At 40.0% G+C, this 288,358-nt stretch overlaps 7 protein-coding genes and 1 non-coding gene across 12 annotated transcripts; 5 read left to right on the top strand and 3 right to left on the bottom strand.

The window, feature by feature from the left end:
• Nucleotides 1–210: 210 nt before the first annotated feature.
• LOC143186464 (uncharacterized) lies at nucleotides 211–3,956 on the bottom strand. The gene is made up of 5 exons (XM_076390139.1): nucleotides 2,172–3,956; nucleotides 1,467–2,108; nucleotides 849–1,419; nucleotides 459–655; nucleotides 211–411 (listed from the first exon to the last, which is right to left on the bottom strand). The coding sequence occupies exons 1-5, from the start codon at nucleotides 3,954–3,956 to the stop codon at nucleotides 211–213; spliced, it is 3,396 nt and encodes a 1,131-aa protein (XP_076246254.1).
• A 21,563-nt stretch (nucleotides 3,957–25,519) lies between these two features.
• On the top strand, nucleotides 25,520–25,674 carry LOC143186565 (5.8S ribosomal RNA). The gene has a single exon (XR_013003075.1). It is a non-coding gene; the product is annotated as a 5.8S ribosomal RNA (ribosomal RNA).
• A 30,053-nt stretch (nucleotides 25,675–55,727) lies between these two features.
• Grip91 (gamma-tubulin complex component 3) lies at nucleotides 55,728–202,200 on the top strand. 4 transcript variants are annotated; one of them, XM_076390186.1, is made up of 12 exons: nucleotides 55,801–55,940; nucleotides 61,850–61,944; nucleotides 62,312–62,478; nucleotides 116,777–116,909; nucleotides 136,781–137,177; nucleotides 137,262–137,764; nucleotides 137,867–138,059; nucleotides 152,651–152,855; nucleotides 170,999–171,220; nucleotides 174,802–174,933; nucleotides 186,192–186,452; nucleotides 201,771–202,200. In XM_076390186.1, exons 3-12 carry the CDS (start codon nucleotides 62,329–62,331, stop codon nucleotides 201,945–201,947), a joined length of 2,373 nt encoding a protein of 790 aa, XP_076246301.1. In that variant the 5' UTR covers nucleotides 55,801–55,940; nucleotides 61,850–61,944; nucleotides 62,312–62,328; the 3' UTR covers nucleotides 201,948–202,200. The 4 variants fall into 4 exon arrangements, with proteins under 4 accessions (XP_076246300.1, XP_076246303.1, XP_076246302.1 ...); XM_076390185.1 differs by lacking the exon at nucleotides 61,850–61,944 and having other exon boundaries at nucleotides 55,728–55,940; XM_076390188.1 differs by lacking the exons at nucleotides 61,850–61,944; nucleotides 170,999–171,220 and having other exon boundaries at nucleotides 55,728–55,940.
• LOC143186509 (uncharacterized) lies at nucleotides 69,355–72,244 on the top strand. 2 transcript variants are annotated; one of them, XM_076390190.1, is made up of 3 exons: nucleotides 69,395–69,454; nucleotides 69,615–70,000; nucleotides 71,790–72,244. In XM_076390190.1, the coding sequence occupies exons 2-3, from the start codon at nucleotides 69,668–69,670 to the stop codon at nucleotides 72,114–72,116; spliced, it is 660 nt and encodes a 219-aa protein (XP_076246305.1). In that variant the 5' UTR covers nucleotides 69,395–69,454; nucleotides 69,615–69,667; the 3' UTR covers nucleotides 72,117–72,244. The 2 variants fall into 2 exon arrangements, with proteins under 2 accessions (XP_076246304.1, XP_076246305.1); XM_076390189.1 differs by having other exon boundaries at nucleotides 69,355–70,000.
• Nucleotides 128,075–128,796, top strand: LOC143186540 (uncharacterized). The gene is made up of 4 exons (XM_076390230.1): nucleotides 128,075–128,123; nucleotides 128,189–128,484; nucleotides 128,569–128,656; nucleotides 128,792–128,796. Exons 1-4 carry the CDS (start codon nucleotides 128,075–128,077, stop codon nucleotides 128,794–128,796), a joined length of 438 nt encoding a protein of 145 aa, XP_076246345.1.
• A 3,105-nt stretch (nucleotides 202,201–205,305) lies between the features above and the next one.
• On the bottom strand, nucleotides 205,306–212,017 carry LOC143186462 (uncharacterized). The gene is made up of 12 exons (XM_076390138.1): nucleotides 212,012–212,017; nucleotides 211,820–211,960; nucleotides 211,669–211,752; nucleotides 210,518–211,634; nucleotides 210,207–210,486; nucleotides 209,734–210,125; nucleotides 206,296–209,680; nucleotides 206,119–206,214; nucleotides 205,906–206,055; nucleotides 205,648–205,857; nucleotides 205,469–205,579; nucleotides 205,306–205,423 (listed from the first exon to the last, which is right to left on the bottom strand). The coding sequence occupies exons 1-12, from the start codon at nucleotides 212,015–212,017 to the stop codon at nucleotides 205,306–205,308; spliced, it is 6,090 nt and encodes a 2,029-aa protein (XP_076246253.1).
• Nucleotides 212,018–251,521: 39,504 nt separating this feature from the next.
• LOC143186461 (uncharacterized) lies at nucleotides 251,522–252,129 on the bottom strand. Its single transcript, XM_076390136.1, has 2 exons — nucleotides 251,686–252,129; nucleotides 251,522–251,536 (listed from the first exon to the last, which is right to left on the bottom strand). The coding sequence occupies exons 1-2, from the start codon at nucleotides 252,127–252,129 to the stop codon at nucleotides 251,522–251,524; spliced, it is 459 nt and encodes a 152-aa protein (XP_076246251.1).
• Nucleotides 252,130–262,558: 10,429 nt separating this feature from the next.
• On the top strand, nucleotides 262,559–263,485 carry LOC143186460 (uncharacterized). Its single transcript, XM_076390135.1, has one exon. It carries the CDS (start codon nucleotides 262,559–262,561, stop codon nucleotides 263,483–263,485), a length of 927 nt encoding a protein of 308 aa, XP_076246250.1.
• The last annotated feature ends 24,873 nt before the right edge of the window (nucleotides 263,486–288,358 follow it).

Here is a 288,358-nt window from a genome sequence, read left to right as displayed (position 1 = left end):
GACCCCCGGCGCCTGCGACTCCTGGGCCCCGATTAGGAGGATCCACTCCTGCTGTTTCTGACCCGCCGGTTCCTCCGCGTTGTCTGGGGGAATGTCGGCCTGCAGCGCCTGTTCCCCAAGTTTCATGCAGCGGTTGAACGTACCCGAAATTTCGGCGTTCAGGCCGGCGTGATTTTCCGGGTTCGCTACGGTGGTTTCGTCCGCCATGGTTTAATCAGTACTGATTCGGCCGTCGCGACGCTCCCAACCGATTTCGGCGGCGCCCGCGATTTCGCGGGGGCGCTTTTTCCCTTGGAGAGATAGAGACGGGAATACTTCGTCTCCCCTCCCACGCGGCTTAACGGTCCAGGAAGAGGGGGTCCCGATCGTTCGATTTTCTTCTAGAACAATCGGTCTCACCTTGGTGTCTCCCTGGTTTTTTCCGAAAATTCTTTAAGTGTTTATTTTGCCCGCTCGACCTCGGCGCCGGTCGTCGTAGCGGGCTCATCCACGGGTAACCTACACATCCTTGTGATTGGGCGTGTGTAAGTTGACTTTGCTGTACGTACTTTTGCCACGCGTACATTTCCGTCTTTCCCCGGGAACACCTCCTCAATTCTTCCCATCTCCCACTGATTGGGGGGAAGACGAGGATTCTGCACTAGCACCAGATCTCCTGGTTGCAGTTGCAGTTGGGTGGCGCGCCACTTGTAGCGATTTTGGAGGTGCGTGAGATAATCGCGCGTCCAATGCCTCCACAGTTGCTCGTGAAATTTCTGAATCGCTCTCCAACGCGACAATCGCGAGTTTTTCATTTTCCACGGACTGCAGCGGAATCGCATTTAGTGGTCCACCTGTCAGGAAATGACCGGGCGTAAGAGACGTATAGTCGTCTGGGTCGTCACTCAGGGGAGCAATCGGTCGCGAGTTAAGACTCGCGTCAATCTTGCAGAGCAACGTCTGCATTTCCTCTCCCGTTGGTGTGAATTCGCCCAACGTGCGTTTCAAATGGTGTTTCACCGATTTCACGCCGGCCTCCTGCATGCCACCGAAGTGTGGGGCACTGGGTGGATTGTACCGCCACTGAATGCCCATAGCACCGCATTTATTATGCGTGTCCGTTGCAGAAAATACTGCACGACAGTGCTGTTGTAATTCTCGATCGGCACCGACGAAATTGGTTCCATTGTCACTGAAAATGCAGGACGGGATTCCTCGTCGTGCAACAAACCGATCGAGTGCGGCTAAGAACGCGCTCGTCGTGTAGTCATGGACGAGTTCGATATGGACAGCCCTCGTAGCGTAACAAACAAACACCGCGATGTACACTTTGTGAGCTGTTTTGCCTCGGACGTGTTGCCTCGCCACCTTACGCATCGCATGCATTTGTTGACCACGGTTTTCGCTGCATTTCGACAACCGAGGATCCAATAATTTTGCCTGACAGTGTGCAAGGTCAACTGCAAGCCCCCATGCAACGTATCTACGTGGCACTGCCTAATTATTAGTATAAAAACATAATGCTTAGGCAGTATTATCGGGTGCTTGGTTTCCCATGCAAGCGTCGCATTCTCCAGTCTTCCACCGACTCGTATGACGTCCTTATCGTCGAGGAACGGGTTGAGACTTTTCAAGGGAGACTTCACAGGGATACTGCGATGATTTTTTAAGCATCGGTATTCCTCTGCGAAATGCGAGGCCTGTATATGGCGTGCGAGGCGCTCAGTTGCGTTACGCAGTTCTGCCGCCTCGATTACCTGACCGGCGTTTGACCTTTGATTGACGCGCGACGGTCTTCGCCAACGAAGACAGTACGCCATTACGCGTAACAGTTTTCTCCATGATTGAAATCGGAACAGAAACTCCCATTCCGGCTTCGGAGTTGCTACGTGTGCATGCGCTAAGCGCTTGCTTTCATCGGTCTCCACGGAAGCGGGTATGGCGGGCCATTGCGCTTCCGCTTCGCTCAGCCAAGTCGGTCCAAACGTCCATAGGTTCGACTGCAGAAATTCTGCCGCGTCGATCCCGCGCGAATTTAAATCCGCGGGGTTCGAACGGGTCGGCACGTAACGCCATTCCGCGTTCGGGAGGGCCGTTTGGATCTTTGACACTCCGTTGGCCACTGTAACCTTCCAGGTCGATGGGTGTTTTTTCAGTCAAGCTAGAGCGATCGTTGAGTCGGTCCAACAGACTACTCGATCTATTTTCATTGCAAGCGAGTCTCTCACGTGCAAGATTAGCTCGGCTAGCAGTACGGCCCCGTTCAATTCAAGAACTGGGATCGACTGTGTTTTTGTTGGAGCCACTCGCGTTTTTGCCATTAACAGCGATGTAAACACACCGTTGTCTATCGTCGTCACTCTTAAATAAGTGACGGCCGAATAGGCTGCGAGCGATGCGTCACAAAATCCGTGCAGTTCCACAGAAGTCGTGTCGGCTCCATATCGGATCCATCGGGGAAGTTTCCACTGGTTCAATCTGCTCCAATCCGCACAAAATGTGTTCCACATTTTGAGCGTTTCTGCGGAAACTTGCTCATCCCACTGGATTTTCTCCAGCCATTGGGACTGCATTAAAATTTTCGCGCGAATCACGACTGGCGAAAGCCAGCCGAGGGGGTCGTATAATTTTGCAATTTCCGAAAACAAAGTACGCTTTGTGATCGGTATTGCAGACGGTTGGAAGCGTTGCAGATTAAAGTAGAAAAAATCTCCTGATGGAATCCATCGCAGACCGAGTACCTTTAATTCGGAATTAACAAACAAAGCAAGGTCGACTGCGTGGGAGTGCGAGCTATGTGGAATATTGCCTAATAAATCTGGCGAATTTCCAGCCCACTTACGAAGGTTAAATCCACCTTGCTGTAAGAGCTCGCACGTTTGTTTACGGATTTGCTCCAACAATAGTTTGTCCGGAGCTCCCATAAACACGTCGTCAACATAGACGTCCTTCTCGAGGATAGGAGCGGCGAGCGGGAAGCGGTCGCCGTCCCGTTTTTTCAGCTCGAGAAGGGTTCGCATCGATAAATATGGGGCACACGCCGTACCGTAGGTCACGGTTTTTAACTCGAACGCTATATTTCGTTCGGTTTCTGGCGTGCGCCACACGATGCATTGGAATCGACGATCCTCTGCAGCGACGAGAATTTGTCGAAACATTTTCTCGATGTCTGCTACTAGCACGTATTCATACAGACGCCACCGCGTTAATACAGCGGTGATATCGTTCTGTAGTTTCGGTCCTACGTGGAGGATGTCGTTCAGCGAGCGTCCGCCCGCTGTTTTACTGGAAGCGTTAAACACGACGCGCAGCTTCGTCGTAGTGCTTTCCGTTCGAACAACCGCTCTATGTGGAATGTAGAGACGTGTTTTGTCGAGGAACTCTAGGCGAGTCATATGACTCAACGACTCATATTCAGTGAGAAACTCACTGTATTCCTTCATGAGGGTTGGATCCAGGTCCAGTTTTTTCCTTAACCTGGTCAACGCAGAGAGAGCTATTGGAAGAGATTCTCCCAACAGCTCGTCCGGGTTTTCGTGGTTGAAGGGCAACCGAACGATGAATCGTCCCGTCGCGTGTCGCGTGACGGTTTTGGCGAAGTATTCTTCGCATTCGTCCTCTGCCTTGGTATTCACCAATTTCGAGGGAATCTCCTCTATCTCCCAAAACCTTCGTATCGCTTTATCGAGCGATTCGAGGACGGTGCAATGCAGCGTCCGCACGGAGTTTGGGGAAGAGGTGGCTGCGTCGACTGGGCCTGACAGTATCCAGCCTAAAGCTGTTTCCTGCGCGATCGGCCCTCGCTTACCGAATCGCCGAAGCCCTGGTCGAATGATGCTCGCATATGTCCCAGCTCCGATCAGCACCTCTATTGGGCGGTTTGAAGCGGGGTTAGGATCCGCGAGTGTCAGTTCACGTAACGCGGTGTATTCCGGCACATGAACCAACGGCGGGGCATACGAGGTGATTCGGGGCATCACGTATGCACTGGTCCGGAACGCCTCCTCAGTGCAACGTGTCGAACCGAACTCGATGTCCACGCTGTATTTTATATCCTGGGCTTTTCCGCCCCCCCAAGCCCGTAACCGTGGCTGGGGTTTTCCTTCTCGCGAGTCGCAAATCATTTGCGAGGTTCGCGGAAATGAAGGAGGCTTCCGAGCCCTGGTCTATGAGTGCACGCGCGATGCGCGTCGTGCCTCCCTTTCCTGTGACTCGCACATTTGCTGTCGCCAGAAACACAGCTGGTGTTCCGCTCTCCGTCGCACTACAGTGCGACGTCACGTCGGCGCTTGATGTAGAAGCACGAGACTTCGTGTTTACGTTCGCAGGCTCGCGTGCGGGGACGTTACTCCGTCCCGCTTCCCGCTGGCCCTGCTGTGGCTTTTTCGTCGATCGACGATTGCCTGTGCCGACTTGTGGTGCGTCAAAGTGCAGAATAGTGTGATGCTTCTTACTGCACTTTGTACACACTGCGTTCTTAGGGCAACGCGCGACTGTGTGAGTCGAAGCGAGACAGTTTATACATGACTGATTCGCTTTAATGTAATGGAAGCGCAGTTCAGGCGTAAGCAGCTTGAACTTCTTGCGCGTTGTAATTCCGTGCGGCAGTCCGCAGAATGTACACTCCGAGGTTGGACTGGGAGAGTTTTCCACTACGGCGTTATGTTGCCGTATGCGAGGTTTTGACGTGGGGTCAACCGCTTGTTTCTGTAGCGGGTTGATCAGCACGTGCAGCCTGTGCTCTTGCTCCCGGAGAAAATCCAACATCTTATTAAATGAGGGGATTTCTGACTTGAGCCTTTGTGTTCTCTCCCACTCCCATTCTAGGGATTCGTCCAACTTTGACTTGATCAGGATGACCAACACGTCGCTGTAGTGCTCTACCTTGCGTCCCAGTTTCTGGAGTGCGGCGAGCGTCTATTTCCAGCCGACGGTGACTTGTTGCAGGCTTTCTAAATCGCCCTTCCTGATCGGCTTCAGCTTCGTGAAGGTTACGAGAAGCTGAAGGACCATACGACGTGGGTTTCCGAATTGTTCGGTCAGGGTATCCCACGCCGGCTTGAAATTACGATCCGGAATTTCAAGCGTGGCAATCGATGCGAGTACCTCTCCTTCCAAGCAGCCGTTCAGATATTGCAACCGTTGTGCGTCTGACAACCGTTGATCTTTGATTATGGTTGCGGTAAACAGATCGGCAAAGTGACACCACTTTCGCGGATCTCCGCTAAATCTCGGCAAGTTCTGCTTGGGAAGCTCAAGCGTACTAGGCTGGTTGGTTGCTCCGGCACCCGCGGTATTTCCGGGGTTACCGAATCCAGCCGATCCCTTTTCCTGTATGAGGCTGTCCAATTCCGTCATCAGGAAATTCTGAGCTTCATGGAACGCATCTTCTGCATCATCCATCGTACTCTCGCTGAAGAAGGGTAAGGCCTTCCGTTTGCTGTCGGGAACATCCTTTTTGAGCTCTTTAACTCGCTCTTGGATGTCCCTCCAAACGTCAGTCACATACTCCAACTTCTGCTTGAGGAGAGAGATGGTGTAATTATTTCGCCCCTTTTTCTTGAGATTAGTCACGAGTCGGGTCATTCCCCGAATTCGTGACTGAATATCCTCCATCTCAACCTCCAGGGCAGGAAGAGTCAACTGCTCCTTTGTGGGGTTCGACATGGTGATATACTTCGAGAGGTAAACACTGCTCGAAGGTCAACCTGAAGTGAACGTTTCTTTCACCCTTTCTCAACCTTTCAATCCGGCTCGAAGGACCTTATGTTGGAATCGTTTAAAATAAGAGATCCAACGGAGGTCCGGATAAGGTGAGATTGAGGGTATACGAAAGAAGCGAATACACAAGTTTAATCTTTGTCGGCCCTGAAAAGAGCTTTTAAACGACGTTTATTGAAACTTTCTCGTTTTGGGGGCTGGGTGCTGCTCCGGACTTCGGCGGCTCCTGGGGTCGGCGGTGGATCGGAGGGCCCTTGGTGGTGACGCCGGTGCTCCCTTTAGCGACGTTGGCGTCTGAAAAAGAGAGATAGCGGCGAAACCGCGGCGGTAAGCGAGAGTGGAAGTCTAGCTATACCGAAGATTCCCGACTCCAGGCTTCGCTCACGAGCCTATGTGGAGGGGATAGCAATACCTTGCCTATAACGCAAAGGTAATGCAGTGGACTGTATTATCGACTCTTCTTCTGGTGCGAAGAAGAAGTCGATGAGCGAGTGGCTTGAGAGAAGGGGGGAACCTCTTCTCTTCGCCTTGCACCTTTTAGCAAGGTTCGCTTCGTCCGAATCCAAATAACTTAGGGATTCGTGAGCAGAGGGACACGCTATAACCAGCGAATTGCTGGTCCTGGAGGCTGAGGACGGCCAGAGGCTCCGCGACTCCGTTCACCTCACCGTGTGCTTCTATTCGTCACACGGGGGTTGCTTCTAAACGGGGTGGCAGAGCACGAGTAACGCAGAGGTGATAGGCACGTACGTCAGCTCTCTCTGTTGTAACCCGTCTCTCAGGGATCCAAGAGGCAGCGGCCTTTGTTGCTCCGAGACGAAGACGAAACTCAGAGAATCAGGGCAGGCCCCGATTCCAAGAGTACAAATCTCGTTCAATTGTCCCCTAAGACAAACCAGGTGCTCTTTCGTACGTATTCTACGTATGAATCGAGCAGAGTAGCTTTCTTGTCGCAGGAGACAACGTTTCAGCTGTGAAAGCGAGTGAGACTTAAAGTGTCTGGTAGCCAAACTACTTGAAATCTTGAGACTGGCTAAGCGGAGAGATGCTTGACGATCGGTCGCACTGACTGTCGCAAGCTAGGCTGTCGTAAGACGACTGGGGCGAGAGCCGCGTGTGTCTCCGCAAAGCGGGAAACGTGCTAAATTTTACCACTACGCGGCGCTCACAAATTATCTTTTATTTCGTGCTAATGTAGTACGATGTACTACTCGATGTCGAGTGGGGACATCGGAGCCTGGAGTTCAAAACCGTTGCTCGACAACGCTTACTTTGTTTGAACTTCAATTTTGACGATAAAAACAAGTCATACGACAGCTGATCGTGTTTTGCTGCTAGGACAACGGATGCTCCAACCGAAGGCAACCTTCGGTCGGTCACGTATACCAACAAATTACGAATCTCGCGAACGAGCCAAATGCCCGATATATAACCGCTTTTTAAGCACTGGTCGCTTTGGGTCTGCCGGGTTCGTTTAGTGATTAAGCAGATCACGGTGCAGGCTCGCTGGGTATTTCAGACCTTCCTGCTCGTAGACTTGACACTTTCAAGTGGACGGCGAACGCCCTCGCGGCCCGAACTTACAGCAATGGGAAGCGACCTTTAGAGCATCACCGGGGATATAGTCCGCGCAGCCAAGGCCGACAAGGTCTCCCCTGACTCCAGAGCCCGCTTCTTCGCCCAGATAGAACCCACTCGTGCAAGCACGTGTGGTCATTCCATGCCGATTCACTATGCATAGAGCTACTTGTCTCGCCTAGCCGCCCGTTTAGTCGAATCGGAGGCCAATGGTACGTGTTGCGGACGTCTCACCTGCAGTAGAGGGCCCCTTCAAATCCCAGGATCCTCTTTTCCGATGACACGGGTCGCTGCGCACGGCAAACACGCGGGAGATGGTGATTCATAACAGGCACTCCACTGTTCATAGTCCGTTCCTTTTCTGGGCCCACACAGTGCATGGAACTAGGCACTTGAGTCAAAGGCCCTTTGAGCCGCCTCGCTACTATCCGATTTGCTTGGCTCTTCGAAGAGAGGTAAGCCGACTGCTGGAACCGCGTGGAGGTTCGAGATCGTAATGATTTGCGTCACGAGAGGCTAAATCACCTCAGATAGTGTATTGCTCTTCGTGATCGCCAGTAAGACATCGGACTCCGGTTTGTCGTGGCTCCCAAGTCCTGAGTGGACAAAGGCATAACGCCCGCGTTGAAGCCTGTTGAGTGCCTTCGGTTTACACCTCTGAACACAATGCACACACCAATAGCCGGGTTTCCAGCGGCGTATCGCTTGCACCTTTTCTACGGGATTTTCCCGTCTTCCAGATGGTGTGGAAGCCCGTAGCCTAGTGGGAAACCCTCAACATCAACCATGGGGTCCAGCAACGAGAGGTTGGACAAGGTCTCTCGACATGGTGCTGTTACGTGTTTTACGTGACTGCTTTTGAATGTGCGGCATCATTTCGTCAAAGACTTATTAACGTGTCCATTCATACCTCTCGGTTCCACGGACACGGCACCCATAGGTGCGAGATTGAGTTATGCTCAATCAGCGCGTCACGACGGAGCCCTTCACCGCGTAACTACCAATACGATTTTGGACTGCAAGCTCCGTCGGTCACCCGACGTTGAGGCGGGGACTTTCTAAACCCCTACCAGCTAAGCAGGCTGATACCCGAGCTGGAATTCTCGCAGCTCACCCGGCGAGGTACACAGTACCTCTACCCTGCGATGTAGGGTATACCACTGCCACCACGAATCTGAACCCATGGTTGGAACGGGAGGGACTCAGTCCTCCCGCGGACACGCCAACCCCCGTGGTACCAGTTTCTGTCACTGGTCGGACATTCGCGGTCGCCCGCTCCCCATTGAGGGTTTTGCTTACCTCGGTATGGGTGGACCAACTCTGATGCGTGAGGTCGTTACACCCAAAGGACCCCGAACCCGTTGATTCGGAATGCCTCCTGCGCTGCGGCAGCTCCGCTACCGCCCGTCTAACCCCCTCATCGCTGCGGCGGCTCCGGCCCCGCCCGACTACCCCCGTCTGCACTGAACCACACGCCTCGCAAATTCACACAAGCATTCATACTTCTCCTTACTCGTCAACACCGCACTCACATCAATTTCACCATTCGCACGCAACACTACACCTATGCGTTCTAAATTCCTAATGTCATCATACAATCTACACTCCGCTAAAATATGCATCCATTCCTCCGACTGGGCCCCACACGCACAGTGTTAGACACACCGCAGTGTCTGCCAGCCCACGCTTACACAAAAATTCATTCATTCTACCATGTCCCGTTAAAAGAAAGCTAGCATACAGTCCAGGCTAAAACCCTTTTTCTTTTCCTGCAAACGTCACATACCTAATAAATTCATACGTCACACGTCCTTTCTTACTGTCATTCCATCTACTCTGCCATTTCGCATACATCCTCTCATTAATCAATTTCGCACATTCATCCTCACCCAGCGTTCGCACTTCACACTCCGTTATCAGATCACACCCATCCATCCGTACACCTCTCTTCACACCGTACAGTGCACACTTTTCCTCACATAGCAGATCGCACGGAGGCTCAACCAGGAGGACCTGCATGGCCTCCGTGGAGACCATCCGACATACATTCCGACACGCATACAACACCATTCGCTGACATGCATTCAATCGTTTTCTACCATACTCATAGTTACAGACATTATCCCACGCACTTGCACCATATAACGCACACGCAACCCACAAACCCTTATATATCACACATACAGCTCTTTTACGCAAACCCTATTCCTTTCGCGTAACTCTTCTCATACACCCCACAGTATTTATCAATTTTCTCTGTACTTAAACCAGGTGCGGCTTCATACCAAACCTCTCACTCATGCTAATTCTCAGATATTTCACACACTTCGCATACTTAACCCTCATACCATTCACGCATACGGTCACTTTCCTTCTATCAGACAAGACACCCTTCAGAAGCATACACACAGTCCCACACTTCTACCCCATTGCATCACACACTCCATAGATTCAGTAGCACGCTTTTCAATTACAGTCCTACTTTTACTCACAACAACAACTAACAAATCATCCGATACGCAATCACACGGCACCCACTTAATTCCAATTCACTCAACAATTCATCCATCATCAAATTCTAGACAGCAGGTCCGCACACAGAACCCTGCGCGCAACCCCACACACTATATCGCTACACATTCATTCTTACCTACCATGCATACTTTCCTATTACTAAAATAGCTCTTCCATACACAGTCGTGATGCTATACGTCCCCACAATAAGTTGTCAAATGGTCCCTTAAAGTCAACAAACACACCTAACGCATACTCTTCCTCGCATTCATTCACATATTTTTTCATTTTGTACCACGCATCCTCCGTTGACTTCCCCTTCCTAAACCCAAACTGACTTTTACTCATCTTTCCATTCGTCTTGCACTCTAACCTATTCACAACAATTCTCTCTAAGACTTTTCCAAACGTAGGCAGCAGACATGGGGTTTGTAAGATGACGGGTCAGACCTTACTTTGTCAGTGGATTTCAGCAGCAGAACCACGTCGGCCTTCTTTCATTCATTCGGAAAATAACCCACACGCAGATATTCATCATACAAAGTTTTCATCCACGCCGGTATCGAACACCACACACGCTTCACCATTTCCGCAGTAATCCCATCCATTCCGGGTGCCTTGCTCGACTTGTTCGCATGCAATGTTATCGAAATCTCATCGAAGTCAAACTCATTCATACCAATCAGATCACGCATCTCAATTGTTTCCTCATTTTCGTTCCATCCACGGAGGGAAAGAACACATTCAGTAGCCCATTCACACACTCTCTCCACGTTTTAGTCACACGACCATCAATTTGCAAACCACTCAGTTCCACAAACCTACGTTTCCGCACACACACTCTATACACATCATATACTATACATATACACATCATATACAACACTCTATACACAGCCCACGGTTCATCATTCCCTTTCCCCCTCACAAATTCATGCCAGTCACGCTCTTTCGCATGTCTCATCGCACGCTTGTACTCATTCATACTATTCCTAAATTTCATTCGCTGCTCATCCTCACGTTCATCCTGATCTCTTCTCGCATGCTGATACTTTCTCCTTTCCTTCCGGACATTCGGTTTCATACTCTTCAGTTCATTCGTCCACCATATCGCGCCATTCACACGCTTCTTGCCATCTCTTTTCATTGTCACATCATTCGCATTCCACACCCATTCCATTAACAGTTTCACTTTCTCATCTACACTCACATCAGTAAATTTCTACCACCCATAGTTCTCTGCTTCAAACCTTAAAATTTTACAGTACTCATCCCAATGTACGCACCTGGTTGGTCATCTCTTTCGTACATTCACTCGTCCATAGTTCCATAACACATACGTATTAAGACCACATTATGATCACTCGCACCCCATTCATTCTTCACTTCACATTCATAGTCGTAATCATCACGCAATCCATAACCCAATGTCAGATCAATGTCAGTCACACCATTAACATTACTGAACGTATACCACTCACTCGGTTCATTCATCACAGTCATTCCAGATCTTACTATATATTCTTCCAGCACATCACCCCTTCTCTCGCGCTCCATTCCTCTAGAAACTATCTTACTATGCCACAGAGCACTCTCAGCATTTGCATCCAGTCCAAACATCACAGGCACACCATTACAAAATTCAAGAATTCTGTCCATGTACTGCAAGTAGCTCAAACGCCGAGCCGTACCGGCAGTACACGGGCACCACATACATTTCACCGAACACACCCTTGATCCACACATACACCATACTCATTCGTACATTCACTCACCAACATCGACTCAACATTATCATCATTCACTACAATTGCAGCCTTGATCAAACTGTCACACGCATACACACTCATGTGGGCTGTCAGGCCTCACAGCACCAGGAGCACTTCCTGCAGGAGCACGACACTAATCCTTTATTCCATTAAAAGTTCCTCAAGGTCATTCATCATTGCACTCGCTCTGTGACCGTGCAGCTGCAAAATCTTCAGACACTCAGTCACGGTTAACACGCATTCTCATTCGGTCTAACACACACACATACTCGGGACACTCACTGCTCAGAACAGAATGATTACACGACTTACCATTGTGCTTACAGTTCACATACTCATCTTTCTTACTTTTACACGCTTTTTTTTCATGTCCGCACGTACCGCATTTTGTACATACTCTCTCTTTACTCTTACATTCACGCATCATATATCCATACCCATAACACTTAAAACACCATATTCTTAAACTTACGAACTTTGAAAGCCTGCCATTTTACATACACTCTGCCTTCATTCAACAATCACACCTTAGCATTTCCATTCACTTCTAATATTACATTACTCTCTTTCGCATCTTTCTTCCCATTTCTACTCACTATCCTCACGCGCTCTTTAAACTCACTCACACTCATGCATTCTTTCAAATTCTTCTCATACAATTCATTCATTATCGTCTCACTAGGCATCTCATTCGGCACATCATACATAATCACTTTCGGTCCTATCTTTCGCGGCAGCTCTACACACAATCCCATTTCCTTAAATTTTTCACACTCTCTAATCATACTTCTCTCTTTCTCGCTCACAGTCTCTATCGCAACACCGGTATTCCTCGTATTTCTCACCGCTTTTACACGCACATTCAATACCTTGCTCACTTCGTTAATCACCTTTTCTTTCACTTGCTCACTGGACACATTCGCACTCTCAGATATCGGTTTCACAATCACAGCATAACTCGTTTCATTCACACGGCTCTTCTCATTCATTCGGATCACGTTCTCACTTTTCACATCCGTATTTTTCCTAGCAACACTCGCATAATTCAAAACCATACGCTCATTCATACTCTGCATCATACTCTCCTGCTCTTGCAGTTTGCCCGTCAACTTTTCAGTTTTCGCGTGCAATTTCACAATTAATTCCTCATACTTAGACATATGGCTCAATATATAATCACATGCATTCTTCGTTATTTGGAAACGTTCCGTCTTTAAGGCGGGCGATGGGCTTACGTGAGAATGGAAAGCCTAAATATCAAGAGGTGACAGATTTTCGATGTGCCCAGCGCGAACATTCCGCGCCAGCTCACTATGCCCAGCATGACGCCTAACGCGCTATCTCGATATGTTTCGACATGCCACTATTACGCGCTTCTGTCGACTTTGCGCAGCGTGCTTGATACGCGCTTCGTCGTCAGTGACCAGCGCGAGTGATTTACGTGCCTGTACGATGGATGCTCAGCGCGAGCGTATACCGCTCCGTTGAGTTTTCTGCGGGGGTCCGGTGTACGTGCTTATCGACACCGAAGTTCATTCGGTGTTCATTCGGTGTTCATTCGAAGTTCAATTGTCGAACAAATAAATGAACGAACGAGACTCTTTGTCGAAGTTACAATCTTTACGTGACACTCAAAAGCAAAAAATAATACTGTGGATCAAATTGAGTTTGCTGTTCGTGTCACGAGTTTCTGAACATGTGTTGTGGGATATTTATGCACACGAAAAATTGAATTGTGTGTGAGGTGTGCAATCCCAACTGATTGAAAGTAGAGGATGAGAAAGGAGTGACGTGCGAGCAAGTCATCACTGTAATGCTTGGCTTTGAAAATGCAAATTCTGTGAAAGCGCGTCTCGATCCGAGAGGAAGTTCACACGAATACTTTTGTGGAAGGATCTGTTCTGTGATTCTTGACTCTCATATGAAAAAGAATTGTGTGTGAAAGACTGGACCGTTGCCGAAGGAGCTCAAGTATCACGACGGACAGAATAGTTTTATGGAAATTTCTCTGCGTGATAATTCTTGTCTCGAAAATTAGAAACTAGAGAGAGAGAGTGTCGTCAATCGGTGATCTGCAAAAGTGAAACCGACGACGATGGTGAAGTAGGAGAAGTCTTTACGAAGCTCGCTCCCTGGTTGATCCTGCCAGTAGTCATATGCTTGTCTCAAAGATTAAGCCATGCATGTCTCAGTACGTGCCTTATTAAGGTAAAACCGCGAATGGCTCATTAAATGAGTTATGGTTCCTTAGATTGTACCCACATTTACTTGGATAACTGTGGTAATTCTAGAGCTAATACATGCAAAATGGAGTTCCAACCAGAGATGGAAGGAACGCTTCTATTGGATCATAACCAATCGGTGACATAGGGTTGTACATACGTCCATCGTTTGCTTTGGTGACTCTGAATAACTTTGTGCTGATCGCATGGTCTTCTAGCACTGGCGACGCATCTTTCAAATATCTGCCTTATCAACTGTCGATGGTAGGTACTGCGCCTACCATGGTTGTAACGGGTAACGGGGAATCAGGGATCGATTCCGAAGAGGAAGCCTGAGAAACGGCTACCACATCCAAGGAAGGCAGCAGGCGCGCAAATTACCCACTCCCGGCACGGGGAGGTAGTGAGGAAAAATAACGATACGGGACTCATCTGAGGCCCCGTAATCGGAATGAGTACACTCTAAATCTTTTAACGAGGATCCATTGGAGGGCAAGTCTGGTGCCAGCAGCCGCGATAATTCCAGCTCCAATAGCGTATATTAAAGTTATTGCGGTTAAAAAGCTCGTAGTTGAATCTGTGTGTCACAGTGCCGGTACACCGCTCGCGGTGTTTAACTGGCATTATGTGGTACGTCCTACCGGTGGGCTTTGCTTTTCGGGGCGATCCAACTAATATCCCATCGCGGTGCTCTTCACTGAGTGTCGAGGTGGGCCGGTACGTTTACTTTGAACAAATTAGAGTGCTCAAGGCAGGTTACTTTCGCCTGAATACTCTGTACATGGAATAATGGAATAGGACCTCGGTTCTATTTTGTTGGTTTTCGGAACCCCGAGGTAATGATTAATAGGGACAGATGGGGGCATTCGTATTGCGACGTTAGAGGTGAAATTCTTGGATCGTCGCAAGACGGACAGAAGTGAAAGCATTTGCCAAAAATGTTTTCATTAATCAAGAACGAAAGTTAGAGGTTCGAAGGCGATCAGATACCGCCCTAGTTCTAACCATAAACGATGCCAGCCAGCGATCCGCTGAAGTTCCTCAGATAACTCGGCGGGCAGCTTCCGGGAAACCAAAGCTTTTGGGTTTCGGGGGAAGTGTGATTGCAAAGCTGAAACTTAAAGGAATTGACGGAAGGGCGCCACCAGGAGTGGAGCCTGCGGCTTAATTTGACTCAACACGGGAAACCTCACCAGGCCCGGACACCGGAAGGATTGAAAGATTGATAGCTCTTTCTTGATTCGGTGGGTGGTGTTGCATGGCCGTTCTTGTTGTTCGTGGATCAAGTTTAACACTATTATGCACATAAGAAAATATATTTATCGTAAACAGAAATATTACAATATAAGTTATAAAATCAATTTGGACCATGCCGTCACGCTATAAGGCACGCATCCCGTAACGCTCATCGTAACGCTCTTCGGAACGCTCATCGTAACGCTTAGTCACCTGTTTCCGTCGCATTCCGAACGCGCCCGATCACACCCGATCCGGTCTGCGACCATAGTCTAACAATTCCCCCCGTTGGTCGCAAAATACTTTCTTAGCTTTTCATCTTATAGTATTCCTAAGACACTTACATTTCTAATTATCTTAGCTTCGCATAAGGGTTTGGTTAATATATCTGCCTCCATTACTTCTGACTTTACATGTACTAGCTTGACATTACCGTTTAGTACATCATCTTTCACGAAATAATACTTTCTATTTATATGCTTGGTTCTATTTGTAATTTTATGATTGTTTACCCAATCTATTGCTGCTTTGCTGTCAGATTTTATGTTTATCGGCAATTTATTTCCTATATCTACTTCTAAGCTATTTAACAATCCTTGCATCCATTTTAACTCTTGTACTTCTTCGCAAATTGCCATTAATTCTGCTTCACACGTGGATAGGGCTACTAACGTTTGTTTTTTGCTTCTCCATGAAACTAAATTCCCTCCTATTTTAACTGTATACCCTTCATACGACTTCGCGTTTTTGGTTGAATTCCAGCTAGCATCTGTACTAACAGTTAACTCACTATCTGTGTTCTTGTATACTAATTTATACCCCTTCGTTCCTTTTAAGTATCTGAATATTCTTTTTAATGCTACCAGATGTATGTTTCTCGGTTGATTATTATATTGCGAGAATCTGCTTATTGCATGTGTAATGTCTGGCCTAGTGCCAACGCTAAGGTATATTAATGATCCTATCATTTCTTGATACTTTGTTTGATCTACTTTTGGTGAATCCTCATATTGATCTAAATCCTGCTGAACCTCTAATGGTGTTTTTACGCTGTTACACTCTAATAGGTTAAATTTGTCTAATATGTTATCTATATACTTTTCCTGAGATAACTCTATACCTCTCTCAGTTTCATTTATTTCTATATTTAAGAAATTCCCTTTTTGAGTTTCTGTTAAGGTAAAATAGCGTTCTATCTCTTTTACTAACAATTCAATGCACTCATTATCAGTTCCCAAAATTAGTAAATCATCAACGTATACTCCTAGGATAATTCTTTTCCCCTTATAGTATTTAGTATACACACATGGGTCCTCTTTTATACGTTCTAATCCTAATTCTTATAATACTGTGTTTAGTCTTTCATTCCATGATCTTCCTGATAGTTGTAGACCGTAAATTCCTTTTTCTAATTTGCACACTTCATTTCTTCCATTGTTGAAGCCTGGAGGTTGTTCCATGTAGACTTCTTCCTTTATATCTCCATATAAGTGTGCTGCTTTCACGTCATATTGACGTATCTTCAAATCATAAATACTGGATAATGCTAATAATGTTCTCACTGTTTGTAGTTTAATGACTGGAGCATAGGCTTCTTCTTTCTTTCAATTTTGTTCCCAACCTGCGGCAACCAATCTTGCTTTATATTTACATTTTGCATCTTGGTTTATTTTTATATTATATACCCATTTGCTCTTAATTGTTTTGATTTGGTTTTCTCGTGGTATTAATCTCCATACTTTTCTTTCTCTCATCCACTAAATCTCTTCTTTCATAGCATTCATCCACTTCTCTGCGTCTTCTGATTCAATTGCTTCCCTATAATTTCTTGGTAGTCCTTTTTCTTGAGTAGCTGTATTTATTTGTTCTTTCTTCTTTCTTATTCTTTCGGATCTCCTTGGTCCACCTTCTGGCTCCTCTATTTCTAACTCAACAGATATCTCTTTCCTTTCATTATTTAGTTCTTGTCGTTACGGTCTTCCTCTTCCTCGTTTTATATTTTGTTCGCTCGGTGTTTCGTCTTGTTCTTGTGTGTCCATTTCTTGCTGATTTTCTTCTATTCTTTCTTCATCATCTTCTTCTTCTCTTCTATCTTTTTCTACATCTTCTATTATATCATACTTGTTAAACCGTTTTGTATTTTTGCTTCCTTCAAATAATAGCTTTACCCCCTTCTCGTTTTCGTTAAACTTCGCATTTCTTGTGGCAAATATTTTCTTTAATATTGGATCGTAAACTATGTATGATCTGTTTTCTATTGAATATCCTACAAATATACCTTTTCTTGCAGTAGGTTTTAATTTACTTTTATTTATCTTGGGTGTAAAATAGTATACAGTACATTCAAACACTTTGAGATATGAGACGGCGGGTTTTCTATTGTTCCATAGTTCTGCTGGTGTAACTGAACCTCTTTCTTTCGTGGGTGTCATGTTTTTTAAATACGTAGCAGTCATTATGGCTTCACCCCAAAATTCTTCTGGCAGCTCGGATTCCAAAAGCATTGCTCGAGCTTTTTCTATCACTGTCTTGTTGGTTCTCTCCGCAACTCCATTACTTGGTGGGTTCTATGGTACTGTCTTCTCATGCTTGATGCCTTTTGTTCTGAAAAACTGTTCAAAATTCCGATTCACAAATTCACCTCCATTGTCACTTCTTACACTTTTTATACGCCTATTTAACATGTTTTCGCTTATATTCGCAAAATCCACAAAGCATTCATACGTTTCCTCTTTTCTTTTCATCATATATACGCATACATATTTTGAAAATTCATCTATTATGACATAAATATATCTACTACCCCCTAATGACATTACATTCATGGGCCCGCATACATCCATATGCACAAGTTCCAGTGCCTCTCTCACTCCTTTCCCTTCTATCGTGTGATACGGTTTTTGAGACAGTTTGCTCATTACACATGTTTCACGTTGTCCTAACCTCTCTTTTTTATAATCTAAGTTTCTCACTAAATCTTTATCCTTCATAAAATCTAAATGTGTCTCACAAACGTGCCCTAATCTCCTATGCCATAACATTTTTTATATGTTGCCCTTAACTTCTAACTTATTCCTAGGTTTCTCTATTTCTATTACTGAATTCTGATCGCTTACTCTCTTATTGTCCATACTAATAGTTTCTTGAATATTTATTGCGCTCTTATCTGTTATTCTAGCCTCCATTATGGAAACTCCATCCTGTTCATACGCTTCTGCTAGTGTTATACCATCTCTGTTTATTATTCTAGCATTCTGATTGTGAAATATGACCTTGTGGCCTTTATCGATCAATCGACTGACAGATAGTAAGTTAGATCTTAACGATGGAATATATAGTACATCTCTAAGACACAGTTTACGTACACCTTCACTGGTTTTCACTGTCATTCAGCTCTATTGCTCTCGGACATTACAGCTCTATTGCTCTCAGCCAGATTCACATTCACTTTGTATTGCACTATGTTCACCATATTTTCCATACTCGATGACATGTGTGACGTTGAACCTGAGTCGAGTGTCCACTGTTGCTTATCTTCGACGTTGTCCCAGTTGTGGATTCCTCTTCTGGATCTTGTTATTAGTAAACTGTATTCCTCTTGACATTCTATGAGCATGCAACTGGATTCATCTTTGGTCCTCCGATGATTTCCCTTGTTTGTGAATCTGCGTATTTGCCCATAGTTTTTATTTTGTTTCGCCCCTTTATTGTGAAAGCAATCCTTTGCTTTATGATTTGTCTTTCCGTATATGAAACAGCCACTGTACTTTGATTGTTTTTTAATTTGACGAGTTGCTCTATATGCATTTTCAGAAAAGGCTACGTTAGGTTCGTGTCTAGAACTTGATCAGCCTAACCGATTCTCTTCTTCTTCTAATGCTTGCCGAATTTCCTCAATTTTGCTGTTTCTCTGTGTTCGTAACACAGCTGCAACCTTGTCGAATTTGGGGTGTATACCCCTGATTATATGGTGGCTTATGACAAATCCCAGTGCGGCACTCCTGGATGCAATGCTTCTTGCTCGAGTGATATAATCCAGCACCGATTCCTGATCGTTCATCTTTATGCATTTTAATTCGAGGCTAGTGTCTATTCGTTTATTTTGGACATCTCCCTCGTGCATATTTTTTAACTCATTCCAAATCCTTTTTGCGTTATCTTCTACGAGAAATTGTCCAGCTTGTTCGTCTGACAACGAAGTTATAATTATTCCAAAAGCTTCGTCATTCTTTACTTCCCATCGTAAACGTGCTTTACCTGCTTCGGAATCTCGTTCGTTTGTCCTCGGAGGTTCTTCATCTTCTACAACCTCCTTAAAAAGCTTTTTCGCTTTTAGGATGGAACGAATCTTCAAAGCCCAGACGTAATAATTTTTGTCAGATAACAAGTACACGGGTCTACTGGAAATCGTTCCTTCTTCCATTGTGGCGCACTTCGTTTTTCAACCACGTGTCTTTCCTAACATCACACTCGTCACAGTATCTATTCCCATCCACTATTTGAACCACGTTCTGCTACCATACTGTTATTCGTGGATCAAGATTAACACTATTATGCACTATCAGGTTGTTTTATTCCCTACGGAATACTTTCCGCGGGATCCTCTTGCGTCGAGCTGCAACGAGCTCGAGGCAGGACGCCCTGATAACTTCGCCGTATCCGCCCTGCAAGTCGCTGTACTAATGGACCGATTAACCGGATGGGCGCCAGGTACTTTCGTACCGATTTTGTGAAATCTCGTAACACTACGCGACACTTGCAGAACGGGCACGGCGGCTTTCCTCGGCTAGCTCGTCGGAAGAGGACGGGTCGTGGTCCGGAAACGCAGGAAAAGCGGGCTACGGCGATAACAAAACTAACTCAAATTGTCTCCCACAGATGTTTATTATAATTACGGCACCGTGCAGACGGCACGGTGAAGGAAGACCACTGGTGGTCGGTGTTACAGACACCTGTCCGACGCTTCGGCACACGCGGACTCGCCCGTTACAAATTTAGTCGAACTCGCTCGATAATCAGACGCGATAGCGTTATCGCGGCACTGGAGGAAGACGCCCTGGAGGAAAACCCGAGTCGCGCCTCGCACTACCGGCACTCCGTGCCCAAGAATATTATACGACCAAAGTAATCAAGTGGCTTACCCTAATTTCGCCGTTCTCTGCGCCGTTTCGACAACGAGTGACGATACCCGGCACGCGCGCATGTGACCCCCCTCGATTCGCGGCACGTCCCTCCCCTGCGCAAGCGCTGCAGCCCCGCCGCGTACTCGCTCTGGCCCAGGCGCGTACGTGAGGAGCGAGGCCCCGCTCCTCTCCGGTGGCGTTCTGCATTTGTCCGCCAATGTGGAGACTCCCCCAGGACTTTCTGTGGCTTTGGCCGCCTGGGCGACGATCTCCGGGCTCGCCTCCACCCTCGCCGTCCGTTTGAGCCTCCGTAGAAGGGCAGCGCCGCGGAACCATCTGTCTGGTGGTGATTTCCTTCTTCGGCCCCTTTGGTCCACCGCGGAAGCGACAAGTCCCTCAACTCCGAGGGTGGAGGGCCCTTGTAACATCCGGTGTCCTTACTGCGCCTGAATCTGGAACTGCGCGGCCAGGGGACGGGGACGGCCTCAGGGTCCCTCAGGTATCTTCTACGGCCCTGAAATGTCGTGCGCGCTCGGCACGGAGGCACCCGAAATTATCAACTATCCTTAAGACGCGACTTTCCCCCAGGAGACGTCTCTCGGCAAGTGCTCGCAGGGGGCCGTACGGTCCTTCTTATAAATAACGTTATCGACTGCGAAACCCGGGGATGGCGCTACGCGCAACATCACAATATGTATTCATTTTATCAACGCATATGTTTGTTTTTTTTTTCTTTCCCTCCCACATTTCCTTCAAGGTAATAGTAATTGTTTAAAAAGCTGTTATATAGCGAGCACGTCGCTCGTTCGCGAGATTCGTGACCTGTTAGTATACGTGACCGACCGAAAGTCGCCTTCGGTTGGATATTCCGTTGTCCTAGCAGAAAAACACGGTCTATTGTCGTATGACTCGTTTTTATCGTGTACATTGAAGTTCAAAACAAGGTGAGCATTGTCGAGCGACGTTTTGAACTCCAGGCGCGATGTCGAGTGGGGACATCGAAGCCTGAAGGAGAGAGAGAGTTAATCGTAACACATTAGTACGAAACAAAAGATAATTAGTGAGCGCCGCATAGTGGTAAAATGTAGCACGTTCTCCGCTTTGCGGAGACACGCGCAGCTCTCGCCCTAGTCGTCTTACGACAATCAAGCTTGCAACAGTCAGTGCAACCGTTCGTCAAGCGTTTCTCAGCTAGCCAGTTTCAAGATTTCAAGTAGTGTGGTTGCCAGACACTTGAAATCTCACTAGCTTTCAAAAGCTGAAACACTGTCACCTACAAACTAGGCTTCTGCTCTGCTCGATTCATACGTATACTACGTACGACAGAGCACCTAGTTTGTCTCAGGGGACAATTTAACGAGATTTGCGCTCTTGGTTCGGGGCCTGCCCTGATTCTCTGAGTTTCGTCTTCGTCTCGGGGCAACAAAGGCCGCTGCCTGTTGGATCCCTGAGAGACGGGTTACAACAGAGAGGGATAACGTACGTGCCTATCACCTCTGCGTTACTCGTGCTCTGCCACCCCGTTTAGAAGCAACCCCCGTGTGACGAATGGAAGCACACGGTGAGGTGAACGGAGTCGCGGAGCCTCTGGCCGTCCTCAGCTTCCAGGACTAGCAATTTGCTGGTTATAGCGTGTCCCTCCGCTCACGAATCCCTAAGTTATCAGGATTCGTACGAAACGAACCTTTCTAAAAGGTGCATGGCGAAGAGAAGAGGTCCCTCCTCCTCTCAAGCCACTCGCTCATCGACTTCTTCTTCGCACCAGAAGAAGAGTCGATAATACAGTCCACTGCATTACCTTCGCGTTACAGGCAAGGTATTGCTATCCCCTCCACATAGGCTCGTGAGCGAAGCCTGGAGTCGGGAATCTTCGGTATAGCTGGATTTACATTCTCGCTTACCGCCGCGGTTCCGCCGCTATTTCTATTTTTCAGACGCCAACGTCGCTAAAGGAGGCAGGCCGGCGTCACCTCCAAGGCCCTCCGTTCCAGCACAGCCCATGAGCCGAAGAGGACCAGGAGCCCCCGCCCCGACACAAAACCAAAGTTTAAATAAAAGTCGTTTAAAAGCCCTTTTAAGGGCCGACAAAGATTAAACTTGTGTATCCGCTTCTTTCATATACCCTCAATCTCATCTTATCCGGACCTCCGTTGCATCACTTATTTTAAGCCATTCCAACAGTAATAATGATTTAATTACTTTAATGTAATAATTTAATTGTTCTTCATTAGAATTCGATTGTTATTTAATAACAATTTGAAGTATAACATTAATCATAAAATTAAATTAATCATTGTATGATATGGTTTAATTGCTATTTAATATGTAGTTGAATCATGGTTCGATGTAGTTCGATGTGGTACAATCATAGTTCAGTTGAGGTTCGATGTGGTACAATCATGGTTCAGTTGAGGTTCGATGTGGTACAATCATGGTTTAGTTGAGGTTCGATGTGGTACAATCATGGTTCAGTTGAGGTTCGATGTGGTACAATCATGGTTCAGTTGAGGTTCGATGTGGTACAATCATGGTTCAATTAAGGTTCCATGTGGTACAATCATGGTTCAATTGTGGTTCGATGTGATGCAATGATGGTTTGATATAAATTGATTATGGTTCAATGTGGCTCAATTGTTGTTTGTTACGCTTCAATCATAGGTCGATATAAATTGATTATTATTCAACATGATTCGACTGATGATTGATTTGTAAACCAATAATGATACAATTACTTAATATAGTATTAATAAGATGCTGTTATGATTAGGAACATGACCTTAGCTCCTGAATATACATATAACACATCACTACATTGTCTCTGTAGCTAACGTTGAAACTGCAGAATCTTGTCACGTAGGTGAATGATAAGAATGATGATCTAATGGGGAGGTAAATCTAGTAGGGGTAGCTACATATAACGTGTGATCTGCTGAAACGTTGTCACAGTTCAGAATAAAAAAAAGCAATTCGTATTGTGTGAGTGTGTTTGCTGAACTATATAAGTTAAAAAAATGGTGAAACATCCGAAAAAATTGGAGTTTGCGGCGTTAGATGTCGTAAGCACTATTTTCATTTTCATTTTAATTATACTTTAATTAAACTGTAACGAGCTATTCTCGGGAGCACTTTCAGATAGCGTAATCGAAAAGATACTGTTTGAGAGTATTCCCAAGAGTAGCTCGCGATAGTTTTTACTTTCTTAAGTGTCCACACACCCTAAAGTTTTATAAATAATTTTTCTGTATTTTTCAGCTTATAAACCATTGGTTTATAAGGCAGCACTCTGGCCAACGTCGACGGCAATATTATGTCCATGATGATGAAGAGGTGGCGTATCACACCGTAACTATCATTTTGAATTTAATTAAATACTTATTTCATTCAATTTTTTATTAATTTTCTGTATTTTTTCGCTTACAGCTTATAAACTTAATGTTTATAAGGCGTCGTGACGACCGCCGCCGCCGCCGACTATGGAATGATGAAATATGGGAGTGAAACGATATATCGCTCGATTATTTATTTGGTTAGTATGAATATTATAGTATGATTTTTAATTATGAAATATATTAATAAATTAAAAGATTTATATACTATTTTTTTTTTTATGTTTCAGATAACTAAGAAGAAACTATTTATATGTTACGAGACGGGAGGCGAGCAGCGCGAGAGACCGTCGAGGATAGGTATAATTCCAAAGAATATAGTGGTTGATGTGTTGGTTGGTAGACGGACGAAACTGATGCGAGATCAGTGAGCCGTTAGGATTATTGTAGACGAGGACGGATCTGATGTAAAATCAGGTAGCCTCTGAGGATAGGTGTGCTTGCGGACGAAACTGATCGGTGATCAGTGAGCCGCAGGAGAGTGAGTTTGTGTACGTACCTGATGCGAAATCAGGGAATCACTAGGATCAGTTTTACAGACGAACACAAATTAAATTGAGGTGCTGTTAAGGAGGTTGGCAAATTCGAACAGACGAGCCTGATGCGAAATCAGGGTGCTGTAAGGAAGTTGGATAATGTACAGACGAACCTGGTATCAGGTAGCTGTAGGAAGTAGACGAAACTGATGTAAAAATCAGTTAGCTACAGGATAGGTTAGCTTTCGTGGACGAACTCGAATAAATCGAGGAGCCACTAGGTTGAATGCAGTTTCTTTGGAAGTAAGGGTAAGCGGACGAAACTGATGTAAGATCAGAGAGCCGCAGGAGATGTTAGTGAGCCTCGTAACTTTTTAAATTATTAATTGATACAACTTGAGCGGTTAAGTTGTATCGTGGTGGATCTGTCAACTTCGAATGGGATCGCTTAAGGTAGTTATAGGTTTGTAAGCAATCTACGCAAAATTACAATGAATACTTAAATATATTCTAAATCAGTCTTTACGTACAAGTGTACAGTGTAGTGTTGTCGCGTAAAGTGTATGATTTTAATGCACGGTGTTAACGCACTGGCGATGCGGGGACTTACAGAGTGGTCGTAGGAATTGCCAGATAGAATTTATGCCGACTCGCGGATTCTATGAGGTTAACTGTAGACTCTAAAGGGAACTTTAGCCCGATCTAACTGGATAGCAACCAACTCTGACGAACTTGACTATCAACGTGACGGTACTGTTCTGAACCAGTACATCAACTATGAAGCAATGTATAACACAGACTTAATCCAGTCCTAGACCAGATCTTACAACATAAAAAAAAATGTCTACACCTTCAAATCAAAATGACAGCGATGCTCTTGTCGAACAATCATTTGCATTTTATCGACTAATTCTTTTCGTTGATAAAACAGATTCACATGTTTATCGATCAATTTTCCATCGATAAAACAGATTCACATGTTTATCGATAGATTTTCGGTTGGTAAAACAGTTTTACATTTTTATCGATCAACTCTCCGTCGGTAAAACAGTTTTGCATGGTTTTCAACCTATATCAATGCATGACGTCATCAGTCGTGACGTCATCAGATGTGACGTCATCAGCCGTGACGTCATCAGATGTGACGTCATCGAGTGTGGCGTCACCCCCGCCCGTCCCCCCTCTGTGACGTCAGGCCCCTCGACAGCCTGTTCAGAACCCCCATATATATACTACTCTCCATCGAGCTCCAGGTTGATCCTAGGTTTTTAAATGTACTCTACGCATGGCCGTTAGGGGAACCATTCACAATTGCCGGTCCCGTGCGGAACCGCATCCCAGAGACCCCTGTGTCGTCACTTTCGTTCGTTCGTATCTTACGTTCGGACAAAGTGTCGCGACGCCCGAACCTCCATCGACCGTGTGCTAGTTGGAAGCGCGGGTCTCCGATTCTTCCCAACCTGAGAACTATATACGATTATGATATATATACATGAACACAGAATATTAAAATACAACCCTGAACAGTGGATCACTTGGTTCGTGGGTTGATGAAGAACGCAGCTAATTGCGCGTCAACGTGAGAACTGCAGGGCACATGAACATCAACATTTCGAACGCACATTGCGGTCCACGGATACAGTTCCTGGACCACGCCTGGCTGAGGGTCGTTCACGTAACCTGAAGACTGCTTGCGTTGGCATCTCGGTGTCACGTACGAGCGATTGTTGGACCGTTCGTCGGCGTTTGCCGCGGTCCCACGAAAACAAGCGAAAACGCTAGATATCATGGGGAGAAGGTTGTGTGTAGACGGCAGATGACTGGAGACATCGTCGTCATCGTCGTTGCTTGTCGTTCCAGAATTGCGCGAGTGCTCCTTATCACACGGCGTCTTGGGTCGCTTAATTTATCGACGGTTTTTCGTGCGAGTTTTCATCCGCGCTCCCGACGTGGTCTGAAATGATGCGTGTAAAAAAGAGGCGTGCGTAACCGTAACGACACACAAGAGTTTGTTGTGAGACTACAGAGAAGGACAATGGAAGGGTGTGCGAGTGATCATGAACGAGATCGCGTATACCCCACCCGTGTAGTGTAGTGAAGAAATGTATGACAAAACAGCTCCAGGATTCTAAGAGGGATCGTCTTGTTGCAGGAACAATGAAAAGGAAGGCACTCATTCGTCGAAACGCTGAAGTTCCGGTATGCATCTTCCCCGGCCACGTTTCGGTCGAGTCGTTTGTGGCTCCGTCAACGTGTACTGCAACTTGTTTCTGTATCCTGAATCCTCTTTGCCGAGGCTTACACAGCCGTATATATGACGCATCACATAGAGATGACTTCTATCCTAGAAGGAGGAGGTGGAAGGGTAGCAGCTTCCGGTCGCCCCATGTCTTCGCGTTAGTCGACCGCCGAGAGACCGCTCGTCATGTCCGGTCGAAAGCTATCCACGAATGCTATTCATCTGAAGGTTCATCCACGAAAGTTATTCAAAGCAAGCGGACGGGCGTTAAACCATACCGGCAGTCGCCTGGCGAGAGTCTCTCTCCTTTCGATCGAATTAAAAGAGACGCAAAGATACTTTGGTGTGGCGCATTAAGGATGATGTGACTTACTCTCCGCTGATCGCTTCTGTCGAAAGAGGAGCTTCCTTACCTTTGGAAACACTGCTGTTGCTTTACGACAACATATTTCGAAGGCACACGGCGAAGTTGGGACGACGCATCGAACATGATCTGAAGTCTCTCTCTCATTTCCCATTACTTGTAACATTCGTTCACACTCTGCCTGTGGTCCGCTTCTTAGCGTGTGCCCCCGTTGTACGAGGATTACGCCACAGCTTCTTTCGTCATTTACACATATCACTACGTGTGTGTGATATTTAACACGTATACGACGACCTCAGAATAGGCGAGATTACCAGCTGAATTTAAGCATATTACTAAGCGGAGGAAAAGAAACTAACAAGGATTTCCTTAGTAGCGGCGAGCGAACAGGAAAGAGACCAGCACTGAATCCCGCGGTAGTGCCGCAGGGAAATGCAATGTTCGGGAGGATCCGTTTATCCCCTGACGTTGCATCGCGTCCACGTCCATCTTGAATGGAGCCAATTACCCATAGAGGGTGCCAGGCCCGTAGCGACCAGTGCGCGTCTCGGGAGGGTCTCTCCCTAGAGTCGGGTTACTTGACAGTGCAGCCCTAAGTGGATGGTAAACTCCATCTAAGGCTAAATACAACCACGAGACCGATAGCGAACAAGTACCGTGAGAGAAAGTTGAAAAGAACTTTGAAGAGAGAGTTCAAGAGTACGTGAAACCGTTCAGGGGTAAACCTAAACGGGCGGTTAGACCGCTACGTCGCCTTGTGCGTGCGCGACGGACACTCGGTGACCCGACCGGCTGCGCGACAGTATTCCAGATTGTATCGGGCCGCAACCAGTCTAGTCATTCGAACGGTGCGTCAGGCCCGCCACAAGCCCGGTCAGCTTTGTTTACCCTGTGGTACGGATGCTTTTCCCGTTTACGGGCCTGGCCAGCTGTTAACAGGCGGAGCCCACGGACTGGCCAAGCTTTCAATTACCTATCGGCGGCGCTATTGCTTTGGGTACTCTCAGGACCCGTCTTGAAACACGGACCAAAGAGCCTAACATGTGCGCAAGTCATTGGGATGAATAAACCTGAAGGCGAAATGAAAGTGAAGGTCGTACTCTGAGTCGGCCGAGGGAGGATGGCCGCTGCAAAGTGCTCCGCACTCCCGGGTCGTCTCGTTCTCATTGCGACAAGAGGCGCACTTAGAGCGTACACGTTCGTACCCGAAAGATGGTGAACTATGCCTGGTCAGAACGAAATCAAGGGAAACCCTGATGGAGGTCCGTAGCGATTCTGATGTGCAAATCGATCACTGGAACTAGGTATAGGGGCGAAAGACTAATCAAACCATCTAGTAGCTGGTTCCCTCCGAAGTTTCCCTCAGGATAGCTGGCACTCACTCCTCCGTTCCTTCGGGAACGCGAAGTTGTCATTTCCGGATAGGCGGCTTCCACCTCAGTAGGCTTAAAAGGTCTCCACAGATCTTCCATAGTTGGCCGCTTATTGCCAACACCGGGTAATGTGTTATCACCTGCAGACATCACTGTCTGCCAATAAGGTACCATAATACCTTGTTCTGGTGTTACGGCTGCTACTTTGTCTTTGAGAATCTTCCGTAGGCAGTTCCAAGGGTCCTTGCGCCAAGCGCGTTGTGTTAGGGCGTATTCCGCACGCCTTAATTGTCGCCTAGTTGGTTCCCTTGTTTGTCTAGGTTTGGGGTCGTGTGCATGCTTTTTCGACGGTAATGGGATTACCTGCAGAAGGTATATCGCCAGTTCTTCAGAGATTCTTTATATTGACAATCGCTTAATGCTTTTACATATTCGGTCTAGTTGATCTGACCGAATATCTGACTGATACTCTGCACTTTTCAGAGGTTTTAATTTGGTATGTGTTGCCTCGATTATATAAGAGAGTCATAGTTACTCCCACCATTTACCTGCCCTTTTTTGAATTTCTTCACGTTGACATTCAGAGCACTGGGCAGAAATCACATTGCGTCAACACCCGCAGGGGCCATCGCAATGCTTTGTTTTAATTAGACAGTCGGATTCCCCTGGTCCGTGCCAGTTCTGAGCCGAGCGTTGAATGGCGGCCGAAGAAACGACACGCAGCGGCTGAACCGACGCGGAAACCTCGCAGTAAGGAAGATCCGCGGGAGACCAAGGCACGGGACCGAGTTCGGATCCCAGGACGTCGACCGAAGTCTAAGACCCTTCACCTCGCCCAGGCCCGGCACGTCAGCCAGACCCGCTTCCCGACCAAGCCCGACACGCCCCGCTCCTCAGAGTCAATCCTTATTCCCAAGTTACGGATCCAATTTGCCGACATCCCTTACCTACATTAATCTATAGACTAGAGGCTCTTGACCTTGGAGACCTGCTGCGGATGTGGGTATGAACCGGCGCGACACCTCCACGTGGCCCTCTCCTGGATTTTCAAGGTCCGAGAGCAATATCCAGACACCGCAGCAACTGCGGTGCTCTTCGCGTTCCGAACCCTATCTCCTTGCTAGAAGTTTCCACGGAACTCGAACGCTTATACAGAAAAGAAAACTCTTCCCAGATCTCCCGACGGCTTTTCCAGGTCATTTTGGGTTACCTCGACGAACACTCAATGAAGGCCCGGATGATAAACGGTTCCGCTGCCGGGTGTCGGAATAGCAACCGGATTTCCTTTCGCCAACGTGTGTGTGGCTCTCTTTTTCTTTTGCTTTACGCATTGTCTCCTCCTTTCGTTAACATTTCTGTGTATTATACGTATACACGTAATATACAGGGTGTCCCACATAAGGTGGCGGAGCCGAAAAGGGGAGATTCCTGGGGCGATTTTAAACAACTTTTTCCTTTACAAGAATGTTCTCTGAAGTTTTGTTAACGAGTTATTAACGAAAAACATCGACCAATCAGAAAGCGCGGATAGCCAGCGCTCGGCCGTTCAGTGACAGGGCACAAGCTACGCGTAGTGTTTCCTACTCGCTGTGCTCGAATCTTGTACAAGAAACTCAAGATCTCTATGTTATTGTCCAATTTCTCTTAAACTATTAGATGGAAAATTATGAAAAAAATCAGGGAAAAGTCAGCTATTCCGACACATATTATGGAATTTTTTCAAATTTTTAAATTAATTATCCAAGTTGTAAAAAATAAAAAACGAGGAAGAAGAATATAAAAATGCCGATTTAGTAAAGTAATGCTATAGTAGGATAATAAAAAACAATGTTCCCGTAGTTCCTACAGATTGTACATTATTTTACTGTGTATCAAAACATTGAAAATTGTACAAAAATACTTATTTTATAAGGAATGAACGAAAGTTGGACGTATTAGTTGCTGTAATCGCTAAAAAGTACGGACACATCAGTTTTCATTTTTTTAATTGTGGCGCAACGAATAATAATTAATAATAATAATAATTATTATCGGTAAAACTTACCCATTCGGAAAAGAATTCACTTGCTACTTGTACACTTGTTCCACCGGGTCACCGCACCGATCCCGGTCGTTGAAGAATGATGCCCGGTAACGTACAGCACAAAGTCTGCTTAACGCAGGTATACTACACCGCACGGAGCCACCTTGCATTTATGACACTTCGCGGTCACTAACACTGATCGCTTCACCAAACAAGCAGTTGACCTCTTAACGACCGACAACCGCGGGACACACCGAATTAAATACCAGAATTTTAATCTGGAACGAGATCGTTCCTACGTTTAAAAAATATGTGGCCCTGAAAAGGGCCGATTGATTATCAGAGCAAGTGCTCGAATTGGCCTCCTTCGGCCCTTGCAGTGCGCCGAGGCGACTTCTCGGGGGTGTAGCTTTGTCGGAATACTCGAATTCGATTTGTTAGTTGACACCAACGAGGTTAGATATTCCTGGGTTACTTTTTTTTAGTGGAGGTGGTAGTCTCCACTTCGGGTCGAAAAAGTCGCAAGCTAATTCATGGGGAAAGCAAAGGCATATCGGATTAGAGTAGGAGACGGCAACGAGTGTCTCGCAGATGTGGCCGTTTATGATCACAGGTATTGGCCTTCAGGTTCAGCGGCAACCCGAAGCCGAAGGTCGCGAGAGTTGTGTCGCGCTTACCGTTCAAGTCCTTTTGATGCATTCGGACGGATGAAATATGGAACTGCTGGTTGTAAAAGTAGTAATTGGGGAAAGTTTCTGGACGTTAAACATTTGGTCAACGGATGTCTGCCAGAGACTAACCCGTCGCAGCGCCGAGGGATAAGTACATCAATTGTATTCTAATCCCTTTAACTGTTTCAATGTCTGCGTCCTGCGAACGGGCGTTGCTTTTTAGAACGCTGCACATGTAGTGGCCGTACATTTATTCTCGTATTGTTACTAAATAAACCCTCCAATTTATTATTTCTCTTTGCTGTGTTACCTTTCAAAATATTTTTATGAAACAAAATCGAAAAAATAGGCACATATTCCCTGAATTATTCCAAAGGAAAAAAAATATGGATCAAATTTTCTTGTAGGAAGGATAGGAAAACGATACGGAAAAATAACTTATCTTACATTTAAATTAAACGTCAAAACCAGATAACCGGTTTGCCTTTGTATTGACATTTCATGTATGATGTACCTAAATGCATTTGCATGCACGTAAAAGATCCGCCAAATATTTAGTACCCAGGAACGCCTGCCCTATAGCTCGAGGAAGTTTACGAAAATTGGGAAAAAGAGAAACAGACATTGGATGATTACTATGTGTTGCGACGTGACCGTCCCACCGAGGCGTATTCGGCTTAGAACGGGCGTGTAGATCCCGCCACGACGCGTCCCACGTCTTGATTCTTCCGTGGGCGCCAGATATCTTTCGATACCGGCGTGGAACACGTCTCCCGTTTTCCCAAAACCGCGGCCCGGGCTAGCTCTTCGCGTGGAGAGATTTCGGGATTTCGGGTTCTTACGGCGAGAACGCCAGCTAAAACACGGTTTTCTCTGGTATTAAAAGATGTATTTGAGCGAGAAACGTACAGAGGTTATGCGACTTCCTACACTCGCGGTACCGCGACACGTAGCCGCGGGCAGTTACCCGTTCCCCGCTACAATGATCGCGTAACAAAGGTTCTCGAGCGACGACGAGGCTGAAACGCACGTTCGGCACGCGTAAGTGAACCGTCCGCGTGGCTGCTGTTACACCGAGGTTACACCAGCAAGCCGAAGATGTACCCGCACGCGACAACCGTTTGCTATCACGCCGCTAAGCCGCAGACTCGCCGCTTGGCCGAGCCCGCAGGCTTCGAGAAACCCGCACGCAAAGGCTTTCTTCCTGTAACACGGCCTATACGACCACCAGGAGTCGGCACTGTCGAGATTTCGCTTACGAACCGATCTGATCCGAGTCAACCGGGGAGAACAATGGAGGAAGACTTACCACCTGTGACCTGGTCAACGTCCCGCACAAGAAGAAGGCCGAGATCGCTGCGTGCGGCAGGATCTCGGCACGCGACGCTTCCCCCACTGTGCCCCCATTGTACTCGCTCATCTCGCGCGCTCTCGCGACCAATAATTCGTCACGCCGTTCGAAGATTGACGGCTGATTGGCAGGTCCTCCCTGAGGCCCCCTGGAACTCGTCCTGCAGCGTGGATCCGGCGCGCAGTAGTAGACGTCGCTCTTCCAGGGTCCGCTGCCATCGTCTGCCCGCGAGATGGCTCCCGTGACGCCGTCCCTGCACCTCTCCGTCGAGGATCTCTCCCCGGAACGCGGGGTGAGGTGGCCAACCTCGCCCGCATCGGCTGGTCCCCATGCACTGGTGCGTCCTCACACACAGTGATGCCAAAATCGTGGGCGCTGGGCGCTCGACGGTTCCCTCACTATGACCTACCGGCGTCCCCCACTATGCTTCCATCGATGCGCACACAAGCTACGCGTCCCCTGTACGTGTGCGGTCCGCGTTACTCGTTGCTTTCAGGCAATGTTCCATGTTTCACGTTGCCAGAGGCGAAAGCTCGAGCAGAGGCACAGAGGAAGGCAAAATGAATCGCCGATCGCCGTCGCCGTCGTCGGTCGCTAACGTGAACGGCGACTCGCGACTAGGCGACACTCTTCAAATCCCAATACTGCAGATTTTAATGAATTCATAATTTTATGTTATGACTTCACGATAAAAATAAACTGAAATCAGAATTATAAGTTGAACAAATTTACCTAAAATACTACATTTCCATTAACTTACCTTTTTTTTTTCTTAATTTTATATCATTTAATGTTCAAGTTTCGAGAGAAAATCCTGGCTTACTAAAAACTTCAACTGATTCACACATGTTGCCAAAACCACTTCTGTTGCTCTACATACATATAAAGAAAAAATATACACAATTAAAATCTTGTTTGCAATAAAAATATAGAACAAAGTATTAATGTTACTATAAACTTATCTTTTTTTTTTAATGTTCCGGAATCCTAATTTGAGAATGAATATTGGTGTCTCCGAAAACTATACCTTGTTTAATCGCCTATAAGAAGAGAGAAATAAATAATTGAAATCATAATCAAAATTTTAATAACATAATAACAAATATTAACGTTACAATAAACTTTTTTCAAATATTCTGTAATTTACCTAAAACTCCTTTAACTGATTCGTGCACGTTGTTCAGTCCTTTCTCCGTTGTAGCACTAGAAATAAACCGCTCATTTGTCAAATCGAAAAATACAGTTTATCGATGTGACAAATGGGCGGTTCATGCATAAAAAAAACAAACACAATTAAAATTGTAATTCTGATACATTAAAACAAATTATAAATATAATTGTAATAAGTTACCTTTTTGAAATTTTTCTGATGAAAGGATAGGTGACAGATCTGTGGTACGGAGGACCATGTTTCTGGGAATTGCAACTGTTTAAAAACTTCGAATTCCGTCCATCAATGGTACACAGAGAAAGATGAATTATCTATTTTCGACAGCGTTTAGAGTCAACTGTTTAAAGGTCTCTAAACGCGTCAAATTTTTGTACAAATGCTGCCCTGACATGAGCTCTAGATGTCGGTCATCGACAGACATGGTGCGACTAGTCTCATGCCTAGCTTTTAAGGATGTGCGCACCACACAGATTGAATCTAGGAGATCGGCTCCTATTTTATTTCTTTCTTTTGATTTAATATCGGGCAGCATAGAAAATATTCGTTCCGCAGTTGCATTAGAGTGGGGCAGACATCTGACTGTGTTTACTAAAGATTTGAGGTACGGAAAGAGAGATATGTTTTCGGGAGTTTCTAATTTGCAAATGTCTGCCCACATGTCGTCGAAGATCATTTTTGCCCAGTCATCTTTTTGGGCTTGCGTTGTACCGTTATACAAAAAGTTCCATTCTTTTTGTAGTTCATCGGTACTAGAAACTCCGAATTGTCGAGCAACAGCAGCAACATCAGCAAAAGTGGAAACTCTGTCGCTGCTGAACAAAGCATTGACTGGTTTAAAAACAGTCAACTGTTTAAGAAAAATATCGTCATGAGGAAGACGATTCCGAATTTCATTACTTACGGTAACGTAAAACCGTAAGCAATTTTCGCGGAAGGAGCGTACCTCAACTTCCGACATTCCATTCTGAGTTGCCTCTTCCAAAAAATCTGTGCACTCGGGACCAAGATTCACCTCATTGAGTGAGACTTGGTTGCACGGTAAAGAAAAATTGACCTGTCTAATTAAATCAGTGTGCCTTAGAAGAGCCGGCTTTAAAAATTTATTTAAAAAAAATAGGAGTAGCCTGACTGAAGAGGGCTGTAACTCCTGAACCATTGTTTCGCTTTTTTGGAACAAGGCATTAAAAGAATTTAGAATATTGAGGGTAAATTCCATAAAATAGAAATACCCTTTAATGTCATATCTGCTAAGAGAAGACAGAAATTCTGTAGCAGCTTTCGACTTTTCAGAAAATTTTTGCTCCGAGAAAAATCGGACTAAATCGTCCCAGATAAATAAAAATCTCTGAACACATTGGTGCCTTGCGAGCCAACGTGTATCAGAGAATTTGAGAACTTTTACAGGAGACTTCTCGAAGCTCTCCTGGAATTGACGGAAAATAGCAGCTCGTTTAGGGCTGCTGTTTATATAAGAAGCGACGCCTCGGAGCAATTTGTCACATTCGTCGGGAATTGTAGCATAAGCAGTACTTGCTGCCAATGCTACAGAATGGCATACACATGGCAATGTTACGGCATTTGGATGTTTTTCAAGTAACTTGGACTTGAATGAAGAATATCTACCCGTCATTACCGAAGCATTGTCACAACTAAGGGCTGCGATATTTTGCAAAGGAATTTGCATTTTCAGCAACTGATTTTCGAAAGATTTGAAAATCTTTTCTGCTGAACAATCGCTGGCATCCAGATGAATTAATTGTAACAATTCGGTTCTAATTGACAAACGACATGGTTCAACATACTTAACTGCTAGGGTGAGCCATTTATCGTTTGTCGAATCCGAGGTTTCATCCTCGTAAACTGAAAATTTAGTATGCCGTACATTGTCAATAATGCGTTCCCTTTCGCGAACGCCTAAAACATTAGCAATAACTTTGCTACATTTACTGCGACTGATTTTCATGCCTTGTAACACTTTAGGCTCCTTGCCTATGTCTTGCATGAGATGAAGAAAATCAGACGCGACCGAAAGGGGAACATTATGTTCAGCGAAAAAAGCGGCATATTTTATCTCCGCTATTTTTATTTTTTCATCGAGTGTCGATGAAGAAGAGGACGCGACGAACTCCTCGGTTTGGTTTTCTGTTGGTAACGGTTCTTCTCCGGTTGTGGTAGAACCGATACCTCCAGTATTATTATTACACATTTGCTGCATATTTTTAATATGCAGCTGTGTAAACGAGTGCCTGCGTATTTCTGAAAGCCCGCAATCGAAGACTTTGTTGCAGGCTTTGCAGAAGCATTTTGACTCGTCCGTGGAAATAGTTTGCAACCAAACCTTTAACGAGTCGTCAGCATCAAACCAATGTTGCTGGAATCTTTTTTTGTACCTTTTAGCTGGTCCAGAATCCATCGTTGAAGCAGTTGCAATTCCTCTTTAGTTGAATGTTAGTCCTCCGGAACCACTTACGCGCACTCGCACTATTCTAATATATATAAAAACTACACACGCTGTTTACGTCGGGATGCACGTGTCGCGGACGCGGGCTTTAAATGACCAATGTCAATACTGACGCGCGTAGCATCTATTCCCGCTCAAATCAACGTTCTTTTGTTTTAGGCGGTTGCGTGGAAACGTAACGCTGTTGACACCGCGCGCTTTAAATGCGTTTTTACAATTTATCATTATCGATATTTTTCTTCCTATTTCAAAGTTGAAATTTCAAACAAAAAATTGATTCTTTCCTACAAAATAGCATAATTTTCATAATTTCTGCAAGATTCCAAATCTTGGCTCAATGGACTATTGTTAAAATACCATTTTATAACATCGTCGTCCATATTCTATTACTGTGTGCCTTTTTAGTAGGCAAATATTGTATTGATTAGGAGTCGTCGTTTTTGGTACAGAGATTACTGCAGCCACAGAAAATAGAGGTAAAATAGGGAAAATGTCTGCGAAAAAACTTTTTTTATTTAAATAAAGGTTCCAAAAATAAGACACAATAATAACATTTTCGATTTATTTCACTCCCTCCTTAAAAAATTCCCAAAAATCATCAATTTTTTGACGCCAAGAGCGTAGTAACCCCTTAGCAATGAAAGTGTCAGACTATGTATAATGTGTAGTACTTTACTTTATCGTGAAGTCATAACGTAAAATTATGGGTTAATTAAAATCTGCAGTATTGGGATTTGAAGAGTGTCGCCTAGTCGCGAGTCGCCGTTCACGTTAGCGACCGACGTCGGCGACGGCGATCGGCGATTCATTTTGCCTTCCTCTGTGCCTCTGCTCGAGCTTTCGCCTCTGGCAACGTGAAACATGGAACATTGCCTGAAAGCAACGAGTAACGCGGACCGCACACGTACAGGGGACGCGTAGCTTGTGTGCGCATCGATGGAAGCATAGTGGGGGACGCCGGTAGGTCATAGTGAGGGAACCGTCGAGCGCCCAGCGCCCACGATTCTGGCATCACTGCTCACACATCCGTGGGGCAGCCCTCCCATCGTGTGTCCTCCCTGAGTAGCAGGATGGGTTCCGACAGCCTCCCAATGTAGGCGTCGTGTCACTCGCCGGGTGAAGTGACTCTGGAGCGGCGGGTTCCCTGGCCGCTCCCCGATTTCGAAAATCCGTCGCAAGAGACCGTGTCGGTGGTTTCGAGATGGTCTCGCACCTGCTGCCTGCCGATGCTACCATCTAGGCCGCTGAGAGATCTCTCTGACCTAGGGCGCAAAACAGGTGTTAGAAATGCGTTGGACTCTCTCTGGTGCGCAGTAAAGGCCCCTCTTGCTCCGGGAGGGGTTCGGCTTTGTGACTGGTACTTGTGGCACGTCACAGTGTGCACCGTAGTAAGCTGCATGCCGGTCGCAGGACGCAGACATTGAAACAGTTAAAGGGATTAGAATACAATTGATGTACTTATCCCTCGGCGCTGCGACGGGTTAGTCTCTGGCAGACATCCGTTGACCAAATGTTTAACGTCCAGAAACTTTCCCCAGTTACTACTTTTACAACCAGCAGTTCCATATTTCATCCGTCCGAATGCATCAAAAGGACTTGAACGGTAAGCGCGACACAACTCTCGCGACCTTCGGCTTCGGGTTGCCGCTGAACCTGAAGGCCAATACCTGTGATCATAAACGGCCACATCTGCGAGACACTCGTTGCCGTCTCCTACTCTAATCCGATATGCCTTTGCTTTCCCCATGAATTAGCTTGCGACTTTTTCGACCCGAAGTGGAGACTACCACCTCCACTAAAAAAAAGTAACCCAGGAATATCTAACCTCGTTGGTGTCAACTAACAAATCGAATTCGAGTATTCCGACAAAGCTACACCCCCGAGAAGTCGCCTCGGCGCACTGCAAGGGCCGAAGGAGGCCAATTCGAGCACTTGCTCTGATAATCAATCGGCCCTTTTCAGGGCCACATATTTTTTAAACGTAGGAACGATCTCGTTCCAGATTAAAATTCTGGTATTTAATTCGGTGTGTCTCGCGGTTGTCGGTCGTTAAGAGGTCAACTGCTTGTTTGGTGAAGCGATCAGTGTTAGTGACCGCGAAGTGTCATAAATGCAAGGTGGCTCCGTGCGGTGTAGTATACCTGCGTTAAGCAGACTTTGTGCTGTACGTTACCGGGCATCATTCTTCAACGACCGGGATCGGTGCGGTGACCCGGTGGAACAAGTGTACAAGTAGCAAGTGAATTCTTTTCCGAATGGGTAAGTTTTACCGATAATAATTATTATTATTATTAATTATTATTCGTTGCGCCACAATTAAAAAAATGAAAACTGATGTGTCCGTACTTTTTAGCGATTACAGCAACTAATACGTCCAACTTTCGTTCATTCCTTATAAAATAAGTATTTTTGTACAATTTTCAATGTTTTGATACACAGTAAAATAATGTACAATCTGTAGGAACTACGGGAACATTGTTTTTTATTATCCTACTATAGCATTACTTTACTAAATCGGCATTTTTATATTCTTCTTCCTCGTTTTTTATTTTTTACAACTTGGATAATTAATTTAAAAATTTGAAAAAATTCCATAATATGTGTCGGAATAGCTGACTTTTCCCTGATTTTTTTCATAATTTTCCATCTAATAGTTTAAGAGAAATTGGACAATAACATAGAGATCTTGAGTTTCTTGTACAAGATTCGAGCACAGCGAGTAGGAAACACTACGCGTAGCTTGTGCCCTGTCACTGAACGGCCGAGCGCTGGCTATCCGCGCTTTCTGATTGGTCGATGTTTTTCGTTAATAACTCGTTAACAAAACTTCAGAGAACATTCTTGTAAAGGAAAAAGTTGTTTAGAATCGCCCCAGGAATCTCCCCTTTTCGGCTCCGCCACCTTATGTGGGACACCCTGTATATTACGTGTATACGTATAATACACAGAAATGTTAACGAAAGGAGGAGACAATGCGTAAAGCAAAAGAAAAAGAGAGCCACACACACGTTGGCGAAAGGAAATCCGGTTGCTATTCCGACACCCGGCAGCGGAACCGTTTATCATCCGGGCCTTCATTGAGTGTTCGTCGAGGTAACCCAAAATGACCTGGAGAAGCCGTCGGGAGATCTGGGAAGAGTTTTCTTTTCTGTATAAGCGTTCGAGTTCCGTGGAAACTTCTAGCAAGGAGATAGGGTTCGGAACGCGAAGAGCACCGCAGTTGCTGCGGTGTCTGGATATTGCTCTCGGACCTTGAAAATCCAGGAGAGGGCCACGTGGAGGTGTCGCGCCGGTTCATACCCACATCCGCAGCAGGTCTCCAAGGTCAAGAGCCTCTAGTCTATAGATTAATGTAGGTAAGGGATGTCGGCAAATTGGATCCGTAACTTGGGAATAAGGATTGACTCTGAGGAGCGGGGCGTGTCGGGCTTGGTCGGGAAGCGGGTCTGGCTGACGTGCCGGGCCTGGGCGAGGTGAAGGGTCTTAGACTTCGGTCGACGTCCTGGGATCCGAACTCGGTCCCGTGCCTTGGCCTCCCACGGATCTTCCTTACTGCGAGGTTTCCGCGTCGGTTCAGCCGCTGCGTGTCGTTTCTTCGGCCGCCATTCAACGCTCGGCTCAGAACTGGCACGGACCAGGGGAATCCGACTGTCTAATTAAAACAAAGCATTGCGATGGCCCCTGCGGGTGTTGACGCAATGTGATTTCTGCCCAGTGCTCTGAATGTCAACGTGAAGAAATTCAAAAAAGGGCAGGTAAATGGTGGGAGTAACTATGACTCTCTTATATAATCGAGGCAACACATACCAAATTAAAACCTCTGAAAAGTGCAGAGTATCAGTCAGATATTCGGTCAGATCAACTAGACCGAATATGTAAAAGCATTAAGCGATTGTCAATATAAAGAATCTCTGAAGAACTGGCGATATACCTTCTGCAGGTAATCCCATTACCGTCGAAAAAGCATGCACACGACCCCAAACCTAGACAAACAAGGGAACCAACTAGGCGACAATTAAGGCGTGCGGAATACGCCCTAACACAACGCGCTTGGCGCAAGGACCCTTGGAACTGCCTACGGAAGATTCTCAAAGACAAAGTAGCAGCCGTAACACCAGAACAAGGTATTATGGTACCTTATTGGCAGACAGTGATGTCTGCAGGTGATAACACATTACCCGGTGTTGGCAATAAGCGGCCAACTATGGAAGATCTGTGGAGACCTTTTAAGCCTACTGAGGTGGAAGCCGCCTATCCGGAAATGACAACTTCTCCGGGCCCAGATGGCCTAACTGCGAGACAATTAAAAGCAGTACCTCTGGGAATACTGACGAGAATATTTAACTTATTCTTACTATGCGGCAAACTTCCTAAACACCTCTTGGAATCTAGAACGGCACTGATTCCTAAAAAGAATGAAGCCACTGAACCTAGTGATTTTAGGCCAATTACAGACTCCTCAGTTATAACGAGAACTTTCCACAAGGAACTTGTAAGGCGTCTTTCACAAATGGTCGACCTGGACAAAAGTCAAATGGCCTTTATACCTGCGGACGGATGTGCAGAAAATATATTTAGACTTGATATGATCCTTCGATATCACCGACAGTACTTCAAACCACTATACATGGCATCAGTGAACATAGCGAAGGCATTTGACTCCGTCACACACCAAACTGTACGTGATACATTGGTAACCATGGGTCTTCCTGGTCCAATGATTGAGTACATAATAAGCACCTATGAAAATAGTACAACCAGATTGGTGTGTGGCAAATTGGAGTCGCGCAACCAATACACCCCACTTGCGGAGTCAAACAGGGCGACCCTCTATCGCCCATTATCTTTAATATGGTGATGGACAAATTACTCCGGCAAATACCTAGCGAAGTAGGAGTGGACATTGGCCGAGACCATTATAACAGCCTAATGTTTGCGGATGATATGGTTTTAATCGCTTCTACACCGCAAGGTCTCCAAATGCTGCTGGATCTCACTGTTGACTTTCTTGCTCAGAGTGGACTCACAATAAACACCAACAAGTCCTTCACTGTAGCAATGACAAATGTGTCCTATGTAAAGAAGTCGGTGATCGACGGCAGCACGAAATTTAGCTGTCGTGGACATACTCTGCCAGACATGAGGAGGGAGGATAAGTGGAACTACCTCGGCCTCCCATTTACACCGGAAGGACGCCCTACAGCCAAACCCAAATCTTAGCTCCAGCAGACTATTGACAAATTATCTAAAGCAGCGTTAAAGTCACAGCAAAGGTTATTTGCGCTAAGGCTAATGGTGCTACCTGGACTCAACCACCTGCTCTTGTTGGGTAACACCAACCTGAGCAGGCTTAAGAGGATCGATACTATGGTATGAGGCGCAACGCGGAACTGGCTGGCGCTTCCTACATGATGTGGTTAATGCATATTTTTACGCCAATTATAAAGACAGTGGTCTTTCGATTCCACCAATGAGATGACACATGACATTCAGGCGAAAAGAGAGGCTTAAACGCTTGGTCAAGGAAGATGAGGAAGCCTGTTCAGTCACGCTGAAAGAAGGCTACTAGTCGGGCGTATAATTATTGAAAATAATCACGTGTTGAAGCAGAGATGGGCCAAGCTTCTACACTCGTCAACCGACGGCAAGGCGCTAAAAGAGTCGTGCAAGGTACTACAACAACACCAGTGGATCACATTACATAACCGTTTCTTATCTGGGAAAGACTTCTTCAATTTAATTAAGATGCGGATTAACGCGTTGTCCACCAAGTCTAGGACAACAACAGCATATCACCTACAATCAAACGGAGCATTAGAACGATCACACAAGACATTAGCAGAATACTTACGACGCTATATAGATAATGACCAGACAGATTGGGACGAATGGATACCTTTTGCAATGTTTACATACAATGCAACACCACACACAGCCACAAGATACACGCTACACGAACTAGTATACAGACGTAGAGCAGAACTACCGACAGCATTGAAAAACACACATAAAGCAATATACAATTACGACGATTACGTACAGGAAATTCGCGAAAGATTAAGGGTAACGAACCAAGTAGCGAAACATAAACTAAAAATTGCAAAAAAGAAAAGCAAAAAGCAATACGATAAGGAAACAAAAGAAGTAGAATTCAAAGTGGGAGACAAAGTATTAGTCTACGATGAAACAGTTCGAAGAGGAAGATCAAAGAAATTAGATAGCCAATGGATAGGGCCGTACACGGTAACTAAAAGAGTATCAAGAATAAGCTACACAACAGAAAAAGGGAAAAAACAGTTAACATACATGCTCACAGAATGAAGCATTATTTTGAATAAAGAAAAAAGAAAAGAGACAATAAAATAATATAACAAAAACAAAACAAACTAACATAATAAGAATATTCTAATAAATCTGATTACATAAATATAAATACTATGAGTAATTAACAGAAAAAAAAAGATTGTAACTAATAATAGGGTAAAAGACATAATAAAGTAAAATAAGCGAAACTAAATACGATACAAACATAACCCAAACTAACAAATGAAAAGTTAAAGCACAAAATATAAAAATAAGGAAAATGGTAATTACAAATACGAACTATAAAGAGAATAAGTAAAATACTAACGAAAAACAACATAGAACTACAAGTTAGAATTTCAAAACAGAAATATTAAACATGTGAGCACGCTGTTGCGTGGGGCGCCGGGTTTGTTGTAGCGAATGAAGGGAGTCAGTTAAATCTCGGTTGCGAATAGTCCTTTATTGAGGTTCGTGGAACGCGCGGCGTGAGACCGGATGCCTCTCGTGCGGAACGCGGTGTAGGAGCCGCTGCTCCTTCTACGCGGTCGGGTGGGGAGTCGCGCTCCCCGCTTAGTCGCTCGGGTCGGGAGTCGTAGCTCCCCGGCTAGACGGTCGCTGTAGGTTGGGAGCCGCTGTTCCCTTCGGTACGCGGTAGGGGAATCGTATGTCCCCAACGACGGTGTTGGCGGGTGTTGGGAGCCGCTGCTCCACTTGGTATCTACAATACGTAGGGGAGTAGGATCATCGGGATCGGAGGCGGGGATTGGCGCTACAGGCCACGGCGGCTACGCCACTCGTTGACCTTGTCCGAAGGGTCCGTCGCCTGTGTCCACCGGGCTACGCCACGGGTGAGGCACAGAGACCCAAGGTTGGTGACGCGGAGAGGTAACTCTCCCGTCGAGGATTACGGTTATTACCACAAGGAGCGGTTAGAACACCACCTCCAAGGGTCCGTTGGAGGACTGAGGACAGTCGGTACAAAAAGAGAGAACCAGCTTGTGCGCTATCACGGGATCGCTCGCGGTTTACACGCTCGGTGGCTGGAACGCTCTCTTTCCCAGCTTTTTTTTTTTTACATTAAATACCGTGTTTATGTTTTTAGTGGTACCTAGACTTTATGTCCATAACCCATTTCAGTTGAATGTCCTTTTGCTTTTTGTCTGAAAAATTCAAGAGCTTGATTAAAATTTTGGGAAAAAACTTTCAAAAACCCAAATACAATGATATCCTTGTTATTATTTCTCGACTTAGTCTTCTAACTGCTATTACTAAGTATCATCCTTGGTGTTTTTTTCTAATCTTTAATGGCATGTCTTCTGATGTGTAATTTCCTAGAGTTTTGATTAAGGGATTACTGTGTGCGTTATTGTAAAATGTTCCTAATAATTGTAAAATATATTCATGCGTATATTCTATGTTTAGTTCATGATGGAGCATATGGGTGGGATAATCTCTTGGTTTGTTGTATATAATTTTCAGGTATTTATTTTGTATTCTTTGTATTGCTTTTAAGTGACTTGCTGCAGCTGTTATCCATATTTGACCCGCGTAGGTTGGGATAGACCTAACACAAACTTTGTAGATTAATAATTTAGTTTTTAATTGCAGTTTGCTGCGAAAATCAATTAATGGCCTGATAATGTTTAGCACTTGGTATGATTTTTTGATCCTTTCCTTAATTGCAATGTTCCATGTTAATTTACTATCTATTATAATACCTAAGTATTTCACTTGTTTTGCCCATTTAATTTCCTCATTGTTAATCTTCATTGTCTTGGTTCTCCTATTTTTTTGGTTGTAAAATAAATGTTCTGAGTTTTTTCGCCATTTAATGTTAGTTTCCATTCATTGGAGAATTTTATTATTTCATGAAGGTGTTTTTTTAAGTAGGAAATTGCTTGGTTAATTTTCCAGGAGGATATGTAAATTGCTGTGTTATCAGCGAACAATGCCAGCTTACTATTTGTGTTTGTATTTGCCGGTATGTCATTTATATAAAGTATAAAGAGCGTAGGTCCTAATACTGATCCTTCCGGAACTCCTGTGAGTGTATAATGATCAATTGATTTGGATTTGTTGACTTTAACCTTGAATGTTCTCCCTGTAAGGTAGTTGTACATTAATTTAATAGTGTGCTGTGGGAATTTTAATCTATTTAGTTTTTCGATAAGCCCTTCATGCCATACTGTATCAGAGGCTTTCATTATATCCAAAAATGACGCCCCTACAATTCTATTTTTATTAATTTCTGTTGCTGTAAATTCTATGAATCTATTAAGCTGATGTAATGTTGAGTGTTGCTGTCTGAATCCAAATTGTTTATTAATTAGTATTTTGTTTTTGCTTATATGTTTTTGTATATCATCTAAAATTATTTTTTCAAGGATTTTGCTTAGTATGCTGAGTAAGCTAATAGGTCTGTAGCTACTGGGTTTTTTGGGATCCTTTTTCGGTTTCAAGAATGGTAAAACTATTGCACTTCTCCAACATGATGGAAAATATGCCAACTTGATTGAAACTTTGTAAATATACATTAATTGCACTATTATTTTCTTGTGAGAATTTTTAAGTTGTTCAGTTTTAATTGCATCTTCACCAGGAGCTTCACCATTTTCTAGTTTTGATATTATATTTTTAATATAAGTTGGTGTTCTATTCGGTGTACTTATGCTTTCTCTACTCAAAACTAAATTTTGCATTGTTAAGTTTACTTGTGTATCCATTGGAGATGTCTAAGAAGCCGCATTAATGTGAACTTTCGCTAGTTCTTCTGCTATTGCATTTGTTTTTTCCTCATCTGTGTACAAGGTATTTGTGTCTGTTGTTAATGGGGGGATTAGTTGTTTTTTGTTTTTTAAAGCTTTATAAATTTTCCATATTCCAGTGTTAGAAGAGTCATTATTTAGTTTATGGAGCTTTTGTTCCCACTCCTTTTGTTTAATTTGATAAATTTTATTCTGAATTTGTTTTGTTAGCATATTTTTTAAGTTTTTATATACTAAGAAGCCCGTTTTTTGGTGTTTTCTTCTAAATCTATTTCTAAGCTTGATGAGGTTAATTAATTCTAGGTCAAGTACAAAGGTTCTAGTGTAGGTTTTTGTAATATTGGTAGTTTTTATATGCAAGTTCCATGGTTTTTGTTACTGTTGATATTTCCCTTGTTATGTCTTGTTCCGTTTGAATTTGATTTATTTTATGTTTTTCACATAAGCTCCTGTATTTATCCCAGTCTGTCTATGTTATTGTGGTGTTTGTGAAAGGGACGTTTTGCCTTCCTATCTCACATATTATTGGAAGGTGACTTGAAGAAAGTTCATGTACTGTTTTGCAATTTGTTTGAGCTGAAATTGTAGTGATGAAAAAGTTTATATTTGTTGGAATAGCTCTTGGGGCTTCACCTATGATAAATTCCGTGTTATGCGTTGTTAGATTATTAAGATGTTCTTGTGTGGGTTTTGCTTTTGGAATATTGTATGCTGTTCCTACAATGATTTTAGGTTTTGAGTTGATTTTGATGAATACTGACTCTATTGGACCCGTATTCGGGGGTGGAATATGTTCATAGTTAAAGTTTTTGTGTAAAAGTATAGCTACGCCCCCACCTATTTTATCTGTTCTGTCTTCCTTTATTATATTATAAGTTCTTAATTTAAAGGTATCTGTTGGTCGTAGCCATATTTCTGTTAGGAAAAGAATGTCAATTTGATGATTTTCTAAAAATAGTAAGAGTTCTTGAGATTTGGATTTAACTCTGGTAACATTCCATGTGCAGATTTTGTATGGCATATTAGCCATCGTACTTTGCTACAATTTTAGCCATGATTATGGTTTGTTCCATGATGGACTTGGTGTTACTTAATTTCTGGTTTAATTCTCTGACTATTTGGTAAATTTTCTTTAAATCACATATTGAGTTCAATTGATGTATTTCCGCCATCATTGCTGAGAGGATATTATTATTCGACACAAGTTGTGTTGATTCTATAATGGGTTTGTTAATTTTGTTTGCAGCTTGTTCTGCGTAAGAAGGTTTACTCTGAATGTTTTTGTTTAAGTCTGTTGTGTGTTGTTCTGTAAGAGTGTTTAAATTCGTAAGTGTGGGGAACTGTTGAATATGTGGTATTTGGGTGTGTTGTGAATGTTTGTCATACATATTAATCTTTTCCTTTTTTTCTAAATACTTAATTAGTGAGGGGCAACCACTATAATTTGCTGGATGGCTCCATTTGCAATTGTAACAGGTGGCAGGTGTGTCTGGGGTTTTTGTACAGCTACGGATTTCGTGACTAGCACCACATTTGACGCAGTTGGACGCTTTATTACAGTTTTTGGCTAAATGTCCAAATGCTTGACATCTATAACATTGTATATAGGGTTTTGTAGAATTAAACTTTTCCCAGTAGATTCGCGTGTGGAAAATATGATTGATTTTTCTTATTTCCTGAAAGGAGGTTCCTGGTGGAAAACTTATCTTGAACGCTGGTCTTCTAGAATTATTATGTAAATTGTAACAGCTAATGGGTTTTCATCCTATATTTTTAAGTTCTAATGCTACATCTTCAGATGATGCATCCTCTAAACCTGTAAGCACCACAGTTACAGTTTTTTGATCTGGCAAGGAGAAAGTGTGATATTCTATTTTGTCTTGTTTTGCTGCTTCAATGAAGTTATTATAATTTTCCATTTCAAAAAGTTGTATTTTCGTTTGTTTTCCTATACATTTGACTTCAAATTTGTTCCCTACAGTGTCTTTTAGGGCATTTGTGAATTCCTTTAATGAAGATGATCTGGGCGTGTGAAGATAGATGGGGGTGGTTTGCTTCTATTTCTAAGTTCGTTAGTGGTGGCTGTTACAGTATTCTCTGTTATTTCTTTACTGTGCGTCTCTGCTATTTTTGATGTGCTTTGTCTTTGAGTAAGTGATGGTGGAGGTGGAGTGTATTTTTCACCAAAATTCTTCATTAATATATGAAATTTACTCCTTACCGGTATATTTGGCGTAATATCAAGGTCCATGTTTTTTTGTATGTCTTCCTTTTTGTCCTTTGATAGGGTCATTTTAAATTCATTTGCATTTAAGTCACTTAGCGAAGCAGATTTGCTTCGCTTCCTTGATTTTATGATATACGGTTGGTCTTTCTTCGCCTGGTGGCGGAGGACTTTGATTTTGCTGGTCTTTAGTTGATCCACTGTATTTTCATTTGTTTCACTTAATTTAACGTTAATGTTATATTTTTCCTGAACAGTTAAATGTACCGCTGAACTACACTACTGATACTCTACACTTTAACCTTATTTTAGCCTCATGCGCACTAACGATGTTCTTGACGGTTCAACGTTCAACAGTCGTCTTCGATGTGCTCGTCTCTCTCTCCCGGCCCGGTTCGCCTGCTTTATATTTCCGCGGTGTCGCGATTTCACTAGCGGGATCGCGGGATTCCGTGGTGGCCGCCTCGCGGTGGCCGCCTCGCGGCCGCGGTCTGAACTATGTCCGCCTGAGGCGGTCTGGAGTGGGGAGTTCGCGGTCTCCCTCTTACTCGTTACACAGTTATTTCATTTGTACAGTATCCGATTAAATAAATTCTTTGACGTAAATTAATAGTAGACATTACGAAATAAACTACAGTATTGCTCCTCTAGATGCCTGCAGATTGGGACTTGCGATGGACACGTCGCATGTGGATCGCTGCGTTGCGTTTTTGTTTCTTCATTCTTGCATGATTTGATTTTGTTTCACTTGAGAACGCGAGAAAGTGGTGAGAATACCAATTCAAATCCAGCATATAGCAGACTAATACTGTACACTGTACATTGTACATCTTCTGGTCTTTATAAATAAGAGATGTTCAAGGCATACTTATGGTCTCAAAATAAAAAAGAAAAAATAAAGTTATATTTTGCAGTTTTTTTATTTTTTTCGAAAATCCTTTCTCGCACAAAAAAAGTTATAGAACACAAAACGTACTTCTTATCTAGATCTACAGCTTTCGTTTAACATATTTTTTGATATAATTAAAAATTAATCGATATGTTTAAAAGATCGAGTTTGTGTGCTTGAAAATGATTATTTGAACTTTCAAGGGTCCAGAGACATGTTTTTCCCGTATCCGATGAAGCTCACACTTCACATAAATTTTTTTTATCAATTGGAACTATTCTACGGGGTGCCGTGGAAAAAAAAATTGGAAAAAATTTTCATCAGGATTAAACAAAAGCCACCCTAATGTCAACTCTCCGCTGTCATTGCTAAGAAGGGCGTAGATAAGGGTGCTTAGCTCCACCTTTGAGAGACTATGACCTTTAGGGTGTATCTACTTTCCGGTGTCATTGCCGAAAAGGGATTTAAGGGATGGTGTGTATTTGGCGGGACGTTATATCGTTAACCAGCCTTCTCTCCCAATCCGAACCGACGTTAGATTCCCTTGAATGATCCTAACAACTAGAAAGAACGTAATTAATGATATATTTACTAATAAATACTTACTTAAGAATTTTTTAAATTTCTGAAGCTTAAAATTACTTTTACAAATAGACTTATTCAACAATTGTTATGAAACAACTGTTTTGCATTTATGTTCTATATGTCATTTTCAGGATAATTATAATCTTTAACTGTTTTATGTTATTCTTTGAATTATTAGCAATTCAAATAATTGCTATACTAACTAATATACGTATACTATATGATATATGTAATGCATATTCTTCTGAAATGATAATTAAACAATTAATTAACTCCCGTGTTTTAAACGAACTAGGTTATATTTCATTTGTAAACTATCATATCCTTACATGTAAACAATTAACTTAATGTGAAGGTTAGGGTAGATTGACATACACAGTTATAATCACAAGCGTTTATTGATGCGGACTTTTCTCGTGCGGTACAAGTTATCGCTCGGGCGATTCAGGACTTTCTGGTCGTCCTGCCACGCTCACCCCGACGATAGGGCTTCGTTTTAAGTCCCTAATTTTCTCGCGCGATGAAGCGGTCGGTAAAGCCAAACGACCCTTACGCACTTAATTACGACAATGGATCTCCTCTGCACTTACTTATCTGAAGCTCACTCGATCACCCGATAGACCCACTCTGAGCGTCCTTTAGAAATTTAGAAATTACAGTAAACATCAATTAATGTACAGTTCTGACTGTTGAGACTTTCGGGTGTAAGTCATGTCCTTTTCATTCTTATTCCCAACGTTTCGCCACGATTGCAACTAGCTTCATCACACTCGTATCACTGTGTCCCTTGACCCCCTGATGAAGCTAGTTGCAATGCTGGCTAAACGTTGTGAATATAATTCCAGAAGGACACGGCTTCCACCCGAAAGTCTCAACAGTCAGAACTGTATGATGCCGGACCGTGAAAGCCTCAAATCTCTGATCAATTAATGTGTTCATATATTATAGGTTAAATATTTGTAGCACTATTATTCGATACACTGTACGAACGCATAACCCGTGTTTTTGCTTAGGCTAACCATTTAGACTCCGCATTGATTATCTCTGCATCGCAACATCTATGTCCCCTTTCTTCGCATGCAGCGTGTACTGATCCTGGGATAATACGGTTAAATTTATTTTACAATTTTAAGTAATAAAATGAGATAAATACTAAAGCTACTTAATCAGTACTAGTTTGTGGATGTTGAAGAAACTTTTGAATGGTTTCCTTGATTTTTTTCCGTGCCACTATAGCTCACCGACATACGCATTTATAGTACTTCGTTTAAAATTAACGAAGTTGTCATTAAAACGTTTCTTTCGCTTGATCTTTTCAGTAAACGAATCTATAAGTCGATAAAGAAATAAAAAACTAGGAAGAAGAATTAAAAAATACCGATTTAGTAAAGTAATGCTATAATAAAAAACAAAAAAACGAATCTTTTCGTAGTTCCTACAAATTCTACATTGTTTTACTGGGCATCAAAACATTGAAAATTGTACAAAAACACTTATTTCATAAGCAATGAACGACAAATAGACGTATTAGTTGCAATAATCTGTAAAAAGTGCGGAAACATCGGTTTTATTTTTTGAATTATAACGGACCAAATCAAAAAACATTTAAATAAATTGAAATTAGTAATATGCCTCTCAAATTCGGTTGTACCCTTATTCGATGGTGAGTAGGTAAACAAGTAATTCCTATCGGTAAAACACCCATTTGGAGAGGAATTCGCCTGCTGCTTGTGCACTTGCATCACTGGGTCACTGAGCCGATTCCGGTCGTTGGGGGATGATGCCCAGGTAGCGCTGATCGCAGGTACAACACCATAAAAAGCCACCTTGCATTTACAACACTTCGCGGTCACTAACACTGATCACTTCACCAAATGAGCACTTGACCTTCAAACGGGCGACAACCGATTATTTTGAAACATTCTGCGGCAGTCCATAAATAAAAACAAAATGTTACACAGTTCGGCGGCGAAATTACGATCGAAATTGACGATTTTTTCCGAAGTCTGTTCCCTCGTGACCTCGCATCCCTCCAGTGAGACTTCTCGGGGTCTAACTTCGTCGAAATACTCGAATTTGATTAGTTATTTGACATCAATGAGGTTGGATCTTCCTCGGTTACTTTTTTTAGCGGACGTGGTAGTCTCATCTTCGGGTCAAGAAAGTCGCAAACAAATTCATGAGAGAAAGCAAAAGCATGTCGGATTAGTGTAGCGAGTGTCTCGCAGATGTGGCCGTTTATGATCACAGGTATTGCCCTGCAAGGTCGAAGGAGCCAACGGTACCTGAGACTGAAGGCCGCAAGGGCTGGGTCACGCTTACCGTTGAAGTCCTTTCGATGAATTCGGCTGATAAAATATGGAATTGCCCGTTATTAAAAAGCGAGTTGGGAAAACTCTTTTGTCCTTAAACATTTGGTCAACGAATGTCTAGCCGAGACTAACTTGTCGCCGCATCGAGGATTAAATACATCAATTGTATTCGAATCTTTTTAACTATTTCGATGTCTGCGTCCTGCAACCGAGCCTTGCTTTTTATCACACTGCACATGCAGTGATCATACATCTATTCTTGTATCATTACTAGATAAATCCTCCAATTTATTATTTCTGTTTACCCTACTACTTTTCAAAATATTTTTATGAACCAAAATTCAAATAATAAACATATATTTGTTAAAATATTCCGAACGAAAAAAAAAATGGATCAAATTTTCTTATAGGAAGAATAGGAAAATGATACGGAAAAATAACTTATCGTATATTTTGTATTTAAACGGCAACACCAAATAAACTGTTTGACATTGTATTGAATTTAATTCCCAAGTGGTTAAAAAGAAAATCCTGCTTTTATATGTATCTAAGTGCATTTGCATACATGTAAAAGATCCGTCAAATCTTTAATACACTGATAAGCCTCCCCTATAGGTCGAAAAGGTTTACGAAAATTAGGGAAGAGAGAAACAAACATCGGATGATCACTGCATGTGTACCGAAATAAAATGCATACCGGTTGCAGGACTCGGATATTGAAGTAACTAAAGAGTGAGAATACAATTGCCGTATTTTCCCCTCGTCAACGAGTGTGTGTGTTTGTGCGAGACATCCGTTAACCAAATGTTTAACGTTCAGAAGCTTTCCCCAAGTGGTGTTTTAACAGCGGGCAATTCCATATTTCATCCGTCCGAATGCATCGAAAGGACTTCCCTGGTAAGCGCGACGCGCCCCTTGCAACCTACGGTCTCGGGAACGGATGGCTCCTTCGACCAGGCAGGGCAATACCTGTGATCATAAACAGCCACATCTGCGAGACACTCGTTACGGTCGCCTACGCTAATCCGAGAAACCTCTGCTTTTCCCCATGAATTTACTTGCGACTTTTTCAACCCGAAGAAAAGACTACCACCTCAACGGGGGGAGCATGTTGCGTCCGAGACGCGGCGCGTTTGACTGAGAGGCAAGTTTCTTTCATTAATGTTCTGTTTTTTGTTGTTCGTTTCGTAATATGGGTGGCGGTTTTCTATTAATTTTAATTTGTTACCAGTTTTCGTTACATTTGTATGTAGAGAATCGAAAAAGAAATTGTATCTAGAATCCCTGTTTGGCAGCACAATAAACACGGAACGGACGAGAAGGGATTTCCTCCTTCCGCGAAATGACATTACTAGTAAACATTTCCGAAACGTTCAGGTTTTGGGTTCTGAGGGGGGATTAGGAGTGGATCCTCGCGGTGTTTGGCATTCAGTTTCGAGCTTTCAGATCGATCAAGTCAGACAGTACAAGTTCATTCGTTGCTTAAAACGGTTCAACCAATCTAAGTTTACGCGATCGTGTCATCGAGGTTCGTGCATTCAAATCATTCGATAATAGATATTCACAGAGTTCTCACATTCGATCGATCTACCAATCATACATTCAAACAGTTCTTACATTCGAATCGAACTATCAATCATACATTCTAACAGTTCTTCCATTTAAATTGAACAAATCAATCATACATAAGTTCGTACATTCAAAACTAACTACTCACGTACACATTCCAACAATTTGTAAATTCGAAGTCAATTTCTTTCATTCTTCAACAATTCCATTAATTCATTCTGTAAATCAATCACCCAAAATTAATTTGGCGGGTGACATCTCGGGCTTGCATTCGTTTCCAGATTCAAACAAAGGTATCGGGTCCGAGAAACAAATCGTCAGTATCGATTGTAATTTCGCCGCCAAATTGTGTAACATTTTGTTTTTATTTATGCAAAATAAATAATCAGTTTATCGGTTTAAATAATCGTTTCAAAATAATCGGTTGTCGGTCATTAAAAGGTCAAGTGCTCGTTTAGTGAAGTGATCACTGTTAGTGATCGCGAAGTGTTGTAAATACAAGGTGTCTTCCCGTGGTCTTGGATACCTGCGATCAGCGCTACCTGGGCATCATTCTCCAATGATCGGGATCGGTACAACGACCTAATGGAGCAAGTGTTCAAGCAGCAGGTGAATTCTCGCCGAATGGGTGAGTTTTACCGATAGTAATTACTCGTATTACTAGAGTCATATTATTAATCTCAATTTATTTAAACATGTTTTGCCTTGGTCCGTTATAATTAAAAATATAAAAATCAATGTTTCCGTACTTTTGACCAATTATAGCAACTAATACGTCCAATTTTTGTTCATTCATTATGAAATAAGTATTATTGTACAGTTTTCAATGTTTTGATACACAGTAAAATAACGTACAATCCATAGGAACTACGAAAACGTTGCTGTTTATTTTTTTTACTATGGCATTACTTTACTAAATCGGCATTTTTTAATTTTTCCTCATTTTGTATTTTTCACAACTTGGATAATTAATTTAAAAATCTGAAAAAATTCTATAATATGTGTCGCGATAGCTAACGTATTCCTGATTTTTTTCATAATTTTCAATCTATTAATTTAAGAAAAATCGAGCAATAACGTAGAGATCTTGAGTTTCTTGTACAAGACTCGAGCACAGCAAGTAGTGAACGCTTCGCATAGCTTGTGCCCTGTCACCGGACAGCCGTCCGTCCGCTATAGGCGCTCTCTGATTGGTCGATGTTTTTCATTAATAACTCGTTAACGAAGGCTCGGAGGAAATTTTTGCTAAGGAAAAAGTTGCCTAGAATTACCCCAGGAATCACCCCTTCTCGGGACTTAAACTTATTCTGGGACACCCTGTATACTATAATTATTATGTTTATTTATTATTACTATTTACATAAAATTATGTTTACAGAAAATACTTAAGAGGTTACATTACTTTGAAACTTTATAACTATTGCAAGTTAAAGTAAGTTATTATACAACTACTACAATGTATAACAAATGTCATTTCTTAGTTCCATGATATTTTTTAGTTATATACATTAATATATATACATTAAGAAGTTTTTATAGTTTAATAGTTCAAATCGTTAGAAAATTGTATTGTTTAATAGCTTAATACAGTCTTCGGAATTAACTGCTCTTTTCGGCCGATTTTCGAAGGCGACGCCTCCTTTCTCCCTCGCACGTCACTTCTCTCCGCGGCGGCCCTAATGCTCGAAAGGGCTCAAGCGCGTGTCACAAAAATCGTGCGTGGCGCATTTGGGCGACGACACTTATATCAATAGATTTCCACATCACCCATGAGGTACTATTGTTGATGCGTTTTTGTTATGTCAGTGGTATCCCCTGACGCGCGATTCTTGTGGCACGCGCCTGAGGCCTTCCGAGCACTAGGGCCGCCGCGGAGAGAAGTGACGTGCGAGGGAGAAAGGAGGCGTCGCCTTTGAAAATCGGCCGAAAAGAGCAGTTAATTCCGAAGCCTGGCTTAATACATTAAAAAATTTCAAAATTTAATATCTCAATAGCTGATACGTAGAGTATAGTTATTCTTTATGTGAGTAGTATATTTAATTAGACTAATACATAAAATTCAAAATTTTATAATCTCAACAAAGTCTTTACTGCCCTAGCTGTATGTACTTTGCATTTTGCATTGTTTTATTGTATTCCTTTCTTCTGTGTTATTGTGTCAAATATATTTATAATACAATTTTGAAGTTGATATCAGACTGTGAATTTTTATTTGAATTAAAATTTTCAAGAAACTTAATAAAGGAATGAAACTTAAATAACCGCATGTCTTATTTTCTGAATATTCAAAAATTGCGGGCTTAATATAACCTCTCTACTGCATTTTAATTATAATTCCAAAAACTCGTAGCGTTGCAATCTGCTTTGAGACTTTGCCGGTAATATTGGCGGTGACACTAAAATGATAATGGGGTGTTAGCACCCCAAAAATCAGGGACAGAAAAATACATAAGATGTTAGGTCTATTATTATCTAGTCGGTGGTTGGGCTACCGTATCGGGTAAATTGCCAATAGGATTCGATACCCTTGTCAACCGTCATTGAAATAGGGGCTAGGTGGTTTCGTTGAGAAGGAAAGACGACAGACTCCAGACAAAGATAGGGAATAAGTAAGGATCTGTGAGGACCCACGACTAAATATTCGTACATAATTGTTTAAGGCACAATGAGTTAATGTGGGCGCGCGTCGCGTGAGAGAAGTACCATTCATGAGGTCGAGAAGCGAGAACATCGCAAGTTAGAAGGCCCGGCCACCAGGGATCAACCCTAGAAAATCGGACAGATCATTATACAATCCACACAATATTCTAAAGTTTATTCATGTTAATTATTTTTACTTAAATGGCAAAACGATATAATAAAATAAACAATGAAAAACGTATAAATACGAAATAATGAAGGAAATAGCGAAATTAAGTTAAAATTATATGTGATATAAATTTGATTATGAATTTAATAAACGCATAAGAGCTACATTTTATATGATCTTTTCTACACCTCGTCGGAGTGATCCTTTAATTATTAATAATTACTATAGGTTTCACATTTTTCATTTTATAAGAAAGTAATAATGAAATTGCGCTAGTAGAAGTCAGATCACAAATGGTTACTGTTTTGTATTATTTGAATATGTAGATACATAGTGTTAAAAAGATGTAAGAAATGTTTTCGTGAGAAATACATGGCTTTTATCTTTATGCAACCTACATCTGATATGCTATATCTTCATCTCTCCAATGTAGTTCCTGTTATGATCATCAATATCATTTATCGGAGATCTCGTCATTACTTGCACCACCGCGAAATCAGATTTCTACCCAAGTTTACTCTGCTTTTCTACCCCGTCCCTCTATAGTTTTGCTAATTCCGTCAGGAGGCGCATTTTATGTGCAAAGATGGCGCGTTTCAAACGGCCATCTCGATTTAAGCTACATACTGCACATCGTATATAGTATATCCATCCAGTATGTACTAGTGTATACAAATCAGTGGTATGGTGTAGACGCTGAGTTTTGTTTGAGTTTATTGAAATAGCAGTTGAAGAAATATCAAATATGAATGCAGCAGAAGTGGACACCGTAGGTGATCTTGTTCAAAAACTGATTATTTCTCTTTGCGGTGAACAAAATCCAGGTAATTTATGATTTGTTGTTGAGTAGTAATGTTTGATCAAATTTTACTAACAAATAATTGTCACAGATCATTAGAAAATATTCTATATTTTAACGCTTTATGAGTTGATCAAATCATGTTTATTAAGGAATTGTATGTGATATGTAATTACTAATAACCGTAATATTACACTATTTATAATATACTGATTATTCTTATACTTATTTTGAAAAATAAATCAAGTATTTAGGTTTTTCAAATTTGAATTATTTATTTTGTAATCTTATTTTAAGATAAGTATTGGTAATTAAAAAATGTTATTTGAATGTAAATAAGCTATCATATAAAAGTACAATTTGTTTGGTTAGAAGTAATTAATTACAAATCTTAAATTTTCAAACATAAGAAAAGATACTAAAATCATTAAAAAAAATTATATTTCAATAATCTGTGGAGAAATTTAGAGGTTGAGCTAGAAAGACTTACAATAATATGTAAGAGTTTGGTAACGAATAGTGATTAAGTAACTTTTTGTGAAAGTATACAAAAATAATGTTGAAGATATAACCGTAATATCTAAAACTACTTTAGGCATGAATTTAATGTTTCATATTTACGTTTTTATAAACATATTATGAACCTTGGAATAGCACATTGTTTTTTTGAATTATCACACAACACACTAGGTCTTCGAAGCTTAGCATGATTTTTACACATTTTGAATACATAAAAAATTCTATAAATATTTGTTGAAATACTTTTGAGCATATAGTTTAAAATTCTCAAATTTAAATGTTAAAAAAGTATTCAAAATGAAAACTTGATATTCTCAGAAAGAAGAGAGGGCATAAAAAAAACTTTTCGTTTAAAAATAAAAGTTCAAGTAGACAGAAATCTGTAACTCAATACTTTGGAAACTTTAAATGCCAATACTATAGAAAAAGAAGCATGTGATTGTTCATTTTACCTGTATGCGTATGGATTATATTCTGAATTTATTAGTAATACATATTAAATTAGTGTATAGTATTTCAAAAATTAAATTTGGACTACTACTATTAATTTTTTACAGCATAGATCCTTAATAAACAATTTAAGTTTATATAATAATCTAATGTTACTCTTATTCTTTATGTAAAAAATCATTTTTATGTTTTTTCATTATATTAAACTATGTACTTTTTGACGTATAGATCGGATCGATCACCAATTTAGTTGAGACTTTGACAATGATAGTTATTAGAGGTGGGTTGAAACCAAATTGTTCAATCTCCAAAACTCAAACGATTTTTTTGATCATTTCTTTCTTCGTATCTAAATTTCAACAATTTGAAATCATAAAAAAAGTACAAAGTTCTGAATGCTCAAAACTCAAAGCATTCTTAACTTTTAAAGTCTTAAGGTTTCAAGAAACTCATCCCTAATTACTATATTTATAGAAATAGGTTTTACTATAGAAATGGATACTTAATACTTTTTCAGATATTGAAAGTTAAAGCATTAATAATCCTTTAAAATACAGTTGAGTTGAATTAAAGAATAAGTATCAACATGTTGAACTATCACACCAGAAGCAGAAGTGATTCTTTGCACATGTGTCTTCCTCTTCTTTGGTTTATCTGTACAACATAATTAGATTTTTGATAAAAAATAATGTTAAATATATTTAATAAACATTTGACTTAACGCTTTGGGGTTTGTTTTTTCTTTTTTTGTGTGCTATAGCGATAGAACAAAAGGTGGTAATATGTAAACTGCTGATAATGCAGAACCCCACAATAAAATAAATATTATATTACCACTTGTGTTATAACAGTGGAATGCGTTTGTATTAGAAAGAAAAATATGATATAAGAGTTTGTACAAAAATTAAAGTATTTTCATGAAATCGAAAAGTTGTTTCCTAATTCTTTCTACACAAGTTTTTTTTATTTTTTGAACTATTGGCAATTGTTACAACATGTTTAAAGTAATTGAAGGTATATTTATTTATTGTAATAAAAGGTTTGACAACATTTGGCAACTATTTACGAATATGTAGATATAATATAGATATATTTAGATATGTCTCAAAAAGCATCCTAGCATCACAATGAACTGTAAAGATCATGGGATACAAATTATGTGCTTAGGGCTCATGTAACAATAAAAGCAAAGAAAATTGGTTCAAATAAAGCAGTTAAACTGTTTTCTGTACTCAAAACCATATTGCAAAGATATATGAATAATAATGTATCAGTATGTTTATGTTTTCTACTTTTAGTAGAAACTTTACTAAATAAAGTTAAAATTTTCTAAGCAGAAGTTTTCTTTTCTGTTTAAAATTCTTAAATATGTGAGAGGAATGTACGAGGATTAAATTAAAGCCAAATTTAAATTGTTTAATATATTAATTTGTGAAAAATTGTCAAAAAACAAATTGGGGTTACATATTACCCCCTTTTCAACAATGTTCATGTTCAACAACAAAAGGCTAAATACATTTTCATGAAAATATAATTATATATTATTAAGGTTCTCAATTTGTTTACAACATATAGTAGGGAATTTTTAGATGGTTGGTTGGACACAAAGTAATAAAAAGAATTCATATGCACATGTGCCTGGAAATGTGTAGTTTTTTAATCATATATTTTGTATTGCATAAAACCTTGGTTTAGTACTGTTGTGAGTTTAAAAAATGTCAGTGGAATTTTATTAACTATGACTACAATGCAGTAGTACTGATATCTTTTAAGTTTACAACAGTACTTATCTCTATAAAAATATTTCAGTTTTCTAAATGAACAAGACACAATCATAAGTTTTAAGGAAAGCATCACACCATACTAAATTGAAACTAGTATATAAATAAGAAATTAAACATTTCTGGACATATGTTCATCTGAACGTTTTACATTGTGTTTATTTTGATACATTGTGTATATAATTTGACAATAATATTTTTGGACTATGACAATAAAAGGAAACAGGTAACAATTTCTTACATTTCATTTTCCAGTACAATCATTTATAATATTGATGTTAGAACTACTAGAGAGATCAAGATGATTCATATGCTTATTCTTACGCGCATTTTATTCGTTGAAAATTTAGTTTATCCTCTGTTAATACTGAATAAAAGTTCAGAAATATATAAATAAATATTATTTCTGTGATCCATGAACTTTTCTTGAAAGCTGTAATTTTGGTACTTCGATAAAAACAGACATACATTGGATTCAGTAGTTTTAGTATTAATACACTCGACACATCTTGGATATAATGCTTTTTATATTTTCAAAATATTTTGTAGTCTTATGAATATTATAATGTCAGAACTGGCTAACTTCAGTGAATAAGCTGCATGGTTCATTTTTACTACCTGCTGCACTACCAAGTATTGCATCCTATTGTGTAGAGAGTTTTAGTACTTTTAACAATTGATTCACATTTTTTATTCTTATTAACATCGTTTTTGTATTCACAAAACTAAGAGCGATTGTTTGTTTTTTGAAGCACCTCTTCCAACTATCAAACAAAATGTGATGTTGACTTTTTATTTCATTTTGAAACTCTGACAAAAGTATAAAATTTGTTGTTATTTTTATTATACAAACAATTGAATGTAATTCACTATTTAAAATAACTTATGAGATACACTGTAAACTGGGGAACCATTGACAGCATGAGGTAACATTGGTAGTTATGAGTGCATATATTTGTAATGAGATTATGTATACTTTTTGAAGATTTAAATATTGAAAAATTTAAGAATTTATGTATTTAAATATTTTAAGATTTGAATTTTCGTATTTTTGATGGTCTAAAGTTTAAAAAATTTGCCAATTTGAATTTTAATATCTGAATATGCAAGGACTTGTAAATTTGAATATTTAGATATCTAAAGCCTTAAAAATTTGGAACTTTAATAATTCAAAAATTTAAATTTTAGTTGATGTGTCCTTATTGGCATTGCAGAACTTATAATTGTAGAACTAAAGAAATTACGTAGATATAGATATCAAGTTTGTCAAAAGAAGAATTAAATTTTTCTAATTAGGATGTAAATAAACGAATAAAAATTTTTGATTATATTAGTAAGCTACTAAATTAAGTGTAAACTAAATTAATCATAAAAGTAAATGAAAAAAGATTAAAGAATTAAGCATTTAGAAAAAAAAAAACAAATTTAACTGTAGATGTAAATTTAAATCAGTATAATTTTAGTTGTTGATTTTACTTATACATATGCTAATGTTACTCTTGTTACGAGGTAACAGTGGCTGTTAATAAGAATATAATTAACACACAGTAATAAAATATTAAATGATGCTGTAATAAGATATGTAAAATAAGCAGACGCACTTCAATTTCTGTATTATATAGGAAAATATTACAAAAACTTGCCAATGTTTCTGCAGTTTATGGTACAAGATATTGCTAACACATGTATTTGTGGTGAAAAACACTATTTAGTTTGATTATAATTATGTACAAAAATAATTTTACCATAAGAAAGATGGACAGAGCATAATGTAGAAAAATATATTTCTTAGCTGTTGACATTAATAATTACTTTCATTTAATGAGTCTTTTTCAAGCATTCGTATTATACCTTGATTTTCTTTTTGTATATAACTACATATAAAAATGTCTTCTTTGTTTATATATGTACATATAATCAATCTAAAATCTTTATAGCAAACAATAAAATATATTTAACATTTATCATACATTTTTGCACAAGATATAACTATCTGGTGAAAATAAACAAAGAGAAGTTAATGTAAATTGGTGATCCCAATGTCTTGGACTATTCTTTTTTGTGTATTTTATTGGTATGTTATATTAAACCTAATGCACTACATCCAATGGTACAGTGCCTGGTTACATCAGTTGAATAGTTAATAAAAATTAATATAAGAATAGTTATTAGAAAAATTATTATCTACAATTATTATCTACAAGTGAAAATAATAGAAAAATGTATTAAGTTTGTAAACGCTTTGTTACAAAGTAATCGACAAATGACTCAATATGTGTATAGTAGCAGATTCGGCGCCCGATTGTCAAATTCTTAATACGAAAGGTTGATCGTGTTTATTTTGTCCTATGTATTATACTGTTTTTTAATACTACATATTCTCTACCCTCCAATAAATGAATTTGCAACGATTTGCAATTCTTTCACTGTAGTATTTAGGAAAGTTACGCGAATGAAACTTTGTCACATTTTCATTACAATCTTTTGAAGAAAGTAAGAAGCTGTAAGTCTTAGTTTAGCTTATTATTTTACTTTCAGTTTTACTTTTGCTTTTATCTCGTAGATCCAAGACGTTATATTTAAGAGTATTTGTACAACGTGCTCGTCGTTCTTTTGTATATCTAGGTAGCGAAAAGTGGATTCGAGTCTTTGATAGAAGAAAATGGGATGTCGTAACTGACTTTTTAATTTTTATTCAATAGTATATTTAAAAAAGCTTATGTTTATGTATCTCTTTGCTTATGTAGTAAATAAATAGTATCTTATCAGAAGAATAAACAGAAATACCTAGAATTTGGTTTCCCTATTTAAAAACCATGCGACAAAAAATTAACCGGTCTTACCTCATAAGTGAAAGAATACCCGTCAAACGTCACGTTTTGTTTTTTTAAAATACTGCTTCTAACTAGTTTTATTCGTTTCGTGTATTTCACCATGCTGATGATATATCAAACACTTTATTTACGTAGGTAACCAGTATTCCTCCAGGTTCCCTTAATGTCGAATTTGTTGCTACGTACATATACAGGCTCTGTTTGATATGTGCCTATAATGTATGATATAAGGAAGATTTTTGCGTTAAAGAGGCGTTAAAGAATGACTAACGTTTTAGAATTTTTTCATATGTAATTACCACATGAAAAGTCTAATCTTCCTAACAGAATTCAAATAATGTAAATTTCAGTTTTCCTCTTCTACGTAAAACATTGGCCGCTGGTCATCACGCTACACAAGAATTGGAAGATCTGAAATAAAAAAGCTTTTATTGATCTTGAATAAGTAAGTTTTTACTTATTTCAGTGTGTAGATTCACCCTTTGAAATATGGACATGCATTTATGAATCACCCTGTATACAAAATACATTTCATTGAATTTATTTTATTGTCAGTGTAGTTAATAAATCTTGTTAATAAAATAAAAATGAAACAGTATGTACATAGTTTTTAAAATTCGTTCCTTGACCACATGTCATACAAGTACTACCAGCAGTTTACGAATAAGTTATATTTTTTATGTCTTTTCTGGGAAAAACGATAAGTTTTAAATTACTAGATGAGAATGTTTTTTTAGGTATTACTAATAAAGTGTTGCGTTATTCATTTGGGAAAACATGTGTGTAACTTAATTTTCACTCAATTGTTTCAGAAATAATTAGAAAGTGGATGCGTTTTTCACTCGGATTGTTATCGTCGTCTCAAGGAGTGGGTACGATACGAGAAGATGAAGTTACCGTGGCAGGACATATCAAAGATAAGATGTCGTATTCCGACGGAATAGAGTTTGACAAATTATACAATGACCTAAAGGCTAGGGTACGAGTCAAATATTAAATTACAATTTTATTTATTATATTTTAATTGTTATTATTGCATAATATTTATTTGTCTTAATACATAATGTTTCGTAATACATAGTATAAGTCGAAAGAAGGTGATGGTATGTGCAAAAATTAAATTGAAAATATAAAAATAAAGTTTTTATTTCATCATTCGTTTCTGCGAAAATTGACTTTGAATTTTGGTCGGAAACCGAGTGTATCAAAGTGTCCAATTTTGGGCGTGGATGGATATGAGGAGATAAAAGGAAACACGTGTGCTTGTGTATAATAGGCATATGCTATTTGATATTAAAAATGAGTAAATTGCTTTATAAATGTTTGGAAAAAGCATTTCTTTAGATTTAGCTCTTAATTTTATTAGAAATAAAAAATGGAATCTTATACTGAGACAAAAATATTGAAAGCAAACAGGTGTTTTTGTTTCTATGTAAACGCTATTTTTGGTAATTTATAGCATAATGATATATGTTTTAAAAAGCACACTTCTAATATTTGTGAAATTCTTACTAGTTTATAGTAAATACATGCATACATATTAGTTACTTTTTAGAAATTGATGGGCATGCTACTGAGTATGTTTATTGCTGGACAGGCTTACTTGTTGTGTGATAAATCTTCCTTCTATCTCAGCATATGTCTTTAATTTCCATTAACTTGTACATGTATTCGCCTAAAATTTCAAATTAATTTTTTTTAGAAACGAAACGTGAAAGATAAAAGTTGTATTCTATATTTGCGATTTATTTTTTTATGTAGAACGAACATTTTTCCATCAGGTCTGCAATATCCTGTATAATATGTACACGTGTAAACAAATTCTAATATGCTTAAGAGCATCAACTACTACAATTAGACGGAGTATTAGAACATAGAAATAATAATTAATAGTATTTCATGTCGAGATGATTTATCCTATCTTCAGCGTTCTTCAGTGTATGTGCTCACACGTGTGTGTGTAGGTTCTTTATCTTACTACTCTTCTTGTGTGTTTTGTTAGGGTTCCTATATTAATTTTTGACACTATTGTCTTGAATACAAGAACCAATCAGCTGCTAGAAAAATTTGTATTTCAATAGCTTTTCTAAATCTCTACTCAGCAGTAGCTAAAAAATAGCAATATTCTTTAGTTAGTCTTATTATAAATCTATGCATCGAGGGATCCTTATGTCTCATTCATCTTAAGAAAATTTAAATGAACTCGCTTTGATCAATAATAATGAATGTAATACTAAAATTAAACTAAAATATTAAATTTGTTTAAGTATCTTTTGTACTAATGGTTACAAAAATGTTTAATTTTTTGCATATGTTGCCATAAAGGTAATCTATTATATTTGCGAAATTATGCTCAAGCAAGCTAGTCATTAATTACATCAGGTTTCAAAACCTGAGCTAAAATAAGGGTGGTTAAATCATTAGAATTTAAAAATAGTAGATTAGCGGACAAGAATTTAAAACAGCTCCTGTTTTGATTGTATAATTATTTGACTATTCAAATGACAATAATGAGTTACCAATTATGGGGAAAAAAATTATGTTTGAATGATTTGACCGCAATCTCTCATAAATTCAGAAAAGTTTGAATTTATACTATTGTTATGAAAATAATATGCTATGTTCATTTTATGCTTGTCTAATTAGACCAGTTGTAATTTTTCTAAATCACTCTTACTCCCTATAAAGTTATTGACAGAGTCAAACTAGATATTTTTGATAAATTTCTTCGTCCAAAGAAACAGTTAAATTTGGTTAAAAATTTTCTATTTTTAAATAACTAACGGATTTTATACATTTGTACAAATTAAGATAAATGAAAGTTATAACATATGCGGTTTTATGTCGTGTTTATTTATAGAAGAAAAGGCCATAACAAATAATATTCAAATGTTTCAAAAGGTAGCTTGATTATCTGGGACATGGGTCTACTATTAGCCTTATTGACGTGTTCACTAGCAAACATAAAAAGGAATGCAATTTTTTCCTCTTTGTTTCTCTCTTTCTCCGCCTTAAGGATTTCTTAATCCGTTAATTGCTGTGGTGTTATGATGCATCCAAACGCATAGAACGATTTTCAGTACGTACGTGATCTACTACATTTGTTTCTTCATTCTCTCTACAATGAATGCGTTGGACATAACGATCTGGCCGTAGTATTAGACGCGTTTTGAAGTATAGCAGTTTTATTTAGTAACTTCATATAATTGGTACGTAATGGTGTATCCAGATCATTCACGAGGCGAATAAACAGCTTGAGCACGACTTTCATTGTATTGATAGTATAAGAGAATCGCGTTTATTTGTTTAGCGACATGATAAATGATATTACTTCCTCACAACTCTTTCTATGTAATGCTTTAAGAAGTAGGAATCAAAGTTTCAATCAATTAAATTTTTCCCATAAATAGTTTGGTATGAAACTCTTCATGTTGAGAAGTTTTAAAATATTCACGTATAAAAATACGGAACCAGCGAAAATCTGTCGTGTAAAATCGATTTGTTTTCTATGATCAATTAAAGATTGTTGCCATCTTTGAAGAAAAGTCATATTCGGAAGGTACTATGGTAATTCTTGACAATTACTTACTCCTCACGGATTTCTTTGAATCTTTTTTGTATAGTGTATTTTGATACGTAGATTAATTAATCTAAATGAAATAATTGTCGCTCTCTTTTCGTTTTCGAGATAAAAATTTTTATATGTATGAAAAAGGTGGTTGTAGTTACCTTCATACTAGTTGTACGGTATTGCTAGAATTGACTTCGTGCGCATGCGCGTCTTTGATTTAGAAACGCATATGCGTGTTATGCATTAATTTTGTTGCCACTCTCCCGTCTGCTCGCGAGAGCAAGCGTACTCTACCTTCAATCGTCGCCAGGTGAGAAGGAGATAGGATGTTTTGAGTCCTTGGCCAGGTTAAAGAGTTGGAACTCAGCAGATGTGGTTCGCTAGACAGGCTATGCCAAAGTGTGCCACGCTCGTAGATCCTTCCGACGATCCGCGCTCTTTTCGGAAGCAAAACAGGGGGACTGGAGCCGTCACGTTTTGCCGACTCTTTGGGAATTTGCTAACTCGGCGCGGAGATATTCAGCTCCGCGGTTTCTGCGATTAAGCGCACGTGTACTTACACGAGCTACAACAATATTTTCCCCCATACACACCAGGCGCCCGGGGGCAGAGCCCCGGTGAAGAGTTGAGAGTATTGGCAGGATGGCAGCTATGCACATGGCGCACCCTACGTGCGATCATGGGATGTGGAAAGATGTTATATTTTTGTATATTTCTTGGGTCATTATCCGGCTGTGCCCCCGGCCTCCGGTGTGCGCATTATCGGCGGCCGCAATTTCAGATCTAGTTCCGGCTTATTCCAATCACTTTTTTGATAACGTTTTAGATAATGAAATTAAAAGTGATTAGTTTATGTTACTGAATATTTTTACGTTGTAATATGGCGGTCGTGAATAGGATCGTTTTGTATTCAGTAATATATTAATTGATTTCCTCTGCATTTTCTGCCCTATCATCTTCAGTTTCATTTTTTTGTATAGGATATATTTTGGCGATGTATTTAAAGAGTGTAGGAATTGTTTCTTCATGAGGAAATATTCTTTTGAATATAGATTCAATAAATAGTCCTCCATATGGGCTTCACGAGCTCCATATCGTGGAACGTTGCTACGAACATTTCGCCACAAACGTTCTATATTTTCTGTTTGTACGCCTAAACACATTTTTTAATTGTATTATAATTATTATATTATTATTATTCATAGAAACATTAATTAATCCAAATTATTGGTCCACACAGAAAATTTACCTGTCTCGGCATTCACGAAATTTAAACTGTGGTTCGCTGTTAAATGTTGGACTCCGGTGCTTTCTAAACATTTGTAGGATGTCCAACAGTCCAAAATAATTGTAGTTACAGGCAAAATCCAATCTTTAATCAGGTTTAACAATGTTCATTAGTTCCTGTTAGCAACAATTTTTTGGAGCCTCGTTCAATCGCTCCAAAAATCCATTTTCTAAATGGTTAGGTCCTACAAGGACATCAATTTTTCTTGATTTAAGTGTATTTTGTTTCCACACTTTTTACATTTTATAATTCTAGGCAGTACTCCGTGGTTGACTAGGAAATAAATTAATATATTATTAACTTCGTTAGGAGAATAAATGGACACACACAGAAACTGAACCACTGTTTATTCAAAAAGATCAGGCCAGCCGACTGATTCCTTCCGGGGTTCTATATAGACTGTCAACCTTCTCGTCCGTCTTTCAAGCGATGACACCCCGTTACCCCCACTTTCGCACTATGCCTTTATTAAGGTGTTGCTCGAAAGTTAACAATATTACTATTTACTATGATATTTTCGAACTCGCACAACGACAACTTAGCCATTGTTGCTGGGTATATTGTTAATATAGCATAGGAACAATGTAGTAAACTTGAAATTTCTATTGCACGCATGCGCATCTTACGTGTTTAGCGAAGGGTCTGTGTTCCAGAAAAATCACGTTTCGTTTTAAAAGACTGTTTTTTATTCGTTTTCCTTTTTTTCAATTATCACTTAGGCGTCTCGAAGTCAACTCCTTCAATCACGTTTTCTCCGCTCCCACGAAAACGCGCAGAACCTCTCAAATTATTTCCATTGGTCAACGCCTTATGCTAATTGGCCAATGGAAAAATGCTTGAGTTCGGTCGTGCCCTCTTTTTCAATCGTCGTGATGGCGATCTTGTGTCACGACCCGTGGAAAAAGGGCTACTGGCCCAAACTTGGCAACGCCGCGAAATTTCCTCGAGGCCCGAGTTGCTTAACCACATTGCCCGTAGGTTTGTCACTCCCGAAACGCTTAGACCCCTCGGAAATGCAGGACTTTGACACCCGCTGTAGCTATTGAGCCCCAAAAATAAAAGTCTTGAAAAAAAGGAAATATCCATTGTTTGAAACAGCTAACGGAACTATCTCCTCAAAAATAGCTTTCTTTACGCATGTATCTAAAAATCCTGCAAATCATCTGCACGCTAAATGTTCTTATTTGTACGTGCTGCTGGCCGCTACACGTGCAATTACGGAATACGTATCCGTATAGCTGCCATCTTACCAATACCGTATAGCTGATACAGCGGTACCCGTCACCATAATTTTCATTCATATAAATAATTTTATCTCGAAAACGAAAAGAGTGCGACAATTATTTCATTTACATTAATTAATGTACGTATCGAAATACACCATACAAAAAAGTTTCAAAAGAAATCTTTGAGGAGTAAGTAATTGTCAAGAATTACCGGTATTATATATACTGTTGGGGGATTAAAAGTTGGTAGACAGGAGAACAGAAGAGCAAAAGGAGTACTCAGCTTGCCAGAAACCTCAAATAGTAGATGTGACCATTTTCTCGATAAAAGAAAAGAGTGTCTATGGACTGTATGTATTGCTCAGCGGTGGGAATCGCGACTGAATAGCGACTGTCACCTTCTGAGTTCTCAATAGTTCTTATATGGATACTATTTTGGAAACACGATATCTCCAGAAATTTTTCTTAGGTTCTGACAGTTGCAAAATTACAAGTAGAAAAACAACATTGCTTTTTAACAGTCATTGAATTCTTACATTATTATCTTACAATGTTATATTTAGTATCATACTATATTTTAGAGTAGCAGTGTTCTCGCACTCGCCTGCTTTCCCTTTTAACCATTCTGTTATATTACCATCACATACGACGTTCGTAGTGTTTGAGCTTTCGTATAAACAGGGACATTAAAATATCATATCGGCCTTCATAGCATCACGTGATTGCTCTAACGATGGAAATGGGAGCGAGAGAGTTTACAGGCTCACATGCCCTCACTTAGACATCATTGTTCTAGAAGTTATTATAGATCAGGACTGCATAACTGGCGAACCCCGTAGCCACGCTTATTTAGTCCATTTTCTGAATTCGTAGCTCGTGTAGGCTTCCCACTTTCGCTTAAAGTGATGGCTGCAACCATCGGAGTCTCGCGTAGGCTCGTGGTCAGTAGTGGGAATGTCAAAGATATTGCAAGTATACTACTTGGCTACTGGACTCACCTGAGTTACGCAACCTTGACAATAGATAGGATTCAGAAATGGTAAAATTTTTGCTTGTTCAACATTGAAACAAGAAGTTTGAAAAAATGTACATGCTGAGTGTAAGATGAGTGTAGTATGTAAGCAGGTGGCTAATAAGATTACAGGTGATTTAAGAAACAGTGTATGATATTTCTACAAAATGTGGTATATTGCGACATAATCGTAAGACAAACCATAAAAATGCCCCCCCCCCCCCCCCCCCCCCCCCCCGCAACTTCTGACACCGAGGTCAAGAACTAGTCAGTTTGCCATGGAATGAGTCCACAGTGTTTTCTTTAATTTAAACAGTCGAATCTTGGGACCACTCGAGTCCTGAGTTATTTTCTACTGTAATAAGGTATACAAGTATTAACTAACAACAACTACTGTCATAAAATTTGGTAAATATAACTACGGTATCCTGGATATATCGTGAAAAAGATGGAATAAAATATTGTTCTTCTTCTTACTTGGGTACCTATGTAGGTCTACTGTCCGCGAGAATTAAACCAAAAACGTTTGCATTTAAATTTTGTACATATCTTGTACACCCTGTGTGCATATATTTTTGATAAATCTCAAAATAAGTATTATTAGCAATTGTAACTAATTGATGTGTATCTTGTTCAGGTTTCTGCTAAGACAGAAAATATAGTATAAACACATATATATAAGTACACATTTAAGTACAAAGTACTGTACAATACGAATGCGATTTTACAATACCCATGCATTTTAGCAGAGTTTCTAACACATCTGGACACCAACCTGATGTCTTAATTTGCTGTGCTGACCAGAGAAGCATTTTATCGTTATACGATTTTATTGCGCCAGTATGGTATGAATATGGAGTAAGTGTTCATCATACACGTAGAATGATAAACGCACTATCTAAATGCGAAGTTTAGCCGCACGGACAGGATACTTTCGAGAGAAACCAATCAGCATGTCATGTTAAGTGTTCCTGAAAGTCGAAGATAATTGTATTTTGTAAAATACTCTACTGATTAGACATTCCCTGGAAGAGTGAACGAACGTTCTCCTTTTGGACTTTATGGAAAATAATGGAGTGGACAGAAGAGCAAGTATTGGAAATGGTCTCTTTATACGAAGATCATAGAGAATTGTGGGATCCTCAGCATCCACACTATAAATTAGTGACTAAAAAAAGTGATGCATGGTCAGAGATTAGCCAAAACATGGATATACCTGTAGACGATATTAAAAAGAAAATGCAGTCCCTGCTTGCCTCATACCGCAGGGAGCGTCAAAAGTGTGACAGAAGAGTTTCAGAGATGGGAATTGATGATATTTATAAAGGAACTTGGTTCCTATTTAAACACTTTTCTTTCCTGAATAACAAGTACAAATTACGTGAGAGGAATTCAGCGGATGAGGTGAGTTCATCAATTTTTGAAACAGGTCAAATCTACACGTTATTTTTGCTGCTACTGCAACGTGTAGTACAGGATAGATGTTCAGCAGAAATAACAAGGATCTAGTTGATCGTAATGTAATTTCATGTTTATAGTCCATCTTTTTTCAAATTGAATAGCCGGTTCATTTCAAAACATTGTGTTACCTTTAAAGCATTATTATTGGAAAATAAAAGTAAGTCGGACATAGTGTCATAGGACAACTTGTCATTCAATTGAGTTACCCTACCGCCTCTTAAAGTGTTGAAACGTATACTTGTGATACTCTATACATACGAAATGCGGGATTTGTTACTAATTCGTAGACAGAATGATACAGGCAGGGTAAGTCTCTTATCTCTTAAGTACATTCAGCGTTCGAATATCGAATAAAAAGAATGCATTGAGGTATCCGATTTGAAAAAATGTGGGTCATAAGGAGGATATTTTATTAGAACCATTTGGACCTGCATTGCTTCTGCTGGACGTCTTTCCAATTCTACATATAGAACTTATCTCTAGGATACAGGGATACAGAGTATCAGGAAATTATATGTCATGGCTATCGCATATGCTAAAGTAAATTTGATAACATGAACTGTGATGTAATTAAAACTGTTATTAAAGATGAATTTCTCGTAAGCAAATATTTTGCTCTTTTATATTGTTTCCTATATAGATTCGGTTTGTGTAAAACTCGCATATAAATTTTCGAATAATGTGAAGTATTTTTTTTTACAACTGGGTTTTTTACGAAATTGGGATATTTACCTTGCCGCAATACATAATACAATACTTACCACTGACTTAACGCTTATAGAACGATGCTAAATGTATTTTTATGCATAAGATGCTTAGATCCACTTTTCATTGATACTTAAAACATTATGCATCTTCGACCCATTGCGTTAACATGATGAGGAACGTAGTAGAACTTTTTAAAACCTTTTGCCAATTTTAATCATTCTGTTGACATCGTTGGCGTCTATAGCATACATGTACAGAACTTATGCATGAGTACATAAGATACATATATCAGAAAATGTTATACATTTTTGAAGAGTAGATTTTACATACGTAGAAAAAAGTTTATATATATATATATACATGTGCCTGAAAATGGTTAGTTTTTTTAGTTATTTGTTAATTTATATTGTTAGACTAGTACTTGCCTACGGCGTGCTACTCTCTTTGAGGCTCTGTTAGATCTAGAGGTATCTCGATTTTTTAACTGACAATGAGCGAGTAAGACATCGTGATAAGTCTTAAAGAGGGTATCGCACCATATGTAATACAAAGTTACATATGAGTTAAAAATTAAGCGTTTTTAGACATACTAATGTATGAACTTTTTCTATTGTTGTTGTGACTAGAATCTACCCAAAAAATGTTCTACATCTTCATATATATACTTTATATAGTTTAGTGTAAGAACGGTTTCTATGATTTTTGAAGTACTTAGAATAATTTGATAGAAAAAAATATATTCATAAAATTAATTCTTAATTGTAAGAATAACATACTTTGATAACCTTGATAACATACTTTAAGGATATCAAAATCAATAATTAATATTAAACTTTCTCTGTACTTTTATCAGTAAGATAATAAAATCATGTTTTTTGTTTAAATAAATGACCATTTTCAATTTAAATATTCTAAGAATTCGTGTTTCAAAAATCGTGGATACTATAAAACTGAATATTACGTATATAAATATTACTATAAGTTTCCTTTTTGGATATTTATGTATAGTTTCAATGTTTACCAGGATATCACGATAGGTGAGAATACCAATCTCAATGAAGAGGAATCGAACGAAACGGATATTTTGGTGACGCAAGATAGAATTAAAGAATGTAAGAAACGGAAACCAGAAGATGAATTACTGCAACGGTCAGAGATATCACTAAAAAGGACAAAAGAAGAAACAAAAGGAAGTGAAAAAGCCGAAGGCGATGTCTTCGAAAAGTTCGGAAGTTACGTGGCAGAAGAATTAAAGCAACTTGATGCACGAACTTCGACTATTGCAATTAAATATATCAATGACATTATTTTTAATGCTAAAGTAGGAAAGTATGACAAGAATTGTACATAGTGAAATTTCCTGATCGTTATTGTGTATATAGTGTATACAAGGGTTTATTGATAAGTAAGATCTCCAAACGTATAAAATAATTTTTCGACAATATAAAACAATGAAAGTGATATTAAAATGAAGGAAATTTATCTCTTATTCACTGTAACCTTAGTTTTTAACATAGCCAACACTTACTATTACACATTTTTTCAAACGCACTATCCATTTTTTCAAGACGGTCTTGGAGAAAGTTTGCAATTGGTTTTCGATCCATTTTGTGCACGGAAGCTTCAGCGTTGGCATTCAATGAAAAAAATTGACCTTTGACGTGTTCTTCAATCTTAAGAAAAATAAAAAGTTTGATGGTGCTAAATTTGGGCTGTAAGGAGAGTATGGAACAATTATGAATTTCAGGCTTGTCACTATTTTCTTCGTTTGTTGACAGCAATGTGGCTAGATTTTCCGTGTAAATGATGTCTGATGCATTTTGAAACTGGCGAGCATGACTTTTTTTTTATTGAAGTAACACTTTTGAGCTTGTTTACACTTGGAAAATCTGGGTTATTATCAGCTCTTTATCAGATCTTAGAGATCTGGGATATTCCATGGGTTGCCTTTGTTTTCTGGGTCATAATGACGAATCTAGGCTTTGTCACAGTAACAATATTCATGAGAAAATCGTCTCTTAAAAGACTACATCGACTAGAAACTTTTTGAAAAATTGTTTTTCTGAGTTTCTTTGTGAAATTTGTTAATTATCGCGAAACTCATCTGGCACAAATTTTCCTGCAAGTTAACAGTGATGTTTACTGTGACATGACCGCTTAGATCGGGTGCTTTAATCGATCCAAACTTTTCTTACTCGCTCCCTGACGCCTTTGTTTATTTGATTTGTTGCATCAAGTATCGTTGATACTAGCGCGTGTTCATTGTAGGAGAGGCCTCGATTCAATAAAAAATCCATTTAGGGAATATAAAGGTTTATTTCTTGGCGATGAGCAGTGAGCGGCTGACCGACTGCCTGACGATTCACGAACAACCCTTTCCGAAAAAGTGCGAGTCTACCCGCTCACGATGGCTGGACGATCAACCTCTACCCGCTCCTCGCTTCTGATACTTAGCCGCGCTATACCATGTACGCGTATTAAAGGAATACATATTTCCTACAGCTCGGCCATTTTGACGGTGTGACCGTCCCGGTCATACAATGTTGTTAATACAATCGTTATCGGAAAAGTAGAAATACAAAAATGAACATACAGTATGTCTCACGAAATCCTGGACAGTCGATTACATATTTGCTAACCTATTAAAGATACGAAAAAAGTTTTTATATGAAATTGAATGGCAAGAGGGGGCTGATTTATTGGCTGTAACAATTTTTTTTTATCATTATTGTTTACAGAGATATGGAAGTTAAGTTTGGTTTTTTAAATGGGATTATACATTTCTTGTTTGATCAATAGATAGTACGTTTCAAGACGAATTCAGCAAAAACTATTTCAAACCCCAGTTGAAACCGTTGAACAGTTAAAACAATGCATTGTTAACGCGTGTTCCAACATTACAGGAGACACTCTTGTAAGAGTAGAAAAGGAATTTTTAAAACGCATCAAACATTGTATTTTAAATGATGGAGGGCACGTGGAAAGGATTCTGAAATAAAATGTTAGTGTAATCACAAATTAATATATATTTTCGTATTTTTTTTCTCCTAAAAATCCTTTAGCTTTATCCGTTAGCTTTATTTCTTTACTAAAACACGGGCGATATTTTTCTGCATGCCGTAAAGGTAACGGTTGTGGAAAAAACTATTGTGTAGAATTTAGGCCTGCCGTTCCTACCACAGTCTCTTCGTATCAGTTTCAAAAGGCACGGTTTAACCCGTAGCATCTTAAGTGTGGTCGAGAGTCGAGACTTCCTACTGTGCTTCCTGGTCTCGCAGATTTTCTTGTACCGAAAATCAGTAAACTTTTACGCGTAATATCTTAAAAGCTATTTAAAAAAAGGTGTATACATTAATGTTTGCTGAATTCGTCTTGAAACGTACTATCTATTGATCAAACAAGAAATGTATAATCCCATTTAAAAAACCAAACTTAACTTCCATATCTCTGTAAACAATAATGATAAAAAAAAATTGTTACAGCCAATAAATCAGCCCCCTCTTGCCATTCAATTTCATATAAAAACTTTTTCCATATCTTTAATACGTTAGCAAATAGTCGACCGTCCAGGATTTCGTGGAACAGACTGTATATACATACTTAATGCTAACACATAATTGAATATAATATAAACTAAACATTATGACAAAGCTACAACTAAAATATTTTGCGTAAAAGAATATTATGTCAATCGAACGAATTGCCGATCCAAGGGTTCATGTGGTCCGCGCTTACGGTACTGGTATGTGGTAAACGCGTTACTTGGAAACCCTCTATGTCAGAAACGATATATCTATCAAAACGGAGGACCTTTTTGACTATATATGGGCCTTTATATTTTGGGAGTAATTTCTTGTTTACTCCCGCGGTAGTATCGTGATTACGTATCATCACGTAGCCGCCTTCCGTGTACGCGGAGGCTGGCTTTCGCTTCTCATCGTAATTATTTTTATTTCCGATTTGTTGTTTCTCGATCCATTTTGCCGCGTTATTTCGAATAGAACCAAGATCTCGATCCTCATTTTTTTGTGATTCTAACATGAGGCGGATACTATCGTTTAGTTTACCGGATTGATTTATGCCAAACAGTAGTTTACTCGGCGTATTTCCGATACTACGGCAAATTGTATTATTCAAAGAAAAGTCTATTCGGTCGAGTACTTGATCCCATTTATTCGGACATTCGGCGATTTTTGCTAACATCGGCGTTATAATTCTATTAAAACGTTCAATCTGACCATTGGCCCGTGGAGTACTGACGACAACTAGTACATGTTCAATAGATTTTTCTTTTACAAATTCAGCGAACTGAGATGACGTAAAACAGGTACCATGATCGCTTATTAGTCTCTTTGGTACATCGTACGCTCGAAAATAATCTGACAAATGTTTTAACACCTCTTCGGTAGTGGTCGACCTGCATCGATACAATCGTATGAACTTTGTGAAACCATCAATAATAGAAAATATATGCCTGCATCCCCAACTTGTTCGTTCGAGCGGACCATAATGACCGATATGAATAGTCTGGAACGGTATATTGCCCTTTGGGACGCAATGCAAAAATCCTTTTCGCCTACCACTAGCTGGGGAGGATTCGACGCACTTTAGACAATTTGAAATATGTGTTAGAAATTTACTAAAATTATATTGTAACTCTTGGGCGCTTATGACAATAATTATAAGCTAACAACGATTTCGTTAAATCAGGCACAAGAATTCCACCGATGTTACTAGCAGCGATGCTTGAGCCAGAAGGAAGGGCCCTACGCGTGGGGTCCCTTTCCGCACGCAGTTTCGGCTACGTTGATAAGGTGCGTTGTCTCCCTGGGTTTTCCCCTGGGGTTGCCGCTTGCCCTCGCGGGGTGCATTTCCGCCTCGGTGGTTGCTTCCGGGGAGTGCCACTCAGGTCGTTTAGGCGGCAATTTTGAAAATATCTTACATTCGGCCATCCTGACGATACGTCGGTCCTCAGACGCTCTCTCTGTAAGATAATCGAAATTTGCATCAGTTTCTTGATGAGCAAAATTGTGGTGTTGACTACATATACCGAGAGGAAGATACTTATCGGTTATGGGTGGGTGAATAAGTAGGTTTCGATTGCGATCAATCGAAACCAGAGTCGTTGACTCCCATATTGCACGCAACAGTTATGTGGCGCATGATAAGGCGTGCTCACTGAAGAGGACACGTTCTGCATGCGACGTCCATCGTCGCCCTGATGAGCTGAGCGCTACAACGCTCGCGGCAGTGATGATGTCCATCGTTGCCCTGATGAGATGAGCGCTACAACGCTCACTGCAATGGTGAAATCCACCGTTGCCCTGATGAGATGAGCGCTACAACGCTCGTTGCAATGGTGAAATCCACCGTTGCCCTGATGAGATGAGCGCTACAACGCTCGTTGCAATGGTGAAATCCACCGTAGTCCTGATGAGGTGAGCGCTACAACGCTCGTTGTACTGGTGAAATCCATCGTAGCCCTGATGAGATGAGCGTTACAACGCTCGCGGCAGTGATGATGTCCATCGTTGCCCTGATGAGGTGAGCGCTACAACGCTCGCTGCAATGGTAAAATCCAGCGTAGTCCTGATGAGGTGAGCGCTACAACGCTCGTTGTACTGGTGAAATCCATCGTAGCCCTGATGAGGTGAGCGCTACAACGCTCGTTGCAGAAAGAAGGCACTCCCATGCCTTGTTGATGCTCCTTTTATTCGGTTATTTTGACCTGACGCCCAGCGTCATTCAAAATGAACCTCCGACTGCCTCAACACAACACCCAGTGCTTGTTTCGGTCAATCGTTGTTCGCTGATTCTGCGATACCCAGTATCACATCGGAATCAACTTGACCTGGGATACCCAGTCTCTACGCTCGGTCCACGACCTAGGGCACCCAGTACCCATCTTCGGCCAACTCGTTTATGATCTAGGGCACCCAGTACTCATCCTCGATCGCTGCGTTCCTCTCCTGCTGCGGCATGGTACCATGGCGTGCTGCCCGGTGTCGCTCTCCCGTACGTCGTTCACTGCGGTGAGGTACCCCAGGTACCTCGTCGCCTGGTCCTTGACGTATGGTATCGCTCGCCGCAGCTTCCGATCGCCTCGTTAGGGGTAGTCCCAGACTATCCCTAAACGATTCTGTTTCTGCGCAAACATAAATAATACATATAAATAAGATGAATAAACAATTGTTTTGCATCCTGCAGACACTGGCCTGCCAGTGTCATGGAAGCGTGCCAGATGTTCATGGCTCAGTCGCCATCGCCCTGAATCGAGATCCACGGCTTTATTCTGTCGGCCGCGACGACCGTTCTCATCCGACGCCCTCCTTCGCGCAGATCCTCTACTTCGTATCGGTCGTTGTAGAGCACCGTACGTATCCTGAATGGGCCCTTGTACTTCGGCAATAGCTTCCGACTTCCCCCTGTAGCCTGCTCACTAGTTATCTGTATTAGTACCAATTCTCCGACATCGTATCGCTTCGCGTCCCGTCTGGTTCGGTGGTGGTGGTTGCCTCCACCGCGAAGGTCCCGGTGCCGACTTCCGTTGTGAGTCTCCTATCGGCATTTCTCCAAGATTCCGCATTAGGGAATATAGTTCGTCCACGTCGGTGACTTTAGCTGACCGTATCGAACGAGCTATAGAAGCATCCGGTATGCCACCGATCACGGCATCACTTAGGTGCTCATCCGGGATCGCCAACTCGAGTTTCCGCAGCTTCTCGAGCTTCCGGAAACAATAATCCCCGAGTCGCTGCCCCGGTTTCGCCTTGTACACCGTAATGTCCTCCAAACGTTGGCCGAAAGACATTACGTTCCGAAATTGCTTCTTCAGCAAACCCCGAATGTCCCGCCAGGCTGTGGTCACATCCTGGCGTGCGTCGAACCACCTCCTAGCATGTCCTTTTAGCCGCGTCGTAATCAACCGCATCACGGCGTCATCGCTCCACCCGAATTTTTCGGCCAGAGCGTCCACTTGTTTGACCCAACGTTCAATGGTTGAGTCCTCCACTTCCGGGTCATAAACCGGTATCAATAGTTCATCCCCCGGTCGAGCGCGACAGGGTACTTGCGAAGACGATTGCGACCGTTGTCTGCCCAACTTCTCCACCAATTGTTCCAATCGGTCCAACCGCTGCATGATGGGGTTAGACGCCGTGGGTGGTGTGCGAGCACGCGAATCCGACCGCGAACGTGAGCGTACGCGCGGCGGAGAACGGGAACGTGGACGCCGATGCGGACGCGTAGAAAAACGCGCACGTGAGCGTCGATGCGAGGGTGAGGGAGAAGGCGTACGTGAATGCGTACGTGAACGCGCTGTACGGCCTAGCGAGACCTCTATTAATCGCTCTAAGCGTTCTAAACGAGCGTTCTGCTCCCGCACACCCTCTTCGGTTGTATCCGAAGAGCCGTCGTGTCGCTTTTTCGTCGTTTCGTTATCACGACGAGAGTTACGACCCATCTTGTCACTTATTAATCACTACTTATACACTATTATATACAGAATATATGCACAATAGAGTCACTGTCTCTTCCACTATATACACTATATATACGCAGCCCACAGCGAAATGGCGTCTCTATCGCGTCACCGTGAGCGGAATATTTTGTCGGCCGTTCCACACGAAATCCGTGAACGCGGCACAGCACGTGGCTATGTCTCACTTCTGATATGTTAGAAATTTACTAAAATTATATTGTAACTCTTGGGCGCTTATGACAATAATTATAAGCTAACAACGATTTCGTTAAATCAGGCGCAAGAATTCCACCGATGTTACTAACAGCGATGCTCGAGCCAGAAGGAAGGGCCCTACGCGTGGGGTCCCTTTCCGCACGCAGTTTCGGCTACGTTGCCGAGGTGCGTTGTCTCCCTGGGTTTTCCCCCGGGGTTGCCGCTTGCCCTCGCGGGGTGCATTTCCGCCTCGGTGGTTGCTTCCGGGGAGTGCCACTCAGGTCGTTTAGGCGGCAATTTTGAAAATATCTTACATATGTCTCTTTACTTTGTCTCTCATCCGCGTAAACCAGTACACTCTGCTAATGTTTTCAATAACTTTTTCCGTGTCTACGTGGCCGATGTCGTCATGGCATATACGGATTATATTATTTTCCATACACGACGGAACGTAAAACAATAGTTGGCGGTTTTTAAATTTGCGAGATACAAGACCATCATGAAGTTCGTAAAACTTGTCTTCCACGGTTTCTAATCTTTCTCGTATTTCCTGAATCTCTAGATCTTGATTTTGTTTGTTCGCTAATGTTTGTTCGAAAGTGTTCGCTTCCAAAACCAAAATGCTATGACAACGGCTGAGTGCGTCTACGTGACACAATTTTGTACCGGAACGATGCTCGATTTCATAATCGTATTGTTGTAAATACATAGCCCATCCAGATATCCGAGAATTAATGCTTTGTTTACTCAACGTTAATCGAAGGCTATCACAGTCCGTCACAATTTTGAAATGCGTTCCAAATAAATATATGTGGAACTTTATGGTGTAAATTATAGCTAAACACTCGAGCTCGAAGCTGTGATATTTTTCTTCGCTGACGGTGGTTCTTTTACTAAAATATGATATCGGGCGGCACGTTCCATCTAACTGTTTTTACAAAAGTATCGCGCCGAAGCCGCTCGCACTAGCGTCGTAATGTAACTCTGTTTTCAGCTTTGGTGAATGTATACCTAACACTGGTCGGTACGATAAAACATTTTTCAATATCTCGAATGTTTCTAATTCTTCGGAACCAAATTTAAATCGAACGATCTTTTTCAATAGGTCGTACAATGGTTTGACAATAGGGTAGGGTGGGGCTTAAAGGTCCAATTTGACTATTTCGAATTATACTGTGAAAACCGAGCCTACTATATCAAAATATACAATACTAATCAAACAAACAGTTATCTGACTATGTTCAACTCAATTTTTGGTTGAATTATCATAATAGAAATATGTCATTTTACAATTTTTCTAGACCTTGTCGTCTGTCTCTTTTTGCTCCATAGTAGGGGTAAAAAGAGACAGCCAGGAGGCAAAAAGGTCCAGTATTTAATTTTAATTTTAAAAAGGTTTTAGGAAATAATAACAATATTTGATTGAATGAAATTCAGAACTTTATTTTTATTCCAAAAACAAAAAGTCAAAAGTACTGTAATTATTAACAAAAAAAATCTTTTTCATAATTCAAAAAGCAAAAGATATTTTTTTAAACGTAACACAAAAATAAAATTCTTCTTTAATTATAACTACAACATAGTAACTTAAGTAACATTTTTTGGTATCTTTATTTTATCTTAATCAGACTCATCGTTTCCTGAATCACAATTATTACAAACAAAGTAAATGCAACCTCTGTTTGAAATACATTTTTCATGAGCCCATTGTTTGCAAAGATTGCATTGAATCCAACCTTCACTTGGAACGCTGTCACTGTACTTCTCGCAGCAAATCAAACAGAAGTATTCATCATCAGAGCTGGAATCACTGTTAACCTTTTGTAAAATAGCTTTTTTTACTTGCTCAACTTTTTTATTTGCTTTGCTTTTCTTGTTTACACTTTTAGCCTTTTTTTATTCGCGATTTCTTGGTCTTTACGTAGATTTTCTTTTTCGGGTGTGTCCGTTAAAATAGCAGTTTTACGGCGTTTTCTATTAATAGTTGACTTTCGTGGTCCGGCTTTAGGTAGCGGTCGTACGATTTCGGGCGAAAAAACTCCCTGTCGATCAACTAATGTTGATATCTGTGCATCATACGATGTGAATGGCTGCGGGTCCAACGACGTTGAAGGCTGTGGATTAGACAACACTGTTGGCAAAGGAGTAGACGATGTCGATGGCTGGGGCTCATTACTGTCAGTTTCCGTGGTGCGATCCGTTACGTAACTAGGTGCAAAATCAGCGTCGTTAAATTTATCTTAGTTGAAGGGAAATGTGCCTGTTTTTTCAAATCTACTCATTATGTTACTGGGTGTAAAAGCTAAAGGTAAAGAAGTGCGGACGATTCCAAGGATATCATATATAGTCATTGTTTTTCCAGCATTATTCCGCATCCATGCATCTTGAGCTGAAGACAGATATTTTTTAAAAGGTCCATATACCGACACGTCAAGTGGCTGTAATTTGTGGGAACAATGTGGTGGAAAAGAGAGCATCACCACTCCATTTTCTTTAGCCAGATCTAGTGTTGGTACAGATAAGTGTGAAGAATGATTGTCTAAAACCAACAGAGCAGGCGATTCTTTACTAGGCCTAAAGTGCTTGATAAATTGCTGCACAAATATGAGAAATTCGTCATTAGTAATCCAAACGCTAGAATTTCCAGCACCAATGCAATTAGTAGAACCATCCCGAATGAAATGGTCTTGAAACTTTTTGCGAGGGAAGATGAATATAGGTGGAATTAACGAACCTGTAGCTGAAACCGCTACTAATAGGGTTACATTAGTTCCACGTTCACCTGATGTTGCTGAACCAACATTTCGCTTTCCTTTAGCAGCAACTATTTTTGGTGGTTTGATGACAGTCGATACGCCAGTTTCATCGGCATTCCATATGGAAGAAGCTGTAAATTTAAATCGGTCCATAACTTCTGCTAATTTCGTATAAAGCTCTTGGACATTATATTTGTTGAACGCCGTAGCTCTGCTGAAACCTGATGCTTCAGGTTTTCTAATGGAGAGACTTGTATTTTGTTTAAGAAAAGCAGACATCCAATCTCTATCGGCCATTTTGTTGGTATGCCATGTTTCCGGTACACTTATTTCATATTTAATGGCACAATCATAAGCCATGCGACGAACTTCTTTAGGACTTATGCCGTGGAAAATTTGTGCAAGTTTAAACAAGTATTCTGTGAGACTGGTTTCTTGTTCTTTATTAAATATCTGCTTTGGAGTACTATAGCCAAATCTCAAGTTGACAGGATCATTCTTTATTCTTTTAATAAATCTTGACAATAAAGTTTTACTTAATTCAAAGTCACGACATACCTGCCTCAATGATTTATTTTCATTGATAACTAAATCTGCTGCACGTTGCATCAACTCTACAGATTTAGTTCTACGATCAGATTTTCTTTTATAGTTGCGCATACTGAAACAAAAAAAGTTTTTAATAACCAATATATTAATGATGGGGTGAAAAGGTTCAATGCGGGCTAGAAGGTCCACATGATAAATAAATACATCACGTATACTAATAAACTATGTTTAGGCATGGTAACCGAAATAACACTGCTCGAAACTAAAAAGAATAATAATGAAGAAATTTACTTGCGTTAAAATTTTGAGACGCGGTCGTGTATCTTCTGCTAGCGGCGTCGCTTGACTACCAGCGATGCCTCGTTCCGCCTCCCGCACCCCTTCTCGCCTCTCGTATACACTCCCAGACAAAAAGATAGCACACTTGAAAAATAAAGATATATATTTCATATAACACCACTACATGTTTCAGATAACACAAGTATACATATTTCTTATAACAATATATACACAAAACTATATTTTTCTAATAATGCGTAGAACCTCCTTTGTTTTCTATGACTTCCACCATCCTTTTAGGTAAAGAATCATATAGTTCTTTAATTTTTGTTTGTACTAAATTTTCCCATTCGGTCATAGTGCAAGTTTTTAAGTCATTTATATTTGAAAATTGTCGGCCTTCAGCATACACTGCTTGCGAACGCATTGCCCAGCAATTTTCGATGATATTAAAGTCGGGTGAGCACGCCGGCCATTGAAGAGTGGAAATATTCTCCTTTAAAAAATATTCCTTAACAATTTTAGCAGTATGTACTGCAGTATTATCTTGCTGGAATACGTATGGTGTAACAGCAATGCGTTTTGCATATGTATAAATTTGATTTTTTATTAAATCAAGATAACGGACACTATTCATTGTGCCCTAAATAAACTTAATTTCTGTTTTTCCTTTATATCCGATACCAGCCCAGACCATTACTCCACCTCCACGCATTAGACGTCGAATTTTTGTTAGTGGTTGTTTACGAACATTATGATAATAGTACGTACATCCGTCTGGGCCATCAAGATTGAACCTCTTCTCATCTGTAAAGATTACTTTTCTCCAAGTTTTTTTCCAATGTACATGTGCTTTTGCAAATAACAAATGTGCTTCCTTATGTTTTGCGTTTAGTGATGGTTTTCCCATTAATCTAGTTCGATTTACAATCTTGCTAATTTGGAGTACACGACGAATATTTTGTATATTTGCTTCCACTCCAGCTTTTTTAGCGATCTCCCTCGCAGATAATGCTGCCGGCCTTCCTGTACTCTTCTTCTTTCCGTATGCACTTGTATCTTTTAGAAAATTATATATAACTTTTCGACTGTAACTAACTTCTTTTGCAATTTCAGTAATAGACAACTTTTGTTTCTTCAGAGCTAAAATTGTACTAATTTCGCTTTCAGTAAGCTTTTTGCCATGGCCTATTATAAGGATAGCGATATAACAAAGGTCTAGGTACAAATTGAACGTAATACTCCATGCAAGTTCACGAAACACTGAAGAATATGTAAACATAGTTCGAGTGTGCTATCATTTTATCTGCGTTGGATTCGGTGTTTCTTTTCTAGCTAAGAGAACTCATTGAAGTAAAGTCAATCTATGTTATGTTTACATATTCGTAGAAGGTACGTTTTAAGCATAACTCAAAGTTTTCACGCTAGTATAATCCTATCACGAGAAATTAAAGATAGCACGCATGTTTAGATTACTTATGGTGGATCTTTATACCCGTGGATCTTTAAGCCCCGCCCTACCCTACCTGAAAAATTTCGCAATAAATCGCCTGAAGTAACTAGCCAACCCCACGAAGCTATGTACCTCTTTTACGTTTCGCGGCAACGGATATCTTAATATTGCTTCTACGTGATCGTTACTAGGCTGAACACCATTCTTACTTATTCGGCAACCCAAGTAGGTAATTACATCGTACAAAAATGAATATTTATCGAGTCGAAACTCTAACCGATATTGCCATGTCAACTTGAATATTTCGCAAAGTATCTCCAAGTGCTCCTCAATAGTTTCGGTAGCAATCAATATATCGTCAAGATATACAAGAATTTTGTTCATTTTCAATAACCACAAGAAAATAATGTAAACATACCGCTGGAATACACGTGGCTCATTCGTAAGACCGAATGGCATTCTAAGATATTCGTATTATCCGAGTGGCGTCAAAAACGACGTATACTTTATAGACGATTCCGCGACCTTAACATGATGGAAGCCGTTACATAGATCAAGTTTTGTGAAATACCTTCTATTTCGTAATCGGTCAATATTGTAGTCTATTACCGGCGTTGGGTAATTATCTTTTATTGTAATTTTATTAAGTTCGCGATAGTCAATACATAAGCGCAAATTTCCATCTTTCTTACGCAATAGCACGATGGGACTGGCGTAAGGGAAGTTACTCGGACGAATTATTTTTTCTTTCAACAATTGATCGATAATGACTTTCAACTTTTTCTTGTCACTGAAGGCGAATCTACGCGGACGAAAAGAGATAGGCTGCTCATGTTTCAACGCAATCGTCATTTCGACATTGCAATCATCAACAGGTTTTTCATTATCGGCAGACGTATATATTTTTTCATACAATTCAACAACTTTTTGAGCCGCAAGCACAGTAGGGAGTCTCAACTCTCGACCACACTTAAGATGCTACGGGTTAAACCGTGCCTCTTGAAACTGATACGAAGAGACTGTGGTAGGAACGGCAGGCCTAAATCTTCCACCAAAAATCAGTAAACTTTTACGCGTAATATCTTAAAAACTATTTGAAAAAAGATGTATACATTAATGTTTACTGAATTCGTCTTGAAACGTACTATCTATTGATATAAAAAAATATATATATAATCCCGTTTAAAAAACCAAACTTAACTTTCATATCTCTGTAAACAATAATGATAAGAAAAAGTTGTTACGGCCAATAAATCAGCCCCATCTTGCCATTCAATTTCATATAAAAACTTTTTTCGTATCTTTAATAGATTAGCAAATAATCGACTGTCCAGGATTTCGTGCGACATACTGTATAACACTGTTCGACAAATTTTGACTTCTTTTCGATTTTGTAAACGTGAATAAACATTTCTTATAGATTTCGACGTGCTGATTACGAATCTGCAAACCGTTTTTTTCCAGAACGTACAGTTTTTGAAAAAATCAATTTTGAAAAAAATGACAAATTTTCAACTTTGAGATTTTTTTCTGCTTTTACCGTAGTAGTTATTTAGTTGTTCTTTGTACGAAATGATTCTGTGGACTCTCCCGAATAAAATAATGTAAATAGTTATTAGATTATAAACATCGAAATAGGTTTAAATAACAATTAAAGTGAAAAGGACACCCAAAACGCACCCATTTTTGCTGATATTTTTCACTTTATTTCAAAAAGTAAGGGTCTAGGAGAAAATTTGACCATACCACGCGATAGAGCAAACCTTTCTACTACGGAAAGCATGAAGCGAATATCCAAAATTATTTTCGATTTCAATATACAAATAAAATAGTTTGGCGAAACGCGCGGCGAAGACAACCAACTCGAAACATCTCTTTTTCTGGTCCTAGCTCTAACCAACTCGAAACATCTCTTTCACTGGCGCTAGCTCTAACCCAACTCAAACCCCCTTTTTGCTACCTACCCTCGGCCTGCCACCATAATTTTCAAGCATATAAAAATTTTTATCTCGAAAATGAGAAGAGAGCAACAATAATTTCATTTAGAAAAATTAATCCACGTATCAAGATACATGATATAAAAAAGTTTCAAAGAAATCGGTGAGGAGGCCCTTATTCTAAATAATTACCAATATAAATATTTTCTATTGAAGGTTGTGAAAACGTGCATATTACTGGTCAAGAGTGGACTCTTATTCTAATACATTTGACAAATTTTCAGTATCAGAGTATTTATTTTGTGATAATCTTGAATTCTGAAGTGCAATTAATTCTGAATCAGAAAGGGTTAATTTGATAAGAGCAGTGTTTTCCAGACTAAATTGCGTTACGTTAACTTTACAAATGAAAACCTTTATCTTCCCACCTAATAGTAAAAAATACACTGTTCAACAAATTTTGACTTTTTTTCGATTTTGTAAACGTGAATAAACATTTCTTATAGCTTTCGACGTGCTGATTACGAACCTGCAAACCGTTTTTTTCCAGAACGTACAGATTTTGAAAAAATCAATTTTGAAAAAAATGACAAATTTTCAACTTTGGGATTTTTTTCTGCTTTTACCGTAGTAGTTATTTAGTTGCTCTTTGCACGAAATGATTCTGTGGACTCTCCCGAATAAAATAATATAAATAGTTATTAGATTATAAACATCGAAATAGGTTTAAAGAACAATTAAAGTGAAAAGGACACCCAAAACGCACCCATTTTTGCTGATATTTTTCACTGTATTTCAAAAAGTAAGGGTCTAGGAGAAAATTTGACTATGCCACGCGATAGAGCAAACCTTTCTACTAAGGAAAGCATCAAGCGAATGTCCAAAATTAGTTTTGTTTTCAATATAGGAATAAAATAGTTTGACGAAACGCACGGCGGCGACAGTGGTATTCAATGACGTCAATGCGCATAGGGACCGCTGAACGGCAGGCGATAGACGAGGCGTCCACCGGCGCGCGCCGCCGTCATTGAATGCCACTGTCGCCGCCGTGCGTTTCGTCAAACTATTTTATTTCTATATTGAAAACAAAAATAATTTTGAACATTCGCTTGATGCTTTCCTTAGTAGAAAGGTTTGCTCTATCGCGTGGTAGAGTCAAATTTTCTCCTAGACCCTTACTTTTTGAAATAAAGTGAAAAATATCAGCAAAAATGGGTGCGTTTTGGGTGTCCTTTTCACTTTAATTGTTATTTAAACCTATTTCGATGTTTATAATCTAATAACTATTTATATTATTTTATTCGGGAGAGTCCACAGAATCATTTCGTACAAAGAACAACTAAATAACTACTACGGTAAAAGCAGAAAAAAATCTCAAAGTTGAAAATTTGTCATTTTTTTTAAAATTGATTTTTTCAAAAACTGTACGTTCTGGAAAAAAACGGTTTGCGGATTCGTAATCAGCACGTCGAAATCTATAAGAAATGTTTATTCACGCTTACAAAATCAGACCCGTGTTGGACAGTGATATATGTGTAATATAAATATAAATATAAGAGGTAAGTATCATAATCCATGCATCGATTTTGCTCTAAATCTAATAAGATCTTGAGATGTGAATATAGAATTTAGATATAAAGTTTCATTGAAATTCATTCAGTCGTTTGAATGCAATTGGGTTAATAAACATATGCGGTTTCTTAAGAAAGCTCTTTGTTTATTAGTTTAAATGTAATCAGGGGGTCTTAAAATGAGTTTTTCTGCAGAAAATAATTTTTGAAATTTTTTTCATTAGAATACTTTTCTAAGTTGGAAACTGAAAATATCCGGGCAATCGGAAAGCTCGCGCAAGGTGCGTGCCGCTTGCTGCTTGCTAGCGATTGGGATTTAAACATTTCATAGAATGAGACAGTGCGCATCACAATCCACCTTCTCTCTCGACCTCTCGAAGGTGCCCAAAGTTGTCCGGTTGTCCGAAACTGTTCGAAGCTGCCCGAAGTGCCGAGCTCACGGATACACGGATCGTGCGTTAGTATGCGTAGTGGAGCTGGTAATTCTCAAAATTTGCGTCCTCAGTCCGGCAGCACAGCTCTCTCCTTCGGTGCGGTTTGCACGCCTTATATTTCCGTAGTTTTATAACTTTACTCGTGAGATCGCGGGTTCCGCGGTGGCCGCCGTGCGGCCGCGGCGGGAACTAGGTACGCCTGTGGCGGTCTCGAGTGGGAAGTTGGCGGCCTTCCTCTTACTCGTTGCATATGCATGCTCGGCTAAGTATCTTCGAGACTTATTTTGGCTTGTCGGAGCCTTCAGTCGCTATAACCGCAAAGACCTTGTCTCGAACGGAGCGGTCTGTGGTCTTTTGTAGTTGTAGAATACTTTCGTTGGATTTATTACTCCGAGTTTATCTATATTTGAAAGCCCTCGCTATCAATCCCAAAAAGAGCATCGAAAATCTTTAATCCTCTGGGCATTGAGTCGCTATAGCTGCTGGGACCATGTCACGAACGCATCCGTCTCTAATAACACTGTTCGACAAATTTTGACTTTTTTTCGATTTTGTAAACGTGAATAAACATTTCTTATAGATTTCGACGTGCTGATTACGAATCTGGAAACCGTTTTTTTCCAGAACATACAGTTTTTGAAAAAATCAATTTTGAAAAAAATGACAAATTTTCAACTTTGGGATTTTTTTCTGCTTTTACCGTAGTAGTTATTTAGTTGTTCTTTGCACGAAATGATTCTGTGGACTCTCCCGAATAAAATAATATAAATAGTTATTAGATTATAAACATCGAAATAGGTTTAAATAACAATTAAAGTGAAAAGGACACCCAAAACGCACCCATTTTTGCTGATACTTTTCACTTTATTTCAAAAAATAAGGGTCTAGGAGAAAATTTGACTATACCACGCGATAGAGCAAACCTTTCTACTAAGGAAAGCATCAGGCGAATGTTCAAAATTATTTTTGTTTTCAATATAGAAATAAAATAGTTTGCCGAAATGCGCGGCGGAGACAGTGATACTCAATGACAGCGGCGCGCGCGGAGGATGCTTCGCCTACCGCCTGCCGTTCAGCGGTCCCTATACGCATTGACGTCATTGAGTACCACTGTCTCCGCCGCGCATTTCGCCAAACTATTTTATTTCTATATTAAAATCAAGAATAATTTTGGACATTCGCTTGATGCTTTCCTTAGTAGAAAGGTTTGCTCTATCGCGTGATATAGTCAAATTTTCTCCTAGACCCTTACTTTTTGAAATAGAGTGAAAACTATCAGCAAAAATGGGTGCGTTTTGGATGTCCTTTTCACTTTAATTGTTATTTAAACCTATTTCGATGTTTATAATCTAGTAACTATTTATATTATTTTATTCGGGAGAGTCCACAGAATCATTTCGTGCAAAGAGCAACTAAATAACTACTACGGTAAAAGCAGAAAAAAATCCCAAAGTTGAAAATTTGTCATTTCTTTCAAAATTGATTTTTTCAAAAACTGTACGTTCTGGAAAAAAACGGTTTGCAGATTCGTAATCAGCACGTCGAAATCTATAAGAAATGTTTATTCACGTTTACAAAATCAGACCCGTGTTGAACAGTGTAACCGCTGGGAGTATATCAGCTGCCTCCGAGATAGTCAAAGCGTTGTTCTTGTCGGTCGTATCTGTTCTTTCTAAGAGATATCTTTTTTGTGGTGTTTGAGTCCTCGGTAATAGCGGCTAGGAACCGATTACACCTGTTGCGCGCTACCTTCATTGTCCGCCAGAAGGACTGCTTTAAATACCATCTGCCACAAATGCTCATGCTTGCTCAGGAAAAATTTACAAAGAAACCTGAAACAGAAGTGCTAAAGCATAAGTGTAGTGTTAGAAGTTGAAGGAGGGGTAGAGGGATTTGAGGAGGCACTCTGTGCTCAGAAAAAGAAAAATGGGAGGCCAAGCCAAGCAAGCAGATAGCTAAATGAGTACAATCAGGAGTAGCATGTACGTACATGCTCACGTATATATATGCTCACGGCAAGGTATTCTCATATCATTAATACCCATACCTTCTCTCTTGTAGGCTTTCAGATAATTTGTCAATTTAAAACTCTGACAATATGAGTACATTTTCATTATATTGCGTTCTAAAATAATTCGAAGGTCATTCATCGACATCAGTACGTTGCCTTTCACAAACGTACAGCTAATTCATCAGTACAAATAAAGCTTTTACACATTACGTACACTTTCATTAGTTTGCGGTTTTTAAATAATTCTCATTCATCGACACCTTGACCTTGCCTGGCCACACCAAGTTGAACTCAGCATTTGAGCTGTATAGAGTTGTGGCATCTTAAGCGTAATTGGAAAGCACCGAATCTTACATTGTGTCTCAAATGTCATATTAGATTTTACTTTTAAGTTCTTACACTTTTACTTAATTCAGGTTCAGCAGGCGTGAATGTAGACCACATGGTTTTTGAAATAAAATATAAAACATATTTTATTGATACATTAAGTAATATTTTCATTAGACAATAGTACGAAACCAAGACACAAATTTTTACGTTAGTGACTCGTCTCGAGCCATCATACAATTGCGTATAACTCTGCTCGGCACTCACACACACACACACACAGCATACTTCGCAACAATCATGGCGTAAATAGCGCGAATATTTGAAATTATCAATTCTAACAGACATTAGCAATATCTCGGTTAATTGCGATATCCTAATGGTATCGTTTGGATGTCTTCTTTCAGATGTCTTGTACGTATATTTTTAAAGATACCTTTAAGGTGTCTGCAGACATTTTGAAAAACAGTTTATCGATGTGACAAATGGGCGGTTTGTGCATAAAAAAACAAACACAATTACAATTGTAATTCTGATACATTAAAACAAATTATAAGTGTAATCGTAATAAGTTACCTTTTTGAAATTTTTCTGATGAAAGGACACATGACAGATATATGATATTAACGACCATGTTTATTGGAATTGCAACTATCTAGAAACTTCGAATTCCGTCCATCAGTGGTACACATAAAAAGATGAATTATCTATTTTCGACAGCGTTTAGTGTCAACTGTTTAAAGGTCTCTAAACGCGCCAAATTTTTATACAAATGCTGCCCTGACATGAGCTCTAGATGTAGGTCATCGACAGACATGGTGCGACTAGTCTCATGTCTAGCTTTTAAGGATGTGCGCACCACATAGATTGAATCTAGCAGATCGGCTTCTATTTTATTTCTTTTTTTAGATTTAACATCGGGCAGCATAGAAAATACTCGTTCGGTCGTTGCATTAGAGTGGGGCAGACATCTGACTGTGTTTACTAGAGATTTGAGGTACGGAAAGAGAGATATTTTTTCGGAAGTTTCTAATTTGCAAATGTCTGTCCACATGTCGTCGAAGATCATTTTTGCCCAGTCATCTTTTTGGGCGTGCTTTGTACCGCTCTACAAAAAGTTCCATTCTTTTTGTAGTTCATCGGTACTAGAAATTCCGAATTCTCGAGCAACAACAGCAACAGTAGCAAAAGTGGAAACTCTGTCGCTACTGAACAAAGCATTGACTCGTTTAAAAACAGTCAACTGTTTGAGAAAAATATCATTATGAGGAAGACGATTTTGAATTTCATTACTTACGGTAACGTAAAACCGTAAGCAATTTTCGCGGAAGAAGCGTACCACAACTTCCGACTTTCCATATCGCATTGCCTCTTTCAAAAAATCTATACCCTCGGGAACAAGATTTACCTTACTGAGTGAAACTTGGTTGCACGGTAAAGAAAAATCGACTTGTCTAATTAAATCAATGTGCCTTAGAAGAGCCGGCTTTAAAAATTTATTTAAAAAAAATAGGAGTAGCCTGGCTGAAGAGGGCTGTAATTCCTGAATCATCGTTTTGCTACTTTGGAAAGAGGCATTAAAAAAATTTAGAATATTGAGGATAAATTCCATAAAATAAAAATATCCTTTAATGTCATATCTGCTAAGAGAAGACACAAATTCTGTAGCAGCTTTCGACTTTTCAGAAAATTTTTGCCCCGAGAAAAATCGGTCTAAATCGTCCCAGATAAATAAAAGTCTCTGATCACATTGGTGACTTACGAGCCAACGTGTATCAAAGAATTTGAGAACTTCTACAGGTGAATTCTCGAAGCTCTCCTGGAATTGACAGAAAATAACAGCTCATTTAGGGCTGCTGTTTATGTAAGAAGCGACGCCTCGGAGCAATTTGTCACATTCGTTGGGAATTGTAGCATAAGCAGTACTTGCTGTCAATGCTACAGAATGGCATACGCATGGCAATGTTACTGGATTGGGATGTTTTTCAAGTAACTTGAATAAAGAATATCTACCCGTCATTACTGAGGCATTGTCACAACTAAGCGCTGCGATATTGTGCAAAGGAATTTGCATTTTCAGCAACTAATTTTCGAAAGATTTGCAAAACTTTTGTGTTGAACAGTCGCTGGCATACAGATCAATTAATTGTAACAATTCGGTTCTAATTAAGTATGATCAACATACTTAACCGCTAGGGTGAGCCATTTATCGTTTGTCGAATCCGGGGTTTCATCCTCGTAAACTGATAATTTTGTATGCTGTACATTGTCAATAATGCGTTCTCTTTCGCGAACACCTACAACATTCGTAATAATTTTAGTACATTTACTGCGACTGATTTTCGTGCCTTGTAACACCTTAGGCTCCTTGTGTATGCCTTGCCTGAGATGAAGGAATCAGATGCGACCGGAAGAGGAACATTATGTTCGGCGAAAAAAGCGGCATATTTTATCTCCGCTATTTTTATTTTTTCATCGAGTATCGATGAAGAAGAAGACAAGACGAATTCCTCGGTTTGGTTTTCTGTTGGTAACGGTTCTTACGAACGTCAGTCTAGTTACTGACGACGATGACGGTGATGGCGATCGGCGATTCTTCATTCTGCCTCATTCTGTGCCTTTGCTCGAGTTTTCGTCTCTGGCAATGTGAAACATGGAATATTGCCCGAAACCAACGAGTAACGCGGACCGCTGACGTACAGGGGTCACGTAGCGTGTGTGCGCATCGATGGTAGCAAAGTGGGAGATGCCGAGCGCTCAGCGCTCACGATTCTGTCATCACTACCGCGCGTGTCGGTCCTTGCGCACTAATTGTGAAACTAAATATTTTGCTTAGGCGACAACGGTTTTTGTTCAGTCAAGGCTTAAGAAAAAGAATACAATATTTTAAGAAAAGTTAATGTAATATATACTGGTGGACAAAATGATAAAGCACCTAAAAATTTTTGGGAATGAACATCTGTTTGTACATATACGTGGAAAATGAATACACAACAAAATAAGGTACTAGTTCTGATGTAATATATGAAAATATTAAATAAATCGTTCGATCCATTTATTATTTATACAAAGAAAATGGAATTGAGTGTGGACAAAATGATAAGGCATTTTGAATATAAAATAACAAAAGTATTAAAATGAAATAAGATTACATAGTTTTTTTAAGTTTTAGTAATGTGTCGACTGCCCTTGACCTTGTACTAATTTTGATCCAAGTTTTCCCAAGCTTCTAAAATTGCAGATTTTAATTCGGACACTGTATTATACTGCTTTCCACCTTCTTATAATGTTCGCCTGAGTTTTCCCCAAACATTCTCGATAATACTTAGGTCAACTTAATCGGGTGGTCCTATGTTTACCTGTTAACGGCGGCTTTATAGCAGATTTCTTCCGTTTTAAGTAGCTTGGTTTTTGAATTACTCTTTTTACTGTTTTAATAGATACGTTAACTCCACAATCCACTGCAATTTGTCGAGGCGTATGTCCAGAATTCGATGCTTTTCTCAAAATTAATCTTTTTTCCCTTGAAGAAAGGGCTGGAGGTCTTCCCTTCGACTTCTGTTTCCCATATTTTTCGGGATCTTGTAAAAAATTCTGTATAACACACCGACTTCTTTTTAGTTTTTTTGCAATCTGTACTTGATTTTCTCCATTGGACTTTAACTGGAGTATCTTCTCATCTTCGCTTAATGCTTTTTTTCCTCGTCCCGTAATTTAATTTTGGGTTAAAAAGTATTTAAACACTTATAAACTTACTATTAGTAAGTGCTGAGGAAAGACGATTATTATAATAGAAAAACTTATTCTAATACACAATACTGTCTGTATGTTCTATAATGCTAATAATATATGAAATAACTCGCACGCGATGCACGTGGCTACGCATATCGTATCTGCCATAACCGAACAGAGCGGAAACGCACAAAAAACAAAAGACGCGAAAATTAACCAGGCGCTACCAGCGCCGTTCGTTAGAGTGGGCAGAACAATCCTTCAGTAAGTAATTTCTATAAGATAAACTTGCACAGAACTGCACACTTCAACGTTTTCCAACAGACTACTTCAAGTGCCTTAACATTTTGTCCACCAGTGTATTAAAAGAATTCAACAAAAAGAATACAATAATACAACAATACAAGAAAAAGAATAGATTATTTTCAAAGAACTTAATGTAATATATTAAAACAGGGTAAATCTGTTTTTACATTCATTACAAAACGTGCTAACTTTTGGTGTTGAATTCTTCGCTGTCTGTGGACCTAACGTTTGGGAATTCCCATTATAGCAATTGGTAGAATATCTCCGAGTTTTATGAACATGGCCTTACTTTTTTATTAAATGATGCTGAAGTCTGTTATAGATATTTTGTGGCCTGTTGTATTTTGATACATGAAAAAGGAATTTACAAGAACGGTATTCAGTAGAAGTTCGAAGGCTAATTTCCTGTACCACTTTATTGTTTTTCGTAGCGGGTTGCTATAGGTGGCTATTTGATCCGAAAGGTCGATAGATTTCTTGCCCACATTATACTTAATTACGATTTTTGGTTTATTGTCAGTTTGTTTTTTTGTGCGAACAGGTTCCATTTCTACTGAATGCTTAGTGGACAGTAATTGCATCTCACGTTTCTCCTTCCATTTTAGAATCGTGATTCCTTCTCGACTCTTTTTCGCAAAACATTCTCCCCGCTTTAGTTTTTTGGCCACTATTTCTTTTAGATTGCTTTTCTGATTGTTTCGAAGAGTACACATCAAATGCGTGTTTCGTTCCATAAGTTGTTTTGCTAAATTTATGCTTGTGTACCAATTATCTGTGCATACTGTATATCCTTTGTGGAATATGCCTTGGCACAAATTTATAACGACATTCGATGGGGTTGTATTTACTTCATCTGCCATTTTGTCACTGTGGACACAAAAGTTATACGTGTATGCAAACCCGTAGCAAAGTTTGAAAATTTGTATACCCTATTCATGCCTACGTGATCTATATGTAATGTATGAAATGGTATTGGTACGTTTTCGATAACATTCAATTTACATTGCTTCTTCCCCGAAGTATGTTTATAGCAGGGGTGGCCAAGCTCCTTGATAGTCCGAGTCATTTTTCAAAATTTGAAATGTTTCGCGAGCCGCAATTAAATACGTATTTAAAAGGTACGAAACAAATTTAGTTAACTTACCAAAAATTCCAGATTACAAATTATATCCGTAGCAAAAGAGATACAAATTGTTTCCTCCAGAGTACAAGGTCAACTGTCCGTTGCAATGAAACTGTCGTTCGCGCAGTTTTCGATGAGTCATATCATTCTTAACTTGGACGGAAATGAAATTTGTTACAACGTTGCACTTAGTCTTTCATATTTGTCGTCAGTAATTTCAAAGACATTTTGAAACACATACGGAACGATAATAATTTTTTAAAATATAATAGCACAAAAATTAAAAGGGAACTCGGGTACATTTATCGAGAGCCACAAATAACCTTCAAAGAGCCGCATGTGGCTCGTGAGCCGCAGGTTGGTCCCCCTGGTTTATAGTATGCGCAACGTAAACACGCTTTCACATACTTATTAACAAATCGTCGCATATCGGCAAACCAATAATTTCGTTGAATCCTTTCGAACGTTTTTTCTATACCTAGGTGTCCGGCATCATCGTGGCATAATCTTGCATTCTTCGGAACAACCCAAGCTATTTTATTATCTGGCATGCGCCGGTATACTTTACCTTTCTTCAATACATATTCCTTAAAATAGTGTTTGACTTCAGGGGACTTGTCGTTGTTAGCAAGGACGGTTCTAATCCTTGACAATTATTCGTCCTGCATTTGAGCGGTCACGATCCATTCGGCCTCCGTCACATCCACGTAAAGGACCTCGAGGGGTATCGGTTGAGGGTTTTGGCTAAGTGTATCCACATGGGCCATCCTTGTTCCTGGTTGGTACAGAATTTCGAATGTATATTCTTGTACTTCCAACCACCATCGACCTATGCACGGCAATAAATCCTTTTTCGAAAACGTCGTTCTCAAGGCAGTCGGTCACAACTTTGAATTGTAGTCCTATTAAGTACACTTGAAAATGTTTTAACGCAAACACAACAGCCATCGTTTCCAGTTCGTACGAATGGTAACATCTTTGATCGGTCGTTGTTTGCTTGCTGAAATATGCGACTACTGTCATATTTCCATCTTCTTGTTGTTGCAATAATATTGCTTCAACACCTGTCGAACTTGCATCCGTATGCAATTCGGTCGGTCAGTTCGGATTAAAAATGCATAATACTGGTCGTTTTATTAATTTCTCTTTTACTTGTTGGAAGACATTCTCTTGAGCTTTTTTCCATTGCCATTGTATATTTTTTCGGGTCAACCGTGTTAACGGCTCGACCAGTGTCGCGAAGTTCTTAATGAACTTCCTAAAATAGCTTGCCAATCCCAAAAACTGGCGTACCTGCTTCACGTTCTCTGGTCGTGGCATTTTCCCAACGGCATCTGTTTTTCGTTGACCTGGCCTCACTCCTTGTCCACTTATTTCCCGCCCAAGGTATTCGATAGTTTCTTGAAAGAACGAACACTTTTCGAGCTTGAGGGTCAGTTCATGTGTCCGCAGGGCCTCCAAAACTTGGGGAAGTCGGTCGATGCCTTCTTCTATGGTGCTCGACGGTATAATCACATCGTCGATGTACGGGAAAGCTATTTTATTTTTCAAAGGTCCCAAGACTGCGTCCATTAATTTTGAGAAGACCACCGGCACATTCTTCAAACCGAAAGGTATTCTCAAAAACTCGTAGTGTCCATCCGGAGTTACAAACGCCGTTTTTTCGATGGAATTTTCGGCGACCGGAACTTGGTAATATCCCGACGCTAAATCAAGATCCATGTTATATCGATAGCCTCCCAGCTGGGGTCTATCTGGTCCTCGACGAGTGGCAGCGGCGACTTAATCTTTACTGTAATAGCATTTAATTTGTGATAATTAACGCACATCCTAACGTCTCCAGTTTTCTTCGTTACAAGCATAATTGGGCTTGCGTATGGGGATTCCGATTCTTGAATTATCCCGTTGGCTAATAAATCGGCAATAATTTCGCGGACGATCCTTTTCTCCGATTCCGCTAGTCGATGATAGGGGCGGTACACGATCGGTTCGTCTGTAAGGCACTTAATTTCCATTGAGATCGTGTTCGTTTTCCCGAGATCACGCATTGACGTCGATATGCAATTGCGAAATTCTTCAAGCAACGCGACGCATACTCTACACGCCTTCTCCCCGATGTTTCCCACGTTTGGAGTCGGATTTTCTTCAATAACGTAGATGTCCATTGCTGACGTGATCTGTGGTCCCTTCGCATCCCTTACATCATTAAATGTAAGTCTATTCCCTCGTTTCAACATGACGACGTGATCTTGTTGAAGGAAGTCTTTCCCGAGTATTACGTCGTATGCAGTGTATTTGTCCGGGATAATAAACGAATCTACGTTCGTGGTGACGTTCTGGACTTTTACCGTAATCGTCGCGATTTGATTGATCCCTAATGATTGACCAGCAAATCCTCTAAACATTGTATCGTCTATTTCCTTGGTATCGATACGCAGCTTCTTAAATTACGGATGAGTGTACAATGGTGCACGCGCTACCCGTATCCACTAAACTTTCTACTTTGTGTCCGTTGACACGAATATAAATTTGGTACATATTTATAACGGAGTTCTCTATAATATTTACCTCTTTCTGCTGACAGTTCTCCCGACGGTGCCGCAGTTTCTTGCACAGGCTACACTCGATTTTCGGTCGTCGGCATTCCCGTGCCAAATGCCCAATCTTTCCACAATTGTAGAACGGCAATCCTTTCATTTTGGGTTTTTCCACGGCCTTCAGTGCCATGGTCCGCGGTTCCGGTTTTCTCTTCTCCTCCTCACCCGGCATATTACCCATGGTACACATGTATGCATATAAATCATTCGGATCGGTACGCTTCGCTGATCTTATCGTCCTGGCTAGTGGCTCGTCCGGGATTCCAAATATCACCATATCAATGACTTTCTCATCAGAGAGGCCAATGTTCAGTCTCCTGATTAAATTTAATTTTTGGAAACAGTAATCTTCCAATGGTTGTCCCGATTTCGCTTCGTACAGGTCAGCTTCTCGCAGTAGTCGCGAAAACGGCATCGTCCGACAAAACTGCGCGACTAGGAAGACCTTCGTTTCCGCTCACGTGGTTGCAATTTGCATCCTGGTATCGTACCACTGACGATCATGCCCCCGCAGTCTTGATGCGACCAACCGCATCACGCATAGATCGTCCCATGCGAATCAGGCTGCCAAATCGTCGACATGCCGCACCCAATTTTCAATGGCGATATCCTCTTTCAAGGGATCGTACACTGGAATTAAGTGTTCATCCCCCGGTCGTAAGTAAACGGGCGATTTCGCACGCGATATCGAGCTGCGAGCATTCACGCTCTCCGTCGCCCGTTGCGCGCGTTCGGCCGTTTCATCCCGTTCATTACCCACCCGCGGCTGCGTTCTCGAGTCTCGTGGGCTTCGCGAGCGCATACGCGAATTGCGTCTTCTTGGATTCCGCGAACGCGAACTCGAATCGCATCGTCGTTGCGGTGTACGCGACCGCACACGCGATCGTCGTAAAAACTCCTCCATCATATTTTCTAGCCTGTCGAGACGTGACTCCATGGTGTTGGACGCCCTTTCGTCATCATCACGGCTGCACGATGCGCGTTCCATTGTCAAATTGTCTTTACTAACTATTACTTAACACTTAATTCGCGCTAAACTTATTAACACTAGATCTTATCACTACCTTTCAACTATGTACACTATTTATTGTTTCTTGATGCCACTTGCTTGTTCATACTTAGCACCACGCACTTAATGTCTTGGTACACTGTACATAAATGTATCCTGTACAACTAAAAAAACAATATATCCTGCTAATGATAACGCCCGGTAAATTCCGCTTCTGATTTGTAAGGGAAAATCAGGATTGGCGTGATGAGCGGTCACAAGAAAACACTTTGTAGGCGTTTTCGCTAATAGCAAAACTATATGCGGTTTATTCTTGGGTTTTACCAGTCACGACGACTGCTCGTACGAGCATGGTCCTTCGACCGTCTTTTTAACCGTGAGGACGCCTTCGTCAGTATCGCCCTTTCCTGTGTTTATGGTAACCCTAAAGGTACCCACTTGACCGTCGATAGAGAAAGCACGTTGACGAAAAGTACATGCCCTATTCGAGTATTCGTTGACTTCGAATTTTTTAACACTTCCAATGTAAGTCGTCATCGTACTAGTTTGAAAGACGGATTTTTACAATTTGTTAAGTTTTAGTGGACCTTATGTTTAAACAACTAAAGGATATACACTATATGAAGTAGTTAAGTATAAATTATATGTAACAAACGATCGGACACATGGCGCGTTAATCTGCTCGCACAAAAGCACACACTTCGCAATAATCGGTAAAAGCAACTGCCACTCGGGGCACTTCCGCTACACATTCCATGGATCTCAGTGGCGCGGAGATACGAATTAGATATCCAATCTAACACAATTAAAAAGTCACTTAAGTGGTCGATGATCCGTATAAATTGTAAATATTCGACCAAATAAGTGCGATCGAAAATGTTCAACGGAATTAATTATAGCCAGTAACTCCTTCTCTGTAGTAGAATAATTTTGTTCTGAACTATTTACTGTACGCGATAATACGCAATCGGAAGATCCTGATTATTTGTAATTGAGGACATTTTTGAAAAAAGGGCCCATAAGCCAAAATGACGAAATAAGTAAATCGTTAACTGTGTGGTTCCTAATGAACTTTGTTGTCGTCATTAAATGTATAACATGAATTTATTATGTGCACTAGTACCATTTTAAAAATAAGTACATAATTTTTAACAGTCTTATAGGCCCTTTTTCCATAAACCGAGGAAAAAGGTATAAATGTATAGTAAATACACTAAAACTACGCAACAAACATACAAAAGAAATACGTTTATAGTGCATACAAAATGAAATGAATATTTTATGATAATTAAACTATTTAATGATCATAAAAATAGTAGAAAATATTATTTTTACCGAATTTTAACATTTACTTAATATTTAATATTTCATTACACCTTAGTGCTTTCTGCAAATATTCGATGTATCTATTAACAACTTTTATTATCTAACTATTGATATAAATCATAGACAACCTTTTCCGTTACTTCTTTTACTGGTGTATATTCCACAGTAAAAAGTTTAATATTTTTTAATTTTTGCACACCGTACCGATTCCCCCATAAATTAAACGTTGTAAATATTTTGGAATATGTTGTAAAGCAAAAAATGGTGCCACTTACTGTGTATTTAATTTGACGGTATGATTGTATTTTAAATATACTGCTGTTCGCGTGCGGTTTTTTAAAAATATATTTTTCTAGTACTCTTTTCCAATCTTTTGTTAAATACCTATTCATACAAACTTTAAACGACGATGAGTGATTTCGACATTCAACCACTGCTGTCAGATAAGGTAAAGAAGCTGGAATATTCTCTACCTTCTTTAATTTTAATTTAATTAAACCAAAGTTCCGATCACATCAGTTAAAAGAATGCCCCAGACAGGGAAAAATATAGATTGTACATGTAAATTTCTAGTTGAAAAACTTTAACTAGCCACGAACAAAATGAAGTAATGGTAACATTCTTATTTTGTCCTCCACAAGCGTCAGAAAACAAAGTCAACTGCTTTATATTAAAAAATTCAAGTAGCTTTTTTTGTGAGGCGTCATTGATGAGTGATGCATCGGAATTAGAATCCTTCCTAGCTTGCATTTCCATGAAGCAATACAGAAATTACGAGTTACCATTACGTATGTGAATGTTAAATGTGTACAACCATAGAAGTCGTTTGTAAAATTGAGATGTAAGGTTTAGTTTGGAAACTGGAAATTTTTGTGCATAATCGAACTCTGCTACAACGTAAGATGAATCTGTGTTTGCCTTCTTAATGAAGTCCATTTTTAAAATTTTGTTTCACACATTGAACAAAAATCACACACGTCAATTTTTGGTTGTTTGAAAGCATAGTGACAGTGTTACTTAAAAACTTAAAATAGGTTACGTACTTCATTAAGAGGTTAGTACCGGTTTTTTCAAAATAATATTCCGAAAACAAACTGAGCAGAATCTTGACACTCAAGTACGGATCTTTAAAATAAATCAGATTCGTTTTATAACCAGAATAATGGCATTTTTTTACTAGGAATCGTTTCTAAGTGTTCTTTTATCAAATTCCAAACATGAATCAATTTTATGTGGGCGATTGTTATGACTTCCGCGCTTTTCTTCGAAGGTATCATTAACTAATATCTTTCCTTGTATAACTCTTAAATCTTTTTACTGACATTTGAAAAATTGTACAATGTATTACCCGACAGATTTCAACTTTAACTTTTTCAATATACAGTATATACTTTCATGTATTACTCCGATAAATTGTAGGATTTGCTGTTATTTTGTTGGGATTCTGTTTTGCTTTCAGTTCCATACATTGTACTAGATAACCCTAGTAGCACAAAATATTGTTTAAACATTTTTTTCAGATATAAAAACAATATTTTTTGAGCCACACTTTTTAATATGAAAAAAATATTAGATTGAAATATTATATACAGATACAGGAAATATGAAATAAATGTTAAAGAAATGTAAACTAAATATTCATGAAATATGAAAACATATTTAAAATATGTAAAGTAAATATTCAGAAAATATACAATCAATATTTAAAAAATGTAAAATAAGTATTTCTGTTATATTCTATGAATAGTTAGTCCATATTTTTTAAACATGTATTTTACATTTCCTGTATGTATATACAATATTTGAATTGAATGTTTACTTTATATTAAAATGTGTAGCTTAAACAATATTGGTTTAATATTGATGGAATTTATGCGGTGCATTTACTATATTGCTATATCGTTTACAATATCGTATACTATATATATTGAAATACTTATTTACTTATATAATAGTTATAAATGTAAGCTAATATAAATCACACACTCATGACGGTTTCATTCAAACGAGCATCCTCAGTTAACCCAAGGAACCACCCGACGCCACTCGTTACCAACAACATCAAACAGGCACAAGTTTGCCAATCTAAGCCGAAGATGATGATTTTTTCACAGATATTTGAAAATATGTTTAACTCACCTCTTTATTTTTGGATTGACATTTAATTATTATAGGGCTCTTTTTGATTGGGCTTTAGTATTTTTTAAATATAAATATTATGTTAGGAATTCATATATTTCTCTATTATCTTTGTTTTAAAACTTTGAGCGATCCCCCATCCTTTCCTACGTGGGCCGATGATGCTAAACCTCAGTGATCTGAATTAAGTGTCTTGTAATTCCTTAATTTGTCCACTGTAGAAAAGATTGAATAGACTCGTTTGTTGATCATGAAATAACTTGGAATAACATTTTTTTGACAAAATGAGTCAACTGATGCAAATTGTTTTTCCTTTTTTACTGCATCTAGTATATTTCATACTATTCGTTCTTTTTTCTTAATTTCTCCCTTTTTAAAACTATTATCAGAGTATGTTTTTCTTTTCTTTCTTACATTCAGCTCCATTTTACTACCTTCAGTTTATAAAACATTGAAATTAACTCATTTGCATCATCGCTCTACTTAAGTTGCCGCGTTGAAACATCAGCGACGGTCAACTGAGGACTGACTCGTATCACCGCGCGCGGTCGATCGTATGTGCAGTAACGAACATCTAAATTATTCATGAAGTTTATTAACAATGTACTGTTTAAAACGATTGATACACAGTGTTATATCGGAAATATTGCATTTTACATTTTTGTTGCGTAAAGGAAAAACAAATATTTTTTTATACATAAAATAAAATTATTTAAATTAAAATGAAAATTTAAATAAATTAATTTTCGTGGAATTCTTTAAAGTAGTCAATACATAATGCTTTATCACAAACATGGCATTTAAAGACTGTCTCTCTTCGAATTGACTTACTTAAGCATACAACGCACCGTTTTGATGTTCTATTTCCTTTTGCTAGAGTTGCACGTATCCGTACAGGAAAATGCCTGCCAGTAAATCGCGTAATGGAATCATTGACAGGTGCATTATTTACATTTATGTTGGCTAAATGTTTATTAGCCGAAGAATCAATAATTTCTTCGGCTAATAGCTGTTTATACACGTGAAACGCTCGATCTTTCTTATGATTTTTAAAAACTTTGTAACTGTTCAACAACATCATGTCAATAAAATAAAAAAATATTTTTTTATAGGCTTTTTTACATCTTCGCATTGTGTGAAATTTACTTAACGTTTGGTCGCCAACATCAATTCCACCCATATATTGATTCTAATCTATTACTGCGGTTTGTTTCAAACTCTTTTGTCCAGTATATCGGTTTCGTTTCCCTGTTTCACCAAAATTTAAATCGTGCATAGTAGTTAGTATAACAACATCTTTCTTATCTTTTCACTTTATCGCCGCTATCTCTTTTGTACAAAATATAACAGCTTCTCCCTTTTCTAATTTGTATGACTTTAATTCCGGAGGCATTCCTTTCCTCTTTATTCACGCTGTTCCACATATATTTGTTTTCATATTATATAATTCTCGGTATAATGTTGGTGAACTGTACCAATTACACTGTTCGACAAATTTTTACTTTCTTTCGATTTTGTAAACGTGAATAAACATTTCTTATAGATTTCGACGTGCTGATTACGAATCTGCAAACCGTTTCTTTTCCAGAACGTACAGTTTTTGAAAAAATCAATTTTGAAAAAAATGACAAATTTTCAACTTTGGGATTTTTTTCTGCTTTTACCGTAGTAGTTATTTAGTTGCTCTTTGCACGAAATGATTCTGTGGACTCTCCCGAATAAAATAATATAAATAGTTATTAGATTATAAACATCGAAATAGGTTTAAATAACAATTAAAGTGAAAAGGACACCCAAAACGCACCCATTTTTGCTGATATTTTTCACTGTATTTCAAAAAGTAAGGGTCTAGGAGAAAATTTGACTATACCACGCAATAGAGCACACCTTTCTACTAAGGAAAGCATCAAGCGAATGTCCAAAATTAGTTTTGTTTTCAATATAGGAATAAAATAGTTTGACGAAACGCACGGCGGCGACAGTGGTATTCGACTAGCACGTCGAAATCTACAAGAAATGTTTAATCACGCTTACAAAATCAGACCCGTGTTGAACAGTGTTATCAATGAATAAGCAATACCCCTTATGCAATAATTGACTCTCTTTCAGCAAATTGATTATAACATTTCTGCTAGCAGATCCTGTATCAGTTTTATCTTTTTTTGTATATATATTGAAATTGTGTATGTATCGCGATTCTGAATCGTAGAATTTATAAAACTTGACACCAAATCTCGCACATTTTGCTCGAATAAATTGTATATAATGTAAAGGACTTCTACATGACATTAGTAATTCATCAATGGAAATGTTTTTATTTGGAACATACATGCGAATGGAAGTATTCTTTACTATTTGAATAACTTCTCGAATTTTTATCAGTGCGTAATTAGGATTATTTGTACTGGAAAAGTGTAAATTTTTGGAGATAGAAATAAATCGGATACGGCTCATGATATTCTTAAAATATGGAGTTTCTATACTTTTATCAGTAGTCCAATAGCTTTGAATCGTGGACTTAGAAACAAGGCTCATTAAAATATTTAAAGCAATAAATACTTTTAATTCGTCGTCTTCAAGAGGTATAAACTCTGCGTCGCTTGCACTATATTCATTTGTTTGCGTAATTATTTTTGTAATTAACTCCTTATTAAAAAATAGTTCAAAAACCTCCCTTCTCGACAGACCTCGTGTATTTACGGTTGCACCGCCCGCAGTTGCAAACCCATGTATAATGGGAGTATGATTTTCGGCTTTCCACGCGTACTCTTGATTTATACAACTGCCGCACTGTTCATTTTCGCTATCATCACTTGACGAAATCCTCCGGCTATGTCTTAAAAGGACGTCGTACCTCAATACTTGAATCCGAATCAAGATACTCAAAATCCATTGGGACAAATAAATTTTAGATTAAATTATAAAATAAGATTGTTTCCTAAACTTGGATTTCTTGAATTTAAATATAGATTGACAGCACTTACTCATAGTGGCAGTTTGAAAGATTTTCACAAAAAAACGAAGAAACGCTCTCACAAGTGGTTAAACGTGGTCTGTCGTAACCAAAGAACAGTTCGCAACTGGTAAAAAAAACAGTCGTAGACTCGCGGATTATTCCACGCTCGGTGATAGATGACAGTCGCAGCTCGCGGATTATTCCACGCTCGGTGATAGATGACAGTCGCGGCTCGCGGATTATTCCGCGCTTTTGCGCGACAGTTTAGAAAACGATCGGACAATCGACGATCGGTTGGACAATACGTATTTTTCGCCAAAGATCAGTCGGTACGTCGCGTCAACTAAAGGTTACGACAAATGAAACGAACTAAAGTTTTAAATATTAACCGAGGTGGTTAATTTTATTTTAACAATTAGCAGTTGAATATTAATAACAAAACAAGCGAAAGAGCGCGATTTCCAGGAGTTTTCTGTTAATTTTGATAAACCGGGATATTCGACGATCCCGAAACCTTCTATCGGGACACAGGGACTGGAGGCTACAAATTGGGACAATCCCGGAAAACCGGGACGTCTGGCAACCCTACGATTTGCTGAAAAGGGGCCCATAGACCTATGAGTCCTTTTTTCAAAAATATCCTCAATTTGTGATAAAACTCCTATTTCGACATTACGTGCATCTGTAGTTAAAATAAATTCTTTGGAAATATCAGGAAATTGTAAAGTAAACTTACTAATTAATTTTGCTTTCAAAGTAAGGAATGAACTTTTTTGTTCTTCTGTCGGACAGAAAGACACATCCTTTTTTAACATGTGAGTTAGAAGTATTGCAATCGTTGAAAAATTTGGAATAAATTTTCTGTAATACCCGGCAAGACCTAAAAACATTTTAATTTTTTTTTTATCCCGCGGTCTAAAGACTCTATTAATGCAATCTATGTTTTTAGGGTTAGGTTCTATTTCTTTATCTGATATTATGTGATTCAAATATTCGCATGATCTCTTCATAAATTCACACTTATCGGTCTGCAATTTTAAATTAAACTCCCGCAATCTGGAAAATACATCTTTTAATTTGCGATTGTGGTCTTCTAATATGGAACCAAAAATAATAATGTTATCTAGGTAAACTAAACATTGAATATTATTTAAACCAAATAAAACTTTATTTATCTGTTGTGTATTAGTACTTAGAAACATTAATAATGATAGGACATTTTCTTCAACGCTGTAGTACAATCGTCAACTATAACTACTGTTGCATATTTTTCACACACTTACGTTCCACGTGCTCTGACGGCGAGCAGGCAGAGCGTCGCGGCAGCAAGCTCGTGAATGGTCGCCCTCGGTCGGGTCACGTGACTCGGCGTTACGCGGTACATTCAAACGCATGTATATCATATTATCATTCGTTGGAAACGAGCAGGAGCATTTTTAAGGCCAAATGGCATATGGGTGAATTCAAAATAAATATTTGGAGCGGAAAATGCTGTTTCAGGACTATATTCGGGATCCATCGGGATTTGATGAAATCCACTTGCTAAATCTAAAGTAGGAAAAATATATTAAAATATATTAAAGGTAAAAATATATTAAAAGTAGTAAAAGTAATAAAAATAGTACAAAAATATCTTCTGGATTAGTAAGTGGATACGCATCACCTATTGTTCGCTCATTTAATTTTCTATAATCTATAACAATGCGCCACTTCCGTTTGCCCGACGCATCTAATTTTTTTGGAACAACCCAGAGGGGATTAGACCAAGGACTGGTTGAAGGTTTAATTATACCTTGTTTTAACATCTTCTCTATTTGTTTGTGTACTTCATTTCTATGAATCTGTGAATAACGATAATTTTTTATTTGAATTGGAGTTTCATTGGTAAGAGGAATGGCATGAGTATCTGCAGTAGTTCGAGTTAAGAAGTCTGTTGGAAGATGAAATATGTTATTAAATTCTTCGCAAATTTTTTTTACAAACCGATACTCTTACGAATTTAAGTGATCAAAACGAAGATTCTTATTTATCACACGTTGCCTTTGTTTTTTACCATTTCTCTTTTGATTCTCGGCAAGGCTATAAATATGATAGTGTCTCGGAATTGGTTCAATTAAAACTTCAGAAACTGGAATTGATATTGATTTAAGTGATGTGTTAGTAACTGTAGTAAAACTTACATTTACGTTGTTAACTTTAATAATTGCATTAGGCATTAAAAGTGTATTTTCCTCATTTAATCGTTGCAATAATATTACACCTTCTTTTACATAATGAGGATTTATTAGCCTAATAGGAACCACCGTTTCTGTTCGTGAATTAATTTGCACTGTTGATGTAGACCTCTGAGGAGTATTACGACACGAAGGAATTGAAAATAGTATAGACTCAAATTTCCAATAATATTTTTAGCATGAATTTCTAACTCAACTTTTGTTTCCCCTAATGTTTAAATGAGTGTATTGAGCATAATACCATTTAGTATAGTAGAATTATTGGTATTAATATTATAATTTTGTATACTCGATGTTTTAATTAAGGAAACGGCTGCGCCGGTATTGATTAAAAATGTTAAAGCTCCATCATTGGCTTTAGAACTTTTGGACTCAAATAAAACACCAAGATTGGTCGTTGCAAGGAAATAAAGAATTAGAGGAATTTACGAAAGTATCATGGTGTTGAATTCCGCTGTTCTATCCTCTATTGAGATCGGGGGATTTGGTAATTGTTGAACATTGAGAAAATTTGAAGGCTGGGAAGTCATATGTCTCGTAATGTTCTGTTGCCTCTCTCCCGTTTGTTGGTGAGAGCAAGCGTGCTCTACTTCCGGTCGCCGTCAGGTGAGAAGGAGATAGGATGATTGGGTATTGGCCAGGTTATTAAAGAGTTGGAACTCACCGTGTACTTGACTACTTTTTATTCAAACACTAATGAGCTCTGGTACTGTCGCGTGTGGTTCGCTGGACAGGCTATACCAAAGTGCACCGCGTTCCTCGATCGTTTCCACGATCCGCGTTCCTTTTGGAGCCAAAACGGGGGTGGCCGAAGCCGTCACGTTTTGCCGATTCTTGTGAATTCGCTTAGCTCGGCGCGGAGGTATTGAGACTCCGCGGTTTCTGCTGCTAAGCGCACGTGTATTCACACGAGCTACAACAGTTCGAAAAAGACGTGCTAGGAGTATTCGAATTTGGGAAGGATTCATTATGCAAACGATTAATAGGAGGATTTGGATGTCGATGATAAATGCTTGTAGAACTTGAATTTTATGGACAAGTATGTGTTAAATTGTGATTTCGCTGACAATAATTTATAGAATTTGAATGTTTTTATTATTATAAAATTATTAATTTGATATTCAATTATTATTATACTGTAACTTTCTACATTCTTCTATAACATGTACAAGATTTTTGCAATACCAACACTGTTTTCTTTCTGGAATAGTGTTTCGACTAAACTGATTAAAATTTACGTGTTTGTTAGTAGGTGGTATTGCTCTATTTTGATTTCTATGACATTCATTAGTACTATGATTTGTTTTGAAACAAATTTTACATTTAGGAATAGAAAAATTATCATATTTTAAGCGTAAAACTTTTTCTTCTGCTACAGCTGCCGTAAAGGCGCTGTTAACCCTTTGCGGACGGGACGGTTCGAAGTGAACCGTCATAACTATCACCAACCCTTACTATAAGCGAGTCTTCATTATGAGTTTCTTCCTCGTCGAATAAAATATTTTCCTTTCTGCTGCTTTCCTCACTTACTTCACACTTTTTTTTCATTTTGGGGATTACAAAATCTTTTAAATAATGGTTTTAACAACTAGCGAGCAAAATGCTGACTGACTTTGCGCTGACGCTGACGCGAATGATACAAGAATTCTTCTAACAATGAAAAGTTAGCTTCATCGATCATATTAGTGAGAAACACATATACGCGTTTCTCGGCTCTATCAGTTGTTTTCGCGGAACGCATATTTGAGTTCCTCGGCCATCGACATGCATTTAGGTGGGACACATATATGCGTTTCTCGGCTCTATCAACTGTTTTTGCCAAACGCATATATGAGTTCTTCGGCCAATTTGATGAATTGCGTAAAACGCATATATGCGGCACTCGTCCGCAAAGGGTTAATATTACTAAGATCACAGTACCTTAGTGTTTTCCCGAGACGACCTTTCGTTTCCCGGGAGTGGATGCTTTTGCACGTGGTGTGCCGATTAGGAATTATGTGAATGTTTATTAAGTAGGCAATGGTGATCTTGTGACAAACTTTAGTTTATTAGACATGATACGCCATCGACCCTCATGATCGATCTCACGAAGCTCGCCGAGCGCGTCGCGCTCCCGGTCCGCAGCCGCCGAAAATCGCCGAAGCGCCTCGAAACCGACCGATCAGACCGAACGACGCAGGCCGGTAACGGCTGCGTCCCGGTCGCGCGACGCGACACAAACAAAGATCAAAGAATAAAAAAGGTAATCAAACAAAAACGAGCTCGCAATTCCGAACACTTAGTGTTAGAATCGCTTATAGTAAGGGATCTAACGAGATTCCGGAAAAGTGTGAGAAAAATGGTTTGTAATGAAGCAGTACAATTGGTCAAATTTAAGTCGGTCCTGAAAAGGGTTTAGGTACGACGTTTATTTGGCTTTTTAAAGTGGCCGGAGGCTTCCGGTCCTCTGCGGGTGTTCGGTCCTTCCGGAGGAGTGTGGGACCTTTGCTTCCTCGACGCCGATCAGTCGAGGCGCTGACGTCTGCAAAAAGAAGATGGCGGTTCCACCGCACTGATAAGCGGGAGTGTGACTATCGCGCTATACCTAGTCCTCCCGACTCCAGGCTTTGACAACGAGCCTATGTGGAGGGGAGAACAATGCCTTGCCGTAACACAAGGTAATGCAGTGGATTGTATAACCGACTTTCCTTCGCTAAGAAGGAATCGTCGGTAGGCGAGTGGATAGAGAGGAGGGGGCCTCTTCTCTTCGCTTTTTGCACCTTATAGAAAGGCTTGACAATGCTCACCTTGTTTGAACTTCTATTATAATGGTTTAAAACGAGTCATGCGACAATTTACAGTGTTTGTTATTAGAGCAACAGAATCTCCTACCGAAGGCGACCTTCGGTCGGTCACGTATGCCAACAGACCACGAATTTCGCGGACGAGCTAAATGTCCGTTATATAACCGCTTTCTAAACACTTCGAGATATCTGCGGATGCGTATGATAAACGAAATGATTCAGAATTAACTCATTAATTAAGTCTATTCGACCTCATAATGAATTCTCCTTTGTTCCCGATGCATAAATATTTGCAAGAATTCGTGATGACAGATCTTCTAGACGTTGGTAAAATTGTGAAACATTTACACCTCTTTCTTGCCTGATCGAACTTTTTTTTTTTTTTTTTTTATTTATTTATTTATTTATTTATTTATTTATTAAGCTATAGAACCCTTTACAGGGTTATTAGCAATATACACAATTTAGTTTACATTTGGCTACGCATGTATTTGTATTTACCAGCTAGAGATCTATATGTGTATATGTAAAAATAGAAATAGAAATAAAAATAAAAAAAAGAAATTAATTTAGGTACTACATGATAAGTTTACATTTAGGGGTATATACCATGACTCTTAAGAAATTTGAAAATGATTAACAATAGCTGGATAAATGGTTTACACAAGAAGGCATCTATCGTATAAGGAGAGCGGAAATCGAGTTGACAGAGGTTTTGAACCATATCATTCCTTCTATTATCAAGTAGTGGACACTGCCATATAACATGATTTAGATCTTGCTCCGGACAACCACACTGACACTTTGGAGCATCAATAATTTTAATTCTGAAAAGTGAGGCAGCCAGATGGTAACGGGAAACGAAGTCCAGGAAACGAAGTTTCTGGGGAGGTTCTTGTATGCAAATCATTGTTTGGGACTGGGATTGTAAAAATGATTGAAGAACTTGATGCCCTTAAGTTTGGATTCGTCGCGGAGCCATACTTCAGTTTCGACTTTCGCTTGCTTTTTGAAACTCTTAGTAAAATCAGAGGAAGAGACTAGGATATCAGTTGAGATTGCGAGTTCAGTGGCATTTTTGGCTAAAGCATCCACTTTTTCGTTGTAGGAAATTCCAACGTGAGCAGGAATCCAGAACAGATAGATATTTCTTTTGTTGCGAAAATTTGTATCAATTATTCTTCTGGTATCGTATACAGAAGGGTTAACTTTTACACTATGAGAATATTTGGTTAATGCCTGAAGGGCACTTAGGCAGTCTGAGTAAATGTACACATTTTCGTGAGAATAGGTAGAAGCGAGTTCAATTGCCTTTTTAATTGCTACACATTCTGCAGAGAAAGTGGATATTTGGTGATTTAGTCCAAAAAGGGCCGAGATTTTCAGTTCTGGGCAGAAGAAAGCTGAACCAACACCATCGTTACTGTCTTTTCTACTTCCGTCGGTGAAAAAGGAAATAGAGTTAGCAGGTCGATTATGAAAGTGATCTAGAATGTGAGAATTAGGATCGGGAGAATTTTTAAGTGAAAGACCGAGATCGGTATTCACTTCTATTGGGGAACATAATACATTAAAATGAGATAGGTACGGAAAAAAGTTTTTCTCTGTTCTTAAACTGGTTCCTGATTGAACTTAATTCTTCCATTAATTGGTCAAATGATTTTTTATTCTGATGAAGACTTAGTAAGTGATTAGAAATTTCAGCCCATGTGGTGAGGTTACAGTGAATATCAATTTGATCTCTAGCTTTGCCAACAATTCCTTTCAAACTTCTACATGTAATAATAAACCGAAGATAAAGAATACAAATTGTTTATAAGGTACTTAGTTCCTGAGAAAATTGAATATAAAGATTTGTCTGTATGCGTACGGAAAAATAAGCAGTGCCAATGTTATGATAAGTACTGATAATACATTTATTAATAATTGTACATAATTGTACATTATACATTTACCATTTATATTACAGAATGATTTGTTGAATGTGCCATCATTGTTGATACATGCAAATCCTTTTTCTTCGAATCAGAGAATCACGTACAGATATTATCGTGCTCTGATGTTTTAATTTCTTTAAAACCTGTATTATTTCTTCTAACTGCAAAAGATTTAGAGTGTTTCCTGCGTACACTAATTCTTTCGTATGACTCGATAAATAGTTTACTATTCGAGAAATTAAAGCATCATAATACGGTAATATCATTCTATGACACTGTGATTCAAAGAACAAGAATTTGTATATATTAATAAGGATGGCACGTTTAACAATTCATCCTGTAGTGTAAATGTAAAATAATACAATTATTAATAAAAACATAGTCAAGTTCACGCATACTAAATGAATTTTTAAATTCAATTTTTCCAAAAATTTTTATTCTTATAGATAATGTGTGATGAATAATATAAGCTTAAACATGTTCTAAGGTATTTACGCTCCAATTTTCTAAGATTTTCCATGCTGTATGCGCTGGTACTCTAACAAATAGGTGCTGCATATGTGAGATAGGTCTAATGAGTAATAGTTATACAGGGTGTTTCTAAATTCATGGGAAGACTCGGAGATGTAGGTAGAAGACAGGAAAATAAACCGAAAACTTTGTATGCAATATTCTCGGAAACGTTTAGTTTATTAGTTATACAGGGTTTTATACTTCGTAAAATACCGATGTAACAGTGACCCATCCCCTTCAAGATCAGTGAACTTTTAAAGAACTAGGCATCTCTGGGCCTATGTTGGCCTCTGACAATTCGCAACGCGTGTCGAGAGATACTTCATCGAATGGGAAAGCACACTTTCTAATTGAAAATACTATTTATATTTATCTACGATTAAGGGGTTGCACTGTGCTTTGGCATTCTTCAAAAGTCGAAAATTTTGCTTTCTCATAAAGGGATAGCTTGAACCTTTTTAAATAACGTGGAAAGGATTTCATACTAAAATATTAAAAATGAAATTCGGTTTGAATTTCCTGTCATTTCTCAAAATGTTTCAACAAGTATTTTTACATGTAAACTTTTAACGCGACTCGGACTAAAGTATTAAAGAAGAACGCTATGTGTGAATAATAAGGACTTACCATATGTTTATAATCGATGTTCGAATTGGTTTCCACCCTCACGCAAACATATCTCTAGTCTTTTCCGAAAGGATTCCTGGATTTTCAGAAATATTTTCGGATTCTGTCTTGATGTTGAGCGGCAGTGCGCAATTGCGTACCACTGACGACGACGTATGTTTTACCAAACTATTTCCTTTCTGTATTGAAAACAAAATGGGACTTCTGTTCCATGTACAACTTCTGTCGATGCTTTCCGAAGGAAAAATGTCTGCTGCATCGCGTGGTGGGTTCAGATTTTCTCCTACACCCTTAGTTTTTTAAACAAATAGAAAAATATCTGCCAAAATTGGTGCATTTCGGGTGTCCTTCTGCCTATGATCTTTGTTTAAACATATTTAAATGTTTATAACCTAGTAATAATGTATATCATTTTATTCGGTAATGTTCATAGAATAATCTGACACAAAAATTAACTAAATAACTATTATCGTCTAAATACAATAATTATTCAAAGTTTAAAAATTGCGTTTATTTTCAAAATCGATTTTTTCGAAAACTGAGGGCGATGGCGACTAATGGATTGCAGATTCGTATTCAGCGCATAAAAATCTATAAGAAACGAGTATTGAATGTTACAAGTCCGAAAAAAAGTTAAAATTTGTTCTACAGTGTAATGTGCTAAAATTATTCTCTGTATTGTATGCTTTTATATAATTAAATAGATTGTAATCCTTTAAGTTTGTAATTGCATTATCATAATACACAAACATTGTACCTATAAATTGCAAAATACAATTGTTTTCATCAAATAGCCACAAACATACGGTTCAAAGTGTTTCTCTAATATATTGCTTACATCATAATTTAATTTAATTTAATTTAATTATTTCATTATTATGTATACAATAGTACTTTGTAACTTTTTACCAAATTTGGAATCAGATTTAGTCAACTTGCAAGGAAAAAATAGAAAAGTGGGTAGAATATAATGGCGTAACAAGCTGTTTTCTTCGATCGTATTGCATTCTTCAACATGGATCCTGCTTTAAATTGCTAGCTGTTTAGAGTGCAATCAATTTCTCAGGGATGGCATCTGAAGTGATAAACGGGACACCACTTAATTCTTTAGATTAGTTTTTTAAACAGTATACTCGCATATTTGTAATAAACTTGAAAACTTCAAGCGAGCCCAAGTACTATCACGGTTGCTCTGAAATAAAAATTTAACATTTGCATGACATCATAGATGCGTATAAAAACATAGTTAGATTAATAGCTCGTGGTATTTTATAAAGTTATAAGTAGAAGATAAAAGAAACTTTCATGCCAACTTTATTTTAAAAGATTTAAATTTTTTGATGAGGTGAACAGCTTACAGTATTTTCTTGAATATGGAAATACACAGAATACCCGGGAAAGCATTCATACGTAATCACATGTTTTATTTAAATGTTAGTAACTTTGTTTACGCAATGCACGTTACGAGATTGCTCGCATAAAAATTGAGGAAACTACCTCGTCAGTTTTGAAGTAAGAACCATTCCACGCCAACTCGGTCACTTTTGTATCTCGATGTTAGGGGATTTGATGATATTAAAATATATTGTAGCACATGTGCAATTAAGGAGAGGTTAAATCATTATTTTAATAATTTCGAAATCATTTTCGAAATACAAACCCTCAAAGATTACAATTTTTGTCGATTTTTGCGATAACTGCTTGTATATTTAGATAAATTTTTTTCGTATTTCGAAAAATATTTTTTCAATATTTGACGTGGAATGACCTGTAATATAAATTTTATTAATACATGAATAAAGATTATAGAAAACAAAATAATTTTTTTTAACATATAAAGAAATTGAGAGGAAACTTTTTAATAAATTCATGACATTTAAGTTTTGAGCGTATTGTTATGAGGTAGTATACTGGTTCAGTAACGACGTTCTATTTTAAACTGAATAACTTATTTTTGATACTTACAAGAGACCACCAAAACTTAAGTAGGAACTACAGTTTGACAAATCTAGTTTTGTTGGTCACCTTTGTCTATTGCAATCAATTATTGATACCTTGTCATATTTATTTGACTTCTACGGCCTCGCAGATGTTCTAATTTGTAACGATTACTTCATCCGTGAGAGTGTAAAAATAAAACAAATGATAAGGTAGTAATAATTGACAGCAAGTGTGACTGGCAAAACTGGATTTGTCAAATTATAAGATTTTAGGGGTGGTGAATGATGGCTCTAAACTGGGTTTTACTCCAGGACAGTATTCATCAATAGTGAACTACTTTTCCTTCCAACTGTTTTGTTGATTCACTGATACATACGTTACATGTAATGTTTGATATTATGAACTTCGATAATAATTTAGACAATCAGAGACCAACAGAGATAATTATGCCTGCCTTTTTAATATTGCGTGTTTCCCTTGACAGTACAAACTGGAGTGGTAAAGTTATACCCTCAAAGGACTAACAAACCATTAGTGTATAATGTTTATTTAAAAAAACTCTAAAAAATACACGCTTCAGTATTTTAAGAATTGGCATCATGAAAATGTTCGGTCTGTCTCCATTTTGCAGTCACGAAAGTGGAGGGAATGATGTTGGTAGTCCAGGTGGTGGCGAGTTGTGTCCATGTTATGTAAATTGTATATTGTATGTTGTATAGTCGTATTTTGTATAACACATCATTTTCATACACCTCGCCTCATCTTGAATTCGAACAGAATAATTTCAATGACCTGACATTTGTCAGTAAACGCGTTTAAATTGAAGTGCACTAAATGTTTGAAATGATTTATGTACAGTCCTTCAGGTCCATGACTACGTCATTTCTCCCACTTTCGTGATAAATAACGTTACGCGATGCTTACGGACTGGCAGCGTTGATGGGAACTGCGTGGCTCGCGGTAAAGAAATTGAACAGCCCTATTTTATACTATGCCAGTAGACGGAGGATTCTATAATTTTAAGGACAGTTTTTATGGTTCAATTGCTATGAAGCTTGCAACATCCCCGATGCTTGAACAAATAAACTTTGTCGAACTGTGTGTGTTTCAGTTAAAAACACTAATCTACTACTAATCTGACCTGTTTACGAGAATCATAAATATGTTGTTTATAGTAACCTGAATGGATTTTCAAGCATGCACGCATTTCCTCGAACAACAGGAAACCATTTGACAAAACACTAAATAAAAAATTGATATAGAAATTAAACACTTATAAAAATAGTGAATTCTGATTTAAAATAAGTAGTAATTACAGTTATATTTCATTATCAAGCACGTTTAATATGTATACATGTATATGTGTGTATATGTAAGTATATATATATACATATATATTAATTAAAAAAAAATTTCTCCGTAATTTTTTGACCTCATAAAAACATACGAACTTCTAAAGATAAAGGTGAACGTTTAACTATAAAGCAGCATTCTTATTTGTGGCCTAACGATTTTCTGATCTGTTATAGTTTATAAAATATAAGACTATAGGAGAATTCACTTTCACGGAATATTTTTGTTCTAAAGAATGAGCAAAAGATGTCAAACAAATTATTTAAATTTTGTATCGAGATTCCTCATAAATCTGTAAAGTTTAGAAAAAGTGATTATTTTTGGGTCACTGAAATGGCCTTATTAGGCTAACTTTTTCCATGTTGCATACTTCATATTACACGTAATGTGAAATAACTGTACAAAATTTAATACATATAAAAATGTTATGTTTCATTTATTAGCCATTGAAGAACAGAGTGCGAATTCTTATCTTTCTGTTGAATATGTGCCAATCAGCAGAACAGATGAAAGAAAGAATTTTCTCAATCCGTGACCTAAAATTACGATTATGTTCATCTACTACATCTACTACTGGTAAGTAAATATCAAGTACCTACAAAAGTACTTCTTGATTTATCATGTTATTACATACTGGACATTTACTACAGAAATTGATTTTCGTAGAAGAATGTAGAAAATGTAGTAATAAAAAGAATGTAAAACTATATTCAATAAGAGTTAACAGTAGTGTTACATCCCGATAACACTGACGGGGATAAATAATAAGTATAATAATAAGAGGTATTACCTTCCTCTGGATTGTTGATGTTTGATTTTGTATCAAATCGTAGCACAGCTCGAACGTAGAAGTGAAGGTAGAAAAGCCGTAGAATCGGTTGTAGGAAGAACAAATTCAAATACTCTGAACACTCGTTCAGGATTTGAAATTAGCTGTGAAATTAGCAGGGAACGTTAGTTCGCAGAAACTCACATTACTGCGAGTTCGGTAGCGTGAACGTGGAACGCTCGAAAGATATACACGCGGCATATTTGAAGAGTTGGAGTATTCGGGATTAGTAGTTACTGACAAGGGATGCTCCCTAACCCGGAAATTCAAAAAATTATGTAACTTTGGGAATATGTAAAGCACATGCAGATATAGTATGTTCGGTTTGAATGTACACAGGTGGTTATTCCCATAAATCTTAAAAATGAGAAAAATGTTTCAGATAAAAGTTGTATAACATCAAAGGGGGCACACCATGATGATAACCATTTGACCTTGTGATGACCTTGGAGAACCCTCTGCAAGTCACATTTAAATTTTTATACGGAACCCTATATTTTTTATTGCATATTTTGTAACTGCTATCAAAACGTTTTCAGAACACTCCCTATACATGCATTTTGCATGAGCTATTGTTGAGTTATTACCTTTCAAAGTCGTGACGCCGTTATTAGCGCTACTTGATGCACACCACCGAAGAAATTGTTCGATAAGGCTTTGTATATTTTTGGACGAAAAACAATTGAACGATTTTGTGTACTATAACGGATACTATCTTGTCGCTGTACACGTACATGTACACGACGCACGCAGAGACACAACTTCTACGGGGTGTATATCGGATAACGCTAATATCGGCAGCATGCTAACTTTGAAAGTTAATAGCTAAGCAATGGCTTATCCAAAATACATGTATAAGCAGTGTTTTGAAAACGTTTTCATATCCACTACAAGAATATGCATTCAAAAATATATGGTTCCGTTTAAAAATTTACATGTAACCTGTACAGGGCTCTCCAAGGTCATCGCAAGGTCAAATTGTTATCATCGTGGTATGTTGTCTTCGATACCGCACAACTTTTGTCTGAAACATTTTTTTCCATTTTTAATATTTACAGGAATAACCACCTGGATATATTTAAACCGGACATATTGTAAGTGTGCGTTGTATGTGTGACTACACACAGGATCGCAATAAAACTAACAAGGGAAGTTCGGTGAGTGTCAATCGCTGATTTTAATGAAACTTTGTACAATTATTCTATGGTCCTACCTAAGAATTTTGCCGTGTACAAAATAGCTGCCCATATGCACCTTCAAGGGAGAAACTACCCCTTTAATCCAAGTCGCCCTTTTCATTTCGGTACTTATAGCTCACAAAGTATAAGCGCTATAAAAAAATGTTGCATACAAAAGTTTTACTGTTTTTTAAGACTTATAAGATGACTTAAAACAATTTTTGAAAAAACGAATTGTTTATAAAAATTAAATTTTGTAATGTAAACATTACATTAGTACATGGCATGGTAGTTTAGTTAGTTTAGTCGTGGCGAGTACATGTTAACACTAAATATTTACAATATGGAGAGAAAACGCAATGAAACAATTTTCGAAAAAAGAAAAATTATTGTACGGTTATACGAAGAAGGTAAATCATATAGAAGTATATCAGAAATAGTAGAAAGAAGTCAACTGTACAGAGTATAATAAATAAGTATAAAAAAGAAGGAACGTTGCGGAATAAAGAAAGAACTGGTAGACCCCGGAAACTAACTATGAGAGGAGAGGGTAAAAATGGTTTGATTCCTAGCCTTTTAAAATATTGACTTATTTCCTTATTGCAGAATTTAAGGCCATTGTCGCTGCAGAATCTTTGAACCCTCTTGTCTGATTGTCTTTCCATTTTTGCTATATTGCTCTTGTATGCAATCTTTCACTTCGTGTTTCAACTTTATGCATTGTACATCCAGTCTGTGGAAGTCCATTTATGAAAGTTATGAAGTATTTGCTTCCACCTATGGGTTGCACTGGCATTGGTCCACAGAGATCTAAATGACTTAACTCACCATTGAATTAACTACGCTCTGTTTTGAGTGCTGGCGGGGGGGGGGGGGGGGGGGGGGGGGGGGCTGTCACGTTTTGCCGACTCTCCTGGAATTTGCTAAATGGATGCGAAGATATTCAGCTCCGAGGTTTTGCGACTGAGCCCACGTGTACCTAACACGAGCTATAACATTATGGTGCAAATATATTAATTGTTTGAATTGCATTATGTACTATTTGTATTGCTCTTACTGGAGAATAATTGAGTAATTTTTGCTATAAAGGCTTCTCGAAACATGTAGCCTCAAAATGTTGACAGTACACCTTACTTGAACAAAAGGTAACAAATGTTGAAATCAGTTGAGTATTAAAAATAAATTCATTTCAATTCAGTATAAAAAATGATAGCATTTGATAAAGTTACTTAATATTTACTCTCTGGGTCCCATTCGCTTGAAGCTACTTTTCGGTCATTTCTTTATTTTTAAGAAAAGTAAAATATCTTATTTTTGCGTTGTTTCCTTCCTTTTATGAAAATATTTGGGACATCCTTGCACTGCATATGATATTTTGGAATACAAATGTTCAAATTTCTTACATGTACAAATATTTATTTACATTTTATTTATTTATTTACATATATATATACAGGGTGTAACAAAAATGTCGCAGTTCCTTAAAAGGGGTGATTCAGGGGGTTATTTGAAACAACTTTTTCCTTAGCGAAAATGTAAGATGAGGCTTCGTTAACGAGTTATTAATGAAAAACATCGGCCAATAAATATATACAGGATGTAACAAAAATGTTGCAGTTCCTTAAAAGGGGTGATTCAGGGGGTGATTTGAAACAACTTCTTCCTTAGAGAAAATGTAAGATGAGGCTTCGTTAACGAGTTATTAACGAAAAACACCGGCCAATGAGAGCGCGAGTTTGCCATATATATATATATATATATATATATATTTATTTATTTATTTATTTATTTATTTATTTAAATATTTATATATTATATTATTAATAATATATATATATTATTATTGCCATTTGTTGCAAAATGATTTGTCTTTAAATTTTCAGAACGAAAGAAGGAAACAATATTAATTTCAAAAACTCACCAATAGAATTTCTTTTTCCTGTTTAAAATCTCCTTAAGATGATCTTAAGGGGGCAGACTCCTTGTGTTTTGAGCTGTGTGCGTGCGCTCACACAAGCAAAGAAAGTCGTGCACGTATACGCGATGAGCGAGAGAGACAAACGGTTTCGCAAATTACGCTTTACGTCTCGATACTTGCATAAATGAATTTTTCGCGGGTACAGAACCCACGAGTAGACTTCACTACAGGGTGCTCTGGTCCGTTTAAACTCCAATAAACACTATACGTTGAGAAAACTGTAAAATTACAAATTGTAAGCATGAAACAGACGCTGTTGTAAACTAGCAAGATGGCTGCCGAAGTGACATTTTCGCAAATATCTCACGATTTAATGGTTTTTTCACTCATAGCACACCAGAGCACCCTTCCTTGAATTAGCACAATATCGTAGAAATGCGATTTTCCTCAATTTAACACTTCTTGAAGGCGTAAAGCGTAATTTTCGTTGTGCACCCGTTTTGACACAAAAATAGTTCACCGATTTGCCGTTAGAAGCGTTAATGGTATATCTCAATCAATTTGGTCATATTACCATCAGCATCGATAAAAATACAGATCAGTCGGTAAATGTAATCTAGAATTTGACAGCTGAATGGCGTATTCATCGAATACACGAATACAGACGCAAGAAAGGCTTAGTTGCCAAAACGTATTGAAAGTTTCGTCACGCTGTTGCCACATATATGTATGTACATATTACAATTCTGCTCATCAGGAAAACTTGAACGAATCCAACTCCAGCCGAGATTTTGATTCTTACTAATAAGGGAACATCGCGAGGTGAAAGTCTCCGATTTTGATGAAACTTTGTAGGATTGTAGAATAGCCGAAAATATTCGACACGTATTTTTTTTTATTGCTTCTAATTCATCTAAAGGGTGTGAAAACAACCCCCAAAGTTGGGGGTGGAAAACATATTTCGTTTAATATCTCCAAAACTAGTGCGTATAGCAAAATGATATAAATGGGGCGATTGTATATTTTTGAACGACGAATCCACCTATGTAAATAGTTTTTAAAAATATCAATTTATTTAAAAAATATATTAAAAAATAGTATATTGTCGTTGTTTTCACTGACAACATGCTGATCGATCGTTTTGCGAATTTGTATGCAAATACTATGAACCAAAACACAAAATACGGCTAAAATAGAATTTTGAATTTTTACGTCATAAACAAAATAATAACATTCCTAGTTAAACTGCATTTTGTGCGAAATTGGGCCCTGAAACGTGTGGTTTTACGAAAAATATGTATCCCTATAATGTTTTTGTCATTATATTATGATACATGTTGTTTATTGTTCACTAAATATATAAATTATAACATTGCTAATGAATACTCGCAACGTCTTGCACTCGTTGCAAACAGTACGAGAGGTTCAGTGTGAGTGACTCTTGATCGATGAAAATGTAGCAAGTAAAGCTGATTTACAAATCATTATTCTTCAATAGTTATTATTTACTATAAACAAACAATTGGAATTGTTCCAAAAGTTACAGTTTAATCCACTAATTTTACAAGAAAGTACCTTAGTTGAGTGTGAATTAGGCATTCTCTCATAGTCTGTAGGTGCCTGGTTCGAATCTCGTGGTAGCTTTTAATTTTTTTTGTTTTCAATTTTTATTTTAAATAATTCTAATTTTTGTATACCTTTTCACAGATTACAATTATACCACTCAACTGAATTCACCAATTTATTATTGGGACTAATTTTGTCAGTTCGAAGGTCATTTACTACCATGTAGTATATTTTGAGTAAAAGCATTATTCAAATTTGGATCAGATCGAATCCAAAAAGTTGTAAATGGAGTCGATATTATACAAAACATTGTAAGGACATATGTTTTTCGTAAAGCCACTCGTTTCAGGGCCCAATCTCACACAAATTGTAGTCTAATTAGGAATGTTATTATTTTGTTCATAACGTAAAAATTCAAAATTATATTTTAGCCGTATCTTGTATTTTAGTCTAAGTTTTTACACATAGAAATCAGAATTCGTCAATGATTTTTTAAAGAGAAGAAAAAATGGAAGAAATAGAAGGAGGTTCTAGGGTAACATTGGATACAAGTGATTGATGTGACAATATTGCTGTGTGTAACATTGAAACTTTTTATTCTTATTCTGCATATTATACATGTATATGTAATTGTTTCTATTTTTGCTTTATAACAAATTGTATAAGTATTAGAGAAGGCCCTTCTTGTCGTACTGCTCTAACATACACCATTTACTTTTTTACGGATCTGCAACAAATTAAATAATATAAATATATAATTATTTTTGTACACGTCGATATAAATGCTTTGGTATTATATTGATTATATATTATTTTTTATGTTGAATTTATATACATATGAAAAAACTGATTTCTATATCATATTTGAAAAGTATGCAGCATTACCTGAATTTTGTTCCATTCTCCTTTCTCATTTAACTGTGCACCAGGAATCAACTTGTATGTTGCCACTGTATGTGTCCAGTACTAATTCCCCATGCATGCCATCATCGTCGTCGTCATTTTTTTTTTTTTTTTTTTTTTTTTTTTTTTTTTTTTTTTCTTCTCTCGCGAGGAGAGGAAAATGCTGTTACGCATACCTACGGATGCTAGCCGGTGGGTTATGTGAGACTCGCCCAAATTACACTCTAAGCGAGCGGTTTCCAACTTTTATGTTGTTGGATTCCACGCGAAATCAGGCACGTTTTGGAGTAAGTTTTTTTAAATTTTGAAAATTGTCGATTTTACAGCTGTTTGAAGTTAAGTGCTAACTTATTCTAAAAAAATTATAGCTATTGAACTAGTAAGCGAATGGAGATGAGCTTTACGGTGTTTATAGAGAAAACATTGAAGTTTGTAAAAAAAATTATTTTAAGTAAAAAAACTTTTTTTAATCATTTTACTGTACTGAATGTAAAATTAATATTTTTCATATTAGCACTCGCTCAGTCGCACAATTCCTGTGGTGTGGTTATCTGGTCTTCTAATGACCTGTTAGAAACTTCCGAACCCTTCAATGGTTCTGGGGTAAGCGCCGTGTCCCTTGACATAGTCCTCTTGCCAAAGAGTCAAAATTCACTCTCCACTCCGTGGCCAGATCCTTCAGGACGATGTCTTTAATATTCTGTAGACTTTATCTTCCTCTCTAAACGTAAACAATCAATCCACCGACACTCAACTGCTGGGTGACCCAATATGGTCCTCATCGTGGTCATAAAGTCATTTGCTCTGGGACGCCCTAAGGCTACCCACCCCTGACATTTAAGTTTTCCCTAAGATTTAAGGGATTATATTTATTTTTATACTGAGAAGCAGCTCCGTCAAAAAAATATTTAATTATTTTAATATTTTCAACAATAAGTACTATTGACAAAGAGTGAGTTACCAATATTTATTGATAGCATGCAAATGCTTGGAGATAATATAGAATAATGTTGGGTGAAGCCGAATTTTTTAAAAAAAAGTAACCACTTAACTTCAAACAGCTGTAAAATCGACTATTTTCAAAATTTTGAAAAATCCTTTGAGTTACATTTAAATATCGTTAATGACTACAACATATTCAAATTTGATCAATCTATGAAAGCTTACTGTAAAACGTGCCCGATTTCGCGTGAAGTGACCCTACTACGCCCCCCCGAAAAATTTTTTTTCCGCGCCTCCCCCCTACCTTTTATTTTTTTCGTACATATATAAATATAGACTCGTTTTAAATAATAAAAACTATATTATTGGAAACCGTTGCTCTAACCGTGGTTTCCAGTGTAATTTATGGCCATACTCACTAAAAACCTCTCCTCGGGAATCTTTCCTTGTAAAATCTGTAACAAATAACAAAAACATTAACATGAATAAGTATTACTATATCTTATAGTTTGTTGCATACTTACATTATTCAGTTGACAGTTTCCTTTCGTTATTTGTTGTTCTTTTTTTATACATACTGGCGTCAAGCAACTCACATGATCTTTCGATCCGCGAGTACAATTGCTATTACTTGCAATTGTCGACCACTAACGAATTTAGTGGTCCTGCGCTTTACAGCGCAGTGCGACGCTGGACGTCTTCAATGATTTATTTATCATTGTCAAACCCTGAACAGGTCAGCAGGTTTGCAGCGTCAAGCAACTCGCGTGATCTTTCGATCCGCGAGTACAATTGCTATTTTACTTGCAATTATCGACCACTAACAAAGTCAGTGGTCCTGCGCTTTCGAGTGCAGTGCGACGATGGCCAGTAGTAATATTTGTACTGCTTTCCGAGAGAGACCTTTTTCGCTTCTCTGAGCATGCTCTCTCCTCCAGTATAAATTGAGGCTCCCGAATGGGCATACCCCTATTATACCGGCTGTCTATTAATTCCGGTAACATGCACTCCATATAAAATTGAATTAATTGTAATTCCATGTTACTCTTCCAGAAGTTATTATCCTTATCAATTCGAAGATATTTAAATCCTCTACGGGTCCACAAACAAAATAGGCAATATTTTCTGTTTGTAATGTGCAGTTGTCCCTGCACCTGATAGTAGTAGTGATGATGTTTATTCATTACTGTTCCCATTTCATCTTGAAATATTCTCCGGACAGTTGCAACAGTTTTGATTGCCTCCTCCGGCAATAAATTTTCTGCAGTTTTCGGGCATTTGATTTCCACAATGCCCTCTTCATCAATGACACCATCCGGTGAAGCTCCTAAGAAAGGTATTGACGCATCGATGAATAGTCCACATTCCTGAATTTGTAGACCAGTATTTTTACTGAGTTCTTCACGGGCAATTTTTTCACATTCCTGACCGTATTGTACTGCAGGAGCAGTAATTAATTTCGGATATAAAAATGACTTTACTGCATTTCCACAGAATGTGCCACTTCTGCGACGGCATACTCGTCCAAAATTTGATGCCGTCAAAAGTTTCGATTTATAATTCAACCATCTCGGATTCTTTGCTTGGCCGATGGTTTCTTCTTGAATCTCATTTTTTTTACTTTGCCAATTGTGGAGCATTTCCATATGTTTGTCCTGCTCCATTTCGTATATGGTTTTGTCCATATCTGGTTTTTCGGCATTCGGTCCATAATTCGAATCCTTTGCTATGCGGAGTTGTTTTCGCGCATGCTTAGAAGTTCTTGTTTCTTTCAGCTTCTCAGCCTTCTTCAGATTTTCTTTCTTCCTCCTATTTTCGATGTTCCGCAAAAGTACGGGCGGTTTCTTCTTCATTACCGTGTTCAATCGCGACAACACTTCTTTTGTATTATATTGTAATACAGCAGCAGCACATCTTCCTGTGTACGATCCTCTCTCACCGAAATTTAATCTTTTTCCACTCGTGTATTTCGCTATAATTCCATTAAAGCTTTCAACAGCATTATTGTTGCTATTGTACAGCAAACTTTCTGCATGCGCTAATAATGGTCGAAGTACATCTCTTATTTGTTGATATACTCCAATCTTCATTAATTCTGGAACGATGTTTTTTTCATCTTTTTTAATTGTTCCATCGCAGAAGTAACGCAGTTTTGAACATTCCGCGTGTTCACCGAAAACGTGGCTTGGCACGTTCTGTATGTCACCATACAAATTTTTTATTTTCTCGGCGATTGTTTCATTTTGATTATATCTGTGTTCTGCGGCTTTTACAATGTCTGCACGCATCCGCCGAATACTGCTTTCCACGACTCGTCTCAGTGGGCCAGATGGTGTCTTTTTTGCAATCTCTTTCATTTTTTTGCAAAAATTCCGTAATAAATGATTCGTGCATTCAATTTTTTTTACACGAATCTGGGCTTTGTACGGATCTGCATCTATAATTTTTTTATATACGCTGCTGTCCCCATCAGCAATTAGCGTTGAATATACGAGTCCACGTTTTTCTAAGCTTGTCTTGAAACCTTCGACTATAGCATCGCTTTCCATAGCCGTTGATGCTTGATTTGTGCTCCAGTTCTTGAAGCACACGTGTTTTCGATGCTCTTCCTTCTTCTTCGCAGCACTCCGACAAATTCTGCATATTTTATTTCTTACGCCAGTAAATAAAACTTTCTTCGTGTGATATCCAATTATCACACCGACTCCAGACATGGAGTCGTACGTTCCAGTGCGGTACGATCTCTTCATCCAGCTTCCGTCAGCCACAACGGGGATGTGAGGAATCCCGGACTTGGGAAGAACGTCGCCTCTTTCAATAGCCAAGCGTTTTTCTTCCTCAGCCGCTGCTATCATCTCTTCTTCTGCGGCAACAATGAGGGAATTTATTATTTCATCGTGATGTTTTCTAAACTGTTTCTTGGACATACAGGGTATGTTCATTGCTGCAAGAAACTCCTCCATTTGGGTATTACCGCCACCGTTCAAAAATGTTCCCGCAACGGCGCTCTTGTTGGTTTCCATTTTATCCGTTTCGTCGGGTTCACTGTGGATTTCACCTTTGTAATGACACATTGTGCATGTTACACTGAGGGTGATCCTCAAACCAGACCGTTTCTTGCCGGTTATTGTTAGATATCTGATTCCACAGTCTTCCCTATTTCTTGCATGGTCGCCAACTTTGTGAAATTCGGTAAAGACATGCTGCATGTTTACGATGCTCAAGCCACTTGGAAGAGACGATTGTTCTTCAGGCTCGTTCATAACTGCTTCCTGCGTGACGAATGTATCTTTCTCGGAGATTGTACTTTCTAAATCTGTTCCTTCTTCTCTACTTTCTGCTTCTTGCATTTCCACAGGCAATTCTTCTGATATTTCGGTCAAACTCGCCATTTCAATTTCGGAGATTGACGATTTCTCTACACGTTCCTGAATACATTCTTCGGGACTTTTACTTACATCCTCAGTAAAATTGTAACCCTGTAAAATTTGTATTGTGTTTTCCTTTTTTGGAAGAGCCAAGCGATGTCTCCTTTCACGCCATATTTTTCTTCTTGAAAATCTTTTTCTAGATAACGGTAATTTTTTAGTGTAATTTCTTTTCACATTCAAACAGTCTTGCTCACAACGATTATCCGCTTCTTCGTGGATTTCTTCATCAAACACATTTTTTCCAACACTCATTCTCACACTTTTTAAAACACTTCAAAACACACTTCAATTCGCTTCAATGCACTTCACTTCATTGCACTTCACTTCAATAAACTGGTTTTTTTTCAAAACTTGGAAAAGGATTGAATAATCCAATCCGTTTGGTGTTTTGAAACAAACTGTCTATAAAACATAAAATGCGAACCTTTTGTTATTGAAATATGGTACCGCATCGAGTGGGGAGCAGAGAAATGTAGAGGTGCTTTTTGGTAAGACGACTGATATTCTTAGTACGGGCAGAATCGTTATAATATATTGTTTATAATTTCGTTATGAAAACCACTGTTCAAGAATCGATCGATAAAATCGAAATGACGATCGTCGCACGTATGATGCACGGACATGAACGCTCGACCGTTACTCGCAAAGCAACATTTGCAGAACAAACAACGTAAGTACCCTCACATTTACTATACCTGTCTTTTTTATTATAATAATATCATAATTCATTAAAAGCATGTCCAGGGAAAATGCTTTTGTGTCTCTTTTTACACGATTCACATTTTTATGGATTTTTTAACACATTTTCTGTCGGCGATTAGTAACCAGAGATCGGAGACGGCCGAATCGGGGACTGTCTTGCACCTTACAATGTAACATTGTCCCACGACGAACATTTTAACATTTTTACAGTCATTTTCAGAAACAAACTCTTAACAATTTCCTAATACTATTTTCAAAATGATACGATCAAAATGATGTGCAAGACAATCTCCGACTCCTCGTCACGCACACGAAAATTGTGTGAGGTTAAATAAATCATCAACAAAGATTATACATAAAGATAAATAGATTATTCTATTCTCAAGACGGAACTCCACGAAACAAATTATCTTTATTCGACAATACTTCGAAAACTTATTCGATTTGTTTTCAGATGGAAATAGAAAACTTAGAAACAGTTCCCTCTCCCGCTCCTGCTCCCTCCCCCGTTCCTGCTCCCGCTCCCGCTCCTGCTCCCTCCACCGCTCCTGCTCCGTCCACCGCTCCTGCTCCCTCCACCGCTCCTGCTCCCTCCACCGCTCCTGCTCCCTCCACCGCTCCTGCTCCCGCTCCCGCTCACGCTCACAATGTGAATACAGAAATAGCAAAATACAAAAAAAGAGTAAGTGGATACATAAATAATATAATCGCATTTTATAATGAATCGCAAATAATATAATAATTGCGTTTATTTTTTCCATTGCAGATAAAAGATTTGAAAAAGGCGATGTATGGAGGCCGTGGTGGTGGCCGTGGCCGTGGTCGTGGTCGCGGTCGCGGCCGGGGTCACAGGGGCAAAAGAGGGGGGAGGGGGCGATATCAAAATATTTTTATTTTTAAATAAAAAAGTATTAAAATAATTTCGTTTGTTTATTTCTTATGAATGTGAAATTTTGTGTAAATCTCATACGACAATGTTGTTTTTAAAGTTTGAATTATCTTACAATTAGACTACTTTCATAATTAAGGGCACATATGTATTGTCTCATTCGTAATACTCTTTCTTCCTCGCTTGCACCGTCCTTTTCTATATTCCGTATGAAGCAAAATATCGGCTCAAGTCGTATTCAGTAGAGATTTACTGATGCATAAAATTGTAATTGATGTGGCAACAGCGTGACAGAACTTTCCTACGATGCGATTTGGCAATTATACCTTCGCACTTCTCATTTGTAATTCAACAGGATAACGCTAGATGCCACATTATCAAATGTCTCATGTATGAATTATATGTTTTCACTAATGCCCGTTTCTTCGCAACAGCGCTTCGATCGATTCGAAGTAGGCCCCGAAGGAGTCTGCCCCCTTAACGTCTCACTTTTAAATTTGTTATTGCCGGTAACCCTGTATGGAAGAAAGGATTAGAAACAAACTCACACATACACACACTATGGATTTAATTGGTTAACCATTTCACATCGAATAATTTGAAAATAATATTTATATATGTGAAGAAAATTATAACAAAAGAACGAAAAAAACAATGAATTTACACGAACTTGCTAAGTCTTTTCTTCCTACTTAGAGGTTAAAGAAATAGAAAAAAACTCCGTTTTTAAGAGATCGCGGACTTACGACACGCACCTTGCGATTGTTGAAAATATTTATTATAGTACATGTATAAACGTAAAATGCTTACAAATCGGATGTTATTTTAGTTTCTTTTCCTTTAAGTTGGTAACTCCCTAAGTAGATGCTAGTTCTGTTAGTTTTTTCGATGTCCATATCATTATAATAAAACGTAAGTTCAGACAGAACTATTATGGCGAAATTAATGGCTTGTGATTCATAAACATTTCCAAACAGAAAATCCATAAACATGAAAAGGTTATGGGCCCAGTAGTCTGCCAAACGTGAAAAATTATAAAGCGAAAGTAAAACAAGGTAGAAATAAGTGAAAATTAAAAGAAGTTGGCGACCAGGGAAGACGATGATATCTCAAATATACAAGTACTGAAGAGCACAGACACGTAGCCTCTCTGAGAATTTGAGATTGGCATACTGTTTGCTTCCAAGGATCTGACGGACGGTACACAAACTCTACAAGCACAAGGAGAAGATGACACAAACAGAAAGAAGTGGATAACCAAGGATGCAAAAGCAAAATGCTACATAATGAGAACTATAGATAGAAACGTGAAAAGTCATGTTCTTGTCTGCAACACATCAAAGGCAATGAACGACAAATTAAAATCTATCTACAAGAAAGATACTACTCAATAAAAGATACAGCTATTGCAAGAATTCTACAACTGTAAGTACAACAGAAGCAGGGACATGATGAGTAACGTAAGTCTCATACAAAACCTTGCCTTCAAGCTAGAACAGCTGAATCAAAAAGTAGATGACATCATGGTCATCACAAAAATCACATCAATTCTTCGAGAAGAATTTAAACATTTTAGCAGCGCATGGGACTCTACAACGCTAGAAGAAAAAACATCAGAAAATCTAACGTCAAAACTGATGCTAGAAGAAGAAAAGAACCACACTTCAAAAGAAGAAAGCGTGGCACTTAAAGTGACTACGACAAATAAATTCAGAAACAAAGATTCAAACAGGTGTTCTGTGTGCAACGATAAAGGACACTACAAGAGAAACTGTCCCAAAGGAAATGAAAGAAAATGCAGAATTTGCAAGAAAACCAATCACGAAGAAAAGAACTGCTTCTTCAGAGGCAAAGAGGACCAGAAAAAGAAGTGTTCCATCTGTAAAAGGACAAACCACGATGAAAAAGATTGCTTCTTTAAAGATAAAAATAAGGATAAGGCCAGAACTAAAGTTTGTTTTTTCACAGAAGCTGAAGAACATGCACTAGAAGCAGAAGAATGCAAGAAGAAATTCGTTGTGGACAATGGTTGCACAAAACACATGGTAAACAACAAAGGAATAATGCACGAGATAAAGTAAAACATACACAAAATTAAAGTGGCCAAATCTGGAGCAAATATGACATCAGAGGGAATAGGCAGTGTAATCGGAGATAAGTGTTCGTTGAACATCGTATCATATGTGCCAGAGCTGAGCAGGAACCTGTTATCTGTAAATACGATAACTGAAAACGATGGAATAGTCGTGTTATCGAAAGGATCAGTGGAAGTATTAAAGGACGGCATGCTTGTGTTGGAAGGCAAGAAGACAGAAAGTGGCTTGTATATAGTAAACATAGATGAAGACGATGAAGCACTGCTGACCAAGAAAGAAAGTACAGATATAAACTGGCATAGAAAATTGGGACATTTAGATTTTGAATATCTTAAAAAAGTCTCTGCATTGTGCAATGGAATACCAAAGACAGTGTGTGTCGGAAAAGAAACAGAAATGTGCGAAGTGTGTGTAGTGGCAAAGCAAACAAGAAAGCCATTCAATACCAAGAGAGAAAGACAAGAGCAGTGAGGCCTCTACAAATCATCCATATGGATGTCTGTGGTCCCATAGATCCGGAAACACATGATGGAAACCGCTACTTTATGACATGTCTGGATGATTATACACATTTCTGTACTGTATACCTGCTGCGACACAAAAATGAGGTAAATGAATGTCTCGAAAACTATATCCATGAAAGTCAAACATACTTCAATCTAAGAGTCTCAAGAATACGCTGTGATAATGGAGGGGAGTATCAAAATAATGCACTCAAGGAATGGTGTTATAAAAGAGGTATTGTGGTGGACTTCACGATTCCATATACTCCACAACTCAACGGTAAAGCCGAAAGGCTAAATCGTACACTAATGGACAAAGCCAGTGCTTTGATTTTTGACACAAAACTGGAAACAGAAATGTGGGGAGAAGCAGTACAAATAGCTGCGTATTTGAGTAACAGAAGTCCCACAACTGCACTCGATAAAACACCCGCTGAAATGTGGTACGGAAAGAAACCAGATCTATCAAGATTGAAGATTTTTGGCACTGCAGTCTTTGACAAAATCCTCAACAAACTGAAGAAATTAGAAGCAAGAAGTATGTATTTGTTGGTTATGGTATCAATGGATATCGACTCTGGGATGAAGAAGCGAGACTTACAGCAAGGGACGTGATTTTTGAACCTGAACCATTAGCACTAGATCGGAAAATAAAAGAAACACACAGTTACGATGAACAAAAAGAAGATATCATACAAGATGAAGAGACGGAAGAAGAAGAGGCAACAATTGAAGACAGGATAGAAGAGGCAACAACTGAAGACAGGATAGAAAAGGCAGCAAATGAAAACATTGAAGAAAACCATGAGAGTAACAATCATGAAGGAGATCAAGAGGATGAAAAAAGAAGTCAAAAATATGAATTAAGATCGAAAAGAAACTTGAAGAAACCTTCAAAATGTCAAGATTTTGAGACAAATTTTGAGTCGGATACTGAAGTTTTAATGATATACAAGGGAATGCACAGAAGATAAAGACAAAGACAAATGGATAAAAGTATAATATATAAATTATATATTATATTATAATAAAAGTATAATATGGACAAAAGGATAATAAATATAAATGAAGAAAAAAGATCTCTGGAAGAAAATAAAACGTGGGATCTCGTGGATGAAGAAAAAGCTGTAGGAAAAGAAATATTAGCAAGTAAGTGGATTTTTAAAATTAAAGAAAATGGCAGATATAAAGCTCGTCTTGTTGACGAGGGTGTCAGCAAAAAGAAGGGAGTCTGGGCTATAAAGAAACGTTCAGCCCAGTGGTGGACACAAACTCCCTGAGGCTTCTTTTGGCTCTCGCTGGGAAGGAAAACTTAAACATCATAACGTTTGACATAAAGACTGCGTTTCTACACGGACAGCTGAAGGAAGAAGTATTCATGAAGGTACCGGTAGGATACAACGCCCCGGGAAAAGTATGTCTGCTGAGAAAAGCACTTTACGGTTTAAGGCAGGCACCATCAAAATGGAACAAGCAATTCATTGAGTTTCTAAAATTAGAACAGATGGAGAATCTAAAAACAGATCAATGCATTTTCAGAAATAAGGATAAGAAGATATATCTAGCCATTCACGTCGATGACGACATACTGCTAGGAAGCAACGACAAAAACATGGAAAAGCTATTGAAGAAGCTTCAAAATAAATTCCAAATGACGATTGAAAGAAATCCAAAATCGTACTTAGGCATAGAGATAACAAGAAGGAAAAATGGAATATTTAATTCTCAGAAGAACTATTCCAAGCGCATAACAGAAAAATATAACATGCAGGACAGTCAACCGAAACCAACACCAATCACCCCGAAGAAGCCAGGAAACGAAAAAGAAGAAGAAGAAGAAATCAAATTTCCATACAGAGAAGCCGTGGGAAGCTTACTTTATTTGACTGGAAAGACACGGCCTGAGATGGCCTATGCCGTGAATTTTGAAAGTAGAAATATGGAGAAGCCGCAAACATCGGATATCCAAAACATAAAAAGAACCTTGAGATATCTTAAAGGAACTCAAGAGTTCCTTACTCTTAAGGTACTCTATGAAATACTCTATGAAACTGATACTAACGACACAACAACAATAGACATTCACGCATACTGCGGATTCAGACTACGCGGGATCAACTGATAAAAGAAAGAGCACTACAGGATTTGTCATAATATGCTCAGGAGGACCCATTACATAGTCCTCTCGTAAACAGAGCATCACAGCTACTTCTACAACAGAAGCCGAGTATATTTCTGTTGCGGAGTGCTGCAAGGAGCTAAAGTACATAAATTATATGCTAAAGGATCTAACAAATAAGAAAGTAAACATGACTTTACATATGGACAATCAAAGCGCAATTAAGCTGATCAAGTCAGGACAAATGAACAGAAGGAGTAAGCATATTGATATAAAATACTATTTTATTAGTGAGCAGCTAGATAAAGGACTCTAAGTTAGAATATTGCAATACTGATAATCAGACTGCTGATGTACTCACAAAACCTTTATTGACTGATAGATATAACAAGTTTAAGAATGAGCTAGTAACCAAACCTAAATGATTTAAACTGTATATTTTGTTGAAAAAAAAAAAAATTATTTTAATATGTTGCTATATTTTTACGCTAGGATATAAGTAAAGATTTTCTATATTTTTATATTTTATACTGTAACAATGATTTGCGTAAAGGAGTAATGTCAAGAAGCATTTGACGCTTGAGGGGGTGTGTTGAAAATATTTATTATAGTACATGTATAAGCGTAAAATACGAGAAATGAGATGTTATTTTAGTTTCTTTTCCTTTAAGTTGGCAACTCCCTAAGTAGATGCTAGTTCTTTTAGTTTTTTCTATGTTCACATCATTATAATAAAGCGCGAGTTCAGACAGAACTGTTATGGCGAAATTAATGGCTTCTGATTCAAAAACCTTTCCAAACAGAAAATCCATAAACATCAAAAGCGATTGTACGTCGACAAGTGTCGCGGCATCACGCTTCCGGAAGGATCCAGGATCAATCATTCCGATTATGGAAGGGTTATGCCGCGCTGCTTCATTAGCCAATGAGAGCTAATTTTGGCACTACAGAGTCCATGGTTGGTCAAGCTCTATGGTTAAAGAAGTTTGAGTAATGTGTATGTGTGAACATTCCAATTCTCTCTTTCACATCATAATTTTCTCACGCGACGCACCATCCGACTCACGGCAATCTATCGTATACATCTGGTGTATCGCTTTACAATAACTAATTAGCCGAAAGAACCGTAAACATCGTCCGCAGAGATTCGAGGAAGCTGACCCTCAGTGTTCTAATGGGTGTTCTTAAATTTTGAATTTAAATACTAATTTGGCAAGGCTTCCCACAACGCTTATGCGTTGCTAAATTATTAATAACCAAAAACTATAAAAGTATGAACTTAACTGAGAGTGTCAAAATTCCGAATCCCATTTATACATATTTAACAAATGAAAAATTATATTCAGAACGGGTCACCGCGTATACAATATGATTTTTAATTTCATCCTACGCATTTGTGAGATAACGCGTTGGTAAGACTGTACGCTGCGCAATGGGACCACATTGATTTCAAGGAAGGAATGCGTTATATTAACAAGTCGATCGCGTTGCCGAAAGAGATATTTAATTTCATAAACTCAAAGCCAGGATTATGCTCGATTAGGGAAGCTCCCAAAATGCATTTCATTATCGAGGCGCAATTCAACTGAGTTGTATATATAAAAAGAGATTTTTTTTTATGTTCGGTACGTAACAACAGCAATGCAAACACAGTTAAACACAAACTGGCATTGATTAACATTAATTCACATCTTGTTCTCATACTGCCTGCGCAGTAGATATCTACGAAACGAGCATACCCTTATATTTGTTATTTGTATCATAATACCGATCATATCATCCCTGCTCACGATTGGGTTAGGTCACGCATAGGGTTATCGCACAAACTTCTTCCTTGGGTATAATGGGGGAAATTGGGAAGTGGGGAATAAATAAGGGATATCTTATTGTGTTGTGTTGCTAACGTCTCGCTCAGGTCTAAGGCCTACAACTGGACCAATACGACACTCGTTACTTATTCCCCTATTATACCTAAAGAGGTAACTCGCGCGGCAACTTCGGTCACGTGTCACATCATCATTCGTTTCGTGTGCGTTACTGTCCCCACAGAGATTATATTTATGTATAGTGAAGGCGCGTGAAAAAAGAAAGCGCTATTCACGAAGACAGATAACGGCATAAAGACGTAGAATGTTGTAGATCATCTCAATAGCATAGCAAGGGGGGCGTTACACTTGTTTTGAAAATTTAACTTTATTAAAGAAAATGATTTAAATCTATATGCTGTCGGCGCGGTTTTCAGAATTGTCGTGTCATTTTATATCGATTGCACGTTAATTGTCTCTCTTTTGTTCTTCTTTTCACTACAAACTGCTTTTTCGTTTAACTTTTACCACATGCATTGTAAACATTTTTTTATTTAACCCTTTCACTGCTACGAGCGCTATAAACGTGTATACACGCAAAAATAATAGAGTATCCCTTACATACGTGGCCGATTCGTTAAAAGTGTGCAGTAATGAAAGGGTCAAATATAATTTATATAAAAATTTTATTTTAGGCTGAATACATTTGTACTTCTTGGATGGCGTTGACACACTACGCACTTTTACGTCCGACTTGTTCGGAACGTTATGAAACTTTTTATGAGCATTTTAGGATAACTGCAGAATTTCGTAAAATTAACTTTTTCTGTTCTCGTGCGTGTTTTAAGTGGAATTTCTTGCAACTACTAAGATATAGGTCCCAAAAGCCAACCATGTTCTGGTACCTGAACACTAACGCTAATTCTATTTAATTTTAAGCTTAAATTTTAACGAAACTAAACAGAAAAAATATGAAATAGTACACTTAACTATGTTGCCACTCTCCCGCCTGCTTGCGAGAGTCAGCGTGCTCTACCTCCGATTGCCGTCAGGTGAGAGGGATATAGGATTTTTGGATCCTTGGCCAGGTTAAAGAGTTGGAACTCTTACCAGAGCTAATTAGTGTTTGAATCAAAGTAATAAAGTTCACGGCGAGTTCCAACTCTTTAATCTGGCCAAGGACCCAAAACATCCTATCCCTCTCACCTGACGGCAATCGGAGGTAGAGCACGCTGACTCTCGCGAGCAGGCGGGAGAGTGGCAATAACTAGCAATGCTTCTGTATAATTTGATTATTTTTTTAACCCTAAAGTGTTATTTATCAGTTAATGCAATAAATAATAATATATTTTCATACTAAAATAAAATTGCATAAATAATACATAGCAAAATGATTGTACATAATCTGTGACATGAATTCATGAAATTGAGAAGTACTTTTGTGAACATTTATTTCATGTTGATAATATGCCGTATATTGTTTCAATTTGTAGCTACATTTCCTACTTAAAACAATTCTTTCAGTAAAATATATTTCTGTTAATATACTTATTATTACATCTTCAGGGCAGATATCAGAAGTATATACTGCATCGCAAATTGTATCTTTAAACGAAGTGGATAAAGGCACAAGAGAGAAAATATTTGGTGATGAATATATTCCTGAGCACGTATTGGTTCAAGACCTTATATACTCTTTTCAGGGTATAGAAGGCAAAGTATTAAAATTAGATTCCAATTATGGTTTCCAAATAGATGCAATGATAAGTATCGATAGATCCAGGAAGCAAGCAACTTTAAGATTAAGTGAACTTGGTTATTTACATAACATTGTACGAAAAGGTTTAGAAAGAATATCAGCTGCTTCAAATGGACAAGTGGCTGATAGTTTCGTGGCAGCGTTATATTCAGAGTTATCCGAATATTATAGATTTATAGCTATTATTCAAGAAGAAATAAATAGGTATTTATTACAATTTATTGAAAAATATTTAGTACTTTTTTTGTAAATTTATTATAAATGTTATTACATTTAAATATGTTATAGAGCACAATCTCACTCAGGATTAAACAGAGTTACCCTATCACATTTGCACCTATGGACATACGAGCCTCTAGAAACGTTGAAATGGCTAGCAAGTATAGTAAGATCATGTCAGGGACAAAAAGGTGGCGCTCTTGCTTCTGCGGTATATGAATATATTAACCATGGTGATGCAACTGTTAAAAAGTTAGTTAAAAGAGTTTTGGAAAGTGTTTGTGATCCATTGTACAACATGCTGATCAGATGGATTGTTGATGGAGAATTAGACGATCCATATAAAGAATTTTTTATTGAAACCTGTGCTGATATTACTGGAGACAGATTGTGGCATGAAAAATATCAAGTTCGCAAGAGTATGCTTCCATCTTTTATTACAACAATGCAAGCCAAACAGATTTTGGGAACGGGAAAAAGTATTAATTTTTTACGCGAAGTATGCAAAGATTTTACACCATGGCAAGGAAAACATACAGAAATGTTTAAGACTTTTAATGAGGAATACAAAGGTAATTGCTCTAATAGATTTTAAGTTTTTGCATAAGAACTAACTTTATTGGTAATTAAAAAATGCGTGTAATTTACTAGAAAACATCTGTTTCTTCTTACAGTTGATGTTTTTTTTGATATGGATCCAGACGGTCGACTGCAGACAATGATGGATGTAGCTTATAAAGAAACTTCAACAAGAGTAGTTGAAATACTAACAAAACAATACTATCTTATCGATCATTTACACGCAATTAAAGGTTATCTTTTGCTAGGTCAAGGACACTTTATTCAACATCTTATGCATTTGCTAGAGTGAGTAACATTATTCAAACAAAATTTTATAAACGAAAACAAGAAATCGATTGTTGGCACTTACGTACACATAATTTGTAGAAAGATTCTTTTACAGACACAAAAGATGTATGTTAAGGGCCTAAGGTAGTCACGTGACTTTTCAAGATTTCTTGGTCGGTATCTGTGGTTACAGTTTTCTTTACAGAAATAATATTACCTACAGACATGTGGCTGCCTAATAAATGCGAGATGGAGCCACACTGTGATTCCCTATAGGGTTATCGTTGAATCGGCAGCCCTACTCTGCCTTTGTTCGTCTTGAGTGATCAGTGCGTATAGGAAACGTATAGAGAAACTCAGTCAAGTATTCAGTATCACATTTATTACTTCTCTCCACGCGCTTACAGCGGAAGTCTGGCACGCTCTGTTTTCCTCGCGTACCGCGCGCATGCGCATCGCCTTTTCCCCTACTCCCCAATCTGGGGGTACGGAACACTGGTCCCAACACACTCCCCCCCGAGTGTCAACGACTTGAGATCACAGGGGCAGTGTATGTGTGAGTAGGAGTGTTTACGCGTGAACAATGTAAGAGTGCTATATGAAAAATACATATGGTCGATATATATATAAATATTTGAACTCTTTGGTCGCTTTAGGAACTTTATGTTATGTTTCTTAATCTCTAGACTTATTTTCTACGTCAGGTGCGAAGGCTACAGTCTTCTTACGACTAGGATAAATTTTTAACACAGGGTGCGCGTCGCTCGGCAAGTCCTGTGACGGTGTGTTGCTCTCATCGGTCAACAACTCGTCGCATACGACGTATGCGGGTTTTAACAGTTCGACGGATACATTCTTGGCATCTCCGTTTACCTCGATGGAGTATACGCGCTCAGACGTTCGTGCTAGTACTCTGTGCGGGCCAGTGTAGGGTCGCTCCAGTGGTTTCTTAGTCGCTTTGCACAACAAAAAGACGTGTGTACAGGTGATTAAGTCCTTATACACAAACGCGCGCTTTTTGAACTTCTGCGCGACCGGTACTGGGCGAACTTTACGCATGTATTCGCAAAACTCCTCTAGGAATATTTGAGGATCGGCTGTTACATCCTCCGGGAGAAAGAATTCTCCGGGAATACGGAACGCGATTCCGTAAACGTTTTTCGCCGGCGATGCGCCCGTGTCGAGACGCACGTGGTTTCGGAGACCGAGTAGTACCGTGGACAATACGCGAGTCCAATTCGCGTTCGCATGGCACATTATTGCGGCCTTGAGCGTTCGATGCCACCTCTCAATCATGCCATTTGAGGCCGGATGGTACGCTGTAATGCGTATGCGATGGCATCCGGTTAGCCTAAGCAACGCTGCGAATATTTGCGACTGAAATTGAACGCCCTGATCGGTGGTCAGGACCTCAGGCGATCCGAAACGCGCGATCCACTGGTCATAAAACGTGCGAGCCACCGTTTCGGCCGATGTCTCCTTCAATGGAACCGCTTCGGCCTAGCGTGTGAAGCGATCAATTAAGGTTAGGCAGTAGCGGTAACCACTGTCGTCTGGCAATGGGCCAATGAGGTCCATATGCACGTGTTTGAAACACCCGTTGCTGGGGCCACGATTTGCGCCGGCAACATTCGCACATGACGCGATATCTTTGACTTTTGGCAATGCATGCAGTTCTTGCAGCATTTTGCCACATCTCTGTGCATGTTAGGCCATACATATCTCTGCCTGACTAGTCTGTTCGTGACCTTGGCGCCCGGATGTGCAAGGTTGTGGAAGGTATCGAAAACTCGTCGACGCAGCGACACGGGTATATATGGACGGATTGATTCCGCGGACATTTCGCAATATATGTGGGTGTGTTCCGGTCCCCACATCAATCGTTTCAGCGTGAGAATGGGCTAGTCGGACTCCCGAATCTCTTTGAGCTGTGGGTCGTTTCCTTGCTCCCTAGCGAGTTCGATTAGGCTGAACTCGGTAGGAAGGCGGATTGACTCGACTCGTGAAGCGGGTCCGCGACCGTGTTCTCGTCTCCGGGGATGTATTCAATTCGCGTGGTGAATTGAGCGATGTATGTGAGCTGGCGGGCCTGACGTGGCTACGCCTTGTCGGAGCGCTGTGAGAAAGCGTAGGTTAATGGTTTGTGATCCGTCACGATCGCGAAATCACGGCCTTCGAGAAAATGTCTGAAGAACTTGATTGCTTCGTATATCGCGGTCAGTTCGCGGTCGTATGCGCTGTAGCGGCACTGAGCGGGACTGAATTTACGCGAGAAACAGCTAAGGGGTTTCCATTTACCGTCGATCCTTTGTTCGAGGGCTGCACCTATTGCGAAGTCGAACGCGTCGGTCACCACTCTCGTCGCTGCCGCATCGGAAGGGTGTGCCAAAGTCATCGCGTCGGTGAGATCGGTTTTTACTTTATCGAACACGGTCTCAGACTCCGGCGTCCACAAGATTTCCGTCCTGTCACTTTTGCGCGAATTCTTTAGATACGCGTTCAATGGTGTCTGTACCACCGCGGCGTGGGGTTGGCTACGTCTGTAAAAATTGGCCATACCCAGGAATCTCCGGAGTTCCGCGACTGTGCGCGGCCTTGGAAACTTTGTGATTGCCTCGACCTTTGCAGGGGTCGGTTTTAACCCGTCGCGGTTTACTATGTACCCGAGGAATTCTAATTCGGGCGCGCCGAATTTGCACTTTTCTATGTTTATTCTTAAATGAAAATTCTTTAAGCATTCAAGAACGGTTCGAATGTGTTTCTCATGCTCCTCCGCCGACGATGAAGCTATGAGAATGTCATCAATGTACACGAACGCGAAATCCAGGTCTCCGAGAGCCCGGTGAATATAACGCTGGAGTGTCAGGCCCGCATTCCGCAATCCGAACGGCATCGCCAGGTACTCGAAAAGCCCGCATGGGGTGATCACCGCCGTCTTCGAGACATCCTCGGGAGCGACCGGGATATGATGGTACGCGTTGTGTAGGTCAAGGGACGAAAAGATAGTTTTTCCGAATAGGTTCGCCGAAAAGTCGTGCTCGTGCGGCATGGGGTACTTGTCAGGAACCGTGACGGCATTCAGTCGGCGGTAGTCGTCGCACACTCGCCACTGGCCGTTCTTTTTCTTCGTCATGTGAATGGGGCTTGCCCAAGGACTGGATGACGGTTTGCATATGCCTGCTGTGGTCAAACGTTCGAACTCGAGTTTCGCGGCGCGTAACTTGTCCGGGAGCAAACGTCGTGATTGCTCTGCGATCGGTGGGCCGCGAGTTAATATGTGGTGCGAGACGCCGCGTGCCTCCAATGGCGTCTGCTGAGCTAAACCGGTTGCCTCCGGGAAATCCGCGAGAATTCGCGCGTACCGACTCGACGGGTTCGCGGCGTGGATCGAAGTTAGCGACGTTGGTCTCAAGACGCCGAGTGTACATACACTCGTCAGGGAGTCCACGAGACGACGCGTTCCAAGGTCCACTACGAGGCCGTAATGCCTGAGCAAATCTGCGCCGCTGATAGGATACGGCACGTCGGCGATACAGAAATTCCACGCCAATGGGCGTCTAAGCGCTAAGTCCAAAACGCGGTGCGTTTCGCCGAACGTGTTAATTACCGTGTTGTTCGCGGCATATAATTTAATCACGTTCGGTTCGCGGGCAATTTTGTTGGGGGCGGGGAGTAACGAGATTTCCGCGCCGGTGTCGACCAGGAAGAGTTGTCCGGATCGCCGGTCGCGCATGTGGAGACAGTTTCGCGATATCCACTCTCCCGCATCAGTCTCTGCGATGTGGGGGTCTTTCAGTTTCCCGCGTCCGTCTTTTTTTCCAACCACAGTTTCCCTTGCACACCCGCGCGTCGGATCCGAATTTCCTGTGTGCCCAGCACAGTTCTCTATTTTCAGAGCTACTTCGCTTGTCGTCGCGTCTCGACTGGCTTCGCGCCCGCGCACGCCCGCGGTATTTGCCGTCTTTCGAAAGACGTTTTACCTGGGTTGTTAATTTCGCGAGCTCAGCCGTGAGCTTGTCTACCTTGGCCTCCAGCGTCGGTGGGGTCGCCGCGTTGGACACGGGTGCCGCATAATTAGGCCCTGCATTCGTTGCCTCGACGATTTGGTCGGCCAATGACGCGATTTCCGATAATTCGGTGATTTTCAAAGCCGCGAGAATTGCTCGGCACTGCGACGGTAACTGATCCAGAAATATCGATTTTATGACTGACTCGCTGCATCGATCGTCATCCAAGTTCCGCAGCCGCATCAAGATCTAAGTTGGTTTCCCGTCTGTCAGAACTTGACCTTTCAACAGTTTTCTGAGTCGGCTTTCTGATGACGCGGAATACGTTGCCACGATTCGTTCTTTTATTTGCGAGTACGGGTTTGTGAGGTTCGGTGACGTTACAAGGTCGCGAAAACTCGCTATGATTTCGGAGTCTAACGCGGCAATGATCGTGTCGGCCCGAGTGCGCTCGTCCGCAATGCGCGAGGTTCGGAACGACGCCTCCACCTGGTAAAACCAAAGCGCCGGGTCCTCACGGAAAAATCCGGGAATTTTTGGAACGCGATACGAATCTACCTGCCCTGAGTTTAGCGCAGTGAGTAAACTCTGGTTTGATCTGCAAAAATAAATCAGTTTAATAAAAACTACTTTTCAAGTTTATAGAACTTGAATGTAAAAGGTGATATACTTACAAGTTTTACACTTTCTACGTTCTTGATACCAGCCTGTAAAAAAAAACAATTAAAACATGTTCATGATGATTTCCTATTAATTTACTTACAAATAATAAGAGTAAAAAAATTTTACTTATCTCTTCGTATCGGTGGCGAATTATTTCCAAATTGCTTTTCCTTCGGGTAAAGTAAGAAAGCAACAGTTGAAAGCAAAAATTAGTAGGAGAGTGTGAAAAAACCCACCACCACACCCATCAAAGACGGTCCTCATCACTTTCCATACACATTTCCCTGCAAATATGTACAATTGTAACTTGAGGCCATGGAACAGCACTTCATGCGCACTGATTAATTCAATTCTTGACATAAAATACGCACAGAATGTCATCGTTTGATCTTTAAACTCATCCTTCAACATTTTATAAAAATTTTTGGAGATCTCACCGAAGAATCTTCTTCCGAGTCGGAAAGTGAAAATATGTATAATATCAAAAAAACTGCGTGTGCCTCGTTATGCTTGCCGGTGACTTGGATCTAAGCGTTTCAAGCTTCTTTCCGAAGCCGTCCGAAGCAGTCCGAACCGCCAAGCTCACTTTCTGTTCGAACCTCACAATGTCACTCGGAATGACTTTTCATGTGACTTCTTGTGGGACATGAACGAAACACAGAGCTCGTATAGTTGCATGTGTAGTGGTGCGACAAATTCTCGAAACTCGCGTGCCAACTCAGGGCAACACTGACTGTGGGGACTAGCGTTCCGTAATCCCAGATTGGGGAGTGAGGAGAAAAGAGATGCGCATGCGCATGGTACGCGACATAGGGCAGAGCGTGCTCGGCTTCCGTGGTAAGCGAGTCAAAAGGAACAATAAAAAACGTGACACTGAGTACTCGACTTAGTTCCGTTCCCTATAGATTTTCCATACCGCACCGATCATCTAAGACAAGCAAGAGCACAATAGGGCTGCCGATTCAAGCATAACCTTATAGGACATCCTGATTAGGCGCCGCCTGGTGTGTTCAAGCAGACCTAAACTTGACAGTTTTTTACTCTGTTTTATCTCTAACCTGGCAAAAAGCACTGCCAAATCGCCCTGACGCTTTACGTCCTTATATTGACAGGTTTTGAGCTGAAAAAGGGCTCATTCGATAGAGGAAGGTTCAATCTAGCCCGCGCTGGTCATGATTTCGTTCAGAACAATCTCTAAATTAGCTAAGAATGCTTACATTTCATGGCTGTGAATTTGTCGATTTTTGCTTTACTTTGAACACTCATAGTCGTGAACATCAGCAGAATCTAATTAAATCATGACCAGCGCGGGCTAGATTGAACCTTGCTCTATCGAATGAGTCCTTTTCCATCTCAAAATCTTTCAATATAAGGACGTAAACCTCTGTTGTTGCCTAATTTTGTCGGTAATGTCACCGCCCTGACATATTTGATCCTAGGCCCTTAACGAATATCTGTTTGTATTGATAAAAATAGTGTTTAAATGTTAAATGCAGTCAGCTAAAATCTAAAAAGATGATGATAATGACTATGAAATTCAAGACAAAATATTATTAAGGTACTTTTATAAGTAGAGGCTTTTCTATTTATACATTTCTATTCCTAAACAATAAAATTTAAAATTGTATAGCTCAGGTGGAACGTATGGTAATATGTTCCTTTTCTGACGAAGCATATTTTTACATGGAAGGTGCGCTAGACAAGTAAAATTACCAAATGTTACGCTATTTGATGTGAAATAGCTTGAAAAAGTGTAGTCTAACAATTAGAGTTTCTCTCAACCTTTCTTGATCTGTGACTCCATTTTGGTTATCCATATCTTCTATGGCTCTCTTTCCCTATTTTCTTTATATTTCTCAAATGTTTGAATTTATATAAAACACATGTAAGTATTTGTATTGTACTCTCATTGATTTACTTAAACCAATATTACATAGGCAGATAATACTTAGCTAGATTCTATAGTATAAGATGCAGGAAAAACAATAAAAAATAATTATGCTTTTTTCCAAAGTTGACCATATTTATTTATGGTTTCACTATTCGGCCGCAAATTTTCTATTAAATTTTCTACTCTATTTTTAAATCTTATTTGAGTAGTTGTATCACATTGTAATTCAATATGACTTTACTAAAGCTTTATGTAACGTCCTTAAGACGATGCTACGCTGTCCATAGAAGAGTGGCTTTCCGACGGACAAAAAGTGGGAGTTAGATAAAATCCAAGGCTTAGATCTTTGGTAATCAATAATTTATTCAATAATAAATCCTACTCTATCCTAACATTAATACAATATTGATATATTTTATGGGTAAGGATGGTACTGGGAGCAGCTCGATTACACGGTTTTAAACAAGTCACTTTGTTGCATGCGTAGCATGGTCCGGCAATAGTACACATCTTCTTGGAAAAAACATAAGAACCTCAAGCACGCTGAAAAACTAAAACAAGATGGGTGAACCCCCAGGTTCGGCAGCGCCGCCAAGTGTACAGAAAACTAAACTTACATATTTTTTATTGCTACTCTAACAAATATTAATACCTATTCTAATCTAGCTGAATATTAATGAGATCATAACGGAAGTGAGGTTATAATGTATGTGATTATGTCCTAGATATATGAAAGTGGGGTTCTGTTGATCGTACTTATTATCTAATACATACAGTAAGGAGCATAACTGAACCAATAACTATAAGTTTTGTATAAATCATTATTTATTGCTAGGAATATAGAAGAATAACAGAAAATAAACATTAGAAGTATTTCTATCACAGCTAGAAGTAACATAAAACCTTTTTTCAATAATTAATATCTTGTTGGTTAGGAATGACAAGAATAATAAATTGACTCGGTTTTGTACCACGTCCAATACTTGGCAATATTTAATATAATATTTATTTTTAATATTTCATCCACAACTCTTTTGCTTCCAAAACTGCAGTACTTCGTTTTGGCATACTTTCTACTAATGGAGTCATATGAATCCCGAAGTCGTCTTTTAGGTAAACCCCATGGAGAATCCATGGGGTTGAGGTCAAGGCTCTGTGCAGGCCAATCCAGAACAGTATTGTAGAATTTTAAGATATACGTACTCAGTCTCACACCTTTTTTAATATTTTATAATTACGATTAATTTAAGTTATTATTGTAAATATTAGAATAGGATAGCGATTGTTCCGATTTACAACGCATGCGGAAGCTTTAATTTTCAAGTATATGTGGGATTAAATAATAACGGAAAATAGAAACGCATGCGAATACAAAAGAACGCAGAACTCGACGATTTGCTCTGAGCGTTACATTCAACCAACTCCCACCGTGCACTTCTCCCTCCACTGACGATCGGCCCGGCTAACGTCAAGTCGGTCCTCCACTTCCTACATATATAAGGAGGTGCTCCAGCCGCATCCCGAGAGAGAGAACAGATTTGGACGGCAAGAATTATGCATTGACTATCTCGGAGGCAGCTGATATACTCCCAGAGGTTATTACAGACCGCTCCGCTCGTGACATGGTCCCGGCGGCTACAGCGACTTAATGCCCAGAGGATTAAAGGTGTTTGATGCTCCTTTTGGGATTGATAGCGAGGGCATCCGAACATACAAAAACTCCGAGTAATAAGCCCGACGAACACATTCTGGATTGCAAATGTTGGAAGCAGAAAGATTTCTAGGCGATCCTTTTTAATAATATTTTAATATATAAAACTGATATAGAATAACAAGAACCACAATGTGAGAAAAGTAACTTGGAATGTACGAAATAATAATACTACTTAAACTGTATGTTTTTTTTAAGTTTTTACGCAACTGTGCTTTTTGCGCGCACACATATGTCCGACGACTTACACACGCTCTCTCTCATACCAACCCATCACTCGCATCAGTTCTACACATTTCCAGACTGCTAGGGATTATTTTTCTAACAGTAAAAGTCCACAGACCGCTTCGTTCGAGACAATGTCCTGACGGTTATAGTGACTGAACGCTATACAGACCAAAAGCTGCTTAGAGATTGTTGTCTCTCTCCCGTTCGTTGGTGAGAGCTAGCGTGCTCTACCTCCGATCGCCGTCAGGTGGGAAGGAGATAGGATGATTGGGTCCTTGGCCAGGTTAAAGAGTTGGAACTCACCGTGTATTTGACTACTTTTTATTCAAACACTAATGAGCTCTGGTACTGTCGCGTGTGGTTCGCTGGACAGACTATACCAAAGTGCACCGCGTTCCTCGATCGTTTCCACGATCCGCGTTCCTTTTGGAGGCAAAACGGGGGTGGCCGAAGCCGTCACGTTTTGCCGATTCTTGTGAATTCGCTTAGCTCGGCGCGGAGGTATTGAGACTCCGCAGTTTCTGCTGCTAAGCGCACGTATATTCACGCGAGCTACAAGATGCTTAACGCATGAACTTGATTATCTTTCTTATTCTGAAAGAATCAGGAGACCGCTCCTGGGTTATTTTTCATAACTGAGGCAGCGACTGAAAGTTCAGCATATCAAGATCGATGTTCGACATAAACCGTCCAAATCTCACGCCGCCTACATTACCGATATCCACAGAACATCCCGCGCTAACCACACGTTGTACGTACACACGTCGCGCAAACTCCGCTTGTAGATACGTCGCGCTAACCTCACTTCCTACGTACTTGCGCATCAAATACGGCTCGAAACACCACCGAACAATCATTATTGTTTATTCTTACATATTATTAATCATTAGGACACATCCCGCTAGTGTTTAATTTAAGAATTCGGCTACAAGTTATATCAATACTTAATGTTTACGTTACGTTACGCACTACCGTACTCAAGTAAATTATTAATGTTAAGCAGATCCAGAGTCGTAGATTTCACTCTTTTACCACACGCCACATGAACTCCCACTTTTCTAAATTCGTGAGGAAGCCGCTCTCCTCTCGAAACCTGTTCCTTCCTTTTCGCCTAGTGCAGGCCTTCCCAAGTAGGGGAAAACCGCTCCTGAAACATATTTCGGTTCTCTTTCCCACGCTGCGTTTTCAGCAAAGATAGGACGATTCTTACTACCCTCTCTTCGAGCAGACAGTAACGCTGCTAGGAAATCTGCTGGGCGTTTTAGGGTGAAAATACCAAATGCGTCAAGTTTTTATAAGAAATTTCATAATGACTTAAAAATATAAGGAAAACGTAAAATTTAAGCTAATATTTGAAAATGACGTAAAAAGAATTTAAAAAAAATGTATTACATGCAACAATACAGTGATACAATAATCGTTGTGATGTCTTTTGATTAGAAAAATATATTATAAATATATTTATTATAAAAATACAAGTAGCAGTTATTTTTTAAACTTTCGTACAATACAAATATGTTATACATTTCATTCAGTTTTATGAAAATACAATCAGTGCTTATTTGCAAAAAATTGTTTAACATGTCTTCTAGTAATCGAGTAAACTAATATTTCTAACTTTTTAAAAAAGCTCAATCCCATATATAATTGTATATAACTAATAGATGTAAATTAATTATGGAAAAAATTTCTTGTGTTACTTCTAACTGTGATAAAAATTACTATAATGTTTACTTTTTAATATTCTTCTACATTTTTAGCAATAAATAAAGATTTATACAAAACTTGTAGTTATTGGTTAAAATATACAAAGGTTATACGTCTACGCTTTATATTTCGTTGAACGAGAGTTAGGTTATGGATATGTGTTTACGTAACTTTTAATTAGAAATATGTTAATCTATAGAATTCGCGGTGCGAGGATCCTCTGTATCGCAGTATAGGTGTGTATGTGTTTGTATCTTATTTTGTATGCCTCACTCGCTGTCAAAGCTATAGGTGGCTGTAACCTCGGAGGGGTCTGTAGTCTTGCTGAAACAATACGCCTTGCTTAATTATCTACGCATCCGTAAGCTCTTCACTTGTTTCTTAATATTTGTCAGACGTGAAATAGCTTTTAGTATTTGTTGACAGACGATTCGTCTGTTTATGGCGATCATAAACTGTAACCTTTAAAGTAGCATCAGCTACTGAATCATTCTAAAATGGTTGCTACCTCTAGAGGAGCGGTCTCAATCTCACTCGATGAGTACCTCAGTTGCCTCTGAAATCTTCGTGCTTCCGCAACCCGATGCCAGGGAGAAGTGTGTCTCCTGCTTTTTCTTTTTTGTTTTGTTTTTGTTTTCTTGTTGTGTTAGCAGTATCTTGGCACTTGTCCTATAACCTGCAATTAGCATAAGAAAACAGCAAACTCTTGATATTGGTTTGTTGGAAGTAGCTGCAATGGGGTAGGTTTTCAGGAAAAAACTTTCAGAAACCTGTACCAGTGTTGGAACCGAGATGGGGTTAGTTGTATGGCTTCATCAGTTTGGGAGTTTTAAATTTAATTTTGAGAGGATAGTTTGTTCTGTTGTAGTACCCAAGGGAGTTGATTAATGGATTTGTATGGTTTTCGTTATAAAAGGTTTTAGTTAGTTTGGTGATATACATCATAATTCTAGGTATATTTGCCTCTTCGTGGAGTTTGTCTGTGGGGTAATCCGTGGGTTTATTCAGTATGATTTTTAGAAATTTGTTCGGAATTGTCTGAAGTCTTTTTTATGTATGTTTGCAGCAGTGCACCAGATTTGTGCAGCATGTGTAATGGAAGCTCTAACACAAGCTTTATATAGAAGCATAGCGGAATCACTAGCGTTGAAATTCCTACCTATGATGAAAGTTTGGTTGTGCGCTGTGACGGCGTTTAATTCTTGTTGAGAAGGTTTATGAATAGGAGGAATATATACGGCATCTATAACCGTTTTTGGTTTGGTATGAATTTTAATAAAAATTGCTTCTATTAGTCCTGTGTCCGCTTGCTTCATGTGTTCGTAATTGATTGATTTGTCTAGGATTATTGCAACACCACTACCAGTGGTATTGGTGGTTCTATCCTTTCTTATAATGTTGTATCCATTTATTTAACTACGTCAGTGGGTTTAATCCACATTTTTTATATAAGTGCTATTTGTATCTGCTTGTCTTCTAAGAAAAATTGTAATTCTGGAATTTTTGGTTTTATGCTTGTGGCATTCCATGTAGAGATTTTAAATTTAAATAAATTTAAGAATATTGCTTGTTTTGTGTCAGGATTTTAGATACAACCAAAACCTGTTCCAAAATATTTTTGCAAGTTCTAAGCTGATCCCTGAGTTGAATAGCAATGGTTAATATATGTTTTAGGTTACACATATTATTTATTTCGTCGAATACCGTAGCTAAGGAGTCAACGGTGTCCACTGTTTTAAGTTAAGTGTTGGGATTTGAGGGGATATTGTAAAATCCAGATAACTTTTGAGCGTAAGTGTGTGGGCTTTGATTTGGTGTTATGATGATTCGTGGTTGAATATTAGGTATAACAGGCATTAAGGGTTGAGCTCTACTATTATAGTTTGGGATGTGAATGGGGTTTTGTCTCTTAATTAGATAGCTAAGCAAGGAAGGGCATTGGGAGTAATCGGCAGGGTAATCGTTTTTACAGTAATATTTTGCTGTGGTGGAAGGACTTTTGATGCAGTCCTTTGTAAAGTGATTTGTGGAGCATTTGAGACAATTTGGTTTTGTGTTACAGTTGCGTGATGTGTGCCCAAATGCTTGGCATCTATAGCATTGGACGTAGTTTTTAATTGATTCGAATTTTTCCCAGTACACTTTTGTGTAGAAAAGTGAACCTGTCTTTTTAATTTGTTGGATGGTTGTATCTGGGGCAAAGTTTACTTCAAATACTGGATAAAATGAGCTTTGGCTTTTTGTATTTCCGTGCAGGATAACGCGTTTAAGTTTTTTGTTTTCAGCTCCTCTATAATCTATGAGACAGGGAATTTGTCTAGCCCTTTGAGAACCATGGCAGTGGCTTTATTTTCCGGAAGTGAGAAAGAGCGATACTGCAACTTGTTTTGCTTTGCAATGACAATGAATTCTTTGAACGCCTCAGTGTCTAATAATTATATTTTAATTTGATTCCCCGGTTTTTTAATTGGAACCTGAGCGAGATGGATTTCTGCAGTGAGTCAGCTAGTTGTTTGACGGTTGTATTACTTTTAACTAGGTAAATGAGTGGAGGTTTACGTGAGTCGTTTGCGGGTTGAGAGTTTTTTGTATTAGTATGTTTAGGAGTAGGGTTGTCTTGCCTGAGAGGGGACTCATTTTCATTGTTATTATTGTATAGATTTATGAATACCTGAAATCTGTTTTTTGTTGGGACATTTAAGATTACCTCTCTAATTTTTGTGGAGTTCATGGGAGTTTCCTTGCCCAGCGTGACAGTTCTATTAGAGTTGTTTAGGGAGAGAGATCGTGTTCTCAGTCTTTTAACTGAGAACCATATAAAATATGGTCCTGCATCGCGTTGGGCAATATGCCCAGTTGTTATTGCTCCGGCCATCGTCACGCCTTTCTTCCAGGTTATGTCGCTTCGGTATACGATTATGCGCGCGAGATCACTTTATTAATTAATTGTTTCTCGGAAGGTTTTTCCTTCACCTTTATCATTTCACTTTCACTTTTGCGTTTTGTAAACAGCAGCGAATTGAGATAAGACAATGATCAAAATCACCAGTATCTGAATGTCGTCAGATGTCGAACGAATGTGTCGACCCACTATCGATCACTCTGGTGTCAATGAATGATCTGTGGGTTTCCTGCTGCATTCGCAGCTCCTTACATACTCGCCAGTTGGAATTCGTGCATGTACAGTAACTTATTACTAATGGCGCACTTACGAAGTGTGGCAATTAAATAACAAGACTGGTGTAAGAAATGTGATTTATTGCAAATAAAGTTACATGTAACTTTTATCCTCTTCAACAGACTCTCCTCCTCTATCTATATACCGCTGCATACGTGTCTTCTATTGTTTAAACAATGCTGTAGCTCATCAGTTGTCAGCCTCTTCAACAACTCTGCCTTTTTTATTTTTACATGTTTAACAAACTCAAAATGTGTTCCCGTCAATGCACTTTCGATTTTTTGGAACAGGTAGAAGTCACACGGTGCGAGATCTGGCGAATACGGAAGATGATCAAGCACAGGAATGCACCAGGACAACGCACCAGCCCACAATGCCCTATCTGTGAAGCAGTTTTTAGTGGACAAGCACATTCCTGTGCTTGATCATCCTCCCTATTCGCCAGATATCGCACTGTGTGACTTCTACCTGTTCCCAAAAGGCAAAAGTGCATTGAAGGGAACACATTTTCAGTCTGTTGAACATGTAAAATCAAAAACGGCAGAGTTGTTGAAGAGACTGACAACTGATGAGCTACAGCACTGTTTTAAACAATGAAAGACACGTATGCAGCGCTGTCTAGATAGGGGAGGAGAGTATGTTGAAGGGGATAAAATTTAAATGTAACTTTATTTGCAATAAATCACATTTATCACACCAGTCTCATTATTTAATTGCCACACCTCGTAACTAACTGTGAATGTTTTAGATAAAAAACACATGAAATATGTTGTACTTCTGTTAAAATATAATTAAAACCTATAATATATGATACAAGGCAAAGTATAAAAATATTAACAAGTGATATAATTGTTACGGAATATAGTACAGAAGACATAGGAACACTTTAATAAAGTGTATTAAAGTATATTTGTACTTTAGAAAATCATAGTCACATGTATAGTCACACAGCGTACCCCGTTAACCGTAAAAAAGAGCTGCATAAAACTGTCACACTCTTACAAAAAACTCTTACACACAAAACTCTCTAACATTTCAAACGCATATTCAACAATAATTAGTAGGATATTAAATAATAGTGATTGTGTAATAGTGATAGTAGTGCCGATAGTAATGCTTCTTTCAGCGGAATCCACTACTTACATTCAATCTCAATTTAATTATTCTTTGTAATCTGTGCTAACTACGACTTTAAAATTAATGAAACATACAATTCTGTTCTAGGCCAGAATTAGATAAGCCAGCTAGTTCCTTATATCCTCACAATATATCTTCTATTTTGGAAACAGGAATACGAGCAACCGGTTCAAAAATAGATGATTTAGATATACACAGGCGGCTCGATGTAAGATTATTACCACCTTCAGAAAATGAAAGAGGATGGGATGTTTTTATTTTGGACTACAATGTCGGCGGTCCTATCGGAACGGTATGTGTTACACGTTTATTTTCTTCGATTTTATGGTATTTAAAAACTGCTTTACACTTCTTATAAATCAGTTTTCAGTAGGAACGAATTTACCTAAAGGTTTAATGGATAATTGTTGCTTAATATTAATTAATTATTGATTGATTAACGAAATGATCATTGATTTAAAGAGATGTAAAAATTTGTATAATACTATTTAATTATAATAATATCAATAATTTATTTTCTATACTAATGCATCTTAGATCATAATACGTATAAATTGAAATAGCGAGTTCATAGTACATGTTGCTAAGTTTCTGCGTGTAAAAAGTGAGGGGGTTGTATATATGAATGGATAATGCACTATATCCCTCAATTAATATTACCAACACTTTATTCGTAATATCGTGATACTCAATACCGTTCTTAACTACCTAACAAGAGTCCAACTAGTCAGTGACTGCCTCTCGACTTCTCTTCGCTAAACACCCAACTCTTAAAACTAATTGGAAAGGGAAAAAAAGAAAAAGAGAGGAGAGAGAAGAAAGTGGAGGGTGTAATAGACGAAAATCAGATTTGAGAAAGAAGTTAGAACCAACAGAAAAGAGTAATAAAAGAGAAAGTTGAGTGGCCCACTCGGGCCTGGTACAGAACGGTCAACCAGGTCTCAGCGAGGTTTTTGAAAATAACCATAAGATAGGAAAGGACAGAGAAAATTAAGAAAAAACTCCTCTAAATTTCCTATAAGTCTGGTCGCCAAATATTCTTTCCAATGATCAGGCTTGCTCGCAACCGTGAGAAATTCTAGCAAACATCTGCAAACCTCTCCCACTCAAACATTGACAAAGGCGTAGTGGCAGTACCCTGGCTGCCACAAAAAGTAAATTTAAGGCGTGATTCTATAGATCAAAGTAAGACAAATTCAATAGTAGTGTATTGTAAATTTAAGTAAAAATACAATAAATTACATAAAATTATAATGTTATTGAAATAAATATATAATAGTGCATATAAAATTAGAAAAGAAGGAAATGAGAAGAAGGAAGGGGAGAAAAGAAGATAAAAGAAAGCTTGTGAGTGCAGAAATAAATAGTATATTACTATAAAAAATTTTAAGGATGTAACAGTATAAAAGATGGAACAAATGAATTGTCAGAAGACAATAAGAAAAATAATCAAGGATTTGGTAAATGAGAAAAGAACGAAGATAAGGTGGAGAATAGGAAAAACAGAATTGCATAGTAAGGGATGCTAAACAAGGAAGAAGGAAGTGTGAGTGATGTTGGGAAAATAGAGGAGATTCGAAAAGCAAGATCATTTGAGGACAAATGGAAAGTAGATATAATACAGTAGAAGACAGAGAAAGATATGTCAGAAAGAAATCGAAAGATATTGATACGTCATCACTAGAGTCCCTCGAAGGAGGGTCCAGATAATGGCGGACCACCTTTTGATTGATCATCGCTATTTTCAGGCAAAGCTAGTTATTTTTAGTTATGTTGGTACTATTATAGTGCGTTGCGAAAAGAGCGTTGTTACCGTTGGGTTGCCTACCATATTCAATGCAATTTCAAGTTTAATACAAACCATTTCAAGTTCTCATAAATGGTAAAGTGTAATCTAATTACTAATTGTATTTTAAGTCTCGTTTTCAAGCTTATACATATAATAATATAATTCCTTAAAGTAAATGAATGATGATTACAATAACAATTACAATCGTAATTGAGTAGAGCTATTACGAAGACAGTATCAGTATTTCTTCAAAATTGTGTTTTGCTGTTAACAAATACTTTATCAGGATTCGTCAATAATAACCGAAAAAAATTTCAGTAAAGAATTATAAATTCTGTGAATAAATTAAGAGCATTTATGATACTGCATGTAATAAATTAGTAATAAAAACTCTGGTTTATGAACTTATCATTAATACGTTTTCACGTTTATGTAATCTATGTAAAATATTTATATCGTAATTCGTCGGATGTTTAAATATTTGTGTATATTAATTATTGTTACATTTTTTGCAATCAAAAGCGCAGAATGAATGAAACCTTTTTTAAATAATATTAAAGAAATTTATTTAAATTACTCCAAAATATTTAATTTTATAAATGCATACAGATCTATTTTACATTTCCTCTGTTTACTTTTTTTTCCATCTTAATCAACACGTTAATATCTGTTGTGTTTGTTAAATGAAATGTTATTAGTGAATGCATTTCCGTGTTTTAAATTGCTTTTTATATAGATTTCGTTAGCTTAATTTAAATTTTGTAATTTGTGGCAAACCTATTTTTATACGACTTGTTTTTACACGGTATGAATCTACTGTGTAACGTCCCTAAAGCGATGCTACGTTGTCCATGGAAGAGCGGCTTTCCGATGGACGAAAAGTGGGGTTCGTGTGGCGTGCGGTTAAGGAGTTAAAATCCAAAGCTTAGATCTTTCTTGACAATAATTTATTCAGTAAAACCCTATTCTAATTCTAACGTAAATACAATACTAATGCCTATTCTAATTCGTTAAATATTTATAAGAACAAATAAGGTTAATTATTATGTACAGACGAGGTTATGTTGATCGTAATCGTTATGCGATATACTGCGAGAGTTAGGTTATGTGTCTATGCTTATAATTCGTGAATAGAAATTAGGTTATGTGTCTAAGCTTTTACATTCGTGTACAAGAGTAATTATGCTATTATTAATTAATCCGTATTAATTGCGGTAGAGGATCCTCTAATTTTAGACGATACGCAGTGTAAGTGTGTGTGTGTGTGCAATAGATCTTGTCTCGTATGCCCTGGTCGCTGCCGAAGTTATAGGTGGCTATAACCTAAGAGCGGTCTCAAGGTTTCATGAAACATATAATCTTTGCTTGATTGCCTAAGCATCCGTAAGCCCTTCGTTATCTTTTCTACATCAGTCGCTACCTTGGAGAAAAGACTCTTCAGGAGCGGTCTTAGAAATGCGTCCGACTAGGAATGGCTTCTAGCGCTTGTTGGCAAGCGATTCGTCTGCTTACGGCAAGCACGAACTCTATATTAAAGGAGCATCAATTACTATTTGGTAGAACGGTCGCTACCCCTAAAGGAGCGGTCTCGATCTTTAGTATATCAGCTACCCCCAAGATGTCGCCCGTACTGCACTTGCTTAGAATCGTCGTAGTGCACCTGTCATAAAGTTACTCAAGATTGAACCTGTAAAGGAGCATCGAGTACTCTTGATCTCTGGAAAACGGTCGCTACCCCTAAAGGAGCGGTCTCGATCTCACTGGACGAGTATCTCAGCTGCCTCCCAGATCTTCGTCTATTCGGAACCTGATGCCAGAGAGAAGTGTCTTCCTGCTGCTTTCGCAGCTCCTTTTATACTCGCCAGTCGGAGTTCGCACATGCGCAGTTGTTCTAATTCTAATGGCGCTCTCATTCTAATAGTGACTGCTTTAATATGAAAACGTACGAAATATATTATACTTATATGAGAATGTAATTAAAATCTATAATATATAATGTGTGTCGTAATACAAAAATGTTTATTAGTAAATAGATAACAGAATACGCGCTTATATGCAGTAATAAGATAGAAATAGAAAGAGATAGACATGTTTACAATAAGATGGAGAGAGACAGCGATAGCAGAGAGAGATAGAGTGAAATAGCAAGAGACAGAGACAGAGACAGAGACAGAGACAGAGTCGTGGGGCGTTACAACTGTGTAAACAGAGACTCAGGTTCAGTTACGCGATTCGAATTAAACCGCTTTGTTATTCCCTATGTCCGCTTCCGTTTGGTCTGAAAATGGTCAAAGTGTCTGGAATAGTCCAAACATTCGAACTCTCCCTTGAAGGACTTGTCACGTGGTCGATTGCGTTGTAGAAGTTAACTTAAAGTATTGCGTTGCAGTAGTGACTTAAAGTAACTTTAAGTCTGTTTGGAATCGGGCGGCTCTGAGACAGGGAGCCGATTCTCCCTTTCCGTCGAAGTGCCGTTTCCTCCCGCATCCACTACCACTTCTTCAGACCCGGCACCCTTTGGTGCTGCAGCCCATCTTTGTTATATGTACATACAAGTATGTCCAGTTTAAATATACACAGCTAGATATTTCCGTAAATATTAGAAATGAAAGAGAAAATAGTATAAAAAGGGACATACCATGATGGTTACAAATTGACCTTGAGATGACCTTGGAGAGCCCTGTACAGGTTACATTTTAATTTTTAAACGGAACCTTATATTTTTGATTGCATATTCTTGTAGCGGATATGGAAACATATTCAAATCACTACCTCCACATCTATTTTGCATAAGCTATTGTTGAGTTATTAACTTTCAACGTAGGCATGCTGCCGGCATTAGCGTTATCTGACGTATACCGCATAGTGGTTGCGTGCCTGCATACATACGTGTATGAGTAGTACAGCGACTCGATAGTAAACGTTATAAAATACAAAACCATTCAATTGTTTTTCATCTAGAAATATACAAAGCCCTGTCGAGCAACTTGTAACACTAATAACGGTGCCACGTCAAATTTGAAAGATAACTCACCAATAGCTTATCGCAAAATACATGTGTAGGTAGTGTCTTGAAAACGTTTCGATATCCACTACAAGAATATGCAATAAAAAATATAGGGCTCGTCAAGGTCATCGCAAGGTCAAATTGTTATCATCATGATATGTCCCCTTTGATACCATACAACTTTTGTCTGAAGCATTCTTTTTTTTCTTTCATTTTTAATATTTACAGAAATAACCACCTGTATATATTTAAACCGGACATAGTGTATGTATAGCAAGTATTCTTTACGTTTTCAGCCATCTTTTGGGTAGATCTTTTACGATGTGTGTCGAACAGACAATCGATGTCCTGCTAACAGGAACATAGGAAGGAGGGCCTGCAGCACCAAAGGGTACCGTGCCTGAAAAAGTGGTGGTAAATATGGGAAGGAACGGGAGGCCGAAGGAAGGGGACGTTAGTCCACTGTCTCGTGTTTCTACTAACAATGAATGGTTACAACATGCAACAGTTGCATTGTATGTTGTTGTCTAATAAAGATATAAACTTCATTTTCTTTTAAATTAAATGATCCAGGCGGGCTAGTCTTCCTTTCTCTGAAAATAAGAATACATACTGTTTGTGCATCAATGTTGTCAAATGTTCGAGCGTGTATTTATAAAAGATATACATAATTGTTTGGAAATCCAAGGACATCATATTCAACACTTAATAAAATAATTTTTTCTTTTTTTTATTTTTTTTTTTTTTGTGTTCTTAAATTCGGACTCAATTTTTCACTATAGCTTTGTGACTATACAGAATAGAAAAAAATGGTTCAAGCAAATGTTATTTAGTTTGATGAAAGCTATTACAATAACAAAATCTTAATGCTAGTTACTATTGAAAAAAATAAGAGGACTCTTTTCGCCCCAGCAGTGTTACGAACTGAAGCATTATCCACTTTAAACCATATAATTAAAAAAAATGAAGTCGATATATTAATTAGATTCTGAGAAAAGCGTTTGTACCATCTTGTATATCAAAGTAGAAATAATAAAACGTTTATATGCATATATTCGTACATGCCTTTCTTTTTAATTGTTAAAAATGCAGAAGTAAATAATTTCTAAATGACAGAAATTCATAAGTAGTCCAGTTTAACAAAAATGAGTAAAAAATTGAAAAATTTAAAGCTTTGTATTTTTTACATAAGTTCCAGTGTCAGTAAAATTATGACTTCGGACTTACGAGGGCCTCCCACTTGAAGTCATCGATCAAAGATATTTTCTGAAATAAAAGATTAAATCATTGCAGGCCAAGAATTTTGATATTTGACCTACATGTGTAGTCTTTTTCAGGATGACACTGTGTAATTTTCATGCAATCACCTTTATTATTAGTATTCGTGTTATCACATTTCTTACAGTGTATCGTTTTGAGTAGCCCCTACGATTCAGATCATTGCATCCGTCTAAAGTAAAAAAGTTAAAAATACTCTTAATGAATATAAGTGTAGTGACCATCAAAACTAAAATAAAATAAAGACGATGTATTATAGCAAGGTAGCTATTGTATAAAGTTGAAACTTCTGCTACAGAAGTTTTTATTTCTGCAGGCAATATAAAAAACTGTTATAGATATTGACATAATTATAATATGGGAGATAAAAGATCATCTATTTTACAGGTGTGTAAAATCTGAAACAAATCGGTCGAACCATTATTGAAATATTATGTCAGTTATTGAAAATGATACGTTGCAGGGAATATACAATAACTTTAATAACAGAAAAAATAATTGTATGAAAATTATATTATGTTATCTCACTAACCCACTAAATATGTGAAAAAATTTTCAAAACTCTTAGTCTACAACTGTATAAGAATTCTTTATTTCAAAAATTACCCAAAATCGGCACTTATATTTAGGAATAACCGACAGAAATAACCTGTCATATGTTATTTTAATTATGGCCCCTACATTGAATATCAAAAAGTGACTAATTTAGACCTTTATGATTTTTAGAATCCTTATATTCTGTGAAAATTCTAATCTCAGACTATTTACTCATGATTACTATTATACAGGGTGGAAATTATAAAGCGTTACAGACGAATGTCTTGAAAAATATTGATTATACACAAAAATGTTTCAGATGAAAGTTGTTCAACACCGAGAGGAATATCATGTGGTGCGCTTTTATTTTTCTCGGTGGACGCGCAAAGGTGAGGTGAAGGTCACGACCATTTTTTTGAATGGAACCATACTTATATTTTTTGTTAGTATTGTAGCTTATTTTAAGACGAGTTTGAAAACTATCTATAGAAGGTCATTTAAGATCAAACTTGCAGGAAAATGCCTAAAAGGTGATTGAAATAAATGTATTGATAACACTGTTCAACACGGGTCTGATTTTGTAAGCGTGAATAAACATTTCTTGTAGATTTCGACGCGCTGATTACGAATCTGCAAACCGTTTTTTTCCAGAACGTACAGTTTTTGAAAAAATCAATTTTGAAAAAAATGACAAATTTTCAACTTTGGGATTTTTTTCTGCTTTTACCGTAGTAGTTATTTAGTTGCTCTTTGCACAAAATGATTCTGTGGACTCTCCCGAATAAAATAATATAAATAGTTATTAGATTATAAACATCGAAATAGGTTTAAATAACAATTAAAGTGAAAAGGACACCCAAAACGCACCCATTTTTGCTGATATTTTTCACTTTATTTCAAAAAGTAAGGGTCTAGGAGAAAATTTGACTCTACCACGCGATACAGCAAACCTTTCTACTAAGGAAAGCATCAAGCGAATGTTCAAAATTATTTTTGTTTTCAATATTGAAATAAAATAGTTTGGCGAAACGCGCGGCGGCGACAGTGGTGCTCAATGACGTCAATGCGTATAGGGACCGCTGAACGGCAGGCGATAGGCGAGGCGTCCACCGGCGCGCGCCGCCGTCATTGAGTACCACTGTCGCCGCCGCGCGTTTCGTCAAACTATTTTATTTCTATGTTGAAAACAAAAATAATTTTGGACATTCGCTTCATACTTTCCTTAGTAGAAAGGTTTGCTCTATCGCGTGATATAGTCAAATTTTCTCCTAGACCCTTACTTTTTGAAATAAAGTGAAAAATATCAGAAAATATGGGTGCGTTTTCGGTGTCCTTTTCACTTTCATTGTTATTTAAACCTATTTCGATGTTTATTATCTAATGACTATTTACGTTATTTTATTCGGGAGAGTCCATAGAATCATTTCGTGCAAAGAGCAACTAAATAACTACTACGGCAAAAGCACAAAAAAATCCCGAAGTTGAAAATTTGTCATTTTTTTCAAAATTGATTTTTTCAAAAACTGTACGTTCTGGAAAAGAAACGGTTTGCAGATTCGTAATCAGCACGTCGAAATCTATAAGAAATGTTTATTCACGTTTACAGAATCGAAAGAAAGTAAAAATTTGTCGAACAGTGTAATTTAACGTCATTGCGTTTTATTTGTACTTTTGTACAAAATGGTTATCTTGTACTTCAATGCACTTAACAATCTTTTATTCAATTTATTTCCGAAAAGTAATTTGATTTTCATTTTACAAATTTATTCTGTATTCATTCCATTAACACTTTTCATGCCTTCGAACTTTTATACTGTTACGGATGCATCTCATACGCACTATTTCCCAAGACTTTTCAATGAAGCTTTTATCTGGCAATAAAGAAACCTCTTAATCTTGCCTACTCGCTTATCGTACATAATAGCTGCACTGTAACCGTAATTCCGGGGAGTATGATGCAACTTCCGAACCTTCTTATTTAGGAAATTTTAGTCGATTATATTGTGAGATCGGGATAATGTTTCCTTTCGAATCGGAGCAAATCTTATAGGATCCGCGAGTCGGCATAAATTCTATTCAGGCATTATTTTCAATCATTCTACCCCTGCATTGCCAGTGCGTTAAAACCAAGCATTAACTATTTGGTAATTTCTAAATATTCTTACACGTCACAAAAATTACACGACACAGCTGGTAAATCGAGAATTTAGTTACAATATATTTTAGATTTTAGCTTTTGAATTTGAGTTAAAGTTTGAACCCGCATTCTAACTCCACAATCCTTCGTAACAATCGAATGTTCCCACACGAAATATAACTTTACCGCTCGAGTTATATTTCTATTCTATTATTATTAAAAGTTACGAGGCCAAATTAACAATTCTGCGGCTCCCTAATTTCGCATTAGGTTACTTCGCATCCTAGCAGCTCCCTGATTTCGCATCAGGTTCGTCTGTGAATTTACCAACTTCCTAGCAGCTCCTCAACTCCGCGTTGAGTTCGTCTGCGAATTTCAATCCTAGTAATTCCCCGGTTTCGCATCGGGTTCGTTAACGAAGCTTCAACCTCCTGCCGCTCCCTGATTTCGCATCAGGTTCGTCCGCGACTGATTCTACTATTCCTGAGGCTCGCGGATTTCGCATCAGATTCGTCCTCGCCGTCAATAATCCTAACAGCTCCCTGACTTCGCGTCAGGTTCGCCTGCGCACCTTACTAACAAATTGACCCCATATACCTGTGTGAAAATTACAGACCACTTTCGCCGGTCTCAAGCGTTGCACTCGGCCCCGGCTCGTAACAATATTAAATCAATAATATGTAGTAGGTGGCCGAGGATGGAGATCGGTTTAGGAACAAAACGTGATTAACCTCTTTAGATTTTATTTCAAACTGCGACACGTGGTGCGAACTGTGTGACTCTGATCGGACTGACTGCAGGCGTCTACCGATTGTTTTGCCTACTTCCGGTACTACACTAGTCAACTATAGTTCGGCCTATCCTGACCGACGATTGACTTCAATCATCACGAAAACCTAGTACAGGTAACCCTCCTATAACACGGTAGATAGGTTCCTAGAAAATGCCGTGTTGTGTGAAACCGTGTTGTATGAGACCCAGAGCCAGTACAAAAAGGGGGGTTACGTTCCGAAAACTTATTAAAAACAAATATTTTTTTTAATTCTACATAAACAACTTAATTTTTATTAAAAATATAAACGTATGTACAACACAAAACAAGAAAAAGAAAAAACAAAAAATATTATTTTAATTTAACGCAACTTTAATTTAATAAATTTCTTCGTCGTCACTACTCAGTATAATCATCCGAGAACGTTTTTTCGGTGGAATGATATCGCCTTCACTTTCAGAACTTTTTTCTGCATTTAAAGTTCTTGCATCTTCTTCCCTCTTAACAAAATCTGTAATTTTTCTTTGCTTGCTGGTTCTTACCAGGTCATTGTAAATTTCTCGGTATGGAGCTAGACAGTTTTGCAGCTCCCTTTTGAATTTTTGGCTTCTTCCAGCGGAAGAGTCTGCATTCAAGAAAAATGATTCGAGATTTTCAGCTAAGCTTAGGCCTTCTTGTAATTTTTTTAATGTTAAATTATTAACTGCACAATCTTCATCAATGCTAGTATCCTCAGAATCGATTTGATTTACAGCTTCGGATGCCATTTCCATTAAATCCGCTTCGTCAACTTCTTCTTCCATTAATAAATCTTGAACGTCCTTAATAGCCATATCCTCAAAACCTTCGCCTCCGATTGATTTAGCAAGTTCTAATATGCCACCAATTTCATTTTCTGACGATTCACGCACGTTTTCTATTTCAACTGAAGAGGGACATGGCTTGGGACTAAAACTTAATGTCTTAAAGACGAAAAAGTTATTCTTTAACACACCGTGGCTCGACGCAGACTGCCGACCAGCAGCGTGAGACACTTTTGTTTTCAGGCCACGTAGATGAAAAGAAATACTTTCCGCAACACTGTATCTTTAAGACGGCAAACCTCGCCGCGGCTGTAGAAGTACAGTGTTGTACAAAGGTTTTTGCAATTTTCTTATCGTGTTAGAGCGAAACCGTGTTATAGGATGCCGTGTTGTAGGAGGGTTCCCGCAATTTATGAATCGTGTTATAGCGAAACCGTGTTATAAGATGCCGTGTTGTAGGAGGGCTACCTGTATATGCAATACATAAGGATTCCATTTTTTAAAGGTCATAAGACATAATATTCTTTCAAATAACATAAGGTAGATACGTAAAAGATACATAATTTCTTTTAAATAACATAAGGTAGATACGCAAAAGACACATAATGTTTTAAACCACCACATACATAATTCCTTACAATGTCGCTTCGCAGTACGCCTATCCTGTCAGCAAGTGATCGCTTATACTAAGTATGTTTAATATAAACTAACTTACAATAATTATATTTTATTTAACACCGAATATTTTATGAAAAACTTAAACTAACACTATATACACTATATACAAATATATACATAGGTTCTTATTCGCTATCACTATGAACTACATTCGATTTTGACCATAATCTCATCTTTTCAGGGGAACAAATATCCTCAAATGGCAATTGGGTTAATTGATGTCCATCTGGATCACGTATAACATAGCGATTATTGTCTAATGCTTTTACAACCTGGTAGGGACCTTTGAATTTCGGTAGTAATTTTTTATTCACACCAGGTGTTACGTCTACATTTTTTATAACAACATAGTCTCCTACAGTATATTGCGTTGGAGCTTTGTGTTTCTTATCATAATATTTTTTGTTGTATTCATTGGCTGATTGTATATTTGCAACTGCATTTTCCTTAATAGTATTTAAATTCCGATTAGTTACCATTTGTTCATCTAAAATTACACGTAAATCATCGTTAAATTTTGCTATCTGGTTTATACCAAACAGTAACCTACTTGGAATATCTCCAATCGTACGATTTACACTTGTAAGGATGGCACTAAAGGCGGATTATGAGGAGACAATAATAAGAATAGATTGATCAAGAAAGACGCAATCCCGCGATTACCTGCGGCTACATTTGGCGAGGCACTGCCGCGGATCGGCACGTGCCCGAAGTCGTCCGATGTTTTGCGAAAAACAATCGTCGCCTAGTGACGGGTCGCAATGGTTTCGACCGCTATTGAAATGCGTATAACTCAAGAGTCACACACACATACACACATGCATACACTCTTACACACTATTATTCGGCGCATATTCAACATCCTCCAACACTTCGTTCCACGAACCAGTACTTAAACTTAATTTTGCTAACATAGGTGTAAGAGATCTATTAATTCTTTCTATCTATCCATTAGCATGTGGTGTAGCCGTTGCAATTAAAATGTGCTGAATAGCGTTTTCTGCAAGAAAGTCTTTAAATTTATTCGAAATAAATGCACTACCTCTATCTGAAACTATTTTCTTTGATCTGCTATAAATTCGAGAATACGATTTTAAATGTCGAATAGCCTCATCTGAACTGGTAGTAACTGCCGGATAAAACTTTACAAATTTTGTATAAGCATCTATTATTTCAAAAATATATTTTTGCCGATTTCTGGTGCACTCTAAAGGAACATAATAATCAATGTGCAAACCATAAAATGGCACAGACCCTTTATCTGGACATTGTAAACTTCCTTCAACTCGGTTCGCAATTGTAGAGTACGTAATACATTTAATGCAGTTCATTATAAATTTTTTAATCTTTTGTTTCTTTCCGGGAAACCAGTAAACACGAGACACGTAATCTAATGTTTTATTTATTCCTTGGTGGCCAATTTCTTCGTGGCGTGTACGAATTACGTTATCCTCCATTGACGAAGGAAAATAAAATAACAATTGATTGCTCATTTTCCTGTAAACTATCCCATTATTCAACTCAAAGAATTTATGTTCATTATCTTGTAGTTCATCGTGCAATTTTTTTATTTGCGGGTCTTGACCTTGCAAAATCGCTAAATTACGTTCGAAACTATTCTCGATAATTACAAGTACGCTAAATTTATGCCTTAATGCATCAGCCTGTACTAATTTATCTCCCGTTCGATGTTCTAACGTGTGTTGATAATGTAACAATTTTAAAAGGAATACCTTATAAATAAATTCGGAAGCATTCCAAGGAATAAACCATTGCTAACGCTTCTAATTCAAAACTATAATATCTTGCCTCTGTTTGTGTTGTTCTCTTAATAAAATAACATATAGGATGAAATTTCCCATCCGTTTGCTTTTGCAATAATACTGAACCAAATCCCTGTGTGCTTGTATCGTAATGAAGCTCTGTCTCCGCAGCTGGAGAATAAATTGCTAATACTGGTTCGGATATTAAATACTTTTTTAAATTTTCGAAACACTTTAACATTTCGTTATCCCTTTGAAAAACGACTTTTGATTTCAATAAATCGTACAACGGTTTCGCTCTTAAGACAAAATCTTTTATAAATTTTCGAAAATATGATACTAATCCCAGAAAACTATGCAATTCGCGATAATTTCTCGGTATCGAATACTCACACACAGCTTGAATATTTTCTTGACTTGGCTTAATACCCGAAGAGTCTATACAGTAACCGAAATAAATTATTTCGCGTAAAAGAAAAGCGCATTTTTCCGACTTCAACTCTAAACAGTTTTTTACCACAATATACAAAACTTCTTTTAAAATCTCTAAATTCTCATCAATCGTTTTTGTAGCAGTTAATATGTCGTCTAGGTAAATTAGTATTTTCTGTTCATTTAATAGTTTGCGAAAAGCAGTATTAATAAAACGCATGAAAAGTGAGGGTCCGTTTGCTAAACCGAAAGGCATACAAAGGTATTTATATTGTCCCATAAATGTAATAAACGCAGTATAATGAATTGAATTTTCCTTCATTCGAATATGATGAAATGCGTCCGTCAAATCTAGCCGCGTAAAATATGCCTTATTTCGCAATTGATCAATTTGATCCTCTATTCTAGGAATTGGAAAATAATCTCATAATATTAATTTATTAAGGTCTCTATAATCAACAGCCATTCGATAGTCTCCCGATTTCTTTTTAACCAACACGATTGGACTACAATGTTGAGATATGCTTGGGCGAATAATTTCCCTTTCTAATAAATATTTAATTATGGTTTCAACCGCATTTTTGTCACAATACGACAATCGTCTTGGATTGTAATAAAATGGTTGATGATTTTGCTTAAGTACGAGCTCCATTTCCAATTTTGTAGCTGCTGATTCTGGTCTTTCTGGTTTTACATAATATTCACTAACAATATTCTGAACCTTATTTCGCGATTCCCAATTTATCCTCTTATCAATGTTTATGTGCATCGGGATACTATCCGCATTGTTTTCTTCAATTACATCAATTTTCAAAATTTCTGACACTGAACAATGGTCATCTTCCAATCTATCTTTACACCGAATCCGATCAGCTTTTCCCAACGTTATTTCTATGTTGTCGTTCGTAATAAAGTCTCTACCCAATAAACAAGTACAGCTTATAGTCTTTTCCGGAATTACGAAAAAATAAATTTCAATTTCGCAATCATTCACTAAAATATTTTGTTTCAAACGCCCTATAACATGTATTTTACTGCGATTCACGCCTTGAAACTGTATTGCATTATTATACGGTCTTAATACTACGTCAGATTTTGTGATTACTGACCTCGTCAAAAATGATACAGGACTTCCTGTATCTAAAACAGCGCTTACGTGCCCTACCGCATCCAATATTGCGTTGACGGTGTAATACGGTATAACAGTCGTGTTAAATTGTACCAAATGCGTTGTCGTCGCCGAACCTCTCATCGTCGAATTTGTCGTCGCCGAACTCGTCACTGGTCTCGAAGTCCTCTCCTTCACGGTAATAGATTTTTGCCGACATAACTGCTTCTTGTGACCTGCAGATCCACACAGGTAACAGGTTCCCTATTCTTTTTTCGGTTTTGGACACGCCGAATACAAATGTCCGGTTTCGTTGCAGTTGAAACATCTATTAGTAGGCTTCGACTCCTTTTGCCAAACATGTCTCTTGCTTGTCGTTTTGTTCGAATTTTCCGAATTTGATGCCATCATCTTCTTTGCTGGCTGACGATTCAACGTCCGTATGCGGTCGTAAATTTTCAATTTGTCTTTGAGCTCGCTTAATTCTTCCGCTTCGTAAAGTTAAGTTTTCCGACTTGAGTCGTCCTGAATGCCGTCGACAATATATTGTATTAAGGCCTCGGCCTCGATGCATCCTCGAGCCGCGATTTCTTTCATTACAAGAAAGTATTCGTGCACCGATTCCTCTCGTTGCATTCGTCGATCGCGCAACATTTAATGCAACTGCGCACTATTTATTTTCGTTGAAAATTCTGCCAACAGAAGGGATTTCAACTTCCTCCACGTCGTAATGCCGCGCTCGCCTTGCGTAAATAATTTTGCCGGTCCCGTTAAACATTTCTTTGCAAATAACAACTTCTGCAAATCTGACCAACTAAGCAATTTGGCGTTGTCTTCAAAATCTTGAACCTAACTTTCCACGGGGTAGCCATCGGTTCCATTAAATTGTCGAATTGAATCTTCGATATCATGAAACTTCAACGTAAATTTCAGTGGTTCACTGCTAATCGCACTCTCTTGTGACTAATTTCTTTTCGATGTCGGTAATGAATCTGTGTTTACTTGTAATTGTCGGATACTGTAATCGGCAATTTCCTCGTCTTCGGAATGTTCCGTTTCTGAAGACATCAGCGTCAGTCAATTCAAATCCACGAGATGTTCGCAGGTTCGACAAGCCACTTCCTCACTTTTACCACTGTAGTCTAAGTTTAAAATTGTACAAATAACTATTAACTCACTCGAGGTAAACGATGCCACTGTCCAGTTAACTTTTTCCTCGAAATCTTTCGATTCGATTGTAAATTCGAATCCCGTAGATTTACGAAAATATTTCCTATTGTTCCGATCACCCTATGTTCCTGTAATTAATCTGTATAGTGCACGGATCGATTTCGTTGGTGCTTTTCTGAGGTTCGCACTGATCGCCGGGATATCATTCACCGTCGCCATAATACCAAAATCGTTTTCTCGCCCGATTCACTTAAAAAAAACACAATCACAAGTTCCCAATTTACATAATAATCATAAACACAATACACTGTGTGATTATTCAGATCCCACTTCTGAAGCTGTAGTGGGTGGCCGAGGATGGCGATCGGTTTAGGAACAAAACGTGGTTAACCTCTTAAGATTTTATTTCAAACTGCGACACGTAGTGCGAACTGTGTGACTCTGATCGGACTGACTGCAGGCGTCTACCGATTGTTTTGCCTACTTCCGGTACTACGCTAGTCAAGTATAACTATGTGTTAAATATCAGCAATACTAAGAATAAGATCAAAGTCGTTATTAGTGAAATAAAACAAACTATTGAATCATTCGACTGTTGGACTATTTGGTTATTACACTATTGAAACTGGACTGCTGGAATATTATGTGCCAGAAGTATGGAATTCTTGAACTACATTATCCTTACATATAGAGTCAAATTTATTAAAGATTCAAATCTGTAGTTATTCAGATATTCATATATTGAAATATTTCAATAGTATAATTTATGTATTAATGTGGTTTTCTACAAGATAGTAAGTTTACTTTCATCACTATTCGTACTAAGTTATCCTTCGCTGAACAGTAGTATTTCTTAAATTTGTTGTAAGAATGGAAATGTTTCAAATTTCTTTTGATATATTTATGGTACTCGGAGAGTGCAGGAAATATTACAGAATGGCTGCAAATTTGTATGCACGACTAGAATGACTAGACTAGAACAGTGTTTTCTCTGTTCAAGTACTATGCAAGTGAAAAGAAATCGACCTGGAAATGTGGCTACGGATAATGTTGTTACTAATGTATTGACACTGGTTAACATGGATTCTCATACAAGCAGTAGACAAATTGCAAGAAAATGTGGAATCAATCATACAACTATATTGAACATTTTACATTGTTATAAGTTCGTTCCATACTGTTATAACATTACATCAAGATTTATACGGAGCCGATTTCATCAAAGGATTGAACTTCTGCAATTGGATTTGTTAGAAGATACTTGAAGATCTTTCATTTTTACCTAAAGTCGTATTTTCTGGTGAAGCAATATTTACAAATACTAGGCAATACGTGCAAAAATAGGCAAAACGTGCATCACTGGGCACCTCAAGATCCACATTGGATAAGAATAGCGTTTCAACATTCATGGACCTTGACCGTTTGGTGCGGCATTGTTGGAAATTTTATCATTGGCCTGTACTTTTTCGAAGGACGTTTACCTACGCCATGTGCTACCCTAATTATGTGAAGAAGTGCCTTTAAATATACAACGCGTTATGTGGATGCAACATGACGATGCGCCTCCGCACTATTCGCTATGTTCTCGAACAGCTATGAACGAAATCTTTCCAGAAAGGTGGATAGGTCGACGAGGTCCTGTAGCCTGGTTTGCCCGTTCGCCGGATTTTTAACACCTGGGCTACTTCCTATGGGGTTACATTAGAAACTGCATAATATTCATTAAGTCTATGTCGTATGAAAATATGAAAGTCAAAATACGTGAAGCTTGTGCTAAGATAAACATTGAAATGTTGCACAAGGTTCATCTGAAAATCATTTCAAGAAAGAATTGTGAAGTCCATTGAAGTACAAGGTTATCATTTTGAACACTTACTAAAGTACAAATAAAACGCAATTACGTTAAATTATCAATATATTGATTTCAACCACCTTTTCAGCAGTTCGCTGCAAGTTTGACCTCGAATGACCTTGTAACGGATAGAGAGGCCGCGAACTTCCCACTCTCGCGAACACCCCACTCCTGTACTGCGACGTTAATGCGCACCGCGACCGCCAGGCGGCCATATCGCGGACAGCGATCTCGTGAGAAGATTCGCGGGCCGTCGAACTCATAAGCAGTCGCGACGACCCAGAGAGGCAGAGCGTGCCAGCCGCCGATAGTGAGTGCACCCCACAAGCGACCACGGTTCCGAGGCACTCTCTCACTGTATACTTTCTGTATGTAACCTCCAACGGGTCCCTCCGGCCGGTGTAACCGTCTGGTGCAACCATCCGGTGGTCGAATACCACCCCGTCTATCCACTGGTCACCAACGGGAGCCACTTCCGTGATAACCGACCGGTGCATATCGGAAGGCCATGGGCGCCGGGTCCCTCGGTCAAGACTCGTGGAGGTACAACCTCCCGCGTCTGCAGCACCAACCAAGTCCCACTCCATATCCCTGAAACAACCCCCCAGCTCGAAAGCAACAACGTGGACCAAAGGACAGTTAATAAAGAATTGTTTAACCTCCTACACGTCTCCTTCATTCGTAAATCGCGAACCCGGGGAACCGACTGAGTCGGCACCTCCTTCCTCGTCCACCGGTGACCACGCCGAACATGGTCACCACCTTCTGTAGATAGTTTTCAAATTCGTCTTAAAATAAGCTACAATACTAGCAAAAAATAAAAGTATGATTCCATTTGAAAAATGGTCATAATCTTCACTTCATCTTTGCGCGTCCACCGGGAAAAATAAAAGTCCCACCACATGATATTCCTTTCGGTGCTGAACAACTTTCATCTGAAACATTTTTGCGTATAATCAACATTTTTCGAGATATTCGTCTGTAACGCTTCATAATATTTACCCTGTATGTTAAGTACAATGCTTTACTATAGATTTGTAGATGTTGGGACTATTTTAATATTTCTCTAGATTTAAGATGTGCCTTTCACAATTTCTTTGACTGTTTAGATTCTGGAACCATGTAGACAAATATATCAGACTATATTTTTCTCATTGTGGAGAGCAAAGAGAATGGAATCTATATTATCTGCGATTTGGAAACGACAAATAACATCGGCAAAGATGTTTCGTAAAATGCCAGAAGTATTACCAATCCAAACTCACATACATTTAATCACAAGCAGTATGGTTCACTTGGTACATCAAATGCAATATTTTTTCCTATTTGAGGTAAGATTGAAGATTATTATAGATTATTATATGAAATTGCATTCGCAATATCTATCACATATCTAGCACGTATCATCGAGAAAGGTTTCAACTATGTATAGATTGTACTTGATTTTAGTTAAAGGACAGAGATGAAACCTGCAATATTTTCGGAGAGTTATAATACAGATAAATTTTACCAACCTGATTGGGAGGTCATTCTGATCGAAATATGTTACATATCCTATCGGGCGATTCGTTTTCGTTTTCAAAATGTAGACAGAAATACTGAAACTGCTGTTACCATTAATAATCAATTTCCAATTATTCAGTCGATGCGGTCTATACGACCACGCCTACTTGCGTGCATGGAAACAGAAGATGATCATTTTGAACAATTCGTTTAAATCAGTGTAGAAGAGAGTTCCAAATAAAATATTATAATTAAAGGTTAAGTAGCTTAAATAAGAGCTATTTATTAGAATCTGTTTATTAGAATTAGAGTTTGAATTAGAACTATTGCTTTAGCCGGTACTCGGATACCTATGAGATGTCGGAGTAGTAAAAACTAGCCCGGTACTCGAAAAATGTCCGACTAGTAGAAATTACCCTGATACCCAGGTAATTATAAGATATCTGAAGATAGTCGAATATCTCAATGCAAGATTTGACTGATTTTTTAGGATTTTCACCTAACCACGATATTGATTGAACAAGCCGTGCATAATCTTTACCCAAATTCCATTATGTCATATATATTTTAGATACACTTTAATATAAAGCAATAAAAACACTGATAATATACGCTTTCCTCACTCTTATCACGAGACATCTAAATGATTACATTTAATCGACTACAACTAATTATAACATATACTTTTCAGACAATATCACACTTAATTGCTTGCAGTGTATCGTAGTTATAAAAGAACAGCTCTAGGTTGAATGCATTTCATAACTTTCCATTCCATATCTCGAAAATAAGGTAAATCGATCCACAGAGTACATAACGTTTTTTGTTGAAAATGACCTCCGAAATATGTTAACAAAATTTGTTGTTGAGATCTGAAACACCTCGTATAAAAATTTATATTTTTAGTTCCATATTTGTTGAATTCTGCTTACACATACGCGTCCCTGATAACGCATCCTTCAATACGCAACGTATGCTCTTCTGTTGTTTCTGTAAATATAGCACAAGTTTGGCAACTAATGTAACTAATGTACTTATAAAGAGTGAAGTACATATTTAGCTGTAGCTGTTGAGTTTGAGCAGTGTCTTTGAAAATTTTACATAATGAAATAGAGAAAAAAGTTTGCCAGGCGATCCAACACCCTATAAGGACTCAATGGGTCTAATTTGACCCAGTCAAATGTGAACCAATTAGAATGTATGATAGTTAGGTTTGAGTTATCGTTGTTCACTAGGTCAGCTTAGATTCACTAAGTCATTATAAGGTGTTGGATCGCCTGGAGGACAGTGCCCATTTAGTGTTAACAACGTATTTAATATTCCATGACACACCACCCGAAACTTAAATTAAAACTTAACGAAAAAGAGACGAGCCATTTTTTGTAGGATGCCCTACAGATATTACAGGAACAGCAGAAAAGCGAATGTCGTATATTGATACATATGCTGCTAAGGACGCAAACACATGTGCAAAATTCAATGTAGTAGTACCAATAGTTTTTTGCAAATATCTTGAAAACTAAGGCTGAGTGACGGTTATATGTATAGGAAAAAGTTGTGCAGAATATCAATCTTGACAACATATTTAAAAATCGTCGAAATCAATGAAGTCGCCCGCTTTCTAAATAATTACCGAAATTTCTTTCTGGAATGCAATGATGCCAAATTCACGGGACATAGGATAAATCTCTATCCCCTCCATAACCGACCATACTATGCCCCTCAGTGCGTTCTTGCACTACTAATCTGGCATCACTACAACAATGCTTTGAATGTAGAATAGAGAGAGCAGTGATTGAATATAGAGCTTCACTATGCTTCACTGATCAATCAGTCATAATTGTTGTATTATTCCATAAAAAATTTTTTATTTAATATTTTATTTTAAATGATTCGTAACAATGCTGATAGTACAAGTCAGTGACATTAATAAAATTTGTAAAATATTTTTAATGTCTACTATCAGGTGTTTTATTCTCTACGGAATGCTTTCCGCGGAATCCTCCTGCGTCGAGCTGTTGAGAGCTCGAGGCAGGACGCCCTGATAACTTCGCCGTATCCGCCCTGCAAGTCGCTCCACTAATGGACCGATTGACCGGGTGGGCGCCAGGTACTTTCGTACCGATTTAGTAAAATCTCGCAACACTACGCGACACTTGCAGAACGGGCACGGCGGCTTTTCTCGGCTAGCTCGTCGGAAGAGGACGGGTCGTGGTCCGGAAACGCAGGAAAAGCGGGCTACAGCGATAACAAAACTAAACTCAATTTGTCTCCCACAGATGTTTATTACAATTACGGCACCGTGCAGACGGCACGGTGAAGGAAGACCACAGGTGGTCGGTGTTAACAGACACGTGTCCGACGCTTCGGCACACGCGGACTCGCCCGTCACAAATTTTGTCGCATTAGCACGATAATCAGACGCGAAAGCGTTATCGCGGTATTAAAGACGCCCTGGAGGAAAACCCGAGTCGCGCCTCGCACTACCGGCACTCCGTGCCCAAGAAAATTATACGACTAAAGTAATCAAGTGGCTTACCCTAATTTCGCTGATCGCTCCGCCGTTTCGACAACGAGTGACGATACCCGGCACGCGCGTATGCGACCCCCCTCGATTCGCGGCACGTCCCTCCCCCGCGCAAGCGCTACAGCCCCGCCGCGTACTCGCTCTGGCCCAGGCGCGTACATGAGGAGCGAGGCCCCGCTCCTCTCCGGTGGCGTTCTGCATTTGTCCGCCAATGTGGAGACTCCCTCAGGACTTTCTGTGGTTCTGGCCGCCTGGGCGACGATCTCCGGGCTCGCCTCCACCCTCGCCTTCCGTTCGAGCCTCCTTAGTAGGGCAGCGCCGCGGAACCATCTGTCTGGTGGTGATTTCCTTCTTCGGCCCCTTTGGTCCACCGCGAAAGCGGCAAGTCCCTCAACTCCGAGGGTGGAGGGCCCTTGTAACATCCGGTGTCATTACTGCGCCTGAATCTGGAACTGCGCGGCCAGGGGACGGGGACGGCCTCAGGGTCCCTCAGGTATCTTCTACGGACCTGAAATGTCGTGCGCGCTCGGCACGGAGGCACCCGAAATTAGCAACTATTCTTAATACGCGACTTTTCCCCCAGGAGACGTCTCTCGGCAGGTGCTCGCAAGGGGGCCGTACGGTCCTTCTTCTTAATAACATTACTGACTACTATACCCGGGGACGGCGCTATGCGTAATGTCACACTACATATAATTCGTAAAATACTGTATTGGTAGAACATGTAATGTGTGTACGATTAATAATACTCCAAATCATTCACATCGTATAGACAGAGTCTTTTGTTGCACTCCTTTAAGTAATATTTTGTTAGTAATCTTGAATTCAGAAACATTTAATATTTAGTAATTAAACTAAACATGAATAATCTTACATTTTAAGGTAATTGAATGTTCATGGGACACATTTACAAAACAGTTGGGGCAAGCGGCATCATTGGATGAAATAATTACATCACACAATCACTTTATAAATGCAGTAAGGCGTGGCACGTTATTGGACGAAAAATCTCAAGTAAGTATTCATCATGTTTTCGAGAATTTTAAACTAAGATACTTGTCCCAATATCTCTGCCTTTAAGGCACTTAAAAAAATGCTTAAGCAATTACAAAAAAGGACCTTTAATTCTATGTTTTAGCAACAAAATATCAATTTTTAATTGTTCTCGAATGTTTAAGAATTTTCTCGTATGAAGCTATCAATATTTTAATAGATTTTTAAATGAAATAAGGAAGTAACTTTTTGTTTCTATTTCTGTGCCCCCTATTTCTGTCTGTCCACTTTTTTATGCCCTCTATTTATTAAATAAACTACCTGTACGCTTATACGCATGCATTTAAATGACGGCCAGTCCAACTATAATTCCTAATCACGAATACCCCGACGATTCCGAGGAAGGCAATAGTAGTCTAAACCTAATATATTATACTGTTATTTATCCCCGACAGTGTGGCCGGAACGTAAAACTGTGCTTCTTATTCCTATGTATCGTTCATATTCTACCGACCTGAGACCCCTCATTTCTGCATTTCTGTAAAAACCTGTTTTCATTTGATTTGTGTCCTATTGATAATTATTTGAAAAGGCGTTATCAAATTAATAATTGAATTAGCTGAGTTATTTTTACTGATTTATTATAATTTATAACAAAGTATAAATGTTGCGACGTGACCGTCCCGCCGAGCCGTATTCGGCTTAGAACGGGCGTGCAGATCTGGCCACGACGCCTCCCACGCCTTGATTTTTCCGTGGGCGCCAGGTATCTTTCGATACCGGCGTGAAACGCGTCTCCTGTTTTCCCAAATCCGCGGCCCGGGCCAGGTCTTCGCGCGGAGAGAGTGGCGAGGTTCTTTCGAGCGCAGGGTGAGGAACGCTTCGGGATTTCGGGTTCTTACGGCGAGAACGCCAGTCAAAACTCGGTTTTCTGTGGAATTAAAAGATATATTTCAGCGAGAAACGTACAAGTTATGAGCGACTGATTACACGCGCTGTCCCGCGACACGTGGCCGCGGGCAGTTACCCGTTCCCCGCTAATATAATCGCGTAACAAGGTTTCGAGCGACGACGAGGTTGAAACGCACGTTCGGCACGCGTAAGAGAACCGCCCGCGTGGCTGCTGTTACACCGAGGTTACACCAGCAAGCCGAAGATGTACCCGCACGCGACAACCGTTAGCTAACACGCCGCTAAGCCGCAAACTCGCCGTTTGGTCGAGTCCGCAGGCTTCGAGAAACCCGCACGCGAAGGCTTTCTTCCTGCAGGAAGAAACACGGCCTGTACGACCACCAGGAGTCGGCCCTCTCGAGATTTCGATTGCGAACGATCTAGTCCGAGTCAACCGGGGAGAACAATGGAGGAAGACTTACCACCTGTGACCTGGTCAGCGTCCCGTATAAGAAGAAGGCCGAGATCGCTGCGTGCGGCAGGATCTCGGCACGCGACGCTTCCCCCACTGTGCCCCGATTGGCTCGCTCATCTCGCGCGATCTCGCGACCAATAATCCGTCACGCCGTTCGAAGATTGACGGTTGATTGGCAGGTCCTCCCTGAGTCCCCCTGGTACTCTTCCTGCGGCGTGGATCCTAGGCGCAGTAGTAGACGTCGCTCTTCCGGGGTCCGCTGCCATCGTCTGCCCGCGAGATGGCTCCCGTGGCTTCGTCCCTGCGCCTCTCCGTCGAGGATCTCTCCCCGGAACGCGGGGTGAGGTGGCCAACCTCCCCCGCGTCAGCTGGTCCCCATGCACCGGTGCGTCCTCACACATCCGTGGGGCAGCCCTCCCATCGTGTGTCCTCCCTGAGTGGCACGATGGGTTCCGACAGCCTCCCAATTTAGGCGTCGTGTCACTCGCCGGGTGAAGTGACTCTGGAGCGGCGGGTACCCTGGCCGCTCCCCGATTCCGAAGATCCGCCGCAAGAGACCGTGTCGGTGGTGTCGAGATGGTCTCGTACCTGTCGCCTGCCGATGCTGCCATCTAGGCCGCTGAGATATCTTGATGAGCTAGGGCGCACAATAGATGTTAGAAATACGTTGGACTCTCTCTGGTGCGCACTAAAGGCCTCTCTTGCCCCCGGGAAGGGTTCGGCTTTGTGACTGGCACTTGTGCCACGTCACAATGTAAAAGAAATATATTCTTGTATGTTAATTGTTTAATAGTTTTTATACATCACTATTACGTGTCCCGCGCGTCGACTTGGCTGAGATTGTTTAGGCGTTGTAAAATTTATGACGATTTGATTTTATGATTGAACCTGAATAATTAGATAGTACTTTATACGGCCCGAGCGGTCTACTATAGAAATGATACAAAATCAGATAGTGTAACATTGTTTATATACAATAAAAAGGAAAAAATAATCTTAATAATTTCAAAAGCTAATCAATCATTGGTTGAATAAAGAAAAGGTTACACAAAGTAAGTAAGAACAATTAAATGAAATTATAAAATTGAATAAAGAAGTTACAAACGAAGTAAAGAATTTGTTAAACGAATCGAATAATTTATGAACGCACCTCTAGTAAGGGAATTCCCACAATCTATTAGACAACTGCAGATTATTATTACAGAAGATTATTTAGAAATACAGAAAATTAAGATGACAATGAAGGATTTACCCAACAAAATCAAACTCTTATTCTAATAATTCGCTCTTGTTGATAGTTCTTTTGTACTAAGTTGTTCTTTCGTGAATCTCAATGGTTGAGTAATCCTTCTCCAGAGAAGAAAACATACTTATGCACAGGTTTCGAATACACTTGATACTGAATAAACTAACAGTAGTGATTGCAAATAGTAATATTTGAATATATAAAAATAAAAGAAATTGAATAGAATAAGAAATTGATTAAATTGAATAACTGAGATTATAAATTGAAATATATATCGATAAAAAAGAAAATGTATGACATGAAGCAAAGTCCCTGTGCACAATTTGAACGTTCCGGTTTTAAATTGTTTCGCGGTCTCGACGACACACACCTCGCGCTTACTCATCGAAGAGTGATGCAACTTTGCACCCTCAGAGAGGTTCAGAGATCGACTCTGAAGAAACCGGGCTGTAGTGTTTTCTTTTATGAGTATTTCCACGAAGCTACACCCTAAGAAGTCGCGCTGGAGGGATGCGAGAGCACAAAGAGACTTCGGAAAAAATCGTCAGTATCGATCGTAATTCCGCCGCCGAACTGTGTAACATCTTGTTTTTTTTTTTACGGAATGCCACGGCATTGCGACGTTGCCTCGCAAAACGTTTCAAAATAATCTTCGACCGTGGGGTTTTTAATTCGGTGCGTTCCGCGATTGTCGATCATTAAAAGGTCAAGTGCTCGTTTGGTGAAGTGATCAGTGTTAATGACCGTAGAGTGTTATAAATACAAGATGGCTTCCTGTGGTGTTGTATACCTAATGGTCACTCCGAGCCCTTGGGGGGGACCCGGGGTAGTGTCGGGCTCCCGCCCCAAATTGGGACGGACCTACCGACTAAAACCCCCACGGTGGCCTCTATGGCGCATTGAGAAGGAAACCGGGAACTCGTTAGAACACTTCCGGTGCCCCTCGCGCCGGCGCTCTTGCGCCCTACCCGGCGGGTGGGGAAAATCCCCCGTCGCCCTTTTGCCTTCCTTCGCGACACGTGGGGCCACACCACGTACCGCACTTCCCGTACCACCGATCCGAGCGTCCAGGAGCCCCAACTCCTGACCGCCCGATGGCCCGAGGTCTCTGCTGCAGTGTGTAGCAGAGGGCTTGGGACCTCGGCTTCGCCAAACCTGTACTGCGTGAAAGATCTCCACGCAGCCCCTGGGGATACCAGCGGTCCTTACACTGCCGGCGGTGGAGAAGGGAGGCGGCACCTTCCTCTCCTCGGTACTGCGATACGGGAGGCATGCCCCTGCCGTTCTCGAGCTCTTTCGGCGGCCTCCTTCCTGTCTCGCAGAAGGAGGCCGTCGCCGCCCACTTCGCCGGGCTCTCCAGTGCCGCCGCGATGACACTGGAAATTCCTAGGTCCATAGTCTCCAGTTTTTGGCTCAGGACACGACGCTCTGCTGCCCACGCTGGACATACTTCCAGAGTGTGCTGCGCCGTGTCCTGGCCCCCTGCACAATGATGGCAGACATCCGTTGCCTCCTTTCCTATTCGATGCAGGTACTCACCGAAACACCCATGTCCGGTGAGCACCTGCACTATGCGGTGTCCTGCACTGCCACAGCTCCAAGTGCGGCAGGATAGCCTGTATAAGCCCGGTCAGTAGCGGACCCCAGTTGAGCTCGCCACGCGTCCAGGAGGTCAGCTCGGGACCGACGTTCTAACTCCCTCAACTCCGAGTCTTCTTGAGGCCTCTCCCTATCACGGAGCTCCCGCATTCCTATATATCGCATCCTTAAGGACACGGCCTGTAGCTCCGGCGAGGGAATGCCTGCCAATAGGCCCGCCGCCTCGTGGGAGACGGTGCGTTATGCTCTTATGGCCATGATGGCCATCCGGCGCTGTACGCTGCGCAGGAGCACTTTGCTCCTTCGATCGTTCATCAGGTCCATTGCCCAAACAGGGGCTCCATACATGCACTTTGACCGCACCGCACCATAGTAGAGGTGGCGGACACCTTCCCCTGGCCCCCCGATATTCGGCAGTAGACGGCATAATGCCGCCGCCATCTTTTCGGCTCGTCGGGCCAGGCCTTCGAAGTGGGCGCCGAATCGCCAGCGACTAGACAGGGTGAGGCCCAGGTACTTCATAGATTCCTGAACCTCGATCGAAGCCCCACCTACCCGTACACGCCGACAAGGTAACCCCCTTACAGCAGAGGGCCCGCTGAGGCATAAAGTCTCCGTTTTCCCTGGAGAGATATCCAGACCTATCCGGCGGATGCTGGCTACGACGACTGCAACCGCTATCTCCATGAGAGCTGTTGCCCTACCCTTAGATTCGCCGCTGGCGTGAACAAGTGTATCATCCGCATAGCAGATCACGTCCACGACAGCAGGGAGCGAACTTTGGAGCACCGAATCGTACCCTATGTTCCATAATACGGGGCCCAAGACCGACCCCTGGGGGACTCCGCGCCCCACCGCATACGTCTGTATAGTGCCGCACCGACCGACCCATTCTATGCTTCTGTCCCGGAGGTAAGAGCCAACCATTCTTTGCAAATACCGGGGCACCCGATGGTAGTCAAGCGCCCCAAGTATCGCATCCCAGGGCAGGGTGTTGAACGCGTTTGTTATATCTAACGATACAGCGAGGGACACCCCACCCTGGGCCGTCGCGCGTTCCGAAAGAGCCCGGACGCGTAAAATCGCGTCAATCGTCGATCGGCCCTCTCGGAATCCGAACTGTCGTTCCGACAAGTCAGGTCCCAACCGGGACAGGTGCTGGGTGAGGCGATTGGAGATTATCCTCTCGAGGAACTGCCCGGCCTCATCCAGCAGACATATCGGCCGGTACGATTCCGGTTCCCCTGCCGGACGCTCGCCTCCCTTTTTCAAGAGGACGAGCTTGCCTCGTTTCCAGATATCTGGGAATTCTCGCCTCTCGAGGCAGCCGCGCATAAAACGCCTAAACCGGTCCCCCAGGACGCCAAGGATCCGAGCCAGGATCTTCGAGGGAACTCCATCTGGCCCCGGAGCCACGCTCCGCGACTTGAGACAGTCCATGGCCCGGGAGAACTCTGCATCAGTGACCCGCACCAACTCAGGATCCTGTAGAGGGGTCATGTCCACTGGGGTGGACGCGGCCACACCGCTATCCGGCGAATCGGGAGGGAACAGTGACGTCACAACCCGTCGGGCAAAAGCCGGTTCCATCGTTTCCAATACGGGTGGCGCCCATTGTCTCAACTTGCTCAAGACCATTTTGTATGGGCGCCCCCATGGGTCACTATCAATAGAGGCCAGCAGTTCTCGCCAAGCGACATCCTTGGCCTCCGAGATCGCGCGCCTGAGGCACTTATTCGCCTCCCTGTATGCATCGTACAGGCGCGCAACTTCCGCCGGATCAACGCCCACGCGGGACCGGGCGCGGGTATACCGGCGACGAGCGCGGACGCATGTATTGCGCACTAGTGCAATGGTATTGCTCCACCAGTACACCGCACCTGGCCTTTTGGCTGGGCGTGAGCGGAACATGGCTACGTCGCATACACTCGCCTATACATAGGCCACTGCATGGGCGGCCGCCACGAGAAGGTCCTCATCCAAGGTCTTAATTGACCATCACGGTGGTCGGCGACAACGCGGCGCGCGGCCGCTGTTGAAGGAGCGGTCGTCGCTAGCAGAGTCACGGGGGGGGGACCACCCCCATAGATATGTATAAATGGTCACTGAGGGTGGCCACCCCCTCAAGTACCCGCCAGTCTGTGATCCTGCCTCACATCCCAGGGGAGGCCCAGGTCAAGTCCACAATTGACGCCCCCTGTGGTCTGACACATGTAAAGGCTGCCCCTCTGTTGATCAATAGGTCAGATGCCGCCGCCCAGTCCTGGACTAATTCGCCCCATCTGTTCGTGCTGCGGGAGCCCCACGTCGTGGCGTGGGCGTTAAAGTCCCCCACAACAATTACTGGGCGGGGGAGACAGCGTCTAACGCAGGCCCCAACTTCGTCCAGGTATCTTTCATACGCGCATAGATCGCAGTTGGGCGTGATATATACGCCAATCACCGTGGCATCCCCCCAGTCGACAGAGACCCAGCCAGGCCCTCGCTTCCTAAACTGGGCAGGCTGGGACTCTGGGGACCACATCCAAACTATCGTCACGAGCTCGTCGGCTGATCCCACCCAATTTGGGTAGTCTATTACACGATAGGGGTCAGTGGCGACAGCCAGGACAACGTTTCTCTCCCGCAGCGTCTGGAGCCAGATATCCTGGGCGCCGCGGGAGCGATTTAAATTCGCCTGTAAAAGAGTGATAGCCATTATTAGCCGCTGTCATTCACCACCTCACCCTCAGGGCTAATATCACCCACCTTCCCTTCTCTTGGTGTCGGGCTATCTGGCTTATCCGACGACACTGGTTTCTCCAATTCTACTTCCGCGTTGGAATGGTGTGGAGCATCTTCAGTACCTACTGCTTCAGACGGAGGCAAAGGGGGTACAGCTAAAGAAATGTCCCCCGGTCCCTCGATTTACGTCTCAGCCATTTCCACCTCCTTTAGGTCCGGGGCGGCTATCTTAGCTTTCGTTTCTGTCTCTTGTTCATCTGAAGAGATCTCCTTCAGTGTCCTAACCATTTTTGTCGGGAGCCTGACAATTTCCACGGCCAACAGCTTAGGCTTAGGCTGAGCCTCGGAGCTGACCGTTGCTTGTACCCTACTAGGGGCAGGCACAGGAGTAGTCGTATTCGCGCCTATTTTTTCCTGTGCCACGCCAGTTCTCCTCCTCCTTTTTGTACGGGGAGGGCACAATGTGCTACCGTATCGGTGGTCTGAGGGTCGTCCCAGATCCCGGCAAAGCGGACACTGCATCGCTTCCGCATTGCAATTCCGTGACACGTGTCCAGGGTCGCCACAACGATAACAGCGCCCACTGCGATCTATTCCCGCAGTGCATCGCTGTGCAGTGTGTCCTGTCTCCAGACAGCGATAGCACTGTAATGGTCTGCCAGGTAGGGCCTGAACCCGTGCTGCGGACCAGCCTACCGAAAGACGGCCATCGGATGAAACTTTGTGTGCCGCCTTTAATGGACAGCGTACCCAAGCTGTGCAAGGTTGCGAGTGGAGTGGCGGATCTCACCAACCCGCACCTCTGTGGGTTCGCAATCACCGCACGAGGCGACCGCCTGTGTCACCTCGACAGTGCTCACCGAGTCATCCAAATCAGAGATACGGAGCTCTGCTGTCTTAGTGGGGCATGCGACTTTAATTGCCATACCCGACAGTGCCTCACGCATTTTAGTAGCAAGTTTGGATGCCTTCTGATCACTCTCCGGTCCTGGAACCTCTAACAGCAGTCCACCCGTGGCTGACCTTTTAGGCCGCAGTTGGTCAATCCCAAGATCCGCCAGCTTAATTCAGGCTTTGGCCTTAGCCATTGCCGCATCGAGCGTTGTGCTGCCATCCTGCATAACGCTTACCGCCACCACTGAGAGACGTGGGGGTTTAGGCAACTTCACCTGAGCAGGTACTGTTTGCAAGGCTCCACTAGATGTTTTCGTCGTATTATTGTTACTGCTTTTCTTGGCTTTGCCAGTCGTAACATCTTTCTTCACCGCTATTTTGGCCTTCTTTCCTAAGACCTCCGCGTATAGTGATTTCTCACTGGTCGTCTTCAAAGGTGTAGGCTTACTGTCATTCACAATGGGCATCCGGAAGGTCGTCGGCGCATGAACAACCGGGGCCTGTTCAGCTACTTGAACTTTATTCTTTCGCTTCCTCTTTTTTCTATCTTTTGTAGCGACTACTCTGCTACCCTCGGTCTCTTCACCTCCACTGGTTGCCGTGACACAGGGAGGGGTACTCCGTGTTTGTACTGGTGAAGGAGATCCGGTGATGGCAGTATCTAACTTTGTTGGTCTTAGCTTATCCTCTAGAATCACGCCGACCTTAGCCGCCAACTTGGTCATTTCTCCGCGTATTTCCTCCAGCAGTGGTGTCACATACGCGGATACCATATCTCTCATTAAGCCCCTTAATTCATATCAAGGGGACGCCATATTAGAGAGGGTGGGCGACACCATTGTCGCTCTTTCCATCATCTGGAGTGATGATTGAGATATCCCTTTAGTTAGCCTCTCGATCCGAGTCCTCAATTGCTCCATCTCCTGCCGTTGTTTGGCCGCCACTAGCCTGATCTGCTGCAGCTCAGTATGGAGTCGCTGATTCTCATCTTCAAGAACGATGATTGGCGCAGACTGAGCTATGCGTTTCGCCATTCCAACGCAGCGGCCTCCATTCTTCGTACTGCAGTTTTCATTTTGGCCTGATAAGGGCCGGATAAATTTGAGGATGTTTTAGCAACATGCTCCACCGTCACTATTTGTGTACTGAGATCTATTGAGATGTCAGCGGTCTGCATCCCAATGAAGTGCAAGCGGAGTGTTTGGCGGATCAACCGCTCCTCCTACGCCGCACGTGCCGCTTTTCGCTCTCTAGCTCTCTGTTTTTTCTTCTCCTCCTTTTCTCGCGGATCATTATGTAGCGCCTTCTTGTCTGAGTGCTTACCCCCTTCACTCCCGTTAGTATTAGGACTAGGCATTGCCTCCTGACGCGTTCTTTTCAGAGAGGACGCCAGCGACGCAACACTATCTGTGTCATCATAAGAAGATCTCCTTGATTATGCCTTACGAGAGCGATGCCTAGTGTTCACCGCTGGGCCATCGTTGGCAGGCATGTGCAAAGTCTCGCTCCCTCGAATTGAGGGGGCTGGCATTAAATCTGCCGTAGATGTTGACGGCAGACTGCTGGTCTCAACCGACATAGTGTCCGTAGGATGTTGGTCCATTCGTTCTCTGGCCCGACGATATAGTTCGTCAAAATACATTTTGAGACGTGCATTTCGTTCAGAGGCATCGATCTTCTCCTCACTCCGGTTTTCGCCTCCGGAACACTCGACTAACGATTCCCCCCCCCCCCCCCCCCCCCCCCCCCCCCCCCCCGGTGTCTTTGTTTATACAAGCCATGTTTATATGTGTGTTATTCATCGCCTTCGGGCATCATGCCACCCCCACCGCAGTGGGAGATCTATCCGGCGGTTGAAAAACCCCTAGTTATACGATACCGAAGCCGAGAAGCGGTTTGTCAGGTAGTCAACCCGTATCGACGAAAGCTTATTGTTATATAAAGGACGTCTCTCATTCATGCAATATATCCCGTCCAAACGGAATAGGTTTGGTATAAAGTCTTTTGCATTATGCGACTGCAAGACGGGATTTGTATTAAATTTTGTTGTATATACCGGGAGCGATTCCGATATCACAAAAATGAACAACAAATATTTAGGAAAATCGGCTAAGATTGTACAGACATTACTTAAATCTTATTTAGGTAAGGGGCATACATTATTTGTCGACAACTGGTATTCCAGCCCAACCTTATTTAGTTATTTATATAATAACAAAACGAACGCGTGCGGCACCGTTAAACCGCGAAGAAAAGACATGCCCGTTATGAATGAAAAACTAGAAAATGGTGAATTATGTTTCCGATCATCGTCCAACATGTTCGTTGTCAAATGGAAAGACAAACGCGATGTATACGTGTTGTCAACTTGCCATTCCGCGGATTACATAAATAGTAAAAAAACATAGATTGTCGGACAGGAAAAATGGTAGAAAAACCATCTTGCATTGTCGATTACACTGCCAATATGGGAGCAGTCGACAGCAGAGATAAAGTAATATCTAGTGTGCAGTCTATCCGAAAGAGCATCAAATGGCATAAGAAATTTTTTTTTCATGTGCTTGACGTGGCAATTTGGAATGCATACTGTTTGTACAAGTTTTAAAAAAAAGGAAGTTACAATGCGAGCCTTTCATCTCAAATTACTAAAAATTTTTAAGAAGTATAGGAACATGAATAATAACATTATCTGCATAAAATCTATCGTTGATCACCCATTTAGACTAACCGAAAAACATTTCCCATCCTATTGTAAATCAAAAAAATCTAAAAAGGCACTACCAAATTGTGACGTATGTTCGAAAAACGATATAAGACGACGATCGTGTTACAAATATGAAGATTGTGACGTGGATCTATGTGTTGTGCCGTGTTTTAAGACGTACCATACTCAATTGTATTATTAATTATTAAATTGATACAGTATTACTGATACAGTAATATATTTGTAGAATCAGAACTGTAACTAAATTAATAATTGTTTTGAAAACTCAAACTAATAATATTATAGTGGTTTTCAACCCTCTTTTACAACTAACATTGTAGTCGACAGGAAGAGGAGAAGAAAGAGAAGGAGAGATTTTAACTCTCTTGGTTAAAAGCAGTAGTATTATAGAGAAGCTCTGGTCACGAAAGGAACACTCTTACAACCCAGAAAATTGAACCATATTTTTATCAATATATCAGTGTTAAGAAAAGGCGATTTTCTACTTTCTCTAAACCCTGATCTGAAATAATTGTTTCCAATGATCGAACAAAACTGACACACGTCGGTATTTCGTATTAAATCGGTCATACAATGTGATCTAACATATACTTGCTTCAGTATATTTTTTTATTCTAAAACTTACTAATTTAAAAAACTATTTATGACTATTTTAATAAATATATTAATGAAAATAATAATTTAAGTAAATAAAAATAACTAATATGAGTGGATATTTTTTACAGGAACTAATGGATCACCTGCGTTCAGTTTATGGTCCAATCTTGGATTTGCAAAATCTTGAAGAAACATTTTTTACTCTTGCTACCCAAGAATATGAAACACGGTTAAAGGAAAACAACACACTTGACGCTACTTACGTATCGTCAAATCGATTAGACCTTAGTGGTATCAACGATGCAGAAGCTAGTAAACGCTATACCACGTTTTTGAAATATCTAAATACGCTTTCTATTCAACTGAGACTGCTTTCAAGAACATATCAGGTGAAGTATATTTTCTAAGATTATAATAATAATTTTGTTATGTAGATTTAAAAACTTATACGTTATCCTTTTTATAGTTAATTGTATATTTCCAGATAGGAAATAGATGTAACACATGTATACTCAGGTGTCTCTCCCAAATGCGTATACCTCCACATCCCATATTTTTTAACATTACTTTTCATTTAGTTACTAAAAATTTTGTCTCCATCTGTGTGCGATCAAAAGATGACCAAACAAGAATAGAGTGCGTTAGGACGTTCGTTTTCTACAGTTTGTTACAAGTTCATGCTACTTTATTTAAAATATGAATGAAAGACATAGTTACTACACTTTTTCTAACATTAACTTCATTTTCGTTGGCGTAACAATGTTGTTGATATTAGAAAATGATTGTTTTATTCCTATTCGGTGTTAAACACGAGTGTAATTTTGAATGCTCTTTCTTGAAAAATGCAGCAAAAGAAATAAAACCGTCTTTCTAATTCCACTTAATCCTTGGTTCTCACACTAGGTAATATAGACCTAATTCAATTTTCAAACAGTTGCTAATAACAAAAAGAACAATGGTATTTGAACGAAAAGATTTTCAAATACAGTTTGTCTATTGTAGAATATGTTCCTGTGATACAAAATTAATAAATGAAGTCACGTGTTCAAAAAAATTCTTAGGACTGTAAGTTCAAACAAAAAACATTTTTGTGAAAAAATTTGGAACTTTCTGCCACAATTTTTTCCACAAAATTGCAACTTTTCTTATTTTCACCAGTGTAGCTATAAATTTAGGTTAATATTGCTAAAAAATGGTGGTATTTAACGTATTGAAAAAGGAAAATTTTCGAATAAGCAAAATGGTGTAATTATATTCACAACAAAATTTATTGGGGAAAACCACACTTCTTCCTTTTCTAATTATTCATATGGGTTTTTTCGGCCATCTTCGATTTTGCAATTATCTGTATCGTAGGAGTTGAAATAAAAAAGCCGCGGTATCAGTGATAGGATGAAGAGATAGTCGTCCATTAGATTTACTACAATTAGACTTCATTACAATTAGAGAGACACGACATTGTTAGACACACGGAAAACTTTATTCGTGCTAATAGTACGTCTCCATTAGCACGACTACCATGCGATCGACATGGGAAGTTAGATCGCGAAAATTCGCGGTGCTGCGAATTTAGCATCGTGAACATAGAACGTTCGAGAGATACATATACGTCTAGCATATTCGAATAGACTCAGAGTGACAACCGAGGGTTAAATGAGAAAGTGCAGATTTTCTAACAATTGATCTTGACAATATTGTTACGTCCATAAGAACAAAATGAATATGAGAACATGAATATGAATATGGGAGCAGTAAAGTAACTATTTCCTTCCTTCGAATTTAAAATAAAATTTCACACATTACATTATAAATTGTTTTTCTTCTTTGTAGACGTTTACATTTGATTACACTACAGGATATGAAAATCTTATTAACTCTGAAGGTTCAAATACCAAATAGTTATAAATTCCTAAGATCTCAACCACTGTCAGACTATTTGTAGCTCTAAAAAGGGCTACAAATTAAATGTGAAAATGATATCCCCGCTACTAGGGTGATTCACCTGTGTAATGCAATCTGCGATCGAATATCCGCTTGGGGCAATAATGTGACGGCAGTTTTTAATTTTTTATTTTTTTTTTATACAAGTTCGACACATTTCTGATATTTTTCTGATTAAAGTAAGCCCAAACATGATATAATTCAAATTATATTTACTTGTTTAATAAAATCGTAACTTGCTATATTTTATTATTGTTGTTTATAAATTGAAAAATAAGTTTTTAATAAAATTTAAATTAATATAACATCTGGTATGAAAAGTTATAACTCTGTAGTTAAATGGCAAAATAACAGTATACTAAAATAAAGATAGGTACTTACAGTTAACGTTTCAAACTTAGGTAAACCAAAAGGTAAATTCACATGTCATGAATTGTCATTTACCATACAAGTACTATCTTTTGCAAATTGATAGATCCCATCTATACTTCTACAATGTTTTGAACTGTAGAATTTCTGATTTATACGCGATAAATGTGAATCTAAGCAAACATATCTTTAGCTTCCCGACTGACACTCGTGCTGCGAGTTTGTTAAGTGGAACACGGAACCAAATACAAAAAGCCTAATTTATAGAATTTTGTTCCTGGAAGATCTGACTATGGAATGGGGAAAGCAATTAGTATTTTCTGGTAAAGTTGTACTGGTGTATCTGATACGTATGAATTATTAGCTCTATACAGAGTCTCTCAGATTTTTATGGCTAAACTTCGCCTACGTATTCTTTGGATCTAAATAAGAAAAAAAATTATGTAAATATACTGCACATGTACTTCAAAAGTGACATAACTGAAAAAACGTGATTTTTTAATTATCGCTATAAACCAGTTTGGTAAATGTACCTCTATTCATTATAAAAAGTTTACTAGTTAGACGTTAAAATTATAGAATTTATTCTATTACGTGCCGGCCACGCTGCCAGGGATAAACGTAGAGTATACAGGGTGTCCCACATAAGGTGGCGGAGCCGAAAAGGGGAGATTCCTGAGGTGATTCTAAACAACCTTTTCCTTTACAAAAATGTTCTCTGAAGTTTTGTTAACGAGTTATTAACGAAAAACATCGACCAATCAGAAAGCGCGGATAGCGAGCGCTCGGCTGACCAGCGACAGGGCACAAGCTACGCGGAGCGTCTGCTATTCACCGTGCTCGAGGCTTGTACAAGAAACTCAAAATGTTTACGTCAATGCTCAATTTCTCCTAAAGTATTGGATGAAAAATTATAAAAAAAATTAAGACCACGTTAACTATTGAGACATATATTATAGAATTTTTTCAACTTTTTAAATTAATTACCTAAGTTGTAAAAAATAAAAAACGAGAAGAAAGAATTTTAAAATGCTGATTTAGTAAAGTAATACCATAGTAAAAAAAATAAAAAGCAATGTTTTCGTAGATCCTACGGATTGTACGTTATTTTACTGTGTATTAAAACATTGAAAACTCTACAAGAATACTTATTTCACAATGAATGAACAAAAATTGGACGTATTAGTTGCTGTAATCGGTAAAAAGTATGGAAACATTGATTTTTATTTTTTTAATTACGACGGACCAAAGCAAAAAACGTTTAAATGAATTGAGATTAATAATATGACTATAGTAATATGAGTAATTACTATCGGTAAAACTCACCCATTCGGAGAAGAATTCACCTGCTGCCTGAACACTTGCTCCATTGGGTCACTGTGCCAATCCCGATCACTGAGGGATGATGCCCAGGTAGCGTTGATAGCAGGTACAACAGCACGAGAAACCACTTTGCATTTACAATACTTCGCGGTCACTAACACTGATCATTTCACTAAACAAGCACTTGACCTTTTAATGACCGACAACCGATTACTTTGAAACATTCTGCGGCGTTCCGTAAATAAAAACAAGAGGTACACAGTTCAGCGGCGAAATTACGATGGATACTGACCATTTTTTCGGAAGTTTCTTTCCTTGTGCCCTCGCATCCCTCCAGCACGACTTCTCGGGGTGTAGCTTCGTCAAAATACTCGAATTTGATTTGTTAGTTGACACCAACAAGGTTGGATCTTCCTCGGTTAGTTTTTTTAGTGGAGGTGGTAGTCTCTCCTTCGAGTCGAAAAAGTCACAAGCAAATTCATGGGGAAAAGCAAAGGCATATCGGATTAGCATAGCAGACCGTAACGAGTGTCTCACAGATGTGGCCGTTTATGATCATAGGTATTGCCTTGCCTAGTTCGAAGTAGCCATCCGTACCCGAGACCGAAGGCCGCGAGGGTTGCGTCGCGCTTACCATGGAAGACCTTTCGATGCATTCGGACGGATGAAATATGGAATTGCCCGTTGTTAAAAAGCGAGTTGGGGAAACTCTTTTGCCCTTAAACATTTGGTCAACGAATGTCTGGCAGAGACTAATTCGTCACTACATCGGGGGTTAAATACATCAATTGTATTCGAATCCCTTTAACTATTTCGATGTCTGCGTCTTGCGACCGAGCCTTGCTTTTTATTACGCTGCACATGTAGTGACCGTACATTTATTCTTCTTGTTTGCCCTGCTATCTTTCAAAATATTTTTATGAAACAAAATCGAAAAAATAAACAGATATTCGTTGAAATATTCCGAAGGAAAAAAAGTATTGCCATTGTATTGAATTTAATTTCCAAGTGGTTTATAAAGGAGGTCCTGATTTTACATGTACCTAAATGCATTTACGTGTATGTAAAAGATCCGTCAAATCTTTAATACATGGGTAAGCCTCCCCTATAGGTCGAAAAGGTTTACGAAAATTGGGGAAGAGAGAAACAAACATCGGATGATCACTGTGTGTGTGCCGTAATAAAATGCATGCAAGAATGAGAATACAATTGCCGTATTTTCTCCTCATCGACGAGTTTGTCTGTCTATCCGAGACATCCGTTGACCAAATGTTTAACGTTCAGAAGCTTTCCCCAACTGGCGTTTTAACAACGGGCAATTCCATATTTCATCCGTCCGAATGCATTAAAAGGACTTCCATGGTAAACGCGACGCGACCCTTGCAGTCTCCAGTCTCGGGTATCGATGGCTCCTACGAACTTGCTGGGCAATACCTGTGATCATAAACGGCCACATCTGCGAGACACTCGTTACGGCCTTCGTTTTTCCCCATGAATTTCCTTGTGACTTTTTCGACCCGAAGAAGAGACTACCACCTCCACTAAAAAAAGTAACCGAAGAAGATCCAACCTCGTTGGTGTCAACTAACAAATCAAATTCGACTATTTCGACGAAGCTACACCCCGAGAAGTCGCGCTGGAGGGATACGAGGGCACGAGGAAAGAGACTTCGGAAAAAATCGTTAGTATCGATCGTAATTTCGCCGCTGAAGTGTGTAACATCTTGTTTTTATTTATGGAATCCTGCAGAACGTTTCAAAATAGTCGATTGTCGTTTAAAAGGTCATTAAAAGGTCAAGTGCTCGTTTAGTGAAGTGATTATTGTTAGTGACCGCATAGTGTTGTAAATGCAAGGTGTCTTTTTGTGGTCTTGGATACCTGCGATCAGCGCTACCTGGGCATCATCCCCCAATGATCGGGATCGACACAACGACCTAATGGAGCAAGTGTTCAAGCAGCAGGTGAATTCCTCTCCGAATGGGTGAGTTTTACCGATAGTAATTACTCGTATTACTAGAGTCATATTATTAATCTCAATTTATTTAAACATGTTTTTCCTTGGTCCGTCATAACTAAAAAAATAAAAATCAATGTTTCCATACTTTTTACCGATTACAGCAACTACTACTTCCAATTTTCGTTCATTCATTATGAAATAAGTATTATTGTACAGTTTTCAATGTTTTGATACACAGTAAAATAACGTACAATCCGTAGGAACTACAAAAACATTGCTTTTTATTTTTTTACTATAGCATTACTTTATTAAATCGGCATTTTGAAACTCTTTTTCCTCGTTTTTTATGTTTTACAACTTTGTTAATTATTTTAAAAATCTGGAAAAATTCTAAAATATTTGTCGCGATAGCTAACATGTTGCAGCATTTTTTGTTATAATTTTTCCACAAATAGTTTTAACAAAATTGGTCAGTATCCTTCTTGTCTCTCGTTTTTTATGTTTTACAATTTTGTTAATTAATTTAAAAATCTGAGAAAATTCCACAACATTTGTTGCGATAGCTAAGGTGTTCCTAATTTTTTTCATAATTTTTTGTCCAATAGTTTATGAGAAATCTACACTAACATTGTCTTTTATTTTTCTACAACTTGGCTAATAATTTAAAAATCTGAAAAAATTCCACAATATGTGTCGCGATAGTTAGCGTGTCCCTAATTTTTTTCATAATTTTCCATCCAATACTTTAGGAGGAATTTGGCAATAACGTGTAAAAGTCTTCAGTTTCTTGTACAAGCCTCGAGCACGGTGAGTAGCAGACGCTCCGCGTAGCTTGTGACCTGTCGCTGGTCGGCCGAGCGCTCGCTATTCGTGCTCTCTGATTGGTCGATGTTTTTCGTTAATAACTCGTTAACAAAGATTCAGAGAACATTTTTGCAAAGGAAAAGGGTGTTTAGAATCACCCCAGGAATCTCCCCTTTTCGGCTCCGCCACCTTATGTGGGACACCCTGTATACACTTGGAGGCGGCACAGACTAATGTTGGAAATGTAACGAGTTCGTAGAAAAAGACAAAATGTGAGTAAGTGTATCCTCTCTCTTTCCCTCTGCACGGGATTGGTTGATGCCTTTTTGTTCTCAGTTACTTCAGGAACGTAGGCACGTATACCTAACACCTTCCTTCATAACACACAACGTAACTTATGTTTTCGTAACTTGGTATGCATATTATTAAGAAATTACGATATTATTTTATCACAATATATATCATTATTATGATATTAGGAAGAAAAAATCGAGGAGAATTAGTCAAGCCATGCAAAAACATGATTGAAATTTGTATGAAAATAGAAAAATATTTTAGCACATTTTATACTTCAAGGAACGGCACATATAGCAATTTATTAAACAAAATCATAAATAAAATATCAACATTTCTGTTTGGACAAAGGTATGAAAATGATCAAGAAAAACGTAAATCTGAATTAATTAAAAAAGGCAGTTGGTACATATTTACGAATCAGAATCAATCATTATGAAGAAAAAAATACAATCCAGAAAAAGAATTCAGTAAATATATATACTCGTATGATATTAAATTGTAATGAATAAATGTTATTATTATTAAAATAAAGCTGTGTTCATATTTTTGTCAGTTAATGTATTTATTATGTTTTTACGTATTTTGCGAAAATTTTTTATAACAAACTTCTAACAAAATCATCTTCTTATGTGTATCTATATAAAGAATCTTTCTATTGTGTTAATTATTTTCTAGTTATGACAATTATTTCTCTGATTACAAATATCGATAATCGATACTATAAAAGCATTTCATAACCAATTTTCTAATCATACTTGGATAAGTACAGTATAAGATTCTGATTAAGAATTTATTTTAACTTGACTTCAATACTTTTTGTAAACTTTCATTGTTTTATGTGTTACAGAACCGATTGCTGTAATCACACTTTTCTTAGATATATTATTTTTAATGAAGTAACACGATTTACTTAAAATAGTATGAAAAATTTGATTATTGACAGATGTTGTGAATATCAATTTTATGATATTATATTTTCATAAAATATGTAGCGTTTATCTAACATGCGATCATCGCTCTTTTCCTTGAAAAGAACATAGGACATAGCATTATACATAAAATGTATTTAAAACAAAAGATTAAAAAAAGGAACTGAGGAGGGCGCCAGAAGAGTATAGTAGTGCAATCGTTGCTCAATAACTCCTACACTACTACAAAAGAAATGTTATGCACAAGACTCTTAAAGATCTTTGTCTGCCCTGATGTTAGAAAGAGAGAGGATGTACTTACACTTTATCTCCTTCTACGAACTCGTTACACTTTCAAGAGTAGTCCATGCTGCCTCCAGATATATATGTTCTAAGAGGATAAATAACAACTATTGTTGTAACTAGGGGTTGGTAGCAGTGTGCACGTAGTAATAACAATGTGTCAAATGTTATTTGGTTCTTCAGGATGACTATTCTAAATGGCTTGAAATTGTAAAACTGAACAATAAAACATCAACTGTAGTTATGCGGATTTTAAAAAACATATTTGCAATTCATTGCATACCAAAAATACTCATTAGTGACAACATGCCAGATTAATCTAATGAATGTTTAAGATTTGCTAAGTTATGGTCATTTGACATAATTACTAGTTCTCCAAGATATCCACCCAGTAATGGGTTTGCAGAACGATTTGCTATGTCAACAGCAAATATGATTTTAAGCAAATGCAAATAGGATAATATAGATTTATAAATATAGGAGTATGGCAATTGCAGCACTTGCTGTGTCTCGTGCTCAATTATTATTTAACAGACGTAATTATAAAGGGTATAGCCAGATAAGGGGAGTCGAAAGTGCCCCCAAGTCAAATTAAATGCCTTACATACCAGCCAATAGGTTCCAGAGAGAAATCCTTTTCTACCAAGTTTTAATCCTGTAACCTTTATAGGAGTGTAGTTAGGGGGTGCAACGTAATTTACAGTTTTTGCTCTATATCTTTTGCTTTAATCGATAGAGAATTATGAAAAAAATCAGGAATATTCTATCTAGTGGGGCACATGTCCTTGAATTTTTGACTGCAAAATCGATTTTTTAAAAATCACAAAAGTGTAAAAACGCCGTTTTTTTATTGAAATTATCGAGGTACCACTTTTATACATTTACAATCTAAGCGTCTTATTATGAACTGTAATGCATAATTTTTTCAGAATTTTAGAAAGGGGGGAACGTAGTTGAAAGACTGAAAACTCAATTATAGAAAGATTTTCTATAATTCTGTAAGAATTAAATATAATAATAAATAAATAAATTGCACAATTACATACACTAAATGTAATAAATAAGTCAATGGCATTTTAGTTTATATTGTAAAAAAGCTGATGTAAATGCAATCGTATCTCGTTCTAGGGCAGTGTAGAGGACACATCATAATAGCATACTTATTAAAACTACCTTCCTGTCTTTCTTCGATTGATATCTGTTGAAGGTGGACTTTACTAAATGTGAATAGTCTTAAATTATTGCCTAAAAACAATATCACATAGGAGAATCTGAATAATATACTTTCGCATTCATTAAATGAGTCAATGAGTTTATGATAAATAAGTTCTACCTTTGATATTTAGACGTTTTTAATCTAATCATCATCACTATCCTCATTTAAAGCAGTATTTACTTGCTCTCTATCAAAGTTTTTATGAATATTTTGGTCGGTCTTATAATTCGGGCACGATATTATTGGACGTTTCCCACATTCACAGCAGTGACGTTTTATACCAGAAAGACCTATTGTATTAGGTGTATAGTCAATATAACATTTATATTTTTTGCTGCCGGTGTGCCGCGATTGAACTTCAAATTGAATAATATTATTTTTCTATTTCAAATATCGAAGACTGATATTATTTTCCTCATTCATAATCTCCGCTAAATAAAATATTGCTTACGATAGTTGATAGGAGCCCGTGAAAAATACTTTTATATCCTTTTTCGTTATTTCAAGAAAGTCTAACAAATTGGCAGTGCTTGTAGTTTAAAATGGAATTTTTGTTCTACTCCAATGACCTGTTTCGGATTCCAAAGCCATAGTATTGGGTACATTTCCCTGTCGTGTAATTCGTGAAACAATTTCATTCTGCAATCCTACATCTAAATTTAATTGCTTCCCAAATGTGTTCTGGAGAAAACAAGCGATTCGACAGTATGATCGGACCGTTGGAAGTCATTTGTTATCCGGTTGATAATATAAAAGTTTGTATTTTTGCCCTATTATATCATGTACAGCTTCGACAACCCAACGAACTTTTGAGATTTGTTTAATTCTGCAGTTGTCAATTGGCGATGCTTTCTTTTAAGTGCCGGTAGACGTACATTATATCCTTTTTCCTTCAAACAAGCTTGTACATTTCGAAAACCGCGAGTGACAATGCATAGATCACCTCTCATTAGAGTTTTCAAGCTGTTTAGATCTTCCATAACAATTTTTATAACTTCTACATCATTTTTTGTCACTTAAAAGAGTTCGAGCGAGTCAATAATGTGTCCTGTTGTTGTACAGGGTGTATAACACCTCCTCGGACTTCTGTCGGCTACCTAAGGCCCCATCTAGGGTGCAGATGTCTCATGACCGCTCCCTGGCCACTCTTAACGAATCCCGACAAAAGCGCAGATCTTCCACAATAAAATGCTAAACGTGTAAACCGTTTCCGAATTCTTAAATTCGTCAAAAGTCATGTTCTCCTCATAAACGGACATCTACCCCCCAACTGGCCATCACACCCCTGTCGCAACCCAAATTTCCCGTTACCTCTCTAAAATTGCCTACAATCCATCAAAAAATTATTATTTACTATATGCAAGCAATTAGAGTATCTGTAGAAAACGTGGTTTAATTGAACAAACTTACAATAAAGTCCTCTAGCGAATAGGTACTCGCTCATAATCTGCGACGGACTGCCCCGGGTATTCCGTTCGACGAAACAATCGTTGTTTATTGTTGCCAAATGTAAAAGAATCCGAGATTCATTCAGACAATTTGTCTATTCAGTCGTCCTTTCGAAAGTTCATAAAACAATTTCGTGCTTTCGTCGAGCGGCGTGTTCCTCCCGAGCAATAAACATCGAAGGCTGTATTGCCCCGCAGTCCGTACCGTTACGCCAACTCATTCTCCGTTCGGACTTTCGGAGGGTTGACGCCGACTCGCGGGACAATGCAGCCATAAAACATCTGGAAAACACTCGCGTGGGTCCATTCGAGCCGCGCTATTCCGGGGTTCGATCTTCCTCCCCAATTTTCGCGACCTTCGACCTGAGGGAGAGATGTCTCCACCATCATCGTGGGATGATTACGTACTTTCCACCACCAGCGCCGCGGAGTGACCAGAGAAGGTCCGTTCCACCCCTATCGGAGTGACTGGGGATCCTCCTTCCTTAGGTCGATACACAAATCGATCGCGTGCTTCCGTCAACGCCCAAAAAAAGTTGACACCCCCGAACACACGAATCGGGGGAAGATGAACTGAGGAGGAAGCGAACTCCGGAAACGAGAGGCAGATGCAATGAGAGAGTCAACATCCGGACATCAAAGGAAAAAGAATCCCAACCGATTCGTGGGAACTTAGCCTTTTTCAAATCACTTCACTTTCGAGAATCATCCTAAGATTGAATTAGCCATTCAATATTAAATTGTCGAGTGGCGAAACGATGTTCGCGAATAGAACCGTTTAAGCGCGAACCGAACACGAATTTCTTTCCAAATATCCTTCCATTGGTAATTTTGTTCCCTCATCAGATGATCGGATGATTTTGACTCCAAAGTACAAGACAGCTTGAAACATTGTTTAAAGAAGATTAATAGTTTTTATTACAAAACAATTCTAATCTGTGAAATCGTATACGAAAATTAGAATTATTTAAAATAAAAATTTAAGAAAAAATGAACTACCCAAAGAGATTTGAATCCAGGACCTGCAGATTATTAGCGAGTACCTATTCTTATTTCAAACTCCCATTGTATGTAAATAAAAACAAGATGTTACACAGTTCGGCGGCGAATTTACAATCGCTGCTGACGATTTTTCCCGAAGTCTCTTTCCTCGTGCCCTCGTGTCCCTCCTGTGTGACTTCTCGGGGTGTAGCTTCGTCAAAATACTCGAATCTGATTTGTTAGTTAACACCACCAAGGTTGGATCTTCCTCAGTTACTTTTTTTAGTGGAGGTGGTAGTCTCCTCTTCGGGTCGAAAAAGTCGCAAGCAAATTCATGGGGGAAAGCAAAGGCATATCGGATTAGTGTAGGAGACCGTAACGAGTGTCTCGCAGTGTGGCCGTTTATGATCTCAGGTATTGCCTTGCCTAGTTCGAAGGAGCCATCCGTACCTGAGACTGAAGGCCGCGAGGGTCGCGTCGCGCTTACCATGGAAGTCCTTTCGATGCATTCGGATGGATGAAATATGGAATTGCCCGTTGTTAAAAAACGAGTTGGGGAAAGCTTCTGAACGTTAAATATTTAGTCAATGGATGTCTCGTACAGACAGACAAACTCATCGATGAGGAGAAAATACGGCAATTTTATATTGATACGCAAAACTGCGTATGATTTTATTAATTTCCTAGACGACAACATTTGACCTGGTACCATTAGAAATTTTTTACCAACACATTGATATGGCAGAGTAGCACGTAGGAAATGTTTTGTTAGTGACAAAAATAGAATGAAGAGATGAAAATTCGCGAAAACTTACAGAAATGCTGACATGAACTACAGGAATCGTGTGGTTTGTATAAACGAAAGTAAATTTAATATCTTCGGCTCCGATGAACGTTATACTGTATGGAGAAAGAAATGAAGCTTATAATGTTCAAAACTTGCAACCCACTATGAAGCATAATGGTGGGTATGTCTGTGTTTGGGATTTTACGAATACTACAGAAGTTAGAGAATTGCATTTCATAGAAGGGACCATGGATTATGAATTATACATTAACATTTTAAAATCAAACTCCCATGCTAGTGTAGAAAAACTATAAATCAGACATAATTTTATCTGAATGCAGAATAATGAACCTAAGCATGTTGCTTATGATACCAGATACCAATACATCATCATATGTGAAAACCCCTTCACAGTCACCAGATGTAAAAATAATAGAACATTTATCGAATTACTTACAGAAAAATATCGAATTACTTACAGAATTGAAGTAGTTCTTCAAAAGAAACGTTGAAAAATGCATTACGGGAAGAATAGTACAAAATTACTTTGTACTATTACTTATTAATAGTACAAAATTAGTTAATTCAATGCCAAAGAGGTGTGAGGCCATTATATAAGCAAAAAGAAATCCTACAAAATATTAATTCTTTCTTTATGTTTAAAAAATAGCTACTGTACGAATACTGTTTACTCGACTATTTTTGCCTAGAATGGAATTTTGTTGAATTTTTTCGAAAATGATTCGAATATCTAAGTAGTTTGTTTTATGAAATTCATTTTAGACATCTATAAAAATATGTACCAACTCCGTTTTATAAAATTTTATAAATAGACTGACTTATACAAAGTTTAGTTTGAAGTTACTCGCTGTATGAATACTTTTTACACCCACTGTATGTAATATATATGAGCTTAATTTAACCCTTCTGATGCTGTACTGATGTCAGATCGGAAGGGTTAATACCGCTACCATAATGTTCTTATATGTGGTCACATTTCTGTACACCCGCCGTGGCGAACCGATTACTATCAAATATTATTTTATACCTTTACAAATTTTTCTTTAATCATTGCAATATGTAAAAGTAAAAAGCACAGGGCCTGCTCGTAGCTAAGTGAGTATAGGTACTAATTTCATATGTAATCGCTTGACCTGCTCAAGGGTTTCTATGTTCGAGAAAAGGAATATCCCTAAGAAGACGATAGCACTAGGTCTTAATAATCGAACGTGTGAACTTTTACATTTCTTATTCGATATTGACGCGAATACCACCAATCGATTTCTTATGTTTTTCCATTGAAAATGATACGAAACACAATTATAATTTGAATGATTTATGAAGAACTTATATGGAAAAAAGATTTGGAAAATTTTGTTACTCTCGTAACGATACAACGTATAATAACACAGTTGATCTTTTGTGACAAAGTCATAAATCTTCGCCTACGAGTCCCTAAATTCTCTTGCGGGGCTTACCGCGCGATATCGTCGGGCGAGGAATCCCGAAACATCCTTCGGTCTGAGGTCATTAAGGTAAATGTTCACTTCTACTTATCGAAAGTCTCTAACTTTCTTAAATGTATGGTAATCATGGAGGAATAGAACCATCTCACCGATTTCAAGAACTTTGAAATATGCTGTCAAGGACACAATTTCAAGTAACGTTTTCCTATACATATTACCGTCCCTCAGCTTGATTTTTCGAAATATATGCAAAAAATTTTATTTATAAATGTAAGTAAGGTTTATTGTTAATACTTCAGAAACTAAGGCCGACCGGCAGTTGCATGTATAGAAAAGTTGTTCAGATTGTTGAGTTGAGTTCTACAACATATACCAATTTCATAAAATTCCCAAAAGTAGCCCATTTTTTACATAATTAATGATAAATATGGACAAATGAACCCCTTATATTACCCCCTTATACAACAAAATTCAGATCATTTTTAATCATTCGTATCATACCGTCTAAATTGTATACTTTACGAAAAGCAAGGTTGAATCAAGCCGTAGTGTGAAACGTGACAAGCGCAATTCTTCTACCAAAACCTAACGATTGCTTATTTCCTCGCTCCCTGCTAGAGACAAGTCACGCACATTTATAAACCCTACGGTCTCTTTCCCAACTAATACTACTCGAATGATCACCTCATCAACTGATCGTTATTCATGAGCGAAGGACGCTAGAAACACCTTGGAATTTCAAAGTCGGTACTGCAGTTTGACTGTGGACACGAAACCCCATAAGACATAAAGTCTATTCGTATACTGAGTCAATGCATTAACTTTCAGTCCCTTTTCCTTTATGTTTCAATGTTTCTTTTTATGTTCGTTGGTAGCCGCTGTCAGTAAAATACGAAGAACGTAGCGCTTGTACGATAAATGATTTCGGACTCAACGGTGTCACATTTATCGTGGGACTACTGTCTCGTAACCTCTTCTTTTGTTTGTTACGTCCAACAGTTTCAGCATAGTCAGTAAATTTATTGCCGAAGAGAGAGAGAGAGAGAGAGAGAGAGCCCCCCCCCCCGTCTTTCACCTCCCGATAGCCTACAGTTGGTGAATGGGGGGGCCACCTTTATCTCTCGGTAAGAAATTTGCTGAACAGTTCAAGTTCATTAGCACGTGTTGTGGTCTAGTTAAATGTCGTAACATGTAAGTTGTTTGTAATTTTTTTTGCAATTCTGCCGTTTAACTGTTCATATTCCAACTATTAGATCTGAGGTACTAGTAGAATACTTTTTCCTGTACAAATATAAATAATCTTGATGTCATGTAGAAAAATGGTGGGCTTAAGATATAAAATTTCTGCTTTGGTAATTTATTTTTTCGGAACATACATAAATTGTACTTTAGGACACCCAAAATGTTTGATCTTCTTCAAAAAACCTAGTCCAAACCAAGTCTGATTGGTCTTTCATTCTGAGTCACGAAAATATTGAAATATCGTGACTATATTACTATACCTGTCTGTTTTTGTAAACATTTCTCTCGGCGAAAAATCGGATTACATCGATCACGTTAGTACATTGTTGTAGTAATGGTCGAACGCAGCATTTGACACTATCGAATATATGTTACGTATGATTATCTGAATTTTCCGAATAAATCAATTCCCAAAGCTGAAATTTTATATTTTGATGCTACTGATGCTCTTCACAAGTATAAAATTTCTTATCTATCAAATAAAAATATTATAAAATAAATAAAGTAAATAATTATGATAATTGTTTATTTAAAAAATGTTCAATTATCTTACTTCACTTAAGTGTTTAAAAACCTATAACAACTTGTTTTAATTCTAACAAAGTAATTAATACGTCAGATAGTACAGTTTTATAAAAAGAAACTATATGACAATTTTTTTACAGGATCGAGTGAAGAAGTTTCTCATAATGCTTGCATCTGCTGAAGATGTTTCACTGCAGTTACTGAGTGTCCGATTAGACTTTAATGAATATTACAAAAGTAAAGACAGTCGTCTTGTGGTGCCATTGACATATCTTCATCGTAGACAAAGTGATCAAACCTTTCTTAGCTGTAAGTGATAAGTATTAATTTAAGTTCACAAAATTAAATTATATTACATGGAATGATGAAAGCCGTAAAGTGATAATTTCTGTTATAATTCAACGTATTTTAATATTATCATGTAAGTTTCATAGATACTTTTTTACGTTCCTTAACTTTCCTACATTAAAGCGTAGAATACTCAACAATAAAATATTTGATGTTACATAGATTGTATTGAGAATTATAAAGACCAATATCTAGTGATTTTTTACAAATTTGAAGGTGCAAAAGTAAGTAGTAGTTTTAATTTCTTTTTAAGTACATCATAAGAAGGTGTATTCTTTGTCTATAAAATTAAAAGTTTAATATTTTTAACTTGTATACAATTTGTCAAGTAATATAATAATTATGTAAAAGACGATAGTAATGTACATGCTTTTGTAATATCGATTCAAGTTTTGAATAAATGGTTAAATTTTCATAATAATTAATTTATTGTGTATTGTCATGTTTACATTATTATTAAATCATTATTTATTTACTGTTCAATACTTCTTTAAAAATTAATTATTGAATAAGCTTTTTTAGCAATAAGAGTCGGTAACCCAACTTTAGCAAACATCACGTCACGTGTATTTCAAAAGTGACATAACTCAAAAAAGGATGCTTTTAAGTAGTTTAGAGTAGAGAAAAAGTTAAGTAGAGAAAATTATTTATTAAATACATAACATAGACATAAAGACTAGATTTGCTTAATGAAAATTATCTTACATTAGTTGTATAGTAAATTTAAAAAATAGTCACGTGTTATTTGTGTAAATTATTCAATTAGAAAATTAGTGTCTTTATTCGGAAGTTAGAACATTGGCAAGATAGCATGCAAAAAGGCTGAACAATGAAAACGAAGACCACTGGCAAATCTGGTCGACAAGTATCTACCAGTGGGAATTAACATTATTTCGGAGTAGAGGTAAGTGTAGTGGAGAACTTTGGTTAAAAAGGGGGTGATTGCTTGGTGGTGCACAATGGGAAAAACTGATCAGGTTTGTGTCAAATCGTAGAACTTTTGACAAAAATGAGATAGAGGGATGATTTTTTTTCTAATTAAACGTAATGTGTTCTAGAATAAAGGAAAATTATAGAGAATGTTGCGCGAACAATATTCGACATTAAAAATTTATGTTAAATTTGATATTTTTTTATATAATTTTGGTTTAGCCATCATGACATGTGATTGGATTTTTCTGTTGACTTGTTATACGTCACTAGCATTTCAGAATTGGGGGAAAAAACGATTTAAGTCATTTTTCTCTTTTAAATAGAATGGCGAAACTGCACCGGTTAGCTGGCAAATAATTCGCGCTGGACTGTATTCTCCCGACTCCAGCCTTCAAAGACGAGTCTATGTGGAGGGGAGAGCAGTACCTTGCTGTAACGCTAAGGTAGTGCAGTGAACTGTATTACCGACGCCTCTTCGCACTGAACAAATCGTCGGTAGGCGAACGTACAGACAGGAGGAGTGCTCCTTTCTACGTTTGATGCACCTTACCATAAGGTCTGCCTCGTACGAATCCCGGCTTGCGCTAAGTTTCGTGAGCATGAAACGCACTATAACTAGTAAAGGCAAGTCTTGATGGTTGATGACGGCTAGAGACTCTACCAGGCGCCGTTCACCACAACGTGTGCATTTATTCGTCACACATGGGCTGCTTCTAAACGTGGTGGCACATTACAGATAACGCAGAGGTGACTCTTACGTTAACTCTCTGTATTTTGTGTCGTCTATCTGGGTTCAACCAACGAATGGTCTATGGTTGCTCCGCTGACGAATAGCAAACTTAGAGAATCAGGAAGTCCACTGATTCCAAGAGTGCAGTAAGTCACCTAAAATATCACAAACCCGCGTTCTCGGTACTCCATCGCGCGTGTACTACGTGTTAATCGAGCAGAGTAACTTATGAGTCGCAATAAACAGACTTTCAGCTATAGAAAGCGTAGAAATTTCAAGAGTCTGGTGACCAAACTTATTGAACTCGTTAGGTTTTTCTAATATCGCTGAATTTCTTGCTAGCTCTCGAGTGAATGATGCAAGACTGCCTCGTTTGCTCGAGTGTCTCGGCGAAAGTGCGGAGCATCCGAAAAGCCTTTATGCGGCGCTCTCTTATTATAGTCTGTCAGTGTCTAATGCGCTAAGGTTTTCACTCTATCTCTCTTTAATAAATGTAATAGCTGAGAAACAAGTCATACGCCGAATGTACCGTGTTTGTTGTTAGTGCAACTGAATCTCCTACCGAAGGCAAACTTCGATCGGTCACGTACGTTAACAAACATCGGTTTTCGCAGACGAGACAAAGACTCAATATATTCCCGCTGTTAAACATACCGCCCCCTTGCACGGTCCGTGCAAAAAGGAGTATAGGAAGTTTCTTGACGAATAGAACTCGGATCGCGAAACTTGAAAGATTAAACTTTTCTAAGTGCGACTAAGAGAGAGCGCAAAAATGCTGCAAGTGAAGTTCAATTGAGCGTAACTCACCCACGGCGTTTCGTACTAATTCAACCAAACAAAATTCAATTGAACTTACTTATTCGCCTGTGCATCCAAACCTGGGTGCGCCTGGAGGAGACGCATGGATGTCTCTATGGCGACACCTGTAGCCGTCCACGTCATTTCCGTCAGGGTTGTGGGTGGTGGGTTGTGGTCGGGAGCTGAGGGCCTCTGGTCCTGCACTGGGGTCGTCGCCGGCCGTGTGCTGGTGAGGCGCCGATCCACCTTTCTCCTACTCCTCGTCTTTTTTCTTGCATCGCTTTCCTTGGTGGTTCTGGCAACTGGTGCGGTCTGTGGCACCGCACAGTGGTCCGGATCGAGAAATTTAGTGACATTTTGCGAAAAAGTCAATTTTGTTCAAATTGATATCCACTGAATGTTTACTGCTTACATTATACAACTTCGCACTTTCTAGTTGATATTTGTCTACTAAAGATTCAATGTATTTTCTTTGATCCAAGGTCATAATATTCTTTTCAGTATTATATTCAATGTTTATACCTATATAATTTTTCACTTCACCCATATCTCTCACGTTGAACAACCAATTTGACAGTTTTAACTTAATATCATTTATGATTTTTTGATCTTCACAACATATTAATAGATCGTCAACGAATAGTAATATATATACTGTATATGTGTTACTTCTTCTAACATACAGACGATAGTGATATTTACTTCGCTCAAAGCCTAAATTTTTCATAAATTTATTGAAACATTCATACCATGACTGTTTTGACACGGACGTTTCGGTTGCACTAATAAACATTCCGCGGGACTCTACTTCGATTTCCCGAAATAAAGATTATAATTATGAATTTTATGACTAACAAACATATATTTTAAGATTCAAATGACATTAACAATTCAACACTTATATTTAAAGTTAACAAAGTTTCCAGTTTGCGTTTAAAATAAAAGGAATAATTTCGTGAATTGAGACGAAGGGTTCGTCGAGCGCTATGCGAATTCACGGAAGTCTTTTTCTTGGTTGATGTTCAAAACGATATCTGCTGGTCTTCGCGTTCCGTCTTTCCAAGAAAGCTCCGTTGAGTCTGATGGGGATGGTTATCACAACCACCATTGGTTGAGAATAGGTGCGGGAAATCTCTATTTCTGTATTGGCTTAAGCTGCCTTTCCTTTTTTCTATTGGTCAGTTGTGTTCCTTCCGGTTCCGTTTTACCGGCACGGTTTAAGCGCGAGAATCGGCAAATGGTCAATACTTCCGCCCGTTCCGGACAAAACTTTCTCAAAAGAGTTTACAACAAGTTGTAAAACAGCAGGCCTATTCTCCCCGAAGTAATAAACGCGCTGGTCGAGCTGCTGGACAATACCGAAATTCGGCGGAACGACGATGACAATACTGAACACCGGAAATTCCTTAAAATGAAGACTTAAGAATACGACAACGCAGAATTTTGAAAGGGAAACCCGGAAAAACCTATGACTCATCTCACCATGTGCACGCATTGCAACTCGTCTCTGGACATACTCCCCCCGTTGAGAGGGTCCGATCAACACTGAATACACAACTAACTTAATCAATTTGTTTACGGTAATAAATATAAAAATGAGGAAGATAAGTATGTAGCTTAAAGTGAATATCAAAAACAAACAAGTTGAACATTAATACTTATACGATAATAGGAATAACAACTGAAGTATGGTATGATTAAATGTAAATATAAAGATTAATCGTGAATATATATATGCATCTAAATTATTTGTGCATGTATATATGTATCGAAAACTTATAAGATAAATGAGTAATTAAAAAATGATTCAGTTCGCTATATAAACAAAAGGTTTTCGTTGTTAATCCTGATTGAGCAGGGGAACCAAGCGCTTTACGTTCCGATCTAGTGTATTCGTGGCTGTTTTTACAGTGACGGCTCGAATGATACCGTCCGATCCTGGTTGCACCTTGATGACTCGACCAAGAGGCCACTGCATCGATGGCGTATTATCTTCCCTGAGAAGAACGATGGTGCCCTCCTTGATTGGATGTGTGCCGCTGGTCCATTTACTGCGGCTATTTAACTCGTTCAAGTACTCCTTATGCCATCTGATCCAGAAGTGCTGTTTTAACTTCTGAATGTGTTGCCAATTGGAGAGACGATTGGACGGGGTGTCGCTAAAATCTCTCTCTCGTAAGCTCGTTAGTGTATCACCAATAAGGAAATGGCCTGGAGTGAGTGCAAGAAGATCGTTTGGGTCTGAAGGAATAGGAGTAAGTGGACGGGAATTTAGAATAGATTCTATTTCTATGATTAGAGTATTAAAATCCTCAAATGTAAATAATTCAATACCTGCGACGCGTTTTAAGTGGTATTTGAACGACTTTACAGCCGCTTCCCAAAGACCTCCGAAATGCGGTGATAAAGGAGGAATAAAATGCCATTGAATATTCCGCTCTGCTAAAAATGATTTAACTTTGTCGTGATGATCATCAGATCGCAAAAGCTTACGCAATTCCATCAAATCATTGTTTGCTCCCACAAAATTTGTACCATTATCGGAGTACAGGTTTGCACAAAATCCGCGTCTCGCAATGAATCGTCGAAGGGCCGCAATAAACGCTTCGCTGGTAAGGTCACTTACTAATTCTAAATGTATTGCCTTAACTGCAAAACAAACAAAAACCGCTACATAAACCTTTACGCGGGTTCGATTTTTATATCGGCGCTCCTTTATAAAAAATGGTCCGCAATAATCTACTCCTACGTTGGTGAATGGGCGAGCTTCAATGATTCTGGCTTCAGGCAGGTTTCCCATGATGTAGTCCACAGGTGGAGGGTTGGCTCGACAGCAGCGAACACAGTCCTTTATGGCTTTCCATACCTGACTTCGGCCGTCAATGGGCCAGTATCGTCTCCTAACTGCGTACAGGGTGGCTTGTACACCTGCGTGAAGGTGGCCCCGGTGCTCATTTTCAATTATGAGTGCGGTTGCCCTACATTTCGGCACAATAATAGGATGTTTTTGGGCGAATGGTAAAAACGAATGTTCTAATCGACCTCCGACGCGTAGAATACCATTCTTGTCGATGAAAGGGTTTAGGCGTTGTAGTTTGCCTTTTATGACGGAATTACTGTCTTTGGTGAGACACCGTAATTCGTCTGCAAAATGCAGTCGTTGCATCAGTTTGATGAGTACATCGTGGGCCTCTTTCAACTCTGCTGCACTAAGACTTCCTTTGTTTATATTATTACGTTTCCATCGAAAACAGAATGCCACGACTCGTTGCATTTTGCCCCAAGAAGAATAATTATCCAAAAGGGATGTGTCCACAGAAGTTGTAGTGAGACAAATCGCAGCTTTTCGTTCTGGAATGTTGTTCAGCGAAGATAACGTATTTATTGGCCAGAAAGACTCATCTTGTTTAAGCCAATCGGGTCCATGGTGCCAGGTGGATGGCCTTAAGAATTCCTTCGGAGATTGTCCTCTTGAAATATGGTCGGCAGGATTGTCCTTTGTGGGAACGTAACGCCAATTGGAATCCTGGGTTTTGCATTGGATTTCTGATATCCTATTAGCTACGAATGTTTTCAAAATATGTGGAGATGTATTTATCCAATGCAAGACGATCATGGAGTCCGTCCAGAGTATGGTGCGGTTGACTTTGATATTAAGTGCATCTTTTACTATGGTTATTAGATTTGATAGTAATAACGCTCCACATAATTCAAGTCGTGGAATTGTCTGCGTTTTCAAAGGTGCGACTTTAGATTTCGCTAAAAGAAGCTCCACAGACGCATGACAGCTTGCATTGATGTAACGCAAATATACACAGGCTCCATAAGCTTTGTTACTGGCATCGCAGAATCCATGAATCTCGATGTGGTTTGATGATGTATCTAATGCTCTTCTTTGGAAAACTGTATTATTTAATAGTGGTAACTGAGTGTAAAATTGCATCCACTCAGTGTGAATATCCATCGGCAATGATTCGTCCCAATCAACCTTTAAAGTCCAAAGCTTCTGTAGTAAAATCTTCGCAACGATGATGACAGGTCCAAGCAGACCCAATGGGTCATAAATCTTTGCGATTTCCGAGCTAATGGAACGTTTGGTCACCGTTAAAGGAGACATGGAAGTTTTAATTTTGTACGTTATAGAATCATCAACTGAATTCCAGATTACACCCAATGTTTTCAGAACAGAGGATTCTCCAAGGTGTAGATTTTTGTTGATATCTTGTTCCGGTAACCCTTGCAGCAATTGTTTGTCATTCGATGCCCATTGTCGAATATTTAATCCCGCTGATTTCAATAAATTTGAGAGTCCGTTACGCAGTTGTATTGTTTCTTGGATAGTTGAAGCACCAGTGAGAACGTCGTCGACATAAAAATCTCGTAATAAAATTTGAGAAGCGTGAGGATAATTATGACCTTCATCTAACGCCAATTGTTTGAGGCAACGGATTGCTAAGAAAGGTGCTGCGGATAGGCCGAAAGTGACCGTGTTCAATTCATAAGTTTTCAGCTGGCCTGAATCATCTCTCCAGAGAATGCGTTGAAATCTTCTGTCTTCCGGACGAACGAGGAATTGTCTATACATTTTTTCAATATCGCCGGTGATTACAAATTTATGGCATCGAAATCTTAATAGTACATAAATGAGGTCATCTTGAATTTTTGGACCAATGTATAAGGTATCGTTAAGCGAGATACCGGAAGTAGTTGTTGCAGACGCATCAAAGACTACTCGAAGTTTTGTGGTTTGACTGCTGACTTTGATCACCCCGTGGTGGGGCAGGTAATAACCGTCATTTAAGATATCGCTAGCTTCTGACATATGACCGAAATCTAAATACTCTTGCATTACTCTACGGTATTCTTGATTCAATAATGCGTCGCGAGACAATTTACGTTCCAAAGACATAAAACGTTTTAGCGCTTGAGTTTTCGATTCACCGAGACGTGAAGATTGTTCGTTAAAAGGTAGAGCAACAACGTATCTGCCTTCGTCATTGCGCGTAACATGAGTTCGAAAGTGGTTTTCGCATAACTCATCCGAATAAGTACGAGGTGAGTCTTTAGAAACTTCTTCAATTTCCCAGAAACGAGTCAGATCTAATGGAAGTGTATTTGTAGCATTACAAAACGCATTTTTAGATGTAATCGATGTGGGCACACTCCCCCCAATAACCCATCCAAGTCTCGTTTTTTGCAAATATAAATCTGGATCCTTTGGAAGGGACAAATTGATTTGTCCTACGCATAATAACGACAATGCAACACCAGCGCCTAACAGTAAATCGACTGGCTAAATCGTGCTGGCTTATGAAAATCGGGATCAGCTAGTCTTAAATTTTTTGGAATTCTAATCATTTCGCGATTAATTGGTTGATCCGGTATAAATGAAGTTATACTCGGGATAGTGAGAAAGGTAAGAGATCTTTGATAATCACTATTCTTTGACTGAATTGTCGCTGTTATTGTATGTTTAGAGACAGTAGATATCGAGTTGAGAACTCCGACAGAGATCGAACATCTTTGACTTGGAATTTCAAGTTTTTTCGCGAGGGATTCCGTTATGAAATTTGTTGTTGCACAAGTGTCAATTAATGCTCGGCAACAAATTGATTGATTATTATTATTTAAGATGTTAACTTGAGCTGTTACAAGAAGTTCGTTAGTGATTGAATTAATGATAAAGCTATTTTGGAATTGTTTATTCGGAATCTCAGAATGCTTTAGTCAACTAGAAGTTGATGGTTGACCCTCAAAGGGTTCAGACTTTGGTATTAAATTAGTCGTTGCAGTCTTATCTCTAAAATTACCCTTTGACTGTTCTGGATTGTGCAATAACGTATGATGACGTTTGGAACATATGCGACAAGAACCTCCTCTACAAGATTCCGGGAGATGTCCTTTTCTCAAACAATTAGTGCATAAAGCTGATTTTTTAACAGTCGTTATGCGATCTTTTACAGATTGATTGTGAAACGTTTCGCAACTCCAAATGCTATGTTGTTCATTACAAATTGGACATGTCGATGGCTTTACAAAGGTGCTAGCTGATTATAAACATGTTTCGGATTTATAAACATGTTTCGGAAAGGTTATAAACATGTTTCGGATTTTGTTCCGAAGATTGAATTTTTCCCGTGACAAAGACTTGATTGCGTTGAGGACGATTTTTAAAATTTCGATTTTCTATTTGCCTTTCCGTAGCAAAGTTTGATTTTAAAGAAGGCGATTGGCCACAATCCGCTCGTTTCTCGAGAAATTCCAGAAGAATTTTACATGAAGGCATTTTTTTGTCCTTTAAACTAAGTTCCCAATGCCACGCAGTATCAGAACCTATTTTGGATAATATTATGGAATTTAGCATGCTGTCCCAGGCATCAATGTTTTCGCCTAGATTTTGCAATGATCGCAAATGTTGTTGGATAGTATCAACGAGCTTTCCTATTGCTTCAGGTGTATCCTTCGCCAGTTTTGGATATTCACGGATCGCGTTACAGTGTTGCAAAAGAATTTTACGCGTGTTGTCATATTTCTCTTTTAACAGTTCGATTGCGGTGGCATAATTCGCTTCAGTTGTGCTTAAAGATTCGATGCTGGCGGCGGCTTGACCGGTCAAAGTGGAGCGCAAATATTGCAATTTTTGCACAGCGGATAAATCCTCGTTATTATGAATAACCGAAGTAAAAATGTCAAAGAATGATGACCATTTTTCAATGCTTCCATCGAAAGTCGGCAAACGCATCTGTGGTAATTTGATAGCTATCGGCGTTAATCCTGAAGGTGTATTCGAATCAGATGTATTTCTTCGGATTGAAACGCTCGCAGGGGTTCTATCGATCATTACTTTCGCTCGTGTAATTACTTCATAATAATGATTTTGAATTTCGTATCGGCGCTGTATTTCAGAATCGTCTAACTCTTCTATATCGAATTGGATTTCGTCAAATCTTTTCCAAATATCTTGTAAACCGTTCAAATGCGTTTCAATCAGTGGAATGTTTCGCGTTTCTAATCTCTCGCACGAATCTAAGAATTTAGCGAAGGTGTTAATTTGACCGATTACATGACCGCGTTTGCGTCGCAAAGTATGAATGTTAATTCCCTGAACGATTGATTGGGAAGCAGAATCGTCAGATGATTTGTTCGTCATCGTGGAATAGGAGACAAAGGAAATTGGCGATACAGGCGAGCCTACCTTTTGTCGAGACAAGGATGTCCTTAGAATCGGCCACGAAGTTAAAGTTCTGGCTGCGGTTCTGGGCGAAGAATGCTGCGCTCTGGATCAAGGCTGGTCCCTGTCGCAGCGATGCTTCCTGGATGTTCAGTGTCACGAGAGCCTCAGATATCCGCTTCGTTGAATGGGTCGATCCGATGTTCTACCTTCTTGGATTTTAAACTGATAGGCACCAGTATGTTGATTGATTTCGTTTGTATTGTCCAAATGTCACTGAATCCGGCTCGAAGGACCAAACTGTTTTGACACGGACGTTTCGGTTGCTCTAATAAACATTCCGCGGGACTCTACTTCGATTTCCCGAAATAAAGATTATAATTATGAATTTTATGACTAACAAACATATATTTTAAGATTCAAATGACATTAACAATTCAACACTTATATTTAAAGTTAACAAAGTTTCCAGTTTGCGTTTAAAATAAAAGGAATAATTTCGTGAATTGAGACGAAGGGTTCGTCGAGCGCTATGCGAATTCACGGAAGTCTTTTTCTTGGTTGATGTTCAAAACGATATCTGCTGGTCTTCGCGTTCCGTCTTTCCAAGAAAGCTCCGTTGAGTCTGATGGGGATGGTTATCACAACCACCATTGGTTGAGAATAGGTGCGGGAAATCTCTATTTCTGTATTGGCTTAAGCTGCCTTTCCTTTTTTCTATTGGTCAGTTGTGTTCCTTCCGGTTCCGTTTTACCGGCACGGTTTAAGCGCGAGAATCGGCAAATGGTCAATACTTCCGCCCGTTCCGGACAAAACTTTCTCAAAAGAGTTTACAACAAGTTGTGAAACAGCAGGCCTATTCTCCCCGAAGTAATAAACGCGCTGGTCGAGCTGCTGGACAATACCGAAATTCGGCGGAACGACGATGACAATACTGAACACCGGAAATTCCTTAAAATGAAGACTTAAGAATACGACAACGCAGAATTTTGAAAGGGAAACCCGGAAAAACCTATGACTCATCTCACCATGTGCACGCATTGCAACTCGTCTCTGGACAATGACTTTGAACTTTCTCTTAAACTGTATAGAGCTTTTATCAATTTATAGACTTGTTCAGTACCATTATTGTGACCTTCTGGTTGTTCTACATAAACTTCGGAGATAATTTTTCCATTTAAGAACGCTATCTCAACATCCATTTGCTCAGTAAGTAAACTATATTGACAATAATAAGAAAGTAACACCTTTAAAGTTTGCATTTTAACTACTGGCGAATAAACATTTTCTAACTTATTCTTTTGTTGGAAACCTCTCGCAATTAATCTAGCCTTATAAGTGTTATCATTTTTATTTTTATAAACCCACTTTAAATTAATTACCTTTTTATTTATAGGCCTTTCATCTAGTTTCCAAATTTTGTTTTTTCAATACTTTCTATCTCAGATTTCATAGCTTTTTTCCAATTTTCTGATTCATGAGACTCAATCGCTTCCTTGATTGTCTCCGGTGCAGTTGCATCACAATAATTTGCGTATATAAAATTTACATACTTATCACTAAAGTACTTACTATTGAAAACTTTTTTTTAGAGGGACGTTGAACTTTCTCATTACTTAAACTACTTGAACCTTTGGTTTCATCTAATTCTTCATTTTTAACAGAAACAGAACTTTGTTGTATTTTATTTTCACTTAAATTTGGCTTTATCTCATTTTCATTTGAATTTTCAACGTCACTCTCAGCATCATCATCATCTGTTAAACCTCATAATACATTTCATCCCTTCTTCAATCACATCAACATGTCTAGCATCTATAATTCGATTGTTGACTAAGATTCTGTAGCCTGTCTCTGTATACCCTAACAAAATTCCTAGCTTTGCCTTATCATCCCATTTCGACTTTCTTGATTGTTCTGGAATTCTAACAAATACTTTACTTCCATAAATTTTCAAGTGTTTGCCATCAGGTTTTTTATCTAAGAATATTTCGTACGGTGACTTATTTTCAACTGTGTTGGCTGTTGTTCTGTTTTTTAAATAAGCTGCTGCTCTGATAATTTCAGGCCAATATATTCTATTAACTTTAGCTTCCTTTAATAAGCGCCTCGCCATGTCCATGATTGAACGGTTATATCTTTCAGCAACCCCATTCAACTCGTGCACATATGGTGGACACGGGATCACTCGTATACCTTTCTGTCTGATAAATTCAAAAATTCTATTGTTTATGTATCCTTTTCCATTATCGCAAACTAGAATTTGAATCTTTTTCTTTGTTAGATTTTCAACTAAATTTACATAATCTATAAAGCAATCATATGTGTCAGACTTTGTTTTAATACAATATACTTTGGCTAGTTTACTGTAATCGTCTATAAACGTAACGAAATATTTTTCATAACTGTTACCAACTGTCGGGTGAGTCCCATTAAGATCAGTATGCATAATTTCTAAGATTTCTTTGGCATGAGTCCTATTATTTGCAAACGGTAAATTTACCATTTTACTTTCAATACATATGGCACACTTTATATATTCAGATACTAAATTTCTTGGTAAACCGGTTAGCAATTCATCTTGACATAATTTATTTAAATAGTGAAAATTAACATGTCCTAATGTCCCATGCTATTTTTTCTTTTCTGTCATATCGCTTTTCTTTAACAAATTTGCACTGACTTGTTTGTTATTATTATCAGCTATGGAACTCGATATATGATATAGATCACGTCTTTTTGGCGATTGTTCGGTTCGCGGTTAATCGTTTTACTCACGACACTCGTCTTGCTACTCGCCAAATTAATCTTGAGTGGATTATTTCAAATTCCGGATGGATCTCGACAGTGAAATGTTATAGTGAAAAACAGTGAGTCTGCACGACGACTCTAGTTGCGGTGAAGTTCAGACGGCTCTGACTTCTTTCCTTACGTTCTTATCCAAGACTGGAATGCATCTCATCAGTTTTTTCGGTGTCCGTTCTTCATCCCCTTACATCCCCCAAAACGCGCGACTTTAAGGGCGTCACCGATTTTGTACGACGAAAATAAATCGGCATTTATTGGCCTTTGACCGACAAAGGAACCGCCCTGATTTTCTCGCGACGAAGGTGGAGGAGACCTCTCCCTCAGGTCGAAGGCCACGAAAATTGGGGAGGAAGAACGAATCCCGGAATAGCGTGGCTCGAGCGGGCCTACGCGCGTATTTTCCGAATGTTTTTATGGCTGTATTGTCCCGTGAGTCAGCGTCAACCCTCTGAGTCCGAAGAGGATGAGCTGGTGAAGGCACCGATTGCGGGGCAATACGGCCTTCGATGGTTATTAGGGAGGAACACTCCACTCGAAGAAAGCACGAAATTACTTTATTCTGCCAGATGTGGAATTTTTGAAAATACGGATGAGTACACAAGGTATTTAAAAGAAACTCGGATTCCCACATCTGGCAGCAATAAACGTGATTGCCTCTTCGAACGGAACAGCGATTGTAATTAATTTGTTCAATGGATTATAAATTTTCAAGTTATGACCGTAGGACATGATTTTATTATTCTTTTTTGGTATTTTTGAATAACTAATGAGATTCTGTTTCATATCTTTAACATAAAAAACGTTGCATAGTGTTACTCTTACATCACTTCCGTAAATGTGAAAAATAACGTTAACATTGCCTACTTTTGTTGCTGTCAATACATGACCATCTCTTAACTTGACCTCTACTGGTTTTTTTAACTCTACGAATTCATAAAAAACAATATCTGTATGTACTATATGGTCTGTGCAACCGCTATCTATGATCCAACTTATCAAGTTTTCCGAACCTAAGCTAACCTTGTTATTTACCTGTAACTCATTTACTTCAGTTATGAACGCATTTCCTTATGGCTTGTATTCGTTTTGATCTTGACAGTTCGTCCATGTAGAATTTGCTGCTCGTCGACCTCTGCTTCTGCCGCGTGTGTAGTGTGCGTAGTTGCCGTCATGGCTGCCACCACGTTGAGAACCTCTTCCGTTGCCTCTTGAATGATATTCTTTGCTTCTTTGCGTCGAACGACTGCCTCGTCCGCGGCCATTTTGCGCCGCTCCACGTGGGCATGCTGATTTCATATGCCCGGCCTCGCCGCACGTGAAGCATTTTCCGCGTATGTCTGTCGAGAAAACGCTCGACGATTGTTGTCCCTTGGTGTTTCTTTCTTGAGTAGCTTTTAACTTGATCTTTGACATTAGATATTCGAAAGTTCTTTCTTTTTCCGGTATCACATCTATCAAATCTCCAATGTGACTATGCGACGACGGTAGAGCTCTCAGCATGTATCTCAATTTTTCTTCTTCGGTGATTGTACCTCCGGCAAATTTTAGTTCGTAGCAGGCCTTCTTGAATTCGTCGAAAAATGACGTCGCTTCTTCAAAGTCTTTTAACTTAATTTTTTCTAAGTTGTTTCGACACACAATTTGAAGTGAAGTTGACGTTTTTAGATACAGTTCATCAAACTTGATCATTATCTTATATGCGGAATCCAAATCTTCAATCTACTCGAGCTGCTTGTTTGTTATAGAACTATATATATAGTGATGTTTTTTATGGTTTATTTATACAAAATATATACATATAAACATAACTGCGTATCTACAGCACGTGTTCTCACGATCGCCATTATACAGGAAGTAGAATAAAACAAAAAAGGAACTTCTGGCGTAAATATAGCGCCCTCTTTGGTTTGCGATTTAAGGAAGGAAAGCATTACGCAACGTACATATTTGAAACATAACACCCTCTTTTAATGCTTTTCTTCCATCACTAATGTATATGCTATTAATCTGTGTATTATTATATATCTTACATTCTAGTTTTAACATGTGTTTGGACCAATTAATACAGAAATATCAGAATATATTTTAAAATACAACAATACTCGCTTTACAATAGAACAATGTTGTAAACTATAAATAATACTGCACACATTAACCCTCTCTGGCTTGTAAACCGATATTTTCAAAATTTGCATACAGTTTAATTCGACTTAGACCTTTGGTCAGCATGTCCGCTAACTGATACCCAGTATTTATATATTCAATTATAATTTCCTTTTTTCTCAAGCTATCACAAATAAAATTAAACTGTAAATCAATGTGTTTAACTCTTTTATTGTTCTCTGGATTTTTGATTAATGCTATGCATCCTTGATTGTCCTCAAACACTTTAAAACTTTGTACTTTTACCTCCATATCATTTAATAATTTCTTGAACCATAAGCTTCAGTACTGGACAGTGCTACGCATTATTGTTTTCTGTTACCCATGCGACTGTATTACCAAAAATTTTTATTAAATAGCCTGACACTGAATTTCTGTCTTGTATGTCAGTTGCCCAATCTGAATCAACGTAACATATAATTGGCAATGCATTTGTATCTCTTTTATATATCAGTTCAATGTCCATTGTTCCCTTCAAGTATCTCAATACTCGTTTCAAGTGATTCCACACTTGACCTGAATTTCTGTCTTGGAACATACTAAAATAATTCAAACTATAGCTTATATTAGAGCGGATTATTTGGTGTCGAGAAGAACACGTTCTATATAACGATGTCTCGCATCGCGTCGTGTACAATACACACGGCGCTGACCACGGTAACATTGTTTTTTGAGGTTAAAACTAACAGAACACAAAAGCGAGCGACACTAGCGTCTCGAACGGGGGACTGCTGGAGGTCGGAACACGAAGGGCGCGAATTGTGAGTCTCAACACTCTCCCTCAAGTTGCGCTTCGGAGTGACTCGCCGGTGACAGTCCGAATCCGGAGGCACACTTCATGTGTTTCGGTCCGGACAGGCCTTTCGTCAAGGCATCCGCAATCATCTTCTCGGTTGACAGGTAAACCAGCTTGACGGGATGCTGCTTCAGGACTTGACGTATGAAATGGTGTTTCACGTCGATATGTTTAGATCTTGAATGAAAAACCGGGTTCTCTGCCAACTTTCCAGCCCCCTGATTGTCATTGAATATAATCGCGTTGGCGAGTTCCCGGCATCCCAAATCCCGGAGGAAGTTGGTGATGTATATGGCTTCCTTCGCTGCGTCAGTGATGGCCATGTACTCGGCTTCCGTTGATGAAAGCGCCACGGTGCGTTGCTTTCGGGACTCCCAAGAAATGGCTGCCCCGTTGAGGAGGAAAACTGACCCGGTGTATGATCGGCGATCGACTACGCGATTCGCCCAATCGGCATCGACGTAGCCCCTCAGAGGCTCGTCGTCCGCCGTGAACCTCAGCCCGAGATTCGCTGTACCCTTAAGATACCGGAGCACTCGCTTGGCCGCCACCCAGTGCTCCTGTTTGGGACAGCTGTTAAATTGGCTGAGCACGCTTACCGCGTGGGCAATGTCGGGAGGTGTTCCCATTGCAGCGTACATTAACGCCCCGATCAGTTCTCTGTATGGAAACGGGCTCTCGTCGCTGTGACTGTCGGAGTCCCGGGAGAATCTTGCGCCTGGTGCTAGTGGAGTGCTGACGGGTTTACAGTCGCTCATCCCGTACCGATGCAGTATGTCCCTGATGTAGCCGGCCTGTGAAAGATTCAAACTCTCCCTGTCTCGGACAATCTCCATGCCCAGGCAATATCTAGCCTGGCCAATATCTTTTATCTTGAATGCCTTGGAGAGTCTTTGTTTAATTTGCCTCTCCCTCTTACGGTCGTTCGAAAATATTAGGATGTCGTCGACATATACAAGAAGGAAGGTCAATTTGTCCTTTCCTTGGTCGACGTATACGCATGGATCGGCATTGGTAGGGGTTAAGCCGACATGCCGTAGAACTGCGTCGAGTTCGGTGTGCCATTGACGGCCCGCCTGACGCAAACCGTACAGGGCCTTCTTTAGTTTGCACACCTTGGGCGTCCCATTTAGCCCATTCAGCATTGCGCGGGCCCGCCTCGAGATTTCAGAGTCTGCATCCTCGGTGTCTGCGGCACGCTGGAGCATTTCCTTGAACAATTCTGGCTGTTCCATGAACACCTCAGTATCCATTTTACCGTTCAGATAGGCGGTTTCGACATCTAGCTGCGATATATCTAGATGAAATCTCGTTGCCAATGCCATTAGGAGTCTTAAAGAGCTGAGGCGGGCTACAGGAGCGAATGTTTCGAAGAAATCGACACCAGGTTGCTGTGTGAATCCCTTGGCCACGACGCGCGCCTTTCTTCGCTCCAATTGGCCATCTGGACCATGTTTGTTTCGGAGTACGGTGCGGCATTTGACGATTCTTCCGGTTGCCGGTCGATCCACGAGGTCGAAGGTACCGTTCAAAATAAGGCTCCGTATTTCAGAATAGATGGCTTCCTTCCACTCGTCCTTGTCGGATCCCGCGATTGCTTGCTGGAATGGGATCTCGCAGACGTTCATGGCGAGCTCAGCGCTCTCCCAGGCCGCGGAATCCTCTTCGCTCGAATCGCTGCTTTCCGTGAGGTTACGCTCTTCTGGTAGACTCGTAGAGGCGACAATATTGTATTGTTTGGTAGGGCGTCCCGGTCTGCCTGTCCTGATCTTCCGGGGCCTGCCCGGGCCTCGCCTCACTTGATCGCCGACATCGAGATTCTCATTGTCGACCGCAAATGGCGGTGCAATCTCCTGAACGTCGTCGACAGTAACTTGAGTCGGTCCCTGATTACGGAAGAACTCTGCATCGCGCACGGTTGCAGGATTTTCCAGACTCTCGGTGGTCGGAAACTCATCAAAGAATCGTACGTCACGCGTCACGTGGACCTTCCCGTCGGATGGGGTCCAAACACGATATGCTTTTGCTGTCGTCGAATATCCGACAAATATACTTTCGATGCCTCGCGACTGCAGTTTGTCCTTGCCTGGGGTTTTGTCCAGACGGTATACCTTGACTCCGAATTTTCTCAGGTGGCGAACGTCGGGACGCCTACCTGTCCATATTTCGTATGGCGTTTTCGTGCCCAGTACTTTTGTGATGCATCTGTTTCGGACGTAATTTGCAGTGGAAACCGCCTCCCCCCAGAAAGATCGCGGCAGTCCGGAATCAATGAGCATAGAGCGTGCGGTCTCGATAAGAGTTCTATTCTTGCGCTCCGCAACGCCGTTTTGTTGTGGAGTATAAGGCGCGGTCAGCCGTCGTCGTATCCCCGATTCATTCAGTATACGGTCCATAGCGACGTTACAAAACTCCTTCCCGTTGTCGGTTTGAAGTGCCCTAATTTTCTTTCCAGTTTGGGTTTCGACGAAGTTTTTGTATATGACAAATTTAGAAGGTACCTGAGATTTATCTCGAAGCAGGTAAATTTCTGTCCAGCGACTGTAGTCGTCCGTGAACGTTAAAAGATATCGAGCGCCACCCCGCGATTGCGTTCGCATAGGACCGCATAAGTCCGCGTGCACGATTTCGAGTACCGAAGATGCGCCCTCGCTACGTCTCGGAAATGGGGCGCTCGCGAGCTTGCCGGCGGCGCAAGCGTCACACGACAGGCGGTCAACGTTTATCTTAAATTTTAAACCCGTCACGGCGTTGCTACGTATCATTGTGGTCATGTCCTTCAAATTCAAATGGCCTAGGCGTCGGTGCCATTCATCCACTTCAGTGTATTCGCTTCGGACAACGCACGCCGTATTTGATCCTCCGCGCACGAAGAACAGATCGCCCTCGCGGTCGGCCACAAACTTCACAGTCCCGCGATCGTCTTTCACGTATGCGCGTTTTTCGGTGAAAAGGACACTATGTCTCTTGTCCACGATTTTGGCAACCGAGAGTAAATTTGTACGCAAGTTTGGTACGTAAAGTGCATTCTGAAGCACAATTGATTTGTCCTGTGTACCACTACACGTTATTACGCGAACGTCACCTTTGGCTTCGACGCGCGCGGTCGCGTCACTGGCCAGCTTCACGCAGCTGTTCATCTCGCGCGGCGTTCCGAAAAGTTTTAAGTCGTTGCAGAGGTGCGAAGTGCACCCGCTGTCGAGGCACCACTTTTGATCAGCTATCGCACTGTACGAAGAATCGCCCGAGTGTCCGACATCGTCGCTCGCGAAAAACAATTCGTCCGCCGCGTTAGCATTTTGACAGTCTTTCTTCCTTTTGAAACAATTTGCGGTCTTGTGACCCTTCTTACCGCAAAAGTCGCATTTGATGACTTTTCGCTGGTTTGCAGTGGCAGCGTCCCTGCTGCTTCGACGATCTCCCACGATGCCGTTCGGCGCCACCTTCGCGCTAGGGAGACGTTGCTTCGCAAGCATGGCGCCGGCGTCGTTCTCGTCCTTATGTTTCCTGGCACAGCCTTCCTCGATGATTTTTCCCATCAATTTTTCGATGTCCGGCAAGGTATCACGCGATTTGATCGCACAACAGAAATTGTTGTAGCTGCTCGGCAGACTGTGGAGTAACATCACAGTTAACAGATCACCGTTAATGTCTATTCCCATATTTTGTAGCTTGTCGACGATGTCCATGAATCGTGATAAATAGTCCCGCACATCATCGTCTTCATGCATTTTCTGCGATAGCAGCTGTTCCAACAGCGTAGCTTTCCGCGTAGGGCCTTGCGACGCGTAAATGGACTCGAGTTTCGTCCAGATTTCGCGCGACGTTTCACAGTTCCTTATATGCTTGAGCTGAGACGAGCTCATTGCGAGAATGAGATCGGATTTTGACATTCGTTCTTCTCGAACCCACAGATCGTGTGCCCTCTGCGCCGCGGCACGTGCCGCTCCTTCCCCGGTTATTTCTGGCTTCGGCATTTCACCTGAAACGTATGCCCAGGTTCCATTTTTCGTTAACAAAGCTTCGACTTGAATCTTCCAAGTGTCGTAGTTATCCTTGGATAAAAGCTCGATGCGCAACGGATTGTATGAACTTGCTTGGGCCATCGTGAATTCGCACACGCGTTCGTTTCACTGACTCTAATGGCGGACAGATCTATGTAGCGTTGCGCGAGGCGTCGTATTCGCGATTTTTTTTTTTTTTTTTTTTCAAATACACAGTCGATCGCTCGTCGATCACGTACACTGGGCCCATAACCTATTAGAGCGGATTATTTGGTGTCGAGAAGAACACGTTCTATATAACGATGTCTCGCATCGCGTCGTGTACAATACACACGGCGCTGACTACGGTAACATTGTTTTTTGAGGTTAAAACTAACAGAACACAAAAGCGAGCGACACTAGCGTCTCGAACGGGGGACTGCTGGAGGTCGGAACACGAAGGGCGCGAATTGTGAGTCTCAACAGCTTATATCTGGGCGTGAGCCTAGCATAAGATACGTTAAGCATCCTATCAGTTCCTTAACTGGCTCACTCCTTTCATTGTCTATATTTAATTCTAGTCTTAACTTTGGATCTATTGGAGTTGAGCATGACTTACAATTATCAAAATCGAAGCGTTTTAAAATTTCTTTTAAGTATCTTTTCTGGTTAATCTTCAGTATGCCCATCTCTCTGTTATAATCAATCTCTAAACCTAGGAAATATCTTAAATCTCCTTTATCCTTGATCTCAAACTCTTTGAATAATGCTCTTTTACATTCTTCAATATCTTCTAAAATTTGACCCACCAAGACAATGTCATCAACATATAAGACTAAATACATAATTTTACCTTTATAATCATTATTAGATCTTTTAAAACCATATTTAAACAGAAAAGCATTAATCTTATCATTCCAGCATTTGGATGCTTGTTTGAGTCCATATATAGATTTCTTTAATTTTAATATGTATTTACTCTTACATTTAACACCTTCTGGAGGATATATGTATATAGTTTCTTTCAATTCACCATTCAAGAAGGCTGTTTGTACATCTAATTGTTTCAAATAATATTTAGATTGATTCCTAACAGATAATAATGTCCTAATCGTAGTCATTTTTGCAACCGGAGAATAAATATCATCATAATTAAATGACTCCTTCTGACAAACCCTTTTGCTACCAATCTAGCTTTAAATCTGTCTTCAATATTTTCCTCCAATGATTTTGAAGCAAATACCCATTGAGTTTCCAGAATTTCTATGTTATTCTGCACATTAACTTCTTCCCATGTTTTATTTTTTTCTATGGAGTCTATTTCCCTTTTCATTGCATTTCTCCAGAATCTTTCGTCATCTCTATGCTTTAAATCTTCAATTTTATTTGACACCTATTGTACGTAAGATATTGCGTCAAACGCCATGCATAATTCATAGGGGTTATATTTAATTGGTAATTTTGTTGTTCGTTTCACCTGTTTCTCACTTTCTTCTTCATTTACCACTTTTGTACCTTCATTACTCGTTCCTGTGTTTTTATTATCGATTTCTTTATCTTTATTATTGGTTTCTTCATCTTTATTATTGGATTCTTCATCTTTATTTGCATCAATGCAAGCTGTGTTTTTCTTATAATAAAACTCATTTTCTTTGAAGATAACATCTCTAGCTATTATTACCTTTTGTCTCTCAATACTCCATAATCTATAACCTGTTGTAGTGTAACCAATCATTATATATCTGTCCAACTCATAATTGAATTTGTTCCTAAATTCTTTAGGTAGATGTGCAAACGCCGTTGAACCAAGCACTCTTAAATTACTTACGTTTGGCTTATTTCCATACCATATTCTTGCTGGAACTTCATTATCTAAATTCCCTGCACTAGGACTACGATTGAGAGTATAAGCAGCAACTTTCACTGGTTCATTCCAAAAAATTTTAGGCATATTTGCTTCATGTATTATCGCTCTTGCTTTGTCAACTAAACTCCTGTTAAATCTTTTAGCTTTGCCATTCTGTTCAGGCGTATATGGATCTGTGTAATCTATGAAGGTACCATTCATTTTACAAAAATTTTTAAATTCATGAGAGGTATACTTTCTGCCGTTATCACACCTTAATACTGAGATTTTCAAATTAAACTTTGCTTGCGTCATATATGTGTATTCTTTAAAGCAATCTAATGCATCACTTTTGTTCTTAATTACATATACATAAATAAAATTTGAAAAATCATCCACAAAGGTTATAAAATATCTTTCTTCATTGTATGATACTCGAGTTATTGGATCAGCTATATCAGTGTGAACTATTTCCAACAATCTTTTAGCCTTGGTTCTTGTTCCAAATTTTAATCTAGTCATTTTGCCTGTTATGTAAGATTCACATAATTCAATTCTACTCAATTTCATCTTTCCAATACTGTTTACCATTTCTTTTGTAACTAATTTTTCAAAGTTTGAGTGACAAATATGACCATATCGATTATGCCACAATTTCATTTCTTGGTTTTCCTACTCTATAATCAAACTCTCAGTATTTCTCTCTTTGAATACTATCTCATACAAGTTTCTCCTATGCTCTACTTCTATCAAATCCTTATTATTATATAAGTCAACCTGTCCATTACAGAAAACTACTTTAATACTTGCCATTTGTAACTTCTTGACCGATAACAAGTTTCTCCTCAAACTTGGAACATAAAGCACGTTTTTTATAGTACATTCAACATTTTTTCCATATACATCATTTATGACTCTAATGCTACCAATATCTATTGCTCTCATATAATTATCGCTTTTAGCTGCTGCTATATTAATAGGACTATGTAACATCATTAATTGACAAAAGAAACTTTTGTCTTTCACAAGATGGTCAGTACAACCAGAATCGATGCAAAAAATTAAATCATCATCACTCACATCATTTGAATGTCTAATGAAGTCTGACATAAAACAAATACTCCCATTTCTATCTGCTTTATCTTCTGTGTCCACATAGTTGTCTCGCTGACCTCTGTAGCTCAAATTTTGGCGTTTGTTTGGGTTCCTCTCTCCATTGAAATTGTTGCTATGGCTCTGGCCCCTGCCTCTTGCATATCTGTCTTTTCCTCTGTTGTATCTGCCGTAGTAACCTCTTCGTTCAATTTGAATATGACTTGGTTTGTCTCGTTTCAGCTGAGGACAATTTCGTTGAAAGTGTCCAACTTCTCCACATCTGTAGCATATACCAGACTTGCATAGAAATGATGCAGGCTTCGCTTCTTCACCTTTCAAAGTTGACACACCTGTAGCCTTCCGTCTTTCAACCTCTGCTCTCAGTCTAGTTTTGGCTATATCTAGCATTAACGTATCTGACGGCATATTCTCCAATATGGTTATAACTGTATCGAATGACTTAGGCATTGCTAATAATAAATTGCACACAATGTCCTGTTCTTGCACTTCAACATCAGTGGCCTCTAGTTGTCTTCTCACTTCGTCAAATTCTGCTAGGATCAGTTCTAGATTGTTTTCTTCTTTGAGCTTCATGGACATTAATTTCTTTCATAGTGTCAACTGCCCTGGTATGCCTTTCTTCTCATACCTTTCTTCTAATGCTTTCCACATTTTATATGCAGTTGCTTTGTCTCGAACGAGATCAATCTGCGAGTCGTCCAAACACTGCACAATTAAAGACTTGCACTGATTATCTTCTTTCCTAGCTTTCTGCATTGCTTGAGCTTGGTTTGCATTAAAATTCGCCTTAATGAATTCTGTATTGGTCCAACAAATCACGTCCTTTTCGGTTAGCAACATGATCAATCTAAACTTCCGTGTGTGATAGTTATTCGAATTCAATAACTCAACGTTGAGGTTATTCTTGCCATTCATTTTCCTCGTTTTCGAATTTTAACTTTCAAATTTTAACTTTATATATATATATATTATTGTTAGGATCAATCGTAATTCAAATTACGCGCTATACAGCGCCAAGGGCGTAAGATATATATATATGTGTGTGTGTGTGTGTGTGTGAACTATGGGGTTCCTCTTCCGTTTTCCCATGTGCGTTGATTGAGATGGAGAAGAGATGTGAAAGTGTGTTTAAGTTACTGACTATATTATCATATGTTAATTTTTTCATTTCAAATGTAACAAATATATTGCATTTTTGATTCTCAAATCACGTGAGATATGTGGAAACCATTTTATTTATTTTCTACGCCATATTCCACTATTTGAAAACAGTAACCAAAATCCAAGAGGTTATGGGCCCAGGAAACACATGGCGTAAAGAAAATTAAAAGTTGAAAACGGAAAAAGAATAAGAGAAGAAGGGTATTAAAGCAGATTAATAAAGAATCCAGTAAAATCTTAAAAATGAATACTACGGTAAACAATCAGGAAAATGTGCAAATTGTGGAAAAACTGAAGGATGCAGATGGATATCCACTATGGAAATTTCAAATTGAAATTCATCTGGAGGCAGCAGGTCTTTTATCTGTTGTTTTAGTGGAAGCCACAAATGAAATTAGGATAACAGAACAATGGAGACAAAAGGATGCAAAAGCCAGAAAAATAATTGTAAGTACTGTGGAAAGACAAGCATTGGTGCATATAGTAATGTGTACAATGGCTTTTGAAATGTGGTACAAGTTAAAGGACATTTATGAGAGAGATTCATATCAACAAAAATGTGCTCTTATGCAAGAATTTGTCGAGTACAGGAAGAAAAATGAAGTAGATATGGTCACATTCATATCTGACTTAAAAAATCTAGCCTACAAACTTAAGGGCTTAGGTCAAGAGACAGATGAAACGATGATAGTATCAAAAATATTAGCTGTTTTGCCGGAGATATTTCCTTACCTTCATAGATGATTATACGAATTACGTTACAGTATATCTTCTGGAGTCGAAGGAAGAAGTTTTCTCAAAGGTGAGAGAATTTTTAATGCAAGCTGAGACAAAATGGGAAAGAAAAACGAAAGAGATAAGGTGTGACAACGGTAAGGAGTATTCTAACCATAGATTACAAACATGGTGTAAAGAAAGAGGCACTTGGATAAATTATACTCCGCCATATACACCTCAGTTGAATGGGAAGGCGAAGAGATTGAAAAGATAAGAGCGATGCTGAGTATTGAGGATAAAATAGTTCGGGAAGAGGCACTGAGAGTCGCAAGCTATCTATACAACAGGAGTCCAACCAAAGTTAATTCACAAACTGCATATGAGTTATGGACTGGGAGGAAACCTAACCTTCAACATCTAAAGATTTTTGGATGCTCTGCATATTCCAGAGAACTGGGACAATTAAAGAAACTAGAAGATACAGGAAGAAAAGTAAAATTTGTCGGGTATATATCGACAGATTATCCATCGTGGGATTCAACAAGGAAAAAAATCATAATATCCAGAGAAGTATTGTTTCATGAAGAGCAGTGTGTAAAACCAGAAAACAGAATAACTGAAATCAGTGAGAGCAAAGTGATTCAAGAAACGCTAATTCGCATACCAATCGATGAAGAAAATGATGAGATAGAAAAAGAGATCCTTGAAGATAACGAATTAGATACAGATAGTGAGGAATATGAATGGACAGAAGATGAACAAGATACAACAGTTATCAAGGTGAATAATTCAGGAAGTAAACAAATTGAAGGTACACAAAATGAATTAGAAGAAAATGAGCAAGAAACTCAATTAAGAAGATCTACTCGAGCAAGGAAATGTCCAGAAAAATTAAATGACTATGTTTTACTAACCTATGATGATATTGTTGCGTTTTTGGGGAGCCGCCGACGGCTCCCCTCGCGCACTGCAATCTCGAATGCGTCGCGGCATTGTAATTAATTCTATACTGTATCACAGTTTGTTTATTTACAAATACTATTACTATTCGTAGTATTACTAATCTTAGATATAATTGATCTTATGTAAACGACTCGTATTTTAAATCGTGGTGTTCGCTTCCTGACAGCTGTCAGAATTCTGTGTGACAGTTATTCCTCGAACGTCCTCCTATTCTTCGTTGCGAGCGTAGCAGGCCATGGAGATGTACCCGGTGCTCGCAACAATATCATGAAAAGTGAAGATAAATCAAAGTGGTTGAGTGCAATGCAAGAAGAAAAAGAATCATTAAAGAAAAATAAAACGTGGGAATTAATAGATTCAAGTGAGAGAAAGGGAAAAGAATGCTTATCGAGTAGATGGGTATTTCAAATAAAGGAAGGAGGAAGATATAAGGCAAGACTAGTCGTAAGAGGATTTGAACAGAAAAATAACATAGACTATGAACAATTATACAGACCAGTGATCAACGATGCAACATTGAAGATATTATTCGCATTAGCAATGCAGTATGGATGGGATTTTATAAAGTTTGATGTAAAGACAGCATTTCTGTATGGAGAGCTAAATGAAGAAATATACATACGATTACCAGAAGGATTTGAGGAAGAAAAAGGAAAAGTCTGTAGGTTGAAGAAGGCATTATATGGGCTAAAACAGGCTTCATATTGTTGGAATAAATCGTTTACAGAAACATTGAAGAAATATGGTTTGAAACAACTCAAGACAGATAAATGTATTTTCAAGAATGAAGATAACTCAGAGATCATGGCGATCCATGTTGATGATGGGATCTTGTTTGGAACAAATAAACAAAAACTTCAAGATTTAGTTCGAAAATTGAGAATATATTTTGACATAAAATGTGATTCTAATCCAAATTCTTAAAGGATATTGTGTATCCTTATTAAAGGATACTGTGATTCAGATTACGCAGGTGATACAGAGAGTAGGAAAAATACCACGGGGTACATTATAGAATTTTGTGGGTGTCTGATTAGTTGGACGTCACGTAGACAGTCCATTGTAGCCTTATCGAGTACCGAAGTTTATATCAGCGGCAGAGTGCAGTAAAGAATTGTTATACCTTAAGAATTTTATAGAGGAGTTAACTGAAAAACAAGTACAAATAGAAATGTATATTGATAACCAAAGCGCTATTAGACTTATTAATACAGGGATTATAAATAAGAGATCTAAGCACATAGATGTGCGTTACCACTTTATAGAAGAGAAAGTTAGAGAAAATAATATAAAGCTTATTTATTGTAATACACAGGAACAAATAACTGATATATTTACGAAACCGTTGGGAACAGTAAAGTTTAAAAAATTAAGAGAGAGATTAGTGAAGTGAATGCAATAAGAAGAAAGTAAAAAGGCTAATAATTTGAATTGTGATTGAGAGGAGGTGTTAGGATCAATCGTAATTCAAATTACGCGCTATACAGCGCCATGGCCGTAAGATATACATATGTGTGTGTGTCTGTGAACTATGGCGTTCCTCTTCCGTTTTCCCATGTGCGTTGATTGAGATGCAGAAGAGATGTGAAAGTATGTTTGAGTTATTGACTATAATATCCTATGTTAATTTTCATCTCAAATGTAACAAATATATTGTGTTTTTGATTCTCAAATCACGTGAGATATGTGGGAACGTTTTTATTTATTTTCTACGCCATATTCCACTATTAAAAACAGTAACCAAAATCCAAGACAAAACATACTAATAAACGGTTGCTAGTTTACATGGTTAGGTACAGATGTGGCCACGCATACATAAGAAGATCTAATGTACTATATACTTAACAGTTGTGAACCTGCAAACGTGCATTACTTCAAAAATTTGTCTTTATTGTTAACTGTACAGTATCCAAATTGTTTTTGACATCTCGGCGATGCTCAAAGTAAAAGCTAAAGTATAAAGAAGATGCTATTAATGATTTTTCGAAATTTTCAAAGGGAAGAAAGTTACAAAGTATGCCAATATATAAGTTAGTGATATTTATGAGTAACTTAGAATTTATAAATTCAAAATCCTACAATAGCTGCAACTTCATATTTGGAATATCTTCCCTACATGCTTGGATACGATGCATGGTGTGTTTATTACACATTGTTTATAATTCACCTTTTAAAAAGTGGACTGCGCAAACGGAACATATGAAAAAACAGCGAAATGATAAAAAGAAATATGTACAGAAACAATTTAAAGAAAGAATGGGTTTATATATAGATTATGTGAAACAGGAGTGGGACTCTTCGAACGATAGAAATACAGCGCGTCGATTCCTTTCCAATGTAAAGGTTTCAGCTGAAATTACCGGAATTGATCAAGCATTAATAAAAAATTTCACGTTATACTTCAAGTACGTTTCTCCCTAATAAATATATTTTGAAAATTTGTGACTGATTCTATGGCATACTTTGCAAGTATTTTGTTTTAAAATCAAACAGCTTTGCAAAACTGAAATTAATTTTATACTACATAAAAAATCCTATTCCTTATTGCAGGTTATTTCTTCCCCCTATAAAATAAATATTGAAAAATTTCGTCAATATACTGAGACACATTTGTTTTTATGTCAAATTCGTCGATCATCGTCGCTGAACTTCTTTACTTCTTTCCTGAAGACTTTGCAGTCTTCGAAGCGGCGGCTTTCTTGGGCTTCGGAGTTCTCGTCTTCGCCGCTGGTGCCTTTGCTATCTTCTTGCTCTTCGACATGGCTTTAGTCTCAGCTGCAGGCTTGGCTTTCTCAGCTTTCTCCGGCTTCTCGACTTTCTCAACAATTTTGGCGGGAGCAACCTTCTTCGGGGCGGCTGCCTTCTTGGGAGTCTCGGTGGGCTTCTTCGCCGGGCTAGCCTTCTTTACAGCCGCGGATTTGCGCGGCGACGTCGTCTTCTTCTCAATCGACTTCTTCGGTTTCTTAGGCTGAGCAACCTTTGTCGTCTTCTGAACCTTGGGCTTGGGTTCGGCACCCTGGTCACGGACAGCTTGAACGATCCTGAGGCACCTTTACCTTTCGTCTGCACGACAGCACCAGAAGTAACGGCCGACTTCAAATATCTCTTGATGAAAGGTGCCATTTTCTCATCGTCAACTTCCATCCATCCACGGGTAATTTACACATCTTTGTAATCGGACGTATATATGTGAACTTCGCTGTACGTACTTTCACCACCCATATATTACCGTCCTTACCCGGAAACTCCCCTGGGGGGAGGGGAGGTTGCACTAGCACCAGATTCCCTGGTTGTAGTTACAGTTGGGTGATGCGCCACATATGTAGTATGTAGTGTTTGATACTGCTACTACATTCTTGTGTTTTGAGGAACGTATTGCTTTCTCTTCGGAGTTTTACCTTTAACTTTCATTTTTCTCATTTGCGGTCTATTCTTTACTGTTTCTCATGGCTTGTGCAGGTCTAGACATCGCTTGGTCGCACATTTGGCGACCAGACCCAGCCAGTCTTTGAGAACGGGTCTTCGTATTTTCCCTATACCTTACTCTTTTTTCCGTTCTTCTCTTTCTGATTTTCTCCTATCTTTCTTTTCATTATACGTTTTCCTCCATTCTTTTTCTTCGTTTTTTATTTTGTACAACTTGGATAATAAATTTAAATATCTGATAAATTCTGTAATACGTGTGGCGATAGCTAACGTGCCTCTGATTATTTTCGTAGTTTTCCATCTAGTAGTTTAAGAGAAATTGGCCAATAACGTAGAGATCTTGAGTTTCTTGTACAAGTCTCGAGCACAGCAAGTAGTGAACGCTACTCGTAGCTTGTGCCCTGTAATTGAACGGCCATCCGTCCACTACAGGCGCTCTCTGATTGGTCGATGTTTTTCGTTAATAATTCGTTAACTAAGCTTCAGAGAACATTTTTGTAAAGAAAAAGATTGCTTGGAATCACCCCAGGAATCTCCCTTTAACGGCTCCATCACCTTGTGTGAGACGCCTTGTATAACTATTCTAAGGGTGCAAACACGTCAAACGCCAGTTTCCGGAGCTGGTACATTATCTCCTGTTTTCGGGGCTTACCAGCGCAAAGGGTGCACACGTAAGAAGCTGGAAACCAGCGCGAATGTAGCAATGTTCTCGGACTGTTCAAAAAGTGTTCAACCAAAGTGCAAATTTTTTGAATGTGATTTCTATTAGAGCGTAGTGTGTTTTGTTCGTGTTATTTATTTGATTTATCATTCTGTTGAAAAACTTTCGGGTGTAAAAATCTTGTCTATTTGTGTCTTAAATTTCCTTCTATTTTCTTGTTGCTGTTGTTACGGGCGGAGCCCGTAACTCCGTTCGTTCGTATGTCACCGCTTCTATTACGAACGGAATTCGTAACTCTGTCCGTTACATACACAACCACCCCACAGGTTAGTCATGGGATCTATTTTTATAGATAAACATACTTTTATGCGTTCTAACGTCTAGTCCGAGCCACTACTCTGTCTATGAATTAAATATGCTGAGACAGTGCGAAATGGTAGTGTGGTCGCGATAACAGAGCGGCTTTGGAAAGGAATCTCAGCCACGATGCGCGAGTATATCTAAATTTCTATTAATCAAATATCCAAAAACGATAAAGGTAAATGGGTTAAGAAATCATCTACTCCCATACAGGCCTCGCTATGCGCGATTGATTTTCCCGAAAGCTGGAGGCTTATGCTAATACTGTATTTGGAAATGTAAAATAATCAACACAAAGTATATGTGACGACAAAAGGAAAAATAAATAGTCTCTGATACTTTAACAAGTTGTTGTTGAATTAACAACAAGATTAACAATGGATAATCGTATGCATAAACAAAAAAAAAATTAAAAAGAAAAGAATTGAGACGCACTATGGCGAATGAGCACGCAACCGTAAAATAATCATTTAGATATATGATGTTAATCAATGCGCGTATCATACAAAAGAAAGAAATAGAATATACACATATATAATCGCAAACAAAATATTAGATCGTGCTGTGCACGTGGATCTCCCGCGCCAAGGTGGCCGTAAGAACGGACACCAAGGTAAATCCACGATATCAACTGGCGATATCGATGTCCTTCAAACCACGTGGCGAAACAAAAAAGGCGATAGCTCATGTACAACAATGTGAAAAGAAATTAATATATAATCAATACAAAAGAATATGAGAACAATTCCAGACAATCATATGTATAAATCAAAACCAGATAATACTCAAAAGACTCACGCAGTTGAATAAATCAACGTAATCAATCCTTTCCAGAAATCAAATCCAATAATGAGCCAAATCAAATCCTTAGTAAAGAAAAAAAGAGCACACGCGGAATGGTTAGAGTGTTGAATTTTAAATCGAACTATGGTTTTCTGAACGAATTGCAGAATTTTACGTGGGCGATTGAGTCCATTTACTCCCGAGAATTTATGCTCGAAACAATTAATAGTTGAGAAAAGAACAAAAGAAAGATAGAGAGAAAGAAAGAAATAGAATATAATTAAACCCACGGTCTCCCGTCACGCACCTCGCGACTTGTCGACGAAGAGTGATCGATCACGGAAATCAGGATAGGCAGGATCCTTCGAGGATCACCAATACAGTGATCTTCTGCCGTATCCGTGAGAGGTCCTGACGAATCAGGTGAGGTAGCGTGCGGGAGCCGTCGCGCGATTTGTCAACTCGCATTTTGACATATTCCGGTTTCCTTCACAATTTATCGGTCGCTCAATATTCTGCGTAATACTACACACGTACAACATTCTCTATTGCTCCTTACAATTAACGGCGGTCAGTAATTACTCAACTTGTTGTAATAATTTACACAGGTTTTTCATACTTTCGCGAGAAAACGCTCAGCGTTGTCGTCCCTCGCGCGTCGCGTCGTATCGCGAGCTGTATACAGTTTTTGTGCGAATTCCAAGACCAAACGCGAAAGGTTCTCATTCCAAATTTTTGAAACGCCGTTACATTACAAAGTTTTCCGCAATCACTCACAACCGTCCCAATTCATGCAAGATACGGGTGCATTGAAACCCTATAAACAATTTGCAATTAGCTCTAACAGGCATCACGGACAACAAGATGCTTGACTTGCAACAGAAGGTGTTGACCACACACTCGGTGCACACTCATTCAGGCGCATGAGAACCCGCAATTCCAAACATTGTAATGTAACGATAGTTGTTACGGCTAAGATGTTCATGCTCACCTTTTCGAGGCTTCAGAAGAACACACACACGCACACATACATCCTCACAAATCTCACACACATTCACACACATTCGCATCGTCGACTTTCGACGTCGATTCCAAGGAGAGCATATAATACAACACAACAATTATAATTTAGAATTTTGAACGTCAAAGGCCAGAATGTGCCAGACTAGGAAATTCTATGATGGCAAAGCATTGTCGTGACACACACCAGCCGACGTAATGGCCGAAAGTCAAAAATTCGAAAAATTTCCTGTTCGGAACGTAACAGTCCTCCCTCCTTAGAATCGTCGTCGTCCCCGACGATAATCGCCATGCGGATATCACCGCCCCCGGACGGGAAGAGCGCCGGACTTGCTGACGTCGTTGTTACAGAATTTTCCTTTGCGATGTTACCCCGATATGCAACTAGGAATATCCATAATGACTGAGCATTGTTGCACGGCAGGGCACCTGCTACTTGTTTACTTGGAAGTTCGTTGGTCTCCCTATCCGCTCATAGTATATACGATTGTAAAACGTCGCTCTCTCTCTTTTCGCGGGTCTAGCCCGAGTCCCCCCCCCCCCCCCCCCCCCCCCCCCCCCAGATACATATACAGGACCTGCCCCCGTACCGGCACGGTCTCGCTGGCCACCCCCACGGTCAAGTTACCGATCTCCTGGCACCCCTCGAGATTCAGCAGGCCCAACGGCGATGCGGCTCTCAGCAGCCCACAGATGTCATTATCGGTGACCTCGCTGTTGTCCCGGCAGGTCAGCATCGTAAGCGCAACCATTCGGCCCAAAAATCCCCCCCCCCCCCTGACTGTCTCGTACAGGGAGTCCATTTGTAGTTCCCAGCAGGCAGGCAGATTGCTCAAAGGCTCTAAGTCCCCCCTTCTCAAGGACATGCACCCAGATATGTTAAGTCTCTCCAGGCTTCTCAGTGATCTGCCCATTGCCGCGATTACCCGTCCGTCTACCCAGCGGCAGAAACCGACGTCTAGTGTTCTCAGATTCCGAAAAGAATCAATCAGAGCTACTGCCCTTTTCGTTACTTCTGGCTCCAATATCGGCATCTCGAGCTCATCTACGTCGCCGATAATGGGTGCCGGATAAAAATTAGTTAGGTGGATGATCAGCTTGGTTAAGCATGTTCGCAGTTGCCTATTCCCTATTAAGGCATCCAGCGGTTTGACATCCACGATCTGGTAGCACCCGCCGATCTCGAGGACGCGAGGAACTCACTCCGCATCCGTTGGCATCAACGGATACGAAGCGTACCGACGCGGATCCCGTCCCTAATGGCCGAACCCGTGAATGAATTACCCACCAGTATGAGAGTCTGCAAGGTGATATTGTTTTCAAGAAGCTCTTTTAATTCCGGGTCTACGGGACCAGTGCACTTCCCTACGGTAAGGAACTCAAACCCCCGCAAGGTCTTCAGTTCCCTCAAGACCGGAGGACGTATACTGACACTCAGCAAATCAACGCCCCTCAAACGCCCGCAGTGGGCGGCGGCGATGGATATCGCCTGCGGCCGAAGCGCTGACACCAGGCGCGAGTCGTCCATATCTGCCCCCGCGGAGAATCGCCCAACGGAAGGCCTCAGTACTTAATGGTTTTTTCTCCCATGTGCAATTCCACGAATTCCCCCAACGCCAATCGTCAGGGTCGAAAGCTGTCACCCCCTGATGCGACCAAAGGCTCCCCTCTCGCCAACAATGAGAAACCTGTTCCATGCGCGCTCGGTCACGGTACTCCAAGTATGTACCTATATGCGCGAGGGACTCGATGGGCAGGGCCGCTGCCCTGGAAGGCGGCAAGATCAGGCCATCGAAAGGATCCGCTGCTGGCTCCCTGACCGGGACGTCCTCTCCTCGCGAATACCAGCTGTCGGCCGGCAGGACCCCCAGCTTCCGTTTGTGGCACCAGAAGGAATGCACCCCCGCTTCCTCGACGACTCGGCTCGCTTGTTCCGCAGTCTCGAAGGTCACGAATGCGGTGTTTCCCGTCGCCTTCCTCTGGACTACGACTTCCTGAGCGCCCCTGTGACCGAAGACCTTCATCAGGTCCCTCTTCTTAGTATAGGGCGGCAACCTCGCCACGTACACTCGGCGCTCCGCCTCGACCACCCGGTGACCGCTAGTGCTTGCCATCCTAGTGTAGTATGTAAATCACAAGACTATAAGTGAGTTCATGTTCAAATATATAAGATAGCCCCTTTTTTTCGACGTTTTGTGGTGGAAAGAAGGACACCGGAATCGCCCCGAGGCAATCAGGTGGACATGGCATCTCATCCAGAGGCGTTCCCCCGAAGCCCCGAAAATGACCCATTCGTGACAAGTCACGGGCTTGGATTCTAACAACGCGATTCGTAGGCTTTCAATCCGTTGATTCCCCCAACCATGGTAAATTCTGGACTCTAAATTAATTTCAATTTGTCTGGATGTTTAGTAAGAAGGTTGCCTTGCTCATCCTTTAGTATAATGCCCCTTCCTTCCAGGGTTCCAACAATCACGTAAGGACCGAGGTAACGCTCATGAAACTTTCCCTTTTTAGGTTCGACCAAGACATGTACCACGTCTCCTACCTTTCCCTGGAATGATCTTGCTTTCCTATCATACTGCGCCTTAGAAGTTTCCTTAGCTTTGATTAGATTCTTTCCCGTCAACGTTTGCATTTCTGTCAACCGTATTATTAGATTCTGCAAGTAAGCGTTATAGATTGGAGGTTTTCGATCTGATTCAAAGCTATTTGGACACCGTGCTATTTTACTGAACATTAATTCATGCGGCGTGAAGTTAGTCGCCTCGTGTACTGAAGTGTTATATGAGAACATCGCGAAAGGTATCAAACGATCCCAATCGTCGAAGTCATTTACATAATGACTAAGGTACTCGGTTAGAACGATGTGGCTTCTTTCCAATGCCCCATTCGTTTGTGGTCGGTAACCTGAAGTTGTGACGTGATGTATTCGTAGTATACGTGTCAAACTTCGAATGAGGTTGCTTATAAAGCTAGTTCCTCTGTCTGTTAAGATTGTACGAGGTGCACCATACTGCAATATCAGGTGTGTAACCATAGCATGCGCTATCGTTTCTGCTCTTATGTCAGGCAAGGGTACGGCTATGCAATATTTTGTCAGGTTGTCTTGCACTGTCAGAATGTAACGGTTTCCCAATAGTGTGGTAGGTAAAGGTCCCACTGTATCTAAGGATACCTTTTCAAAAGCTTCGATTGGAGTATCAGTTATTAACATGGATTCTCTGGTTTTGGCTCTAACCAATTTATGGCTATGACAATCCTTACAGTTACGAATAAAATTTTGAACATTGTTTCGTAAACTTAATTGTACGGTATGTTTTCGTCACACCCTTGTGTCCGCCAATCAATCCACCATGAAATTCCGAAATGATCTCAGTGCGTACTGATTCTGGAGGAACTCGAATATTACCATACCAAATTATGATTTCAATGCCACTATTTTCAAAAATATGGGTTAGTAAAGATGCAAGCATATTATGAGGAAGCTCGTCTGTGAAATCACCCGAATGGGATATTTTGAAAGATAAAATGTTTGATTTTAAAAGTATATGTTTTAAACTTGATAGTCCATTTCTTAAGCTGTGCATATTAAGACGATCTGAATGAAAAGCTTTTACGACTATGCTGAAGATTTTATACTTTCCTCGACTAGTAATTAATACTTGACCTATTGTTGGGTTTACTGATTTCATATGTTCAAAATTTACTAAGTGTAAGTCAAATAGCAATTTGCTAGTTGAAATTATTGGTTCGCAATCAGCTAACACAAAATGCACGTAATGAGATCGGGAATAAGTGAGATTTTCTCTGGTGTTGGATATTAATTTATTAGCCTTATGCTGAAGTTCAGGAAAATCCAGCGGTCTAGCTGCTTCCAAGTCGGGTGGAATGTCTTCGGTCATTAGGGTTTGTGAACCCCTTTGGTTCCCTAATAGACGTCTAGGCCGATGTACAGATGAAATCTTTCCTCCCTCCTTAGAAATTTGAGTGGATAAAGGTTTTGGAAATGGTGTTGAAAGAGCTAAAGGTTGCGTTAACGGAACAGATGTTGGGAAAATGGATTGATACGAAGGTTTCATGATTATGGAGTTATTGATTTCATTTAGTTTGGTATCTTCAGGAATATCTCTAAGTGCAGGTAGTTTGGAAAGGGCTCTGCTACTTGAAGGCAGAAAGAGAGAAGGAATGGTTGTCGATTTTTGGATTAATTCCTCAATTCGTTGACTCAAGACGTCTTCAGACTCATCGTCGTTTATGTCTATCTCATCTACAACGTCTGTTGGTGTAACTTCGTCTCCTGAATCAATCAATTTAACTAAATCCTCTCCCTCATCATCAAGAGCAAACCCTCGCTCTTGCAAAGACTGATCGAATTTCTTAAAAGATTCCTGGAGTTCTTGGATATCCATTGGAGTGATGGGTGAATGGGCAGGCTCTATTATGTCATCATCCGTAACTGTGTCGCAGGATTTTGGCAAACTCAATTGCAATGCCTTGTAAATTTGGTGGATTCTCTGATTCTGTGTGTTTTGATGGGTTTTCATTGCTCCTCTAGAATTTTAGGTACATCCACTATCCGTTTTTCAGGATAAAATTCCAGGTTAGGGAGGACAGTCCTTTGTTGTCTCAAAATTGGAGGATCGTTAGAAGGTGAGTCTTCGTCCAAAGAGGTTTGTGGAATTGTAGTAACAAATGACTGTGAAGGACCAGGTGATTCGGAAACTTTTGAAGATCTTGCCATGGGTTGTGTTGATTTTCCTGGCACCTGAGAGCGAGTTCTAGTAGCTATTGCACTTCAATCCAGCGCAGGTGGTGGTTTTGGTTTGGTTTTTGAACCTAATGGTCATCCTACTCTTGGTTTCACTGGAGGGTCTGTTGACTGTTTTGAAGGTCCAGAAGTTCTACTAGAAGGTTTAGGTTTCTTTATCGGTAGTAAGATATGACTGCCCTAAGAGGTTTATGATCGCTGACCAAAGTAAACTGTCTTCCATAAAGGTAGGGTCGAAAATGTAGAACTGCATATAATATTGCAAGACACTTTTTCTCAGTGGTAAAATAATTCTGTTCTGGTTTCGTTAACATTCTAGACAAGTATGCTACAGGTAGATCATAATCGTCATTTTCTTGACTAAGGACAGCTCCTATTACATAGTCTGATGCGTCGGTTGTTGGTGTAAATGGCTTAAAATCGGGATATTGCAATATGGGTTGTTTACAGAGTGCATTTCTTAACTCTATGAAACTTCGTTTCTGTTCTTTACCCCAAACGAATTGAGCATTTTTCTTCAATAAATCTGTTAGAGGCTTAGCTTTCGCGGAAAAATCTTTTACAAAACGCCGATAATAACCTGCAAGACCTAAGAACTGTCAGATGTTTCTAGGGTTTTGTGGACGGGGAAAGTTTGTCACGGCTTTGATCTTGTTCGGATCGGGCTTTACTCCATTACGACCAATGATGTGTCCCAAATAAGTGACCTCAGTTTTTAGAAATTCACGTTTGTCCGGTTGAAGAGTCAATTTCGCGTCTGCTAACCTGATAAATAATAATCTGCGAATTTTTCTGCCGTATTCTTCCAAAGACCTCGCGTAAACCACGATATCGTCTAAATAAACGAAAACAACTATTCCTTGCAATCCGCGTAATACCTGATCCATGAACCGTTGAAATGTAGCTGGTGCATTTTTAAGACCTTCGGGCATACGAATATATTCATAATGGCCATTAGGTGTTGTAAATGCAGTTTTCTGCCTATCAGCGGGATCCATTTCGATTTGTTGATATCCACTGGCCAAATCAAAAATCGAAAAATATTGTGCATCTCCTAGGTGACCTAAAATGTCGGTAATGTTAGGTAACGGATACGCGTCGCCAATCGTTTTCTCGCTTAGTTTACGAAAATCTATTACCATTCGCCACCTCGGATTACCCTTAAAATCTGGTTTCTTTGGGACAATCCAGAGTGCAGAATTATGCGGAGAATTCGACAGTGTTATTATACCATTACTTAACTTAGTGAAAATTTAACGTTGTATCTCATCCTTATGAACCGGAAGAAATCTGTATGGTCGCGTATTAATTGGAACATCATCGGATGTAGGAATTTTATGCGTAATGCATGGAGTAGCTTCTAATGTATCACCCGGTAGATGAAATCTGTCGGGAAATTCTTCTACAACATCAAGCACGTGTTCTACCTCCTCATCGTTTAAATGATCTAATCGCAAACGTTTTACTATTTCATCTATTCTATTAAGTTGAATACTAGCGTTTGTGGAATCTGAATCATTGTCTTCTTCCTGTAAACTATGATATTCAAAAGGAATCAAATCCTGTGGTTCGATTTCTATTTCAATGTCTTCCTCTAAGGTGTTTATGGCGAGAACATGGCACCTGCCTTGGTCATTTACAGAAACAGCGGCTTCGCCAATCTAGACTCCATCTTGTGCATTCAATTTTGGTAAATACCCCTCTTTTAAGTCGCTATTCATGACGTCAATGGCAATGGTTTGTCTGGTTCTAGCATTTATTCTTAAAATTCACGATTTCGGTACTGGACGAGTATTTAATGGTTCCTCTCCTACAAAATGCATGGGTCTGATAGGATCTGATTGAATAACTAAGGTGTTATGGGCAAAAGAAATTTCTGCTTGTTCCTGCCTTAGGAATTCCTTTCCTAAAATACTATCACTATTCAATGGGAACGGTAATTTTATTATATGGAATCTGACTGGATTATTTTGTAATGTAATGATTGTGGTACCTAATTTAATTATGTTAATGTCCGCCCCTGTATCTACTAAAAAGTGTGCACAACCTGACTGTAATTCTATAGCGAACATTTTAACTACAGGACGTTCATGTTTTACTGGAAGAACTATTGGGTTCGTTTCAATTTCTTCGCTGTGGTGCGACGCTCTGTCGGAAAGGGACTCGTCGTCGCGTCCGTTCGACGAGACGGTAGGAAGTTTAAAGAATCATTTTCTATTGGTTGACTAGGTTCGTTAAGATGCGTTGATGATGGTCTACTAGATGTAGGAGTAGATGAGTTTGATGATCGACGGTTGTATGTTTCTGGATTGTACATTGGATACGGTGGATAATATGGAGGAAAGAACATAGGAGGATACATAGGACAAGGAGGGTAGTCTGGTTGACCATGGTGATTCGGATTCATATTAGGAATGTTTGAATAGTTTGGAAAATTCGCATAATTTGGATGATTATGCGTTGAGCTCGCGTATCTAGGAGGAGAATCCTGCCCTCGCAGTGGAGTTCTCGCGAAACTAGGAGAAGGTGATCGTGATTGGCATTCTTCGCGTCTCGTAACCGAATAATTTTGATAATAACTCGACATGTTACGATAATTAGAGTTCGGAGAAAATGGAGACATTGGTCGAGAAGTTGATGGTTGATTATCTTCTGCAGATTTTACACGCGAAGTTTCTCCCGATGGTATTATTTCTGATCTAATCCTAATTTCAGTTCTAGTTGCAAATTTTAAAGCCTCATCCAAATCTTTCGGATCACGCACGTCTACTACACTAGCAATTTCATCTGGTAACCCTCGAATGAATGCTTCCAATACTACGTCTTTGACGAGCTCTAACATCTGTCCTGAATTCTCACCGTATTTATCTTCTAGTGCAGATTTTGCGCCATTTAATAATATATTCAATCGATCGTAGAAATCATTTACTGTTTCACCGCCTTTCATCCTAATATTTTCTATCTCGTGATGGTAATGCGGATAGGTTTTATCTGAAGCGAATCTAGATTTTACATGTTTAATCAATTCATTTACACTGTTAAACGTTTTACCCCAAGTACTGTCTTTCGCAGCTCCTTGTAATTTACCCTATACTGCTCTTGAAAATGAAGATTCTAACGTAGGAGATACGAATACTGAGCCCTTTTGTACATCTTGTAAAAAGTTCTTTAAAGGAATATCCAATGTTAGAATCGCTTAAAATAAGAGATCGAACGGAGGTCCGGATAAGGTGAGAGTAAAGGTATACGAAAGAACCAGATACACAATCTTAATCTTTGTCGGCACTTAAAAGGGCTTTTGAGCGACTTTTATTTCGATATGCTGTTTCTGTGGGGGTTGTGGGACTGCTTTGGTCCTCTGCGTCGAGCTCCTGGTGGAGGTGGAGCGGAGGGCCTGATGGTCTTGGCGACGCCGGTGCTTCCTTCAGCGACGTTGGCGTCTGAAAAAAAGAAACGCGGCGGAACCGCAGCGGTAAGCGAGAGTGTAAATCAAGCTATACCGAAGATTCCCGACTCCAGGCTTCGCTCACGAGCCTATGTGGAGGGGATAGCAATACCTTGCCTGTAACACGAAGGTAATGCAGTGGACTGTATTATTGACTCTTCTTCTGGTGCGAAGAATTCGATGAGCGAGTGGCTTGAGAGGAGGGGGGACCTCTTCTCTTCGCCTTGCACCTTTTAGCAAGGTTCGTTTCGTACGAATCCCGATAACTTAGGGATTCGCGAGCGGGGGGACACGCTATAACCAACGAATTGCTAGTCCTGGAGCCTGAGGACAGCCAGAGGCTCCGCGACTCCGTTCACCTCACCGTGTGCTTCTATTCGTCACACGGGGGTTGCTTCTAAACGGGGTGGCAGAGCACGAGTAACGCAGAGGTGATAGGCACGTACGTTATCTCTCTCTGTTGTAACCCGTCTCTCAGGGATCCAACAGGCAGCGGCCTTTGTTGCACCGAGACGAAAACAAGACTCAGAGAATCAGGGCAGGCCCCGATTCCAAGAGTGCAAATCTCGATCAATTGTCTCCTAAGACAAACCAGGTGCTCTTTCGTACGTATTATACGTACGAATCGAGCAGGGCTTCCTAGTTTGTCGGCGACAGAGGTTCAGCTTTTGAGAGCTAGTGAGATTTCAACTGTCTGGTAACCAAACTACTTGAAATCCGGAGGCTGTCTAGCTGAGATGCGCTTGACTATCGGTCGCACTGACTGTGTCAAGCTTGATTGCCGTAAGACGACTGGGGCGAGAGCCGCGCGTGTCTCCGCGAAGCGGAAGACGTGCCAAATTTTACCACTACGCGGCGCTCACAAATTATCTTTTATTTCGTGCTAATGTAGTACGATGTACTCTCTCTCTCCTTCAGGCTCCGATGTCCCCACTCGACATCGAGCCTGGAGTTCAAAACCGTTGCTCGACAACGCTTACTTTGTTTGAACTTCAATTTTGACGATAAAAACAAGTCATACGACAGCTGATCGTGTTTTGCTGTTAGGACAACGGATGCTCCAACCGAAGGCAACCTTCGGTCGGTCACGTATACCAACAAATTACGAATCTCGCGGACGAGCCAAATGCCCGTTATATAACCGCTTTTTAAACAATATTCAAAAAACGCGGTTGGCTACTAGCTATTCGAGTGACTGAATTTTAAGGTTACGCGGTCGATTAGTTACTAAAGCAATTCGTACACTTTACTTTCAACGCAAATTATTCATTTTCTATAACTTTTACATGCTAATAAAAAATATTAATCGTAAATTAAATACATTCAAAACACTTTAAAGCAATTTATATATTCTATAACACTGACTGTTTATTGTTTTGAATACTTTTACTCCAACTTTCGCTTTAAGTGGTCGACTACTAGTGCTTTCACCCTAGAAACTTTTACTACTAAAAGGAACAAAGAGATACAAGCATATTTCTCAGAAAATATCGTATCGAGAACGACTGATATTATAGAATGGCGGTGAGATAATCAAACACGATTCCCTATACTAGCGGTAGTAACAAGATATTTTCTTGCCATACCCGCTACACAAGTAACTAGCGAGCGATTATTTTCCACATCAAGCAATATTGTCTCTGCAACACGAATGAAATTATTGTCTGAAAATATTGAACAATTGTGTTTTTTACATAATAACTTAACAATAGAATAAAAACTACTATAATTGAAATATTTGTGTTCTCTATTTTTATTCAGAAATTAGTTTGCGTTATGTATTTATATCATTAAATAGTTATGAGATATTTGCCATTGATCGACTAGATTAACTATGAATGGTAGCCGGTAATGTAGTGATTTTGCCCGATTGTCTGACTTTTTCCTGCTTTGAATCGGCCCGAACAGATCGTTTTATCCGGACAGTGTCGGGCTACCCGTGGAGTATCATGTAACCGTAGTCCGAAAATTCGTATGTCGCGGGTACTCGCCCGAGTCCCACTGACTTTTCCCGAGCCCGCCCGAACAGTCGGGTACACGTCATTATGGGTACCTGCACACTCCTACAATTTAGGGTGGCTTATGTCGCACAGAAAAAATGGCAAACAACTCAGTTTCATTTAACTCAAACTCAAAACAAGTTAAACAGTGTTTTAAATTATCCCGTAATATCTTGAAGGCCCGTATAATATTAAATTAGTATCAGAGTCCTTTAGATTCATAAATGAAGATGAAAAAACTAATCAATTTAGCATAGACTGTCTTGTACATGAAGGAATCTGCTTTATTGAGTCATTGAGAAAGACACACTTACTCTTAAGGGGGTGTACTAAGATATGGCAGAGAGGTGATATAGGAGGTATGAGAAGCTTTTGAGCTGGGAAAGAGTTCATTCGAAAGAAAAAAGTTCAATCGAGCGCAATCAACTCATGATTTAACGAGATTCTACTTATATTTAATAATACAAGTGTTATAAAGTAGAATAAAAATCGACCGTTCACAGCCATGGAATCCAAGCAATTTTATGTAAGTTAGAGAGTGTTTCGAATGAAATCACAAGTTGACTGCGCCCCACTGAACTTTCTTTCGAATGAACTCTTTCCCAGCTAAGTGGCTTCCCATATAAGGACAAAAAATTAGCTCCCGTAAATCCATGTCGCAGTATTACTTTTAGCTGGATTATCGATAAAACAGAGTAAAATATGTGACAAATTTAGTTGGGCTTGTGCAAACGAGGTGACGCCTAATTAAAAAGGCTGCCGATATGGAATCAGAATCTGTGATACGTAGTTAAACAGCTGCGTCTATGTGAACTCAGTATTCTGAACCACTTCAGACAGCTTCGGAAAGTCACAAGAAAAAGTGAATTTAAACTCTCTCGCTCTTGAAACTCAACCGCTATTCAAGTCGCGGGCAAGCGACACGATTTTTTGGATTGTCCAAATATTTTCACTTTCCAACTTACAATTAGAAAGAGACTCTTCAGTGTGATCCTCAGAGAGTTGCATGAAATTTTAAGGAATGAATCTAGAAATTAAACGGTGTCATTCTGTGAAATATTTATACTACTATGTATTTCTTGGTAACAATTAAAACAAATCTATACACAGACTGTATCAGGATGTGTGATACAACCGAGAAAGCATGTACGTATCAAATAATGATATTAGCACCACTTATACTTTTGTATATGTATGAAGTCCGAGAATAGTCAAATATACGTGTACCAGACGAATCTTTAAATTCAATTTCTCTGAAAACTAAGGATCTTATACAAAGATTATATTCTAATATCTAAATTAATTGTTAGGATCAATCGTAATTCAAATTACGCGCTATGCAGCGCCATGGGCGTAAGATATACATATGTGTGTGTTGTGACGTTGCGCATAGCGCCGTCCCTCAGGTATCTTCTACGGCCTTGAAATGTCGTGCGCGCTCGGCACGGAGGCACCCGAAATTAGCAACTATTCTTAATACGCGACTTTTCCCCCAGGAGACGTCACTCGGCAGGTGCTCGCAAGGGGGCCGTACGGTCCTTCTTCTGATTAACATTACCGACTGCGATACCCGGGGACGGCGCTATGCGCAACGTCACAGTATGTGTGTGAACTATGGGGTTCCTCTTCCGTTTTCCCATGTGCGTTGATTGAGATGCAAGTGAATGAGTGAAAGTGTGTTTAAGTTACTGACTATATTATCCTATGTTAATTTTTCATTTCAAATGTAACAAATATATTGCATTCTTAATTCTCAAATCACGTGAGATATTTGGGAACCTTTTTATTTATTTTCTACGCCATATTCCACTATTTGAAAACAGTAACCAAAATCGAAGATTAATATATGTAGTAAAAACTACATAGGCATCTATATGCATGTACCTGTAATATGTACATACTTATTTTAGAGAAAAATACAAATATATTTTTTAGATATGTAGTTATGAACGAAGATTTGTACGAAACAACTGCAATATTTGTGAAATAATGCTATATGCAATCTATATATTTTAAAAAAGCAAAAGAGTTCTTTCCATGCTAGATACTAAACACAGGATCTGTTACTTAAAAAGAAATCATCATCCGCAACTACTCAACAGCTTTCATTCAGAATGCTGTTATTAATTTGCAAAGATGCGTACAAAAACTTATCTTGATTGTTCATAAAAAATATGCAGAGAGATATTTCACAAAATGTCATCCCTCGTAGACTCATCTTTAAAAATTTTATAAAAATCTCTGAAGGTCTTACCAATAGCGGATTGACGCACAGTCGGTCACCTCGAGACCCGTAAGACAGGGACCTGAAAAATACGTAAGTATGAATTATTTCGCTAGAAATTCCGTACGTGCAACAGTTTAATTGAACAGAATAGCATTAGCAACAACCACCAAAACTTTGAAGCAAGTTGGATGAAAGTATACTGAGTCATTGTTAGCTTTTCGCATCTAGAGTGTGGATTATATAGCTACATTATTATTGCGATAAATGTGAAACAAATGTCTTTTCAAATACTTGATCCAAATACTCTTAATTTTATGTGTATTTAATATCGCATAAAAATAAAACAATACGTATTGCTCATAATTTATTTGTTACAATGGAGCTCCAAAAATGGGTGAGGTCTCGGGCCCCTTGAAGGTTAGGTCTGCTATTGCCCCCTCTTAACAAATAGAAAAATGAATATATTTGGGCAATTGAAAAGATCGTGCGTGGCTCGTGTCGCATGCCGGCAAGTGAAACAGTTGAATTCCGGCGGTTCAAGAGCGAAAGAGTAAGTGTCACATCTGCCTTCTATCGCGACTTCTCTCAGCTGTCGCTGCGCCGAGTTCACATACACGTGGCTCGTGTAATAGCATGTATAGTGGAGAGGAAAATTGTCTAAGCCGCGTCTCAAATTCGAAATCATAGAATAGCTCCATCTCGGATTCAATAAACAGCTACATGTCTGTAGGTAATACTATTCCTGTAACGAAAACTGTAACAGCAGTTACCGACTTAGCAATCTCAAAAAGTCATGTGACTAGTCTACCCCCTTAAAGATAGAAAGAGAGATATTATTGGCTACACTGTCTAATAACGTTGCTTGAAATACGTATCTATTTTGGTTGGATCCCTGCCGGGCCATATGCCGGCCACTTGGCATGTCCAGGGCTCAACTCTGTGTGACGAGACGCGGCAGCATTTCGTGCCAAATAGCTAAATGACGTGTGACGCTAGCAAGGTATCTTTTCTGCGATTCAAAAACTTTAATAGCAATTTATTCTTCTGACGTAGTGTGTAATGGATTTTAATTATTGCCACATTGTTAAGTATCACCATGCGCGTAAAATGAGCTCTCACATATGAAAATTGAGATATCAAGCTATTTATTTTACATGCAGGAATAATTTAATAACATGCTCGCAAGAGGACCGCACGGTCGTGGAAATCGCTTTTGAAATGACTTGAACACGAATCGGACAAGTACCACTGGTTTTATAACCAACAACTACACCCACTTACCGATCATACACCTAGATAATATGTTTAATAAAATGACTTACATGGAGCTTAAGGGGGTACGGTAGTCACGTGACTTTTCGAGATTGCCAGGTCGGTATCTGCTATTACAGTTTTCGTTACAGAAATAGTATTACCCACAGACACGTGGCTGCCTGATGAACGCAAGATGGAGCCTTTCTATGATTTCGATTTCGGGAGGTAGCTTAGAAAATTTCCCCCTCTACTGCACACACTACTATACGAGTTATGTGTACGTGAACTCGACGCTTCGCGACCGACTTCGGACATTTGCGGAAAGTAGAGAGAGTGCGAATATGAGTCTTTCTCTCTCACTCTTGAAACGCCATATTCAACTGTTCACATCCCTACAAGCGGCACGAGCCACGCGCGATGTTTCCGATTACTGAGATATTTTCAGTGATTCAATACAGCACTGAATCGTGTGAATGTAGTGGTATTTAGCAAATGACACATGTTATTTGTATGTGTATAACTTTTACACGTGTCACATTCTAAATACCACTACATTCATATTATTCATTGTTCGCCCACATCGATAGGATCCATCACAACGATAATTACACAATACATTTAGTTTGAAATAACTAAACAATACATGTCTTAAAATTTTTTATTTAAAAATAAAACTTGATATCTTGGTGCCCGTCTCTCCCGCCTCTGTAGCTGCTGTCACGACCCCGGTCAAAGTTGCTACTGCCGTTCTTCCACTTGCGTAGTGTGAACTCTTTCTCTATCAAAGTAAACACAATTATTTATCTATAATATTGAAAATAAACATAATTATTACATTTTTTGTGATTTATAAGACAAATATGATTAGTTAGTGTGAAATCACCTATACATCTACGTACATCTTTTACATACTTCAGTAACTCCTGTCATGGCGACATCGTTCATCTGGGGCAAGCTGAAACTTCTCCTGTGTGAACTCTTTTATCTGTAATGTTGAAAATAAATATAATTATTACATTATGTTCGGTGTACAAGAGAAATATGATTAGTTAGCATGAAATCTGTTATACATCTATATACCTTTTTTATACACGTTGAATAACTCTTGTCATGGCGATACGGGTCATCTGTATTTATACTGCGTTCACTGAGAGAATGCAGTCGTTTGACGCAGTTGGCTGCCATTGCCCCGACTGACTTTTCCACTGAGATTGGTGAAGGATTCAAGAGCCTGAAAGGACACGCCTTGCTTCTTTCTACTCTGTATACCTAGTGTCCAAATGAAACAAATGTTTCTATCTAGTAAGAAACAATATTTATTGAGATATCAATGTATAAGAATCCACAACTTATTTGATTATAAAGAAACGGCAACGGTAGAACTGTTTCCTGGATTTCCTACAAAATGTTTGATGCGACCAGGTAGTTTATGACACGGGAAATCTAGGGTCATTCATGGTATTGCAACGTAGCAAGAATTCTGACTAGTACCAGTACGCTTTCGGTCAACAGAGACGATATTCAAGAAGATTTTTATTTGCTAATAGAGCCGCATTAATACTTTCGGAGAAAACTAAAATCTAAAAGAATATCGTTTGCTTGCTCAAAATTTCTTTCACACCGTTTATGCGCTAATACTTGAAGAAGTGACTTTCTTTAGAAATGGTAGGACCTCCAAGGGCCCAACAAGGGGTTCATGGATAGGGATGTGCTCGGGAGTGACAGAGCCAATAACTAATGAGCGTAGGCGTGAACTGCGCAAAGGGTACGAAAACTCGTCAACCGGCAACTGCGTTCTCCCAGTGAACGCAGTATAGTATTGCCCTCCTTACTTCGTATTTTGGTCAGCTCGCAAGTGTCGAAGGAACTCAGCTGTCCTATTGAAAAATGATAGTGAAGTTCCAATAAATTTTGAACTCAGTTTGAGTTTTTTGATGCCCTGTACTTACAGAAGTCGGAAAATTACAGTTGGATGCTATAAAATCTGTGATAAAAATTTAAGCACAACGAAAACGATTTATAATGAATTTATCTTCAATGAAAAATGTACATTATTATTATATGTATGTGATTATATTTATCTCTTTACATATGCTGCAAAGTGTTGGCTCTGTCTTCGTTTCAAGTGGCAGGATTTGCACTCTTGATACTGATCTGTGAAAAACAGAAGAAATGTATGGTGTTGTCCAATTATTTATATGATAAAGGTATCATCATTATCGTACTTACCGTTTTTTGTGCATCATTTCCACTTCATATAAAAGAATTATTCCTGTGACATGAACCTGTAAAAGAAATGTATACAACATTATTTTCATGATGATTTCGAATTAATTCACCTATAGATAACATTTAGTAATTCTACTGTAGTCGCAATAGGCCATAGAAGAGTTCTACGTGTGCGCTGCTTTGCACTCGTTGGTGCAATTGTGACATTAGATTGCAATCGGACATCTCTTCATGTGCGCTGCTTTGCACTCGTTGGTGCAATTGGGACATTAGATTGCAATCGTCTATTAGACAATATTATTGCCTCAATAAAGTAGGAGTTGTCTTCCCAGCATTACACATCGTTAGATGTATTTTTGTATTGAATTGAGCATGTAGCTCTTTTTTTTATATATGAGGGCTCTCTAATTGTCTGACCTCTATTGAACCTGCTGTCTACAATTTCTGGTAGCATACACTCCTCATAAAACTTTTTTAGTTTTTCTTCCATTTCTGTCTGCCAGAATTCGTTGTCTCTTTTTACTTTCGTAATTTTCATCCCTTTCGGGGTCCATAAACAAAACACAGCATTTTCTCTGTTGGTGATATGCAACTGCCCTTGCACTTGATAGTAGTAATAGTGATTTTTATTTAATTCATCACCGCAATAAATCCGTCGTATTGCAGGAAGCTGTTGTATCGCTTCAGTAGGCGATAAATCCTTTGCCGATTCCGGACATTTGACTTCAACGATAGTATCGTCTTCAATGAGGCTATCGGGCGTCGCACCCAAATAAGGTACAACGGCATCGATGAAGAGGCCACACGATGCAAGAGTAATTCCAAATTCTTTTTAATTGTTTCAAAGCTTTCACCTCGTTCTCTCTTCCGTATTCCAGAGAACGTAGATTTTGTATTTGCGGATACATTATACTCTTCAAAGTATTTGCTCGTGGCGTATCCTTTCGTAATCGGCATATCTTACCGAAATTAGACGCAGTTAATAATTTTTTCCTATATGCCATCCATTTTTCACAATTCGCCTGATCACGAGTTTCCTCTTCGATCCTGTGTCGTATCCTCTGCCATTCGCGTAGTGTTGCTATATGCCTTTCACACTCAGAAGAGTACACAGCCTGGTCCATGTCTGGTTTCTCTGCATTGGGGTCGTAATCGCTATCGCATGATTGTTTTCCATACCGAGTGGAGGACGCTTTCGCTTGTTGTACATATTTCATTTTTCTCAATAATACACGTTTACGTTGTTCTTCCATCCTTTTTACAATGGCTGTCGGTTCCTTGTCCATTGCGATACTCAATCGGCTTAACGCTTATTTTGAGTTACATTGAACAACAGCAGCAGAAACTCTACCTTGATACGAGCCTTTTCGTCCAAAGTTTATGCGTTTTCCTCCGATGAATTTAGGAATAATATTATTAAATGTTTCGACGGAATTATTGTTCAGAGTGTGCAGCAAACTTTCAGCCTGAACGAACAGTGGCTGCATCGCCTCGTCAATGCTTTGATAAATGCCCGCTTCCCTCAGCTGTGAAACGTAGTTGATTCCGTTGGAGTCAAAGTGTTTTTCGCAAACATATGCTAATCTTTGACAATCCCTATGTTCACCAAAAACGTGGCTCGGCACATTTCTCAAATCTACCTTCAAATTTTTTATTTGGTCGACGAGATTTGTCTTCTCCTTGAAACGGTATTCTGCAGCTTTGTGTATACCCGTGCGCAGGCGGAGGGCATTCTGTTTGACGATGCCTCTTAGTTCCTAGCATCGACCTTTTGCAACGATTTCGTTTATCTTTCTACCGAAATTGCGTAAGAGATGATTGGTGCATTCAATTTTCCGTACATGCACCATGTACCCTTTGTAAGGATCATTATCCAATATCTTTTTGTATACACTACTGTCACCATCGGCAACTAATATTGCGTATATTAGGCCGTGCATTTCTACGCTACAGTTGAAGCCTTCCACAATAGCAGCACTTTCCATTCCAGTTGAACTCTGATTACGACCCCAGTTTTTGAAGCAGCGATGCTCGCGCGCTTCTTCCTTCTTCTTAGCTGCTCGTTGACAGATCATACAGAATTTATTCTTCACGTTGATATACAATACCTTTTTTGTGTGGTACCCAACGATGGCCCCTACACCAGAAAGAGAATTGTAATCACCACCGCGGTATGATATTTTCATCCAACTGCCATCTGCGACAACTTTTTTTTTTTTTTTTTTTTTTTTTACGTGGAGAAATCCTCATAGGACACCCCGAACCCTTGGGGAGGGCTCGGGGTAGTGTCGGACTTTTACCGACTAAAACTCCACGGTGGCCAACCTAAGGCGTTTCGGGGGGCACTGGGAACCCCTGCGGCCCAACGAACGTGTGCTGCCGACCCCGGTTAACCAACCGAAGGTCCAGTCCAGCCGCCCAATCCATTAGGACCTCGCCCCTACGGCTCGTCCTAGGGCTGCCCCATGCTGTAGCATGGGCATTAAAGTCCCCCAGGACAATTACTGGGCGGGGCATGCACTGACCGATGCATGCGGTTACCCCACCCAGGTATGACTCATAAGAGGCGAGGTCACAGTTGGGCGACACATAGCAGCCCACCACCGCGATACTTCCCCACTGAACCGCCACGCACCCCTCCCCCGTCACTAAGACGGTAACTGGAGGAGATGCGGACGGCCAGTTCCATGTAATAGCCACCAAGCCGCACCGAGTCCCGACCCAGTCTGGGAGGTCGGGGATATTGTACGGCTCGGCGGCGACGGACAGTCCTATTGATCGCTCCCGCATGGTATGGACAAACAGGTCCTGAGCCTTGCGGGAGCGCTTCAAATTGGCCTGGAGGAGGGTAGCCATTTCCACACCGTTTCCATGGCCTCCTCCAGGCCGTTCTTACCGGACCTTGTATGGGTCTGTGGCGCTGCAGAGGACCCAGCCTCCTCTGCAGCGACCACCTTTTCCTTCCGTACCCCGGCGGGGACTTCGGAGGACGTCGGAGGGGCGGCCTCAGCGGTGTCCCCGTCGCGCTCCACCTGCCCCGCTGGCATCGCTGAGCGTGCCCTTCCGCGTCGTCGGCCCTTGGAGGGCGGGGCACAGCCCGGGCCCCCCAGTCGGTGGCCTGATGGCCTCCCCAGGTCCGCACACAGCGGACACTTTGGGGAAGACGCGCGGCACTCCGCCGCCCGATGCTCCGTGGCGCCGCACTTATAGCAGCGTCCTCTCCTATCTTCCGCCGCGGTGCACCGCTGCTGGACGTGCCCTGTCTCCAAGCAGCGGTAGCACTGGAGGGGACGAGGCGCCAGGACATCGATACGGGCCATGGTCCAACCCACGCGCAGCTTTCCCGCAGCCGCCAAACTGCGGGCCGCCGTGAGGGGGCACCGCACCCACGCCGTACCAAGCGCCGTGGGCGAGCGGCGGATGGGGCCCACCTTTATGTCCCTCTCCTGACACCCTCCCTGTGTCGCAATGGCGGCAGCGACGTCCCGCTGGGTGACGGAGTCATCCAACCCCGCCACCCGCATCTCCGTCGTCTTTTTCGGTCTTGCGACCTTAATCTCCGTAGCCGCTAAAAGCTGCCGGAGCCTGTCCCCCAGCTGATCTGCCTTAGGGGCTCCCTGCGGGCCTGGGATTTCCAATATAATCCCGCCCGTGACGGCCCGCTTCGTCCTGATCTCGGCGATGCCCAGGTCGGCCAAATTAATGCTGGCCCTTGCCTGTCTAAGGGCATTACCAAGGTCAGCGCCGACTCTCTCCATCACGGTCAGCGCTATGACTACCGTTTTGGGTGGCTTTGCCGGCGCCCGAGTGGGGCGGGCCGGGGGAGCCCCTTTCTTCGCCGGGCCATTGGCCGCGCTAGCGGGAGCAGCCCGCCAGCGCCCGTCGGCCGTTTCAGGGCTTTTTGCCCCACTGGACGGGAGCCGTCAGAGGTTCGTTAGCGGGGGCAGCCTGTCCCGCCGGCTTCCGCTTCTAACCGAGTACCTCTGTCCATTTCGGCTCCCGATTCGGCCCTGTCTCGGCCGCCGCCGGGTCCACAGCCTTCCTTGCCCGGCTACCGGTCTTCGCCACCGCTGTCTTTCTCCCGGCAGCAGCAGGTTTGGGACTGGGAGTGCCTCCCGTGGTTGCTGGTGTGGGCGGGGCTGGCGTCGCTACCGCGACTGTAATAGTGGGGCGCACCCGTCGCCCATCAACGGCCGCCAGGGCCCTGGCTCTCGCCTTCTTCCTCCACCTCCTCCTTCTTTGCGTTGGGGTTTCCCCCGACGCAGTCGGCGGCGGCCGTGCCATGACCGCAGCAGCTGGTGCTCTTGGCAGCTTCGTTGGTGCCGCCCCGTGTGCACTTGTCTGGGGGGCGGATTTGCCCACGAGGAGGGTTATCTCAGCCCTCAACTCCCTAAACCGCTTCTCCACCAGCGTCTCCATTTTGGACCATAAGGCCTCTACTAATGAGGCCTGGTCCAACGCCGGTTTGGGCGGATCGACGGTGGTAGGTGGCGATGGCAACGGTGGCGGTGGCATAAGCTCCCCATCCGTCACGGCCTTCTTTCTTTGGCCGCCGGGTGTGGGGTCTCTCCTAACCGCAGGGGCAGACTCTCTCTCCTGCCGCAGCCTTACAACTTCGGCTTTCATAGCCTGCATTTGCTCCGCCAGTCTGATGTTTTGCTCCTCGAGCATTGTCTGGCTGGCGGTAGCTACAGTTCGCTGCTGTATTTCAACAGCAGCGACACTGACGATGCGGGCAGCCATTCGCAGCGTCCTGACGAACGTCCCCTTGAGGTTGCCCGAAGTGTTCGCCACCCTCTCCACCTCTGTCAGCTGGTGACTAATGATACCGCCCAGGGAGCCCGTGTCCTGCCCCATCATCTCTCCCTTAAGAGACTCGATGGGGGGCAGGGTGTCCGTCCTCTTCTGTTTCCTGCTCTGTTCCTTTTGTGCTCCCGCAGTTGTATCTCCGTCGGCATCTGCCGCAGGCAATTGCCTTTTGCGGCCACCGACGGATGTCCCCGATCTTAGGGACCTCGTGGACTGACGGAAAGAAACACTCCCTTCGTCGTCGGAGGCGGTCAAGGACATTTTGTCCCTGTCCTCTTCTCCTAACTTCCCCACATCACTGCCACCAGCGCCACGGCTATCCCAGCCGGGGCCAAGGTACTGACCGAGCGCCCAGCTGATGCGCGCGTTCCATGCGTGTTGTGCGGGAGTGATCTCCGCATCGGTGTGTTCTTCAACCGATGCGTCCCTGTCGAACCCTGCCTCGGACATGGGCCTGGAGGATCTAACTTTTTCGACCCATTCCTGTAGGCCCCCGTCCGAGGAAGAACTGCTTCCCTGCTATTTACTCGCACAGTCAACCGTCACTGGGATGTTTCCCACTGACGAACTGCGCTCCTTGCTCAAGTCGTCCTGCGACTTACCCCCCTTCCCCAATGTTTCATTTAGGTTCGACATTTTGGCAGTTAATGATTCCTCCGGTTCGTCCATCATGGGACCCCCACCGCGGTGGGGGCACTTCCCCGGGTAAGAAAATCCCTAAATATGGATGCCAAAACCGAGAAGCGGTTTGTCGGGTGGTCAACCCTATTGGCACCTAGTGACTCTACAAAAATATTACGGGATAGGCCCGCGCCATATATGATGCAAATGGTTTAACGTCACCCCTATCGAGAGGGCGGGTACCCACCCGAAGGGCCCCGTACCCTAACCTCAGGCTAGACGGCGCGATGGTTTACCCCCCGTCGCACGGGGTATGCGGAAATACTGACCAGGTAATCCTCCATACCTGCGCCCAGTTAAGCTCGCTTCAACCCCGACATAGGCTCCAGTCAGTACCTGGGGAGCGGTTTTTCCACGTTTCGCATGCGGCTTCAGGCGACCTTTGCCATAATTTCAGGACTTACATTTACGCATCTTCCACCGCGCCATCTGTGACAACTGCGATCCACGGTACATTAGAACCCGGGTATACATCGCCTCTTGCTATGACCAGTTCTCTCTCCTCTTTTCCTGCATCTTCCATTTCTCGTTGTACAGCCAGTTCCAAGGCATCGATTAACTCATCTTGACATTTGTCGTACAGTCTTCTGGACATACACGATACGTTTATGTCCGACATTATCTCTTCCAGTTGATTATATCCGCCGCCTGTCAGCATTGTCACGGAAACAGCGCTGCGATTTATATCCATAGTGGCATCAGCCTTTTGCAAACAGACTGATGCGCTCTCGATGATTGTACACTTGACACTGTATATTATAGACTTTCTCTAATCCGTTTTGATGATGACCAACTATTTAAAAATGTTCGATGCCACAGCCGATATTTGAATGTTCCCCGAGCTGTATTATTTGGTTGAAAACATATGGAATGTCGACAAAGTCTATCCCTTGTGACATTGGTCGATCTAACTGTTGTGGTTTTTCCCTATCTACCAACTTACTTCTACTACTTACTCACTTATTTCTTCATTGCTTTCTCTTGCGGAAGGCTGCCAAGACTCTTCTGGCACTGGAGAAATTCATTCACTATTCAGTTGATCTTCTTGTTTCATATCTTCTATATCTATATCTTCCAAGTCGTCTTCTTCTATGATTTCTTCTATAATTTCGACGTCTTCGGGATTTCCAATGTTTTCTTCATGTTTTGCATGAAAATCAGCTATAGTGGACGTACTTGGGAATATTTCACCGGACGCACCTGTACCAGTACTTGTTTGGATTATGTTACGAGTATCCTGACGGAGTTGTATGTTGCTGGTATCGTCTTGTTGATATTGCCTTATTAGGAGGCAAGCTGCATCCTTTAGTTGTCGTCTGTACGTAAAATATACGAAATATGCAGTAGAAAAAAGACAGGCATAGTAAAAATCATGTACAATTGACTAGCTATTTGGAAGAAAGACCTTTCTCGAGATAAGCCTTTGTTTCGATTATCACAGTTTTAGAATCTAAAAATCGTATTATATATGTCCTCAAATTACCAATGTCATACTATGAATCAACTAAAGTACGAAAGTGTTAAACAAAAAAAGAGCCTTTCTCGTGATAGCCAATAAATTTTCCCCCTTGTACCATGCAAATTTCATGTAAACAGTTTTTTTATATCTTAATTTAGGAAATAATGGACTGTACAGTGTTACGCAGGACACCCTGTATGTATAGATAGGTGGTATCGCGCTAGGCTACGAGCGAGCGATGCTTGGCGCGACGCGAGCCGAACATGACCGATTGTTACTCGAAATCGCGACAGCTAATCGACGGTCCTGAAATATTTCAATTCCCTATGCGTGGCTGGTTATGTATGTATCCAAACGCACACGAATGTTTTGAATATACATGTGATCTGCTGCATTTGTTTCTTCATTATGCATAATCTAACTGCAACACCAGACATGTATAGGATCTCACCTCGTAACCGTAATGAAATGATGAACGTCAAAATGCACAGATCCTATACTTGTCATCTACGTCTTTACCTTTGCTCGAGTTCGGATCCCGTTCAAACCTGCAACTTTTTTTTATTCTAGAAATAATTCTAATATACAATTTGAATCTTTATATAAATTTGATTTTATATTACTTTGGCTCAAATTATTATTGTATTCCATAAAAGACTGGTTGTAAAAGAATGAGAACAGTGCAACTGTGTTTTATGACTATCTGTGCGGCTAAAATATGAATTATATTTTCTACGGTATTTTATAAATGAAGTAATATATGAAACGAGGAATTCTAAAGTTAAAAAACTAAAAAGAAATTATGTATGAAATAAAAAAGTCACAGATTTGAACCCGCATGACAGCAAAAGACGGGCTCCGTATTCGTGCACGTTACCGCCTATGCTATGTTCTTTTTAGAGACACGAAATATTTAGACATTCTATAGATTCAACAGTTCGTATTCACGCGTGAGTCCACCAAACGGCTGAAGCAGGCGTGAAGCTCGTAGCTATCGGTTGTAGTCAGTCGCCAGCGTTAGATGCCCACTTCATTCCGAACAATTATATGATTTCGACTAATTTTTTCATACTTGAATATCGTTCAACAGCAAAATCAATCGATGCCAGTCAATAATAAATCATACGAATGTAGTACTGTTCACAATGACATATATATATAGACTATTTCTTTGTGTACTGTGTTGTTGGTCAATCGATCGGATTTGCTATATGTACATACAATATCCAATCAAGGTATAGGAAAATTAGGACATTATTATCCTCGTGCAAAGTACAATAAAATGTGACTTACCTTTTCCGCCACTTTGTATTGTTGGACATGCGCTTTGAACACTTTGTAGGACGAAAACATTTTCTGTTCCCCTTTACATAGCGTGATCGTTCTTTCTCGCCTCGCTTTCTTGCTTCCATGCCAATAGAATAATCACACAATTATGAACACACACGAATTATCACGGAACTGCCGTATAAAAGTTGCAGTACGAAATGAACCGTACAGAAATGTAGCACTTTGGACGAAATTAAATTGCAATACGAATATATTTGTGCACTAAGTAAAAGCTCGATTGCTACGTATTCTTTCACCGTCGCACACAAAGCAAAAAACTAATGAGAGGAAAAACAAAAGACAGTAGAAAGAATATGGATGTACGAATTACATTATTTTTTAACGTAAATACTAATGTATTACAAAATTTATAACAACTCAACGAACAATCCTTGTCCTTCCAACACGCTCTCTCCCCTCTCTCTGTCTCTTTCCCTCTCTCTCTTTCTACAACACAGATAGGAGATGGAAGATTTTTAGAATATTTACACATAAAGTTTTAGTACCTCCTACAAGTACAAATTATTTAAAGAAAATATCAAATAATGTATTGACAAGAAGAAAGTACGCGAAACTATCACCCAAGGGGTATCAAGTTGTATACCCTTGGAATGGCAAGAAATTGATCCCTTTTTTTCTTTGAAACTGTTTCATCTATTTATGTAACATAATTACATTTCGTACATTTTGTAATTATTTTACATAAATAGATCAGAAAATTTTGAAAAGAAGAAGTTTTTTTACGCCAACGCATTACTCAATATTATGTTCAACTTATTTATACTTATAGAAGATAATAAAATTTTACTAATATCTTGAAAAGCATTGAGTGTCATATATTCGTTATGAAAACCACTGCTGGAATTTCGATTAGTAAAATCGAAATGAAGATCGTCGTACGGACAATGCACGAATGTGAGCGCTCGATTATCAGACATACCGTCATTTGCAAAGCGACATTTGCGGAGCAAGCATCGTAAGTATTTTCGTATTTACTATCTCTGTTTCTTCTATTGTTACAAGATCATGCTATAATTCATTGAAAATATGTCTTTACTTATCTCGAGTGTCGAATAATTCCTTCGACGATTTATTTTCTCAAATAATTTTCGAGCACGCGTCTAGTCGCCGAATGCTGACTCGGGGACAACCTCGAACATTACAACGTAACATCGTCTAATAACACAAATCTAATTTTTTATGATTTATATTTTTATCCTATTTGTTTAAGAAGGGTAATAAAAGATTAAATTTTTGTCATTGGACGATGTTACGTTGTAATGTTCGAGGCTGTCCCCAAGTCAGCATTCGGCGACTAGACACGTGCTCGAAAATTATTTGAGAAAGTAAATCGTCGAATTAAAGATAAAGAAGTTATTCGATACTCGAGATAAATAAAGACATATTTTCAGTGAATTATAGCATGATTGTGTAATTTGTCTATGAATCATAAATAATAATTCAAGAAAAGGATACAATAATTTCTTTAATTTATTTTTAGATGGCAAATAAAGAAACTGTTATGGAGTGTACACCATCGAAGGAGGTCGGAGGAGAATCGTCAACGCCGCGGCCGCGGTCTCCGTCGCCGCGGCGGGCACCAAGGGAGCCGCGGCGGGCACCAAGGGAGCCGCGGCGGGAACCGAGGCAGCCGCGGTCTCCGTCGCCACCAGCAGCAGAAATGCTGGCTATAATTAAAAAGGTACGTACTTATAATTAGATACATACGCAATTTCAGACTACATAACATTATAATTATTTACTTTTTCTATTACAGATGAAAAAACTTAAACACTTATTAAAATTTTATAAGTACGGAAGAGGCGGGAGAGGCGGGAGAGGTGGGAGAGGCGGGAGAGGCGGGAGAAGAGTGGGTGGAGAGGGGCACGGCCCCAAAAATATTATTATCATAAAATAAATTATATAATAAAAAATAAATTATAAATAAATTATTATAATAAAAAACTAAAAAAAATCATAAATTAATTCTTGTATTAATTCCTTTTACAACCGGTGTAGTAACAGTGACTGCATTTCTAGAAATCGTAGAAGTCGGCGATGCTGACAGAATAAATATGGGCAAATGAAAATATCGCGCGCCGTTTGTCGGCAACTGCACAGTATTTCAAGAGAGTAAGGTTCACTTTACATTCGCGTTCTCTTTTGACTTTCCGAAGCTGTCCGAAGTGGCCCGAAGCGCCGAGCTCATGCACACGCGAATCCTAAGATGGTGTATGTAGTGGAGGGGGAAATTTTCAGTAACTCGCATCGCCAATTTGGGTATCACAGATTCCGATTCCACATCGGCAGCCTTTCAAATTAGGCGCCGCCTGGTTCGAGAAAGGCCAACTAAATTTGTCATATTTTTTGCTCTGCTTTATCGATAACCCAGCCAAAAGCAATACTGTGGTATGATTTTACGGCCTGACACTTTTCGTCCTTATATGAGAACATTTTGAACTAGGAAAGGGTTCATTCGATAGAAAAAAGTACAACGCAGCGCAGTCAACTCGCCATTTCGTTCAAAACACTCTCTAAATTACATAAAAACGCTTAAATTTCCATAGCTGTCAATGGTAGATTTTTGCTCTACTTTATAACACTCGTGTTACTAAATATCAGTAGAATTTCGTTAAATCGTGAGTTGACTGCGCTGCATTGAACTTTTTTCTTTCGAATGAACCCATTCCCAGCTTAAAATCATCTCATATAAGGACGAAAAGTGTCAGGCCGTAAACCCCTGTTTTTGCCTAATTTTGTCGGTAATGTCGCTGCTCTGACATATCGGATCGTACCCCCTTAAGAAACATTAAATCAAATTATCTCAAAACAAAAGCCCATTGGACCGAAACATAATAGACTTTTTTAATATTAGGCATATACTATAACTTGAACGCATTGTCATTTCAAAAGCAATTTTCACGACCGTACGATTTCCTTGTAAGTTTCGTCCTACGGGAATATTTTTTTCTCACTTTCACATTTTTGGTACTAGGTGGTCTTCTGGCATCCATAGTTTTGCTATTGCTGCACGAGATTCCAAGAGTAATCTTGGTATTGTCTTGTTTTGTCTTGAATTGCGAGATAATAACAAGAGAAAGCTACTTTATACAATATACGAGACAATACAAGACAAAGCTTTTACTATAATTGAAGTCTCTTCTTCATTTTAAGAAATATGTAAGATTATATATAAATATATATCTATACTTATTTATAAGAACCTTTTTGTATCTAAAGTAATCACAAATAGTAAAAGTTTTAAAAACTTTTTATGATTTATTTAGAAACAAATATTACTTATTTTTATAATAGTTAATTTTAATTATTATATATATATTAGTTATGTATATGAACCCATTAATTATTTTAATCCTTAACTACGGAAAATTATTGTGGAATTAATTATTCTACACTATAAGAATGAAACATAACGTATATTACAAGTATTTATTAAAGAATATTATTACAAAGAGAGAATTAAAAAATCTACAAAAAAAATGAAACCCGTATTTCTTAAATTTTGAGTAAAATTTAGTTCAAGAGTCTGTTAGATTTCGTGTTGATAGAAAAGGATTAATAATAATTGAATTTAATATAGAATAAAAAATCTTGGTCAAATTGACGTGTTACGAGCCGAGGGCAATATAGTCTGACCGAAGGTCAGGGTATTTGGAATTTTGTTATTATTTCGTGGAAGAACCAATGAATAACTTTGCACTCGTTGGGAACCACTTCACGGATGTGGACGAACCGAGTGCACAACAGCTAACACAGGGAGCCATCTTAGGTTTAGGTAAGTTTTCGTGTACGAACCAGCACTTAACTTGGCAACTATCGGGAGCCACTAGGATGTAATAAAGACTGTGGACGAACCAGTAGGTAACTTTGCACTCGCTAGGAGCCACGGGATGTGGACGAACCAGTGCGCAACGGCCGACACCGGGAGCCACTTGTAGGTTAGGAAAGGGAACCTTCGCAAGGATTACGAAGATGTTAGTATAGCCTTGTAACTTTTAAATTTATAATATATCTCGAGCGGCAAAGACATAATATTGTGGGATCGTTACGCGTTCGCTTCTTATTGGATTTAGGAAAGGTTCTGATTGAACTAAATCCAACTTAAAAAACCTTGTAAAAATGTATATTATTACGAGTGTAACGACCCACGGTCTTCCCTCTCACTCCATCTATTACCCTCTCACTCTATCTATCACCCTCTCACTCTATCTATGGCTATCTCTCTCTATCTATCACCATCTCTCTTTATAGTTGTATCTTTCTAATACTTTATTACTATATTACTGCATATTATATTATCCTAACACCAACTAATATTTTTGTACCTTATTTTTATACCATATATTATAAGTTTCAATTATATATTAACATAAAAACAGCGTATATCGTCCGATTTCATTCACGATTAGAATAAGACCGCCATTAGAAAGTAAGACATTACGCATGCGCTAACTCTGACTAGCGGGTATATAAGGAGCTGCGAAAGCAGCAGGAGACACACTTCTCTCTGGCATCAGGTTTCGAACAGACGAAGATTTTGAAGACAGCTGATATACTCGTCCAGTGAGATTGAGACCTTATGACAGGTACACTACGACGATTCCTGTGAATGTGGAGTCTACCACATAAAGAAGAACCGGAAACAGGAAGCTAGCGTCATTGAAAATTCGATTTACGCGCGTTATTTAATTTGTTTGATAATTCAATTATTAATTTGTTTATGGTAACGATAGGATTGAATTGATTTCTGTGATTGTGAAAAGAACAGACGTGTATTTTGTGAGAAATTTAGAATATATATTTATTCCATAAATATTGTGGTGTTTAATACAAAAGTGTCGTTACAATATTTAATTGGTGACCCCGACGTGATCGGATACAAATAGATAATTAAATAATTTTTACAAATTTAAAAAGAAAATGCCTCTTGATCGTTCTCCATTACGGCAGCCGGAATTGTCGCCATCGAACTCGAGAACAGAAGATCAAACACAAGATCAAGCTCAAAATAATCCGGGAGCTCAAGAAACCGGTCAGCAACAAAATTTTGGTGCGATCAACGCAACCAGTTCCGTCAGACTTCCCCCGTTTTGGAAAGAAAATCCAGGACTTTGGTTCGCGCAAGTCGAGGCAGCGTTAACTATTGCACGCATTTCCAGTGATGACTCGAAGTACAGGTACGTGATCGTACATTTAGACCAGAGCATCCTCCCAATGGTGTCAGACATCCTTATCGATCCACCTCAACAGAATAAATACCAAACGATAAAAAGTAGAATCATTAACGCTTTCGAAGAGACCAATGAATCCAAATTACGAAAATTAATGCATGGTTTAGAAATTTCTGAAGAAAAACCCTGTAATTTCCTACAAAAATTAAGAAGTTTATCAAACGGCCAATGTAACGATTCAATACTACGTTCGTTATTCTTAGAAAGATTACCGGACAATATTCGAAGTATATTAGCAATCAGTGAAGTTTCTGACTTACAGAAACTAGCCTTACAAGCGGATAAGATTTATGAAATGTCCAAATCACATATCTCGGCAATTTCTTCTTCGACAAATACGGACACACCTTCGTTATCTGATGACCGTTACAAGGAGCTGAAAATAATGATAGAAGCATTAGCGGAAAATATTTACACACGTCGTTCAAAACAGAAACAAAATCGATTTAGACACAGAGCTAGATCTAATTCCCGAAATAGTAAATACTGTTTTTATCACCAAAATTTCGCATTGAAAGCAAAAAAATGCACCCCACCTTGTTCTTGGAGACAAGCTCCAAATCAGGCAGCGACAAATTATGGCGTTTTTAAGAGATCTGTGCCAGCGTTCAATTAAACCACTGGCAGCTGGATGATAAGCCGTAGCTCGAATTCTATTTGCTCCAATAAGTTTGCACAAGCTTTGGAAAAGTTATTATTCAAATTGACCTCCCCGATCTAGAGAAATTGTGGCTGGAGAATCAAATCTCCCTATACAATTATTAAAAAATGCAGTAGCTACAGTATCGGCAGAAATTTCAATGATTGGGATAGCTTCTGGTCAGCGCATAAACCTATCAATGATAGTCAGACAATATTTAAAACATGAGAAATAAGGAGGGATCCAACAATATCCATGCGACTATGTTCAAAACGAAAATTTGGAGCTGGAAAGTGTGTTAGCATGTTTTTTACGTGTTTATGAATTTTACTTCTTTGGCACGGAAGACAAGAACGGGTAGAATCGTCTATGTGTTTCCTCATGAGTGGTCAAACAAACCTTTGCGAGATTAATTTCAATGTAACTCTTCCGCTAAGGTATGAAAAATTACGTACTTGTGCAAAAAACTGTTTCCGTAAAGAGGTGGTTACGTAAGGTCAAATGTCTTCTCCAGAAGTGTCACAACACAGTAGAGAATCTGAATTATCTACGCATAGACCGCAAAGCTTCAGCGAAGAGTTTGTTGCTTGCAGGATATTTTGTAGCTCCTCATCATGCTGTTGTTCTTTTATTAGTAATTCGACAATAGTAACAACATTAGGCATATTTATTGATTCCACTCGCGAAAGAGTATCAGCAATAATATTAGATTGACTAGCAATATGAATAATGCCAGTAGAAAATTGACAAATGAAATCAAGTTGCCTTAATTACCGTGGAGAAGCTTTGGAAGACTTTTGAGAGAAAGCAAAAGTTAAAGGTTTGTGGTCAGTTCGTATCGTCAATTGTCGACCTTCTATTTGATGTGTAAAAAATTTAATGCTGCTGTAAATAGCCAGTAATTCTCTGTCATAGGTGCTATAATTTTTCTGAGTATCATTTAATTTTTTTGAGAAAAATGCTAAAGGAAGCCAATTACCTTCATGGAATTGTTGAAGAACGGCGCCAATGGCGATATCCGATGCATCTGTACGAATTTCTAAAGGAACGTCAGCAATAGGATGAGCCAATAAAGTAGCGTCGGCTACTTGATTTTTGCAATAGTTAAATGCTTCGAGTAACTCAGGCGTCCAGGAAATTAATCTTTTGTCCTTTTTTTTTAGCATTACCCAGCAGAGCGCTGAGCGGAGCTTGAGCAGTCGCAGCATTCTTGATGAATCTCCTGTAAAAGTTGATCATTCCGAGAAAACGACGGAGTTCAGAAATATTCTTCGGAGTGGGGAAAGTTTTAATGGCTTCAACTTTGCCAGGAAGAGGTTTAAGGCCCTGTTCAGATACTGAATATCTGATGTAAGTGACTTTCGATTCGCCAAAAACGGATTTTGCAATATTTATGTTTAAACGAAAATCTTTAAACCTTTGGAAAACTTTTCTTAGGTGAAGGTCATGTTCAGCAAGGTCTTTAGAAGCGATAAGAATGTCATCGGTATAACCATAATAAAAATCTAGACCACGGAGAACAGTGTCTATAAATCTTTGAAAAGATTGTGCAGCATTGCATAGACCAGGCTTGGGAATTAACTGCTCTTTTCAACCGATTTTCGAAGGCGACGCCTCCTTCCTTCCACCGCACGTCACCTCTCTCTGCGGCGATCCTAGTGCTCGAAAGGCCCAGGCGCGTGCCACAAGAATCGCGCGTGGCGCATTGGAGTGACGACACTTGTTTCAATAGATTACTACTGTTAATGTGTTTTTTTCTGTCAGTGGTATTCCCTATAGGCCTATTTCATTGTCTCCCGTGAATAGTTCGGAAAATCGCGAAAAAAAATAAATAAAAAAAACGCATCAACAATAGATCGCTTGTACAATGATTCTGGACACGGGGTCACCAATAAATTTGCTGAACAACTGTTCACTGGATGGTTTACCGGAAGCCCCATTAAAGATTCGCTCCAGCGTGGGAGAAGAGATGGACGTACTCGGTACTAAACTACCGAGCTTCGAGCTAAACTCCGAGCTAAACTATGACCTTCTTGCGGAAGCATCGCTGCCAGATTGATCTCCTGCGAAATCTGGTTCCCCTGCCCGGAAACCATTTGGTGCCGATAAGAAGAACGGCAGAAGAGGAAACACGAGGAAAAGAGGACGCACAGGGGAAAGAGGAGGATGCACCGGACCAAGTGATGTCGGAACACTTGGCAGGGCTCTACGAGCGATGCTGCGCAGAATTATCCAAGGATCTGCAACGACAGTTTATAAAGTTGCTGAACGAGTACCATTGCATGCGCATGTATGCGCTAGCAATCCAGACGAAGTGGGCAGGTCAAGCATCGCATGGACACTGGCGACCGTCCCCCGATTAAGCAGACGCCGAGGAGACCACCGTTCAATAGGCGACAAGAAGTCGAAGACTTGCGGAAAAAGATGGAAGCTCAAGGTGTAATAAACGAATCACTGACCTCATGGTTATTGCCGATCGTGCTCGTGAAGAAAAAGGTCAAGTCCACAAGATTCTGCGTGGTCTACCACCGGCTGAATGATGTTACCAAGAAGGACTCCTATTCCCTGCGCAAGATCGAGGACACACTAGGTGCCGTGGTCGATTAAACGTGGTTCTCCACGTTGGAACTGCAGAGTAACTATTGGCAGATCCTGGTAGATGAAAGAGACCGTGAGAAGACGGCTTTCTACGTAGGCGGAGGGCTGTGGGAGTTTAAACTCATGCCCTTTGGATTGTACAATGCACCAGCTACCTTCGAGCGGTTGATAGAGAAGGTACTTAGAGGGTTGAATTGGCGGATCTGTTTGGTCTACCTCGACGATGTCATTGTACATGGAAGACGCTTCGAAGGGGAGCTGTACAATCTACGGCTGGAGTTCTCCCGATTGCGGAAAGCGAAGCTCTTGATGTCACCCAAGAAATGTTCATTTTTCAAGAAGGAGGTGAAATATCTAGAGCATGTTGTGACGAAGATGGAAGTCAAGACGGAACCCGAGAAAGTTAAGGCGATCCAGGAGTGGCCAGTCATGCAAACGTCATGGAATTAAGAAGTTTCTGGGACTGAACACGTACTATAGAAAGTTCGTGAAGCACTTCTCCCACGTCGCAAATCCCGTGCATCGCCTAACCGGAAATAAACAGCAATTCCAGTGAACGGGAGTAACACACAATAAAGTCTTTGAAGAGTTGAAGAGGCGAATGACCGAGGCGCCTGTTTTGGCATATCCTGTGCCAGAATCGGGTTTCGTGTTGGATACGAATGCTTCCGCCTTTGCAATTGGAGCGATACCTTCCCAGATACAGGAGGAACAGGAGAAAGTCATGGCCTACATTTCCAAGGCACTTGAAAGACCAGAGCACACCTACTGCGTAACCAGAAGGGAGCTACCTGCAGTAGTAAAGGCGGTGGGGTACTTCCATCATTATCTGTACCGTACCTGAGGACGGAATATGCAGCGTTGCGCTGGCTGATGTCCTTCAAGAATCCGCAAGGACAAGTGGCCCGAGGGATCAAACGACTACAAGAATACGACTTTGAAGTTCGGCATTGAGACGGAAAGGCACACGGGAACATCGACGCACTATCTCGGAAACCGTGTGAGACCTCCGCTAGCAAACGATGCCTACACATGGAGAGAAACGAGGAGGCACTCAAGACAGCAAGAGTCCTGAGAATCCGATGCGAGACGGAGAAAGAATGAAAGGAAGTGCAGTCTGAAAATGAAGACGTCGGGGACATTCTCTGTTGGAAATCACAGAACACAAACCCGTGCTGCCAGGAGATTGCGAAATACTCGCCCCTAACGAAATTCTACTAGACGGTTTGGGATTCCCTGGAAGTCAGAGAAGAACTTCTATTCCGGAAGTGGGAATCCGTAGACGGAACAACATCCACGTGGCTATTGGTAGTGGCCCGAAAGAAAGTACCGCAGGTCCTGCAGGAATGCCATGGATCTCCCACAGGAGGGTACTTTGGCATCAACAGAACGATCGTGGAGGCAGGTCAACAATATTACTGAGCGAGCTGCCGCCTAGATGTGGAAGAGTGGTGCCGACGGTATAAGGTATGCGCAGCGAAGATAGGGCCGCGACAGTCAGGAGCGCGACCCCTGAAGACTTACAACGTGGGAGCCCTCTTCGAGAGGATCGCGCTGGATGTCGTGGGACACTTCCAAAATCAAACGCAGGAAACAAGTACTTGCTGGTGGTAGCCGACTACTTCACGAAGTGGCCAGAGGTAATACCGATGCGGAACCAACAAGCCGTGACCGTAGCTAAGGCCCTCCTCGTACAGGCAGTCAATCGACACGGAGTTCCCTTGAAGCTACATTCGGACCAAGGAAGAAACTTCGAGTCAGCTGTGTTCCAGGAGTTGATGTGGATACTGGGAATCCGGGAGACTCGGACTACACCGCTTCACCCCCAGTTCGATGGAATGTACCTGGCCATGTTCGTTTCGGAGCATCAACGAGACCGGGACGTATAGATCACGTTATTCCTCCTGGCGTATCGATCCTCCAAATATGAATCGACGCAACTGACACTGTCGATGGTGTTCTATTAGGAAGAGATACGTCTACCAACTTATCTCTGAAGAGGATCCTCACCAGAAGAGGAATGTAACGATGCAGAAACGGAGTGCACCCTCTGCAAGAAAAAAGATGCGAAGGATCCATCAATTCGTTCGTTACCGCCTGAACTTGTACGAAGAAGAACGCGTGGTACGATAGTCACATCTGGGCAGTCGTCTTTGTTCCAGGCGAAAAGCTCTGGCTGTTTCAACCACGGAGGACAAAGGGAAAGTGTTCGAAACTGCAGTCCGACTGGAAAGGATCGTACACTGTAGAAGATAAACTGAACGACATTATCTAGCGCATTTAACGCTCGTCGAGGTGCTAGTGCAAGATTGTGCACATGAATCGTTTGGCAGGGTACGAAGAACAGGAAGATTCATACCCTAAGCGCAAGCATGATTTCAAGAAGATGAAAGACAAAGAAAAGAAGAGACAAGGTCACAAGAAACTCCAAGAGGCAAGAAGAGAGCTGAGGGAAGTCGGAAGGAAGGTGTGCGTTCCTCAGTTAGTGACGATAGGATGACGGAAGCGGCCACGGCTTCCCGTACAGATAAGCGAGGATAGAGAGAACGTCGTTGTGGATCCTGTAGGTCTGTGCGCCCGTTTCCGTAAGACGTCTGGCGCCAGGTCTTGCGCTCCTGGCAGGACGCAGAGACGAAAGGGCGCCGGCCACGTGCAGATCCGAGGACATCGCCGAAATGCGCCAGAAAACTAGGTCAACTACCCAGCAGGATCCACAAGCTTGAGAGAAGGGACCTGGAGACAGCCGCAGAAGAGCGGGAGTTGAGAGGCACTACCAGACCGTGCTCACCCAAGAAGAAGATGCATCGTCGAAAAAGACGAGAATGAGTCCCCCTTCTCTACCCTTCGTTCTACTCCGCCATCCAGGGGCACAACGGCTACCACTGTGTGCCGCCCGAGGTCCGCTGTGCAGGCCGGCCGACAGCGGGTGGGGGGCTCATCTGTGGTCTTCATTCGGCGAAGACTCGAATGTTACTTCCCACACCGGAGAGGTCATGCTCTCCCAGGAGGGTATGCCTCCGTGACCGATCCCTGGATCTGCGGCGCACCTACGGATCTACATAGCGATCCCCTTGCCATGCGAGGAATGATGATTCCTCGGTGAGAAACAAAGAAGTGCGTCTGGCGGGATTGCTTTGTTGGGAGAGACCGTACGGGGCAAGACCCGAGAAGACATCAAGAAAGAAGGACACAAGTCTCAAGAAGCAAGAGGAGAGGCGCGGAACCGAAGAAGAAAAGTTCCACGGAAGAAAAAGCAGGTCCCGGGGAACCACCACCTTGGTCGAAGTTTTTGCGTGGTTTTCCTTGGGACAAAGGGTGAATGCCAAGGTGGCATCTGTCTGGAAAGGCCACGCAGGTATAAGTTTCGTATACCTCTTTTTCCAAGCAGGAGTTTCTGAGTGCCGACCGTTGCAGAGGACAAGACTTGAAGCGGTTGGAACGCCCGCTCTTGAAGGAGGGGAGCAATGTTGCAAGCGCCAGGTATATGGACAGTGCCTGCTGTGCTCGCACCAAAGAAGAAGAAGACGGTCGAAGAAGACGCCTTCGAAGATCGATTAAATGGAGTTGCCTGACAGCTGTCAGACAGAGCACATCAAGCCGAAACGAGAATTGTGATATAAAAGCGTTGTAAATTCCCTTGTCCTTGTAAATAAAATAGTTTAGTAATAAGCGTAACAGTAATAATGTCCCTGCGATGAACGCGAGCTCGCAACGCGCGCGAAATCCAAAACGTTCGTAATAATACTATGGAATAATACATATCAAAAATATACATGCAATTAAAATGTTTGTATTTAAATCCATGTAGTGTTCATTACACAGGTACTCGTGTATCGAAACATATGAATTGTACTACATAGATATATGGATTTGAAACTACACGGGTTCTGGTATTCGACATAAACGCTACAACGTCTGATACTGGGAAAACATTACTGTTGGAAACACCGGGTACATGAACAGTGCCTACTGCGCTCACAACAGGAATAAGAAGAAGACGGCAGAAGTATTAATCGAAAGAAAATTCTGACAGCTGTCAGAGAGAAAACACCGCAATTTAAAAAATACGAGTCTTGTACATAAGATTAGTAATACTTAAGACTGATTGTAAATAAACAAACAGTGTTAAAGTGTTAAACTAATTGTAATGCCGCGACGCGTTCGGGATTGTAGTGTGCGCGGGGAGCCGCCAGCGGCTCCCCAGAAACGCAACATTACTAACACCAGGTTGAAAACACGTTTTCCTTCAATAATATTTCTACGTAAAGAAATAAATCGAGTAAATATTGTCTTTGCTAAAGAATACATTTTTTCAGTTTTAATTAACGTTTTAATTATAGTCAAGTTCATTCGCATTAATTATTTAATTATATATGTGTGGCCGCCGAAATCGTAAACAGTCGATTATTTCCTGATCTATTGGAGATACGAAATAATCTTTACATGAAATTGAATGGTAAACAGGCGCAGATTTATTGGCTGTAACAATTGTTTTTTAACATTATTGTTTACAGAGGTATGAAGGTGAAGTTCGATTTTTTAAATGGGATTATATATTTTTTATCTGATCAGTTAATAATGCGTTTCAAGACCAATTCCGTAACCATTAATATATACAGGGTGTAACAAAAATGTCGCAGTTCCTTAAAAGGGGTGATTCAGGGGGTGATTTGAAACAACTTTTTCCTTAGCGAAAATGTAAGATGAGCCAATAACCGGCCAATGAGAGCGCGAGTTTGCCGTCCGAGCGACTGCGGTAGCGTTGGGTACGCGCTGGGCGCTACGGTTGTACTCCGAACAAGAAAGTCGGCATGCGTCGAAGGAAATAGCATTAGTAGAAAAATATTTGCATAGCGTATAAACGAAAAAGCAATGCAACGAAAGAAATGAACGGAGAATTGGAGAATTAACGTTGAAGATAGAAACGTTGAAAGTAGTCTGCGTTAGATTTAAAAAATAATAATCATTAATGAATTAAATGCAATTCATCTGTAGTTTGTAAATCTGTGTCACTGGGTCACTGTACCGATACTGGTCACCGACCGTCGGAATGGTTTATGGCAGGGTAGAATTTTTCCAAAGAAGCTCCTTGTACCCCCCACGTAGTTTAAGCACCTCAGACCTTCTTTGTTCGGACACTCTGAGATCATGTCTCCTTCGAAACCAAAGCAATAAAGCCATAAATTACCTAAATGCGTGTCCTAGGATAAACCATTTCGACGGTCGATGACCAGGATCGGTACAGTGACCCAGTGACACAGGTTTACAAACTACAGGTGAAGTTTGTTCTCCTCTTCCTTTATTTTTGGTTGTATTGCTTTTTCGTTCATACGTTATGCGAATAAGAAATTTACATATTCGTGTTTTTACGTTGCACGTAGTTTTCCTCGATTTTAAGTACTTATTCACTTCAAGTGATAAACAAAAAAAGGACTCGGTGTTATTTATTATATCGCTTTCAGTTTTCATACTAATGCTATTTTCTTCGATGTATGACGACTTTCTTGTTTGGAGTACAACTGTAGCATCTAGCGCACGTACCCAACGCTACCGCGGTCGCTCAGGCGGCAAACTCGCGCTCTCATTGTGTTTAAAAAGCGGTTATATAACGGGCATTTGGCTCGTCCGCGAGATTCGTAATTTGTTGGTATGCGTGACCGACCGAAGGTGGCCTTCGGTCGGAGCATACGTTGTCCTAGCAGCAAAACACGATCAGCAGTCGTATGACTTGTTTTTGTCGTCAAAATTAAAGTTCAAACAAAGTAAGCGTTGTCGAGCAACGGTTTTGAACTCCAGGCTCGATGTCGAGTGGGGACATCGGAGCCTGAAGGAGAGAGAGAGTACATCGTACTACATTAGCACGAAACAAAAGATAATTTGTGAGCGCCGCGTAGTGGTAAAATTTGGCACGTCTTCCGCTTCGCGGAGACACGCGCGGCTCACGCCCCAGTCGTCTTACGACAGCCTAGCTTGACACAGTCAGTGCGACCGGTAGTCAAGCGCATCTCAGCTAGACAGCCTTCGGATTTCAAGTAGTTTGGTTACCAGACACTTGAAATCTCACTAGCTTTCAAAAGCTGAACCTCTGTCGCCGACACACTAGAAAGCTCTGCTCGATTCGTACGTATAATACGTACGAAAGAGCACCTGGTTTGTCTTAGGAGACAATTGATCGAGATTTGCACTCTTGGAATCGGGGCCTGCCCTGATTCTCTGAGTCTCGTTTCGTCTCGGAGCAACAAAGGCCGCTGCCTGTTGGATCCCTGAGAGACGGGTTACAACAGAGAGAGATAACGTACGTGCCTATCACCTCTGCGTTACTCGTGCTCTGCCACCCCGTTTAGAAGCAACCCCCGTGTGACGAATAGAAGCACACGGTAAGGTGAACGGAGTCGCGGAGCCTCTGGCCGTCCTCAGCCTCCAGGACCAGCAATTCGCTGGTTATAGCGTGTCCCTCCGCTCACGAATCCCTAAGTTACTTGGATTCGTACGGAACGAACCTTTCCAAAAGGTGCAAGGCGAAGAGAAGAGGTCCCTTCTCCTCTCTAGCCACTCGCTCATCGACTCCTTCTTCGCACCAGAAGAAGAGTCGATAATACAGTCCACTGCATTACCTTTGCGTTACAGGCAAGGTTTTGCTATCCCCTCCAAATAGGCTCGCGAGCGCAGCCTGGAGTTGGGAATCTTTTGTATAGCCAGACTTACACTCTTGCTTACCGCCGCGGTTCCGCCGCTATCTCTTTTTCAGACGCCAACGTCGCTAAGAGGAGCGCCGGCGTCACCACCAGCCAGGGCCATCCGATCCACCGACGAGGACCGGAGCCAGCACCCAGCCCCCAGAAACTTTAAATAAACGTCGCTCAAAAGCCCTTTTAAGGGCCGACAAAATATAAAACTTGTGTTTTCATTTCTTTCGCATTCCCTCCATCTCACCTCATCCGGACCTCCGTTGGATCCCTTATTTCAAGCGATTCCAACACATTGGCTGGTGTTTTTCGTTAATAACTCGTTAACGAAGCCTCATCTTACATTTTCGGTAAGGAAAAAGTTGTTTGAAATTACCCCCTGAATCACCCCTTTTAAGGAACTGCGACATTTTTATTACACCCTGTATATCTTTCTTCAAATAGTTTCTAAGATATTGAGCTTAAAGGTTATTGATTTTCAGTAGAAGAAAATCTGCCGAGACTAAGAAGCACTGGAGGTGGTCTCGACTCTCACGACCGCACCCCTCAAGTGTCACGTGTTAAACATTGCCCTTTCAAACCGATATGAAGGGTCTGCGATAGAAACGACAAGCCCAAATTCTGGACAAAAGTTTACCGGCACAGATGCTACAAAGCCAGTGCATTTACGGTAACGAGAAAGGCATCGCTGATGCTTTAACACGTAGTGTTTAAAAGTGGAGTTATAATGTGCATTTGTCTCGTCCACAAAAACTATTCTCGGTTAGCATACGCGGCCTACCGAAGGTGTTCTCGGTAGGTGATACCTATTGCGCTCATAACAGACAGGGCAAAAACGATATTACAGTTGAAGTCGGTTGGGTGAACGACATGTATCAGCTGTTTGAATTTCACGCCTGACGTCAAATGGGGGTGTCAGAGCCTGAGAGAAAGACAGGGGGGGGGGGGGGGGGGGGGGGATACCTAATAGAAAAGAGACAGAGAATTTAGAAGACAGCGAGCATAGCGGCTAATTAGCGCTGCGCGCTTGCGTGATCAATCAAGGAATATCCATTATAGAGCACACCTTAATGAGCGGTCTTTGGCTAGAAAATCGCTCGAGGTCTCTTGGTCGATCTAAAAGTCAATCTTCTCTGTTCTCTAGCGATTAGCACATCCTGTTCGGAGTGATGATCGACTAAGTTCATCAATACATAATCAATACTTAGAACGAATCGGAACTCGAACGGTCGTTTCGTTAGGTGTTGACTGCAACATGTATCATGCAAAGAATGACTACTTATCGCTACGAAACTTACAAACAAAACCAAGTCTTTATCCCGGTTTTGAATCGTGGATTGGAAGAGGTGCCAGTTGACGTTTGAACCGTGACCTTGCGGATGATGCCATCCTCGCCCGAATGGACCTCGATGATCCGCCCGAGTTTCCACTGTAGCGGTGACAGATGATCATCCTTGAGGACGATAATGGTTCCTTTACTGATTTCGTCCACTTATGACGAACGTTTAAGTGGTTGATGTATTCCTTATACCACTTTACGCAATTTACTGTATGTGGGTTGACGCGGAAACATTTAACGCAATGCCGGATGATTTTGCGTGTGGTGTTTTTACCATCGATAGGCCAATATTGTAATCGTACGGTGTACAGTGTTGATGTTACGTCTGCGTGATAATTTTGGATATGTACTCGACGAATAATTAATGCGGTTACGTGATCGGTTTTTGGTAACAGAATTGGATGCTTCTGGATAAATGGTAAATGTGAATTTCGAAGCCGAGACTCCGACACCCAAAATTCCCTTTTTGTCTAGGAATGGGTCTAACGATAGAAGCTTGCTTTTCGGGTGTAATTCATTATCAGTTTTTAAACTATGGATGTCTGGTGAAAATTTCGATGCTTGGACCATTCGAACAATGGGGTCGTTTGCATTTTGTATTTCATTGATTGTGAGAGGTCCGGTTTTACGGTTGCAAAATCTAAAACAGTATGCTAGAATTCGACGAAGTTTGACAATACAAGAAAAACGTTTGAATATCTGATCGTTGATTTCGATAGAAGTTACAAGTCACGTGGTTTTTTGCAATTCCGGAACGTCCGACGATGGCTCAAACACTGACTCTGGCCAATCCAATTCGAAATTGATGAGTCAGTTTGGTCCCTGATACCAAAGCGTATTTGTTAAAAATTGTGTAGTAGTGATGCCTCGCGATAATAAATCGGCCGGGTTGTCGTTGGATCGTATATGTATCCAAGATGAAATATCCATTTTGGTTTGAATCTCCGCGACTCAGTTTACTACACATGTCTTCAGTGTACTCTGTGGCCTTTGTAACCAATTCAGCACGATGTTTCAAATCTGTCCATAACAATACACGATCGATGTTACAATTTAACTCTTCGCGGACTGATGAATACAGTGACGTTAAAAGAGTAGCACTGCATAATTCTAGTCTTGCGAGACTAATACTTTTTAATGGTGCCACACGCGATTTCGCATATAACCGAATCGATTTTAAGTAGTCCCGCTTATCGATGGACCGAATGAAGAAACACGCGCCATATGCTCGTTCGCTTGTGTCGCAGTACCCGTGTAGTTCAACTCAATGAATCATGCATTGCGCAACGTGACGTTCGGAAGTTACTTTGTTTAAACGTTGAAGTTCCTTTTTATATTGTTGGATGTTTAGTAAGTTTGGCTTCCAAAAAATAAGCATTTATTGAGAAAAAAAATAGAAAATAGTGTACAAGAGTGCAGTGAATTCAGCAACCTTTCGTTTCGAACTGCTTGCACGGAGCGCAAAATACAATACTCCCTGTACGGAGGGAAGAAATTCACTCTTACCGTTTTTGGGAAAAACCCAGCAAGATAACTGTAAGCGACAGCAGTGACTCAGGACGCAAAACTGACCGTTTTTTATGATGCATTGTCAGGCCGGAGCTTCGCCGAACGTACATCAAGGCTATACCTTCTCAGGTAGTTGGAAAAATAAAATTACAACTAAGACTGTAGATTCAAAATACACTGTGCCGATTTATGAAAAATCTAACACTCCCACTTATTTTGAAACGTTCTTGACATTTAATTTTTCCCGCAAAAAACAAAATTGCTGTTTAGCTAGTGGCTTGGTAAGGACATCGGCTAATTGTAGCTTTGACTGGATATAATTCATTTCAATTTCCTTACGATTTAACACGTCCCGAACAAAATGAAAACGCACGTCTATGTGCTTCGACCGTTTATGAAATTCAGAATTGTTTGCTATCTTGATAACTGATTGATTACCAACAAAAATCGGAATTGCATTGCATGTTATACCTAGTTCTTTGAACATCCGACGCAGCCAGATAGCCTCCTTTGTACCGTGAGTTAATGCTATGTACTCAGCTTCCGCTGTTGACAACGCTATTATTGTTTGACGTTGACTGGACCAGCAGATTGGCCCGCTATTCAGTAAAAATACAAATCCTCTTCGAGATCTGCGCGCCTCTAGACACCCAGCATAATCGGTATCGGTAAAGCCACAAATTTCAGTACTCCCACTGTTTCCAAAAACAATGCCGAACTCGCGGATACCAATTAAATATTGTTGCGAACACCCGGTACACAGCCACGGCCAACTGGTGCTCACGAGAAGAAGAATCGAAAATCGAAAGAGATCGATTAGAGTGACAGCTGTCAAGCAGTCAGTTGAGACCGCGATCGCGAACGAACTAGATGTACGCGAAACTATCGACCAAACAGCTATATATCCAAGTGTAAATAAAGTGTAAATCAAGTGTATATAAAGATCAAATGCCCCGTGGAGTTCCTCGAGCGACGGTGGGCCGTCGCCGGCAGACCTACCGTCGCAACAGTGGTGTCAGAAGTGGGAATTCCACCCGCGATGGATCCCGCTTCCGGCGACCCTCTTCGCGTATTTTGCAGAGAACTGAACGAGTCTCTGATGCATCAACTACAGGAGCAGCGGAGAATGATTGAGGAACAACGGAGCGCCGATCGGGTGAGGCAGGAGGAGACCGCGGCTTTCTTACAAGCTCACGTTGAGGCCCTGCTAGTCGCCGATCGAGCCGTACAGGAGGAGACCGCAGCCGCTACGCGTGCTCGGGGTGAGGCCCTGGAACGGCGGATGCAGGTGACGTGTATACCTGCAGCTGTAGATAGCGCGATATGTGGTGCGGGGAGTGCGGGATTCGGGTCGGTCGGAGCGAGGGCTGCTGTAAATAATGTAAATAGTAGCGAAGTAGTTGCGCCCCCTTTGATCGCTCCGGGTCCTTCGGCTGACCCGACCTGTTTCCCGTTGCCGTGTCCGAGTTTGCCTGTCGCGGGGGATTGTGAACGCCGCGTACACCTGAGCTTGGGATACGCGGTCAAGCCGGCGAGGTACGACGGAAAAACGTCCTCGGAAGAGTACCTGATTCAGTTCGAGGCGATGGCGCGGGCAAATGGTTGGGTCGAGGCGGCCAAAGCTACGGCTTTGATCGCTTCGTTGGACGGAACGGCAAGGGGAATCTTAACCTCTTCCTCTGCTGCCCAGTTACTAAATTACTCCTCCCTTATTTCGGCCCTGGAGCTCCGTTTTGGAGCTAGAAATTTGGCAAATTTGAATTACGTATTGTTTCAAAACTGCCGGCAGCGGGGGGGAGAGTCGATTTCGTCGCTTGCGGCCGAAGTAGAGAGGTTGGCCGGGGCTGCTTTCGCAGATTGTCCTGCGGAAGTGCGAGACTAGCTGGCGGCCTCACAATTTATTTCGGCGCTACGCAGCGACGAAATGCGGAAAGTGCTGCGCCTCGGCGGTTTCGCCACCTTGGGGGCTGCGGTGACGAGGGCCCTCGAGGTGGAGGCTGTGGAGGCGCTATCGCGTACCCCGACGCGGCGTGAAGAACCATCTATTAATGTTGTATGTTCTGAATTTCGAGGAGTTTGCTTGACCAGACGCAAGAGGAGGACGCCCCCACCCTCTGGACGAGGCAGAGGGTGCTGGACCTGCGGAGAGAACGGCCACCTGAGCAGAAACTGCCCTGACGGAAGCAATTCGAGGAAGAGGAGGACTACGTAGCGGGGGAGCGTCGGTCTTCAGCAATTCTGCCACCGCCAACGAGGGATCACGAGGCTCGCATTCGACGAGCGAAGAGGATTCAGGAACAACGTGGGATAGGGGATGGCCGACGTCGCATCCCCCAACGTGGGACAGGGGACGGCCGACGTGGCATCCCCCAACGTGGGACAGGGAACGGCCGACGTGGCATCCCCCAACGTGGGACAGGGGACGGCCGACGTGGCATCCCCCAACGTGGGACAGGGGACGGCCAACGTGGCATCCCCCAACGTGGGACAGGGGACGGCCAACGTGGCATCCCCCAACGTGAGACAGGGGACGGCCGACGTGGCATCCCCCAACGTGGGACAGGGGACGGCCAACGTGGCATCCCCCAACGTGGGACAGGGGACGGCCGACGTGGCATCCCCCAACAAGGGACAGGGGACGGCCGGCAAGGCATCCCCCTACGAGGGAGAAGAAACGAGGTTGCTGGGCAGCCTCCAACAAGCGCTCGCGAACTAACGTCAAGAGGCTAAGGGAAGCCAGAGGAAAACCCTTCACGGTACAGTTTCCCAGTCAAGAACGAGAGGACGAACGAAGCGGCCATGAATCTCCACTTGGACGAGCGAGGATGAGGAGGACGTCATCGTGGGTCCCGTAGGACTGGACGCCCGTCTCCGTAAGACGTCTGGAGCCATGTCTTGCGCTCCTGACAGGACGCAGAGACGAGAGGGCGTCGCCTGCCACCGCGGGATGCCGACTGGTTTTCTCTGACCAAACGCACGTCCAAGATCACCGCCGAAGAAGCGAGATCAATCACAATACCGACAGGAAGTCGAAGGAGGGACCTGGAGACAACCAAGGAAGAATGGGAGTTCACGGAACTTCGGACCGTCCTCACCCAAGAAGAAGATGCGCCATCGAAGAAGACTAGGGTGAGTTTCCCTTCTCTACCCTTCGTACTGCTTCGCCGTCCAGGGACACAACGGCTACCATCGTGTGCCGCCCGGGGTCCGCAGTGCGGGCCGGCCGACAGCGGGTAGGGGACTTAAACGTACGCGGGTCTGCTTCCCCACACCGGAGAAGTCTCGCTTTCCCGGGAAGGCGGGCCTCCGGGGCCGGTCCCTGGATTTGCGGCGCGCCTATGGATCTATATAGAGATCCCCTTGCCATACGAGGAATGATGATTCCTCGGTGGGAAACAAGGAGGTGCGTCCGGCGGAGTTGCTTCGTCGGGAGAGACCGTAGGGAATAGGACCCGAGAAAACGTCAAGAGAGAAGCACGCAAGTCACAAGAAGCAAGAGGAAGGGTGAGGAACCAAAGAAGAAAACTCCCATGGAAACAGGACCAGGTCCCAGAGAACCACCACCTTGCTCAAGGTTTTTGCGTGGTTTTCCTTGGGACAAAGGGCGAATGCCAAGGTGGCATCTGTCTGGAAAGGCCACGCAGGTATTATTCTTGTATACCTCTTTTTCCAGACAGCAGTTTCCGAGTGCCGATCGTTCCAGAGGACTGACTTGAAGCGGTCGGGACGCCCGGTCTAGAAGGAGGGGAGCAATGTTGCGAACACCCGGTACACAGCCACGGCCAACTGGTGCTCGCGAGAAGAAGAATCGAAAATCGAAAGAGATCGATTAGAGTGACAGCTGTCAAGCAGTCAGTTGAGACCGCGATCGCGAACGAACTAGATGTACGCGAAACTATCGACCAAACAGCTATATATCCAAGTGTAAATAAAGTGTAAATAAAGTGTATATAAAGATCAAATGCCCCGTGGAGTTCCTCGAGCGACGGTGGACCGTCGCCGGCAGACCTACCGTCGCAACAATATTTAATAATTCTTTTTACCGCTTGCCAATGCTCTTGGGTGAAAGAATTCAGAAACTGACTCGCGTAGTTCACCGCGTACTCGATATCTGGACAGCACACTCTGGCAGCAAATAGAAGAGAACCAATTGCTTCACGATAAGGTGAGCTCATCAGTCTCACATGCATTCATTGTCTTACTTAAACGCAATCCGGGTTCCGCGGGAACACTTATTGCATACGCATCGTTCATGCAAAATTTGCTAATTATTTTTCCAATATGTTCGGATTGAGTAATCTTAATTAGTCGGTTTGTCCGATCACGCTTGATTTCCATACCTACGTATTCATTCGCTTGATCTACAGTTATGCGGAACATGCTATTCAGGTAACGCAGTACCTCATCTATCGCACACTGTCTCTCAGCAACAACCAGACCGTCGTCTACATATAGCGCCAAATAAACTTTGCACTTCTTCACTTCACCGATAAAAACACACTTGTCACTTGAAATATTCCTGAAGCTGAAGTTTTTTAGGAACTTGACAAATTACTCGTTCCACCAGCGTGGGGACTGCTTTAGGCCGTAAAGGCTTCTTCGCAGTTTGCAGACCAGGCCGCTGTTGTCTTCGTTGGTGTATCCTTCGGGAAGCTGTAAGTAGATTTCTTCTTTCAAGTCACCGTAAAGAAATGCGGTCTTTACGTCGAACTTAGTGATCTCTAGGTCTTCTTTTGCCGCGATTGCCAATAGTATGCGAATTGATTCGTAGCGAACGACCGGTGCAAAAGTTTCGAAATAATCAATGCCTTCTCGCTGAGAAAACCCTTTTGCCACGAGTCAAGCTTTGTACCTGGTGCGGTGGTTCATGTTTCTTTTTATCGCAAACACCCATTTGCACTCAATTGTGCGTTTTCTTCTAGGTAGCTGGACCACACTCCACGTTTGGTTTTCTTCCAGTGCTTTAAAGTCTTCTTTCACAGCATCTTGCCATTTGGCTACATTTGAACTGCTCTTAGCTTCTGTGTATGTCATCGGTACGGTATCCGCAATATGCGCTACAGGAACCCCATAACGATCAATAATCTTCATTCTTAATCTGTCTCGTAAACGCCGCTCTTGACGTTCATCTGGAGTATTGATGCTTTCTTGATGCTGTTCGTCCAAAACTCTACCTGCTTCTATTTGATCAACAACTTGTTGATCAGTGGTTGTGACATCAACTGCTTCTTGATCGTCGTCATCGATAATTTGAATGCCGCGCTCTTCTAGCACCGCTTGCCAATTTTTGCCATCTTCTCGATTGGAAAGTTTAAGAAAATCTTACAGGTGAAATGCCCCATGCGATCCGTTGTTGCAAATTCTACAGTTGTCCCCTTGCGTTCCGATCTTCTTCGGTTTAACAGATTGCGTCTTAAAAACTCGCGAATTTGACGGTTGCGTAATCGCGGTGGTCACAGACGTCTGTTAAACATTGATTAAAACGCGGAAATGATGGCGGAGAGTTTCGAATGCGAATCATTTTCACCGACGTTACAATTGATCGTTCGTTGCTGTTGAACGTGTTCGATTTATAATTCGATGCGCGATTTGTATACGATACGGATTGGTAGTCTTTGCACTGGTGCGACGTAATATGCAAGGATTTAAACATGTCCTTGATTTTAGGCACCTTTGTGTCTAATAACGTTCGCTCCTACGTCTTACGCATTTCTTCCGATATTCGCGAAATGACAATACTCACAAATACATCGTTACCAATATCTGTCCACATACGTCCCAAAGCTTGCAACGAACGAACGTGAAGTTGCATGTAGCTTGCGAGATCTCGGATCGATTCCGACGAATCGTCTGACATTAATGGCCTGTTGCGTAAGAGCGCGGCACAACGTAGAATAAGACCTCGTTTGTTATCATAGATTCCGATAAGATGTTTCCATGCGGCTTCATAATTATTTTCGCTGATGGTAAACGCGCCAATTGTTATTTCAGCTCGTCCGGAAAGAGACAATCGCAAACAATTAAATTTTTGAATGTTACTTAATTCGGGTTGCGAATATATCATGATTACAAACGCGTCTTTGACTGTCACCCACGTCTCAATGCGGCCGTCGAACTTTGTTAAATCGATCTTTGATAGACGAACCGGTAACGAAAACGATGAACCGGACGGTGCTGGGGAATCGTGTGACAATACATTCGTTTCCGGAAGATGCGGCTCATCTTGCACTGACTTTTGTAAAACTATCGCGGAGGCTAATACATCATCGTATACATTTGTAACTTCTTCGCTCTCGATTTCGATTTCGTCGAAGTTGTCTTCAAGGAGGCTTAACTCGTCCATATCCGTATTGAAAGCGGTAAACAAATTTTGCAATCGTTCAATTTTCTCGCTTAAGTTTACCCGTTGTTTCTCGGAATCGATGTATTTATCCACAAAGTTACTCAAAGATGTAAGTTGTGCCTTAAAATATTTTCTTTTTTGCTTCAAACCCCGTCTACGTTTGTCAAGTTCTTCGACATTTGTCTCAACGTTCACATTCGCCGTGATTTAACGCAAGAAATCGAGATAAGGGTAGAGGAAGGAAACGAAACTAAAAAGTATTGATCAGTACTCCGTAATTACAAGCCTACCTTGACGTAGTAGCCTTGCCTGGTCGTCCTGACTCCGAACGTTTGGTACTGACGATGAGTCCAAGCAAGTGTTCGATGGTTTCCTCAATCGCACTCCCAAGTCAGTCTTGTGGGTTGAATTTGTTTGTCGGAAATTAACTTCTCGAAAGCGTTTGAATTGACTTGGCTCCTTCACCCAGTGATATCCAGAATGTTCGATCACTTATACACTTCACTCGTTCATTGTACAATCCGATAGATCACATCTGGCTCGAAGGATCATAAAATGTTCGTAACGCGTATGTTAAATCTCCCGATTTTCGGTTGCCGCTTGCCAAATTAATATTAAGCGGTTGATTTTAAATAAAATATTGGATAGATCCCGACAGAGAAGTGAATTGAATTCTACAGCTAAGTACCCACGAATCGGTTGGGAGTCATTTTTCAATGAGATGTTCGTACGATGACTCTCGTGTTTCTACCTATCGTTTCCAGAGTCCGCATCCTCCTCAGTTCCGTCTTCCCCCATTCGTGCGTTGGGTTTTTTTTTGGCGTTGATGGAAGATCGCTATCGATTTGTGTATCGACCTGAGGAAGGAAGATCTCCAATCACTCCAATAGGGATGGAACGAGCCAACCCTGGTCACTCAGTGGCGGTGGTGGTGGAAAGTCTCCGATCATCGCGCGACAGTGACGGAAGAACCTCTCTCTCAGGTCGATGGTCGCGAAAATTGGAAAGTAAGAACGAACCTCGGAATAGCGCAGCTCGAACGGGCCCACGCAAGTGTTAGAGCCTCATCAGCCTGTAACTGATACATCTGACACAGAGTCAAAATCAGTAAGGCCTCATAAATCTGATGACAATAATACATTAGATGTATCTGATATGAAATCTGTAATTGAAACAGATGTACACAAGCCTTCTTCACCTAAAAATAATAGAAACAAAAGACAAATATCTCCTCACTTAAGGAGAAGTGATAGGTTTAAAAATTTTCCTGTAGATCGATGTATTTACATTTTGGATAATGGAGACTTATCGAAAAATATATTCGTGGTCCTTTATGTAGATGATCTCGTGATTGCTACAGCTAATATTGAAGTAATGAATGCTTTTAAAAACTATTTAATGAGTAGATTTTGTATGGTAGACTTAAAAAAGATTAGAATTTTTCTCGGATTAAGTATTGAAAGAGATAACGGTAGAATGACTATAAGCCAGTGTGGATACATCCGAACAATTTTGAATAAATTTAATATGTCTGAATGTAAACCTGTAAGTACACCTCTGGAAAATAAGTTAGATTATGTAGCTTTGAACTCTGATAAGAAGTATGATGCTCCTTGTCGCAATCTCTTTGGATGTTTAATGTATGTAATGTTATATACTCTACCTGATTTGAGTACAACCGTTAAAAGTTTAAGCTAATATGTAAATAAAAATAACGAAGAACTTTGGACATGCTTAAAAAGGGTACTTAGATATCTTAAGGGATCAATAAATGTTAAATTAACTTTTGTTCGAGGAGATTACAAAAATGTTTTAACTGGCTACGTCGACTCCAATTGAGAAGGAAACGACAATAATGATAGACAAAGTACCACAGGATATCTATTCAAATTGTTTGAAAGATGCACAATATGTTGGACCACAAAAAGGCAAACATTAACTGAAGCTGAGTATATGGCTCTTTTTGAAGCTGTCAAGGAGGCGATATGGCTGAAATTACTGTTAAGCAGTATTAGTATCGACACACCAAAACCAATAATCATTTATGAAGACAATAATGGTTGTATTAACATTGCGATTAATCCAACAGGTCACAAAAGAACAAAGCATATAGATATAAAGTAACATTTTTCCAGTGAGCAGATTGAAAAAGGAGTATTAAAATATATTCCTACAGCTAACCAGTGGGTCGACGCCCTGACAAAACCATTACCAGTGATTAAATTTACGGAACTAAGAACTGGAATGGGCTTAGAAAATGAATATTAATCTAATGGATTAATTTTTAGGAGGCGTGTTGGGTCTTGTTTATTATTTCTGACATTTTCTTATGCAAAATTATCGATTTAAATTTTCTTTGTAACCGACGATTATGTATATATATTTATAAGAAACGGTCAAATAGTCGTAGATCGTAAACTTGACTTACGAGATAAGAGAGGTGCGCCCCTCTCCTTGGAACGATTGCTGGGACAACGTGTACGCGACTTTGGTTCATTTATTCTTGTAATATCCTTGTTGAAGTTAAGACGTGTTGAATATACAAAGAGAAATATAAGTAAAGGTGTATTATTTTCATTACCCATATTCCTACATCGATAATACAGTCCACTGCCCTACCCTACGCTATACAGCGAGGCATCGCGTCCCCCCTCCCAAAAGGCACTACAATTCATAGCCTGAAGACGGGTTAGACGCATCAAGTACGAGTTACTCGTATTTAGACAGCGTGGTTCCGCCGAATTTTTGCTGTAGACATCCGAGACGTTAGAACCCCAGGCGGACCCGACTGATGCAATAATCAGGAAGAGGCCAGGAGCAGTGTCCACAGCCGAGGAACGCACCAGACTGTCGCCGCTTAGACCTCCCCTGGAGAGTTTATTTAAATAAATGTCTGTCCTTATAAGGACACACAGAAGGAATTATATTGTACGATTTTCTTGTGGCTTACCTGTCGTCTCACTTAATCCGGACCTAAGTTAGATTCCTTTAGTGATCCTAACATACATAATGTTAATTTGAGGTTTTTACTGTAGGATAAATATATTAATAAATATTAATTAATAAATATTAATACTTGTTGCGAGCACCCAATACACAGCTACGGCCAACTGGTGCTCGCGAGAAGAAGACGGTCGATAATCGAAAGAGATCGATTACGGTGACAACTGTCAAGCTGTCAGTCGAGACCGCGAACGCGCACGAATTACATGTACGCGAAAGTGTCGGACGAAAGACTGTATCACATTGTAAATAAAATGTGTACAAAGATAAAATGCCTCGTGGTGTTCCTCGAGCGACGGTGTGCTGTCGGCGGTCGACCCACCGTCGTAACAATACGATATATTATATATATATATATATATATATATATATATATTAATAAATGTCTACTAACATTGTATTATATATAATATTGTATTTATATTGTATTTTAAATCGATTATTCCTTTTACAGCTGTCTTATTTGAAGCGGACTGTACTGTCTTAACAGGCTATTATGACTTCAATATGCGTTTCATCTCCTACGGATATGCTTATTTTGCGGAAAACATTTCAAGAAATAATGAAGTCATTTTTTCGAGTTTCTAAAAACAAGACCTCAAGACCTTATATCAGAAATAACAATTTCTTCATAATGTCCAATGTTGTTATAGTAACTTTCTAACCACAGCAAAATTTATGAGAAAAGGTGAATCATTTTCAATTAAAATAAAACTTGAAGCACGTAAATACGCTGATCAGTTTTCGAAATATAAATTCATACGTATAACCATTTAACATGAAAAAGGACAAATAATCGCTAAATTCCGATACTTCCCTCTTTTTTAAAGAAATTTTGAATCAACAAAATGATGACTTAATGTCATATCTAGGAGTTATATCATATTTCAGTTTCAACTAAATCTCAGACATCGAGAGAAAAAAGTGATAGAATGCCCTTTGGGTAAATGGATTTAAGTGGGTATTCTGATCTAAACTGCGAGTTTCATTACCACTTTTTGGAATCTTTTGTGAACTATCAAAATAAGTATAGTACACAACATTTTTTCTTATATTCTATTTGGTCTTTTGGTGATATCTCGCACGCTCTTTGCTATTTCGGACTTCGCGGATTCTCTTCGACGCAGTATAAGGAGGTGGATGGCAAGTTCGCGGAGGACACTCGCGGTACATTTTGACTTCACGTAGCTTCTTCCTAACGGTAACCATGCGTTCTTGCTGTTACTATGTTACAGCACTCTGATTGACAACGATCAGAGATCCGCTCTGATTTTCGATACGTCTCAAGTAACTCAACTAATTGTGCGCTACCATTCCTTATTTCTATAATTCTTTATAATATAACCCTTTCAGATCACAATTCAAAGAAGCAAAACGCATATGTACTGTTTTTACATTATTTTGCCGAATTAGCTCGGCACAGTCATTCACAATCACTTTCTAATACTTTGATTACGTTAAGCATTACGATATGCATCAACATTTCTTGCAAATTGATGGCAACAAAGGGTAAAGTTCGAATGTAACGTCTTGCTCCTTAGACTTAAAATAATCGTGCGAGGCTATTTTGGGTAGGGTGCCCCATATTCGATATCTTTTTCTTATTTCTATCTTACTTACTAAACGACAATACATGACTAAAATTTTTGTTGCCTACTTAAGTGCTAAATACAGACGGGATTACATTTTTTATCGTAATTTAATTTCAAACGTTATTTGTTGGAATCTAAATTTTGTTGTAGTAATAATCTAATTACAGAGATGGTGAAATGGTTTATTCGGAAAACTCTAGCGATCCCTTGTATAACATTATTAATGTAGAGTTTTCCGCGATCTGTTAACATTGTTCGCGGGACTCTGAAAACTGTTAAAATTTTCATAGTTGACGCTGTACAGTACAAATGTGCCTACTTGTAGTAGTTGTTAAAGGAATGGGTTCTAACCTACAGTGTCTAATGCCATTTTATCGAAGGCTTTCGCAGAAGTACAAAGTTTCAAAGGAGGACAAGTTTCGTTACCAGCATGGGTTCGCAAGTCTTAATACGAACTAGTTTTTATTCCTGACAGTTCCTACAATTCCAGATGAAATCTTTTATATCCTGATGCAGTTAGAGCCAGTCAAAAACGCTATGAATGCGGCGGTATATTTCTATTACGGTCTTGTGCCCGCCTATTAGACTTTCGTGGTATTGTCGTATATATCGTCTCGCTTATTTTCTGTTTGTTCTTGAATTTCACCAGTACATACTACAATTTTTATGGATACGTAGCTGAAGATCCTGTCCAATAAATCTGCGTTTGGCCAGATATTGGATTTTTGAAAATTATAATTATTTGTGGCTATGCAGAAAATCTTTGAGCCTCTTACTTCTGATTTATGTGTATGTAATAAAAGTATCAATTGCTCTTCATCTATTCCGCAGAAAAGTATTTTGTGCTTACTATAGTGGGTTTCCTTAATGGCCTAATAAGTATATACGAAGGTCATCAAGAATTGATGAATGCGTCATCGATAACTGTTTCGTTGGTGCGGTTCTGTCTTCCCTGATTCCGTTACTTCCAATGTCTGTTCAAAATCTAGATCTTCAATGAAAGGTTTGTACCACGATACTTATTTCTTGGTTTCGTTGGTTTTGGCTTGAAAATTTTTACCCAGAATACTTTGGAGAGGTTGCGTGCCTGGAACGAGTACGCTAAATCGGCGATTTTCATATTCATCGCGAAAAGGATCGGTGTTTTCCATTGTGATGTTGAATTCTGATATACCCAGTCCTTCAGTATCGATAGATGTGAAATTCGCCCTTTGCTCTAAGGTAGATTCCAATAGAGGTAGTTCACCATCGAGAGGGATGTCGTCATTCTCATTAATTTCGTTGAGAAACAAAGGAAGCTCCTTGTAATTTGATCTGGGTTGCCCTTCTCAGCAGTATTAGATCAGTAAGGTGGTTTCGCCTTTATCACATGGGACTAACGAAAACGCATGTGTAGCAGGATTTCATAATAGTGCGTCAGCGTTTACATTGACATAACCCGGTTTATGTATAATTTCGGAATTATCGATAGAAAATTATTGACAGGAAATAGCCACTGAAGAAGTCGATGATCAGTCACTAGGGACAATTTCTGCCAATAATATATGTTCGAAAACGTCTTACTGTGTATATGATTACGAAAAATTTTTTCTCGGTAGTCGAATAGTCTATTTAGCTAGAATTTAATGCTATAGAGGCATGCACGATCGGCGAGTCTGCTCCTATTTTTTTTTGGACTTAGGACTGTACCTACGGCTATATTTGATGCGTCAGTGGGCATGATAAAAGGTAAATTATCATAATTTGCATATTGTAAATTGCGTTCCCTGTACAGTGTCT

Source organism: Calliopsis andreniformis, unplaced genomic scaffold, assembly GCF_051401765.1.
Source record: "Calliopsis andreniformis isolate RMS-2024a unplaced genomic scaffold, iyCalAndr_principal scaffold0001, whole genome shotgun sequence".
In the NCBI taxonomy this organism is placed as follows: Eukaryota; Metazoa; Arthropoda; class Insecta; order Hymenoptera; family Andrenidae; genus Calliopsis; species Calliopsis andreniformis.
The sequence above is the reverse complement of the archived record's forward strand: the minus strand, read 5'-3'. Positions and strand labels throughout refer to the sequence as shown.

Coding starts and splice junctions, on each gene's coding strand:
- LOC143186461 (XM_076390136.1), bottom strand. CDS start 252,129: ATGCGGGAGCGATCAATAGGACTGTCCGTCGCCGCCGAGCCGTACAAT.
- LOC143186464 (XM_076390139.1), bottom strand. CDS start 3,956: ATGCCCCGAATCACCTCGTATGCCCCGCCGTTGGTTCATGTGCCGGAA. Junction 2,109..2,171: donor CAATGAAAATAGATCGAGTA/GTCTGTTGGACC, acceptor TCGACCTGGAAG/GTTACAGTGGCCAACGGAGT. Junction 1,420..1,466: donor TAATAATTAGGCAGTGCCAC/GTAGATACGTTG, acceptor GCACACTGTCAG/GCAAAATTATTGGATCCTCG.
- LOC143186509 (XM_076390189.1), top strand. CDS start 69,668: ATGGAGTGGACAGAAGAGCAAGTATTGGAAATGGTCTCTTTATACGAA. Junction 70,001..71,789: donor AGAGGAATTCAGCGGATGAG/GTGAGTTCATCA, acceptor AATGTTTACCAG/GATATCACGATAGGTGAGAA.
- Grip91 (XM_076390185.1), top strand. CDS start 55,862: ATGAATGCAGCAGAAGTGGACACCGTAGGTGATCTTGTTCAAAAACTG. Junction 62,479..116,776: donor ACAATGACCTAAAGGCTAGG/GTACGAGTCAAA, acceptor TTCATTTATTAG/CCATTGAAGAACAGAGTGCG. Junction 137,178..137,261: donor ATTCAAGAAGAAATAAATAG/GTATTTATTACA, acceptor AATATGTTATAG/AGCACAATCTCACTCAGGAT.
- LOC143186462 (XM_076390138.1), bottom strand. Junction 210,487..210,517: donor TTATAACCTTTCCGAAACAT/GTTTATAAATCC, acceptor GTTTATAATCAG/CTAGCACCTTTGTAAAGCCA. Junction 205,580..205,647: donor CTCGCGCTTAAACCGTGCCG/GTAAAACGGAAC, acceptor AAGCCAATACAG/AAATAGAGATTTCCCGCACC.
- LOC143186540 (XM_076390230.1), top strand. CDS start 128,075: ATGATGTGCAAGACAATCTCCGACTCCTCGTCACGCACACGAAAATTG. Junction 128,124..128,188: donor GTCACGCACACGAAAATTGT/GTGAGGTTAAAT, acceptor TCTATTCTCAAG/ACGGAACTCCACGAAACAAA. Junction 128,485..128,568: donor TAGCAAAATACAAAAAAAGA/GTAAGTGGATAC, acceptor TTTCCATTGCAG/ATAAAAGATTTGAAAAAGGC.
- LOC143186460 (XM_076390135.1), top strand. CDS start 262,559: ATGCCTCTTGATCGTTCTCCATTACGGCAGCCGGAATTGTCGCCATCG.